At 48.9% G+C, this 288,358-nt stretch overlaps 2 protein-coding genes across 2 annotated transcripts; one reads left to right on the top strand and one right to left on the bottom strand.

Annotated features, from left to right (window-relative positions):
• Positions 1-78,335: 78,335 nt before the first annotated feature.
• PSD2 (pleckstrin and Sec7 domain containing 2) lies at positions 78,336-119,531 on the top strand (the record flags this gene model as incomplete). Its single annotated transcript, XM_082063670.1, has 14 exons — positions 78,336-78,853; positions 83,901-84,389; positions 85,842-86,036; positions 90,306-90,386; positions 90,947-91,059; positions 93,532-93,590; positions 100,544-100,633; positions 101,771-101,814; positions 105,246-105,436; positions 106,590-106,660; positions 114,870-115,027; positions 116,118-116,262; positions 117,316-117,459; positions 119,025-119,531. The coding sequence occupies 14 exons, from the start codon at positions 78,336-78,338 to the stop codon at positions 119,229-119,231; spliced, it is 2,505 nt and encodes an 834-aa protein (XP_081919796.1). The 3' UTR covers positions 119,232-119,531.
• A 6,163-nt stretch (positions 119,532-125,694) lies between these two features.
• NRG2 (neuregulin 2) lies at positions 125,695-288,078 on the bottom strand (the record flags this gene model as incomplete). Its single annotated transcript, XM_082063610.1, has 12 exons — positions 125,695-126,352; positions 127,627-127,851; positions 130,472-130,599; positions 132,667-132,790; positions 133,732-133,834; positions 138,085-138,108; positions 149,193-149,251; positions 159,028-159,148; positions 171,197-171,262; positions 175,227-175,345; positions 187,054-187,225; positions 287,649-288,078. 12 exons carry the CDS (start codon positions 288,076-288,078, stop codon positions 125,695-125,697), a joined length of 2,229 nt encoding a protein of 742 aa, XP_081919736.1.
• Positions 288,079-288,358: the final 280 nt, after the last annotated feature.

Here is a 288,358-nt window from a genome sequence, read left to right as displayed (position 1 = left end):
TGTGAGAGATTTATGCTCTCAGGCTGCCTGAAATAGGTCGTGGTCCCTCATGTGATCCAGTGGCCTGAGGGAGGTGAAGCTGAGCTCAGTTCTACAGGGAAATTTTGGTTCTTCGGGTTGCTCACTGCTGTTTGCCCTTAGCAAATGGATTTGGTCTGCTTGCTGCTAAACAGTTTTGCATGCTGTTAAATAGCTGCATCATTTGACCCCAGAACTGAACGCGTTTCAGCAGGAGACCAAGTTCCTCCCAGCACCAGCTGCAGCCCTCAGTCGGTGCACGCACCAGTCCCTGCCAGATTGCACCCAGAGTACAAAGGAGAAGGAAGAAACTGGCTCCTCGACTGGTATTTGTTTTGTTTACAAATCCTCTTTTGCAGAGTTTGGTATCCCGACTGGCCAGCGCTGCCAGACTGCCCCAGCGCTGCGCTGCTGCAGCGCCCAGGGGAGAGCTCAGCGAGAGGGAGGTTGAGCCAGGTGTCTCTGAGAAGAGACTGTCACTAAATGGGGACAGTGGCACTGCCCATGTCAAGGAGTTCCTGTGTTGGAAGCTCACTGGCTGGTCAGGGATGTGGCTTTGCTGGACCACGCTGGACATCTCTATGGGGGATTTGCCCTCTTCTGTAGCTGTTGTGGATGTAACAGCGAAGGGACGCTCCCCTTCAGGTCCTGCAGTGGGTCCCTGTGATCTGGAGCACAGATTGTAGCCCTGCACTCCACAGCACCCTCTGGCATGGCTGCAGCAACCGCTGCATACGCCAGCATGCCCAGAAGGTCCCTAGGGGAGAAATGCAGCTTGGTCATGGGAAGCGGCAGTCGCTGCTGTGCAGCACAAGCCTGCAGCTGGCACACACTTATGAGGCTCCCGATTCCTCAATTCTGTTTTTGGTCATTGGCTTAAGCAATGCAAAAGCTGGCTTCCCACTATATTTTGAGGGTGCTTTTATTGAATGGTATTTTGCTTTGGGCTTCTGCAGATCATGGCTCATCTTCTGCCTGGCCTTTGTCTCCGGGCAAGACTTGGAGCTCCCAGAGATGGGGACATCTCCAGTGAGGTGCAGTGCCTTTGCACAGCCCTTGTTCAGGGCAGTGTGCTCGTATAAACGATCAGCATCATGTAGATCCCAGTGGACCTTGAATTTTAACCTCGTTTGCTGTGGGGAGGGGCCTGCTGGACTTTGTAGCGTAACGATCTGCCTCTGATGGGCAAGCTGTCAGTCCCTAAGGGAAGAACAAAGGAAGATCTTTCTGATTTGAGGGGGAAAAGCCAGTGCTATTTATTTTACAGCTCTGAGGAAGTAAACAGGGAGGCAGAGCCCAGGACAATTAAAATATTGACTGAACATGGGTGACATCTCAGAGATAGGTCTTTTTTATTTTAAAACTTGCAGACAGGGAAATAAGTTGACATGAGATTTTAGAAATATAGCTGAGGAGAGGCATCCTGCATGGTGACTCCAGTACAACAAAAGAAAGAGCCATCCCGTCTGGTCTCATGTCCACCTAGGACTGCTGGTTGCTCTGCCAGGGGCTTGTGCTGTGCCCCCAGCAAGCTGCCCAAGTAGAAATACACAGTCTGTTTCCCTCTTCTGAAGCTGCCCCAATGCATAACGCAGGGTCTCTGTACCACCTCATCACTGGGTAACAAGGAAATACAAAAGGTCTGAGGTGGGAGGACTAACCAGCATGGAGAGCACACCAAATCCCAACCTCTCTCTCCCCTTGGGTTAAATACTGCTGCTGGTCTGCTCTGCAGTCCCTGAAAAATCAGGAGATGCACTGTGGGATTTAGCATAAAGCTGTATTCCTAGAGGGGGCTGCCACTGCTTATGAGGCAGGGCACATGGGGCTGGAGGTGTGGAGCAGTGAGGTGGGGGAAAGCATGAGCATTACCACAGGCTTTGGGGCTGCATCTCCCTCCTTCTGCTCAAGGCACACGGGGTACGGAGCCTGTCAGACCTCTGTCTGCAGGGACAGGAGGAGTAGGAGGGGGCATGGGGACAATGAGTCCTGCTGCTGGCAGTGCTCTTGGTCCCGGGAGAGATCCCGGTGCTGCAGCTCAGGAGCCCCATCTCGCAGCCCCTGCCCTGCGGGAGAGGCAGCGCTCGCCAGTTGTGTCCCGCTGCCCGGCAGGCAGTGCCCTCGGGGAGGGATGCTGCGGAGGGAGGAGAAGCTCCAGCACACGAGCTGACAGGGCGAAGCTGCTGGCAGGCGGCTGTCTAGAGGGTGGCTGCAGCACTGCAGCATCAATTAACCTTTGGGGAGCCTCTGCCAGTGCTGCTCAGGCGTAGCAGCAGCTCTGCTGTAGCTGAGCCATGGGACGCAAGCCTGCTGTGGCGCCGTGTGGAAGGCTGCAGCGAGACTACAAAAGCCCGACAAGGAGCCAGCCACCTGAACCGAAGTGCCTCTGCCTCGCTCACCAGCCTGCGCTAAGTGCTTTTATCTCCTCTCCTTATGTTTACGAGGGTGGCTTTCTCCTCCGCGCTGTGGCAGTGCCGCTGAATGCTAATGGAGAGCGAGTGGCGGCTGCCCTCCGCAGTCCTTGGCAGGCAATTTCCTCAGGGCCAGGCCCCCGACCTCCACCAGCTTTTGCTGGCTTTGCAAGGGCAAGCATGACCACAGTCCCGCAGCCCTGCCCGTAACCCCTACCAGCACCATTCCTGCCCCAGAATCCACCCAGCTCCATGGGGCAGAGACAAAACCACAATTTTGCCCCCGCCAGAGGAACTCTGGAAAGTCTGAGTCCTTGCTCATGCCCGTGACTGGGCAGTACATACCCTCTGCATTGCAGCCTTGCCAGAGCCAGCAAGGAGGTGATGCTGGTGGAGCTGGGGCTCTCAGAGAGGTGCGTTGGCTCACAAGCAATGGTGAGATCATGGTCCTTGCATCTCTCTCCTGTGGTCACAGTGCTTTGTGTGTACTTGAGGCACCTCTGGCCATCTGGGAACACCCCTCTGGTCCCAGAGGTTAGTGGGAAAAATGGTATGAGAGGAGAAGAGAGAGAAAATAAGCACAAGGTTTTCAAAAGAGCAGCAGCACCAGGGAGGTGTCCTATAGGGAGGAGTCTGGTCAGGCTTGTCCATAAATCACACGTTCTCCTGCACACGACCTCTCCTTGACCACTCAGCTCTGCTCTTCAGAGAGCAGGAGACCGTTTGGCTAAAGCCCTCTGAGGTGGTCAGGCATCTAACTCCCGGAAACGTGGGCTAAAAATGTGCCCTGCATCCTGGCAGGGTCCTTCATCCCAGTCTGATACCGTGATGCTGCTGTTGGTGCCCAGGGAGCAAGGGGACAGCTGGGGTTAGCCCAGGGACCTTTGGCACGTGCTGCTGTCAGCTCAGATGCTGCAGTAGGGATGTGCCATGCTCCCCACAGCCACCCCAACCAGGCAAGCAGCAGCAGGAACATCCCTCTTTCACCCTAAAAGAGAGCGAGTCCTTCAGGATCAGGGAGACCATAAGAAATTAAGGGGTTATGGTAGGGATAAGGGGTCCCCTGGATCCTATATCACCTTTCCCAAGGACAACCACCCTGTGAGTAATTGGTTCAGCTGTGGCAACATTGCCAGTGTTCTACCTTGGCTGCCCTCCAGCCCCTGCCTGCGCTGCCTGTTTCCTGCACGCAGATCTCCTGGGACAGCTTCCTGTACACACACCAAGGGACCCACCTTCATGGTGCAGGGAAGCTGCAGGCAATGGAGCCAAAATAGTGCAGCAGCGCCTGGCTTGCTGCAGGAGCCCAGCCTGGAGACGCCTTCACAGCTCTTGCCTGCACCCAAGTCCTGCCAGGCACTTGCCTGTGTATGTTCTTTCATGGAAAGGGCTATGCCAGCCATTTTTCCTATGATCTCACCCTGACCAGTGCTGTGAGTCATTGGAAACCTGGTCCCTCTGGGCATGAGCCAGAGCTGGCTGAACCAATGGAAAGACCACCAAGGTCTTTGGGACCAGCCTGAGCTCTGGTGTTGCAGGGGGAAGGATGCATCCCTTTCAGTGGAGGACAGCATGTTCCCCCAATGCCCCAGGAGGGCAGAAGCGGGGCTGGGATCAGCTCTGTGGGAACACCAGGGATGCTGCTGCAGCAGCTCTGCCTCTCCTGCATCCCTGAGCCACCAGCAGTGATGATGCTGCATCCTTGGTGAGGAGCCTGGATCCCGTGGCACTAAGGTGGAGATAAAGTCCAGGCCTCAACGTGTGGTGTCCTTGGCCTCCCCTCTCTTGCCAAATGGTGATTTATCAGCTTCTGGGGAGGGGAAGCTGAGGAGCAGCAGGTGATCTTGTGTGGCTCTGAGGAGCCATGAGACTGCCACAAGGTGGTTTCCAGTAAAGACAGCTCATTTCTTCCAGAGCATCTGAAAACATGAGCTGAAAATATCTCTGCCTGTCCTTTGTAACCAGAAGCCACAAGAAGGCTTCCCCAAGGTGGGGCTGGGCTTTTGCTATCATGTAATTACTCACACTATGCAGATGTTTTCTGTGTGTCTGGTAATAAGCAGCTGAAAAGACAGCTCATTTACTGGCTGTAACAAGGAAAAAGCAGAGTTATCCTTCTGTACAGTTCCACTTCTGGAGTGGATCTGGGACCTTTAGTGCTGAGGGCCTTACCTGAAAGATGGCAGATGGTAGGTGGCACATGGTCTTTGTCACCATGGTGGGACACAGATTCAGCACTGACGGCTTGCAAAGAGTATAAACTACTATGGGGTAAGACTGTGTTCTGAAAAGATCCTGCGTTACTGGTACCAGGATCTAAGGCAGAACTAAATTCCTTTCACAAAGCATTCCTAGCAGACTGATTTATTCTTCCTCTTAGCCCTCCCATGGAAGAATATACTCTGAAGTCTACAGAAGACATGTCACCCTTAGACAGAGTTTGTGTAGATGGCTGTGGTTCCACCAGAGAGGCTAACAGGTACCCCCCAGACCCAAACAGTCTTTTCCTACTGACTTTAAGGCCACGTACCAAATGGCATTGTGGTCTCATTCTCACCTTCCTCATCCATCACTTCCATTTCTACTTCTGCCCTAAGTAAGGCGATCAATTTTACACCCCTAAAAAAAATATAGTCTGAAGGGAGAGCCTTGAGCTCTGCACTCCAGAATTCATTTTGACCTTAACTATCACAGTCATACTATCTAGGGAACACCAACTGGCTTCCACCAGGTTTCAGGTCCAAATGAAGGCGAGAGGTAAAGGGCAAGAACAGGAAGAGGCAGAAATAACGAAGCCTCAATTACAAGAGAGCAGCTTGGTGTGTATTCTTCTGCTGTCTTCCTCTAAGACATCTGTGTTGGGCTGTACTTGGCCACATCAAGTGTTTGTCTCCTGGCTCCTGTTTTCATTAAAATGCCAAGCAGTGGGTTCACCAAAGCCTAGAACTAGTTATGTTTGTTCCTCCATATCTGTATTCTAATAAACAGATAAAGTTCCCGTGTCCATAACTAGTCTTAAGATCTATCCCATCACTGGTAGGAACTATATAACTTTTCTCCCATAGTGAAGAGTGCTGAAACACCCCAAAATCTCACTCTCCAACCCAGTGTTTCAGCCAGAGTGCTCTAACAACATTATGGGGATCCAGTTGCTGACAATATGGAGCCTGGCACAGCAATGGACCGAGCCATTTGTCGACTGATTTAAGTTCTTTTAAAATGATGTAGTATGACATCATTATTATATCATACTGCTGTTACATAGGTCAGTTTTGGTCTGAGCAGAAACTGAATTTTGAGACAGTAGTATATCTTTCAAAACTAGGCTTAGCTAAATGCTTCACATAATAAGTTTTTTAATGCTGAATATGAGCTTTAGCTTCTTATAGGCTTTGTAAAATTTTGTGTTTCTGTGGCTTCACCTATCAGCTCAGGCTGCTTTTTAATCTATAACCCACAACCACACAGCAGCTGGTCCTTCATTCACCTCTTAAGGTTAACTGCATATTTGCAGTATGTCCCAGAAATTCATGGTGTCACACATACAATAGCTTTGGAAGTTTGCAGATGGTTCTTATTCTGGACAGTATAGTTGTGTTTAGTGACATTTTGCCACAATGGACTAACAGTTGAAAAGTTGCCTTTTAAAACTGGAACCACTTCTTAAAGCTCTGGTAAGTGATGTTACAAGAACTTCCTCTTAGTCCACAGACTGTCACAGTTCTTCCATCTCTACTTATCCTCCCAGTTCCGGTTGTCTAATACTTGTATTTCAGAGATGTTTGCCAACAAATGGTGAGAGATAGGGCAGCTTGGTGAGCATACACTGTATTGCATGAGCAGGTGAATGTTCCTGTCCACAAGCAACAGAGCTAGTTCAGCCACAGTGGCCACTGTGGTGTTGCAGGAAAAATCCTAGAGGTGCATTTTCAGTCTTTGAAAGGTTTCCATTGATGGCTTCTTAGGTTTATTGAGGCAACCATGATGGTGTCAAGTACATTCTGCATGCCTACCCTGTTTTGCAAAGAACAAAACTATGTCACAACCAGTTCATGCATGGACCAGTGTTTTTTTCAGGACCAATGAACATCAGCGTGGCCTTTTCCATACCAAGTGCCATATAGGGCCCTAAGTTTTCTAGTTTGCAACTGCTGAAGTGTCAAGAAGTACCACACTGCTAGCCTGGGTCTGGATACTAACACAGCAGACATCCTGGGCCTGTAGTCATTTCTCTACTGAAGTGTCCTGCCATCTGGTTTGCCACCTTACAGGGCACAACCTTTGAGGTGTTGTGAAGTAGTGACAACAACGCATTTTGACCAGTTTTAGTTATGATTATATTTTGCTTGGCTCTTTAGAATTATCCCTTATAAAACTTGCCACATATGGAGAGAGCTCTTTTTACTCATTTCGACAGTAGATGCCATTTTGGGAGCAACACTATAAATATCGTTGAGTCCTTTCTGTGATCCCTGGTGTTAGTATTTTTGGTGATGCTTTCAAGAGTATCTGACTGATAAGCACTCTACACAATAGTAAGTCCTGACACATTCTTAAGTGTTTACAGATGTGGGAGATAACATTCTCTGGTCGTCTTTGAATGTCAGGTTGAGGGCCAGGCATAGTTTATTGATAATCACGACTCCAGCAAGGTCCACCATACCAGTGATTCACAACTAAGCCACATGTTCACTTCATTTCCAAGACACTTTAAAATATTATCTTCACAGCTTCATCTATTTATTTTTAGGAGGAGATGGAGGATAACACTACTTTTGGTTGGAAAAGACCCCTTATAAGTAACTTTCTAGATTCTGACAGATAATTAAAGAGAATAATGCCATTTGGTTTTATAGAAAAGGTTACTTGGGTCTTTTGCAAGTGATCTTTTGGGATATCAGATATGAAACTACTTCTTAGAACATTGTCCCAGTTGACAGTTTACCCCATTTCATAGGTCTTTTTGTCACAAAATCATGGCTATGTTTCTGGCTAACACTTCTAATTATCATTAGATTTCTGTCTGCTCTGGAAAGTGACCTGCAGATCCACTGATCTCTGTGTTCTTCAATAACATTCATGAAAAAATATTTCCAAGGAGTTTGCTATGTTTGCTCAAGTTTGCTATGAATGAGATGTCAAAAATACCTTTGAAACACAATTTTAAAAGCTGTGGTCAACAGTAGAGCCTATGCTCCAGAAAGACAGGCCAGAAAGTCAGTACAAAGACCCTATGGGAGGCCATCTGACCAAGTTTCCATCTCTGCTGCGAGCTCATTACCTTCCCGTCCCTCTACAGCCAATGGATGTAGATGTCTCCTGTAGTGAGAACTGAAAGTGAAGGAGTAAGGAGGCTTGAAGCATCCCTAACTATTAATCAGTCATTATGCTCTCCCTCACCTAAATGTCTCTTAGGCATGTCCTACAGATATGTAGACCCTTGTTTTTTGTCTTCCAACAGACAAGCAATGCCCCCAAGCCCACCTCCTGAATCGAAGCAGCAGCCATGAGCAGGAGAAGAGGTCAAAACATCATTTTCCTGCCCAGCTTGCGTGGCCCCAGCAGGATCTCCAGTCGACGTGCCCTGCATGCAATCTGGCTGCAGACACGGTGCTGGTCAGTGGCTCCCCCAGGCAGATGGAGGCTGTGTTGATGGATGAGGTGCTGGGACCACGTTCTGTGGGGACTGCAGGTATATTCCAGGTGGTGCAGGGACCTGGTTTTGGGGGCTTGATTCTGTGCCAGCTCATTTCTCCATTACCCCAGCTCTCTGATGCTGAGTTGCTGGATTTTCTCCTGATGATGACTGGCTTCAGATGGAGCAGAATCTGCCCTCAGTGTCTGTATTTGAAACCTGATCACAAGTGCTCAGTTACTAACAGTCCCCTCCCCATACTCTTCAGTGCACTCCAGAGCATTGTAATGGCTTAAGATGATGAATACTATGCAGACAATACGCCCAGCTGTCCAAGCAGACAGTCAGCGGAGAAAGGAAGGTATGCCTGCCTAAGTAAAAGTTTGATTAATTGCATTAATTAGGCCCTAAGGTATGGTTCATAAAATAAGAGTACAACTGGTGTATTGGATTGGGGAATTGACTATGTGACAGGGAACAAACAGTGGCGTGAACAGGAGCTCTTCTCTGTCTGCAATGGCATGATAAATTATCAATTAAATAATGGAGAGTGACAAAGTTGCAGTCTGTAATAGGCGACCTTGCAGCCACGGTTGTGGCCAGCCCGGGTGGGAGGCTCGGCAAGGTCTGGCGGTCTCTCCAGTGTGGCCATGCAGGTTTGTTTTCCTGTGGTCCTGCCAGCACAGCACTGCGCTCCTGATCCTGTCTGCACTGCACGGCATGGCACCCTCGTTGGGTGAGTGTGGACCACTGCAGGCCAGGGGCCACTGGGCTCCCATGGCGACCGTACTAGACACTGCACATTCACATGGCTGCTGCTCTCTTCCTGCCATGGCAGCAGGACCACCTTCCACTGGGCAAAGTGAAGAAGAGGTATTAATTGATCCTAAAGGCACTGGTTTTGCCTTTCTTGTGGACCACACTCTCTCTTCTCAGTGTGTCTACATCATTTGGTGCCACCACATTTACTCACCATGGTGCTGCCTTGGTGGGAGAGCCATGGGGTAGCTCAAGCACGAGGTCCAGAAGGATTTCCCCTCCCAGATCCTGGGACTTTGTGCCAGACTTTTGTGTGGTCATAGCTGTAGCTTCCTCACCCTCTCTCTTGCCTTTGCTGCTCTGAGTGATGGGCATCTCACTGTTCTTCCCTCTCATCTTGCTGCAGCTCCACGGGGACTTACCTGCTGCCCGGACAGGGGTTCGTCTTCACCATTATAGGTAGAGGTGAGTGGATGGTCTGTTTGTGGTGTGCTCCACAGCATCCACTTCGCATTTACCACCTGAGTGGTTAAAGAGTTGCTGATACTCCAGTCTGGACTTGCTCTCACCAATCTGTCAAACGCTGCGTTCTCTCCTGTCTCAGCAACTCCTGACGTGTGTGTGCCGCAGATGCAGCTGTGCAGGAGGAGGCTCTCCAGATTCCTCGTTACCAGTTGTTATTAATGATTGTACATTTCCATAAAGCCAATAGCTGACTGGGACAGATGCATCTCCTGTCCTGGAAAGCTTATGAGAGATACTGCCTCCCCAGTGGCACTGGTTCACAGTTTCTTCTAGAAGAAGGTTCCTTCAGGATAATTTCCACCAGCTCTCGCTTTCCACAGAATTTTCTCACATTCTGAATTATTTTCTGTTCCAAGATTTGTTCCATTATTATTTTTAGCATCACATAAAGGCCTTGGCCGAGATCTAGGCTGCACTCTGACAGTACAATACCCATACGTAATGAGAGAGCAGGCTTGTTGCCAGTGCAGTTGGCACATATGACAGGGGGAACCCCAGGGGAACTTCAGTGCTGACAGCAACGGTACAGGAGGTGGAGTGGGCTGAGAGGCTCAGCTCCCTTACCTTGGGGAATGGTCACTGTAAATGGAAGAGGGACTGAAGGCAAGGAAACCTAGCGGGTTTTCCACCCTGATGAATGGCTGAGTCAAGACGATGTGCCTGATCATGAGTTGTGTGGTCTTCATAGTGGGTGTCCAGATGATGTAAGATAATGTCTGAAGGCTTCTTTTGTGTCATCCCCTCAGCAGAGGGGGATGTTGAGAAAGTGACAGCTCACTGGTGCTTGGCGTCCTTTTCATTCTCAAACCATCATCAGAAACATCTCCTCTGACCTCCTATCAGACTTCTCAGTTATCCACTTTGAATGTTCAGAGAGGACCCATTCAGAAAGACCAAACCTGAGCCCAGTTGTCATCCAGAAACAAGGGTAGTCTAGAGCTTACTAAAATCAACAGTGTGTTTCTCCCTCTCTTCCCTCCCTCCCTGCTCCACAGTCTGCCTCATTGCCACTTTGCCTGAGCTCCTCTGCCTCACTGCTCTGGACACAGCACAAAGAGCAGCTTGGGACAGAGCAATCACATGCATTACTGTTCGCTTCGTGCATGTTTAAGAAGAAGAGATTCTTCCCAAAACTAAAGAAAGAAACAATTCCTGGCCTGGTAGTTCTTATGGTTGCCACGCTGTAATGAGTGAAGATAAGAAACAGGAGGAAAGCTAGAGAAAGAAGAACTGTAGCAGTGGGATCTCATTCACTTGGGATCAAGGCACATCTCCATGGCTGATGTAACCTCTATCAGCTAATGACTAAGCAGCACCAGGAACCTGATAGCATTTATGCTTCCCTTTTATTTGTTTAACACACTCTCCCTTTCCATATGATTTCTGGAATTACAAGTTGTAGACTATTCACCTCTTCAGGTTCCTCCAAGTTCTTCGTGTGCCATTCTCCCAAGACAAGCAGGGCTGTTATTTCTGGACAACTGACTCCTATCACTGCTGGTGACACCATCAGTGCCTTGTCTCTGCCTGTCTCTGATATGATTTCAGCAGGTTGCTCTTTGTTCCCTGACAGATCGGTTACTAGTGGGGATATTTTGCAGCGCTGTCCCTATCCTTTTCAATATCAGTCAGTTTCTGGCACGTGAACTTGAGGAAGTGTGGCTGCTCCATAAATTTCTCTCCTCATCAAGATAGTTTGGTTGTAATAGTTATAGCACGGGCTGAAGATGGGATACTGCTTTCACAATGTATGGATCCATTAGAAATTAGTACACTAGTAGATTATCTTTCCATTTTGCTTTGAAAAAAACCCTCACTCATTCTGCAATAGTAAAGCCATGGTTTCTGTTAGAGAGGCTATACACACTTCTGGGGAGATTGTTGTCCTTGTCTCATCAGACTTCTTGCATAACAGGGCAAAAAAATCTCACCCCAACTTTCTTAAGCGATGCTTAGTAAACTTGCAGTTGAGATAATGCATGGCTCTTAGAAAGATGCCCAGCCTAGAAGTTTTTGATGAGTCTATTTCCAACCACAGACAATCTGGTAGAGCATCCCTCTATTCAGCAAATAAACCAAGCTTTTAGCTTGCTCTGGGAAACATGGAAATCTACTGGCAACAGGCACGCTATAGCAAGCAAATCTATAGTTGATTCATCTGTCTCTCTGCTCTTGCTTTGGGTCCCCCTAGTGAGACAAACATCTGGAAATTTGATTGGTGTCATCACATAAAAAATGGTTGATGTTTAACAAAAAGCTGTGAGAGCCCAGCTGTGCTTGGCTGCAGCTAGTACACGTTGCCTTTCTGTGCTCCCCTAGACCAGCGGCTCCACTCTTCTCGGTGCCCTACAAGCAGGCCAGCCCATCTGTGCCTGTTCTCCAAGCATCCAATGCATTTGGATTTCCTACGGGGCACTGTGACACCTTCTGCTGGTATCACTGCAAGTGGTTGCCCTCCAGAAACTCATTGCCAGTTGCCCCTTTGGGGCAGTGTTCCTGATAGGCATGAGCCACCGCTTGCTGCTGCAGGACAACCAGCAGCCATCGACTGCAGTTCAAATATCCTGAAAACAGAGTAGGCATCCACAGGTCTGCACAGGCTTGTGAGAACACTGGAGTGACTTCAATGTACTGGGCAGTGTACTGGTTGTCCCGCACATCTTCTTCACAAGTCAAACCTTTCAGGCACAACTCGATAATAGCCAAGGAGCCTCCTTTACCCTCCTCAAACCTCACCTGGGGTGACTGCATAGTGTTGCCTCCTTAACTGAGCAATCACACACATCGACCCTTGCTCTGGGCTCCTGAAGGACCCCCCATGCCTCCACAGAGCTGGTGACAGGTGACAGGTGTGGGCTTTGGCGTCTGGCAGATGAGGCACATCTCCTAGCTTTATCAATCCCTCACTGCTGATATCAGCCCCAGAGGGAGTTCCTGTGCCAGGGCACTTTTTGGGTGGCAGACCAGATGAAAAGAACCATGATTAAACACAGCAATCCCCACTGCTCCCGCCTCATACATGGCAGCTGGTGGACTCGTAAAATGCCATTCGCTGTCCTGTTGATTCCAGATGAAAGGCTCCTGACCAGGCACTGTTTCCCCAGGCAGAACACTTCATTTGTATGAGTACTTCAGAAGCAGCACTGCAGCTAAACCCCGCTCTCTCACCACTGCTGAGGAGTCCAGCTAAAGCTGCTATAGCACCCCTGTTTTACCTTCCAGGAGAAAAAGAGATCCTTCCCATGGCAGGGAGACAGCTCTGCCAATGTTTCCTTCTCATACCTAGCACTGGCAGTAATTTCAGCTGTGGCAAGATTCAAAGTTAGTCATCTGACCCTCATCTACATGAGATAATTTTTCAGTGAGCAGAATTTGCCAGTAGCCTCAGCTGGCATCATGCAGACCAACATGAGCAAATCACATCCTGTTCCAGGTCTGGCTTTCCAAATCCCAAGCAGTGAAAGGGAGCAGCGGGCGTCAGATCCTGAGGAAGACCTAGATTCAATTCAGCGCTCGGTGTTCGGCCATACGGCTGCCTCAGGTAGCTCTTCAGCAAAAATCTGACAGTCCCCAAATCTTCACGAACACTTCTGGCCCCGAGCGGCTGGCGTCTTGCAAAACCTTCTGATCTGACAAGTTTGCCAACATCTTGAATGGTGAACATCTCATGGGGTAGGCGGTTCTTGGGAAGCTTCCATGCATCTTCTGTCGTCTCTGAAAACCTGTCTGAAAAAAATCAGTCTCCTTCTGGCTTTGCATTCAGCCCGGCACCAAACCTATGGAGGCAGGTTCATTTGGAAAGGTCCCATCTCTGCAGGGGTTTCGAGCCAACCTTCTGATTTGATGTGAACAGTATGTACGAATGCCACTGAATGACATGTTTCCATGATAAAGAGTGTGGTGATGAAATTCTTCTGCATGCCAAGAATGGAAACAAAAAAGTTGGTGGGCAGCTGCAACACATCACGAAAACTGGAAAACAAAACCTTTTCTGATTCCCAGAGGAGTTCTCCAGGTACTTGGAAACCTCAGATTCCTGCCCCCTGCAAGGGACCTGTGCTCCCCAGGTACACATAAAAGCAGACAGGCACTGTCACTGTATTAAAGCTAAACTCCACATAGAAGATGTTCATATAGGGAGATATTGTTTGAGTGACAAGGCTGATAAATCATTCTCCAGAGTTTTTCCTCTTTGCTTGACTTCTTCCCATTGATCGGTAGGGAATCGATGGGACTTTGTGCGTGAAAATCTATAACCCAAAAGTCCATGCATTGATGACTTCGAGCTAGTCATGTTCTTGGGTAACACACCATTTGCCTTTGTTTTCTGTTAGCATTATTCTTCTGTGGGGAGTAGGATAAAGAAGCCCAGGATGACTTTTGAAGTGGGGACAAGAGAGCTGATCTGTGTCTTCATGACAAAGCAGCTCTCAGGCCCCCTCTGCAGAAACGCTTACCACTCACATGTCACCTGTCCCTGATCCTACTGGGAGCTGCAATAGCTCAATAGCTCTTAGCTTGTAGGAACTGAGAGCAGTTGAACAGATGGTGTTGATGCCAATGATACCTTCATGGATAGCTGGAATGAGGTGTGTACTTGGGGGTTCAAGTGTCTAGCAGAGACTTGAGGAGCTCACTTTGTCTGCTCCACCTTTAATCATCACCCCATATTTCCTCATCTCTAAAAGAGGGATGACAGTGCTCACTGTGGTCTCAGAATGTAAGGAAGCTTTTTCATCCTGAAGGCCCACTGTGGTGGGTTCACCCCGGCCAGCAGTTAAGCACCCCAGAAAGCTGCTGAGTTGCTCCTACTCCTCAGCAGGATGGGAGGGAGAACAGGAAGAGCTAAAGTGAGAAAACTCATGGGTCGAGGGAAAGGCAGTTTAAGAAGTGAAACAAGACAGTGCACCAGTGAAGGGAAATAAGGAATTCATTCACTCCTTCCCATTGGCAGGCGGATGTCCAGCTGTTTCCTGGAGAGCAGGGCCCCGGAACGTGTGACAGTTACTTGGAGAGACAAACACCACAACCTGCTTAATTCTGCTTCCCCTGAGCTTTTATTGCTGATATCATATGGTATGGGGTATCCCTTTGGTCAGTTGGGATCAGCTGTCCTGGTTCTGTTGCCTTCCAACCTCTTTCCCACCCATCCCTGGGGCAGAACGGGAAACAGAGAAATCCCCAACACAATGCAAACACTGCTCAGAAACAGCCAGAACACCAGTGTGTTATCAGTGCTGGTTTAGTCACAAATCCAAAATGCAGAACAATATGGGTTGCTGTGAGGAAAATTAACTTCCTCCCAGCAAGACCCAGTACACCCACAGAGCTTTAGTTCACAAAGCAGCACTGTACCCGGGGCATCACTTTCTGTCTGCCATGGACAAAAGCTTTGCAGGGCTCTGAAGATGCTACATACAGAAATAGGTCCATCAAGACCACCTTCTGCTGCTAATCTTCTATTGATCCAAAGGGAGAGACAGCCTCAGGCTGGACATAATAGCTAGTGGCTAGAGTGCCCTGTCCTTCAGTTTAGGAGAACAGTAGACCTCCATTTCACTTTGGTGTCCTTAAGAATGGTTGAGTCATTTACCTTCCCTGTGCCCCATTTTCCCAGTGCCCAGAGCAGAATCTAGCAGTGCTTGTGTCCCAGGGGTTGGTGGTGATGCAGGGATGTCAGGGAGTGACATGGGCTATGTAAAAATCACTTGTTGCTGGCTCTGTTGCATAGATACTGTGTCATCTCTCATCTACCCTTGCTTATCTTTGAGCTGACTCTTCCAGAAGATGTAGTGTCCACCTGGATATGGACTGATTTGGTCTAAGACTCACAGAAGTTTCCCTGCAGATCTGTGCCACAAGATGTGATGTGAACCTGTACAACATATGGTTCAGATCTCCGTATTTCATACAAAATGGGACTTATCTCCATAATCCTGAACTAAACAGAAAGAGATACAAGCAGAGCCAGAAGGGAGCATCACTGCCACTCTCCTGCCAGTTTTCTGGGTCGGCGTTGGCTTACACACATCTCTGCAGAAGCATTCAGCAGTCTCACCCACCAAAATTCATTTCCAAGCATCCAGATGGGGACTGAGTCAGGTTTTTAACTGAGCCACTTCCAGGTGCTGTGCTGGGCAGGCCTTGGCAGACCTTGTCTTGTGCTACAGCTCCTGAGCTGGATTACACTGGCATGCAGGTCTGCATTACGCAGAGTCCCCAGCTTCAGGGTTCTGAAAGAGCTATGGAGTGAGCAACCAGCGGCACTATTGACCTTGTGTCAGCAGGGGTGGGCGACAAGTCCTCTCCCTGTGTCTGCCCAGCAGCCTAGAATACAGCTTTGGATCATGCACTCACCCATAAGAGCTTCTCAACGTGGGTAACGTGCATATGCCCAGGCTGTCCTGTACTCTCTGGCTAGCTGTAACTCATTCTGAGCCTCAACCTTTCTGAGTTTGACCCATGCTTTCCTTTTATCCATTACTCAGTTGTAGTTATTCAGCTTTTTTTTGTTGTTTGTTTCCTTCTTGAGTTTGAGATCAGTGAAGAGTTCGGGATTCAGCTGCTTTGGTTATTTGCCTTGTTTCCTTGCCTTATTTTGTACCTGTATTGTTAAGATCGCTTCTGTAAGGAACTGTCAGCAGCCCTCATCTCTGTTCCCCGTCACCCGCCGGCAGCTCACCTCCTGGCTCTCCGAGGCTGCAGGAGATGTCTCTCAAGCCCATTGTCTTTCTCTTGCCACTCTCCTGCCACTTCAGAGCTGTGAACTCTCACAGCTGCTCTCACCCAAGGTGCCTCCCACTTTCTGTTTGCAAGGATCCCACATTGAATGTATGCAGCCTAAAGCTAACAGATGTTTCTCCAGCCCATCAGCTCAGTAGGAAACTGAGATTCAGATTTTTTTCCATCACTTGTACCACCAGTACTAGAGGTTCTCTGGGATAAAACCTGGCTTCACTGAACACCTGCTCAGCCCTTTGCTCTATAGTCATGTAGTCATGTAGTCACGCAATTTTCCTGCAGGTGCAGTCTTAGGATGCAGAACTGAAAATAAGTATCCTCAGCAACCCTACATATCACATGTTTGTCTGATTATGGGACTCTTCAGTCTTTCTCCAGGTCTCTTGGTGGCATTTCCAACTGAAACTGAATGCTACCTGACCATGCTTCCCACAGTTTACTGAAGAGCTGGTGTTCCTCTTTATACTTTGGCTTAGATGGCTGGAAAGAACAGTCTCACTCATAAAGAACCATCATTATTTTACCAGAGGGGAGCTGTGGTGAGACCAATCCATGGTTATTATCTTTTACTGGCCATATAAGAAAATGTAAAGCATGGTGAAGAGTCTTTCCTAACTGCCCAGCTGTACAAGGAAAGGACCAGGCTTTGTGTGGTTCCAGGGCAGATAGACCTTCCTCATCCTCTACAACAGTGCCGGACCTGCTGTGGAGGAAATCTTGCCTTCATGACCTACATCCACCAGTTATCCGGCCAGGGCCAGTCCTTCCCAGAGCATCCCAGCCCACATCCTCACTGCCTCCCTTGCCGACCCTGCCAGTGCTCCGTTGTACCCAAGAGGGAAGCAAAAGAGAAAGGATGGATGTAAAAGGGAAAAGTGATGGCCACTTTTCTGTGCTTATAAGAGAGCATGGCTGCTCCATGGCCTTTACCAGGGTCTCCACGTGTGTTAAGGACAGATTGCTCTTTTTGATGATTCACCGTAAAATGCATCCTCTTAGCTCCCTTGCTGTAGCCAGCCCAGCTCTGTAGAGCTGTGAATCAAGCAAAGCAGCAAGATTTTATTCCTGTCACTACCACATCAGTTCAGATTCATGCACAAGGGACTTAGTGGGTTAAGTAAGAAGGGACCATTTTTATGCAGTTGCTTTCCAGGTAGGACTTTTGTTACAGTATTTTTTACAGCATCTCCACCAGTAAAACTCTGAGCACAGAGAGTCAGGACACGGTATGTATCAGTGAGGGAGATGTTCCCTAGAAATAAAACAGTCACTGTGTTATCTCATCTCCTGCTATCCCCTACAAAAACCTGGACCTCAACACTGACATGTCTTGCTGCAGAGGGCTCCAGAAAGACACACAAGTCAGCAGGGTGCAGGAGGATTCCTCAAACTGTCAGTAGAGGAGGTGGGATACCACAAGGGGACTGTTGGATGGAAGGTGAATTTGGAAAGCTGTGCACAGCCACTGGCCTTTGATAAGACACAACCAGAGTTCCCAGGGAAGCTGGGAGAAGTATCAACCATCTCCTCATCCAAATCTACCCATTCTCCAGCAGGCAACATCGCAGTCAAAGAAGGATCACATCTTGCTCTTTCCCAACAGCTGGGGAGTCTTTCTGTCCTTCCCTGAGCGTGTGGATCACTCCCCTGACTTTAGAAACCTAAAAGTTTCTTGGTTAAGGACTCATCTGATCTCCTTGACAAGGGAGACCCCTCACCTCAGAGACCAGAAGAAAACACTAGCAGCTGTTTCTCTGGCTGAGACAGGGAGCTGGACATCAGCTTGTGATTTAGGTAAGGAGCTATTGGGTGTGAGAAGTTAGCTGGGATATCTCATGGCTTTGTGGTCTGAGGGACAGACTGTGGAGGGGTTTTGATAGATAAAGATCTGTTGCTGAATTAGTCAGGCTCAAAGGAATCTCAAGGCCGCTTCGAGAAGCTGAGAACAGAATCTGCTGTGAGAAAGAGGGGCGTTCCTCAATCAGCGGGGTCCTGGCGTGGCATGAATCATCGGACGCATCATCAGTGAGACTCCAGCACATGGACAGCCCATGATACTCATTTAGCGAATCCATGCTTGGAGCGTGGACGCATGATTAGAATATGGTTGCATATATAAGGAGGCTTGTTTCTGTAATAAATGGCTTTAGCATGATTCACATTGAATCGAATTGTTTGCTGAGTCCTTTTTCGCTCCAACAACAGACTGCTGGCCGTTTGCCGCCATGAGCAGCCCCATGCTGTCTGTCCCTGTCCCTGACCTGGCTGGTTGGACACACTTCACTCAAGAGAGCAGGGGCAAAAAGTATCTGTTGAGCAAATCCAGTAGCTTAAGGCTTCTTGAAGTGTTTTTCCCATTGACATCAGAAACACTCCAATGCCCTGTCCAGTTCAGGCCTGGTCTGAGTGAGCCGTGAGCCAATTTTTTAGGCGCAGTGTTGAGACACACTTGCAAGCTGACTGAAGACATGCAAATCATGTAAATCAACAGTTTTCTAATTTGTGTATATAATTTCTACATTTTGTGTGTTTCACAAAGGAGGTTTCTACAAGAGCTGAAGTCCAAGATTGGACTAAGGCAAGCAAACAATAAAGGAACAGGATGCATCCAGCTTTGTTACTGAAAAGGGAAAACAATGGCTTCTCCATCCACGTCCATCACAGACATAAATAAATGTTGATGGGGAGGGACTTCAGAAGATTTCTGGTCCAATGTGCTATGGCTAACACTACACCAGGTCAGCTGTGGTTTGTTCTAACTGTTTCTTGAAAGCACTGCCTCTCTGGTGACCTGTCCTGGGAAAGAAACACCCATATGGAGAAGACATTTTCCAACCAGAATTTCTCAAGCACAATGTGTGGCCATTTTCCTTTGTTTTACTTGTCACTGATTGACTAGCTTCTCATTTCCACATGACTATACCATACAGGGATGGAAAGGAAGATGTTGGCAAAGGTGTCACTCTGGATGTGTTCTGGTCAGCGTGTGCACAGATGTTGATGGGGTCTTACTATGAGCACGGGGAAGCTATCAGAAAAAACCTGCACTGACAGCCTCACCATCCAGGCAGGACTCATGTGCTGACTGTAGAAATAAGATGTGCTCAAACATTGAACGGGAGAAGATCCAACAGGCAGTGTTAAGCAGATTGTTGCTGGCAGGACCTGATAGTATGGCGGGGCCCCTTGAGTCCTGTCCAGTTTGCCTGTATCTGGGAAGAGAATGTCAATACCAAGGGCAGCTGCTAAGCAAGATCTCCAAGTTCCCTGCATCTGGAAGAGTTTTGATGCTGCTGGGACCAAGGACAGGAGGCTCTGCAAATGACACTGCCTCAAACTTTTCAATAAATCCTTCATTCAGAACACAGAGAAGAGTGAGGTGCAAGAGAGAAACTTGCTCTCTGGGGCTGGGCAGACATGTACAGACAGAAGTGTCTCCAGACACGTCCCATTTGCTTGTAGCATCACACATCAGAATTCCCCCTCCCACTGGGCCTCCTTGCCCATGGCAAAAGCTGGCAAGAAGTTTCTTTATGCTGGCGGTCATTATCTGGAGCTGGAGAGACTGAGAAAATGCACTTGCTTTCTTACCTATTAGCGGGCACTAGATAGTCTCTGTCCAGAGGTGCCGGGTTGAACTGGGGGCTCTCAGTGATGTTCACAAGGAGTTCAGCAGTTTCTTCAAATCAACTTCCCTCAGTTGAAAAAATGTTTGAGTGGTTGCCCACAAAAATACTAAAGTTTCAAAAAAAGTTTGCAAAAGATGTGAATTTCATTTGCTAACACATTGTCTATTTTTACTGAAACTCTCTTCAAAACTGTTCAAAATTTGTCGTTGACCAAAAAGCATTGTGTTTAAACATGATTCTGAAAAAAGTGAACACTCATAATTCTGCAGAAAGTGGCAAATGTCAAGTTGAATTCATGCCAGCTTCCACTTATTTATTAAAAACTGTCAGTCTTTCCATTTCAATAAGTTCCTATCAAACAGTTTGATTAGCTCCCCTAACTGTGGCTTTGATTGTGATCTATTTATCCCACTAATGTCCATCAAATGAACAGAGGTGAGGACACAGAACAAACTGCTTGCAAATGAAATCAAGGACAGAGGAGGAATTCCCTATCCCCATAATAAAAACCCACCCACTGCTGTGGAAGGCCCACTGCTCAGCCTTTAAACACTATGGCTTCTGCTTAATTTGGATACCATGGTTCTACTGCCATGATGAAAAGGTGCCAGTCTTACTCCAGGCAAAGAAAATCCTGGGGCTTAGCGGAGCTGCCAGGCCCTGTCTTGCTACAAGGTCAATGCCATGGTCTAGAGCAGCCATGGTTGCAGCAGCGGAGATTGACCCAAGATGAGATCTCAGCCAGCTCAGATACATAACCCTGAGTTAGACACGGGTGGAAGGAGGCATTTCTTGACATGTTGGGGAGTCAGTCTAGATTTGTTTCACCTTAAGACGGGAAGCTATTTCCCTAGAGCACAGACCAGTGTGATTAAGCCACAAGGTCTCAATAGTGGTAGATAAGATAACAAGAGGCAAGGGCTGCAGGTTGAGTCTTCAGGTTTGGGCATCAGAAAAACATCCCTGGGTGATGGTGCAGCCCTGGGTCAGACCACAGAGATGTAGGATTTTCAAGATCTGGCCAAATAAAGCCACATCTGGCTGACAAGAGGCCTGTTCCAAGCAGAAGGCTGGACTAGAGTCCTCCCAAGAGCCCAGCTCTCTCCCAGGTTTTATTTGTGTCTCAGTCTGGCAAACTGTGCCATTATCTGTTTCACTGAGCTCAAGTGCAGCATCCTCTGCTAAAGGTTCCTGTGAGCAGGCAGATCTTGGAAGATCTTTTTTGGGAGAAGCTGAACACATACGGGTTAAATACTGGGAGCGTTTCTGTCCTCATAAAGCGTCAGAGAAATACCTGTCTTCCCAGGTCAGCTGAGGTTACCACAGCTGGATGGGCTGTCAGACAGCAGCCCAGATCCACCCAGGTTGATCAGCCTTCTTGATCTCAGGGCCAAGCAGTGGATCTGGACCCCGCTCAGACCTGAGCCCCTACCCAGGTTCCCATACCAGCTGGTTTTGTTGTGCTCTGCCCTCAAACAAGGACAAATGAGGTGGAATTCAGAGAAGAGCAACAGGAATGATTATGGGGGTGGAGGTAATGGCTGAGGAGGAAAGATTTTGAAGTTTAAAGATGGATAGCCAGGCTACAAGCCTACATATAGAGACATTACCATCAGTCATTAAACAACACAACGCTTCAGAGCCAGGGCACTTCATGATTCAAGACAGCCCGGTCTCCGAAGTGCTGTAGCCCGGAGGAGCAGCGCAAGGCCAGGGGAAAGGAGCCCATTCATGTGTGTGAACATGGACTTTCTTTCTTTTTTTTTTTCCCCTCAGTACAATCACTCTTATTAAAAAGGGAAATTCTGCTTGGCACCAGGCAATACCACAGGGACACCACTAAAAGGGAACCTCAGGCTCAGGGAGACTGTCTAGAATCTGGAATTGACTTGGCATGGAAACGATCAGCCAGAGAAAGAGTCAGAGCCCTGCTGCTGAGGACAGGGAAGGTAGACCAGACAAAGCCTCTGCCGGTAGACAGTGGTGAGTAATCCACCACCGACCCGCAGAAGGACAGAGTGATAGAGGTAGGCTCTCCCAGTGCAGATTTGCAAGAGAGGGGCCAGATTTGCCTCTGGTGTAATCCTCAGCTCCCCAGTTTCTCACCCAGAGAAGGGCTGGGCTTGGTTTGCAGTGTGTTCGCACAAAGTTTGCAAACCGCAAATGTCATGCAGTGAGATGGGGAGGGAGCAAGTAAGAGGAGAAAGGAGAGCAATTAATATGCAGCTGGTGCACAGGCTTGAGTGAAAGGAGCCGACGATGACCACCCGGAGCTGACGCTTAGAAACGTACAATAAAAGCTAAACGGATGGCTGAATGCAAGACCTAGCAAATCAAAACAGATGCAATAAACTGAGGCCAGTGGAACCAGAAGCCAACAATGACAGCAGAGCCCATGGGCTGGGGGGCACGTGGTTGGCACAGAGAAAGGAGGAGGCCAGAAAGAAGCGCAGATGAGCACTACCAAGGGAATCAAAAGCCTGCTGTTTCAAAAGCCAGAAAAAATGGCAAGTGTGGTCCTGCCACACATGGCATCGACAGCAGGAGCTGCGTGGTCCTCCACGTCCCTCCAGGAGCCACACGGAGGCAGGACGCTTCCAGGCCCAGCGCAGGATCCTCCATCTTCCTCCGGGGAGGGCTGCCCACAGCCACACACTGCCAGAGGGAGCTCAGGAGGCTGCTCTTGCAAAGGGATCCTGCCGTGTAAACTCCTCTGTCCCCCAGCATCTATCCCGTCATGAGACAGGGAGATCATCCACCCCTTGCCCAGCATGGTTGTGGATTTGGTCATCTGCGACAAGGGCTGCAGATGCAGAGCCCTATCTCAAGCACCAGCTTGAGGTTTCCAGAGTCTCTGTTGCATGGTGGGACTCACGTGAAGAGACTTAAGCAGGGAAGCGAAGGTCCCCACTGCTGAGGCTTCCTGCCTCTTAGTTTGTTGGGGCATCACACTGTGGATTAGCACAACAACTGGTGCCTTGAGCCAGGGGCAATGTGACAACACATCTGTCGAGTCAAGAGCTGATTTTGTAGCCAAGGATGCAGACACTCAGCCATGAAGCTCTTGCGTTGGTGACATCCATGAATCTGTGTAGGACATGCATGCACATTAGAAACAGATAGGAAGCCTTTGTGATTCATATCCAATATCTGGGGTAGCGGGTGTATGTATCTAGTGAGGAACGCCTGCGGTTTTAAAGAGCCGGAGCCAACCTGCAGGGGATGTCAACCAGCATGGGGCTTCTGCAGAACTGTGTTGCTCTGCAGAAGAGAGCATCTGGCCCCTAACTTCACATGCAGAGGTGCAAAGGTCCCAGATGATTGGCTTCCTTGCAGCATGTAAACGGCAGCAAGGGAAAGGTTGGGCATATCTGCACTTACACCATCTCCAGGAGCTGTAAACCTGCCTTGAACATCTCAGGCCATTTAAAGAAAGAAAAAGGAAACCACTTGAAAAGTCCCTTTTGACTCCTGGCATCTCACTCGTTTGTTTGTGGCCTCCCTTGTGAAAGACCATAACAGAAATTTTTGCAAAGGGTAGGGTGGTTTCTTGAGATACTTCTTGCTGCTCCCAATGCACAGCCCAATTTAGAGGAGTGTTGCTTCATCTCCCCAGCTCCTCACAGTTAACCTGTAGAGCAAGACAGACTCTGCAGTGCTGTAACAACCCAGTAGACAGCCAGTCAATCACATCAGTGATCACTATAATGGTACATACGCCAGCGGATGCTTCCCCACCAGAGCTGGGCACAGCAGTGGAACAGCAGGTCCCCCCAGCACCTACCAAGGCATCAAATGATATTAAAGGGGAAAAAATAAAATATTCAATCTGGTCTCTCCTCCAGCTGCCTCTTCTTCCTGCTGGTGGAGACTCAGTGTCTTGAGCATGCTGTGCCCATGGCAGAGAGTATCCCTTCCAGCTGGTGCTCAGCTCTCTGGGCAGTGACTCTCTAAAGCCTCAACTCTTGTCAGCTCACCAGTACCCTTCCCATACAACACCAAAATCATACTGCAGGATGTAATGACGGCAAGAGTCTCTGTCCCTGTCCCTGCCATGGGCTTTCTTAAGCCCCGTGATGACCAATGTTGTTGTGGAGATCACAGGGAGTCTGGCTGTATGGGACCCTTGCTTTGGTACAACACTGTCCTGCTTCTCTTTCCCCTTCCATTTTGTTGTGTCCTGTCCTTAGAGTGTGATGGATACAGGAAGTATCCTGTAACTCCAGAGTTACCTCTTGGTTCCAGAGAACATGCACTGTGTGTCGAATTCTTCAAAATGTAGATGTAGATAGTTTTAGAAAACCACATCAGGAGATGGTTTTGTTTCTTTTCCATCCTGAAGCCTTCTGAAGAGGTACTGCCCACAGGCTTAAGCTCTTCCCAGCAAGTCTCAAATGAAATTACAAATATATCAAAGCAAGATTCTCACATCCCCCCAAGCATCCCAAATGTCCAAAGCCTTGCACTGAAATCAGCCAAACCAGCAACCTCTTGAACCCTTGAAGAGAATGCTTTTCTGGAAGAGAAACCTTGGGCCTTTTCATGTTACTGGACATTATGCAGGGGCGACTGGATAAAAGCCTCTGAACTCTGTCACTCTAAATTATCTAACTGTTTCTTCTCACCTTAAAAATAATTTATCAAAAATATGCCAACTTTGGACTGTGCCAGCAAAGCCTCTATTATAGTTGTGGCAACAAGATGTCCAAATCTACAGTAACCATTGACACCACTGTGATGGATCTGCTGGAGAAAGCCTGTGTAAGGACGGGTACCTATATAACAAGGAATATGGTACATATATAAATATGTGCAGACTTCAGTAAGTGATAAATCAGTTGAGAACCCCTTAGTGTTTAGAGACAACCAATCTATGTTCTAGTCAATCAATCTGTTGCTGAAAATATTATTAATGCCTGGCGCATAGATTCATGATGAAGGCTAGATGGATGCAAAAGACACGTTTGTTAGTGGGAATTTTTGATAACTGTGCTGAAATACCATTCATTTTTGAAAAGAAAGCTAGATATAGTCATCATGGTTATTTATTAGGGAAAATTCTTCTTAATCTCTTTGTTGTCCACCATAACATGCAGAACACCTGGATTCTCCTGTATGCAGGGTAAAATGGGTAGCAGTATACCCAGCATTGTGGCATGTAATTCCCAACACAGAGACGTTGGGCCTTGGTCTGTGTTCAGAATCTACTGTCACAAAGTCACCATCATCACTTCAGTGAGATCATCTGCATGTCTCCATGCAGGGATGGACACGTGAGAAGAGAAGAGGAGGGGTCTCATTCTGTAGCCTCTTTTAGGCACAGTAGTTATGGAGCTCAAAATAAATATAATGGAGCATCGACAGGAGGTCAATATGAAGAGCAGCTTGTACCAGCATGAGCATTTCTGATGTTGCTCATAGGTTTGTAGACTGATGCTGTTACACTGTGCTCTCCACAGTGGTGCACATCCCATCCTCTCCTCACCCCAGCCCTGCTCCTCCCATTTCCTCTTTGCCACCACCAGCTGCCCCCTTGCCCGAGAAGATGCCTGAGTGGCAGTTAGACCCTGGTGTGCTTGGTCCTCAGCAGCCAACTGTGAGTTGTCCACAATGTGGAAGACTCAGGCCTTGAGGCTGAGGGATCTTTGCCAGAAATGCACAGAAGACTGTCAGATCCCCTGGGACACTGGCTCCGGCCTGCCCAGCACCCCCATGGACATTTCTAAACATCAGGCATGGAAGAAGAAAACCTAAGATGAGAAGCTGTCTCCAGAGCATGAGGAGCTCATGACAGTTGCAAAAGGAGGGCATCTAGGCCCTGCCTACACCGCACTGAGCAGACCAACTCTAGGACCACTGGTCCAGCATCAACCTCAAGCCGAGCTCTGCCCCTCCAGTCCCAGGCCCCACGTTGCCTGGGCCAGCTCTCTACCTGCTCAGCTTCCTCGCTTCCCTCTACCGCTGTTTTTGTTTTCTTTCCGCAGCTCATTTTCTCGGTCATCCATGTCTCTGTGCATCATATATCACGCCCATGTGTCCAGGGGAAAGAAAGATCCCCTCCAACCCAGCAGCCCTGTAACGGATGGACCTTCCCAATTCGCAGCTAGCTGACAGCTTGTGAGACAACAGCTTGAATTACTGAAAGAACTTTTCCCACTGAGTTAATCTGCAATGGATGTAGGTGACCTTCTAAAGGCATCTATTAATCAAAAAAACAGTGCCCATTCACTGTGCTAGGCTGAGCCCTTTGGGGGAGGGGGCTACTAATTTCCCTCTGAGATAAATCATAATTTGACAATAATCATCTGCCCTAATCACTCCAATTCTTCCCTTTAATTATTTGTACACAGAGCTCTTCCTTCCCAAGAAAAACAAAGGACAACATTAAACGTGGTGTTTGCACTGTCTTCGGGGAAATGCTGAAGGCTCCAGCCACAATCTTAAATCACTCCATGCAGAGCAGAGCACCTGAGGGACCAGAGGTGCCAGGACCCTCTGCCCAGGGTGCAGGGATCAGCCTTTCCTGGAGAGGAGCCACCGCTGCCAGCCATGGGGGGCACAGTGGTACCTGAGCCCAAGGAGCAGTCCTGGGACCAGAGCATCAAGGAGATGGACACAGGAGAGGACACAGCAGAGAGTGAAAGGGCTCCGAAGCTGTTCCAGCAGCTGTTCCGCAGTGTCTCCCCAATGCTGTCCACAGCTCTACCCACTGGAAGAGCCTGACCCCCACACAACACCCATCCCCTGAATTCTTCCCGCTTGGAGGGCTGTAATAACAGCGAGACTGCAGAGAGCACAGAGTTAATCTCACATCAGTGCCCCTTGGACACTGGGAGGAAGGGCTGCGAGCGGGAAGCCAGCAGACCGTGGGAGGGAGGAAGGAGGGAGGAAGAAAGGGAGGGAGGGGTGGTTTGGGTGGCCATGCGCCGTATTGACGCATTGCATTGGTCTGGGGCTGGTGAAGATCCCTGCCTGTGGTAAGGCCCCTCACTCAGTGTGACTGCGCTGTGAGGGGTGGGTTGGGCAGGCACCAGCAGCCCCTGCCCTGGGAAGCTCTTGGGTAGTGCTGGAGAGAGGAGGATGGCTGGCTGCACCCCAAGGACCCAGCATGGGCAAGGGCTTCTCCTTTCATGCTTGGCCATCAAGATGTGGGGGTGTGGAGTTGGGCCCTATTACTGCCTCCAGCAGCTGGTCCCTTTGCTCAGCCACCTTGGAGCCATGGTGATCCCCAAGGCATGTAGGCTTCTCTGATGCTCCAGAGGCAATGATGCTGTGCCCTTGGGCAATCATAAAACCTGAGAGGTTTTTGACAGGGGTCAGATGAGCTTTTTGTCAAAATCTGCATCAGAGGGGTAAGAGTATAAATGGCAGTAGTGTGAGAATTTGCCCATCACTGTGGCCAAAGTGAGGGCAGGTAGCTGGCTTTCCCCATGACAGCAAGGGTACAACAGTCCTCTGGGTGGGAGGAAGCTGAAAGCTGCTCAGCAAAACTCTTTTTCAGTAGGTTCGTGGGATGAGGTAAACATGCATGCAGTCCCTGGGAAAATGGGACTCCTCCTTTCTCTCCTTGGGAAGAAATCCTCTAAAACTGGAAACAGCCAGGAAATGCTACGCAGCACCTCATGGGAAGTGAGATTTCTCACTGCACCCGTCTCCTCTCCCACTGGTTGCGCCCACATCATTTCCTGCAGTTTGGGCGGCCAGGCACAGGCTGGGTGCACCAGCCCCTCACCACCAGTCCCCCATGGGAGATGCGGCCTGGAGATGCACATCCCAGTGTGGGCAGCCAGGACGGGCTCCCAAGCGCAGCAGCATTACTGCAGAGACGCACCAGCCACATTTCATCCCCGGCTTAATAGGGCTTGCGTGCAGGACTTCTTAAAATTCAAACATCTGTCCTCCCAGAAACCAAGCAAATTTGGAGACAGCCCCCACAGGCTTCTCCAGTGCTACTGGGATGACTTCTAGTCATTCCCATAGCCCAGGTCAGCACGATGTCTTGCAAGCTATACCATGGACCTACAGCACCATATGCTGGCCTAGTTTAGTATCTACACAGCAGCACAGCTTGCCTCTCTATGTCCCTGGTCCCTACAAAGCCATGCAGAGCAGAGCTGGCTGTCTGGTCTGGGCCTGGGGAAGCTCCAACAGTTGGTGATGCGCCCCACTCCCTGCAGTGGGACAGTTGGTGCCTTGAGGGGCCACCTCCGAGAAGAGAGCATGGCAGCACTGGACCAGCATCACTCATGTGAGCTGTCCCCAAGAGAGCATCTCCCTGGGATGCCCGTCCAGATGGTGTGAGCAAGGCGTCCGTCCGAGCAGAGGGAGGCTGGAGCTTAGCCTGCGCTGGGGATCGGGGCAGTCCTGTCCTCCCCGACCTGCTCCTGCCTCCTCCTCCCCAACCTGTGCTTTGTGCTGCACCAAAACCCAGCCTGTGGGAAAGCTCCTCTCCAGTTTCAGTGTCCCTGGGGGTAGTGGAACCCTCCCTTGGGACCCTGCAACCAGCGTTTGCCCCACTGGGAGTCCAGGTGAGGCCAGCTTTGGATCCTGCCCACCCGCAGTGTTCAGGCCTGCCAGACTCCACGCAGCTCAGCTCGTGATCCTCCTGCAGATGGGAGGGACGAAGTGACCCTGAGCAGCTCTGAAAGTAACCACATTAACATCGAGCTGGGGAGGAGCAGGCTGTTTCCTGAAAGTCTAATCCATGGACTCCCTGCCATGAGAGACTAGTAGTGCTGAGAGCCAAGGTTACAGAAAAGAGGACTTAATACAACTGACGAGAACTAACTGCATCGCCGAGAAAAACAGGCATAATGCTACTGTGTGCTTGGTACCTTTGTCTCCTGTTTCTCATCATTGTCTAGCATTGAGCAGGGAAATACCGCAAGCTCGATTGCAGTGCTTATCTCCAGGGAAGTGAGGCATCACTGAACACAGCCTTCTTGTAAGAGGTGCTTTGCACTGCCATGGTCTTTCCTGAGCCATAGGGGACAGCTCAAAGCTACGTGTTCCTCTGGAACAACTCTGGTAGCAGACCCCAAGTGTTTGGGATGCTATGTGTTACTCTTGGCCTGTTCATGAGTGAGTTCTGCAACGGGCACAAAGGACAGATGGTTTTTACTGTAAGGTCAGGCATCTCTAGGGTGCATGCCCCTGTACAGCAGCATGGCCCAAACAAGAAACTGCTGAGAGAAATCTGTCTTTGTGCTAAGCCGGACATCAGCTTAGGTCCATCCTGTCCCCAAAACCTGTAGGGGCAGAGCTGAAGGTAGCAATGACCCATCCAGACTTTGCATGTGTATCATCAGTTCACCACATGCTCCAACTGCCCTTGCTTTGCAAAGAAGCACATCCTCCTGTTCTGGATGAGCCTCTCCTCTGTGTGGGATGCGCTCATGAGCGAGAATGTATTTAATGCCCAGCAAGCAGAGAAATGACCTTGCAGTCTCACCATCCTGCTCTGTTCCTGTACCTTTAGATACAGCTGCCCACAAAGATGTGGGGCACCAGTGAAGTGCCTGGGGAGAAATTGAGAGACTATTTGCCCCCAAAGTCTAAGGATGGAAGAAACCAAACAAAGTGCAAGAGGTCAGCAAATGCAATGCAGCAATTAGTGCAGGCGGGTGGGAGGAGAGACCGAGACAATGCAATTTATGGAGTTCAGGAGAGGGAATTCTCTAGCGGCACTGATCACGCACTATAAATACCTTCAAGGTAATGACATAAATGAAGGGAGTAAATTATTCACCGTCTCTGATGATGGGAGGGCAGGAGGCAGTGACCTGGATCTGAGGAAGGGAAGTCTGGGTGGGAGGAAGCCCGGGTGGCAGGAACAGTCTGGCGTGGGATGCTTTCCCTGGGGCAGCCCTGCCTTCTGCGCAGAGTCTGTCTGTAATGCACCCTTGGCCAGGCCCACGTCAACACCCGTGGTGAGGCCAGCTTGTGGCCTGTGTGGGAGCTCCCAGTCCAGGTCCCTCCTGACATGGAGAGAGTACGTGAAGTTTCCTGCATGTGATGCCTGTTGTTCTCCCAGGGCTGCGGCTGAACAGGCAAACAACTCTGCTCCCTGCAAGAGCAAACCATGGCTGCCTGGCCCCACTCAACGTGGGAATGGATGGAGACCAGTTTGGCATTTGTGGCAGCCACCAAGCTGGGCAAGTCAGCAGGACGGAGCTGGAAGAAGCTATGGCTTTGACTTGGAAAGAAGAACCAGGGGTTGGAAATGCAGCCTCCATCAAGATCACAGCATCACAGACTGGTTGAGGCTGGCAGGGACGTCTGCAGCTCATCTGGTCCAGCCCTCCTGCTCATCCAGAGACATCTAGACCCGGTTGCTCAGGTCCGCATCCAGATGGCTTTTGAATATCTCCAAGTATGGTGACTCCACAGCTTCCCTGGGTAACCTGTGCCAGTGCTCTGTCACCCGCACGGTGACAAAGTGTTTCCTGATGTTCAGAGGGAACCTCCTGTGTTTCAGTTTGTGCCCATGGCCACTGGTCCTGTCACTGGGCGCTACTGAAAAGAGCCTGGCTCTGTCACCTCTGCCCCCTCCCTTCAGGTATTTAAATACATTTATAAGATCCCCCTTGAACCTAAAAGAATGAGGTTTCCTATGGACAAACAAGGAAATGCCTGCATGCTGCTGGGGTTATTTATCTGTCCGTAGACATGCATGTTTTTGCTAAAGAGTAATGACCACATTGAAATGATTCCTCTGCTGGTGCTCTTGGCCTGTGCTGGAGCTCAGTCCTACTCCTGCTCCCTGTTGCCTCCCAGCAATCACAGTGGGGAGCTGTGAGCAGATTTCCCAATGCCTGCTCTTTTTTTTCCTCTCTGCTACTGGATCACGGCCTCACGCCACAAGGAAAATGGAGGTGAAGTGGGAATAGTTCTGCTGTCCCCTTTTTCGTGGTGACCCATGGAGGCAGGGGTGCCTCCGGCACAGCCTGACAGCCTGGCTCCCCCTGCACCGTCCTGTGCCTCATCCATGGCTGCCAGGAGAGAAAGGCGGCAGAGAAACACTGTCCGCCCCACACAGACTCAACCTTCTGATTCTCCTCGCCTTGCAAGGGTCAAGCCTTCCTGTGTGCAGGCAAACACTTACACCATGGCTTGCACAGACTGAATTTATTCAGCCAGGGCAGACAAAAAGGAAATAAATGCCCCAGTGGCTTCTGGAAATCTGTCTAGATCAAGCTTTCCTGTCTGTGAGCAGCATCCAACCCCTAGGAACATGTGGGGAACTCAGACTTCTCTTCCTGGCTGGACATTAAACCACAGCATGCCCCTGATTAGAGAAGACATTGACCTGATGCCAAGTGGAAAGCAAAATGTTATAGCAGGCACCTCTGATCGAACAGGCCAGTTGGGGTGATCAGGTATGGAGGGGACCCATTGCATTTGCTAGGACATCCACTTTGATCTTTGGAGCCTTTTCTATCTCTCTGCGTCATTATCTGTATGTCATTATCTGTAACTCCCTTGTGGAGACTGTCCAAGTGTCTTATCACGGCCAGTAGGCCCAGAAGATAGCTAGGGGTGTCCAAGAACTGCATATGGGGTCAGGATGGTTCTTTTTCCTAGGTTTCCTATAGCTGAGACTCAGGCACGGATTCCAGAAATTCTTCTTAAATAAATAATTTACTCACACGGTACAGGATAGCACAGCTCGAGCTGTGAGAGACCTTCAGCAAAAAAAAACTTGGACAAATATAACCCCACAATAGGAAGGTGGTGGCATGGGCTGGAATGGCTTTTGGAGCTGAGAGTCTAGAGGAAGCTTACTGGCAAAGCAACCCCCAGAAGCAACAGGGTCTTCTGTTCCCTCTTTGCATGGACAGGTGGCCATGGGCAGGGTGGTCAGCCTGACTGTTGGGGGAGAATAAGGAAAGTGAAATCCTCATGGGAAAAGCATTACAACTTGGGCTGCCCAGATCCAGCTGCCTGGTCCATGTCTCCCACAGAGAAGGATTGTTAAATTCAGTTTCTGGACACTGCAGTGTCACAGAGCTGAATAACAACAGCAGGAAAACAATGATCCCTTAGACCCTGGTTGGTTCTGTCCTGCAATGGCAGAGATGCAGTACCTGTCCCAGGCACTGATGCTGTACACAGAAAACAAGGACATGGGTCTGGTCCAGCACGGGGAACGCAGCTTTACAAGCCAGAGTAAGAGGAAAGGCAAAGCAAACTGCCTCCTAAATGTGAATTAACTGGAGTCTGGCTCCAGATTCTCAAGACAAAGCTATAAATCTGCCTAGCCCTGCTGTGAAAGCATGAGACACCCTGGGACAGCCACACGGCGTCACAGTGTCCTTGATCTCTGTTTTCTCTTCCATCCCTTCCTTTCATCCCCGCCACCCCCGGAGGCACGTTCAGTCTCCTAGTGACTACGGCTTCTCAGCCGGCTCAAAGGCTGCTCTCTCCATCCTGCTGTGTTTTATAGCAGGCTGGGTCATGTTGCAGTTGCTAATAGCAGTGGCAAAGCTCTGAGCGCAGGGAGGGCAGTCCCAGCTGAAGGACAATTTTTCCAGCAGGACATGCTGCACCTCTTTTGGTGGTGTTGGCGTGCAGCCCCTGCTCTCGTCTGTGCTGTTTTGGGAGTCACCGGGAGGACGGACCTGTGCAGGGAATGCAAACTGGCGGGTGTTTTACCCCGGGACTCATGTTTGGTCATGCAGCTGACAGCGCTCTGGCACATCCCATCACATGGTGGGGAGCGGGTCTGAGGCCACGTGTGACCCACGGATGCAGTGGCCATGAAGCACTGCCCCCAGGCTGGCTGTGGGTCACAGGACCCATCACAACAGCTCCTGACCCTTCGATACTTGCTGGGCTTGAATTTTCCTGGTAAGCTGAGAAGAGGAATTTTCCAGCCGCCCTGGGAAGGGGGAGCCACGTCGACGCCTCTTCCTAACATAGGGCTGACACTGAGACATCCCCAGGGAGACACGACTTAGTCCAGCTCCCCAGCTGGTTTAAAAGTGATTCTGTTTTGAACCCACAGTCTGCCTCCCCTCCCACAACAGCAAGCAAGGAGACAGTCTCAAAGGCCACCCAAACCACATCCAGGCAAACCATTGCCTGCTTGTCCCCATTTGACCATGTCCTGGACATCGTCTGGAGAGAAGGAACAAAGCAGAGAGGGCAAAAAGCCATCGCCTTGCTCTCCCCTGATTCTGCTCCATGCAGGGTAGGCAGAATAAGCACGTAAGCCACAAAAAGTCTGTGCCACATTTGTCTCTTTTGTGTCTCTGGTCTTGCTGCACAAGGAGCAGAGAAAAGAGAAATGTGTTCAGGCTGTAACTAATGCCAGAGCCTAAGAAATGGATCAATTCACCCCCAAACAATTTGCAATGCAAAGGGAGAAGCTCTCCTCCTGGTTTACTCCTCCCCACGCACAGACATGCACAGTCCCTCTTTCCCACATCCCTGCCTTGGGAAAAAAGCAACCGCCCATGGCCTCAATGCAGGTAGAATGCTCCACGCCGCTGCCCCCACCTGCTCCTCGCAGCTGATCATCTCCTCACTGAATTAAATCCCTCACACGGTACCCGGGTGCCTGTGCACCCCTTGGCACCAGAGATTCACGAGTGGCGATGGCTGGACGCCGGCGGGGGGGTCACCCCAGCACGGTGGCAATACCGCCCGTACACAGCCCAGCTCTCCATGCCTCCAAAGATTTCCCTCCCAAGCGTGCTTGACTAATTAGTAAACGGAGCCTAAACCTTTTGGTCTACATCGATCTTATCTTTAAACCCTGCAGACAACAATTCCTCAATCGATACCTCATTTAATTGCTGCCACCAGGCTGACAGCTGGGGTTCTGGTTGTGCAAGCCTGGCTGTCACATGGCGGGCTGCCAGTGCCACCTTCTAATCCCAAACTGATTTATCCTCATGCAGCTCCTCTCTCCCCCTGACCCCAGCGTCGCCATCCCTATTCCTACCCCTCCCTCCCTGTGCAGGGGATAGAAAATGTCCTGGCTGCCTGCACAGCCCCGTGAACACATCACACCTTGTGCTCATCAGTCCCCGGAGCACAGCTGTGACCAAACTGCCGTGTAGATGAATGCCCAAGCATGAACGTGCAGCCCCCCTGCTGAGACCCAGCACAGCCCAGTCCCAGCACAACCAGCAGAACACAACAAAGAGGGGACGTCTGGGTGTCACCTGTGGTGTTTCCCAGCCAACCCGCGTTGGGGGACAGGCAGACAGGCAGCACTTGCCCTGCGCATCCCAGTACCAGAACTGACCTCCATGCATCCTTGTGGCACTGCCCTTCCAGCTGGGACCCAGCATAGGCTGGGCATGAGCCATTTGCTGGGCTGCTGCTCCTGGCGAGCCCCAGAAACTGGATTTTTAGGGATTCTCTTGGCCCTTTGATGAGCAGCAGACAGAGAGGCAAGCTGTGACTCCTGTTTTGGCACAAGCTGCCTTGTGCAATAGTGCATTGACTTCCCAGTTAAGCAATTTGCCTGGGGCTGGGGTAGGTATTTCAAGTTGATCAGGCTTTTGTGATGGGGTGCTAGCCATGATTGTTCTGTGTTTGCCATGACTCGGTTTTTACTCTTGTTTTAATCATATTTTTTACTGTAATTTAGTGATAATCTTAGGTGCAACATGCATTGCCTTCAGTGGTAGATATGTGAAATAATTGCTGTAACCCTGATCTTCGATCAGTTATGTGTTTGTCATCTGCAGTTCTCAATGGCGTCTCTTTGTGGTGATGCTGATTGCCTCTGTCCTTGTATCCTCAGGAAACATCAGTGTGTAATTTTGGAAAGAAATAGAGCTTGTGTGTGAACACATTACCAGCAATACCACCAGAATGAGACCCAGGCTCACCTCTAGATTGAGATTGTGCCCCACAATACCAACCATGATTCTGGTGTCTGATCAGCAAGGAGGTGGGTGACTTTGCTTTCAGTGGTGCCTGTGTGACCAGTGCATACGCAGCTCAGCCCAGCCACCGTGACCCAGAGCAGAGCTGGTCTTGGTTACACCAGCTTTCAAGCAGAAGTACCTCTGAAGGTCACTTGCTCTATCTCCAGCTCCATGTGGAGCAATCAACTTGTCCGAGCCCTGCTGAACACATCTCAGAAGACTTCTCAGCCCAGATGAGGTGGGACTGGTCTGCTGGAAGTGCTGCCTTCTGTGGCAACCAAGGGATCAGTGCCTGGAGCTGATCACTGACTTCCCTAAACTCCAGGACAGGAGAGGCTGCAACAGAACAAAGCTTACAGATTTGCCTTACAAAGCGTGACTTATCCACTAAGTACCACCAGTGACATTTTGAATACCACCTGTCCTTGCAGCTTTGAATTGCTCCACTCCATGGTGAATCAGAGTCAGCCTCCTCCAAGCCAGAGGAGGTTCAGAGATATAAAATAAATCACCAGCTTCGCTATTTGCCTTAGTTAGTATCCCTATTTTGTGCTAAGTTACAGGGACAAGCCCCTTGCTATGCGAGGTGCTGTACCAAGGATACGGGTCTGGGGGAACACACGTCTTCCAAGTGTCCAACAGGGATGTGGGTATTTTCTCAGAGGTGACCCTCTTGGTACCATTTAAAGTCTTCACAGATAGCACCAAGGAGCTAGTGCACTAGGGAAGGCAGAGGAATATGCTAACAGCTTATTAGGGATAAACTCAGCTATGGTGTAAATGGATGCACTGTCTTTGGCTGCACTGGGCTAACTCAGAAGACCCTTGGCTGCTGCAAGGGGCTGGTTTCTTCTCCACCGGTTGACCAGTGGGATGCATCACGTCCCACATATCTACTATTCCAGTTTGCTTTTCTCCTGTAACAGCTACACCAAGGCAGAATGTGACCCTGGACTAAAAGCTAGAATCTGCTCTTGGTGCAGACTACCGAGAAGTCAAGCTGAAGTTAAAGGTACCTAAATCCCAGCTCTCTGGGCCAGAAACCGTTTCCAGAGCCTTTGAGCCTGGACAGAATCTAGCCTGTATATCCAAGGTGTCTTACCCCTGAGCTCGAACAGCATCTGTGTGTAAGCAAGACTGTGCCCTGTCAGGAAGCACTATCTTAGGAGGAAGTTTGCCCTGTTCTCAGTCTCCCAGACCATGGTTCCGCAATGAGACAGGGTGGGCGGTGAGTGCTCAGTTGGTCCATGAATGGAGGCCGTGAAACCTTGCTATCATGTTAGTGGGAGTGGGGGGCTCATATGTTATCAGCAAACCACAAGTTGTTACCACTGGCCTCTGGTACTGTTCAATAGCCTGTTTTATTCAGGACCACTGACTGCTGCAGCTTGCTTGTGCCAGGTCCTCTGTGAGCCAGGCTGGAGCAAAGGGGATGCAGGTAGGCAGTGGGAGAGGTGACTCGTGGCAGAGGAGACCCCCATGGGCAGGATGGAGGTTGGATACCCACGCAGGCAGCAGCAGGGGGGTGCCAGCCCCACAGTTGTCCTTCACCTTGGTGCGAGAGGGTGCCTGACACATGCTACTGGGAGATCAGCAGTTGGCCCTGAGCATGCCCCAGATGGTTCGATGCCAGGGTGTTTGCACACAGCTCTGCCATTTAATGGGGAGAGAACGCATAGCTGATCCCAGCTGAAGCCATACACTAAAATGCTGACAGACTGTTTGTTGAGACACAAACATTGGCAAATGGCCCTGCTTGCCATATACTTAGAGTCAAGGCAGAGAGGGAGGGAACCCAAGAACAGGGCTGTCTCTGGCAGCAGCTGAGAGACCTCAAAGCGCAGTTCAGCGCATGTTTCTGGGAACAGGGAAGTCACTTTCTTGGGAGATTTGAAGCACCCTTTTCCAAATGGGTGGAACCAGGATGCCCAGCTTTTTAAAATGAGGTTGGGAGAGCTGCAGACTGCTGTGTGAGTTCCTCGTGCAGCACGGCTTGGAGGATGGAGCATCCCACCTTTCCAGACAGGACATTACCTCTTTGGTCCCTCAGGCTTGGCATGTTTAGTAGTACTTCTCCAGAGAAAGCCAGACCATCAGCATTTTGGATGTGCCAGAGCAGGCAGTGCAGCGTGCCGGGCTGCGGTGGTGCCAGCTGTGCTCAGCGCCTGGGGTCTCACACACCAGAAAGGAGGGGATGGGAGTTGTGGAGAACACCACATGGAAAGCACAACGGGGCAGGGAGCAGGGGACAGGTCTTGTGCACAGCGTGGGACAGGTCTGCTCACCTCAGGGTCAGGATGGGACCTTCCCACACTCGTGCCATGAATTTACAGCGGTGCTGGGAAGGGAAGAATTGCCTCCAAATGGCACCTTCTGGCCTCTAGCACATCCCCCGCATGCCTGGGTTTGCAGCCTGGGGAAGCCAGTTCACATCACCCGAGTGTTCAGCCCCGAACAGTTGGCTCCCAGGCGGTCTAGGTGGCAAGAGGTTGAAGGCACTGAGCTACGGAGCTGCCGAACTAGGCAAACCAAGCATTACTCCTGTGCCGATCTAGCAGCCTTCATTTTGCCATTTTGCTTTTTGTCTCTCACAAGGTCCCCCTAGTGGGAAGAAACTTTGGAACCTAATTGTTAACCTGACTGGGCCTCAGTTCAAGATGATTGGATTCTGCAAAAAAAAGGAGTCCTGTGGTTCCAGGAGATCTGCTCTGCAAAACACTGAATACTTCCCAGGGCAAGAGGGTGGGTGAGGGGGCACCCAGAGAAAGGAAAACATGGCCCATATGGGTGGGGGGCACAGAGGAAGAGGGGTAATGGGGAGTGGAAGGAGCTTTCACCTGGGAAGAATTAGAAGCAGAGTAAGGCCTTTTCATTTAACTGGATACCACTGTGGGGCAGTGTGATGTTAAGGTAGTTCATGGTTTTAAATTGCCACTAATGACCACGTCCTCCCTCTCCAGCCCCCATGAAAACACTAGAAACTTCTAGACCAATAGACCAGTATGGTCAAGCACACACCCCTTGGTTGACAGGCAGGGGACTTGGCCAATGAAACACCTTGGTTGAGAGAAGTTTCTGGATCACTATCATGAATGACCACAGTTCAGATTCAATCAGGGTATAAATGCAGCTGCTGGAGAATGCATTTTGAGTTGGTCTCTTTGGAGCAGTGGGTGTGCAGTTGAAGACTCTTCTCCTTAGACTGGCCATCTAAGGAACATTCCCTGGGGACTGAGATACCCCCTGCCTTACTGGCAAATGACCTTCTGGCTGCCCTTGAGAGTCCTCACTTATTATGAGTGGGAAGACACACGTTTTGAATCATCATTCTGGAGTTTTCGGATCTCTTGGGTTTGAATCGGCTGTGTAGCAACTGAACTCTTAACCAGTATGTGAATCTGTGGTTTATAATGTTGTCGGAGTGCTGCATAATTTTGGATAAACCTAATTTCTAGTTGGTTCTTTTTCTGCTAAACAGTTCTGGTTAGAATTAAGTCTGTTTGGAGCTTATTGCCTGCCTAAATTGATTTTTGGGGTGCCTGTGTGACATACCATATCAAAAATACCAACATTTGGGGTCAGGGTTCAATGAACTAGGGAAGGACTCTTGTGGTTTTATCCTCTGCTTTAAGGATCAACTGACGTGTACCTGCATTGGAGCGAGGGCAGTAAAGGTGCCGGGGGATGTCCCTTTCACCAAGCTTCGCAAAGTGGATGGGGTCCCTGCAGAGCATGGGGCTCAGCTCGGTGAGTTCCCACTGCTCCATGCCACATCACACAGTGACATGAGCAACAACCAAGCCAGGCTGTGGCACCCACAAACACCCAGCCTGCAGCGCCATCAAGGGCTCCCCAGGATACAAAGGGGCTACAAAGGCCTGGGAGAGCCCAATAACTGCATGCTCGGAGCAACCAACCCCTACGGTGCTCTGCCACTGCAGCCCAGGACTCTAACATCGGTGCCTGAGACAGCACATGGTGCTCAGTGAGGTGATGTCAAAGGATGCAGGGTAGGGCTGTCCATCTATCCTATTCTGTGCTTCTTTCTGTTCTCTCCTAGGGACTCCTTAGTGCTTCCAACTTCAAAAGATATGATCTTTTAAAAACCTTAAATCACATGATAGAAATGTTGGCCACCAGAAAAGCAAAGGAAGTTTTTATCTTGCGTGAGTTACTGTGGAAATTATGAGAAGGACTTGGACATAGGTAGAAAGATGACTATCATGGTACTGAGGGGTGGCTACTCGCCATGTGAGATGTCAGAGCATGTCAGGGATGCCCTGTTTCCCCAGTCCAGTCTCTGGGACAGTTGTTCAGCTAACTGCACCACCTTGGCTGCCTTTCTCGCTGTCCCCTGCACTGGGTTTCATACCCCCATGAATTCCTTGCCCACATCAAAGGAGGGAGAGACAAAAGTAGCCAAGTGACTATTTCTCAACGTGATACGAATGCCTCAGGCGGTGACCCAAGCAGCAGCTCGGCCACCACAGTGCCCAGCTCCCAGTGCACTCATCCTGTCCTCAGTGTCCCCCTGTGCTCCCGCCTGCCTGGTTGCCCACTCAGCCTTCACCCCGAGGGCTGCACACACCAGCTGCTCGCCCCCGACCAGACGTGGCCCCAGGAGGGGGAAGGGGCTGCCAGCGGAAACGTCTCGCTTCAATGTGATCTCCCTGACCTGGAACCCTCCGGAGACTTCTCTCCAAATTAACCTCATCCTGCTGATGACGAGCTTTCCTCCTGGTCTTGATGCCTTTCTCCCCACTCCAGAAGTTTCCCAGTGAGGTGTGTGTGTGGGGTGATGATCACGGGTGCCTTTCTGCAGCTTTTTGTGTGATCTCTGCCATCTGCCTTCCCTCATCCAGCGGTTCCCCGGCGGCTGCAACCCCTCCTGCCGATGTGCTGGGCTCAGGCGGCTGGCACCACAGCCTCCCAGGGGATCCCGTCTCTTAGCAACACTCCAGCCCAGAAGGTAGATGCTGAGCACACGTCTGGTTCATTCGTCCAGGGGGTTGCGTGCACAGGGCAGAGGGCAGCTGCTGCCTGGATGCGACGGGGCTGCAACCCCTGCAGAAACCACCTCCTCTCTCCCCTGTCCCTGGAAAGCGAGTGAGGGGCACAGGAGGCTGGCACCACAGTCGGGTACCCCGGCCCCACGCTCCTGCTGATTGCAGAGCCCTCAGGAGCCCCCGTCAGCACCAGGGACGTGAAAAATCTCCCCGCCCTTCCTGGTACCCCTCCTCCACCACTCCCACGGCCCTGAGAAGGTGCTCCGGCCGCCCCCGCCCCAGGAGAACCGCGGTGCGCATGAGCAGGGGTTCGGGCAGGCTGGGGGACCAGCGCTGCAGCTGTGCCCCGGGGTGGAGGCGGGACCCATTGGGCACGTCCCTAGCGTGGGACCCAGTGACGGGGCGGGCCTGGTGCTGCCAGTGGGGGGGGGGGTTGGGGAGGGGTGCGCTCCGCCCCCCCCCGCGCCAAATCTCCGCTTGCTCCTGCCCTCCGCCCGAGCCGTGTGCAGCGCGGGCTGTGACCGCCAGGGGGCAGCAGAGAGCGCGGCGCCGACGGGCGCCTCCGCGGCCTTTGGCGCCCCCTGGCGGCCGCAGTTCGCCCTCCTCCCGGGAGCGGGGCCGGTTCCGGTCCCGGGGTTCCCGGGGGATGCGCCGAGCGGAGCGGAGCGGCTGCCCCATGGCCGCACGCGTGTCCCGGGGGCCGGAGCCCGGGGCGGCGAGGACGCAGGAGCGGAGACTGGCAGGGCGCGGCGGTGCAGGTGAGTGTGCGCACCCCCTTACTGGGGGGAGCATCCCTGGGGGTGCCAGGGGGCAGGGCCCCCGGGGTGAGCGGGGCGCTCGGAGGGCAGGTTCGGACCGAGGGCTGGGTGTCCTGGGGGCTGTGTTGTTGCCCGTGGCGGAGGGGTGGGGCTGCTGCCCGTGCTGTGTTATCCCCAGTTCTGGAGGAGATGATCTTCTGAGGTCCCTTCCCATCCCTAACATTCTGTGTGTGTGTGAATGGGTGCCCCCGAAACTGCGGTGTCCTCCATGCCGGAGAGAAGGGGGTGCTCCTAGGTCTGTCTTGTCCCCTGTGCCACAGGGATGATGTTCCTCGGGGCTGTGCCATCCCCTGTATCAGCAGTAGGGTGCAGGATGGGCTTCTCAGGGCATTGCATGCACACCTCTCTGCAAACCGAGCAGCGCCCCAAGCTGGTGCGACCACCCGCAAGAACACCATCCTCTTACAAGTGATATTGTGTAAAGTAACACATCTTGAGTTAGAAGGAGGCTGTCCTTCCCTGAGAGCCTCTGGGAACGAGTACTGGGGGATTAAGCTTGTGCTCAAGTGGTGTCATGCTATTTCAAAGGGCTGCAGTGCTTCTCAGGCTGTTCAGGGAAGGACTTGGTGTACAGGTTTTAAAGGATTTGAAGCCTAGCAGAGGGTTTGCTGCAAGGATTTTTCTGCTCTTGGGTTCCTAGCCAGCTGCTTCCTTGTCCAGTGCCTCCCTGGCTTTCTTCTGTGTAAGGGAGCAGGCTCAGCTGGGTGGCAGAAACACCCTTTCAGCCACCATCCAGCGATATTTAAGATATGAGCCAGAGAAGCAGCGTCCCTGCTGGGCTCTAAGCAGTGCTCCTGTGCTCGGACATGGGCGAAAGGTACCGACCTTGCTGTGATTCCCCAACAGAGAAAGAAGGCTGAGAAGCAAGAATTAATAAGTTGTGACCCGGGCAACCTCATTGAAACTCACTTGCAGGTCGCCACGGTCTGATGGTCAGAAAATGTGCTGTGAAGGCTTCAGGCCTTTCTTGGTAGGCAAACCTACTGACTTCATGGCAAAGTTGCAGGCATGGGATGCTGTCTCTGTGGGATGGGAATCTCTTGCAATGAGGAGCAGTCTTCTAGTGTTATTACATGTCAAGTTCATTGTCAGTCCCTCTGGGTAGTGCTTGTAGGAGGAAATGAGACTGTTGATTAGAGTTGAATACATCTGCTTAAACTTCTTTGTTGGTATACTTTGGGGGAGATGGTGGGCTATTTCAAAATACCAGAACATTTGATAATTTACGTTGCTTTTCTGAAATACCTATTTAAAAAAAAATAAAATAAAGGAAAATATTTTTCACACTTTCAGAACTAAGTTCTTGTTTGTGAACTTCAGACAATTCTTTAGTTAGAAATGCCTTTGCATAGGATGAAAGGTGCTCTGTAATAAACAAAACTTTGTCCCCAATGCCTTGTCCTCTCTTGAAGACAAGTGTTAGCAAGTAACCCCTGTGTTAGTAGCAAGTAGCCCTAGAAAAGACTAGTGAAAACCTTCTCTGCCTCTTGGCTTCGTCCTGGACTGTTGTGCAAACTCCCCTGGGCCAAAAGCACGTGATTGAGCAGCTGAATTCAATGCAAGGCAGTTAAAAGGCAGTTGTGACTGATAGTCTTGAGGATAAAAGCAAGTTTATGTGGTGATACTTGAAAAATGGTCTTGATGGCTTTTCTCAGGGTGCGCTCAGCTCTCAAGTTAGACCAGAAACACTTAGTGTCTGCTGAGGGAGCCACTGTGGTTCACACCTGAGTTCATGGCTGCCACACAGGGCTTTTTGCAAGTCTGCATTTAAGAAAACAAACCACACTCTGCAGGGAGACCTTTCTCTGGAGGGGTTTAAAGCTTTCTGCAAAGAGACCTGGGACCTGGATAGTTTCCTACTGCCTCCTTTAAGAGTGGCAACAACAGGGAACAGGATTTTGAATGGTGTCCGGAGACCTGGTGCTCTGGGTTTCCGTTCCAGCACAAGGTTCTACGCCAAGAAAACTTCCTGTCCTGCCAAGATCGAGTAGGAAACAGCCATGGAGCAGCCAGTCAGCGGCGTGGCGTTAACTCCTTTCTGCAAGCAGCGTGGGACTCCTTTGATGAGCATGCTATCTGCAGCATTTGCATTCTTGTTTTGTTTTGAAAGACCCATCATTCCTGGCTAGCTGTGGCCTGCTGGCTGGCTGGTGGGCTGCAGATCTTCTGAAGATACTAATACAAGCTCGTTAATGACCCTTAATCACTTTATCATGTTGTCTCTGAACAGTGCTCTGCTAGTGGGCTGAAAACCTGGCTGGGGGAAATGCACTGCGGCACAAGGAGTCAAGTCAGGTAGGTGGACCTGAGCCAGCTGAGGTGATGGTCTCCGCAGCCTCAGAGTTGTTTACAAGCGTTAAACTTGTTCTGGCACTTCAGCAGTCAGGGACATTGGGAATCTACTTATGTTTTCTCTCTTGGTGATTGTTTTCATGCAAAACCCTGCATTTGGCTGATCAGGCAGAAGGGATCAGCAGTTAGGTTTTCAGGCACGCATATCCCACAGGTTCCCGGGGGCAGGATGTTACTTCTTGTAGGCAGCAACAAGTCTAGCAGTCATTTCAGAGAGATGGAGAGCTGCTCTGCTTCGACTGGGGAGTGCTCATCCCAGCCGCTTCCCTGAACGTGCTGCATGTCTGCTCTTTAGCTGTCTCCTGTCAGGTTAGACATGTGCATGGACAAGCTACCTCCTCTGTATTTGCTCCTCCTGCTGTGGTGACCAGATGTCCTACTCTTTAGTAGTATTGTCCTACTTTCAAGTAGGTTAATCTATTTTTGCCTGGCCCAGAGTATTGGGCTGTCCTTTGTTGTGACTTTGCCTTTCTGTGTGTCCTATGCCTGGCTTTCCCACGGAAGAGGCAGAAGATCTGGAGGTGGTGAAGCTCAGCAATACAAGTGGTTTTCCTTTGCTCTGTTTCCTGGGAGAAGCACTTGAGACCTCACATAGCAATCAGCCCTGCAGATGAGGTGTGTGCTCAGGGGCCAGGTGCAGGGTTTGGAATCTGCCTCCTTAAAGGTGATTAGATGCCAAAGGAGGGAAGGGCCAGGCTTCCAACTTGGTTTAAGGGTCTGGATGTCCTTGTGCTGACTGGCGGTCATGCAGATGTCGTTGTTCTTGTTTGTGTGTCTTCAAGCACCAGCGCTCCCAGGGTCTGGAAGAGATCTCTGAGCAGGGAAGGAAAGGACTTTTAGGGCCATGAATGAGCTGGGGACAGGACTGGAGCCTTGTCCTGTAGGTGAAAACAAAACAGAGGTTGAAGCCTAGGTACTGCAGGGAGCCAACTTTCAACTCTTAAGCCTTCCTCTGAAAATACCTTGTCTTTTTCTTGCCCGCCCTGCTAACACTGATCTCTCTGACACTGTCTGGCTCTTCCGAACCACTGGTTCATTCACCTTGTGACTTGAATTTGAAAACGATAGCTTCTTGTCCAAGCTAGCTGTGACACGCTGAGGTCTGCATGCCTGAAGGGTGCAGCTCTGAGGTGGACTCCAAGTGTCCTGGCATGGCTGCAAGGCTACGGCCATGGAAAAGGCAAGGGAGCTGGGCTCTCCAGCCAGGCGGGCTGTAGCATAGCAGGGCTGGGGGGCAGCACGCAGGCTGGAAGCTGAAGGCCGATGAGCTTTGGACCACTGCTGCAGTTTATTTATGGCCTGCTTAGAAATCTCAGGCAGGCAGCGTAGGTTAAGGCATCTCCTGTCCTGGATTGACAGTACAGATCCGATTAGTCATGAAAGCCTCTAATTATTTGTCCCGAATTGCTCTGGTGGTAACCAAGGCTCTGCTATCTCTTCCTTTTGTGTGCGTCCCAGCTGGAAATGCCCCAGTGTCCCTGCAACTAGAGCAGCAAGTGTGATGTGTGAGCAGAGGCGGCACAACCTAATCAAAAGAGACAGCCCCATGAGTTAATGAGGGGATGGACCCGCTTCGTTAACTTTGGGGAGTTCTCTAAGCCCCATCCTGAGAGACAAAGGACTGAGATTACTCGTGGCTAAGATAAGGCTCACGTGATGAATTACTGCAGTGGGACAGTTGGATGGAGGGGCTGCAGACCACGGGTGTGGGGGGGTGGTTGTCAGAAAGGATGTGAAAGCAGAAGGTCCCTCGTATCTGTGCAAGGCAGGCACATCGCTTGCTGAGTGCAATGTCTATGCCCAGACCAAGTTGCTCATTCTTGTGTTTCAGTCCTCCTTTTGAAGCTGTATCTGAGGGTCCTCAGGAGTCAGAGACAGCAAACACTTCAGTCGCTCTGCCTGTTCTTTGCCATCCGTGCTGCTGCCACCTCTCCAGAAGGACACCTCGTCTTTGTCAATGGTGGGTTCTCCTCTGGCCCCAGTGCTTCAGCATCCAGCCCTTCTTACTGCTTATCTTTGGCTGGTTTATTGATGGTCCAGTGCAGAGGGACCGGTTGGCTTTGCATCTGGCATACTGCAACGTATGAAACCAATGGAAGTGACCATCCCAGGGAAATGACTCTGACTCTCTGGGAGAGAATCTGGATCTCTACAGCTTGGCCAACCCAACAGAACTGTTGCGAGCTGGCAGCTGAGAGGGAAGTCACGGACATGAGGTGGCATTACACACGCAAAGCCTGAGGACTTCCTTTTTTCCAGGCATGCATGCTAAGTTATAGCTGTAGATTCACAACCACAAAACTATTTTAAGGTGAAAAAAGCTTTGCAGGGCACTTATCGCATCCTCCAGCTCAATCTGGGTGCTCTTTGTGCATAAAAGGAGTCTCAGCTCTCTGCGATAGAAAATGTGTCATTTATGTTCTTAGTAACCTTAACTCCGACCTAAAATGACAGCAGATAAGTTCTCAGATGAGACAGGCCATGCAGCCTTGTTTTAAGGCAAAATTTTACACAAGTATTTTTCAGCTCCTGTATTAGAGGCCAGCTGAGTGCTTCCACTGTTGTTTCCAGGTCACAAAGTCCCCCAAAAATGGAATTTGCATCGTTGTTTTGAGATGCTGCCCAAAAGCAAGCCAGGTTTTCTCTTTGTGTGTGTGTACAAGACCAGCCCTGCAGCAGACCCTGCTGGTGACACAGCTCTGCCCCTGAGCCCAAGAGGAAGGGACACGGGGAGAATGGGAAGGACCTTGGGGGAAGCTGTGAGCCATTCGCTGGCATCCCTGGTGGGACACAGGTTGCTGGAGAACTGAGTGCATCTCCCTGACCTCCAGCTGAGGGACATTCAAACAGGGCCCGTCTGCCAAGGCCAGTGCAAGTCTAGGAAGCAGCTGACACATCCTTCAAGCCTCTTGGTGTCCTTTCCCCGCAGGCCAGAGGCACATCTGAGAAGTTCAAACCAGAGAGCTTCCTCCATACAAATGAGGATGGGGGTAGGGCTGGGTTGTTAACGTACAAAAACTGTTTCTTTCCTGTCCACTTGGAAAGTGGAGCTATTGAATTTTAAGCAGCAAAGACAAAACTCTGTTGAAGAGACGTCTTCTGTGCTTGCTTGGTGAAATCACTGATCACAGTGGTTGGGGGGTCCAGGAAGATGCCAGGCTTGGCCTTATTAATGACTCTGTTGTTGTCTGCTCTAGTTTGCTGGTCTTTGCTCTGGGAGACGGTTTGCCAAAGCAGCAACTATTTTCCCCAGAGAAGCCTCCTTGCGAGCTGTCCCCGTGGTGGGGGCTGTTCCTCTGCGTGGCTGGGCTTTACGACGCCAGCTCTTGCACCAGCCTGTGGAGTGGTGCTGGCCTAACAGGCTGACCTGCAGAGCTCTGAGTACCTCCTTTATGGCCACAAAAGCCTGAACTTGCAGGCACAGGCAAGAGGAGACCAGGAGATTTGCCCCTCTGGCTTTTCAGGGTGCCCAGCCTTGCTGCTTGGTACCCCTGCAGAGGAGCTCCCATTTCTCCCACCAGGGTCTCCAGCAGCACCAGTTTGGCTGTGCTGGGGACACAGTAGCAGCCTGACCCATGTTTTTCATCCAGTACTTTGACCATCCAACAAAGCAGCCACACAGTTGCTCTGCTCACCTCCTGTTTCCCACCCCAAGCTCAGAGCATCGGACACTCTTGCCTGTGTTTTTCTCCTTGAACCACTTAGTTTTAAAATAGAGCAATTATCTTCCTTCAGAAAGGAGCTTATTCGCTCCAATCTAGGGCAGTTTGACAGTGCAGCAGCCTGCGCAGCTCTCTTTGGGAGCACGGTTGTGTTCCCTGTATGGGTGCCCAGCACGGCTGTGCTCAGCAGCAAGGGGGCTCACATTGGTGGCTTAGGATGATGGCTGAGTCAGTAGCTCAGGGTCTGAGAAACAGCATCACTAGGGCTGAGCAGTGCAAGTCCTTGGTCTCTGTCTCTTCTTCGCAACCACATACGTGTCAGAGAGGCACAGGCTTGGCTCCTTGGCAGTAAAGCCAAGACATGGGTGATCCCCAGGCTGTGTTCTGCCAGGGTTCATAGCCCTTCCTCCATGGCCAAGCCCTGAGGGATCCCCAGATGGGGAGGCTTACCTTATTTCTGGGTCTCTGTGATAAGAAAATACAGATATTCAGACTTTCACCTACATGAATATCAACAAATGATAGATCAATAGGACTGGAAGGAGCTTTGAGAGGTGTCAATGCTTGTGCCTAACGATTGGACAAGTTCTTACATAGGTCATTGCTGACAGAGGCTTCTCCCATCTGCTCCTAAAATCCCTGCCCATGACCTCCATCTCTTTTACAAGATGAGGAGTTAACTGTGATTTGGAGTACATAATTGCTTCCCAGATTAAATGCTCAAAATCTAAGAGGTCCTTTGCAGAAGGTTGTTGTAGTGGTGACTTCACTGATGGAGTGGATTCTGCCAGCATCAGCTGCCACATCGGCAGAGGTGTGAAGGGCTTACATCCCTGCATTACACAGATAGCCTAATCTCCCCTGCCTTGGGATCCTTCTGCTGTTTCACAAGTCTACACCCGCTGTTGTTTAATTAAAAAATAAGCAGATAGCAATTCACAAGGAAAATGAAGCTGATTTATTTTTTCTGTGTCCTTGATGCTCTCCTGACATCTTCTTTGGGGACAATAGCTCTAACCCTACATTTGAATTTTTGTCTTGCAAAGCCAGTCATCTTAATTGGGAACAAACCCATGGAATGGCTAATGTCCTATGCCAAGTAGACTGGACAAGGTGTTAGAGAGGAATGATGCCTTCTTTCCCTTTTGCACTGCCAGATAGCCTGTGAGGTTCAGGTGATGTGGCAGTAGTTCAGTTTCGTCTTTTGAGTGACTTCATATGGTTTTGAGTGACTTCATATGGTTTTGAGTATCCGGGCTAAACCAGTCTCGACACTAACCATAGCCCGTGTTGTGCTGTGAAATATGGTCTGGATAGTCAGGAGAACCAAAGAAAAATCTGTATAATGCATCCAAGGTCACATGGAAAGGCAACATTAGCTACTGAGGATTTCTAGTGTAAGGAGAGAAAAAAGCAAGCCAACTAGAAGCTGGAGGCTAGGAGTATAAGGCCTGCCTTTGTAACAGAGAGTATTTGACCACAGACATAAGACGAGACTACTCATCTCTCAGCTGAGCTTTGTGCCCTTTCAGTGAAGCTGGAGCTACAACTTGTGTCCTAGAAGCTGGGGACCTACAGAGGAATCCCAGGTGAGCTCTGAGGTGCTACTGAGCATGTCCATTTGGGCTCAAGAAACCTTGAGAAAGCATAGAAGGAGTCTACAGGGGTGTCCATGTTCCCTGAGCCAGCAGAGCTTGTCCACCCGGTGGCTTTGGATGAGGCATGGAAGAAAAAAATTAAAAGGCAAAATTTCAAAGGTTGGGGGAGTTGAATCTCCACCATTAAAGGATTGTAAAACACCTCAGTCATCAAGCCCACCCCAAGTGGCTATCTTAAGCAAAGCTTGGGAGCTCTTCTGGGTAGGGATCCAAGGCTACCTGATACACAAGGCCCAGGCTTCCATGGGCACCCTCCGGGTGGATCAGCTGGGGCAGGGTTTAAGGTGTGGCCTAGCTGAGGAAGAGTTTCCCTTGGGGAACAGACAAACCAGGGCAGTATTTGGTTGCTTTGTATTTCCTCCACAGGAGTGCCGAGCTCTCACCCCCAGACCACAGAGCCCTCAGAGGCTCCCTGGGTTCAACCCACCAGCTTTGCACACTGAATTACTCCATCGCTATGGAGCAAGAGCAGTGGTACAGATCCAGCCAGGGCTTTGCTGATACCTGGAGGCAGATTAGCCTCAGTCTTTTACTGAGCATCTGCAATCTATAGCATCTTTGATGAAGGCAGAGGAGTGTTCATTGATAAAGCTCCACTGCACTCTTTCTGCACTGCGTAAACTCATTGATACTGTGTGTTTTTCATACTGGAAACTGAGATTTGCAGAGGTGAAGCAAGTTAGTGAAGGAAGCAGAGCTGTGGGGAGGGAGAGTGGAAGCACCCAGGAAAGCTGTGAAGCTGCCAATTTAATTTGCTGTATTGTACCCTGAGAACATCATCATTGCTGGAGCTGCCACCCCAGCTACTCATCTGGTGGGAGCTGCTGGAGATTTGCAAGCAGAAGAGCTTTAAACAGACAGTGAGGATTGAACCTGACATCCCATCAGATTCTCCTTCTCTTGGTCCCTCATCTACCAATAGGCACATCTTCCATTTTGCATATAACATGACCTATTGTATAAATATTTAGTCACCCTGTTGGGAACATTAATTATAAATGGAGATGAAGCTTTTGAAAGCTACCTGTAGGTCTGGGCACCCAATTTCCATTAATTTTAATGAGAACCAGACATTCAAATCCCATTTGGTGGCTTTGAGCATCTCAGGCAGGAAGCTTCATCTGACACACCCCTCCTGCTCCCCATTCTGCCATTTAAGAGTGAGATTTGCAAATACCTTACAAATCCTGCAGATTCCTGAGTCGCCCTTGTGCCATGCCGTCATTCTCTGCCGAGGATGGCTAGCTGGTAGCTTCAGAAGTATTTATAATAAGTTCATGTAATCCATCCCGTTCTTTCTCCCTGCACCCCCTCCACTCCTCCCACCAGGACACTGAAGCAGCGATGCCTGAACGAACCCCCAGCCTGCGCGGTTTTTGACAGAGCAGCTTTGATGCTCGAAAATGACAGCTGCAGCGAGCAGGTCTGAAATGAATGATTGAATTATCTAACTGATTAAAAATGTGCTGTGGCTTGGAAGATCTGATGTCAAGTATTCACTTAGGCGACAGACAAGAAAGAGAGTGTGTAGGGTGTGTGTTTGTGTGTGTGCTGAAAAAAAAACAGCCGGTGAAATGTGACAAACACCCAGAGCTGCTTGGAGCGGCAGCTTCTTAAGCTCAGCATCCTTTCAAACCTTCAAATCTTCTGCATGATACTCAGCAAAAGCTAACACTCAGCATGGCTGTGGAGGTAATGATTATTTAGACAGACGTCAGCAGTGGGTTAGGAAATGGAAATTAATTTACAAGGTAGTGCGGGCTGGGGAACTACTTAACTGTGTCTCAGTCCCATACTGACCTGTGGCTGAGGAGTGATAAGCTCTACCATTGAAAACACGGTTCCCATCTGTATTACAGACACATGCTCGTGGTGTGGGGTGCCCCAGGGATGCCGCGTTCGTGGGAACGTGCCCTGTGATTGAGATTTTTGAAAAACCTGAGCCCTGGTGAGATTATCTATAAATGGCTGGAAGGATGGAGCCAAGTAGCTTGATTATGGCCGTGCCCTTGATGCTGTCAGTGATGGCAACAGCAGATGCATTAAGGCCTGAGGGACAGTAACTGACTTTCCAGACCTATCTCAGCTTCCTTCCCAATCCCATATAGTGAATTGTCCCTTCCCGATGCCTCACAGAAATTCAGCTCTGCTAGAACCTAAATGAAATATCTAGAAGTGAAATGAATTTAAAAAATAAAACTGAATAAGTGCTTCTTTGCAAATGAAATACACTTAACTGGTTCAGAGCTTGCAGTGGGAGTTTCACACAGGGAAAAAACCAAGTCATAAAGGTTACAGTTGTAGTTCTTCATTTTGAATGGTCTAGTTCTGATAGTTTACTGAAATAGATGTTTTTCCTAAATCGTTTAGCTCTTCTTCATCTCCCTACTTGCAGAAGATCATTATCTTCTGCTGATTCCTTGCTCAAAAGAGATAAAACATTGGGGTATAACTAATTGCTTTACCAGGAACACTTTTGGTTTAGTCTCTCAGTTCAGCCACTGAACAATTTCTTCTTTGCCCACATAGTTAATGGTAATTCATTGGCATCTATATAATCTCCCCACCGGCATCCCAAAGTGTCCCTCTTATTGAATCTACGTGAGCAATTCAGGAACATTCAGAGCGGAGATGACGCTGGGATCCCCTCTGCAGAGGTTCGTGTACCTGTGAGCCTTGTCCTTGCTTATTGTCCCACTGCAACCCAACACCTTCCCAGATGTGGGAGCCCCGTGTCCTCTGGGCTTCTGTTCCCCTTGTGTCCCAGACAGGCCCTAATTCTGGAGCTTAAAAGAAATCTTAGATCATTTAAACGTCACTTTCTACCACCCACAATTTTCTATTTATAGACAATATAATGCAAGTCAGGTTTATCATTGCAAAATTATTTTTTTAATCCCCCTTCCCCTACCCCAAGCCTCTGAAAATCAGAGAACCTACTGTGGCCCTTAGGTTGGATCCAGACTGACAATCTTGATGAGCCTCGAAGGTGGGGGTAGATGACTGGGCCAACATCTGTGGTCAGAGAGGTTCAAGTTGATCTGCCCCAGCACAGATGTGTCCCAGGTCGAACTGGAGGCTGGACAAATAGCTTCCCTGAACAGCTTCATAACAAAGTGAAAGGAAATCCATGTTCACAGAACAGCTTTCCAGCCTCAGGGATAGATGCTGGAGGACTCGTGCTGCTGCCAATAACACAGACCCAGAGTTTCCAAAAATGACGGGTGGTAATTTTCTGTTACTGAAAGTATTGCGGTGAATTTGGTGTCATTCTGTATCAGATCTCAGTCCAAGAGATAAAATTGATTACTGAGCTCAGAATTAATAGTTGCTTAAATGACCCAATTGCATTTGTTATGAGCAGAATGTAATCCTAAACTGGTAATACATATGCAAGTCACTTTAAAGTGGTCGATTTTCCTAAGTTGAGAACAATTGCAAGCAAGAAATTATTGGAGGAAAACCTGAGACAAAAAATAATGTATGTAATAAATGAGGGTTGTTTAAGAAAACTTTGATAGATGCTGTCTTCACAGCACGCACACAATTTGGAGTCATCAAAGATATTCTTAGCTAAGAATCTGTCATTGTTAAGGGAGAGAAAGGCAGAAATAATAATGGTAATAAAAAACCCAAATAGAAAAAGAAGGGATTCAGTAACAAAAGCTATGAATTAACGGTTATGTAATGCAGAGACCTGGAAGGCTAATTTGAAAGAGCAGTCAATGGAAATTATGTTTACTAGCATTACGGACTATAAAAGAGTGTGCATGGATGTGTATTTATATGCCTGTATGTCAGGAAGAGAAGAAATGCTGCGTGTTGTTTTTAGCTGAAGGTGATAAAAGAGCCTTCTCTGATGCTGCAGACAAAAGCAGTGTCCAGCCATGAAGATTCGTAGCTCTGAAGAAAAGCGGTCTGATGGGTTCATCTCTTACAGAGGCGACGGGAAACTTTCTTGCTCCAGTAGTAAACAGGCAGCATATGGTATGTCAACTGGTTAACTGACATTTTTGTACGTATCTAGGACTAGAACAACTACACTGAATAGTTTCATAAAACAGGGCTGAGAAATCCATTTAGGTTTTTAATACTTCATATATATATTAGTACCTGGGGTACTGGGGTGTATTTGCACATCAAGTTAGTCAGGCAGAATAGAATGACGTTTGTTTAGGTGAGATGATGAATGGCAGAGAGGGGAAGATTCATTGCACTGGAATATAATAAAACATGGAGGAGAAGTGGACCCCTTGTAGCCAGAAGAACAGCAGAGCCCCTGCTGGACCTCCCAGAGTTTGCTCAGGATACAGTTTTCATACTCTAGATGTTAGTGAAATTAGGACAGGTCAGATGCTGAGAATGATTGGGTCTGCTTGGGGAGCTGATTTCATGTCAATGATGGGCTTTCAGGAAGAAAAATGCAAATTCATACACCCAGGAACTCCCACAGGCAGAGGGACAATGGTGTTTTGGAGGACAGTGACTCCTCTGGAAGTTGACAAGCAGGAAGATAGACCACAAACAGAGTGATCAGCCAGCAGCATAAATCTTTCCTTCTGCCAAAATTTGGAATTCCAGGAACTATGTCTGCCATATTCCAGGCTGGGATTTCCCAGGCAGGGTATCAAAAAACTCCAGAGCACATCCAGATTTCTTTCACATATGTGAGAGAGGTGACAAATCCTCGCATGGGAGAGTCATACACAGTGTCAGCCTGGGCCTTCCAGAGGACTTCCACTTGGATGCAGATCCAGGAGGTTATAAGGGGAATTGGTCACTGCAGTGCTTGCAGTAGCCAGGCTTTGTCATCTAAAAAGAGCCAAGGGTTGCAGGGTGACACCAGACGCAGTGTTTAGATGCAAGTCTTGGTATTGGAGTAATTTCCCCCATGAGGTAATTAACCGCTGGACAGTTTGTCTCAGGGTGAAGTGCTTGATGTAGTTCAGTACTTGGCGATGTTCCTCTGTATGCCTGTAACTCAGACAACAGCCCACTTTGATGCAGAAATGCTGGGTGAGGACTTTCTGATCACATCACATCTCATCTTCAAGGACACTTTGTTCCCCTCCTCATCCTCTTTCAGAAACGGCTGCAAGTTTGGGCCATGGCCTCTGGATCTGGCAGTACCTGATGTAAACAGTATCACCTGTAGTCTGTGAAGCCTTCTCCTGGGGTGAAGGTGCTTTTTCCTGCACATAAGTAGCAGCTGCTTTATTGGAAGACATTTCTTTGGGGTTTTCCAAATCTCTCAGGCCAAAGAGTTTTCAGTTGGCTGTTAAAACAGGGGCTTTTGGCCATTCCCCCTTCATAACATCTCCCTCCCACCTTCTCCTGACCCATCACGGCACCGTGGTCCATCAGTGGCTCTTCGACCCCCCACCAAGTGTGAGCCACCCTGGACCAAGTCACGGTGGAGCAGGAACCAATGTAACCAGAGAAGAAGAGCCAGTTGTGGGTCTCATGTTCAGTCTCCAAGGCTTCAGCCTCAGTGCAGCAAAGCATTGTGCTCTGTGAGGTCTCTGCAGGTGTGTGCACCCACACGCACTGATGGATCTGCACACACACCCATGCAAAGGTGTACACTTTCTTTGGACTCTCTTCTGAGAGCCTCTCCTGTCTCCTCTTCCCTTTCCATTTTCCCAGACTTACAAACCCGTTTAGCAGCCATTCTGCCTCGGAGCTCTAAAGGAGCTCTTTGCATGAAGCCTATTTCTCATTATTCTTTTTAAAGCATCATTTCTGTCTGTCATCCATCCACCCAGGGTGAGACTAAAAATTCTCAGCTCTCCCAGTCCCCGGAATAGCCATGAGGAACTGCCTCCCCACCAGCTCTGCTGCCCCTGACGTGAAGCACCATTTCCACATCTCAGCAATCGGCTCAAACAGCTCCAGGGTAGACTTTTCAGGACAGTCATTATCCACAGCAAAGAGCTGATTTTAAGTGTCAAGAGAAATGCAGACAACGATGCCCAAAGATTGATCCTTCTTCTTCTTCAGAGCACTGTTATTCCCCTCCATATGCTCCTACCCGCAATGCCTCCAAAGAGCATGCAGCAAGGTGCTTGTAGAGCTTTCTCTGAGTTCTGGCTTCTATCAAAGTGAGTTCTACTGAAATTTAGTGAGTTCCTGCTGAGAAATCCAATTAATTTCCTGAAAAAACAAAAGTGGGAGGACATGGGAGAAAAAGCGTTCCTGGGCACATGCGAACAGTTGCGATGTTTTCATAGGGAAAAATAAGGAAAAGGCTGAGAAGCACTCAGAGTGTCCTTGTGTGCCACACTAAGTACCATGAGCAGCACGTTTGGAAAACTACTTGTAAGAAGGATGCAGCATTTCAAACTTTGGCATTATGTTGCAACTAAGATGCTTTTTCAATGGCCAGGTGAAATCAATAGACCCTGTTGGGTTGTTAGGTAAGTGGTCCTGGCTTCTCCACTCAGAGAGAAGGGGAGCCAGCCTTGGAGCAGCCTCGGGTTTATCGCTGGATTCTCTGGGCGTACATGACCATGAACAATCTAAGGAGCGAGTGGAGCATCTCCTGTGTGAGGAAAGGCTGAGGGAGCTGGGGCTCTTTAGCTTGGAGGAGACTGAGAGGTGACCTTATTAATGTTTATAGATATATAAAGGGGGAGTGTCAGGAGGATGGAGCCAGGCTCTTCTCGGTGACAACCAATGATAGGACAAGGGGTAATGGGTACAAACTGCAACACAAAAGGTTCCACTTAAATTTGAGAAGAAACTTGTTCCCGGTGAGGGTGGCAGAGCCTGGCCCAGGCTGCCCAGGGAGGTTGTGGAGTCTCCTTCTGTGCAGACATTCCAACCCGCCTGGACACCTTCCTGTGTAACCTCATCTGGGTGTTCCTGCTCCATGGGGGGATTGCGCTGGATGAGCTTTCCAGGGCCCTTCAACCCCTGACACTGTGATTCTGTGACCACAAGCTTCCATCTTTTTCCAGATGTCTGCCCATCCCGCTGGCCTAGCTGGAGTGTTTCCATGGTCTGAGGAGCATAGATGGTTAACTTCTGTGCCTGTGGTGTGGTCCACAGTGTTTAGTTCTGCTGCCTGCAGTTCCCTGCTGCCTGGAAGGTTCCTAGAGATGTGCTTTCATTTGTTTGGGGTTTGAGGGGTTGGTATTGGCATGGAAAGAAGGTGGCCTCTCCCTAGGTTGCTCCCTCTTCCCCAGGGAGCTCATATCACAGGTGGCAAATGGCATCTGCATGTTCACGTGCATCCAGGCAGTTAAACAGCATGTCCAAAAGTGATATAGTTTAGAAGTTTTCTTAATTCCCAAAAAATGTTATGACATACCTAAGGCATCCAACACAGATCTGCAGGCAATCCAAGAAAAAATATTAGTACTCTGTTGCTGTTAGGAGTGTCTCATAAGTGATAAGGACAAGCACACCACCCTGCTCAAGGGATGAGAGGAGGTTTCTCCCTGAAGCCAGCTGTTGATGCGCTCGTTCCCAGAAGCAGAATGATTGATAACCCAGTTATTTGGAGCCCTGCTAGTGGATGTATTCTTAGAAACTAGAACCTCATTTTCTCATGCTGCAAAATGTTACTTCCTAGGACTGGCTGCGCAGAAATTGGATTTTATTACTTGCCTTGAGACCTGAACAGTACAATAGAATGATGAATATTGATTGTGTGCCCTTTTTTTTTGGTTAAAGTACCCTAACCTGATAATTGGTTGATTATAAATATATTATCAGGGAGAGGAGCAAGACAGACTTTTGTGATGGCTTAAGGTGAATCGTGTCTCTTGGATGAAGGGGGGTTAGCAGTCCTACACCTGGGTTTGTCTGGCTGCTTACTGCCCTTGTTTGTGGCCACAAGATCATTTCTTTATGTCTCTCCAACACAGTAACCTTCATTCACACTTGCATTTGTTGGATAACTCCTGAGTATAGCTGCAGGGTGGCTCATTACATGGTTCATTACCAATACTATCCCTGGCAAATAACCCCGTGTGCTGTGCTGTGGGATATCCCTTCTGGAAGAATATACAGCTGTGTTCTGCTGAGCTGCTCCAGGACATTATTTCATCTAATGGCTGTGCTTCGGTGTTTGGATGTATTGCTATACATTGTAATGAGATTTCTAATTCAGAGTGCTGAGGATTTGTCCACTCGTTCAGCAGCGTGCATGGTCTGGAACAAGCTTTCCAACAGGCACAGAGGTCTAGGGAGAAGTTTTCTTCAAAGAATTAGGAAGCCATTGACTGTCTTGGAACAAGCCTCTGAGGCACACACCAAACCCTTCTCCCTGGCCAAAAGGTCCAGTCCAGGGCTGCTTTCTGCATGCAGATGTGGGAGCCCTCGGTCCCCTGCGAGCTGTTAGAAGGGAGGACAGTGCACACACATGGTGCTGTGAGCACCGTGAGCACAGGGCTGAGAGAGATGGGTGAGCATCCTGGGTCCCATGGGTCACCAAGATGTGAGCAATCCCACTGCAAACCTGTGTGCCAAGTGAAGGATCCCAGTCACTGGCCACTGCTCCAGCTGGCTTAGGCTGAGGGACGAAACACTTGTGTTCCAGCTGGGCAACTTGACCCAGAGAGCACTCACCACCCCTCACCTGCACACCCGTGGAAACCCCTGCTGCATTACAGCCACCAAATGTCCAAGAGGCAGAGTTTTCCCTGCAGCACTGGATCTGCAAGTAAAGTCAGGAGCCCCTAAAGCAGGAGAAGTGTGGGACACAACATGCCTCTCTACTCTATACTGCATCCTCAGCCATCTTGGTGAGCCAGATGCCTATGTTAGCTTGTAGACAAAACCATTGCCTTCACATGCAAGGGCTGTCAGGAGGGAAGGCATGAGTCTTGCCAAAGAAGCGATGTGATGGTGAGTGGGTGCATGGTCTGGCCTGCCATGCTGGGGATGGCTTTGGAGCAAACTTGTCATTGCTACTGAAGGCCAGCAGGGCTCTTCGGCCATGGGGTGGGATGGCATGGCATGGCATGCAATGGGATGGGATGGGATGGGATGGGATGGGATGGGATGGGATGGGATGGGATGGGATAGAGTGGGGTGGGATGGGATGGGATGTCATAGCATGCAATGGGATGGGATGTGACAGGATTCCATGGGATGGGATGGAGTGGGGTAGGATGGGATGGGATGTCATGGCATGCAATGGGATGGGATGTGAGAGGATTCCATGGGATGGGATTGGATGGGATGGAGTGGGGTGGGATGGGATGTCATGGCATGCAATGGCATGGGATGGGATGGGATGGGACAGGATGTCATGGGATGGGATTGGATGGGATGGAGTGGGGTGGGATTTCATGGCATGCGATGGGATGGGATGGGATGTGACAGGATTCCATGAGATGGGATTGGATGGGGTGGAGAGGGGCTGTGGCAGGTGGGAGTACCCAGAGGCACAGAGAAAGCCAATCTGCAGTGCTGGGGTCTGCATTGGGGTGGGTCGTTCAGGCATTTCCAATGCTGTTTATGGAAGTGCATCAGTTGTCACAGACAGTGTATTCAGCAGGATTTCAACCCAAAACTTCAAGCCAGTCTCAGCCTGAAGGGCAGCAATTTGCTGCCAGGAAGCAGACCTGCCCCCAGCGTTTTGCAGGTGTATGTGAGGGGACAAGCCCCGACACCCCTGGGGATATTGTTGGCAGGTCCTGTGCAGCCCGAGCGGCGAGCGGAGCCTCCCAGCCAAGCGTCAGGTCGGCTCGCAGGGGCTTTGCAGCCAGGGCTTTTCTTCCATCCTTTCTCCGGGTCCATTCAGCATCACTCCCTGCCTCCTCCCCTCTCCCCGTCCCCTCCCACCCTGGCTGCTGGATCCCCAGCAGTCTCTTGACACCTTGGGGGAAGGCTGGGAGGTGTAACCATCGCCAGCAAGAGAGGGAGAGCAGGAGGGAAGGGGGAAGGAAGCCAATAACAGGGAGACCTAGGAAGGTGGTGGAGGGGGAGGGACGGGGCCACTCCTCCAACGGTGGGACTGCAGATTATTTTGCATGGATTGTTGAAGAGAAAAGGGAGCTGCATTTGTGAAAGGACCAAAAAATAAACAGCTCGTTGCATGGGTAAGTGCAAATGTGAGCTCCCCTGCTCTCATTGTCTGACACGCGGTACATTGACCCCCCATCCTATTTTGCTTAGTTACATCGGGTTTGATTTTTATTAGGATTATTTGATGCATCAGCTGTATGCTTCAGTTGCTAGAGATTAGATCTCTCCGGTAGGTGTGTGTGTGTGTGTGTGTGTGCATGCGCGTGCATGTGGAATGATGCCCATTCTCTGAATACACATTGACACATTTTTACAGCTCTCAGTGTGGTGTCTCGTTTGAGATGTTATAGTACAGCATGCTGTACTCACACAGACACGCAAATGGTGTTTGCTGTTACCGATTTTAAAATCTGCTCATCCACGCAATTATTGAAATACAAGACTGTTTGGCAGCTGAAAATTAAAGGGGGGTTCTTAAATCACAGTCCTCATTGGTAGGGGGCTACTTTTCTTTACCCTGAGCCTGATATGTTCAGTATTATGTTTCATAACAAAGCTACATTTAAAGATCAATTCGGCAGTGGTTATTGCATCCAAATTACATGGTTGTCATGGAGATGGTACAGAGAAGCTGAAGTGATATGACTGCATCTGGACTGGAGTGGGGCTTCACTGCCGAGCGAGATCCTGCCTTGCCTCCTGTGTCTTTTTGTCTGCTCTAGGTTACAATTTCTTTTAATCTTGAACGAAGCAGTACCTTATTAGAGGATTTAGAGGTCCAGCTGCTGTGAAGAGTGTGCGTTGCCCCTGTTCAGCACTGTGCTATTATTATAATTATTATATTAGCATCTATATCTCCCTGAATTTCTTCTACAAGTCTGGGGAGGAGGAAGGCGTGAGAAGGACAGAGAGTTTTCAGAGCACAGCCGGGGCTGGGAGTACTTTCCAAAAACATACCTGCCATGCCCACACCTCCCTGCTGCCTCCCATATTTCAGGGGACAAAAGGGAAAGGATTCGCTGATTTTAGCCGTGTTTATCTTCCGTTTTCCTGCCTCAACTTTGAGCAGACAAGGAGCCAGTCACCTGCTCATCACTGTATCAGGGGAATGGCTTTTTTTGTTGTTGTTTTTATGTTTGTTTCCTTTGCAACTGGTAATGTGAATGTGTTGGCAGTTGGGAAAGAAAATCCATAATTTATGAGAATGAAATTTTCCTGCCTAAGGCTAGCTAGAATACAAAGAGTATATCTGTGGGAAGGGCATGTTATATGTTACAGATGTGTATTTCTCTAGTGGCTGGGAGTAAATCACACTATTGTGCTCATCTTCATTATTTTGGGTGTTAGGCTGGCTTTAGTCAATATTTAATCTGAGCTCATTGTGTGCTCACACAATAAATGCGCAATTTGGAGCCTAACTTTACATCTATAAAACGCTTTGGGAATGCATGTGGCATTGTCTCCATAAATGCAATTTCACCCTTTTCTGTAAGACCAAGCCTATTGTGGGGATGTAAATATAGTAAAAGGCACTGGTGGAAGCAAGCCCATCAGAATGGCAGTGTTTCTCTAATTGTATCACTAAACATAAGAGAGAATTAATTACTAGGATAAACAGAGCTTTTTAGCTGTTGGATCAGGGTAATATTTGCATGGAGTTCCAGGCCTGCATTACAGTAGCTAGTACTACAGCTTAAATTCCCCCCATGCCAGTAGATTATGTTTTTAGCCAGGACTGTAGCATATTATCATTATTTTTGTATTAAAAATATACCAAATCCCCATGTCCTTGTCAAATTGTCCATTGTAACCACTCCAAAGTGTGTGATTCAGCTAGGATTTTCTTTAACATGATTTCTCCTGTACAAGTCCAAGCAAACAATGCATAAAGTCTGAAAGTGGGCGGCTGAGCCCAGAGGGGAAGTCGGAGAGGTGGCTGTTTCACAAAATGGATGGTCCTCATTTTGTCTCTTCTTTCCCCCTAAAAGTTAGATACAAGTGGTGATAAAGTGGGTGGTTTTCCCTGGAGATCCCCTCGGATCCGTGAGGCTGGAAGTCAAGTATTATCCTCTGAATCAACACTGTGTTTCCTCCTATCTCAGCACATTATTGCGCTTCAGTCCACCCTAGGACATGCCGTATTATTCTCTGGGGAAACTGAGGCTTCACATGGTCAAGTGAGTTTGCCAAGGTGACAGCAGCAGCGCTGGGCAGGGGACACAGTAGCTCTTCCAGCAAACCTCTCTCTCTGACCACCAGGCCAGTTCCACATCCATATAGTGCAATCCCATAGTTCCACATCCCATATAGTGGGAAGGTGGTGGTGATCGGGAGCAGTGCTGGTTCATGGATGCTGGGTGGACGGAGTGCGGCTGCTCTTTGCTGAGGCCACTCATTGGAGGAAGTCAAGAAGTTTTACAACAGCTTCTGTGGTGTCCAAGATGAGGACACGCTTTTCTGACCCCACCAAGAGGGTAACTGAAATGAGGGTAACACCCCCTCTGGTGTCCTCCTGTGACCCATCACCTGGCTCTTCACATGAAGTTGAATGCTTAGCACTTGGCAGGAGGTATCTGCCTTATTTCTCTTTATGGTTGCATCCAGCTCTGAGTGTGAAGCCTTTACAGGTGTCTTGGCTTTCCAGTCTCCCCCTGGTGCTGCTCACAGCTCATCTCCCATGGTGTAATACCCTGTATTGCTCTTCTTGACTCCAACCTATGTCTCCATCCCTTCTCTTCCCTCCATCCCATCATCCAAAACCTTTTTGTCCCCTTCTATGTGTTTTCCCACTGATGAAGGTCCTCCCATGCAGTGTTGCACAAGCTTCAGCAAATGCCAGGATTTGCATGTGCTCTGCTTGTCACAAGGCACAGAGCACTGGGTATATCTATCTATCATGATAAAGGGACTGAAGTGAAACGTCTTTTTTGAAGTCTGGAGTGCCCTCTCCATCTGTGGAGTTGCCCCATGTGGTGTCAGTGGTTCTACCTGAAGCTGGTGCTGGTGCTTGTTGCCAGAAGGAAATGGAAAGGCCTGCTCAGCTCAGACATCTGCGTGCGGCCCTGCTGACTTGCACAGGGCGATGGCCTTGCCAGAAGGATGCTCTTGCTCTCTGGGCTGGGTGGGAGCTGTTGCTACTGCCACCAAAGTCCTGGCTGTGGACAGAGTGATTCCTGCTGAGGAAAAAGCCTGCTTGGAGGTTGCATGCCTGCAGTCACTGGAGTGAGTGATCCACTTCTGTAACGGCCACATCTCTCGAGGTTCCTGGCTGCTCTGCTGGTTGACAATGTCTCTGCTGTGGAAACATCTCCTTGCCAGAGTTGCTGAGGGTGACAACATCCTCCTCGCCGTTTCAGCAGGGAAATGCCTTTCCTAGGGATGTGCTGGGACTGGGTCCATGTGAGGCTCAGCTCACCCAGGCTCTCAATGGTTAGATGGGTCCAAAGGGGTAGTACCTTCCACATATGAGCCTCATGGTGCTTTTCCATGGTGGTTATGGTGCGGGAATTATGCGTGGGAGGGATGGGGCTGGTTCTGGCTCCCTCCCTCATTTCCTGGGGAGGTGGCTTGGCAGGCTGGGTTCACCAGTGGAGAGGCACTTGTGCAGCCTGGACAGTAACCACCTCACCCTTCATCCTCACTGCTGTCCCTTTGTCTTCCTGCAGGAGATCCAGGAGATAAACAGCTGAGATGATCAGGGAGGTCCTTCCCTGCAGTTCATAATCTGACTGTCTTGACCCTGAGCAACACCTAGTTCTGCGCAAGTTCCAAGTAGTGACACTAAGTGATTCCTTCTTTGGAGCAAACACTGCTCCTGTCACTGAAGCAGCCCCAGTGCTCCCTCACTTGCACCAGGCAGGGCAACAGATCATAAGGCAGCCTGGGCAGAGACAGTGCAGCTGAGCCTGAGTCCTTGTTCTCCCCATGCTTCTTCTGGGCTTTGGACTTCAGCCTGGTACTAGATGCACAGTTTGTCGCCTGCCTCTTCACTACCACTTCTTGTGTGTCCTCCACTCCTACATCTTCCTCCTTCTCATTGCACCACGTTCTTCCTTCATGGTTTTTCAGCTCTGTAGTATGTGAGCCTGTCTTGGGGGGCTGGCTGATGGCTGTGGAGGTGGCAGGATTGGCGGGTGGCTCAGGCTATCTGCTATAGGGTTGTTTGAAAGAACAGCCGACCCCCACATCCTGGGCAGGAGTTGGGTTCACACTGGGACCTGGAAAAGGAGACCACACCTGAAGGCTGCCTCCCAGTGCCACTCTGAGGGGTCCCATGCAAACTGGTAAGGGTGACACCTTTGTGGTACCACAAGCTCAGGAAAGCCTTACATCCTCTCCTCCTATGTCCTTGTCTTCTCTGTAGCATCCTGAATGGCTCCCAATAACGGTAGTGGTGGGATGCCCCGTCATTGCCAGCTGCTGTGGGACAGACACCTCCTCAGGGCTCAGGGAAGGGGCAAGGTTTCCTTTCTAGCAGGATGGGTATGGGATTCATCCCAACATTTTCTGCCTTCCTCTACAGCATATGGCATGGCTTGGTTCCTAGGATCATCTCCCAGGGTCCCTGCTATGGCAAAGCCCTAGTCCACTGGTTTTGTGACTCCTGCTCTGAGACACCTTAGCATTGTGAGGCTCCCAGTGTCTCCTGGAGCTTTAAGCATCCTGAGTATGGCAGGGAGCACGCTGGGGACAGGACCACCCTGTGATCTTCTGCATTGTTTTCTGAACTGAGGGGTTCACAGCTGGGTTTGGTGGCTTTTGCAGTCACTTCGCATCCTGTATCTCCCACACGATGCAACCGAGATCCTCATACCTCTGTGGCCTTTCTGTGATTCTGTGGTGGAGAACCAAACATCTCCCTCAAAGGACAAATCCTGCAGGTCTGCATTAGGAGACCTTTTGGGGGCTGGAGCATGTGCCTCTGAGCTTTCCTCATCAGCACCAAGCAGGAAAACTTAACATCATAGACACAGGTGACGGATACACTTATGGTTCACCAACTGTACTGAAAATCCTGGAGGGAATGATGTGAGCTCAGCCGCCTCTCTAGCTCCTCCTCCCCTGTGTGACAGTTACCTCTCTAGTATTGTCTTGATATGAAAATAAACAAATTTGACCCAAATATTTTTTTCTTTAAAATCCTTAAAAAATTTTAAGTTTGTAGAGAAATACTGTTATACCAAACTAAATCGAAGGGTTTCAATTTTTGTTTTCTGTATTTGCTTACACGCTCCAAAGTCAAAGCATGAAGCTCAGTTCTTGCAACTTTATTTTTACACTTTAGGGATTTTTGTTTAAATCCAGCTCTTTGGTGGTTTCAGCACAAATGCATCGCAAATCTAGGTAACACAGAGCTGACATGTCATTGCAATTTTTGGACAATGAACAATATTTCCAAAAAATTTCACATGGTTCTGGGAAAGAACATCACGCAGGTGGAGAGAGTTTGGCCACTTCCTAGGAACAAAAGCAACCAGGCTACAGATGCAGCCTGCCCACGCAGGACAGGCAGAGAGGGGACAGAGGTGGTCTCTGCTGAGAAGGGAACACACAACGCAGGGGGATTGTGCTAAATTAAAAATATATATTTGTCTTTGCTGGTACAACAGAAGCGAGGCAAGAGGAAAGTGAGAAAGCTTTATTTAATTAGATTATGAGGCCCCAAAGGTTTCAGACTCATAAAAAAAATTAAATTATTTTTGTAATTGAGGGTGGGGTTTCTGCCAAGTGCTGCTTTGATGGATATTTAGGTTTAATCTCATATAAGATGCCAAGCAAGGGCAGCTATTCACGTCACCCTTTGCCAGAGTCCTGATCTTGCTGAAACAGGAGCTGGTTGCCTGCAGCTGGGAGTGTTAACCTGCCTTTCGAAGAAAAGGCATCCTTTGTCCTCAAACCTTTTGATCCAGGTCTCTTGGTCTTCTCTCACTGTTAAAGCTCTCTCTCTTTCTTCCCTAGATCCCAAGAGGCAGCTTTCTCCCATGCGTAGGTGGGGAAACTGAGGCAGCAGATAATCATAGGGTTGTTTTTCCTCCCAGAAGTAGAGCAGGGAGCAGAAGCTGGGGAATGACAACCAATGACAGGACAAGGAGCAATGGGTTCAAACTGGAACACAGAAGATTCTACTTAAAGATGAGAAGAAACTTCTTCCTGGTGAGGGTGGCAGAGCCTGGCCCAGGCTGCCCAGGGAGGTTGTGGAGTCTCCTTCTCTGCAGACATTCCAACCCGCCTGGACACCTTCCTGTGTAACCTCATCTGGGTGTTCCTGCTCCATGGGGGGATTGCACTGGATGAGCTTTCCAGGGCCCTTCCAACCCCTCACATTCTGGGATTCTGTGAATATTTTGATGGGTACTTCCGAGGGGCCGATGGAATGGGTGTGTGTGGCACTGCTGGTCCATGGCCTTGTTATTGGCCTGGCTGTGGCCTTTGGTGGCCAGACACATGGAGAGACAGCCTGGGCTGGCTCTGTGTGCCCTGAGCCTGGCCCAGCTCTGCTGGCTGTCTTCACCCTGGGCAGCCACCACCTGGCAGCAAACTTGTCACAGACATGGCAGTAGAAACAGGGTGTCCCTGGCCCACATCTGGCCTGATGCCCTGAGTTGGATTGGGGTGTGAGGTCTACTGGAATCCTGAGCTGGGCTGGGGTATACTAAGCTGGGCTGGGCTGGGCTGCGCTGAGCCGAGCTGGGCTGGGCTGGGCTGGGCTGCACTAAGCTGAGCTGAGACGAGCTGGGCTGAGGTGGGGTGGGTTTAGGGTCCCAAGCCTGAAGGCTGGACCCCGTTGGTCTGCGATGTTCTTTGCCCTCCAGCCCCACCTGCTCAGTGCAGCCCTGAGCCCGGGCTGAGGTGTGTGCTGGTGGAGCGGGGGACAGTGGGGCTCATGTCGCTTGCAGAAGTGTTCCTATTGAGAGACTCTTTCCTCAGCCCGCTGTGTCACGGTGACCTGTCACTCTGCTCCTTCCTACCTGAGAAATGAAGCCTTCTCTGTCCCAGAACTGCTGCCTCTGATCATCTAATTAAACCTGCAGGCTTGTCACCTCCCAGCGCCCCACAGCTGAGGAGCCCAGCACAAGCTGGGCCACGGGGCTGCTCTCATCTGGGGCATCTCGACCCCAGCAGTGGAGGAGAGGAGAGCTCACAAATGTCTTTCAAAACAAACAAACATCCTGCCTGCCTGTCAGTCCAGGCCTGAGTTTTAGCCTCTATCTAATTAGAAATGAAATGGTTTGGAAAGGATTAATACAGGTAATAAGTGGTTTTAACACGCAGCTCATCCCATGTTACAGGCAGTATCTCTGATGTGTTCAGAAGCCCCTGTCTGCAAGGTGCTGAAAGACTCTGCTGATCATTTATTAACCCTTTATAAACTATTTACAAATGTGGTTTATAATAAAGCATGGCCTTTTGATTGGCACCTCTTCTCCCCTTCCTTGGCGTGGCCCTTTCTTTTGGCTGCTCCTCATTGGGCTGCCGCCTTTCACCACTTGGAGCTCTGGTATTCTCCAGCCTTCCTCTGCAGGTTTTTCACATTTGCATGCAAAAAGAGGGAGAATTGGGTGTTCAGATTTCCCATTTGTGCCCGATATGAGAACTGATAATTTCAAGGGGAGGCGACTCTGCATTGCCCGGTGGGGGTGTTGGACCAGAGCTCGCTGGGGACCTAGATGAAGTGCTGGAGACTTGGATGTGCAGCATCACAGCAAAATCACAGCACGACAGCAACACCTAAAATGCAGATGAGTTACTATTACTGCCATCAGTCCAAGAGAGAAGGAAAGTGGACACAAAATTATAGCAGCTCCTGGTAGATGCAGGGAATGATCCTGTAGCAGAAATCTGTGCTTTAATGACCTAGATGTTTCTTGTAAGCACAAGCAGAATGGTAGGGAATCCACTGGTCTCCAGATGACAGCAAACTGTAAGGAGTGCACCTTGGTGACACTGTCCATTTAGTTTTACACGCTATAAAAATCAGACGTTGCCTGACTCAGACATACAACGTGCAGCTTGCACAGTTGTCTCAGGCTGCATACTCCCATAGCAAGCCTAAGTGCCACTTTGCTCGTGCCACCGTGCCATGGGGTCATCTGGTGGATCAGGCTGAATGGCATTCATTGCCTGAACTTTTCTTTCATGTTTACAATACACTTATTTCTGGCAGGTCTCTCTGTGCATCAGTGAAGGCTCAGTCCTGGGTGTAATTCATCAGTTCCTCAAATCATTGTCTGATGCCTGAATGTAATGAGGTCTGAGGAGCAGGAGAAAAGCCCTGAGAACTCTGTGCTTTAAAGGAGGCCCTCTAAGAGGCAAAATGACTTACTGCAGTCTGGTATAGAAACTCTCCTGTAGCCTTGTCACGAGTTTTAGCACAGGGTGTCTTGCATGTTGGGAGATGAGGGGAGCCTCTGGATCCAAGAGCTGGGATTGTTAAAGCAGTGCACTGCCCTGACGCAATTATGTCAGCCTAATGGTGCTTTTTGCTCTTATAATTCCCTTGTGGAGAAGAAATGACCTTGTCTCTATAGAGCACCTTTACATTAATGTAGGAGCATGCCTGTTAGTGCTATAGTCCATCAGGAAAATCACATTCCTGTTGGCATGGCTATCCAGCACATCCATTAGGGGCAGATCAAACCTCTGCGCAGGAGTTATTTTCTGGGAAACACGCTCATTTTTCAAAGCAACTCAGCTTCAACACTTCATGCTACTCAAGGCATCCATACTTTGGGAAGCCAGTTTTAGAATTTTAGAATCCTTTAGGTTGGAAAAGACTTTTAACATCATGAAGTCTGACTGTTTCAGTCGTATCGGGCAGTGATGTTCCTGGGGGCTGTCGCTCACGTCAGCAGACTTTCCAAAATGGAGACACTCACTCAGAAAATCTTACCAATTCTTTCTGAAGCACCTGTTCTCTTTAAATGAAAGCACAGCAATGCAAACTGGATCTGCTTTGAGCTGGCTACGGGAAGGAAAAAGAAAGCTTGCAGGTTACAGGAAAGTTTGTTCCTGACTGATTATCTGTGCTGCAAGAGCAGAATCATGTCTGCAGAGAGATGTTTGGAGAAAAGGAGGGTTTTGCAGCCTAAATGTGGTCAGTGGTGCTGGGCAGGTGGCTTGCTTTCTAAAAGTAGGTGTCTGCAATACAAACATCTGCAGCTGGAATTGCTGTCCCAGGCTGTGGAGGGCTAGCCAGCGAACACCAGAGTGCAGTTTTCTCACTGAAACACAGACTTTAATACAGCTCAGATGGCGCCTTTGTGCTGGCTCTGGAGGGGCCTGGGGGCTGAGCTCAGCTGGAGATGTCTGCATTCGAGTGAGATGAATCCCACTCAAAGTGCTTTACCATGTGTCCAAGCAAGTTCTGGTACGGTCAAGTTCTGACTCGCATCTCCTCCTGCCATATTAAAGATAATAACAGCACGTCCTAACAGAATAATGAAATCCTGCAAGTATTTTGTTGGTTGGTTGGTTTTTGGGGTTGTTTTGGTTGGTTGGTTGGTTGGTTTGGGTTTTTTTGTTGTTTTGTTTTTGTGGGGGTTTTTTGTTTGTTTCTTTGAGGATTTTTGTTTGATTTGGTTGGTTGTTGTGGTTTTGTTGGTTTGGTTTGGTTCGTTGGGTTTTTTGTGTGTGTGATGGACCAACCCAAAATGTAGGTGGGCCCCAGATCTTTCTAGAGTGAAGGATCCTGGGAGAAAGGAGGGAGGGTGTTCATTCCACTTGCAGAACATACACCTTTGCCAGCTGACAGAATGAGCATGATTGCAACATGGAAGAATGATGTGTCAGTGCATCACACCTCCTTGGTGCTCTGCAACTAATGGACAGTTTTAAGAAGTTCAGTGATCATCTGTTTTACTTTGGAAAAGTATTTACTTAAACCACACTGCCTTCGTAAGAATGTTTCCTGCAGTTTTGAAAGGGAATTTTTGGTCTGAACTGAAAACAGCGGGCTGCATAACTAGTGAGCGTATCTGTAGAGTATTCACTAGGAAAAAGGCCGGTGTTCACTCCCGGTCTGAGATAAAATGATTTTCCTATAGCCTATAGAAGGTGTCCAGGCGGGTTGGAATGTCTGCAGAGAAGGAGACTCCACAACCTCCCTGGGCAGCCTGGGCCAGGCTCTGCCACCCTCACCGGGAACAAGTTTCTTCTCAAATTTAAGTGGAACCTTTTGTGTTCCAGTTTGAACCCATTGCCCCTTGTCCTATCACTGGTTGTCACCGAGAAGAGCCTGGCTCCATCCTCCTGGCACTCACCCTTTAGATATCTGTAAACATGAATTAGGTCACCCCTCAGTCTCCTCTTGTCCAGCTCCAGAGCCCCAGCTCCCTCAGCCTTTCCTCACACGGGAGATGCTCCACTCCCTTCAGCATCTTGGTGGCTGCGCTGGACTCTCTCCAGCAGTTCCCTGTCCTGCTGGAACTGAGGGGCCACAACTGGACACAATATTCCAGGTGCGGTCTCCCCAGGGCAGAGCAGAGGGGCAGGAGAACCTCTCTGACCTACTGACCACCCCCTTCTAACCCACCCCAGGTACCATTGGCTTCCTGGCCACAAGGGCCCAGTGCTGGCTCATGGTCATCCTGCTGTCCACCAGGACCCCCAGGTCCCTTTCCCCTATGCTGCTCTCTAATAGGTCATTCCCCAACTTATACTGGAACCTGGGGTATTTCCTACTCAGATACAAGACTCTACACTTTCCCTTGTTCTATTTCATTAAATTTTTCCCTGCCCAGCTCTCCAGCCTGTCCAGGTTTCTAGATGGCAGCACAGCTTCCAGTGTCACCACTCCTCCCAGCTTGGTGTCACCAGCAAACTTGCTGACAGTCACTCTATTCCCTCGTCCAAATCATTGCTGAATATATTGAATAATACCGGCCCCAGCACTGACCCCTGAGGCACTGCACTGGATACAGGCCTCAACTGGACTCTGCCCCATTGACCACAACCCTCTGGCTTCTTTCCTTCAGCCAGTTCACAGTCACCTCACTACCTGATCATCCAGACCATGTGTTCCTGGGGAACACATAAGCTCACTGTCTCTATGCTTTGGCCTAATTTTTTTGTGGAAGCTTAAGCAACTCCTACCACCTCACGAGGTGGTGACGGTGCAGTCCAGGCTTTCACCCCTACAAGCCTGAGACTGTGACTCTCCCTTGTGAAAAGAAGAGCCAGGTTTGCAAGTTGTCAGTACAAGGAAAGGAATAAAGGAAAAATACCAAGTATATTGTTTTATTTTCCCCCTTTGAGTAACTGCAAAAGAGTGCAAATAAAGCTGTTAAGGATTTTAAAACTGAGCTTTATTGTTTTCTATAAGTGAAAAACTGCCATTGATTCCCCAAGATGAAGTTTTGCAAGAGTCATTTGGTTCTGAATGTGTACTAATTGCTCTGGGGACTCTAATAAAAATTCAAAATAAGAAGCTGTACAATTTGGCTTTAGGAAAAAGTACATTACATGCACAGTGACTTCTGATTACCCAAAGGCTCTTTTTTTAGCATGTAGCTGGTTTATTTTAGTCTGTGGGATATATTTTATCCATGGCCTCTTTTCTACAAGTGAAGGATATAGGACCTGCAGTTTTAACTGTCAGTGATGGACAGAAACCACTGGGACAGTATATTGCCCATGAGCAATGTCCCCATCTCCAGGCAGTGACAGAGTAATAGAAGTAATAGAGAAAAATCCAGAGAAAGGTAGTCAAAATATTCAAGGGACTGGAGAAGCTGTCTTACAAGAACAGGCTAAGAAGGCAGGAACTACAATCTGGAGAGGAGAGGCTCTATGATTCAAACTCACATAAAAACAAGCCTCCGGCCCATAGGAGAAATAAATGAGGGTTTTCACAATGAGAATGATAAAAGGTCTTTATTTTCAGTGGTGTTGAAAGGGCAGAGGTCACAGCAGAGACATAAGAGGGAGGAGAAATACTTCAAATGAAGAGCCATGGCTATGATCTCTCCTTGTCTCCAAGGGTTTGCCTCCTCAAAGAAACCTTGCTGTGCCCATGCACGCACTCTCTGCCCAGGGTAATGTGTTGCACTTGCATTTTGTAAATTCATAGGTGAATTGGATCATGAAAGCTCATCTGTTCCCTTTCACCAGCCACATTATGGATGGGATCAACAAATATAAATCAAATCGCCATGCGGTGTATTCCACTGCTGCTCAATGGGGATGAGAACTCGGAGCACATGGTCTGTCACAGCAGAGGATGTTACTGTAGGTGCTTTAGCCCAAGGATCCCAAGGGCACTCTCCAGTAAGAGTGACCAAGGGAATTTTTGAGCTCTTATAAAACCCAAGCCAAATGCCCAGAAAACAGGTTGGCTTACTAGTGTTTTCCTCTCTAAGAAAAGCAGAAGGCAATTGTAGCAGGCTGGCTGTGAGGAAGATGAGGACGAGATCCAGCTGTAGCTGCGTATGTTGGTGATGGCACAGTTTGCAACAAGGAAAAGGGCCAAGCAGGAAACATCTGCCTGTCACATCTCTGAATTCTTCCCACCACAAAGGCTGCTGCCTAAAACTGCTTTTCACTCTCGCAAAAAGAGGATGGAAGGTGTTTTTCAAAAACCAACATCTTGAGAAAGTTGTGGCCACTTTGCAGTCATCTGAAATGGGGTCCTGGGGCACAGAGGGTGCTGCAGAGGTCTCGCAAACAAGCTGTGAGAGGGGTGTCTTCTGCCTCAAGGATGAAAATAACTTAGAAAGAGCAGGATTAAGGGTTCCTGACCTAGTTGTCTGAGTGTGTGGGACTAGGGATTGCTAAGAGGATGGAGATCCTGAGATGCTCCTGGTTGGGTATCTCTTAGGTTGTATTCATATTGTCCTGAGTGAACCCATCCTGTGGGGTTTTCTCAGGTTGGAGAAGCTGTCCCACAGCCTCTGCCTGCAGCACCACGAGGCAGAGCTGGGCCTGGGCTGGAATAACCCCAGGCAGTGGTATGGGCCAAGGGCTGACTGTGGTATGCGATGAAGGTCAAGTGCATATGGGTCAGCAATGTGCCCTTGTGGCCAAGAAGGCCAATGGCACCTGGAGTGCCTGAGGAAGTGTGTGAGCAGCAGGTTGAGGGAGGTTGTTCCTCCCCCTCTGCTCTGCCCTGGTGAGGCCACATCTGCAGTTCTGTGTCCAGTTTGGGGCTGCCGGTTTAAGGACAAGGAATTACTAGATGGAGTCCAGCAGCAGGCTATGAAAATGCTGAGGGATCTGGAGCATCTTTCTTACGTGGTGAGACTGGGAGAGCTGGGGCTGTTCAGCTGGAGAAGAGAAGCTGAGAGGGATCTTATCAATGCTGATAAATATCTCCAGGGTAGGTGTCAGAGGATGGACCAGACTCTGTTCCGTGGTGCCCAATGACAGGGCAAGGGGCAACGGGCACAGACTGAAACACGGGAGGTTCCATCTGAACGTGAGGAGAAACTTTTTTACTGTGAGGTGCCAGAGCCTGGCCCAGGCTGCCCAGAGCGGAGTGTGGAGTCTCCTTCTCTGAGACATTCAAACCCCCCGGATGTGACCCCGTGTGATCTGCTCTGGTGGCCCTGCATGAGCAGGTGGGTTGTGCTGCATGATCTCCAGAGGTCCCTGCCAAGCCCAACTGTTCTGTGTTTCTGTGATTCTGTGATACGGGGTTGTGTTAGCAAGGGTGCAGCCAGCAGCTTGCGGCAAGGAAGTCTTCCCCTCTGTCCAGGGCTTGTGAGACAACAGCTGGACACCATGTCTGGTGTTGGACCTCCAAGTACCAGAAAGAAATACATGAGTTGAAGCTGTTCATGGGCAAACATGTGCTTCCAGGTATCAGCGTGGCTTCACAAGGCCAAGGGGCTGGTGGCACTTGAGTGCCAACATGGACATCTTCTGTCTTTCCCTTCATGACAGCTGCCTCCCCTATGCACCAGGAGAAAATGTGGACCAAGCTGCTGCTGTGCCCTCCGCACCTGCTTTAAGCACAGTCGCAAGAACTGGCTCATCCGTGTTACCACCAGGACCTAGGCAAGGGCTACAACAACCCTTCTTGGCACTGCCACCACACTGGCAGAGCACAGTGATGTTCTGGGCAAGGTCACCTCTGTAATTTCACTGAAAGACCCAGAAGGATCAGATCTGCTCTGCCCTGCATTTTGCAAACTTACAGGCTGCACACAAGTGGGTGTGAGGCCCCAGCACCCTCCTTCTCCTGGGGTCTGCACCCCATCATATCACAGTGCAGGGCAGCTTGCCTTGCAACTCTTTCCCCTTCATGATGTCCCTCCCTTTCTTTCTAATCTTGACTCTGAGGTTGTCAGATGAGTGCAGGATCCGCTCACTTTCTCCTTCACCTCCAGCACTGCAGGAGCCACATCAGAGTGTGTCCTTCTCCTCCATGTCATCCCTGTGCCTCCTGCTCACCCCTGAACATCCTTGCAGTGCCCCAGACAGGGCTCTCATGAAGGAGCTGCTGCCCCATCTCCGTCAAACCCAAGGGGGTGGGATGCAGAGCAGTGAGGCAAAGCAGGGCTGCAGCACAAAGCAGCCCAGCTTGGCGTGAGCTTGAGGAAAAGCTCATGCTTGACGAAGCAGCAGGATTCTTCTGCAAGCCTTCCTGTGTCACAGCAGCCAAGTGGTTACACAAAACAGAAGTGGGAGCCTTTCCAGTTCCTAACTCAGGGAAGAAAATTAAAAATAAATAATTTCCCACCAGCCATTCAGCTTCAACAAAAGCTGGGAGACTTCCAGAGCCAGTCCCTGAAAGAGCTGCTGTGTGGTTTCCAACCCCTCGCACAATCAGGGCAAACTTTGCTGCATCTCTGCCCAGCCTCCTTGGGACGGGCACTTTCCTGCAGGAGGTGCCAGCTGGGCTTCACTGGCCCCACTGCAAAACCAGCCATCATGCCAAAGTAAATGACAGGGCATTTCTGCTCTCCTACCCCCCTAACCAGCCCTGACCCATCTTTTTGTGGTCCGTGGGCTGTGTAGGGGCAGAGTGGGGCTGGAGCAGGGAACTGGTGGCTGTCCTGCATTGCTGTCCTGTGGCACTGGGCACAGGGCAGTGGTCAGCTGGTGTTGTCAGGATTCTGATAAATGAAGCCAATGGCAGTTGGCTTGCTTGGGTCTGGTGTGCAGGAAAGGGCAGCATCAGAGGGCCACAGGGGATGGGATCTTCAGTCACTTCTCCCTCTCTCCCATCTTATGGGAGAGCAGCAGAACTGGAGAGGAGGTAGAAAGGCTATGGGTAGCACTGGATCAGGGATGCCTTTGCTTCCCTTAGCCTTTCCTACAGCAGTAATATCCTCCTTCCAGAGTGAATCCATGTCCTTCTGCCTATGTGGAAACTACACAGCTGGTCCAAATCATGGAACTGCAACTTAACAACTGTCTACATCTTAGCAGGGCCACAGTAGCCATCAGTGTGAACAGTCCTGTCTGGGACATATGCCAGGTCATTCCCTTTTCTTGCCAGACCCTTTTAATTTTTTTTCCTGTATACTAACCCATGTTGCATTTGCTGGAGGCTGGGAGCAGTGCATGTGGATGGGTCCCTACCCTACCCACAGGACCTGGGGAAGCAGCAGTCACTTGAGAGGATGCCTGAGCCTGCAGAAAGGACGGGACTTATGGCCATGTGAGAATCCACTGCTGAGAACCCAGATATCACCTTCCGGCACTCTACCTGTGCTGGAGAGCGCTTTGCAAAGCAGAAGGGAAAATAAACAAGCAGGGACATGGGGAATATTAGCCTGTGGTCCAACTCAGCCTCCTGTCTGCCAGGCTGTACTGCTTTGGGGAAACAGAAAGGAGCCCCAGAGGGGGACCTCTGAATACCATCCCCCCCGCCCCCTCCTCCTGATGCTGCAATGTGTTCTGTCCCAATGGCCTGGTTGAAGCTGTGGCTGCTTTTGGCCAGATGCTGAGCTGGACTTTGGTGCTTTCTCAGAGCTAACAGAAGGGCATTAAAAATCCATCAGTGGACTCAGTCCAGCATTGGCAACCTTCCAGCTATTTGCTGGAGGCAGATGTGGCAGTTGCAACCAGCTGCTCCACCCTCAGTTGTCTTCCTTTGAGTCCAAGTTGTGGCATCACAACCTGTGTCCTCTTCCCTTGCCCATGTACCGACCCCACACAGCTGGGGAAGGTAGGAGCTCACACATGAGCCCTACCACATACAGATGTCTCATGGGGTTGTAGAGTGGGAGACACCCTCTGCAGCTAACGTGGGACACACTGCCCAGGCTGCATGGTTGAGTGTGGCAGGAGTCAGCTGCACGACTTCAGTCCAAGGCATTATCATGGGCAGTTGAGAACAGAGCCATGGCTCATTATAACCCAACCTGCCTGTTCCTCTGGAGCTTCTGAGAAGCTTCAGCCACCCATAACCTGGGTGTGCTTCAAGTGACTGTCACCACAAGCATGAATCGGTGACTTGTTGGATAATTTATCATGGGCAATCAGCTTGCCTGCAGACTTTGGGTGCACGTGACAGCCTCTATACATGTGTGTCCAATGGATGATAGATCCACCCAGGAGACATACAAGTCTCAGAGGGGTTAAGAGGCTGTAAGAGGCCTGGATCTCTCCCCCTGGCTCTGCTCAGAGCGGTACACTGGAAGCTGGGAGCTGATGGTCTCACTGGCTCAGTGATTCATACTCCCAGGTTGTCCAGCTCCCAGTGCCTCTTCTCCATCGAGAACCCAGGCCAAGGAACAGCATGCCTAAAGATTTAACTGTTGACTTCTCAACCCTTCTTCCAGACCATGAATGTCCCAGTTAGACTTCACAGAGGGTAAAACAGAGTAGGCATAATGCAGTAGTTTATATGAAGCAAATGTTAATATTTTTTTATATTAATAATGTAAGTTGGTTTAAGTTAGGAGAGACGGATGGGACATCACACTTTCTAAGGTTTGCCAACATTTCTTATGTAGGCCTGTCTCCTAACTCCATTTAGCTTCCTGTTTTCTGATTGCATGTAGCTGTGTCAAGCTGTAGGTATTGGACTGGAATTTGGCTTGGGTCGTGTCTGGTTCCTACTTGAGTTTTTGTATGAATGACAGGGAGATGGGGAATTTCAGCCCAAATCCTTTGGCTGGTTTTAAAAAATGTGAACTCAAAAAAGCCACATTATTCATCTTATGTTAAGAAAAAGGCCAGCAAAGCTGTGCTGGAAAGGTTCCTCCAAAGAGTTGAGTATTGCCTCTGTGTTGCATATCTGTATTATGCCTTGACTATGGGAAAGTCAAAATTTCGCCCATGTTAGGATTTCAGCATTACTCAAGATTGCAGTATGGTCATGCCCAGAAGAATCTTGGTAGTTCTGCAGGTAAATTCCTTGAAGATGCTGCACTGGCTTGGTGCTGCTGCCAGTGCATGGGAAGACCAAGTGCCTGGGACTGATTTTCTGTCCTGGATTTGGTAGGACACAGATTTACAGGTCTTTCCTCTTCATTTGGGATGGGAGAAGAACAGGCAAGAGGAGACTTGGGCCACATGTGTGAACCTGAGGACTGTCCCTGGGGAGAGGGCTTAGGTCCTGTGGGTAGGATACTGATGTGCTGATGTCCCAGGAGTTCTGGCCTGGCCTTTCTCTTGTCAGGAAGGATGACGAAGGCCCTCAAGCCTAAGTCCAAGAGAAGTTGTAAGCAGATCTCTCCAAAGGGACTTGACACAGATATCTGCTGCCAAGCTCCTCCATGGGCTGTTTCTAGCCATTGGAAAGCAGGTGGCACATCTAGGGCCTGATCCATCCAGCCTGAGGTAGACCTCTAACGGTGCACAGGTGATTCTGCCTTGTCTGCCTGTCTCCATCAACTCTATAGCAAGCCTGGCCTCCTAGCTCAGGCAGTTGTCTGTAGATGACACACCATCTGTGATGACCAGACATATTTCTCCAGCCTGGGGTCACCTCATGGAGGGGCGTATATATCCCCTTGCCATTCTGCATTGTACAGTATGCTCTGCAAAGGAATTATCACTGCATCAATGATTTTGATAGTTCAGATTTGCTTACAGTTAGCTCAAAGACTTCTAACATGGCTCTTGCTTTGTTGATGGGACTGGGGAGGATCCATCAGTAACACAGATGTCTTCCTCTGTGGATCTGGCAGACAAAATTTGACATTCAGTGAGCTTATTTTCAAGTTTCTCCTGAATCCTGCAACCACGTAGACCCTTCGCTCTGCTTTAGTTGGTCAGGGGGCATTTCATAAAGACAAAATTCAGAAGCCCTTTCTAAGGATTACTCCTGCACTTGGCTGTTGCACTGCCATGGCTCAAAACCAGGGAGGACCATAGTCTGCAGAGGAAAGACCCCTTGCTGTGCTCTGCAAAGAACAGGCCATGGGGTGGGTTTGGGGAACAACCTGATATGGAGCAGCAGCAGGGTGGCAGGAGACCAGTGAGCTTCTCCTCTGCAGCCTGGGTCTCACGTTCTCTGGTCCCTTGTTACAGGCAGGGATCGTGCACGTGTCGGAAGTGCCTGACTGCGCCTAGTGCAATAGGTGCGGGGATGCTGCTCGCTCCGTGACAGCAGGGGATGCACACTGCACGTGGAAAAAGGTAAAACTGTCAGCGTTGCCTTGAGGAGGGACCTGCCTGATCTCACAACTGTGGCATGTGCAGCCTTTGAGGAGCACTTCTCCCCAAACCCATCCTGTGTGGGGCTGGGAACTCCCCAGTGCACTACATGTCCCAGCTGTGGGAAGCAGGACACAAAGAGTGGGCCAGATCCTGGGTCCAGGATTGTCTGGGATGTGGGACTGGAGCAAAGTCAGACGTGGATTTGGGTTCTCCTTGAGAACTGTCCTACTCAGCCAGCTCCTCAGTTTGTACCTGTGTAGGTCTGCCCAGACCCAGGCCATACCTGGGTGTTTGGTGTTGAATTCCAGCTCTCTCTTGCTCCTTGCCCAAATGCAGAGCGATCAGCAGCAGGGAAGAGGCCGCCAACATCTCCACAGGGCAAGGTGTTGTAAGAGCAGAGCCAGCTGCAACCCAGCACCTCTTGTTACCAAGAACCAGTAGAGCCCTGCACTGATCAAGCAATTAGTGATTTTACTACTAATGAGAGCTGCAGTTCAGCAAGTCAGAGCCCCCAGAGCCCATTGCTGACACTCATGGCTTCTCAGAGGTGATGTATAATCCCTGGATTATAAAGAGGGAAGCTGAGACAGGGAGTTTAAACAATCAGCTTGATATGTGAGTTAGGAACAGAATTAGGGGGAGAATGCATCTGCCTGCTGGAATGATTAACCATGCTTGCTGTACAGGTGAATATAGATGTTGTTTTAAAACAAAACCAGCTGTTATCATGGCTCAGCCTGAGCACTGTACAGAAACTCCTGCTTCCAGAAGACATAATTTCTGGTGGGACTTAATTGCAGCTGCAGAGATTACAATGGAGAAAAGCTTGCATGGTACTGTGGGGCTACAGCCCATGACTAAGGATGGTGCTTGTAAGACCTGTAAACTTTGCATCAATGGGCGTGTTCATCAGTAAGCTGCCTTTCTATCTAAAAACTGCTTCATATTTGGTGCAATATAGTGTCCTTCCCTTGCTACAGAGAGAGCATCACAGGATATATTCAATAAGGATGCTTTTGCCAGAGTCCTGGCTGGCAGCTTATGACACCCTTCAGCAGTACCTGTGTGTCAGGAAAAGAGAAGTGTTACCCTGGCAGGCAAGAAGCTCTGCAGAAATCCAGAGTCAGCAGGGAGAATCACACAGGTTGGAGCATCACAGCTACTCAGAAGTGTTAAAACAAAGAACAAAAAACCACACCTGTCTCCTATTTCTCATATTTCTAGCATGCAGGCAATACTTGGGAAAAGCACCCCAGTAGCCAGCCTGGGAAAGCGGCCATGCCATGTTCCCGTGCCCAGGCCTGGGCAGCTGCCTGGCACAGCTGGGGCACCAACAGCTGGTGCAGGGCTGTCTGAGGGTTCTGGGAGCCACAGGAGAAGGTGGGTGCCCAGAGTCTGGGTTGCTCAGGACCACAATGGCACATTTTCCTCTCTGGGTCTCACTGTGCTGGGTAAGGAGCACTAGTATTTGCAAAAGGAGCAATCCCCAGTATGGTCCTTCCTTGCTTTTATACTAAGGGGTTGAGAGCGGTGGGGGAAATTTTCCTGTACTCTGCTTCAAACTGCCGCCCTTCTGAGCTGCTATCAACAAGCCCCTGCCTTTATGACAGCCCTCGCAGGCGCTAGTGACGTGGTTTCTCTTCCGTTGTAGGTAGTGCCGAGCCTGAGCTGAGGGAGCCCGTAAGCGTTGGGAGAAGAAGCAGAATATGAGCGAGAACAGCCACTTTCCATGGTCTGCTGCAGATCGCTGTGAGCTGCATTCCTCGGGCTCGCAGCCGGCCATGCTGGCCTGCGGCGGCGGGGAAGAGCAGCTCAGCCTCCCACAGCCCGCCAGCGGGAGAGCCAGCCCCTGGGACGATGCTCAGCCCTCGCGAGGAGCCGAGGGGGAGCGCGGGGGCCAAGGGGACGAACATCTGGAAGCGTCGGCGGAGCTGGGCGAGGCGCAGGGCGCGCGGGGACTGGGGACGGACGCTGCCAGCGAGAGCGGCGCTGAGGACGGGCCGGCTCTGGCGAGCAGCGCGGACACGGAGCTGGCTGCGGGGCAGGAGCAGACGTCACCGCAGCAGCGGGACAGCAGCGTGCCCAGCCAAAGCTGTGTGGACACGGGGGAGAGGGGATCCCCACGCCAGGAGGTGCCCAGCGAGGCCCTCAGCAAGGAGCGGTGGCACAGCGTCCTGGGCTCCTCAGAAGCATTAAGTGCCGACGAACCAGAGGAACAGCTTGGGTGAGTGTGAAACCGTTATAACATCGGCTCAGTGCTGGTTTACCTGTGTTTTTTCTCAAGCCTCCTTGGTTGAAGTTACTCTGCTCTGTGTGTAACTCATCAGTTTAAAAAGCTGCAGCTGCCCTCATGGCTGACTGTGGCTTTTCGTGCTTTTTCTCTCTGGGCTTCTCACACTGATTTTCCATGTTACAAATGAAGAAAAGCTGTGACTAGAGCCAGTGCCTGCCCACAGAGGCACGAAAGCGAAGGAAAAGCTTCAGGGCTCTCAAGAGTGCTGTGCAGTGGTTGTGCTCACTTTGGGTGTGTCCCACTTGTAATTTGGAGATTCAGCTGCAGCACTTTCAGCAGAGTTACCTGAGATAACTTAGGACAAGCACAAAAGCCAGGGGATGATGAGGAGCGGGGTTTGTCCAGTAGCCTGGTGTGCTGTGGAAGTCCCTGGCCGCGTGGCTTACTCTGGCAGTCCCTGGGCTAGTGGGTTGCAGCTTTGCATCCAAAGGACCGTGCTCCATTAGTAAGGGAAGGCAAGGCACTGAGCTTTGCTCCCTGCTGCACTTGTGGCAGGTGTTACCAGCACCTGGGTGGCACAGCGAGAAACAAGAGACATGAGTGTCATCCTGTTTTCAAGTGCCTGAGACAAACCAGCATGTGTGCAATGCCGCCTCTGTACTGACAGCCTGTTTCCATGGGAGAACTTTCCAGGTGGGGGATGCTGACACCAGTGCAGTGTCCACAGCTGATTTTATGCCTCTGCAGATGCCTGGACTCCCTGGGGCTGTGCAGATTGGGGGCTGAACAGAAATGACTGGTCACTGGGATGAAGTGAGGTGCTTCCCGTGCCGTTCCTATGGGAGGAGTACAGATGCTTCACTTGGCCACCAGAAGTCATCTAGGGGTCTGTATTGTAGCCAGCTGGGGTTTATGGCCGCTGTCAATCTTATGGCCCTGCCTATGTACCTAGCCTGGCACAGGAGAGATGCTGAAAGCAGGAGGGGGCTGGAGACGAGCAGCAGGAGTTGATGCAGAGAACTATGGCCTTCTTAAGAAAAGGTGTGAAAGGGATGGAGTGGCCAAGAGGGGCCTGTGAATCACCTCCTAGTCTAGTGCAGGCTTCAGGCTGAGCCATTTGTTTGGAGCGCTGTCTGGAGCACAGGCAGGGGTGTCAGCAGATCTGGGAAGCCACACAGTGTGTGGGCTCACAACAGGCATCCCCAATTCTTTGTGTCTCTAGTGTTGAACATGCTCTCCTTTAAAAAGCTGGTGGTTTGACGTGCCCAAGGCCCCCAGCAAGAAGGAGCATCACTGTTTCACCAAGAACAATTGAAGGTGTTAAAGATCTGCTGATGTCTGCTGCTGTCCAGACAGCTGGAGGAGTCCACCCCCAGGCAGGTCCCACAGGCCCTCTAACAGTCAGGTCTTGGATGTCTGAAAGTCTCTCAGGTTGCAACAGAATTGTATTTGGTTGGTATGTGGCAGAGACTGAGTTCAAGATGAAGCTAAGGGTGGTCAGTGAATGCTGCTACAATCACTGGAAGTGCAGTTATTTTAAGATACTAGCGCGTGAACTGGGAGAAGCGGCAGGCTGAGGATTTGGCAATGATGCAACTTGACTGGGCTCTGTATGCACAGCCCATGATCTTACAATAGAAACATATTCACTTGGATAGCAAATAAATCTTTCGAGAAGCTGAATGCACCAGGGACAAGTCACACACTATATTAAAAGGCAGAAGGGCAGCTGGAAAACTTCAGGCACACAGCTGGAAGATGGGAAACACTTTTTACCTGCGGATCAGGTTAGCTCGCTGTGTTCGAGCTCCTTAGTACTTTGACCACCTGTATTTAGATTAAATGTGGCTGGGCCAAATACAGCATGGAGCTGGTCTTTCTTGGCCATAGATGACTGTCTGGCTGTCCTAGATCAATGTGGGTCAGGAGTAACAAAGCTGACAGATGGAGTGAGGCACTGGGAAGTCACTGTCATCCTGCATTGTCTCTGGGTTTCCCCAGGTCTTTTTTTACTCTCCTTCACTATGTCGCTGTTTCTGTTATGAGCCTGGAGTTTCTCTGTCTCTAGCCTAATGTTTTACTGATAAGCAGTCAACTATTAATTCCTGGGGAATAAATCACTCATCATCATCTGCTTGTCATCATCCACATGTTGGTGCTCATATGATGCATTTTGTCCTTGGATCTTGAAGTATTTTACAAGGCGGGGTTGAGTATTGCTCTTCCCACTGAACCAATGGAGAATTAAAGGAGAAAATGTCATCCAAGGTCATTGATTCCTTTGTGGATCTGGAGAAGGAAACCATGAGTGCCCTGCTGATGGGAGATTAGTGCACCTATGCAGGAAGTGGTTGTTAAAAGAAGTCAAGGAAATAGAGCCAGAACTTTAGTGCTTGTGCGGCAGTTTGCATTAACTGAATCCCTTTTACCCGCTTTCTGGTCTATCCCATGGCATCCATTGGCATTCCAATGTACCATTTGTCCAAGCCCCCTTTTCCTGTCGTTGTGGCTGTGTTGCCTGGAGGTCTTTCTTTCCCAGAAGTCCTCCACATTGGCCCTGCTGATCTCAGGAAGTTTGCAGCTCTGCAGTCAAACTGAGAGCTTCACCACTGAATGATTTTCTCTGTTTCCAGCCCTGTGAAATCATGCAAAAAGGTCAAACTTGTTAACAGAGGAATCCCCACCTTTCACTTGTAGATGTACTTAGTATCTCTAGGTTTGGAACAGCTGCCTTTGCCCACACCTTTCCTCCTATGGCAACATATAGCTGTTGAGCAATTCAACGAGATAAATTTCCAGAAAACCTTTGAAGAAAGCCTACAGTGCGCAGGCAAGAAAGTCTCAATTTCCATCCTGCCCTTCTCTGACAGGCCTCCCCATTCCACCAACACAACAAACTAGGTTTTATTTTATTACAACTAATTAACCAGTGAGAAGTGAAATGTAAACAACTCAGTGCATAAAAATCCAGTACGGTTCAGCTGCAATAATAACCAAGTGCATTGCTCCGCATGCCTTGCCGTAAGCAATAAAACAGCATTTCAGAGATGACTGGGGAAAGCAGCACAGGCAATTAGATGCAGTGTTGCTTCAATGGACTTACAAAACCTTGTGATTACAATGCAAATAAATATACGGCTCCTTATTTAAGTAAAGCAATTACCTTCCCTGCTGTGTAATATGTACGCAGCACTTCTCTTTGGAAAGGCTGTGTCAGGTTCATTCACATGAGCGAGATCTTTCACTATCTCCCACCTTAGCCTGGCTTTGCTTGAATTAAATGCAGGTGGTGCTTCTGGGCTGTTGTAAGCTATAGAAAGTCTCTTTGTCCTCCATCTTTTCTGGGGCCAGACAAGGAGAAATGTGATGTTCCTGATTTGTTGATGGCCACTGACCCATCCAGGACCATGGCTCCTGCCCTGGTCTCTGAGGTCTGTCCCACACAGCCTTTGCTGAAGCATTTGTAGGGACACAGCCTTTCTTCACTGCCTGCTGTACGAGGCTGGGCTCAAGTGATAAATAAAGGGCTGGAAAATACAAGCTCTGTGGTGTGAGCAGTTAATGGAAATGACTCTGTTTGGTGTGGTGAGAGTGGGGGACCTGTCTGGCTTGGAGCAGTGTGAGATCTGCTAAGTAATATCTAGGAGGTGCAGGGTTTGATGGCTCTTGATGGTCTTGATACCCAAAAGCAGCCAGGAGAATACCTACAGGCTCAGCTGCAGTGCACAACAGCCCTGGAAACACGTGCTGTGCACCAAACCTCATGGTGACGGGCCAGGGCATGCCCTCCTGCACAAAGACATGGTGGTGATGGGAGTGAAGTGATGCAGTGTGACGGTTCTCTTGGAGAACCTGGGGAAACCACAAAGGCCCTGGGTTTTTTCTTGGTCTGGGGAGGACACAGACCATCTGTAGGGAAGGTGACGTGGAAGTTTACTGGGGGTAGGAGCTGTTGCAAGAAGTTTGACAATGGAACAAGCTGCCAAGACAGGTCTCTAATTCCCCATTGCTGGGTGCAATTGAGGCTGTAAAGCCCTTCCTGTCACAAGTGGATGAAGTTTTTCAAATTCTTCCTGCATTGTGGAAGAGGGGAGTGTTTTCTGTACATGAAGTAATGGCCAGGCACTGCAGTTCACACTGTAGGGATGGATGGATTTACAAAGACAAGCATTCCTGAGGACGAGGGTCCTTTGGGCTGCAGCAGATAGTCTGAGGAGCTGCTTCTGTCTCTCTCATTTCTGCTTATGTCTGGTCTGCTGCATGGCCAGCTCTGATGAACTGGGTGAGAGTTTTCTTAAGCCCTGACCTCCTGGAGTCAAGGGATTATGTGGGTCTACAGATTTATGTAGCTGCAGATCTAGGTTTGAAAACATCTCCAATGGCTCAGACATCAGAGGAGACCTTTAAAGGGTGCAAAAACTAGTTGTCAGGGTCTGTCAGGTCTCATGAATGTAGCATAAGCCACACATGGTGTCTCCCTCCTCGCACAGCCCTTCAGGTGGGTTTGTCTTGCTTTCTGCTGTGCTGGTATCCTCTGTTCCTGCCACAGCTCACCAGCCCGCTGGCCTGGCATCCAGCATCATGAAGAAGGGAAGACAGCGTGGCATAGCTGCATCATGAGACCCTGACCTGCTTGGGTTCCTCAGACTCTTGGGACATATAGAAATTTGAAACCTGAGAGTACTGATTTGTCTTCTCTTCTTCAAGGGCTTTCACCCTGGCACGTTAGAAGCAGAAGAATCTACCTTTGTTCAAATCCTCCCCCAAATGCACTTTTCTTGCAGAAATGAGGGACTGGTAGCTGACTTGTGCCCACTCCTCACTGCCACAATGGGGCTATTGGCACCTCTGTCATTGCATCCTTCCCTTTCTGTTAGTTGTCCACTTTATCACCTCTCACGCTATGACTATCTTTGGTTGTTGTGGATTCATGGGGTGAGGAGATCACTGTTGGCAGCATCCATTTCTCCTAGTTCCAAGTGGAACACTGCAAGCAATGACCTTGACAATACTTTCTACATTTCCCCTTTTGGTCCAGGTTTGCTTCTGGGGATGTCAAGCTGAGCTCCAGTGAGGATGACAAGGAACATTTTCAATTCAAAGACATCAGGGACGGGTTCAGCTCAACCTTTGAGAAGATTGTTGAGTCTGACCTTATGAAAGGTACATACTACAGCAGCTTGGACTCTTTGGACGTCCTCTCTCTCACAGATGAGACAGACAGCTGCGTCAGTTTTGAGGCCCCACTCACCCCATTGATCCAACAAAGGGTCAAGGAAAGCTCAGAACTCTTGGAGCAAAAACTGGTAGCCCAGCAGAGAGAAGCCCTTGACCACATGGCTGCTGACAAGCAAGAGCAGGCAGCAGCAAAGCCAGCGGAGGGGGATTTTGGGAGCCCTCTCAGACACTCAATTACCAGCAGCAGGTCGGAGAATGTGCTGAGTCGGTTGTCCTTGAAGAGTATCCCAAATGGGTTCCACGTGGAAGGATCAGAGGAAGATACAACCAAGATCATCAACTCCATCAGGTAAGGCAGGCTGGGAATTCACCAGGCAAGGGCTCCTTCTCTTATGGGGTCCCAGTCCAGGGGCAAGGCTCAGAGGACATGACAGAGATGGAGCTGCTATTTTTTCCCCTTGGTGCATCCTCTCATGTGCTGTCATGGCAGAGAGGCCAAACACCAGCAGGAATATCTTTCCTATGCATAGGTTAGGAATGCAGTTGGGGACCAAGGTCTCATGGCATTAAACCAGCCAGTCCCTGCAGGCCTGTGGCTGAGCCCTCCCTGTTCTCAAACCCAGGACCACAAATCACTTCTCGGTCTTTTGGCTAAGATCAAGTGTAAATTCTGTGAGACTGCAGATGAGCTCCTATAGGAGCCCTGTGAACCCAAGAGAACCCCGGGCTCAGCACTTTGTGTTCACGTTTGCTTTGGAGGGCACCGCCATTCCTCTGGCTGCTCACAAATCCTGTTCATTCTTATAGCAGGCAAAGCTGGGTCTCCTCTGGGCAGACCATCACCTTGTCTGCCTGACATCTGCAAAATCCCTTGGCAGGTTAGAGACAGTCAGGCACACTCCCAAAAGCGCTCTGAAGTGCAGGGAAACCTCAAGGTTTTGCTTAGAAATGGAAACTCCTGTAGAGTCTCCCCTAAAGGTTCTTCTGCAGGCAGTAAGGAGGTCAGCAGAACTTCATCCTCTAGACCAACTTGGATCCAAATCATCATCCCTTGGAGGCAGCAGCTCATCTGCATGGCACTTCCTTGAATGAGGAAGCCAGGTGACGAGCAGCCAGGTCACAAGAGAGCTGGAGTGAGGTAGTTGTCCAGGTAGCTATCTGGCCTTCAGTGAGTCACACTGCCCAAAAATGTGTGAATAGGCACCATGATGCCATAACTGGCCTTGGGCAGGAAAATAAAGGGACACAGGCTCACCTACATGGTGCCAGTGGGGCTTCTCAGTGTGTTTTCTGCAGGAACAGCTGGCTATGACACCAGTCCACAGCTGGGAGAGGAGCAGCCCACCAGTGACAGCAGGTCTGGTGCCAGTCCCCTCTGCACAATTTGTGCAAATTCGGTTTCTCATCCTTGGCAAATAATCTGCACTGAAAAGCATACCCTCTATCCCCAAAATTTACTGAATGTCCACTGTTCTGAAAGATCTTAGTAACTCTTTCCATACCAGTGGAGAGAGAGGAAGCTTAAAAAGGTGTTGGAGCTGCTTGCTTAGAAAGGATATGTCCTAATTTCTTGCGGAAAAGTCACCTTCTCTTCAATATTTTTCTACAAATTTGAAATTAAACTGTACTATTTCATTTTACCTGAAATGAAAGAGGATTTGTCCCGTGTCCAGTTCACAACTGTCTTGTTGTTTTTTCATATTTTTTTGGTTAGGACAAGAAGAAATCAAAATGTGGTATTTTTTGTGGGTTTCATCAGGTCTCATTGCTGCTCCTTGAATTGTTTCTTGTTTCTGTGTAGCGATGCCAGCTTGAAAGACGCACTGTCAGACTCTGACTCTGACATGGGCAGCACGGAGCAGCTCGACCAGGGCAGTACAGACACCTTGGCCAACGGCTGCAGGGCGGATAGCGAGGCCGCCAAGAGACTGGCCAAGCGCCTCTACAACCTGGAAGGGTTCAAGCGCTGTGATGTGGCACGCCAGCTCGGGAAAAAGTAAGTAGGGCTTTGGGTTGCAGTCAGCCCTGCAAGGGGTTGACTGAGATGGCAGTGGTACTCGCGGCCAGCAGAAGCACAGCTGTGGTGGGGAGGGTCTGCGGGAGCACTGTTGGTGGTGCTGGGACGACAGGACAAAGGCAGGAAGGGACAAACCTGCTGTTACAAGGGCTTACTGAATGGATTCAGGACTGCTTGACATCCATCCAGTTGAAACTCGTCCAAGTCTGATGCCCTTGCCGTCTGAATCCTACAGGTTGCTTGCATGTATTGGGCATTAACTTCCACAAGCTGCTGCCTGCCAGAACCAAGGGCTTCCTGTGTTTGGTAAGGGCCCAGCAAGACCACCCCCCCAAAAAAGCACTCCACAGGCCAAAGAGTTTGGTATCCCAACCTGTATCTGCACTGGGCTCCCTGCCACTCCCCAGGTTTATTATGTTTGCACCCCAAAATCTTCTTGCTGCAGTGCCTGCACCATCCTCCTGACCCAGTAGGTACAGATGGCATGAAGGGTTTGGTGGAGAGCCGAGTAATACACACCAGAGGTCTAAGCACCTCAGTTGGCAGATTTTCCTAAGACAGAAGGGAAATAAATATTTATTCAAAAGTGGGAGAGTTACAGAGATTTCTAAGAGAGAGAGTAACAGTAACGAGTGTAGCAGGAACAGATTATTTTAGGATGCCAGTGGGTGTGAGGACACCAATCCCCATCATCCTCCTGGATCAGATATACCTATGTTGCTGGGAATTTTTTGTGTGTGTGTCCTTGAACCATCTCTCTCCTGTCCGCATCAGTGGGATAAACCAGTGCCTCAGTAATACAAAGCTTTCAGTACTAAGGATCATCTGTGACTCCCAGTTTAGTCCTGGGATAGAAGCCCATGAATGATCTTCTGGAGAGGCTCTTTGTATCACCTGGCAGCATCCCTGTTCTTCTCTTTCGATGTGGTTCTTGTAGCAGGTGCATTGTTGGTTGCTGCTGCCTCAGATCTAACTTCCTTCTCCTTTCTTGCAAATTTGCCACACAGGTTCACTGAGGGGGTTAAGTTTCAAGCAGTGGGTCTCTGGGGGTGCATCTGAGTGTGTCCCTTTGCTAGTTCCTGCAATCCTCACGCCTCGGGAAGCTGTTTGGGAATTGACACGCAGCCTTTGAAAGAAAACTTTTGTTTTGATCAGCTGGTTTTTGATGTCTGAATCATTTCCCAGCACAAGACCTGGATAGAGCTGCGGGCTCTTGGACCAAGCGGGTGGATTTGCAGAGCAGGACAGGAAGAAGGATGAGGATGGGTGTGTTTTAAGTTGGTCTTGCTCACTTAAGACAATGTAAGACCAGCCTACAGTGGTGAGAGCAGGGTAAGTTTAAGGTGGGTTGGCTAGAGGGTTGTTCAAAAAAGTGAAATCTCATTTAAAAGATTTTTAGCTCATTTTAACCTTTTTTTCCCTTTGTGCACATTAGCATTTTTCTCAAAAATATTAAGAAAAAAGCCAAAACCAAAACCAATTCACCGCTGTCAAACAAGTAGAAAAGGCTTCACGAGCAAGGAAATGGAGATTGGCTCTCTCCAAATAGTTTATTTCCAGGTGACACAATGCTGTGAAGTTAACCTCAAATCCAGAAATTACCTTCTCTCTGAAGAGCATGTGTTTTGGCAACTGAACTCTCCATGGAAGCTTCTTGTTCCTGGATTTGTCTGTGGCATTGTCTCAGCTCCGTCCCTACCCACAGTCACCCATCTCTTGCTGGACGGAGACTGAACTGTCTCGGCTCTCAGACCATGAAGAAGTTAGTGCCAGGAGCTCCCTCACAGGGTTTCCCAAGAGAGCACCGTGCTCACAAAACCGCACAGGCAGCAACAGAGCAGAGTTTCAGCATCTCAGTGTTTGTTACCCCTGGGGTGGCTTGCTGGACATGTCCCCATGGGAAGCACCTCACTGTTCTTGTGGGGATGTCTCTGTCATGTCTGAACTGCATGGTGGAAGTGTCACCCATTCCTGAAGGAGGGACTGGAAAATATAGAGAGAGAAAGCCAATGAAACCAGAAGCACTTAAACCCTCCTCAGTGTAGGCCGTGGTTTGACCTGGCCAGTGTTGGAGCTCTGTGTCCCAGGCATATCCAGAGCATGTTCACTGGCTCTGGAGCTCAGGAAGAAAGAATGTAATCAATGTCATGGAGCCCCTGGCTAGACACAGGGGTTTGTTGCTTCTTGGGGGTTGGCTGCCTTCAGGTGTCCTGTGACACCACCAGTTCCCTCGGCACGGCCGGCAGTCCCTGCCCGGAGCTCTCCCAAGCAGAGAGGGTCCAGGTGAGGCACATGGGCAGGTGTCATGGGCCCCCAGGCTGGGGACTGTTAGCACAGACCACTTGTCCTAGGGGTCACAAATCCCTTACGGACTCCTGGCCTTCAGCAAGACCCCGTGAGCTGGAGGACAGGCAGAAAGGCCTGCCTGGCTGCCCTGACAGGAGACTGAAGGGGAGCTCCCACCCACCTTCATCCTGCATTACTATAGATCTAGTTAGGAATGTAAATTAGGGTGTAGCTCCCACTGTAGTCCATGGAGACATCTCAAGAGCAATTTAGCTCACTCAACTCTGTGCTGGGCTATAGACATGCCAAGTCTTTTGGCTTTAGGGAACCTTGGGCAAGGCGGATCCTTGAAGCCCAGCTTGAGGTTAAGTGGGAGTCAGACACCGTTCTCCCCTGTTTCCTGACTGCTGCTGTACTGCGGTATGTGACATTCGTTGCTGTGTGCCCAGTGCCCAACACGCCCAGGAGACCTGGTAAATAGGTGCTCAAACAGCAAGAATCAGACCTTTTCTTCTGAGACACTACAACTGCGTGTGTGAGGTGGGACCTGACGTGTGGAACAGAGAATCCTGACTAGTTCCCAGCACTGGCACAGTCAGTGCATGAGGTCTCCTGCAGACATGGAGCCAAGAGGATCCCAGGGGAGGCCTGGGACTTCTTGGTTCTGCTTGTTCTTTGGCATAGAGGTGAAGATGTAGTGACATCTTTCACAAACATGTGCTCACCTTCTGCATCTCATATGATCTTGTCATGAAGCTCCAGGATAAGCAAGAAGTCTCCCTGGGAAGCTGGCAGGAACCTGCACACCAATTGTTGCTGCGTTGCTTCAGGCAGACTAACACAGGGAGTCATGGGCCCATGAGGACATGTTCTTTCCCAGAGATAACAATCCCAAGTGATGAGATTGCTTTATGAAAGTGAGGCCTTGTGGCTTCACACATCTTTGAAACAGTCTCCTGTGCAAACTCCAGCACCAATACTTAAGTCCTGCCTCTCAAAACTCAGCCTGAATATCTTCCCTTGGTGCTGTCATGCTGCTCTGCCTGATCTCATTCTGTGTCATGCTTCCGAACAGCATCCACGCCAAAGGCTTCACAGCATCCGCCTCACAGCAGAAGATGAAACAATGCTGTAGGAAAAGCAATGAGTTCTGCCTGTGATGTCCTGGGGTGAAACTGGATGTGCAATGCTTAGCAATATGCTTTGCATTTTGTGGGGAGGGGGAAAATGAATTGTATATGGCAAAGGCTGAGCATATTGACATCATCTCCCACTGCTTGCCAATGTTCATTGATTACTCTTGCACTTCTGCTACCTGAGTTGTGCAGACAGAGGAACTTAACAGCACCCATTCTGGCTCTAAAGGCAACACATCTGCAAGCACCCTTCAAAAATATGGCAGGTGAATGGTCTCCGGAGAAGCATTCAGGGGTGAGGAGGAACGGAAGCTTGGCTGAGCTCTCCAAATCCAGTTCCCAGAGGCATCCACCTGACATGCGAGCAAGTGGTGAGAGGGTGGGATGGGAGCCCACATGGAGTGGAGAGCAGCAATATTGCAGTAGGAGGAGGGGACCTGGCCAGCAATGGGAAAGGACTAGGCAAGAGAGAAGGTGCCTGATGAGCATAGGACATCCTTTTGGCCTCCTCCTCCTGGCTGGTTTGGGAGGACGAGGCTCTGCCTGGCCAGCAGCACCGCAGAGGGGTGCACTGCAGGCCCACGTCTCTCATCCTCAGGTGTCTAGGGCTGGCAGCTGCAGTGCTAGGCTGTGGGCACATTAGGGACCCTTGCAGGTCCTTCCAACAGCATTTCAAGCTAGGAGAAAGTCCCCCTGGGTCTGGGATGGTGTCTGCAGTGTCTTGCTGGGAGTTTGGGCTGGCCAGGAGGCAGCAGTCTGCTGTTGCTCTTGTAGACAGTGTCTTCTTGCCTGATGAAAGGGCTGACTACTCCCTCTTTAATTACAGTAACGAATTTAGCAAGTTGGTAGCAGAGGAGTATCTCAGCTTCTTTGACTTCACTGGCCTGACTCTTGACAAAGCACTCAGGTGAGCTGGTCTCCGGCACTCGCGTACGGCCTGGGCTGGACAGAGCGGAGCAGCGCGGTGGGTTTCTCCTCCGGGCTTCCCGGCGCCATGGAGGCTGTCCATGTGATAGGAGCAGGGACTGGGGGGAGCTCCAGGTTGTCATTTAATCTTTGCTTTGGTGTCACGTTTGGCACAAGGTACTGCCACCAAAAGTGGGCTTCGACAGGAGGGCCCACAACCTGCTTCCCCATGGTGGAGAGCAGCTTTCCCAGGAATCCCATCCTGTACAAAATCAGAGCAAGTAGGAGCAACTTCTTCCCTTGGGACGGACAACCCATCCTGGTGCCATCAAGCCAGAGGTGGGTCAGATCTCAGCTGACAGCATGTTTCCCTACACAGCTCAGAGCTGGCTCCATAGACACCCTTTGCATTGCACCTGCAGGGACCCAGGGGTGCGCAGGCTGGGGGGACAAAGGCCTTCCTAGCTGCTCTGAGGACCCCCTTTCCATCTCCCTCCTGAGCATGGATGCTGCCCACCAGATTGACCTGTGACATCTTTAAGTATCGCTTTCTCTTTGCAGGACGTTCTTGAAAGCGTTTCCACTGATGGGAGAGACGCAGGAGCGGGAGCGGGTGCTGATCCATTTCTCTCGGCGATACTGCCAGTGCAACCCAGAAGAGAGCACATCCGAAGGTATTGCTTTCTATCCCCGGCTGTAGTGTCTGTTGCACACTCACAGTGCATGAGTGTTGCAGAGCCTGAGTGTGAAACCAGCCAACCACAGCTGGGCCTGAATAGCACCCACTGAGCAGGCAAGGCTGCAGCTTCTCCTTTTCACTGGGATCCTGCCCTGCAGATTATCCCTGCCTGGGGAGGGACTGGGGACACAACGTGCTATAAAGTCTCCCCCAAGAGAGCCAGGCCGAGATCTGAGGGTCTGAGTTGGGCTCCCAGGGAGCCTTGTCCTCCCAAGTGCATATGAGTGGTGCTGGAGACAAGATCCTCAGCCATAACCTGGATCAGCGGCCATGCTGTGCCGAGCACCAGGGAGCTGGTGAGTGATTCTCAGGGGCTGCAAATTACCACAGTCATGGCTTGCGAAGTGGGCAGTGGGCAGGAGTGGCTGGTGCTAGCTCAGCCCAAGACCTTGTCCATTCAGTGGAAGAAGACATTTACATGGAGATTGAGGAATGCTGTTGGCTTGCCATGCACAGGAGTTGTGTTCCTTACATCGACAACTGCGGCAGGGAAAAGCACTGCTGGGTAAAATTCTGGGCTCGCTGGAGCTGCAGATTTTGTTAGCTACTTTTAGCCCCTCCTCATTACTTTTTTTTTTAAGCAGATATAGTTTCTCCTGCCTTTTTTAAATGGGAAAGGTCATTCCTGGTACACTTGTGCATATTCACACATCCAGACATGAGCATGTCCATGTTCTCACTTACAAGCTCAGCATTGCCAGGTGGGCAGGGAGGGGATTGTCCCGCTCTGCTCTGTGCTGGGGCGGCCTCACCTGGAGAATTCACTGTGTGCAGGTCTGGGGACACAGGAGAAAAGGAGATAAAGCTACTGGAGAGTGTCCAGAAGAGGACTGCAAAGTTGGTGAAGGGTTTGAAGGGGAAGCTGTATGAGGAGCGGCTCAAGTCACTTTGTTCAGCCTGGAGGAGACTGAGGGGACAGAGGCATTATAGAGTCAAGGCAGTTTTGTCTGGAGATGATCCAACAGCTGAAAAGCTTATACAGCCCTCTAAGACATTTCAGGGCATTGCTGCATGCTGATTCAATAACTCCTTCACTGATGGAGGTATGGCTGTTGCAACACTGAGAGCTGCTTCATTCAGCCTGTATGATGAGATACTGCAAAAGAGGGTGGCAGATCTGACTTGCTGACCACGGAGCGATGTGGCTGGTTTTTCTCCCCGATAGTAGTTTTGGGCACATCATAAGTGCTTTCCTGCACTGATGAAACCCAGGCATGGAAGAACTAAATGGTTGTATTGTAACACCATGTGAGCTGAGGAAAAAAACATATTATGACTGAGCCAAGAAATGGCAAGGTTTTGGGACACCGGCTCCACCTTGGGGCCATGTGGGACATGATTTACCTGACAAAAGTGATTCAGTAAAGCCAAGTGAAGATGTCAGCCCAGAACCTCTCACAGAGAGTCCAAAATGCACACTGGGGAGGGAGGTTGTTCTAAGCCCAGAGCTGCTTCTCATGAAAAAGAAGTTAAACATCTTTCTTAGCAAGCGATTCTCTCTTGAAGGGAGATGTCCATCACATCCTGGGCTTGTGTGTTTGGTTGCCTTTAGCAAATGGTGCCTTTGTTTGGTGGCTGAATGGGGTATGTCGCAGTTGGTTCTCCATGGCTGCCCGTCTACCTCCACAGAAGAGACCAGTGCCACTTCCCCAGCCAGGCCTGTGGTCAGTCACAGCCCGACCCTGTGGAACCAATTCACAGAGCAGCATGCACAAGGGAGATAAGCCAGGAACATCAAGTTGTGTCTGGCTTAGTCTGTGGAGCAGCCCATCTGTGTGAGGTCCTTGCAAGGACCAGTTCATGTGTCAGGATGCATTTGCAGCTCCCTGTTGTGAGGTGGTAGGTGGAGAATGGTCTCTTGACCTTGAACAGGCTACCTGGTACAGAAGAGGGGTGCTGGACTCTCTCAAATGGAAGGAAAACTTCGTGTGAGTCAGAGAGCGAAAAATGCTGCACTCATTTATGGTAATAATGTTTGTTGAACAACTCAAAAGCTTATAGGCTGCCCAGGAATGATGGCTAAAGACCTCAGGACAAATGCCTGAGGTGACTATGGTCAACTTGGGGGAAAGTAGCTCTGTTTGTCAGGGTGTCTGGCCCATTCTACAATGGCATTGGCATTAGCACAAAATGAATATGAAGGGAGACTCAGTGGAAAGTCTGGTCTTTAGAAAGGCATTTACAAAACTGCTTTAAAGCCTGTTCCCTGGCGATTGTTTCAAGAATAGGTAAAGCTTGAGGGAAAAGCGGGTATCTCTTTTTTCTAAACTGTCTTATGCAGTTGGAGTAAATAAGTCTCCAGCCATAGCAACTAGCCTTGGTTTTGCAATGGATGGGCTGCCAAGACAGCAAACACAGAAACTGCATGGGAAGAGGAGTAATCATGGCCATCTGTTGTGTGTTTCAGATGGGATTCATACGCTCACCTGTGCCCTGATGCTGCTAAACACAGACCTTCATGGCCATGTAAGTAGTGCTTGGAAATGCATCCTTTCTTTTCTCCTTCCCAGTATAGAGGGGAACACATCCTTATGCAGGATATGTTGCTGGAAAATTGGGATAGGTTGGCAGAAAAATACTCTGACCAGCTCCAAGGGGAATTGTGGGTGCCAGGCCCAGGCCTGGGGACAGTCCTCTTAGTGTCACTCCACACTCCAGCCAAAGGCTGACATCAGTTATCTATCGGTTATCTTATACAGGCAATGCAGCTTCCTTCCCAGGACCTGTTGCATGTGTCAGCTCTGTCCTAGGAGCTCTTGTGGATATGTCTTCACCCCCAGTCTCTGTGAGGCTGGCAAAGAGCAGCACCAATTGTGCTGCTGTTCCTTGCAGTGCAGACACCTGAGGCTTCTCTCATCCCAGAAACTGCTGCAAGGGAGTCAGTGGTTTCATACAGGTGTAGATTTTATCTCTCCTTCCCCAAACATGAAGGAAGTAGGTCCCTGCTGTTTCTTTTCCCCAAGACATAACAGACAGCCACTGGAGAGTTTCATATCAGAGAGACCTCTGGACAAAGAGCAGGGTGAGTAGAGCTCAATGCCCAAAGATGTGGTTGAAAACAGCAGAGACTGTAAAAACATCTCTCACCACCTTTTAGAGGTTCTTTCAGGTAGCATAGGCTGGATTTGTTCCTGAAAGGTCAACCATAGTGTTCTCAGTGCACAGAGAGGAGAACAGAGTGGGAGGAAAGATAACTGCAGAGGGGACATGGGACCAGACATAGGGGACAGCACTAGGACTTTGTGTGCCCTGGAGATCCCTGCCATAACATACAACTGGGAGCACATGTGGGCTCTGCACCCTTCTTAGTGCTGGGAAAGACCGTAGGTACTGCTGCCCCAGATCCCCTTCCCGCTCTCCAGCCTTATGGTGCAGCCACAGAGCATGGCTGTGAGCCTCATGGGGCTGTGCCAGCTTACCAGGGCTAGAGAAGCTCCTCAAGTCTCAGGGCACTGAAGTACTTTCTTTCATAGCCCCTCTGAGAGCTCAGACCTGGAGCCACAACCTCCTCAGAGCTTGTGTGAAGATAAAGAGGGCATGGGGGTGAAGAGAGCTTGTTATAACAGCCTGTGCATGTGAAACCTACACCAGTTTTAGCCACTTTTTCTGCCCCACAATCTCATGATTTTTAAGCTGTATTAACAGAGTCCTCTTCTGCCTCCAGCTGGTAGCAATTTGTTGCACATCTGCAGAGACTTGCCTTGATTTTCTCTTCGTTAGCCTGTTAATGAGGGAACAGTAGGCCATATTCTAGCTCTTTTTTTTTTTTTTCTTTCTTTCGCATACTGGTTTATAATCACCTTTGCAAGGAGTCTTTCTCTGTGAGGATGGGAAGAGGACGCTACATGAGTGCTCTTCACCTATAATGATAGAGATGCAAAGGCCACCAGCTTCACGGGTGCCATCCTGACAGTCCACCTGGGAGGTGGGAGTGGAGCATCTCCCGTGTGGGGAAAGACTGAGGGAGCTGGGGCTCTGGAGCTGGACAAGAGGAGACTGAGGGGGGACTCATTCATGGGGATCAATATGGAAAGGGGGAGTGTCAGGAGGATGGAGCCAGGCTCTTCTCGGTGACAACCAGTGACAGGACAAGGGGCAATGGGTACAAACTGGAACACAGGAGGTTCCACTTAAATTTGAGAAGAATCTTGTTCGCAGTGAGGGTGGCAGAGCCTGGCCCAGGCTGCCCAGGGGGTTGTGGAGTCTCCTTCTGTGCAGACATTCCAACCCGCCTGGACACCTTCCTGTGTAACCTCATCTGGGTGTTCCTGCTCCATGGGGGGATTGCACTGGATGAGCTTTCCAGGTCCCTTCCAACCCCCGACATTCTGTGATTCGGTGACCTTCCCCATCCTCACAGCACAGACACTGCCTTTATGACAGTGGCAAGGTTTGAACACACTGGTCAGTGAAGGGAACTGGTCTCTGCAGGAGCATCCTTTCCAGATGTGCTCTGCAGCTGCATCGAGCTGGTCTCACCCAGATTCATCCTTCAGCCAAAATGGTTGGAGCCAAGACAACACTTTCGTCAAAGCATTTCCTGCAACAGCACAAGCAACGTTGTGGCAGAAGGCAAAAAAATGCAGCTTCGCTCCAAAATAATCTTATTTTGTCTAGTTTTTTAAATTACAAACAAAATATGTCTCTGGGAAGATAAAACTTATTGAAAAGGAAAAAAAAACCCCTGAACCTCACCATTTTTATTTTTCATTGACAAGCTGGCTAAGAGGTCTGGTAAAAATAAATGGTCTCATGCTATCTAGACAAAGAAAAAGTCACTTTCTTTTGACCAGGTATAGAAATGCCTGATCTTTTCTTTGAAAAATCTCTACTTTATTTTTCCGCATGTATAACATTAATTTCTTCTTCTTCTCCTCCTTTTGTTTTCTTCCTTCTGCTCCTGGAACCTCTCTTTCTGCTCTTTAACCCTTTATCAGGTGGTAAGTGCAGTCATTCTAGTGTTTTGCTTTCAAGCACTGGCATTTAGCTTGTTTTTTCTGTGTAAAGAAAAAGATGTTTGTCTGAATTCCTAAGTGGTTGTGCAGTGTCCTTCACTACTTAGCAACCTATTCACAGCTGATATGCATCACATGAAATTCTCCTTGTGTAAAGAAACCTCCATAACTGCAGTGTACCTGGGATTGTGTGGCTTGATCGCTCACCCCTTTTTTGTTAAAATGCTGTCATGGTATTGCATATCCCTTTTTATTTTATTGCCTTTTTAAATATCATGTGTGTGTTTCAGTGTTTTACTGTGCGTTGCCATGGAGTAGGAAATTCCTTTGGTTAGGAGAGGATGTTTGAGGTGTCTGTGTAAAGGGGCAGTTCCCTGCAGCAATGTCTCTGTAATGAGCCAGTTCACCATTCCAGCAGCGACACTTACATACGCTGAGTTCAGGCTTGAAAGTAAAGAGCCTGGCTTTAAAATAAGAGATTTGCACCTGGCCACACTGGCTTTCTGCCTTAGTACTGTTGATTTCCTACCACAAGTGTACTCAGACCCTGCTTCCAGAAAACTTAATGTCTTCAAAATGAGACACTATGTTTTCATAGAATCACATGGAGCTGATGTTTGAAAGCCAGCAGTCACCAACAAACAATATGAGCCTTTTAATACCATCCAGGTTGTGGCAACTCTCTACCATGGTCTGCTGGTGCTGTTTGAGCTTCAAGAGATCTTATGGCAAAGTAAATACTCCTCTGTTCCATCTCTGTCCTTTGGAGACAAAGCTTTGAGATGTCTCCTTTTCAGTGGTCAATGTTATCCCTCCTGGTTCAGAACTGCTGGCCCTGGAAGGACAGTAACAAATCAGCATCTCTCTACTACCAGTTCTCATGTTTGCATTTTGGTACTTGAGCAAAACCCCACTTCTGGAGTCACATTGTAATGTGACAGGCTTTAGCTTTTCTTCAAAAAGAAGACCAGGAGCTTTCATGGCCACTGACCAAGCCTGAAAACGGGATCCCTGGAAGCTCCTGACTCCACTGTCCATCACTGTTAATCTTACAAACTCTGTGATAAAACTCTAAGCCAAGCTCATGGTTTGGTGTTAGCAGTGCTGCACTTGGAGAGCTGAAGAGCTCTGAGGTATGAGCAGTCACTGGCGGCACCTGCAGAGTGACTCTAGGCTACAGCCTGGAGTTTTCTGGAGGTGGGTAGGGCTACCCAGGACACTTCAGGACATGGTCTGCCATTGTCTTGAGTGAGTCAGCTCAGCAGCAGATGTCTGGGACCCAGAGGAGGCAAGAACCCAACTGTAAACAGGGGAGTTACTCTGGGCTGAATCAATGGGATGACAGGATCAGCCCTGTCTACCCACCATCAGATCAGTCTCATCATTCCTAATTTATTCTTATGCACTCTAACCACCGCTGTGCACCTTGTCTCTGCATCTCTTAATTCTCTTGTACTACCTGCACCCATACACTTCCGTCCACCCATTTCCATGCAGCCTCTACTATCCATCTAACTATCCATCCCTTCTCATCTATTTAATCCACTGTTCACTCACTGGTTCTCCATCCTAGCACACCATGGTGCTGGTTGATTGTCTCACAGTGATTTCTAATGCTTTGCTGCATGGCCTGGAGCAAGCAAAGATGGGATGAAGTTCTTGTCTGCCACAGGGACATATCAGGACTAGTAGCTACATGTGGCTGTGAAGCAGCCTTGCTGGCTTGTTCTGTTGCTGGTAAGTGACTGATGCACCACAAAAAAGCAGAATGGCCAGAAAAGAAGCTGCATCTCCCTACCCAGAGGTCCCAGTTCAGCAGGGGCCGTAGAACATCTGAACACTGAGCTTTGCAGTGTGCAGATACATTCTCCTGAATATTATGTCCACATGTGATGATCTTGCTGAATCAGCAAGAAGGCCCACTGCATAAAGCGGCACCCACTGAGCGCTCGTAGTTGTGCTTTCAAGAGTTGGTCCTGGGATTCCCCATACTTGCTGAATACTGTTCCAGTGTGGGAAAGCTCAGGTAGTCCCTGGTGCTGATGATTGATAATGAGGCACTTGTGATCACAGAACTGTTTCCTTGCAAGTGTTGATCTAGTGAAGCTGAATTCCATGTTTTGGAGTTTCTGCTTTTTGCTTTCTCTATTCAGCGGGTGTCGATTCGGAGGCAGTTGCAGTGCTTTGGAGTTGAGTGGCTGGCTCCAGCCCATGTCTCAAAGCAGGAAGCTGAAGTGTTAAGATATTGTTGCCTTGAGGATGTATTGCATCTGAGCCACCCCAGCATCCCGTGCTCAGTCCTGCTGACAGCCCGCCTGAATCCTGCCCCTGACTCTACAGCTTTGGCAACATGTCCAACAAGCTGATTCACAGTATTAGCATTCTTGCTGGAGCTTTCTCATCACCTCTTCTGGTTGTCAGAGAAAGGGTATGTTTCCATCCTTCTCAATTCCTCAGCAATTAGCTGCTTTCCACAGTGTGGCTGCGGGCTCAGTTTGGGCTCAAGAGAAAGAGACAGGTCACAGAATAAAAAAGAAGCCATCCCCTGCAATTAAAGTATGTCCTGGACACAATATGCAAGAAATCCAAAGCAGCACCTGTGAGGCCAGTAACATGTGCCACTTTATCTCACTGTATCCACCCACTTCCTAAAATGTATCGGTCTCTGCATTCATTGCTGGATCACAGCAACAAGATCTCTGCAGGCAGAGAGGCCTGTGCTGTGCACTCTGTTTTCCTGCAGGGGTAGAAGTGGTCACCTTTGGTGCCTCAAGGTCTCAGGCAATGTACCTCCCTCGCCTCCAAACTCCCTCCCTCATAGAGGCTCATCACTGTACTTTCTATGTGCTCTCCCACGCTTCTCCCGTTTTCCATCCACACACCATTGTGCTGCTGGATTTTTATTTTTTGCTGTAATCTCCCTTTGCTGAAAAAACTGGCATGTCTGCAGGTTACCCCATGGCTCTCCTGCAGCTCCTCACCCACTGAGCTCTAGCTGGCAGAGCCTCCAGCTATGGGCTCCAGTCGTGGGCAGCAGCCGTGGGGCTGCCCTGCAAGAAAACAAAGATGGCTGAGTCTTGTGTTGTGTCCCCAGGCACTGCACATTTGTAACAGTGCTTTATTCCTCTTTCCCCTGATCTCACAACAGTGCCAGCTCATCTGGAGCTGGCACCAACAGGAGGCATAATTCAGAGCATCAGACAAAGCGGCCCAAAGGCAGCGCTGGCTCCCTGTGTAGTCTGCACACACAGATGGCATCTGTCTTTCAAGAGGTTATTTTCTTGCATGGAGGATGTATCTCGCCCTGCACCTCCTACCTCACCTCTAGCAGCTTTATCCCCTCCCAGTGACCCAGTGAGGCCCTTCTTCTTCCTCAATGAATCTCTAAGCAGGGTCCTGGCTCTGCTGTTCTTGGCCATCTTCCCAGGTCCTCCTGGAAGGCCACCCTGTCAGTACACTGGTGCAAAGCCCATCCAGTGTCAGAATGCCATTGGGATCCTTAGGACCGCTGCTTTCTTCTCACTAATTCCATTGTCCACTCCATGTGATATCACCGTGGGGTCTGTGCTTTGGGGCTTCACTCCATGGTCTGAAGGCTGCAAAATGACATGGCGCTAGATATGCCTATCTTTCCTTCGTGATATCAGACTCCTTTTTCTGAACGCTACATTTCCTACTGACTCCTCCACACCTCTGCTCCTGTCCTTTGGAGAGGTAGAATTGCAGGGCGAGGCTTGGAGAAAAGCTGCCTGCCTCCAGCCCCTTGACTCTCGCAGGCTGAGAAAGTGACTCACCTGGTTGTGGTTGAGAGGGAAAGATTTTGGGAAGACAGATGCCAGAGATTGATATCAAGGATGCCAGATGGCCTGAAGTGTTATATCAGCACCAAATAGTCTTGACATTAGTTGGTGATGACTTGGTGAAGTTCTCTCAGTGTACGTGTATTGACTTCACAGGCCACAGCATCCAAGTTCACGCAGTACCAGTAGCCAGATCATCTCTCTTCGTAATGGCAACTAAAAATATTGGTTTCCATGAAGGACAAGTCATTGCTCAATGCTGGCTGTGTTCAGGTGCTGACATATCACGCTCATACAATTTTACATGGAACAAGCTTGGAGGTTCATCCATTTTTTTGCGCTTTTCTTGACTTTTGAAGCACAGACCCTGTACCAAGACCAACCTAGAGACCAGAGGAAAGTTTGGAGCAAGGGCTGGAGGGGTTATTTTCAGGTGGTTTATCTCCACCGTTAAAAAAGAGGTCATTTGAAATGTTTGGATACTGGCATGAGCAAATAAAGGAAAAAGCACAGTACAAAATCAGAGCACAAGACCTCCTTCCAGCTTTGAGCTCTTGGGGCAAACCCAGGGTTCACCACTACATATAAAATTGTTCTTTAAAAGACACTCTGATTCAAGTCAATACTCTCCACAAATGTAATGAGCTGCTTCTTTTCCTTACAGAATATTGGCAAAAAGATGTCGTGTCAACAGTTCATAGCAAACCTGGATGGGCTGAACGATGGGAAGGACTTTGCAAAGGATTTGCTGAAGGTAACGTGATATAAATAGACAGTGGGATGCCATAATCATTATTATAGTGCCACCTAGTCCTGCTGGGACACCCTGAGCCCTTGAATCAGCATTTTCCAGTGCACAGTTGTTTCAACAGGAGAATTGTAACCCACACGAATTGCTTCTGCTAACTTGCAGGGAGCCACCAGCAGTGGCTCTGTTCCCTGTTGGTGTTTTAACCAGATTTGTGTTGTATCTGCACTCAGAGCGCACCAGGGCTCCCTTTCTCTCAGGTAGCTCTGTGATACATCAGACAATGCACAAAGCAAGGTATCCCCCCCCAATATGACCACCTGGCACTGATACTGTTTTCTGCCTTCGCTTCCATGTAGCTAGATGTAATGCTCCAATACAGCTAGTTCATTACCATGGGAGATTGGTTAAACACCCCAAAGAGAGTATTTTCTCTTTCCATGCGGTTTAACACCATCACCACTGACTGCACCTGCAGCAGGTCCAGCAGCCTGATCTGGGTTTTGCTGTGTGGAAGGAGTGTCAGCACCACGTCAGGGGCATCACACTGAGCTTTAGACAACACCCCCCCTGCCTCCCAGCAGACCTCACTCTACCCTACTACTCTGTACACTCAGGGCCACCTCCACATTCTGCTTTCCTAGCCCATCCCTGCTTCTTTCCCAGCCCCCCAGGGAGGCCACTGGAATTTTGCACAGGAGGAACTGTAAAAGCTGATCCCTAAGGTCATTCATCCCGCCTCTGCTTATCAGGGCAGCACTCAAGCCTCCACTGTCCCTTTCCCCTGGTTGAGACATTGGAGGTGCCTTGGCATACCCCAGAGTCCTTTATCATCTTAGTGTAGGCCAGGATGACCCAGGACTAGATGCAGCACCCAGGATTAGTTAAAAGTTAAAAGTTAAAAGGCTGGCTGCCAGACCCGTCTACTGCTGACGTGTCCAGTCCAATACCTGGTATGGCACATAGACAGAAAAGGGTCTATCGGGACAGCAGTTGTCCTGCTCACTTGCGAATACTCCTCCAGGAGAGTTCAGCAGGGAAGGTATCTCTTCAAGAACACAGGAAGGGTGTGGAGGAGATTATCTCCACAAACTAGACATGTCTTCCACAAGAAATACATCTAATACCATGTTCTTGTTTCAGACACTATATAACTCCATCAAGAATGAGAAGCTGGAATGGGCCATGTAAGTATATGTTAAGCATTTGATAGATAGTGTGTCTTTGAAAGTAGCTGACAGGTCCCGAGTCATGTTTTTAGTCCCCCAGAAGTTCCCAGAACATTTCCTGCCAGGCTCTCAAGCACTGAAGTCCCTCCTGTAGGCAAGGTGGGTTTATTTATGGCTTAGACACAAAAGCACACAGGGAGGTTGGTGGCAGTCTGTGGACACAGGCTCCACAAGCATATTCTAATGGGAGTGCCCTCTTTTTTTGCTACTACACCTATAAAATACCGGTCCCTCTTCAGGTGCTTCAGAGGTCTTTGCAGAAGGAGCTCAAGATCTGGGGTTTTTTTAGTCACTGAGACTTTCCATCTCTTCCACATAGTTCCTCCTGGAAAAAGTATCAGAGAATTGCTCAAGCTGGGACAGATCTTGTGAGATCTCCGCTCCAGCTTCCTCCTCAAAGTATGGTCAACATTGAATTCAGACCAGGATGCTCAGGGCTTTGTTCAGTTTGATCTTGAAAACCTCCAAGGATAGAAAACCCACAGCCTTTCTGGATCCACGAACCAATGCTTAATTATTCTGAGAGTGACTTTTTTTTCTTATGCTCTGTTGGTCTGACTTACGCCCACTGCCTCTTGCTATGCACTGTAGTGAAGACCCTGGCTTTGTCTTCTGGATAACCTCCTCACACATGTTGGAAGGCTGCCATGAGGTCCCCAAAAGCCATTTCTTCTCTAGATTAGACAAGTCCAGTTCCCTTAGTCATTTCTTGTATTGCAAGTGCTCCAGCCCCCAGGCATCTTGGTGGGAACTCTCTCCACCTTGTTGATGCCCTTTCCTGTATTGGGGCCCAATACTGTTTCCTCTATTTAGATATGATATGCACAGCAGAGGAGGATGGTCACTTCTCTTGGCCTCCTCACTGTGCCACTGTTACACAGCCCAGAACAGTTTTAGCCTCTGTTTCTGCCAGGACACACTGGCTGGCTCCTGTTCAACCTACTGTTCACCAGGAGCCCCATGGCCTTTGCTGCAGAGCTGCTCCCCAGTCAGTCAGCCCCAGCCAACCCTTCTGCAGGCCCACTCCACACCACTGCAGTACTGGGGTGCTGCATTTAGTGAGGCTCCGGTCCCTCTGAGCGGTGGCTCAGTACCTCTTATTTTTTATGTCATCCACAAACTCCATGCGATGTACTCCATTTCCTCCTCCAGGTCATCATTTTTTATCTTGAAACAAGCTGGGAAGAACAGGCCTCCATGACAGGTTCATTCAATACCTTCGTCAGCCTTCTTCCCCTGCTCTGCTACCCACCCCCTGCCCACAGTACAGGCCAGGACTGTCATTGAGGGGTGCACTGTGCTCCCCAGCCCCAATATCTCCCCCCTGCTCACAGTGGATGTTTCCTTCCCTTCGCCTTCCCTTCCCCTTCCCCTTCCCTCCCCCTTTCCCTTCCCCTTCCGTTTTCCCTTCCCCTTCCCTTTCTCCAGAGGGTCATGGGACTTATCAGGACCTTCTGGGCCATTAGCTCCATCACCTGCTGTTCTCCTCATATTGTCCTGGATAGAAAAGTATCTGGAGATGGTTCAGTCCTCCCTCCCCAGTGCCAGCGGTGCCTTGAGAGCAGCAGTGTTTGCTGTGGGCCAGTGTCTCCTTCGGAAGGGACACAGCCAGCCAGTGACCCTGGAAGGGCGGTGGTTTCTTTGTAAGTCACGTAGCATAGATTTCACTTTTAAAATAATCTTGTGTGGCATCTGTGTGAGAGGAAAGCCGCAATACCAGCTCTGCAGCGGAGACCTAGTTGGTGGGTGGACATAGTCACAAGAGGGAGCTCTGTAGTTTATGTAAGAGGAGTTCAGCAGAAGTGCATCTGCTGCTGGATGCGGGCACTGGTTACACAACGCTGCCGGCACATGCTCCCCGGCTCGGACACATCTGAGGAGTGTTGGCCCCGGGGTCCCGCTGCAGCAGTGCAGTCCCAGTCAGCAGCATCCAGCCCCCCTCCTGCCCTCCTCCACCCACCCTGCTTGTCTTCTTGCAACCCCTCATTCACCCCGTGCTGGCCCAGGACCTGCCTTGCTGCAGGATGTCCTGTTTGGTTGCAGATGGCCAGGCTACAACACCAGAGACCTCTCAGCTCCTCTGCCATGGGACAGATGCTCCCTGACAAGGGGCACCTGGTTTTCTTTCAGACACATGGCACTGAGTTGTAAGCTTGCCAGGCAACACTCTCTTCTCCCTGCTCACCTCTGCCTCCTGTCCTTGTTCATCCCGAGGAGCGAAATGCCGTTGCTCACAAAGCCCAATAGGCCAGGCAGGTACATGGCCAGCATCCCAGCAGCAAGCAGGACCTCAGAGGGGTCCCTCTGGTGCAGCTCGGAGAAGTGAGCCCCGCAGACTCCCCACCCAGGTGCGGTGCCTGGGCCCCAGGACTCCTGTGGCTGCTGAGGGCTGAGCAATCATCCTTCTGTTCCAAGAGGTGTCTGATACTTTGGTCATCTACTGGCTGCAGGTGGGGAACTGTGGTATTTTACTGCCTGCATCCCAGCTAGTGGATTCAACCTTGGGTACCTTCTCAGCTGAGGTTTTGTCCCAATCTAATCTGCAACCTAAGGTGACCACTCACACCATTTAGACATTGGCATATATCATACAGGGCAGAAATTCCCTGTTTGCTCTCCCTCCTTATTGTCCCAGGAACATTGGGGAAACATCGGTTCTAGTTTCTATGGACCAGAGTAGGTTTTACTCCAAACAGAAAGAGCCAGGCTTGGTGAAGTTGGTGGACATTTCCCTAAGCTGCTCAGCCCTTGCTTTCCATAGTCCAGGACCAGGAGATCTGTGAGGAGAAGCAATTTTTTAAGGAAATGACAAACATTTCTTGCTCTCTGCTGGCCCACCCTGAGGACACAAATGGGGAGTTAACATATAACCTATTCCACGGTTTGTGTTTTTTTGATCAAGTGGCCGATTTCCCTAATGTCTATAGAGCTTTTGTTCCTCCGTGATGCAGAGGACATTCCTTCAGTATCTAGGAGGCCCCAGGGCCTCTCAGAGGTTGAGAAACTCTGGTGATACCTGGCAAAGTCTTCCTTAAGCTCTGATTTTAGAGCACAGAGTTGGAGACTGTTCCCATGAAATGCTCATAGTCCTCAGCAATGGTGTGTCTGCAGACTCCTGGGGTCCAGACAGGCACCCATTCTCTTACCTTCTTGAGTAAGCTCACAGTGGGACCACTGGGACAGTTACCTGCCACCCACCCTCCTCCCAGCTATGTCCAGATCACCACCATTGGCATACTCTGAGTATATAGTCCCAGTATCAGCCTAACTTTTCTTTCTATGGCTAGTCTTGTGATAAATAACCCCCTTTAAAACCAAAGCAGATAGAGCACACTGTAACCCAACCCACATGTCCTCCACTCAATCTCTTCTCTGACTTTGTTTCCAAGTGATGAGGACGAGTTGAGGAAATCCCTCTCGGAGCTGGTAGATGACAAATTCGGAGCCAGTGCGAAGAAAGTGACAAGGATTGTTGACAGCAGCAACCCCTTCTTGGACATCCCCCAAGCACTGAACGCGGTCACCTACAAGCACGGTGTCCTCACGCGCAAAACCCATGCAGACATGGATGGGAAGAGAAGTACGTGTTAATGGGACAGAAGGAGATGTGCCCCAGGGAGTACCAGAGCCTTACCCTACCCTTCTGGTTCTTCTGCTGAAGGCATTTCCTCACCACATCCTAGGGAACACAAGAGAGAGCCCCAGATCCATAAGTGCCAGGGCAGAGGGAAAGGAGGGTTTTTTGAGGCATTTGTAGACATGAATGTTTTCAGGAGGCCTCAGTCTTCCATTCTCACTGCTAAGGAACCTAACAGTGCATGTCCCACACAAACAGACCTGGCCTTCCATGCTGTTCATGACCATAACCACACTCTGAGCAATGATGTGAGGTTGGTTCTACAGCAGCTGTCCACCCCAGCCCTCACCTTGGGGACAGTCTGGTCTTCAAAGCTTTGTTCCTGTCCATATTCTGCCATGTGCTGAAAACAGCCACCATGTCCTGTCTGGGCAACAGGATGCCTTATAGCTCTGCTGTCAGCATTTGGGACTATAAGAAAGATAAAGGAAAATATATGTAGGAACTGTTGATAAACAGAGATTAATGTAATCTTGAATAACCCCATTTTGCTAATGGATATGATTGGCCCAGTCACTGCAGCTGATCAAAAGTCTTGCATAGAAATTACCATCAAAAGCCTTCCAGCATTTTCTTAATAGCCCATACCTGGAGGATCAGCTGTCTTGTGGTGCAGTAGATGGCTCCCCTCACCTCCAGCTTCCAGCAAGCTCTCTGTCCCCAGGTCCATCAAGACAGCTGGTGGTAATGCTCCTTATTCACTGGAACAGAAGCTGCCTTATCCACTGTATGTCTGCCTAACTCATCCGAAGCAGAGGAGCTCAGGCAATGTCTCTGCTCCTCAAGTATTTAGTCCAAAGAACATGAACCTGGGTTTGGAAGAGCAGAGACTTCCTGCACATGTCCATTGGTTCTCCTACACCAGCTCCTCTCTGGTTTTGACCTGCTTGTGTCCATGCTGGGAGGCTGCATCCCCCAGCCCATGTCTCTCAAATGAATGTCCCTGCAGACAAGCTACTGATAAGCAGTATGAGGTGTGGGCATCAGTGCATGCCTGTGATGGGTCAGGGCAGGGGTTGGTCTTGCAAGAAATGTGAAAGTCAAGCAGCACTGGCAGAAGCGGACATGTATAATTAAATGTTCTTCCTTTTTTTAGCTCCCAGAGGAAGAAGAGGTTGGAAGAAATTTTATGCTGTGCTTAAAGGGACCGTCCTTTATTTACAAAAGGTAACCATGATGGACTATCCCTTTCATACTGTCTCCAAAGCAGTCGTGCTGTCCTAAGCAGGAGACCCATAGATGCAAGTAGAGATGAATCCATGTCCTAATGCATGTATGGCCATCTCCAGAGCTCCTCCAGAGACCAGTATACAGAACTGGAGTATACCCTTGTCTTCAATGTTAAGGGCACTATTCACAGCCTCAAAAAAGGGTCATACAGGAAGAAACATGAAAGAGGGAACACTGAGGCAAGATTCCTGTAGAAGTGTCCCAGCAAGTAGGAGCTATTGGGGAGGATGAATGAACAGATGGTAATGAATAGGTGAAATAGGATGTTAGTGAAAAATGCATTAGAAAGTTGAAGGTGCAGAGCATCAGACAAGTCTTACCCTGTTTATTGTTTTATGTGCTGGCATAGATCTGATTATGAGCAGCAACTTCACTGAGTCTGTATGGACCATGCTTAAAGCATTTCATCTTCTTTAGGACCTTGCTGAGCTGGGTCCTTCCATGGGTTGCCAAGCAACATTTTCTGCCTCCCTTAATCTGTGTTCTGCAGAGTTTTCTCCAGCTCCCCAATTCTGTCAGTCTCTAGTCAACACAAGTATAAATCCCAAGTCCCCATGAGAGGGAAAGTCACCATGGAAGAGCTTCCCTGCATGCTGTAGCATTCAGCTCTCGGCCTTTCGAGACACTTGTATGCTGGGAGGATTTTCATGGGTAGTCTTTTCTGTGGGAAAAATCCAAGAAGCTTGGATAGGGCCTCGCTTGGATGTCAGTATGAGCCAGCCAGGGGTGCCAAATGTTCATCGATGCAGCAGCATAACCCACTGAACTAGGTCTGAACCAAACTTAGTAGCAGATGCCTGCAGTAACCCATTGAACTCACCTTGCTGGAACAGCACTCCCTGTGGGTAGATGTTCCTGTGTATTGCAGTATTATCTCCAAAGCAATGAAAGTAAACAAACATTGGATTATATAAGAAAGGCGGAAAGATCCTCAGGGCAGCACGGAATTATGACTCAGAGCTTGTAGCACACCCCAATGATTCTCATATTTTGCCAGATCCTATGGCACATGTCTCAAAGCCAATAGAAATCTGGCAGCAGCCAATGGTAATTCGCAGAATGGGTTGCCCTTGGCCAAGTGGTATTTTTACAGCCTTGCCACTGTGTCTTGCGGCTGAAGGAAGCTGCAGCACACAGGAGAGCCTAGATCATCTCCAGCCCTCTAGGTGTGCTGTTCTTCAAGTCAGTGGCACTTGGCTTACATCTCAGTCTCTTGTCTCATTACAAGTCTCCACATGGAGTCCACTGAAGAGGTCCTCAGGTTGACCATGAGTGACACATGAGGATTTAACTTGTACAGAGCTGCCATGGGCATTTAATTTTATGATAGTTTTTCTATGGAAAAAGAAAAAAAAAAAAAGAAGGCATTTTCATCAAAATCACAGGCACCATTTGGATCTAAATGAATTTTTCACCTAGGACTTCTAGAGTATGTCCCTTGGGATGAGTCTGATAAGGGGGTATATATTTGGAACGAAATACACTTTCAGAACAGAATTTTCTTCCCATGCTGGACTAAAATCCAGTTTACTGAAGATTTTCTTGGCTGCTTGGGCAGCACTAGGAGGAGTCATAAAGCTGACACTGAGCGACACCGCTGCTGATGGGACAGAGGGGCTGGGTTTTCTTTGTTGTACAAGGGCTGGCAGCAGTAACCATCCAGACTGTTGTGTTAACATACTTCATTATGTTAGTACTAGGTGATTATAAAGAGAGTGAGGATGTGATTGACATGGCAGTCAGAAGAACAATGTTCTTATCTAGATGACTTTCAGGAGCACATGGTTAAGAGACTGAGGGCATTCTTTACAGACAGAGACTGAAGAACAAAAACGCCTAAGTTTTGGGTAGCTTATGAAAGTGTCTGATAAACGACAGCTATGACTGATGTGTAATTAGCAGGGGGGACTGGAACTGTCAAGGGTGCCCCAAAGAAGCAACACTTGGAACAACAACAAAATGAACCTGAGGAAACATTTGTGCAAAGGATTTGAGCGAAGAGGAGTTTCTTAGTCATGAGCTGCTGCCAGACTGTGTAAGGTCCTCTTCAGAGGATTCCTTGGGCTGGGATTGGCTGTAGACAGTGTCTATCAGGCTTGCCAGAGACAGCACAGGAGGACGAGACCACAAAGTCCTTGCCCTACCACTTCTGAACTTTCCCAGCGCTGCAACAGTGTGGATAAACCTGTCCTGTTGATTTTTAGTGCAATTTATTGCCTATAGGGTGGCTTACAGAACAAGAGAATTGTACAATACAGGAAGGAAATGGTGTGCCAGCCTCCCAAGCTCTCAGCAGAAGATGCCTGCAGATAAACATAAGGTAGTACCTGGCTTGAGTACAAATCCCTGGGAGAAGATTTTCTGATGTGAAGATAGAGGATAAAGTACCTGCTTCCAGACCCACCTGACACCATGGAGCACAGGTTCAGCCTGTTCTGTTTTTTTTTCATAGACCAAAGGATCTAGGCTTTAATAGGAAATTTCCGTAAGTTTAATAGGAAACTCTGCTCAATTTGGTTTTGGGGAGCAAGCTGAGTAGAAATAGGAGTGAGAGAGAGAGGGAAGGGGACAGGGAAGGAGGGCCTGGGGAAACAGATGTATAGAAAGGAGGAATGGCCAGATACAGAGAGAGATGGATGTAAGATAAGCAGAGGAGTGGGTGGGTAGGTGAACAGGTGGAAGTCAGTCAGTTAGACACAATTCAGGCAGCAGCCGTAAACCTTCTGATGTAGAGATGTCACATGTCACTGAGGTGCCACTGTTAATGGCTGGATTAGTGTGTTTTAGCTTAGTCTGCTGAAGCATTTGCTTGATCCCCTAAAGGGATGCAGCACAGTCTTGAGGAAGAAATGCAGGCTTGGGAGCAGGGCACAGCTGTCCTGCACTCTAATCCAGACTGGGCACTGACTCACTCTATGACCTTTGCCAACTTACTTCACCTCTGTGAAATGGCGATAATAACCTTTAATCACCACACATAGAGGGGTGTTGAGAGGAGCGATGGAGAGCTATAAACCATGAGGTGCTTTTACATGGAAGTACTGGAAAGGGTGCAGGTCCTCCCGCAGTGTCTGTCCTCGCAGTCCCCAAACACGCCATGGATGCTGTCCTATGCAGGCCGGCCCTTGCTTGGAGGGCCAAGTTAATGACCACACTGAAAAGGGGGCAGTGGTTAGTTTTCCTCATTAAATGGTTTATTTAGGCTAGTGGATGTGAGCTGAAGAAAAGGAAAAAGAGGAAAACCCACTCACAAGTTGGAGAATTAGGAATCTCTGTAGCTCCATGTCCATATTTACATCACTGTTCAAGGCTGGTGCTGAGGGAGGAGGGCGGCAGGACCAATACGCTGGGCTCTCCCATGCCATTCAGGTGCCCTACAAAGGCAGGCATAAGAGGTGGATGCCTTTTCTTGACAAAACAAGTTCATATTAATTGTGGATCTCCCAGCATGCTTGCAGGGGTGGGAAATAGGGGAGCTGGGGCTCAGAAGAGTGAACAAAGACACCATGGAGCATTGCCATGGCAGATGCTAAGCCCAAGCAAGGGGGTGGTTGTGTATGTTTAAGCAGAGCCTTTGTGCAGACAGGAGGGGCACATGAACAGGGAATCTGTCTACACCATTAGCATTAAAAGCTGAAAGCAAATGAAATGAATTTAGAGGGATTCTGAAACAAAGCATCCACACCTGGGCTCAATTCCTGCAGAAAATGTCACCAAAGCAGACCCTGAAAATTGTGACTCCAACATCCCAGAGAAACAAGAGAATAATAAACATGTCACCATTCAAAGGCTGGGATCTAAGGTTAACTGAAATAGTGTGGCAGAGCACACTTTGCCCATTTCCCAGTGACAAGTACCTGTATGAACGGTGCAATACACATAAGATGAAAATTCAGCAGCTCTATGACACCAAATTAACCCTTCTGCCAGGAAATGTGTAGCAGGATAACACCATGGAAAGGGTGAGAGTAAGGTTAGCAGTACTGTAGCGTGGAGAAAACTTTACCCAGAGTTCCTCAAAATATGAAACAGTGACAGAAGATGAGGGAAAGGCTGACGTGTTAAATACCTTCTTCGCCTCAGTCTTTAATAGTAAGACCAGTTGTGCTTCAGGTACACACCCCGCTGAGCTGGAAGACGGGTACAGGGTGCAGAATGAAGCTCCAGTAATCCAAAGGGAAGTGGTTGGCAACCTGCTACATCACTTAAACACACACAGGTCTACGGGGTCAGATGGGATCCACCCAAGGGTGCTGAGGGAGCTGGCAGAGGTGATCACAAAGCCACTTTCAATTATTTATCAGCAATCCTGGCTCACCAGGGATGTCCCAGTTGACTGGAAGTTGGCAAATATGACGCCCATCTACAAGGGCCAGAAGGAGGATCCAGGGAATTCCAGGCCTGTCAGTTTGACCTCCGTGCCAGGGAAGGTCATGGAACAGATCATCATGAGTGCCATCACGTGGCATGTGCAAGACAAACAAGTGATCAGGCCCAGACAACATGGATTTATGAAAGGCAGGTCCTGCTTCACCAACCTGATCTCCTTCTACGACAAGGTAACCTGCTTAGTGGATGAGGGAAAGGCTGTGGATGTTGTGTTCTTAGACTTCAGTAAGGCCTTTGACACCATATCCCACAGCATCTCCTGGAGAAGCTGCAGCTCATGGCCTGGATGGCCGTACTCTTCACTGGGTAATGAACTGGCTGGAGGGCCAGGACCAAAGAGTTGTGGTGAATGGAGCCAAATCCAGTTGGTGGCCAGTCATGAGTGGTGGTCCCCAGGGCTCAGTACTGGGGCCAGTTCTGTTTAATCTCTTTATTGATGATCTGGACAAGGGGATTGAAGGCACCTTCAGTGAGTTTGCAGATGACATAAGTTAGGTGGGAGTGCTGATCTGCTGGAGGGTGGCAAGGTGCTACAGAGGGATCTGAACCCGCTTGATCAATGGGCTGAGGCCAATTGTCTGAGGTTCAACAAGGCCAAGCAGCAGGTTTTACAGTTGGGTCACAACAATGCCATGAACACCACAGGATCAAGGAAGAGAGGCTGGAAAAAGACCTGAGGGTGTTGATCAACAGTAGGTGAACATGAGCCAGTGTGTGCTCAAGTGGCCAAAAAGGCCAACAGCATCCTGGCGTGCATCAAGAATAGTGTGGCCAGCAGGACTAGAGAAGTGATCATTCCACTGTACTTGACACTGGTGAGGCCCCACCTTGAATATTGTGTTCAGTTCTGTGGCCCTCGCCACAGGAAAGCCCTTGAGGTGCTGGAGAGAGTTCAGAGGAAGGTGACAAGGCTGGTGAGGGGCTGGAGCACAAGTGTGATGGGAGCGGCTGAGGGACCTGGGGGGTTCAGCTGGAGAACAGGAGCTGAGGGGAGACCTTCTGAGCTCTGAACTGCCTGAAAGGAGCTTGGAGCATGGAGCGGGTTGGTCTCTTCTCTCAAGTAGCAAGTGATAGGATGAGAGGAAACGGCCTCAAGTTGTGCCGGAGAAGGTTCAGATTGGGTATTAGGAAGCATTTCTTCCCAGAAAGGATTGTCAGGCACTGGAACAGGCTGCCCAGGGCAGTGATGGAGTCACCGTCCCTGGAGGAGTTTATAGATGAGTTTCTTAGGGACACGGTTTAATGCTAGATTTAGGTTATGGTTGGACTTAAGGGTCTCTTCCAACCAAAACGATTCTGTGATTCTATGATTCTTCCTCAGCAACAGTTCAGGCAAACACTTAAAAATATATCTAAGCTCAGAAAGGGATTCAGGTAAAATGTAGAGAAGATACTGGAGGCTTTGGAGCAGAACTGACATGGTTTGCTGAAAGGCAATGAGATTATGCTACGCAGTGTAGCCTACACTGCGGTGTAAGCGCCGTGATGGCCCCAGCTCTGTGTGCAAGGCATCATACAGCCTTGGAGCTGTTTGAAGAGACCTCCCAGAGACCTCCCAGCATCAGCAGCTGTACATTTCATTGTGACTATCACAACACAAGCATTAAGATAAGCTTCCTGGCAAAGCTGGTCCATGCAGAATTGAGCCTCCACCACCTGCACTCCTGCAAACACAGCATGTTTGCACCAGCCAGGAGGCAGAAGGTAGAGAGAACCTGCTTGGTGCAATCTTACATTGATTTACTGGGTCCACTGTTAGAAGATTTAGCTTTTTCTTACATGTACATTGATGTCTGTGAGCCTGACATCACAGTGAGATTTATTCAAACCCAAAGAGCTTCAGCCTTGGAAAAATATCCAGAACTGAAAGTCTCTCTACAACAAATGAGGCCTGAGCAGCAATGTCTTCTTCAAACAACTATTACTCTCCAAGTGGGGTAACATATTAGGTCCTCATCAGGCAAAGTATTGTTTTTTCTTTGTTAAAAGACTAATAATCCATTCCACTGGCAGCTGAAATCACCACTGGAAAGGTCATCTATACTGCTGCACAGTGCAGCACATCTGAATGTCACCATGAAGGCAGGGTGCCTGCAGCATCCACCCCTTCCTCTGATGGAAAGCCAGGGCTTTTCTTTGGGGTTCACCCTTAAGAAGGCAGTTACATGAGACAGGACCCCATGCCAGACATTTCTGGACTGTTGACCCCATGGTATTTCTTTGCACAAGGCCAAGTATCACATAACTGGTGAACACAGTATTGCAACCACGCTCCCAGACAGGATGATTGCTCCAAAAAAGGAGGGAAGGAAAGGCCTCAGAAGCTTATTTCTCATCAGCATGGGGGTTTCTGGGTGATCCACATCCATGGTCTGCGAAGTGCTGGTCCCCGATGCTCTAAAGAGCAACAGGAGGGAGACCTTTCTGACCCTACACCAGCCTTACTGAGCAGGGTTAGCAACCAGGAGACTCTAGCATGGCTTTTCCCTGAATGGCTGCATTTGTACCACCAAGACACAGGAAAAAACACATCTTTTTGCAAATCTGCAGAACAGACCAAGCTCTAGCTTGAAACCTGAGAAAGGTCTGGGACACATAGACCTCCACCATCAGAGAGGGCTGCCCCTGTGTGCTGATAGCCAAGGACAGTCAAGGAAAGCCAAAACGTAAGAGCAAATTAGACCTGTAGGTTTGCACTGTAATCCACGGGGCAAGCCAGGCCCTTCCAGGGACCCCTTGTCCTGACATGGTCTCTAACACGTTCAGCAGTGGTAGGGTGGTTGTTTGTTCTAGCCAGGGCCAGGTTTTCTTACATCCACCTATCCATGCATGCATCCATCCATCCATTGGTCTGTTCTTCCATCGCATCAGCCGGCTGGACCAGCTGCTGAGCTGGCAAGGGTGCAGAGTGGGAGGGAGGGTATAACTTTTAAGTGGCTGGGAGCTCAGTCACTGGGAAAATAAAGAGTAAACACAGGGTTGATTGAAGTCCTTTTTTTCCTAAAACATGCTGTGCCAGATCATCCTTTTGGAATCCCATGTTCAGTATTTTCTATCTGTTTATAAAACATACATATATAGCTTCGCTACATTCCCTACTTATGTGAAATTGTCCTTCAGTGGAGAAAGTAAGACAGGAATACATGGAATGCTCCTGCGATTTGCAAGTGCCGGTGTAATGAATTACATGACAGAGCATGCCAAAGGGGCACACGAATTAAAGAGAGAGCGAGCATGGTTCATGGGGGCCATGCTCCGTCTGAAAACACCTGCACAGAGCTGCACTGGCTGCAGGAATGCTGCTGTCCCAGGGCTGCCCAAGTTGGTGCAAAAGCTGAGCCCAGATCCTCCAACACTCAGAGCTCCAATGCCAGGGCAGGTGCTCACTGATACTTGTCGGGCACCAGGAATTGCATCCAGGCTTGAGCTTCGCAATGTGGGTGAAGCTCTGTAGAAACCTGACCCTGTTTCGTGCCTTCCCCCAGAGCCTCAGGCATGTGCTGTGTCATAGTTAACTATTGATAATTATGTTTAAAACTTTCATCTCCTTCTTCACATCTTCCCAGTGAATTTAATGATGGAAGAAGTTGCCAGATGTTAATTATTGTCATTATCAGCTCCTAGCATTTACTGTACAAACCGGTGCTTTTCCTCGTCTCAGCACTCTGCGATTATAGCATAGAGAGAAAGGCAGGTTCATTAAAGTAGCCCGCAAATGTTAGTGTTGTCATTATCCAATTAACATTCCTCTTCACAGGATGAATATAAACCTGACAAAGACCTCTCTGAAGTGGATCTGAAAAATGCCATCCGTGTACACCACGCCTTAGCCACAAAAGCCTCCGACTACAGTAAGAAGTCCAATGTGCTCAAGCTGAAGACAGCTGACTGGAGAGTCTTCCTCTTCCAGGCCCCGTAAGTAGCAGCTTGTCCCACAGAGCCTGGACAGGCAGCCTGACCTCCAGCCACCAACAGACTCCCTCTGACCTGGCCAGACCAACATACGCATTTGGAGACAAACCCGGGGGGATGAAGGTGCTCAGCGGGAGGGCTCAGGTTGAGGTCTGTGGGGCTGTGCGAAGGACTTGGTCACAGTTTCTATAATACTTGTCACTCTTTGTAGCTGTGTATCAGTCCTGGAGATCCTTTCTCATCTGTCACCAAGATGGGCTGAGCAGGATGGGCTGGGATGTAAAGGGCTGAGTAAAGTCCTCTCCTTATTATATTTTGTTGTCAGTCTGTGGAAGGGAGAACATCTATGTGGTGCATTGAACTAATGAGCTGATGGTTCCATCATCAGCTTTTTATGGGGAAACTGTCTAAAGCTCATTAAAGAAGTCTCCCCATCTAGGACAAATGTTCTTTCTTCCTTAGCCTATTGCAGAGGAAAGCTGCTCTGCTAATAAGTGTCAAGTGTGATTGAGTCATCTTCAGTCTGATGTTTTTCTTGCCTCCTGCCCAGATAGGTGGCATTGTCAGCAAACTGGGCTGGGGTACTAATGTCAAGCTAAAGCCTGAACTCTGAATTTGTTCGGTGAACACCCACTTGAAGGCTAGGGGAGAACAGTGCCTGAACAGATCTGATCGGGACAGCATGAATGAGGGGTCCACCCGGCTCCATGGGACCTCTGTTGTGCGTCTCTCACTCTCCAAAGAGGAGGACATCCTTGGCCCTTTCCACAGTGCTACATCTCTCCAGCTTCAAGGAACGCAAACAGAGTTGACGAGGAAGGCAGGACTACCAGGGCTTCAAGAGGCAGACAACATCCCTGAAATCATTAGGGCACTGAAGCTAAAGAAAAGATAAATCATTAAGGCACTGTAGAGGAGCCAATTAACCAGTGTTTTCCTCTGTTCACACCCAGGGTGGCACAGAAATGGCTTCAAAGCAAGGCTACTGATGTCCCTCCTGAGAGCAGGTGGCTCTGGGGCTGTTCTTAGTTGGCTGGTCATGGGTCAGGAGCATTTAGAGATGTCCTCTCTCTTTTCCCCTTCTCCATAACAGAAGTAAGGAAGAAATGCTCTCCTGGATCCTGAGAATCAACCTTGTTGCTGCCATTTTCTCTGCCCCAGCCTTCCCAGCTGCAATCTGCTCCATGAAGAAGTTCTGCCGCCCGCTCCTGCCTTCATCCATGACCAAGCTGTGCCAGGTAACGTGTGAAAGAAGGAGCAATGAGGAGTGCCCAGCACTCAGCCAGCCCCTCAGCAGGCTGAGCCCATCTGTATCTCCCCCACCTCCTGCCTGACAGACACATTCGGGTGCTCAGGGCAGGAACAGGGGAGTGAAATGGGCAACTTGGACAGACCACGGCAAACCCTGGTGTCCGGCCACTGCTTCCTTTGCAATGGCTGTAAAGCAGCCCTATGCTCACACACCTGCCTGTATGTCTGTTGATTCTGGCTTGTTTATTGTTCCTTGCCCATCACATCCCACCACCTTTCTGTTGCCGGCGTTGAAATAGCTGGTGCTACTGAGCCCAACAGCTGGCAACAGCCCTAGTTTATTTTACAGCATGGCACCCAGAGGTGGCACTTTGTTGTTTCTCAGGCCAAAATGCCACAGACAAAGGGGGAGTCTGAGTCCCACTCGGTGGGAAAGGCTTTCTGGAAGTGAGGGGGCATGGTGCACCAGTCCATGGCTGCCTAACCAAGAACAACCCGCAGCTGCCATCCGAACAGCAGCTTTTGTTTGCACTGTCCAGGGAAAGCCCAACATGCCTTAGCACCTACAACAAGTAGGGACACGCTGCCACTGGCCCTCAGCAAAGGGGTCAACAACCGAGAATGTCAGGGGAGAGGTACAGCCCCTATCTGCTGAACCAGATGTAGCCAGATGTGGCCTTTTCTCAGAGCCCAGTACTTTTGTCTCAAAAAAGAGCAGGGTGAGCAGCTCTTGGAACGTTGCTGGTTCTGCCTGGCCATTAAAGGATGCAGAGCATTTTGTGTTTCTGATGCTGAAGATGCCCAGGTGGCAGAGAAATCCACTCCTGGCACTTGTGATATATCCGTTACTGATCTTACTCAAATACCTGTGTTTCAGATGCTCCTTATCAGATGAATCTGTGAATATGGTGCACACCGTTGGGTCCAGCACAGTAGCTAAGCTTATGTCCTTGCAGAGGCAGATCCCACATCAACAGGAAGGCAGTGCACTTGGGTGTTGTGCTCCTACATGTTAATACCTGACATGTTTCTCTCGGCAGGAGGAACAGCTGAGGTCTCATGAAAATAAAATGAAGCAGATTGCAGATGAATTAGCAGAGCATAAATTACATCCTGTAGAGAAGAGCCTCAAGTCAAAAGAGGCTGAGGAATACAGACTTAAAGAACATTACCTAATATTTGAGGTAAAGGAACTTTCATATTTTCTGTGATAAATGATACTTTGGCTGATTGAAGAGAACTAAGAACTCTGGAGTGGATGCTGTGAGCCTGGGAGAGCGTGAAAGGAGGGAGAAGGATGGGGGTTCACAAGCTGGATGAGTGTCTTGGGGCAGCAGCAAACCTCACTGGTTTGCACTGAAGCTGAAAAAAAAAGAGAAATCAGATATTTCCTTCAGATATTTCCTCTGCTCTGTGATTTCTATCCGGAGAAGGGGAAAACTGATGAGAGACATAAAATCCTCCTTCACTGTGCCAAAACTGAACATTTCCTCATGTCCCAAGTAAGACAGTGGTTCCATTCTCAATGCTCATCAGTCTTTTTCACCAACATTAATAAAAAACTAAGGGAATCGCTGGGAGAATTAATATTGTTTTGCTGCAACCATTTCTGTAAATAAAGCCCAAAACGGCATTACGGCTGATTAGAGACTTTTTGAAGATGCATGTAGATAAGTTTAAATTCTCTGCAAAATCTAAGAAGCATTTAATTGTGGCAGAAATGGGGTATTTTGTTCCACTGAGAGCTGGGCAGAAGGCATGATTTCTGCCACAGAGGTGTCAGTGGGAAGGGACTGCTGGAGGCCTCTGGTCCTCCTTCCAGGCGCTTGGATTATTACCAGTATTAGCCCAGGCTGAATGTGTCACTTTGTGGCCGAGTCTCAGAAATTCCCAAGGATGGAAATGTCCCACCTCCTGCATACCAGGGCTGCAGGACCCTTTTGTGTAACAACCAGACTGATTCTCCAAAGCCAGTTTCTGGCTGCTAGTTCCCTGTTTTTGTAGCTGAAATAGTTGCTTGCTGCTGCCTCATGTTTTCCAGACATCTTCTTTTGGTGCCTGCAGAGATGTCTCCATCTGAGCATTTTTCTCTAGGCTGCCTTTTCAGTCTGCAAAGAGATGTTGGCACTTTCAGAGCATAATTCATCTCATCTCTCTTATGAGATGTGCTCTAGAAATGCTTGTTTCTCTGTGCTGACAAAGAAGTGAATATAGGCTGCCTTTGAGATGTTAGGGGAAAGGACTAGGATATTACACAAGCCTGTAAAAAGAGGCTCCATGCAGCCTTGGAATAAAGGTGCCAGGCAGAAAGGAGATGCAGTGGGGTCATAACTTAGCAGTAACAATTGAATCACTGGATGGAAACAAGGGCAAGCAGAAGCATTTGAATTAATCAAGGGGAACTCCTAAATCAGTAAGGAGCAGATCGGTCGGTCTGGTTTTGTCTCCAATATCCACCTTATACAATCAGAGTGGCAGTCAAGACCAGTAAAAGCAACTGGAGCATCTTGCACAACCCTTGCCCTTCTCGCCAAGCCTTCCAACAATGGATTGATCAGTCTTTGCAGGCTTTGTGCAGACCGGGCATTGTGCTGTGGTTAAACAGCTCTTGTTGGGTGTGATTAGTGAGATCCTGATGATACAGGATGGGTTTTCCTGCAGTAGCAGATGACATTGCCTTTGCTTTCCATGCATGCCATGGCCTGTCCCTGTTCCAAGGCTCTCTGCTCCGTTCCCTCTTTCCCTGCAGAAAAGCCGCTACGAGACATACATCAGCCTGCTGTGCATGAAGATAAAAGTCGGGACAGATGACCTGGAGAGAATTGAAACCAGTTTCTTCAAGGTGGAAGCTGATGACATTACTTTGCGGAAGACACATTCGAGCCCTTCCTTGAGCCAAGGGCACATGTCTATCAGCTGTAAGACGGAAAAGGACATTTTAGAGCAGAACACTTAACAAGGAATATGCGCATAAGGGGATGAACTGTTGATGTTTTGCGCTCCTGGACTAGATCAATGAGCACAATTTTACCTAGGAAATTACATGAACAAAACCGTAGATGTGTATGACACGGTGACTGCTCTAGTGAAAGAAATCAAAGAAGCTTTAGTTGACACTCTCTGGAAATGCTCTGGCATTTCAGCATCATAGACACGCCATTTCTTCTTCATTCCCAACAACACCAGTGGCTTTTCTTTCCCTCCTACCGCAGCCTGCAAAATAAGGGAATGTGCTGGTTCTCCAGGTTGCTCTTTTCTCCACCAGCCCTTTGTCTCCTTCTTCTTCTCTCCCTGGAGTCCCCACCAGCTCACGTCCACAGTTCCCAGAAGTGCAGGAAGCTCAGCTGAGACAGCGATCTGTGGCAGCACCAGCACTCCCAGAGAAGGACACGGAGCTGCAGGGAGCACGTCCATCCCCCGAGAGGAGCACCAGTCAGCACGTCATGATAGGATGGGTGTCACGAGCTCGTCACCGACAAAATGAGAGGCGTCTTCAGCGCAGCATGTGGGAACATCATCTGCCCTTGGCAGAAAAGGCTTGAAGTGCCCTCTGTCACCTTATCCTTTTTATATATATATATATATATATACATATGAATATATATAAATAAATATATATATATATAAGGAAACTTAAACGTGGGTTTTTAACCTCAGTGCGCAAGTGAAGGCAAGCTGTCTGGGGAAGGCACTAGGGACTGTGGAGGGTCTGACCAGCACGTCAGGATGATTTATAAAACGCAGTAGCCTACGTTTCATTTTTTTGTTTTGCTTTGCTTTGTTTTTTTTCTCTCTCTCTCATTTTTTTTTACTCCAATGGAAATCCCACCAGGCTTTGCTGTGCAACATCTCTCTCCTGTTCCTGCTTGTTCAGACAAACTGGCCAAGTGGCTGCGTGTTTAGCATCCCTGGCATCCGCCACCCGGGGTTCAAGGCACAATTGGAGCTGTGCTTCAGATCCGGCTGAACCTTTGTGTGCAGGAGTGATTCTCCCTGCCCATCAATGTTGTACTTCATTTTGCGACGCATATGCTTTTAAGCGGGGAATTGTGTTTCTGTTCCTTTCTGCTGTCTGTGGTCCAATGATTTACTGTTGTGCTAGAAGTGATTCCTCTACATTTCAATGCCGCAACTGTCCTCCCACTCTTTATTTATTTATCTCACTGTTTGGTTTGGTTCTTTATCTCAGATTGTTTTTCTTTCCCCCAGGTGCATTCACAGTAATCAAGTTCCAGTTTTGAAGGATCTTGTAGCTGCTAATTACAGTCATTTGTGGTTTATATTTTGCAACATTTTTTAAAACAAACAAAATAAGATTTATTGGGACCTTCAAAGTTTGAGAGCTTATGGACTACTGTTTTCCATGATGGTTCATGATACTGAAAACCTCTGTCCAACTTTGTCACCTCTTCTTTTATCTCTGTTTCTTTGTACAGTTTGATAGTTTATTTGAAATGATGCACTAAGACTCATGTAGAAAAGAATAACAATAAAGCTGAATCTGTTGGTAAAGAGAATTGGTCTGAAATACAGTTCCACTGTGTGCTGGATTGGTCCCAGACTTCACAGCACTAGATGGCCAGGCCGACACGGATCTCCAGCAGCTCCTGCCGTGTGAAAACCAGGTTCTTATGGACAGACAGTCCCAGAAAATCGCAATGCCTTTCCACCAGTGGGGTAACAGCCTGCTCATCCTCCTAGGTGCGGAAAGCACTGGCCTGCCCAAGCTCTGGATGGATGGCCTGCCCATGGAGAACACATTCAGGTAACTCTTCCCTTCACCTGGTGCACCCCAGGTCTGTCTGTCCACTTGCAGCCTAGAGGTTTACGGGAGGAGAACGATCCAACGTATGCATTGGTGGTTGGAGATGTTCTGGGAACTGTTCACAGAGGAGCCCTTGGCTACACTGAGTGTCATGGCTGTTTCTCCAAGGCATCGTGTGCTTTGCTGTGTCAGCAACTGTACAGATATCCCTTGCACTGAAGACCTCCAAGATGCTACTACTGCCATGAAGTGTCTGGTGCCCAGACTCACACAGTGTGAGTCTGGAGGAAAGCCAGGCCTGACTCTTGCTCTCCAAAATCCCAAGTAATATCTTGTACCTCAGCCTGTCCTTTCTGACCATCCCTTCCAGAGGGCAGTGACATCTGCAGTGTGTTTGAGGAAGCCACCAAGAGCAGCTCAGGCCCCCATGCTGAAGGTGCCAGTCTGCCATCTTCTGTTGGGAGTAAGTTGTGGTGAAAAATAAGATCTCGCAAAGTCTCCTCTGGGCAGCAGCAAAGTGCAGCATGACTGCTCTGGGTCTCAGACAGCATCTCCTGGCGGTTCTGGCTCAGCCTGACCCTCCTGTCAGGCCCCTTCTCCTGCGTGCAGCCTGACACCAAAATCATTTTAGAGGGACATTTTGGGGGGAAGCTTTGCAATCCCAAAGGATCCAGTGCTCCTCTCCTGCTTGCATCACCCCATCTGTGTCAGCTGAGCAATTCACTCCCTTCTGGGAAGGGCGCCAAAGGCATTGTACATCCAGAACAGACCTGGCAGAAGACTGCCGTGGCTCCCCCACCAGTGAAAGCTGCTGTAAAATATTTACAGCCAAACCCTAGGAATACACATGGCTGCAAATGAAGGGTCTAAAAATAAACCAGCCAGGGAAAAAGGAGACAGATACAGGTTTCCTTCAGAGGCAGCTGGAGAGAAAATTGAAGTAGTGTAACTGCCTCCAAATATAGAATGCAATTATGCAAATCAAGGGGCACGGTGAACAAGAAATCACCACAAGGAAGCGTGAGGCTGCCATGGCTCAGAGCAAGCGGTGGCTCACAGACCCTGCAAACCGTGGAGCAGAAAGACATTCTCCTGTGCAGGCCAGTGATGGGCAAACCCGCAGGGCCTTTCCAAGGGACCTGGAGAGCAGACCACGATGGCGATGCTGGTGTGGATCAGCCACAGTGAGGTTCGGCCACACTGTAGCTCTTCAGCTCTGCAGGACACCCAGGAACTGCAGCCTTCTTGTAATGCAGATGCTGCTGTGTCAGTCCCTGGTGGACTTCTCCATAAACAGAGCTCACCAGCTCACAGACACTGAGGAGAGCTGGGCAGGGAGATGGAGGTGTGTTGGGAACCCAAAGTCACCCAAACCCTGGGTGAACTCCCACACGTGCCCCATGCAGGGGACCAGACGCTCTCTGTTCATTCCTGTCCATCTCACCACACTCTATAACCTGCTGCAGGAGGTAAGTTGGGGGACCAAAGGCAATGAGGAGTCACAGCCTGTCCCAAGAGCAAACAGGAGAGTGGAGAGTTACATGGTACTGCTCCTTTCACGCAGCAAGACGTGGGGCTGCGCAGAAGTGGGACATGATGTGTCCAAAGGTTACATGGCAAGTGTCATGCAAATCAGGACTTGGCCTTTATCCCCAGTCCTAGACATCTAAGACCTCCCTTGCACATTGCTGTTGATTCACATGGGCCTCATGGCAGAAGGGCAAGAACCCTCAGCCTTTAACTTTTTGGGAAATCAGTGTTGAGGTGCCTTTATTCAGGGTGAAGCGCTGAGCCCTGATGTCAGGGGTGGCCTGTGAACCAGACAGGTCAGCTCCAAGGCAATGGGCATCCTGGGGGTGTTGGAGCAGAAGCAGCCCCGGCTGTGGGTATGCAGCAGTTCAGCCTTTCAGCATGGGCATCACTGTGAGGACCTGGGGATTCTCTCATAGCTCTGTGCATTTCTGCAGGGTTGACTCACACAAGTCTTTACCTGCAGGGATGAGTCTGTAGGAGATCCCTCTCCTGCTGAGTTCAGCTGAGTTGGCACGTGTTCATCGTCTCACTGAGCAGGAACAAGGCTCTGAGCCGGACTGAACCACGAGTGCAACCTCAGGAACTGTGCTTCCTGTGAATACACCATATTCTCAGTGATTCTCCTACATGGGGACTAGCCGGAAACACAGAGGTTGCCATGGAAGAGCTGAAGTAGGGACCTGCTTTGTGGGTGGGCAGATGTTGCATGGAGGCACAGCACTTGCAGATTTGGACCCAACACATCTCCACTCTACTGCTAAAGTCACTGAAGTACCAGCATGTGCCATGCACCTTGGCCTTTCTTGGCACAACAGAAAGCTTCCGCAGGTGTTCTAGAGTGCAGGTGGAGAAGGAATGGCATTCCCCCAGGAGACATGGGTAGCACCCCCTCCTGAGCCCTGCAGTGAAGGCCAAATGTCCACGCCAGGTAGAAAAACACCCACCTCTGGGTCTCCGCGGACATAAAGATCTTTAAGGGACCAGAGCACTGTTCATATGAAGAGAGGCTGAGAGAGCTGGGACTGCCTGGAGAAGAGAAGGCTCAGGTGGACTTTATCCATGTATATAAATACTTGAAGGGAGGAAATGAATGGAACCACACTCTTCTCAGTAGTGTCCAGTGACAGGAGAAGAGGCAATGGGCACAAGTTAAAAAACAGGAAATTCAGTCTGAACACAAGAAGACACATTTTTGCTGTGAAAGTGACAATTTGCCCAAAGTGGTTGTGGCGTTATCATCCCTGGGTATATTAAAACCCTGACTACTCACAGTCCTGGGCGACTGGCTCTGGGTGGGCTCACTGAGCAGGTGGGTTGGACCAGATGACCTCCAGAAGTCTCGTCCAACCTCAACCAGTCTGTGATTCCGTGTATGGCAGCTGTCACAGCTCCCCCTTGCCCTCCAAACTGCCTGAGATTAATGCAGCCCACATATTGTTATTTCTTATTTTATTTATAATATAAAAAATGTTCAAGTGTTAAACAGTCGAGAGTTCTGACATTCAGACAATCCAGAGCAAACTTTCACAGTCATCTTATGACAAATTAGCAGAGTTTTCTATCTGACCCCATCACAGGTGAGGAATAGAGGGTTTTATTACTTTATTGCTAAAAGTTAAATGAAATACACTGTCAATTGTTGTATTATCTTCTCAGTCACAGCTTCACCATGCATCCAATCTACAGTATCTGAAATGCAAAGGACATGCAGAAGTAAAAATATAAAAAGAAAAAAGTCAGGCTACAATGTAAACAGGTTTGCTGCAGCAAACTGAGGAGAGAGGGGCACTTCCACGGGGGATGCTCTGCCGTCCGCACACGCAGGACTGTCTCTTTGAGCCACAGAGCTGATGGCCAGAGCTGCTCCAAGTTCGGACACACGACATCCGCCACCGACGGCACGATGCGACGGTAACAACGGTCTTTACAGTACCCATGGCGACGCAGAGGAATCCACTTGCTGGGCTGCCCCACGCAAGGCCCCTCCCAGCCAGCGCAGGGGCGACAAGCCCGAAAGTGCCAAACCCTGGGCTGGCACAAGCGGCATCGCCGCGGCCGTGGTGCCGCAGGGCTGCTGCACGGTGCAGCCAAGCACGGCGGGCAGGACGGCACCGTCCGCAGCCCTGCGGCACCACGGCCACGCCGTGCCACGGCCACACCGCGCAGTCCAGGGGACGGCACGGCCAGCGCGGCGCCGGTGCGGCGATGCGGCCACTGGGCACCGCGGCTGGATGGGGCCGCCCTGCCGGGACCACCACACGGAGCTGGTTCAGTGAACCGGACCCAACCGTACACGACACGGTGTCACTGCATTCAAGCCGTGTCTGACCACGAACCGTGCCGACCCAACTTCAGACCCACAGGTGAAATGGCCAAAGGTTGACAGCTATATTGTAAGGGCTGCTGCTGCTGCCTGGTTTCATTTTCTCTTCCTACCTGTGTGTCAAAAGAAACGTTATTTCTGTGTTTCAGTACAGTGCTGTTGCGTTTCTTCTTCTCCTGATTATAAGCGAAAATACAAGTATTTTACAGGGCAAGACAGACCCCTATTAGACATGATAATGGAAATGCTCCCACTCATGTCCTTGATGTGTGTATAAACGATACCTTAAAGAATAAGATCAGTAATAGCAGGGTACGGGGCAGAGTGGCGAGGCTGTTTTCTTCCGACGGAAGAGCGCCCTTGTGACAGGTTGTCGCCTAAACAAAAATCTATGATCTTAAAAATGCTACTGAAAGAAGAATCCTCAGCATGAATCCCAGCACTAGCATACAGCAAAAGGCACCACGATAGGTTTTTTTTTCTATTTTTAAGTAGTCAAAAATTGGCCCACTTTTTTTTAAACTTTATTGTTTGTTTTCTTTTTTTTTTTTTTTTTTTTACTTTTTTATTTTCTTGGAAGCTGTAAATCAAGACATTACATATAAATAGAGATTCCCTATAAAAAAGTCATTGCCGTTAGCTATTATAAGACAACTTCGCTAAAATGAAAATAAACCATTTTATTTGTTATATTTTTTTTCCCTCTTTTATATAAAATAAAAATATTTATTTTCGGGTTTTTTGTCTCCCTTTTTCCGCCGCCTCCACGTGGGTTCCGTCTGCGAGGCCGGGAGGCACCTAGAGAGGATCCGGGTCCGGTTTGGGCGTCGTGTGCGCGAGGCTGCTGCGCCCGCTCTCCCCGTGGGCGCTGTGTCTGCTGCAGGAATGGTGAGTCCGGCTGTCGCCCGGCCGGTGCAGCACGGGCGACTCTGTGTGCGCCGCCTCATTGTTCTGAGTGCTTAGGAAGGGGGTGCTCTCAGCCACCAGCTCCTCGTCAGACTCGCTGTAAGAGGCGCTGCTCAAGGAGAAGGAGTCCCGGACGGCTCTGGCTCTGTGAGGGACGTGCCCATTCAGTTTGGATTTTTTCCACCGCCTGTTGCTGCTGGATGTTTTCTTTGGCTGCTCTAGCGCTGTGACGTATTCCTGCGTCGTCTCGTACTCGTCATCCTCCGTGATGCGGAAGGGGCTGGAGGGCAGGCTCCCCATGCTGTCGTTTAGGTAGGTCTTCCTTTGGTAGTAGCTGTCGTACCTCTGCGTGTCCTGGAAGGGGAGCTGGTACCGCCGCAGGAGCGGCTGCTGCTCCTCCACGCGGAAGCTGATGGGGGCTGCGGGCGGCAGGGAGACGGCGTGCGCCGAGTTGGGGGATGTAATCTCGAAGGTGGGCACCTGCGCAGCCATCGAGTAGTGGAAGTCGACAGGCGACAGGCGTGCTGGTGTGGTCAGGGCTGACACGTACCTGAAAGAAGCAACACCACCATTTGGACACCGAACAACTCCCAAAACCTCCAGATGCCCCCATGTTCCGCCCAACACCTGGTGCAGGGACCCACGAGGCCTCCAGTGCGCCTGGTCCTGGAGCTCAGCACCTCCCGGGGAACCGGGCGGATGGACCTCGCACCACGCTGCTGAGGCAGGATGAGCCGCTGGCTCCAGCGGGCACCTGGGCACCATGTACCCCAGGACTGGCGCTCCTGAGAGACTTGGTGTGCAGCTCCCAACCTGCATCCTTGCAAACCTTGCAGCTTCTCCCAGCAGGCTGCGTCGGGACTTCCCCGCCTCTCACCTGCCCGTCAGCTGCTTTCTGTTCCCTCTGGATCAGCCAGGCTTGTCTCTGAGGAAGGTGCCCAAAATGCCCTCCCCTGCTCAGGCCACAGACAGGGAAAACCTGGGCATTGCTTCCTCTGACTCTGCAAAAGCCTCGATTCAGAAAGGCATCTACCTGCTTCCATCTACTCTAGCGACAATATCAGTGTGGCAACCCATGTCTGGTCTAGTCCCTTTCCAAACAGCCCCTCCTTTGGCATCACCTCTTTCTAAGCAGCAAATTTTATTTCCACTCGATAGTGCCAATTGGTATCTCGGCTCATTTCAGGCTGCCCAAGCTCCCTAGCTTCTCGGGTGCCTTTTTCCCCATGTGTCTTATGAAGTGTGAGACACCTGTATGAGCAGGGTCAGCCTGCCTGAACAGAGTGGGGACAGGAATGAGAGAGGAGATGCTGCCTTTCTCCTCTGCCCCAGGGACAAGTCCTAACGCCTTGAAGGGTAACTGCCACAAAGTGGCTAACTAGGGTTGCCCATGGCCACCCACAGAGAGTGGAGCAAGGGTGAAGATACGCTGCTGCACCATGAGGAACCAGACCCGGGAAGAGGACGACAGTTGCTGCTTCTCGCCACCTGATTGTGACGCTTGAGTTGCCACCCCACCAGGGTATACACACCATCCACTATCTCAGCCTTTTTTTTTTTCACCAGTTATTGAGAGCAGCCAAGTATTTTTCTGCTCCTCTCACCCCTGTGCTCCTAAACCACATCGCCAGCAGGTGAGCAGGGTGCAGTGCTTGCTGCTACCCCTACCAGCGTGGCCTCCTGGGGCAGTGGCCTCCTCTGGCAGGACCAGAGCTGAAGTTTCTCCAGTCTCACTACGGGAATACACAGACATTTTTGTCTCCAGCACAGAGGGCACAGCTTGCCTTTGCTGTGCCTGGGAAGCACCAAGGAGTGGGGTCTGACCTCTCGCTATGCGGTGAGTCCCGCAGAGAATCCACCGAGTCACGATACTGCGTCATGTGCCTCCGCGAGTCCTCGATGCAGAAGGCGGCCCCGCGGCGAGCCCGTGCCTCCATGCACGCAGGGCTGTTGCATTTACTGGTTCCCACTGAGGACAGCATTATCCCAGACTGGGAATCTGAAGTCAGGCTTTCCGTCCGCTCCAAGCTCCAGGTGTGGCTTTCATGTCTGTGGACCAAACCCCACATGGACAGTGAGCAAAGGAACCCCACCAAGGTCCTCTCCAAAAAGCCGCATGCAGGCGCAGCTCACACTTGGCTTTGCACTGGTGTCCCCTTTCTCCCTCTCACTAGGACACATCTGGGCAGGGATGTCCAGCTTCCCATTTGCCTTTGATTTGCCTTTCTTTGCTGCTTCTTGGAGGTATGATTAGAGGGTAAAGAAAAGCAAACCAGTGCACACCAGGTATTTAACACACCACCTCCTGATGGCCGGGGATAGGATGGGACAGCTTCTGGAGGGAGGCCAGGGCAACTCTACTTTGTTCTTGTGAAGCATTTTGGGTGTGGAGCAACACACTGGCCATGCCAAGACAAGACCACAAAGGATCTTCAAATGAGCCATCTGCATTGCTAAGTGACAGCCCCTTCAGAGATGCTACCAGAGAGGAGACGGAAAAAAACCACTCAAAATCACTTCATGATCAACAGAGAAAAGCATGCCAAAGGTAGATCTAGACGTCCAGTTTCCACTGGTTTACAAAATATTTTGGCAGCAAAATGTGTTCAAGGAGCTATGATATGTCAGCTGGACCTTGCTCAGCACTTGGAGCTCCTCCTGCCCAGGGTCTGGTGTGAAGAAGACATCCCGCAAGGACTGTCCGGGGATGCATGGGGCTGGACACACACTGGTGGCCCACCCGTGCCCTGGCCACTGGGCTGGCCCCTCTCCATAGCAGAAATATGTGATACATTAGAGCAACAGCCCCAAACTGAACTGCACCAGACAGGGCTGTGCAGGCCGAGGATTTTGGGTGGGTGTTTGCAGAAGAGAGCAGGCCTCATTAAGACTTCGCAAGAACTTGTTAATTATTGATGGCTCCAGGCACATGCTCGGCTGCAACCACCACACTCATTTATAACTTCAAACGGTGTCCTCATTAGAGGCACCGATCAAGTAAAATGGAGCCTGATTATGCCAGTAGTTTGCCTCTGGCATGACGTCAAGAAACACCTGCTTGCTGCACTTGACTAGGGAAGATTAGGTGGCAGGTAGCCAGGACCAGAGGCTATGCAAGGCAGGTTCCTCCCCACAGCTGTCATGTGCTAATGCTGCCCTCCAGACACACTTTTGCAACTTGAGGAGGTGCCCAGAGGTGGCCCTGGAGTCCCAGGACTTTGAAGTGAGCATGGAAGGCCAGCAAGGTGCACCTCTGCAGGCACAGGAGCCTCTGCGTGCCTGGGTCAAGCTTGCACACATTCAGCCAGGGTTGGGCTGCAAGCGCTCAAGTTCAAAAAGACCTGCAGAACACACTGTCTAGCTCACCAGGGGCAGGATTTCCCTGGACAAAAGCAGTCATTTCCAGCCCAGCAAGTCATTCTTGGCTCCTTCTCTACTTGTTGAAGGTCTAGACAGAGGAGTCCACTTGAAAACCTACATTCAATATGTGAAGTTGAGCTGATGCATTGTACACTGAGAGTACAGGCTCATCCCTGATGAATGTCTGATCCCTGAAGAAACCTTAAAGAGCCACCTTTAAGCTTTAGCTGAAAGGATTCATTGCTTCCTGAACAAATGGAGACACAGACATTGGGCTAATGAAGTAAATAAGCCAGGACATCTTTCGCTTCATAACATCCATGCAACGTGATCTATACATCATTGACAGGCTGTAGATACAGCCCCCCGTACACCTCTCAGTCAGTTTTCAAAGGCAAGTGCTTGCCTAGGGAAACACGGTCACTTACCAAAAGAAACATGAAAGCTATGTAAGAGGAAGAACCTGAACATCCAGACTGAAAACATCACAGGACTTTGTCTAGAGCATTTGAAGGCCTTCTCTGGCCATCATAAAAATAGGGAAACTCCATCTGCAATTAAGATGCTCTCAAAAACACTGGGAACTTCAGGTTCTGAGTCATGCTGCTCTTCCCACCTCGATGGTTATTTTGAAATGTAAAAAAAATCATGCCTCAAGCTGGGTATCAAGAATTATTGGTACTTTCTGGATAGCGCCAATTTTCCTGAGAGCTTCGGAAAGACTTCCAGTGAAAGCAGTGCCACTGCCTCGGAGGCTGATATTCCAAAGCAACTTTCTGTACTGTGATAAATTGCAGTTTTGTTTTCTCATGAAAAACTGTGACTCCCAAGTCAGACCCTGACTCTGAGAAACCGGCCAAAGCCATCTGTGATAATTTGTGTACTGTGCCGTCCACAAGGCAAATACGTTCTAAACATATCAAGCATAAAACAGATAACCCATGTGCACTTAATGAATTGTTGCAGTTGCCCAGTGTGCTTGCAAACACAACTTGCAAAAACCTTTCCTAGACGAATCCTCTTGTTCGTGTCTGTGCAAAGCTTGAAACCACAACTTAATTTCATCTGAGTTTACAGCTATGTCAGTGCTGCACATTCCTGCTGGCACCTCACTGCAAGTCAAGACATTCCCACACCTCTCCCTAACCTGCTGTGACCCGCAGTGTCCACATGGCCTGTATGCCAGTGTAGTGCCAAACATCAAGTGAAAACAGAAAGAGGTGAAAGGAAAACCTTTTACTGGCTTTGAATCTCACAGCATCCTAAGGCAAACAGCGGGAGAAAGTTTCGGGAAGACGGGATACATCACCTCTGGCTGGACGTTGGAGTGGCTGTGGAGCAGTGATGAGATGGGGAGCAGGAGTGACTTCCCGAAAAGGTTGTCTCTGTTTCCCTTCGGATCACATGTTCAGTGGCAGAAACATTCTTAGAAATATACTGTAAAACACAGAGAGTCACACAGGTCAGCCACCAGCTTGCCAACACTGCCGCAGCCAAATTCAGCCGGCTTGATTACTTCTGGTGAAGTCACGTAAGGACTGAGTGTACCAGGCAGCTCGACAGCCCATGGAAGGAGACAAGGAGGATGGAGGCTCTTCTCAGCCTCTGCACTTGGAACATTGGAAAAGGGCTATGGCATGGAGACTGCAGAAGGGTTGTGAAGAGCCAAGGGGTTCCCCAGAGGACAGTGGTACCATGTGTAGCTGCTGACTAGAAAAACATCTCTACTCACAGGGGTTTATACACCCAACAGAGTGCCAGCAAAAAGACAACCGCATGAGATCTGCTAGAGACACTGGCCCTATGGAAACACCAGATGTAATCCAAATATTTATGCCATCTAGTGAGAAGCCCTGCTTTTCACAGGGACACTAAACTCTCTGGGAGAGTCAGGACTTTGGGGCCAGAGGGCTGTCATTCTCAACAATTCACTTTCCCTCTTCCTTTGTGGCTGCGTTTCAACCTAGCTAAATTTTAACATCCAAAGGGTGACCCAGCAGAGCTTGTAACTGATTCATTGTACTCACTTCCATCAGTACTTCTTGTTTGAGTCTGTCTCCCCTCACCCTTCTTAGAATCATAGAATGGTTTGGGTTGGATGGGACCCTAAAGACCATCTAGTTCCGGCCCTTGTGCCATGGCCAGGGACACCTTCCACTAGACCAGGCTACTCAAAGCCCCATCCAGCCTGGCCTTGAACACCTCCAGGGATGGGGCATCCACAGCTTCTCTGGGCAGCCTGTTCCAGTGCCTCACCGGGAAGAATTTCTGCTTTATATCTTATCTAAATCTACCCTCTTTCAGTTTAAAGCCATTAACCCTTGTCCTATCACAACAGGCACTGCTAAAAGGTCTCTCTCTAGCTTTCTTGTAGGCCTCTTTTAGGTACTGGAAAGCTGCAATAAGTTATCCCCAGACCCTTCTCCAGGCTGAACCGCAACTCTCTCAGGCTCTCCTCATAGAAGAGGTGCTCCAGTCCTCTGACTGTTTTCGTGGCCTTCCTCGTGACTCACTCCAACGGGTTCATGTCCTTCTTATGTTAGAGGCCCCAGAGCTGGATGCAGTACTCCAGGTGGGGTCTCATGAGAGCAAAGCAGAGGGGGAGAATCCCCTTCCTCAACCTGCTGGTCACACTTCTTTTGACGCAGCTCAGGATACAGTTGGCTTTCTGGGCTGCAAGTGCACATTGCTGGGTCATGTTGAGCTTCTCATCAACCAACAGTTCCAAGTTCTCCTCCTAAGGACTGATCTCAATCCCTTTATTCGCCAGCCTGCATATGTGCTTGGGATTGCCCTGACCCATGTGCAGGGCCTTGCACTTGGCCTTGTTGAACTTCATGAGGCTCACATGGGCCCACTTCTCAAGCCTCTCATCCCTTTCAATGCCCCAGTCCAGCAAGGCACTTAAGCACATCGATGGTCCTACCGAGTTCACAGAGTTTGATGGGAATCTCATGTGACTGAAGTCACAGATCCACCCTTCTGGATCTGGTCCTACATTCTTAGATGGTTCTCACCTATGTGACAGTGACATCTCACCTTGCCCAGGATGCAACTCTTGGTACAGTCATGTGTGCTAACCCAGGGCTGACCAGATCACCATGACATGCTTCAGCATGACATGGTCACCATGGCAGATCTAGCCCCTGCCACACTGATCGCATTTGTCGTGCTGCAAAGTGGGGATTGATGGGAGAGATTAATAAACAGGAAACACCGGGAACACCTCTCTTAGAGGAAAACAGGATCACACTTGATTCATCAAAACAAGCCTGTCTCAAGTGCCCTAATCTCATCCTGTGCTTCCAAGTAAAATCACGTTTCCCTTCAGATGTCTGTTTTGGAAAGGTTTCTATGCATACTCTCATCTCTTTACTCGAGTTTGTTAGTGTTTTGCTTCTCTCAACATGCACACAGGTATGTATGCACACGCATCCATGTCAAACCCCTGGCGGAAAACAGGCACTCAGTAACGTGCAGGGAGATGGAGACAAAAGTTCTTACATCAGCCATTTGAATTTCCTCAGGATCCAAACGCGGATGGCTTGGCCCATTCGCAAGGCTCCTGTTCTGATGGGCAGGGCACATGTTCTGCCGTAGATGATTATGCATTTGTTTTCTCTGTTTCCTTTAAAAAAGAAAGGAAAAAAATTATTAGGAAGACTTATCTCATGGTGTTTTCTGCCCTCAGAGACACTTGGGAGAAGCAGATGAAGGAGAAGGCAAGTCTTGGACACACTTGGTGTTTCAATGGTGTTTGTGGAAAGCTGCAAAGAGGAAGAAACAAGACATTCTACATTTGTGACCTTCTGCTGCTTTTTGAAAAACAGGAGAATATTTCTCATTATGGGAAATTTGGAAAGCTGGGTCCAGGGTCCCCTTTTGCAAGACAAGGCCCAGCACAATGCAGTGGAGCAAGGGGCACCATGGGGCTGGGAGCAGAGGAGAAAAGCAGGGAGAACAGAAGGGGAAAGCAGGTCCTGGCTTGGCTTTGGTGGCAAGGCACTTGACCTATCCTGCATCGAGCACAAAGCAGCTAAGCCTACCTGTGCCCCTGGGAGGGCATCTCCTCCACAAGACCCCTCTTGTCCCAGGGCAGACTGACCTTAGGCAAGGTGCAGGCTAACTAGGGAAAAAGGTGCTGTCCAAGCAGGGAAGGATGGTCATAAAAGAGGTCCCCAAGCCTCTTGTTCCGTGAAGATTGCTTTGGAAATCCCTGAAATGTAAACAGCTGAGACCACAGCTCCTACACAACAGCCCAGTGTGCTTCTGCTGCCAGAAGATGAGCTACTGGCTTGGGGGTCAGCTCTTCCTGGTCACACAGCAACACCTGGCTGGGCAAAATGATGCTGGTTCGGGTGATAAGCAAACGGCCCCAGGAAAACATCCTGCTCAGGCACAGCCTAGTAGATGCCTCCACTGGCCTCCTTCATGAGACCTTCCTGGGAATATCGTATCACAGCATGTCCTTAAAATAGCATTTGGGTGAAGCGCATTAAAGTGTTAAGCATGAATGCTGCCACTCAGTAACCTCTGGCCAGTTATTGTCTGTTAGCCACCCATACTCACTTGGTTTTACAGTAAGCTACCACACAGACGATGCCCACCACAAGCAAGGCAACGCAGATTCCCGTGATGGTTAAAACTCTCTTCTGGTAGAGCTCCTCTGCTTCTGCAAATAGAGAGGAAGAAACCAGTTACAAACAGGGTCCAGCACCAGGGCTGTGTCTGGCTGCAGAGGAACCAGCACTACATGAGGGTAAGATGGACAACAGGGCTCAGTCAGACCTCCTGCCACCCCACTGCCCGCCTCTCCTAGCTGCCCCGAACCTCAGACCAGCCAGCCAACCTTACCACTCAAGAGACCTTCACTCCTTCTGTCCCTCTGCACCTTCACCCTCTCTCCCTCGGCAGCTCACCCCTTCCGCACTCAAACATGCTTCTTCCTTTCTCTTTCTCTGCAGTGGAACTTGGTGACTAAGCTCAAAAAAATCCCCACTCCTCTCCTCTCCCCACTTCTCAGTAACTTAGTAGCTTACCAGAGAAGTCCCCAAGCATCCCCCACTCACCACGTACACGCACGCCCTGTGATGCTCTGATCACAGGCTCTCTGCTCTGATGGACTCAGAATGCCTTTCCTTGCAGCGGCTGCATGCCCTGGAGCTCAGCGGAGTGCTAGAAACCACTGAGCAACAGGCCCCAAAGCATGTAGGTGCTGAAAGGGACATCCTAAAACAGTCGAAAAGCAGAATGAGGATGGAAAAGTGATAGTGTGTAAGACAAAGAGAAGGGAGCAGAGTAATTAAAATACAGTAACCAATTATAGGTATGGATTTTTAATGAAGCCCTAGGAAGCAATTAATTCAATTGCACCGGGTAACTCAGAAGTACACACCAAATTCAAGCAGCATGCTGCTGCTTCTCTCAAATGTCACCATTTGTCACGGCCCACCTTTCAAACCAGAAAAGTCAGTCACTTGCATCAAAACCCAGACCATGCTGGCAATGAGGTAATTCATCCAAATGAATCAAAGCTCCAAGGAAACGCTAGGATGCCACCTGCAGTGTAACTGAACTACGTGTAGGCAGCAACCGCACTGCAAGGACACCTCTTCCTCTGTGGCTACACCAGAGCAGATGCTCTTCTTGGTGATATCCAGCAATCTCAGAGCAGCAGAGACGATTTGCTTCTCCAGCTGAATGACTGAGAGGAGGATTCAGTGCGCAGCTGCCATGAGCGTTTTAGTTCGGCATCTATGAATGATGTCCTTGTGCCCCCATACTATGTGTTAATGTTAAAGTCACTGGGGTTTGTGCCACCTTTAATATTCATTGACTTATTTTTTTCATACATATTAGCCAATAAAACTCATGCCATGGTTGCTGTGCTCAGCATGGACCACCATGCCACACTAAATACCTTGGACTGGCTATATGATACTCCACGTGCTACCAAAAAAGTGAAATACAAAACCAGAAAGGAAACAGGTCTGGTCCCAAAAACCTCTGGTCCCAGAAAATTTAGCAAAAAAAACCCAACAAAACCCAAGGTGGAAGCATTTAAACATTCAATATTTAGACTGATTCCAGCTTGCCAGTTTAGGAAGGAAAAAAAGTGCTAGGAAAAATGTTTATCTCTTGCTAACTCTTAAAATGGGAACAAAGAAAGATTTACTAAAGCGGGGGCTGAGAATGACAGCCCAGACATGAAGATGCAAAAGCTGATCTGCAGGGCTTGCTTCACGCCCATGCTGCAAAGGTGCTCTTTAAAGAAATAAATTTCCATCTGTTTTGTTTGTGCACTGGCCTTTGGCTGGACAAGGCACTCGGGGTGCAACGTCCCACCGCTCCCCAGAGAGGCGGCAGCTCCGGCTCCCCCAGACTCCAGCTCCACAGTGCTGTGGGCCAGGAGATGCACGTCATGGGGCTCCTGGGGCTGAAAGTTACTGCAGCACCTGCTCAGAGCCATAATGTCCTGGGACCTACTCACAGAGTGGGGTTTGGGCGCTGGCTGACCTCATACTCCTTGTGCTTTACTATGAGGAACCATGTGGAGCTGGTATGGGGAAAGAACTCAACTCTGGGGTGAAATACCTCCTTCAACAATGCGTTTCCCTTGCACAGATGCCCTATTCCAGGCATCAGCAACCATGGCAGACAAGCTTTCTTGCTTTTTGTGCTTTTGCACACCTTTGGGACCTGGATTCCAGCTGTACAGGTCTTACTTTCAGACAGGACTTTCAGAGATTTTATCAGAACCAGGAAACCCAGCTAGGATCATGTCCTGGTTACAGATGGCACCAGGTGAGAATTTTGCTACTACCCAGCAAAAACTACTTTTATATTACAAAAAAATTTTAAAAAGCTGGGTATGAAGTCAGTTTTCACCATGGACCCATCCTCCATCAAGCCAATTTTTTCCAAGATTCTTCACCAACTATGTTTTTTGCTGCAAAGACTCTTTTTTTGCAAGCATAAATCATTCCCTTTGAATCATGGAGGAGGAGAAATAGCAAACTATGGCTTTTTTTTTCCTGTCACCTACATGGTGAAATTTTTCAGCCAAGGCTCGCACCACAGCCTCTGTTCTGGTGATTGTGTCAGTGTGGGACCCCAACTCTGGCACATCTGACTCCTGAACTTTCACCCGAATTGCATGGGGAATGTTTGAGTTCATGAGGAATGCAGATGTGTCCTCGCTGCCCTGAGCTGACAGCTCCGCTGCGTGAAGTGTGAGTCTGTGCGTCACCGCTGCGAAACTAAACATTAAATGACCTGCTGACAGTCATGTAGCCTGGCTCCTAACATCTCATTAAAGTTGATGCCCAATAACACAGTGTCTTCATGTTGCACAAAACCACCTCAACAGTGAGAGAAGGAAAATAGGAGAATGCACACTATAATTCTGGATGTGAGAAGGTAAGATCCTGGAGCAAGACTTGTCCATCTGTGCCTGTGTGCCCTACAAACACCACGTCTTCATCAGCAGCACTGTCACGCTACAGCAGCAAACACTACGAACAAACCGTGCGGTGCCACATAATGCCAACAGAATCACAGTCCAGCCATGGGTGTCACAGCAACGCGTGAAATGACAGAGAAGAGACGACTGCAGACCGGGAATGGGATGTGTGCGGTTCTGTGATGACGTTGACAATGGACGAGGAAAACGACAAAAGGTCAACAAAAAAGGGATGTCAAAAATCCTCAATTTTCAGGTTTATTTAAGTGTATTAGTATTAGCAGCACCACTTTCTCTGGAACACCTGACCACAAAACTCACACGTTTTCTGCAGCAGGGAAGAATCTCTGGGGGTTGCACACCAATCCCGGTGGGTCAGCACGCAAAAACTGGAGGAGACACGTTTCTCCAGCTTCATCTAGTGCATGTCCCTCCACCACAGGCAGCCGAGAAGACAATGTGGGATCCAGAAGTGAAAGTCTGGTGTCCCCATATCTCTAACAAATGGAACTGAAATATCTTCATGTGAAGAGCTGCTCTGGCTCATATTGCCGGGTCAATTTTTTTAGTGTTAAAGATAAATTTCTCTGCTCTCATCTGGCCAAGTCCTCCCTGTGCTTGGCCTGGACACTCAAGGGAAACCTAGCATCAAGGGTTTCTTTTCCCAGGTGCTTCCTCAAGAGATATTTGATATATTTCTAAAAACAGACTGAGAAGAAAAATAATATGACTATGAGCAATAGGGCCAGAACAGAAAATTGCCCAAAGTGGCTGTTTTTAGAGCATTTAAGACTCTGCAGTGTTTTTCCAAACTCCAACTTGCCACTGTGATGCTCAGCTTTGCCCCCTCCACTCTCACGGGAGACAACTGACTTCCCTGGGCTCACTTCTTTCTAGACTAACTCTAGAACAATTTCCTCCCAGTCAAGAACAGAAATAGGCAGTTAACCTTTGGGAGGATGGCAAAGCTCGTCCTGACCCTTCATAGGATCCGGTGCGGTTAGTGGGTCTATTAAGTGGTCTATGATGGCCCAATCTTCCTGAAACTTGCCTTCCCGCTCCTGGAATGCCTGCCCATTCCCAGCCTTTTGGATGGACACAAACTCCAGCTTTTCAGTTAAATACACAAAAGCATGTTGAATGAGGAGACACGGCAATTGTAACGTCCCAGTCACGCCACACACACCAGGCTGCTGCTTGGAACAAAGAAAAAAGTGCTGCTAAAAATACACATTATAGGTTTACATTTAGATTCAGCATTTTTTGTTGGTTGGTTTGGTTTTTTTTTAGGGTTTTTGTTTGGTTGTTTTGTTTTGGTTTTGTTTTTAATCCAAACATCTATCTTGGTGCCAGCGAAGAGAACAGAACAGCTGATTTTTTAATCATCCCATTAAAGCCATAAATATAATGTGGGCAGCTCTTAATGGCTTCTGATTAATAAATGAATGGTTGTTCCATACCCTTTAATTCAAATCCAAGATGCTCTGCCAATGCAGAAAGAAGGAAGAGAAAGAGAAAAAGAAAAACAGGTCTGTCAGAGATCTCTAATACACAAACACACACACTGTGCATTACAGCAGGTCAGCTTTTCTGTAGGCTCAGCAGCAGTTACACAGAACACAGTGTATGCTCCAGAGCATTCAAATTCCCAACAGAGGCTTTACCTTACGTAAAGAAAGACCCAAACAAATTGCAGTGGGAGTTAATTATGAATTCTTTTAGTTAATTATGAATTCTTTTGAGATGAGCCATGTTTGTTAGTACCTGATATGGAATTCACAGTTTAGGCAGTTAAAATTAAAAAAAAAAAAAAGAAAGAAAATAAAAAATAAAAATAAAAAGGTACTGTTCTGAAACAACTCCTGGCAGGTCAAAACACATAGTGACTATGTGAACTGGGTAAAGCCCTTCAATCACTTTCTACAGGCAAAATGTGCCCTGCCTGGTTCGCACGCACCTCTGCCTGGGGCCGAGCGCTGGGCGGACAGACGTGCGGACAGACGTGCGGACACGCGCGCGGGCCCTGGGGCCGCCAGCACGATTCTGCTGCCCGCAACCTCACGTCTGGTCCCGGATGCAAAACGTCCTGCAGCAGCATCGCCCGTAAGCCACCCGACGGGCGTCAGCCGTGCGAGCGCTGCCCTCGTGGTGCGGATCTGCGGCTGAGCCGGCGATGCTCCAGGGATTACTTGCCTGGGCAAGGCAATGAAGCCTTCACAGAGCTAAATGCGCAAATCGCACCGAAAGTTTCCCTCAAGTTTCTAATCTTCCAGATTTCACTTCTGCTGTGGTTCTGCATTGCTTTTAAAAACAGCAAGCATGCTGAACTGGAGCATCTGCTTTCAGATTCGTATTCATTACCAAGCTGGACTGCAGTTCATCTTGCAGAGATAGCGCTAAGTAAAGTAGAGTTTACCTAATGAATCAGTAACACAGTTATCCAAAACAGGCATCATTAATTTTAGTAATTTTCCTGGCACAGTCCTCACTTAGAGACAATTTTTCTTGCATAAACATTAAAGTTCTCCAAACTTATCACTGTACACAAATTGAGCTCTACTGTTCCCAGTCACCATACACACAAGTTCATTTGCAGCTTAGAGATCTATTTGCTCTGTTTTCAACAGGAATTGCATCTTGCTGTACAGAAATATTGCAACACTGCTAAAAATTTGGGCAGAGGGAAATTAGCACTAATCATTATGGAACACGTAAACACGTTTCAACTAAAGCAGGTTCTTCTCTTCAAAACAATGTTGATGTTTGGGTTTTGGGGTTTTTTTTTGTGGTTTATTTTGTTTGGGGGAGTGGGAATAGTTGTGTTGGGGTGGATTTTTTTGTTAATTTTGTATAACTTAAAGGCAAGGAAAACTGGCTGCTCTCTGCTTCACATCTCACATTTGTGCGAAAGGAATGGCAAACTCTACCATGCATTTCACAGTCATTTTGTACAAGTTACAGTGACAGGGACACAATGTGGTGGGCAGCAGAGAACTGGACAGAATACATTCATCCTAAACTTGACCTTTTCCTAACGCATGCTCTCATTACACAGGCTGCTTCACCTGACACTGTGACAAATGTCTGCAGAGATACATTAAATTTCACCCGTGTCTATGCTATTGATCCATCTGACAGCTGCATGCTGTCTGTACTGCCACATTTCCTCCCGTTTCTAGGGTTTGCTGTAACACCTACAGCTGCAAATGGATGCAATTTAGAACGTGTTTCTGTAAATTCAGAAATGCCTGTGCAAACGGACATGGTGGGCAAGACCTGAGGAGCTTCAGCCTTCCCCCTGTCCCCTTCACATCAGAACTGCTGTTTCTTTTGTGCCCCATCCCATGCTGGCTCACTGAATCTGAGCTACAAGTTCTATGAGCAGGAGAGAAACCACGTTTGAGGCACTTAGTGGGATTTGCAAGGCTGTTCTCTAAGATTTCCAGTGGAAAACTCCCCCAGATGACACGTCAACTTCCTTGAAAAAGCAAAGGAATTATTGGACCCATACTGGGAGCTACTGAAATTTCCATCATGCCATTTTTTGCTTCTCTGTTATCTCCACTGATGATAATAGCAAACCAGCTGTTTGATGGTATGCAGAGAAGCACTCCTAGCACACCAAGCCATTGAAAGCAAGGCGAGAAGTGTCAGCCAGTTGTAGCTACAGGCATTGCTGCCTCCCATAACCAAATACATCGAATATGGAGCCATTCTCCCCTTCCCCTGCTCAGGAGATCCTCCCAGCCTGGCAGGTATTGCCCTCTGAGCTGGGACAGTGGGAGAGGAGACACTTCAAGAGCAGGCAAGGATTTGGAGGGTTCACGTCTTCTCTAAAGAAGAGACTGCTCAAAATTGCGAAATATATTACAAACCAGAGGCTAATGAGATGACCCCAGCTCTGGGAAAAACATTGCTTCCAAATGTAATCATTCTGCATTCAGCAGAAGGGCGTCATCTTCACAAACATGGCTTACCACACAGTGCCTACCTATTTTATATCAACAATATACCGCTTGGTAACAAACATGTTTGAGAAACAAAATTTTTCCTAGAGACAGCAATCTGTTTTAGTCTGGAACAAAAGATATCTCTGCATACCATGCTCAAAAGAAGTCTCCTTTGCTTTTTTTAAGAGGCTGATCAGGAAGAGTAATACATCTTTAAAAGCTTCGGGAGGAGAAGATGCTCAGCATGATGTGTTGCACCCACACTGTGTCCTACAACCGTTCAGTCAACCTGCATTTTACTCACCTTCCCAGTTAGATTGGGGATGCCTGGAAACCTTTTGGCAACAGTCCCCTCTACGGCCATGAACCATATAGAGGGAAGCATGAGGTCCAGGTAAGTTCTCCAGCTCCTTCAGATGGTGATTCGCTCCACACTGACAGAGGTGGCTGCAATGGTGCATTGCGTCTCAGGCTTGTGGCGGGGGAGCCTTTGGGATAGTTAAAATTAAATGGATGAATCCCCTCTGTAGAGACAAACTGATACACTCCAGGAGTGCTGACAGAGTGCAGCAGTTCTCTCCAACTCCCACAGGACAAACTCTATTGGAAGCAATACATCCAGAGGACACCACGCAAATAAACTGCAGTGAGACAGCACTGAGTGGGCAGCTCTAGGCTGAGGAAATGGGCCTGTTATTTTTCTCACATCATCAGCCTTCTGCCTGAACTCCACACACGCTCCCTGGTCATGGCACTGAGCACCCCAAACTGCTGTGAGACTCCCCAGACCATTTGAAGAGGGGACATGTTTTTTGGAAAAAATCTCATTCCAAATGTGCCTGCAGAACCTTTCTGAAAATGTTGGACTTTTAAAAATAGAACGCATTCTTCTTAATGCAGCCATCAGTGTTAACGAAACAGTATCTACTGGTCTCTTGAATGTAGTATTTATGTGATTTCCTGTACCTAAAAGCTAAGCTAGGCTCTTCTGTGTTGATCCCAAAGGAGACCAGACCAGTAGTTTGGAAATGTTCAGGTACCTAACTACAGTATGTATGACAGAAGGCTGTCCAACAGAGAAAGGCAGCAAGAATGGGAGAACTGAGGAAGGGAAAAAGGGAAAAAAAAATGAAAGAAATGACAAAAATGTCTCATTTCCACACTCCTCATCTCAGCTGCACGTGACTCAGGTTTGATCCCATCATGCAGATTGGTACCTCTCCACTGTTCAAAGCTGGGCGTGCTGAGGAGTTAAGTGATGCACAGATCTTACACTCAAGTCCCCCAAAGGTTGACGTTCATCTGAAGTGGACTGAAAGAAAAAATCCAGTTTGATTTGGGTGCTACCAGTAGAGCGGGTATTCTGTGGACCCACTGTCACAAATTTTGCGGTGGATTCTTTTCTCATCATCACACAGAAGACAAACTCCTACACTTACTTGGTCCGCAGTGAGTCTGTGACTATGTTTTTCTCTATAATGTATTTTGCCTGCTTTAAAAGATGAACATACAAAAGCATTTAATCTAAAATATCCTTATAGGAGTAACACCTTAAGACAAGATGGCTCACGCTGAATTGTAGATTTATAGGATGATTAAGAAGGATAAAAGCAGTAGCAAACAGCTGTGAAAACTGGGCCTCTGCTCATGTGGATTTCAGGTTGCCTAAGGACCTCATTAAGATGTTTAGTTACCGCATGGTCTCCCAGAGGCTGAATCACAGAGCACACTCCAAGGCATGAATCAAAGTGGACACCTGAGGACCATCAAGACAGTCTATTGATAATAAACTGTACTAACAAGAGTGATACTTGCAGCACCCTGGTCCAGGCTTCCCCCAGGGTTACAAGGAGCAATGCAAGACAGTCCCATGATGCTGGGTACAAAGGACACTGGTTGTGTTAAGAGCTGGGCAATACATGGGATCTCCAAGCACAGAAAGTCTCTAAACTTTCCATAAACTGCACAGCCATTTAGCTTGTGCAGTACTGTATCAATACAAAAAAACTGGTGGGCCTAAAGGGTCCAGATATGTAACAACAGAGTATTAGCAAGCTACTGTGGATTAGCATGCAATTAACTTCAGGAGATTCCAAAGGGTAACCTGTACTGCAGTGAAGGGGAGAGGAATAGCCCTGTTATGATAAACCACAAATGCCCTGTAATTACCCAGCCACAACACAGTGCAGTCATCACCCTGTAATTAAGTGGCCAGCAGTTATCATGTTATTGGAAGGCAGCTGCAGAATGCTTGTGGAATCTAAAATGCTGCTAAATATTGCTTTAGGATTCAGATGGGTGAAGAGGTGGAGGATGAAACAGATAGGAAAAAAAAAGGAGCACTCTTCTAATTATCGTTTTCGTTTTGCAATCAAGAGGTAGAAAACTACTGAATAGACAAAATGAAGTTAACAGAGAAGCTGAAATTAAGATCTGGACCTTTCCAGTAGTGCTTGAAGTGATAGATTTGTCCATCTGCTCATAGGGACACTTCACTTCAGTGTGAGGAGCAGGCATCCAAACCCCACCTGCCAGAAGGGTCACTTTTACATGTCAGGGTGAGGACCAACAGTCCTCCAGCTGCAACCTGGTGACTACAGAGCAAATGGGACCATCCCTCAGGAAAACAAGAAGCCTCTGGCTTGATAAACCTGCACTGCTCTGCTTCCACACAAGGTCAGTGCTGGAGCCAGTTTATGTGCCACTGGGGGAACATATGATACTATTTCCAGCTCAGACAGCCTGACACAGGCACTGCAGGTAGAATCAGTTTCTGCTTTTCTGGCTGGAAGGGCCTTATGAAAGCAACTTCCTTGGAAAGAATGACTAATGGGAAGACTCGGACATCTGATCTACAGAAAATGTGATCTGATCTACAGAAAAGGATGATAGGGCAGGAATCTCTGCTGAGATCACTACACAGATCACACCCAGTGACGGTGCGACAGATGCTCAGGAACAGATGATGGGTCTCACCTCAGAAGTACCTGTTCTTGTTATCTGTTGTTGGAAGGAATCTATAATGCCTACATAAGGGAAATCAGCGAATCAGTCAAGAGGTAGACCCATCGCACTAAGCTTTTGATGGCTATGGTTAAAGAGCCCTGGGAGATACATCAAGGATATGTTTTCGTATCAGCACCCGCTGACAGCAGAATTGTCATCTGCAAAGCTCTGGTTTCCATGCACAAGCTCTTCTCTTCCAGGTTTCCAGATGGCTACACTGAGTACCATGCACCAAGAGTAGCTGTCTTTCTTCCCTTTGAAAAAGGGATTTGATGCCTGAATAACAGACTCCTAGGGGAGCCCAAAGTTGAAGAGAAAGTCTGCTCTCCCAGTGGACAGCAGAAAATGTTGCTCTGTGCTTCCGAAGCAGATTAGTACGAAGACTCCAACTATGAATTAATATGAGCTTTGTGAAGAAACCAAGAATGAGATATGGGATAAAAATGGAGAATGTGCTAGATTACATTATATATGAACGTCAGCTCTGTTCTAGTATGTTTACAGGCAGGGAGCAGACTCTAGGTCACCAAGTAGAAAATGAAAACGTTTCACTGACCAAGGTGATGAATGGTATGCCAGCTGTCCTCCAGATCAGCGACAAGTATTTTGAGAGATTAATAAATAGTGAAGTTAAGATGCAATTTCAGATTCCACATACAAGAGACGAGCACAAACATAAAACTTCATCCCAAATTTCTAAATTGTGGAAAGAATCCAACTGCACAGACTTAGGGAAGGTATAAATGTTCCTGCTTATGATGTTTCAGTTTCAGTATCTCGGCCCCATCAGGAGTGAAACAGCTGCCAACATGTTTTACAAAATCTTTACAACCATCCAGCCCAATGCTGGCAACTAATTAGTAAAATTCCAGCAGGCTTTTACAAGGACCTGAAAAGTTTCTTGTGGAAGAGAGAAGGTAGAGTTGGGTGTTGATCTGATGTAGTACAGGCAGCTGTAAGATTCAGGTGACAGCACAGTTTAAAAAATAATAATTAAAAAAACAGTTTTTAAAAAGGAAGGATGATTTTGGAGATGCTTTTGTCTTCTAGAAAGAGCTGCAGGACATAGTTGTACCTATGAAACTGGACCCAGGAGAGAGCTGTCAATTGGGTAAGTCTCCAGTACCTACTAGAAGCTCTCATATTGGAAAGACTCCCTCTTTTGGGATATTGCTGAACTTTTCACCCACATGTGTAAGCAGAGATGAAGATCTGTCTGCAAAGGCAAATCGGTCCCTGGGTACTAATGCTATGGACTCACTCAGGCTGTGACATTTGTTTGTGTTAAGCTTCTGTTCTCACTAGTGCGTGGACAGCCAGAGACACCTGTCATGTGTGACTCTGAAGGTACCTGTACCAGGGCTCTGGGAGACGTCTGACAGCTAGTCCTGTGACCCCCATCACCCTTGGCACCTCTGGAGGGTGACACGTCTCATCCTGATGGCAGTACTGGAGTTGGATGAGCCAAATGCTCAGGCTTGGGTGCCAAACCCTCTGCAGTCTGGGGTGTGAATTTGGACTCAAACATCTAACACAGATGTCTCAAAGCTCACTAGAAAAAGAATGATGATCTGGCTCCACTGTCTCTGCAAAGAGAGGGGCGGAGAGAACAGGGGTCAGAAGATGAGTTCATGATGTGGACTCAAGCTGCCAGGACCAACAGCTGGTTGGTCCTTGCCTGCACATGGCATTCCCAGCAGACAGGCCACGGAGGATTCCTGCTTCAGGTCACTGTTGGAATTAGGATCTCCCAGCCCTCTGCTTTCATTGGATTTACATCAAAACTGCAAGATCTAACTCCCCAAACTAGCAGATGATATGACTTTACCAGCATATATACAATGCAGTACATATATTAATTATATCTGCAAATATAATCGTATGGAGTTCTTGATGTGAAAAACATTTTGGTAAGATGATTTAATGACTCATCACTCATGGCAAACATTATCTGTATTCTCATCTACCAGGGCTTTCCTCTGTTTTTTACAGTAATTGTAAACAATCACTGTTCTTTCTGTTCACTACCATTAATTCTCATTCAGTATAAATTAAAACTGTTTTAAATGTTTCTTTAACGTCCCTCAGTTATATTGTACAGCCTTTATAAGACTTGCCTCTTAAAAGTTACATAAAGCCTAGACAACATGATCTTCTAACCTTGATCCAGTTCCATATGCATGGGTAGAGGACTGTGCACAGAGACCAACTGAGATCAGTGAACTTCATACCGGATCTAACCAGGCTTCAGTCAGCTTCAGGTCACCTTTTTCTTCTCAGAGATGTCCATCTGCTGACTGCTGGGTGCACACTGTCCGCACACACCTCACCACTGCTGCGCAAAATAAACACGCCGCCTTAGATCTCCTTACAGTATGAGTCTTGCTAGGAAACAGACCATCAGGGTGGCTTAGACTAAGGCAGGCTTAGCATAAAGGCTGGCTTAGAGCTGACACAGGTACCACAGCTCACAGCTCTAGCTTTCCAGGCTAGAGCAATAGTGTCTGCACGGTGCATCCATTTTCTCAGAGAAGTAGCTGTTTTGGCATGCTTTGCTTTTTTTCTCCAGTATCTCAATACATTTCCCATTCCATTTGTGTTCAATGCAAGCAAAACAAAATGTAAACTTCTTGTAAGCAGATAGGAATCAACTCCTGAGATACTTGCTTGACTTCCACTGCTGCAAATTCCTAGCAAAAGCAAATGCTATTCATCCAAATAAGGGCTGAGCCAGGACAGAGCAGGAGGTCTCCAAGCTTGCCCAATAATACAATTCCTAGTGAGTTCCTCTGTTAGGAAATAGCAACAGTGTGAGCATGACACAGAAAAAAACCCTTCATTTTTAACATTCCCTCTTTTTTTTCCAGCAGTAGGGCATATGTCTGACAGTAGGCACTTGGTCATATGGTTGTAACAGCAACATGAAGAAACATCATGTGCGAGAAAAACCTGCCTAAATACATCTTTGGCTACCTGCCAAGTAGACAAAGAGAGCCTGAACTCCTAGAAAAGATGAGTTTTACCTGAGAGAAACCTGACCAAGGGTTTAAACCGGTGAGATGGGAAGCTGCTCCCAGAAGGACGATGGGCAGCATCTGGCGTGATGCTCGGGTGCTGCACCATCTCTGGCCCAAATTGGATGAAGTATCTGCCACATCGTTTCAGAACAGCATCTTAAATTTAGCAAGAGAGAAATCAACCCTGGGATATACCTACTAACAGTCATCTTGTAATATTTAATAGTTATGTTATTTCTAGGCCTGAAAACCTAAAATACTCCAAATGCATTTAAACCAACACCAGTGTAGGTGTCATTATTTACTATTTAAGTAGCTGTCAAGTGCTAGCAATGTTCTCCAAACATGAATCAGGACAGAGCTATTTTATTTCCAGTGGAAATGCCAGAATCTCATTTAATCTGTTTCAGCTTTTGACCTGTCAGTACCCATATGGGATGAATCACTATGTGAATTATAGAGCAACAGCAACTTCTACTGTGCCCTAATTGTTGATTAAAGCAGAGAGTAAGCAGTCCGGACTCAAGTGAAATGCTTTTCCTATTCAGAAGAACAGCAAGCTCAGTGCATACCCCTCTGCAGTGTTGCTGCTACATGTATTACCCAACTGTGACCTGAAAGTGAAAACAGCTATAAACACACATGAATCATCTTCTTAGATGTTTTCTATCCAAGTACAGACAGGTAACCTGGATTGTTGAGCTGTTTTTACTTTACTATCCTGTGGTCAAAGCAGAACTGAGGTAAGGAAATGTACATGGGTTGGTTTGAAAGTTGGCGTCGTTCCTCTAACACACGAATAAAACTGAAACAAATCTCATTCCCATAAAAAGCTGGATTCTGCAGGCTAGGGAAAAATAAAACAACCAACCCACACGCTGTTTACTCTTGCCATTAATGTTCCGAAAAGGCATTTTCCTGACATAAAACTCATTTTCACCCTTGCTTTGGTTTTGCAGCACAGTAGCAATAATGTTCAAGCCTGTTGGACGTCACCTTATGAAACATGCTATGAATTGGCTTCGTTGGATGAGCATCCCACTGCTGCCTGCAGCAGGGGTCCCTCACATCACGGGCTTCAAAGCAGAAAGGAAACCTTTCTGCATCAGGTTAAAGATCTAAACAGAACATTTTCTTTTGTCATTTTAAAAAGAGCTTACTTGGATGTTTCAGTCTGTAAGAATAAATCAATTGAGGTTTCAAATTTGGAAGCCAATTTGGAACAAAAGGCAATGTAAAAACATCAAGCTGTCCCAAGGGCCTCACAAAGCCCATTTGCATCTTGTCTGTATACTCTGTAGAAGGGAGTCTAATGCAAGCACTGCCAGCTATTAGCATGAGCTAATGAGACTCCTGCTACTGCCAGTTCGGGATGAGGACTGCAGGATTTCTTATGGAGCGGTGGGAGAGGGGGCACTGGCAATCAAGGAAGCATCACTGAGAGGCATTTCTCCTTTAGTTCTCACTAACCGAAGCCTCTTTTGTGGCTCTTTTTAAAAAGCCTCTTTTTAAAACCACCATTTGTGGCGTCCGACCGTCCAGCGTGGAGCCGTGTTGGATCACACAAGCGTCACCATGGCTGATGACCTGCACCGTAACTGTGCCTCCTTTCAAGTCGGTCCTTACCCAGCCCAGGATCCCACTGATGCTGGGACACAGGCTGAATATGGACCTGGAAAAATTATCCGCCTTGAACAAAACGGGCTAATGATGTTTGTAAGCAAGGCATCTCTGCAGACCTAGAGCCCACAGGAACTGGGAAGTAGAAAGTGGCAGGTACTAAGTGGAGGGGCTCTGGGGTATTTACATCCAATGAATACGAGGTTAAAGGATTGGTCACTACAGTTAGATACAATCTCATATGCAAAGCTGTCTGACCCCCTAGGAGAGACAGCAACATCTCTGTGGCCAGGAGGGGTATAGCCTGATTTAGCCCATATCCTGCGTGGCAGTGAGGGCTGGGAAGCCCTGGGACAGTGACAGCCACCAGCGTGACCTCTAGGCCTCCAGGTATGCACATGTGCCCTGTCCCACCCTCTGTTCATGCTCCAGGATGTGACTCCGAGCCAGCCTCCAACCATCTCACCTGAGCAGCAACTGATGCTTGGTTTAGCTTCTGGAAACAGAAACACCACCTCACCTCAGGGGAAATTCCATTACAGCCTTCGCTGTGATTTCCTCAGTTGGTACAGAGAGATTCACACACCCCCTCACAAGAGTAATGTGAAAATGTACATATCTTGCACTGCACAACATAGTCCATCCTGAGACAGCAATGCTAGCAGATAGAGTTCATCACACAAACTGTTCTCACACAGCACACCACATAACCTTGTGCCTTATTTGCATTTTGCATGAGAAGAGCAAGCAACATTAAGTTCAATCAGAAATGAAAGCAGAACCCATTCTAACAAATGGGGAGATAACAAGAGCTGCAACTCTCCTCTTGGACACGGTCACAGCTCCTCTTATGGCCAAGGAGAGCTGGGAGCGCACAAGACAGAAGAGGGCTCTTGGAGAACAGAAGAACCTGCTTTAAGGACATGACACAGAGCTACAATAACCAGGGAGAGAGAGAAGTAGAAAGAGACATACTGGAGAAGCTGACCATTGCGAAATGCTGACACCGGTCTCCTGTGAATTCGATCGGACACCTACCGGAAGAAAGAAAACCAGAAGGAGAGAAACAAGATAGCAAAATGACACCCAAACAGACTGAATTGAGGCCCCTTCTGATCCCTTCCCTGGCTCCTATGCCTCTGCTTTCAGCCTGCACCCTTACCTGCGTCCCTAAGCCCTAGCCCAAAGCTGACACCAAAAGCCATCCCTGACTAGACCACTCTACATCCACCGCTGTGCCCGTGAGGTTTTAAGTAGTGTGGTGCATTTTTTGTCTTCAAACATACTTTGCTTAGGATCTGGCATGTACAATCGCAAAGGCAGTTTCTCCAAACATCTCTGTCCGAAGAATCCGTTTGGACATCTGGAGGGGAAAAGGGGAGAAATCACAGAACATGTCTGGCACCATTCTTGAGGCTAAGGTCAGAAATAAAAAGTGCATTGTGATGAATGGAAAAAATAAAGGCTTTACACGCGTATTTACTCTCCACTTTGCTTTAACCAGGCACCTGCAGCATTCCAGCTCTACTTTTGGCCTGGATCTTCAAGCAGCCAGCCAAACCCCTCCTTTCCTCCTCTGCCTGCCTCCTTCCTTCTCACCTGCTAGAAGCACCAGCTGGCAGGAAAATCGATATGGGCTGGCTGCTACTTCCAGAGACTCTTCTTGGAGCTGCTATCTAGACAAGACTGGCAGAAGGCACCACAGAGTGACGAGCAGCGGCTCAGGCGACAGTGCGTGTTGTGTACGGCAAGAGCTTTCCCATTTTTTCACCCCGGAAATACTCCCAGGATGTTCCAGGGAAAAGGGTTACATTGCATTTAGAGAGAAAGCATGCGCAGAGTCTCTGTGTGAACAGAGAGAAAGGGACAGAGAAGAAAGCTGAACCAAACAGGTCTTGCTGCCCAACTGTGAGGCTCTCTCAGGCTATCCTGACCAACATTATGTGACGGGCTGGGATGTGCCAGCTCATGGCACACCAGTTATACATCAGCGTGATGCTGCAGTGGCAAGGATGGTGCTCTGGGGATGAAGGCTCGAAAGCTCCCCAGAGCAGCTCTCAGTCTGATCCAGGCTTGGAGAGTGGGGGGACATGGGCAGGGGTGCAGCACGAGCTGCTGAACCACACACGGGTGCAGCAGGAGCCGCACACTCCGTGTTGTGAACAGCTGCGGGTGAACCTGGGAAGCGATGGGAGCTCAGCTGTGGGGGGGCAAACACTTTTCCCCCAAGCACTTATTTATCTCCTTCACTTCACATCTTTTCTTCTGACCTTCTTGGATAGTCCCTCAAAGTTATCCCTAGATTTCTTGAAGTCCCAGCTCCGTCTGTCCTAAAACACCCTCCCTACCCCTCAATCAACCTCTCCTGCCTCTGAGCTTAAGGGGTTTTTATCATTATAGCTAGCATCTTAACAGCTGTTTTCCATCTTCCTGGGGTAAGCAGGGCTGCAGGCTCTACACCTTGCACAAGACCGTACTGTCCCTCAGTGTTCAGCAGGTCCCAGCTGGTCAACAAGGAAGAGACTGAAAGATGCCCCAGCCAAAAGGACGTGGACCAGAGGCCTGAGCCTGAGGTCGATGGCTTAGTCCACTGCACAGGACAGCAAACAACCGGAGCAGTGCATTAGGTACATTAACACCTGCTCCCAGTCTGCAGACACAGTGAAGGGGATGAGGAAGGGATGGCTTTGATGTCTAATATGACCAAAGCTTTGTAGTTCCAAAGCTTGTTGGCAGACTATGTCTGTACTGTTGCTCAAGGGCTATGGCAACATTTGTTGTTATTGATAGATTTACATTTAGATGGCACGTTACAGATATGCAACTCCAGGGGCAATAAAAAAGTCAACAAGAGAAATGAATACTTGCTTCTGTCTACTTGCTTAAGGGAAGACAGGTTTTTTTCACCAAATATTTAGTTCCCTTGGGGGGAAGAGGTAGAAACTAGAGAAGTCTTCCCTATTCATTATGACCAGAAAACCTTGATTTTTAATAGTTCTTCCTGATCACAGACTGGTCTCGGCCAGCAGGTGAGCATCATGACGTGAGGAGGTGCTAGGGGCTCTCAGCAGCTGCAGCAGCTGTATGGAACAAGGTTACACCAGCCCATCTATCAGGCCTGCAAGGATACAGATTCTTCGAACTGGAGGGCTCCTCTCCAAACGGGAGAGGTGGGATTAAGAAGAGATGTGGGGAAGGACTTGAGGAGTCACCAGGCCATCCTTCTGTGAGACCAGACGTAGCCTGAGCCTCAATGCTAGATGCCTAGAGGGGACCTGCAGATACACCTCTGAATCCAGCACGATCCAAGGAGAAGATATAGCCAATAAAAGGCTGCGTGATCTCTCCATCCCATCTACTGTCCTTCTCCACCTCAACACCTCCACAGCTCCAAATCCGTCCATCTTTCCCCTAAAGAATTAAGTTCCCGTTCTCCAAGGCAGAGTACCCCGTGTCCAGGGGACATTTCACCTGCTGTCCCTCTCACAGAAGAAAGTTTCAGAAGGCCCTACATGGCTGATGTGGCTTTGGCACTTGATTTCTTGGCGTTCGCTACAGTTTGGTAGGTCCGCACTGAGCAAAAAAGCTGGTGCACCCTCACTGCCCATGACCAAACCCGTTTTCTGTGCTACACAGCACTTGATTTTCAGGACCTGTGCTAACACCTCCATGTGTGAGCGCACTGGGTTATTTGTGCCCCACAAACTGCTCAGGGACAACTTAAGGTCATGGCTTTGCATGAGGCTGCACTGAACAACCTAGTCATACACTTAGTTTTCTCAGTGTCCAAGTCACTTTTGAAACTGGAAAATTGTCTCCCTGGTCAGGCAAATATCTTTGAAAAATTCACCGTCTGTTCTCATTCATGGTTGCTCATCTTGGAGCACAGGAAAGAGAGTCATACCAGTAATGTCGTTTCAATAGAAGAGAGCCCAGACAGCTCGCAATGAAAGCCCAGCCCAAGGGGTCACCACCACACATGAGGCCTGTTGAATTTCCTTGTGATGAAGCAGAGGAAGGTGGTGCTAGGAAGTGGAGAAGACTTGCCCCGTTTAATTGCCCTGTTTAATTGCCCCGTTGGCAATTAAAGACCACAAGCCTGGGGCAGCTGGGTGAGGCAGACCCACAGCCCTGGGCAAGCGCGACTTTGGAGAAACCTTTAAGAGACTGAACTGGGGTTTAAGTAAAGCATCCAAATAGAAGGTGTCTTCCCAATCATTTCTGAAGTTTATTCATCACCACTGATAGAGTCAGGATTCACAGAATCTTCAAGGGTATCGAGTTTATGTTGCAACATGCTGCCCATTTGCCTGGGATCTGAAATTTCCTGTGTGTTGTAAACACAGCGAAGGGCCTCAGGGGTGCTGCTGAACAAAGCGAGTGTCCTACCCACCTCAAAAAGAGGCACTTTGTCTGAAATGAGCTAAAACTGTCTCAGGTGCACACCCGTGAGAGGTCAGTCAAGGCTGGAACTGAAGCGTGACTGAAGCTGCGTGCTCTTAAGGAAGGACTGAAAATCACGTGAAAATTGGCAGAAGGAAATAAAAACTCAGACAAAGAAGCTGGAAAGAAGTGAAAAAGCAAAACAGAAAAGTGTCGAAGAAGCTTTGATGCCATGACAGCTACCATATAGCCCATCTTGAGATCTCTGCAGTCAGCCTAGCGTGGGTGGGGAGAAGAGTTTTCTAGACAGAAGGCAGTAGATAACTGGTCTTCTATGTGTCTAGGACAGCTCGGGCTTTTCATCTTTAGTTACGAGTGAATCAGCACTGGGAAAAGTGACAGAAAAGAAGCCCTCATGAACATGAGCACCTTCTGTCGCCTCCCAAGCTAGCACAGAAGCTGCCAAGACACATGTGCCACTCTGGCATCCCTGGGTCCTGATTTCTCAGAAGCAACTGCTGGCAGCAACAGTGACCAGGAGACCTTTAAAGAATGCAGGGCTTATGGTTCCCTTTTTTAACTGTCTCATACCTCTAGGCTGGTGAAGATGATTTGTTATTTATTACTATGGTTCCAGGTGTGACTTCTAGGAAAGAAATTTCGAGCATGCATGGCACATGGGTCTCCCAGTCCAGACCCTTCTGTATGCAGAGTCTGCTGCCCGTGGTAAGGGTTTGTGGGCAGGTCCTCTTCAGTGGCCAAGCACACGGTCTGAGGGACATACCTGAGATTTAAGGCTCACTAAGAGCTAGAGCAGGGGTGTCAAACCCATTTTCACTGGGGTCCACATCAGCCTTGTGGCTGGATGTGATTTTAGGACGGTATAAATGCAACTGCTCCTCCTCCTCCTACTGCTCTAGAGCCATGAAATGATCTTTGATTGTGGCATCCTTTTTTTTGCACATTAGACCCTAGTCAAAGGGTTTTGGCTACCTATCCCAGCAATATGAAGTCCCTCTGCCTTTTGAAAGCTCTTGCAGGGACGACACAGAAGATGAACTATTGTGGCAAATATCTTTAGACTTGGTCATCCACTTACTGGCGTCATGGAGGCCCAGCATCTCTCCTCAGAGGCCAAGGGAAGCAGACAAGGCTGTATCCATAGGAATGGTCTTGGGGAAGTACAAGGCTACACCAACCTTTTGCAGGCAGCACCTTGTCCCCTCTCTGGCCTGTGTGGAGAACCCTCAAGACTGCACTTGTTGAACTCCATCCCTCTGTGCCTAACCAGGTGCATGAAAATTAAAGACAAAAAGAATCCACTTGCCACATCTAAAATGTTGCTACTTGTACCTGCCTTCGATAAAGCTGGCCAGGGAATTTTCTATACAGATCCCGTTGTTGCTGGAAAATGTCCAGTTAATTCAGTTTTGACCAATTCCTTGAGACTGTTTTTTAGCCCATTTCAAAAACACCCACAAAGTTTTGCTTTTGGGTTCAGGATGAATTGCAGCCAAATATTTACATGGTGAAAAAAAAAGAAATAAATAAGTAAGATGATCAGCCAAAGAAAGCATCTCAAAAAGTTTTCATTCACTATTTCTATGTTGTTTGCAGAGCACTTTTTAGGAAAATTGAGAATCTTTGACCTTTTACCCTGAACCAGGGCCAAGCAATAATTATTGTTAATTAACATTTGCTACTATTAATTAGTAGCATCATTATCATAATGTTCCTGCTGGAAGCACAACTTTTTCTGCCCGGTTGATCTAAATCTCGCAAGGGTTGGCACACTTCCTTTTCTCCCCCAGATCTTCATTAAAGATTTGGTAGCTCTCATCCATGTTATAAAGGAATGTGAATGAGCAGGTACTTCAAAATAATGGGGTAAGAAGAAGCTGTAGCAGGAGGACACAATGCACTGATAAAAGCAAATGGAGAAATGTTTCAAGCATGTTGCTTATTTATGCAAAGGCCTGAAAAAGAAGACAGTTCTGTCATTGTCCCCTGACCAGTCCCAGATGATCAGGCTCTTGGAGAGCTGCAAAAGGATGGACTCCACAAAACCACTGATGGGAAGAAACAAAAGCAACCAGAATAAATGCAGAGGCCTTATCCAGAGCAGCTAATCAAGGCATGTTTGCTGTAGAGTCCAAACCACAAGGACACCCACTTCTAGGCTCAGTGAAGACAACAGCACAGCCCCGATTGAGCTGTGGATGCTCAGCAGGAGCTGAGCTGTTGTGCCCTGTTGTCTTCTCCAAGCCCCACTGTTGCAGGATCAGCTTCCACACTCTGATGCTTCTCAAGGGTCCGCTATAGTTATACATGCATTAAAAAGGAAGCATTGCACGGGGCCACTTCAACCTAAAAAGGCACCTAATCTCATCACTCGAGCAGCATGCAAACCCCAACGAATGAGTCCTGGCTGGTTCAGGAGATTTGGAACAGGATGTGGGAATTTTCACCCCTAGCTCAACACTGTGCGGCCTTCATTTCCAGGGACATTTCAACACCTCCCCACAGAACTGCTCATATATCCATGGAAAAGCGGCACACTCGTGGTTGTGCAATGTGCACTTTGTGCTGAACAGGTCAGTAGTTTCACTTGAGGGGGATGGCACAGCTCCTGACACCACAGGGGAGCTGAGGAACCTGTGCTGCCAGGAGGATCAATGCTGTACGAGACCAGATTGATGTTCATCCCTTTGAATGGTGCTCTGGAAAAGCGCAGAGGAGCTGATAATGTGGCTAACCCTTCAGAATGATCTTTCCCTTTCCTTGGGGAAATCTGCAGGAAACAACACACATGGAGGAAGTAAGCAAATGAGTTTCTAGGAAGTGAATATATAATTTTGTAAATCAGTGATTTTCATGCATTGACTGGTTTAAAAATGAATTGATTTTTTCTTGTTTGCTCTTTTTTAAACTCTCCTTGACTTTCACTTTTTGTCTGAGGTCCTCCAGGCTTCTGACCTCACCCACTCACTCACGCAGTGCAATGCTGTCAGCCCAAACCCAGAGTCTGTCTATCTGTCAGCTTCTGTAAATCCTTCAGCCTGACTCTTGCAAGTACAAGCGGTCCAACACGATTGGGGTTGTTGCTCTGTAAAGCTCTTTAAGTCTTCCAATCCCATGCAATTTAGGAAGATCCTGGCCCAGGCTATCAGCAACTTCGATTACATCATCCACAAAAAAGTCACGAAGCACCTTTAAGTGGGCAGAGAAGGACTGTGCTGTGATGAGACTTGGCTCTCTTCCTTTGTTTGGCTGGGAACACCCCACCTGTAGATAACGTGCGTCAAGAAGTAACTGGGAAGAAGAGTAGTCTTGCTGTGACACACACACTAACACAACCCCGTGGGGCATGGCACACAGCAACAAAAGATTGGAGCAGCCTCAAACTGCTCTAAGTTGTGCCAAGAAACCAATGGGCCCCAGGACCGAGGCAGATGCAAGATCAGAGGCCGCTGTGCATCCCAAGTGCTACAATTATCTGGCACAACAAGCCGGTCACCGCTCTTCTGTGTCCCAGTCCAGCTCAAGACCTTGAGACTTTCCCGTGTGCATCCCTTCTGCAGGTACTGGAATTTGCTCTACTTAAACTCGCCACTTCCCTACTGTTATGGTGAGAAACCTGTCCCACTCGTAAGGCCTCTCTAAGCAAAACAGTCTGAAGAAGGATCAAGAAACTGTTCCTGTCAACAAGACCCTGGGGCTTTTCAGCTTACTAGGGCTGTTGAGTCAATCCTGCATGTGTGCGGCTCAGTCATTTCCTGGATTTATGCCGAAACTTTGCAGAATATCTGATGCAGATCACATTTCTCCCATCTAAACTCCAGGTGATCTGTTTGCAGTGTAAGGATAACAGCACAGATTGTATCATGTTCAGGTTTCCTTTGACACTGGCATGTGTAGAATTTACTTCAAATTAAGAAAAAAATTATACAAGCACACAATCCAAAAAAGACACGAGTTCTGGAACCGCTCCAAGTCCATTCTGGGATCTTCTCCAGTGAAGAAAACGCATTGTCTAAGGTCTGGCTGAAGTGTATTGAAAAAGAGATGGAGGAGGTGGGTATACAGGCAAACAGTTTGTTCCCCAGAACTCAAAAGACCAGGAGGAACACATTTCAGGGAAGCCCATTATGAAATAATACTAAAAGGCCAGCTGCCAATTTAAGTGATATCTTTAACAAATCAAGCATGAGCCACTTCAGAAGAATAAATCATTTGAGAACTCAGCTGTTCTTTTTGCTCTGGAATGTGAGGGGTAACATCTACAGGAAGGAAGGAAGGATCTCCTATGCTTGTGGATAGCTGAAGAACGAAATCCACTCCAGGAACCTAATTAGAGGATGGTGGCAGGTAGTGAACAGGAGCACTCTAAAATTCTGTTTTCTGGTATTGCTAAGGCTGGTAACATCACATGGGTGCCAGAAGATCTCCAAGGCCCTGATGATTCCCATCAGAACAGCAAAGTGGGAAGAGCACACAGACACACGTGTTGCTCCTGGCTCAAGATGCTCGCGCAGCTTTTGTTTGACCTCTGGCTCCAAGGCATTTGTGCGTAGAAGGACCTACTGATCTCCTCCATGTTCATGTCTCAGAGGGATGGTGTGATTGGCTCCCATGTTAGAGTTCAGAAACACAGGTCAAAGCCTGCACCTTTGCATCCTCTAGTTTCTCCTCCAAATCTGTATCGCTGTGTCTTACACAGAACACAGCATCAGATCTCCTACCTTGGCGCAACAAGGGACCTGTGAAACATTTCAGTATTTTGCTAGTTTGTAGTCAAGCAAATGTGAAGTCCATTTATCCATCATAAGCCTTCCTCAGGAATCATCCATGTTATTGGAAAGCCATTTTATGGGAAATAACATGTTCATATGTTCAGTTCGAATGCTTCTGCATCCCCAAATAACTAACTAATGCCTTCTGGAGTTCAGAAACTCTAAAATTACACCACTTGAAAAGCCAGGATTTCTAATCTTCAGTCTATGACTTAATGATAAAAACACCCAAGGAGAATGAACATCCAGACAGCTCCTAAAGCAGTAAGATCAGAAATGACTATACTGTTTGGAAGGCATTAGGGTCCCCTGAGTTCCTGTTAACGCAGAACTGTCTTTTCTGACACATGGACAGTGACAGTTCAGACCTTCAAAGCACCTCCTTTTGGTTAACACTTTACTGCTCTTCCACACACGTCCGTTCAGTTCCCATCTGGGTTTAGCAATTGGTATCTTGGGACTCATCAAAAAAGTATTGAGAGAAGACAGGAGTTGTGCTATGCATAATCCAGCTCACAACCCTTCCGGGAAGGGTGATGGTTCTGTCCAGATGCATCCTCCAAGGTCTGAGGAGCTGAGGTATCCAGTGAGCGTACCACCACACAGTGGCAGTGGGACGAGGCTGAGATCCACAGTTGTAAACACCTTTGGCTGTGTGTCTCCACGGATATGTCTCTGGGCCATGCAGTGAGCAAATGGTCAGCTCTGGGCTTCTCCAAGCCAGGCACAGGGATGCTTGGATCCCCAGGTGAGCTCTGAAGTTGACGGCACCTGCTCAGTGAATGCACACTCAGGGTAGCACCTCACGCTGACTCCATGGAGCCCCGGGGCAGGTACAGGTGTGCTTTGAGTACCTACATCTCCACCACCAGCAATCAGACCGCACTTGTTACTCACAGTCCCCGTTAGGCTTGGAGGGTGAGCTGTGAGATGCTATCGGGCTTATTAGCTGGGATAGATTTGAACCAGAGGTGAAAAGGTCTCACATCCCATTCCACATCCGTTACACTATGCAGCTCAACTTTAACCTCTCCAAGAAATTTCATTTTAAAGATAACTTAATATATCTCCCTGAGGGTTTTTTTTGCAGGTTTTAATATTTGAAGAGGAGCCATAAACAACCCACAGACTGCCACAAAGTGGCGCAGAGTGGTGAACAGCAGTGTGCTAAACTCGCTCCTGGGCTCACGAGGTGCAGACAAGAGAGGTAAGAGGCAAGGAGCCCTCTCCTGTCACGGAGCAAGGAGGTGGCTGTGCACTGGGGAAATCCCCCTGCTCGGAGAGCAGGATGTGTCAGTGGGCAATGTGGAGCTTTGACCGAGCTCAGGGAGAGGAAAAGGGAGCCAGCCTTCCCTGGAGCTGCAGAGGAGAAAAGGAGGAAAGGGAAAGAAACAGCCAGGACAAACACATTCTTAGAGGAAGAGGAAAAGTGACAGTGGCACTCACACAAAAAGGAAAATATGAACCCTCCTCCCCCACCCCTTCCTCTCTAGTCTCCCTTTCTGAACCTGCACAGCTCAAACTGCAATCGCCAGGAGAATTTGAGAGCTACCCCTCCTCCTACAGTTGCACAGAGGTCTTCTCTTCCCCAGCCAAGTAATTTCCATAATGACACAAGAACTACACTCACTTACTTGCAAGACAGCTGATTAATCCCCTCGATGTAGTAGCATACCCCACCATTGACGCAATAGGACTTGGCTGTTTCATTGCATTTTCTTGCATGCCCAGACCAGGAGGAGAGAGTTGTGGTTACTGCAGGGAAAAAACAAAACAAAACAAAACATATATATTGTTATATCCTTTGTTGGGGAATTCTCTTTTCTTAGATATTTTTCAACTAGTTTGTTTGCCAAAGTAAAAGCCCCAGCACTACAAACCTCAGCCTGTGCCTTTAGACACACCTTCACCTCTCCAGGTCATGGGGCTGTGACTTGACCTTTCCTTTCCCAGGAAAAGTGGCCAAATGAGTGAGGAGTTGAGGACACACCTTCCTCTAAGCAGGCAGCGTGTCAGGACAAGATAATCTTTTTGGCAAGCTGTAGGGAAAAGTGCCCCTTTCTTACCTCTCCTTGCCATCCCGTTACACAAGCATGCAACCCTGCAGCAGCGGGCAGGCAGGAGGGTCGGAAGAACACGTGCTGCGAGGCTCAGAGTCACGGTGGCATGCTGCTGAGGCCTGACTTGCATCGTGATACTGGACCAAGATCCAGAGATACTGCAGGGGACATTTCTTTGCTTCACATCCCTGGGAGTAAATGAGTTTTCGGAGGCAGAAGCAAGTGCCCTCCTTGCCCCCGGAACAGGTCCAGTGCAAGCAAGAACAGCTCCATCTCTCCCCCCACTACTGCTGAGCATTCCTCTGTCTGCCCCATTGGGGCTGCCTCAAGAGACCAAGCAGAAGTTCAGCAGTAGAAGTCAGAGAGCCCAGGTCTGCGCTAAGAGAGAGGCAGCCAGCATAACTCGTTTCCTGGGATACAGATGCTTTTCCAAAGTCTTTCTGGAGAAAAGCTTTCCTGCCATGCAAGGTACAAACAAAACTGACAGTATTCTGTAGAATTTCAGTGCAATTCCTGTCTCTGAATGACTCAGACAAACTTACAGCCCAAAACAGAGAGTCTCCGTAGGCAAAACAAAGGCTTCTAGGAAGGGAAAACCTTTTGTTAGAGCAACTGATACAGGTTACAAAAGCAGACCAGCTTTTGGGATTGCAGATTGATCTTTACATAGCCAACAGAAGAGCTGGGCACTCAAAAGCATCTGCTTTTTCCAACTGAATACTTAATCTCCTTAAAGATAGTCCGCCTTCCTGGACTGCCCACTTTGCTTAAACTCTAACACGGTTGCATCTCCAGCAGTGTGGCTGCTACCTGTTTTCCAGTGCTTTTTATGTTGTAGTCCAGGTTTCTGAGGAGATACCCTCATCCATTCTGTTTTCCAAAGCATGAACAAACCTCCCGGAGAGGCTAACGATCTCAGACCAGCTGCTGAAGACTGAGCACCTCGTTGACACAGGAGTCAAGGAAGAAGGCTGGAGCCAAAGCCCGAGGCAGGAGCTCGTCAGAGCCACGGAAGAGGCAGCGAGACAAGCCAGAGCCTGCCCTGGAGGGAGCTGGGGCTGCTCCCCACACCTCGGGCAGCCCCCGTGCCCGTCCCAGCTCCACAGCAGGCTCGGAGGCTGCTGTGGGTGCCTGTCCTGCTGCCTCCAGCTGCCAGAGACCAGGCCCCGTTCTCAAGCTCCAGCTCTGGTCCAGCACCCGCAGGGCACGTCCAGGCTGTCACAGGTAAAGGAGGGCTCCTGGTGTTCTGTGAAGCCTCTCACATTTGGGTGATCCTTGGCACATGAGCAAGTTTGTTCTGGATCTCTTGTGTTTAGAACTACCTCTAACTGCATGGGGTCCATACCTCCCTGGATGAGGAGTTTGCTCATCAGGCTGAGCACAGCAGGAGTAGCCCACCCTATTACCTGCACGCAGCTCAAGGCAGAGCCAAGATTATTGCTAATTTTGCTTGAACCAATGCATTGTCCAACCCCATTGTCTCCTGTTCCCATAGGGAAGTCAGCACCTTCCACTGTCTGACAGAGCTGGGGTTGTGCACCAAGCAGAGCTATTTCTATACTTTGCCTTGATTAACCATTGCCTCTGGGTTGTCTTTTCACAGATATCCAGGGCAGAGCAACTTGTCCCGAAGTGCTCTGCAAAACAGATATGGCAAATACTTCAGCAAAGACTGAAAATGCACATGGTCCTGGGACAGCAAATAGCTGCTCCCCTCCTAGGGCATGTAACGCCAGTCAGCTGGGAGCCAAATGTGCAGAGCGGTGTACACATACTGGAGTATATGCTGGGTTTAAAAGGAAATGATGACTTGACTGAGCCATCAAAGAAGTCTTTGCAAAAAGTCCTCAAATATGAAAACTCCCAAACTTCTGTAGGGAAATTCAGTGCTCCGTTCCAGTTAAGATTAATGTGAACTAGAAGCCAAAGCCATCGCAATGGCTTTGTAACAAGTCTGTATAATTTATACCTTTGTGAGAAAGTAGCATGTTTCTTCTAAGGTCAGCAGAGAGCTGCAGGTTCAAGACAGAGGAGCTCTAAAGATGTGTCATAGCACCTGGCCTGTCTTTGCAAGGCCTCTCCTTTAGCTATTGCTTGATCCAGCCACTTAAATCAAGCCTTAACACCAAATGCCATTTAAAAAATGAGCACGAAAATAAAGCCTAGACTGGCAGAATGTGGCTGTGTCCCAAAACGCAGTCAGAGCCAAGCTGTGCAGGGGCTGCGCTGTGCATTCCATGAGAGGCTGCAGGCTGCGCTGGTAGGAGCCGCCTGCTTTGCTCCGTAGCCCTCTTGGGGCATGCATGCCATCAGAGAGGGAACACTGAAACTTAACGAACCAAAGCACTGCTGCAAATTCAAAGGCATGTGGATGAAGAACAAGTACAGCCTGCAGGAGCCTGTCACCCCTGCAACCATCAAATGTATCAGTTGCTGGCAAGCAAAACAATCCATCTGGCAAAGCCTCACATCATAAATCCTACAGGAAAGGATTCTGGAGGGAGCCTTCCCTCAGTAGGAGAGGAGCAGAGAGGAACAGAGAGGGACAAATGAAAACAGCCCACAGCCAACACCTCAGATGAAAAGCACCCTTTCCACCAGAAAAGGTGGGTGGGAAGATGCAGTGCTGTGTGACATTCTGATACCAGAGCAAATCACAGTGCTGACCAGCGAGAGATTGCATGGGGTTGTGATCTCATATAGACAATTCCGTTCCTTTTAAACAAACGAAAAAGAGACTGACATGAATGAGTCTTGGGACACACATGTCCTGCCCTTCTAGAAAGAGAGCTGTTAACAGAGCTGTGCCTATCAGAAAAATATGTGGTTGACCAATTCTCCTAGAAGCATCTTATTAATGTCATTATCTTTTAATCTTGTTTTCTGCAAGTATCGCGCCTTTTCTCCCAAAGAAGCACAAACTGTTTTAAAACTGAATCACAGAATCATATCCCTATGGTCCGTTTGTTAGCAGCAGAGATGTACGAAATGCTACAAAAAGAGGCAGTCAGCCCAGTTCCCTGTTGAGAAGGGAGTGTCATGAAATACAGGCCATTATAAGAGTAAAAGCTGAGCAGTACTGGTCAAACCAAAGCCCTATCTTGTCTCTGACAGTGGGAAATAGGCAGTGCTTAAGGAAGAAGATCAGTATGAACATGCAATTATAATCTTCTTCCGGCTGCCTAGGATGAGAAGCTCAGAAACAAACCTAGAGCACCTTTCTTATGAGAAGACACTGAGAGAGCTGGGGCCGTTCAGTGGGAGAAGAGAAGCTGAGAGGCATCTGATCAGTGTTTATAAATATCTCCGGGGTGGGTGTCAGAGGATGGACCAGACTCTGTTCAGTCGTGTCCAACAACAGGGCGAGGGGCAATGGGCATAAATTGAAACACAGGAGGTTCCATCTGAATATGAGGAGAAACTTCTTTATTTCGAGATGCCAGAGCCTGGCCCAGGTTGCCCAGAGTGGGTGTGGAGTCTCCTTCTCTGGAGATATTCAAGACCCACCTGGACGCATTCCTGTGCAATCTAGATTGCTTTAGCAGGTGGGTTGGACTAGATGATCTCCAGAGGTCCCTTCCAAACCCAACCATTCTGTGATTCTGTAAAACTACAGCGTCTTTACATTTAATAGGTTTTAGTGGATTTCTCTTCTACAAATGTGTCTAGTTGCTCTTCGAACAAATCTAATCTTGTAGCATCCACAATATTTGTGACAAGACCTCTAGTGTTATGTACACAGTGAGCAAAGACCCATCTCCATTTACTTCCTTTAAGCCTGACCCTTCCTAACTCTTGTATTAGGAAAAATAGTGATCATCCCACTCATTTCCTCTGTGCCACCCGTAGCTTTACAGGCACAGTCACTATCTCCTTCCCTAGTTGGAAAGCAATGATCTCCTTTGTAGCTTCTTATACAGAAGTTGACCTGGCTGCAGTTCTTCTTTGTGCCATCTCTGTTTCTGTTTTTCCCTTTGGAGACCATCCTGTACACATTATTTATGTCACCCTGTTTTGTTCTCTATTCCATTCATAGCAATTCCCGATGTTCATTTTGAGTTTTGATGTACTGAATACTGACACTTATGTATTACAACCCTGAAATCTCACTCCTGAATGGTAACACTGCGTCCGGAGCCTCCCAAGGTGCCTGATTGCTCTGAGATGCTGCTGTAAATGGGAATTTGTGTTCACATGGGCAGTAGCTGCAACTAGTTTGGGAGCAAGGATAGAGAGACCAATTCAGACCAGTTCTGCCAATTCAGACAGAGGGAAGTGAAACGTCTCATTTAGAAAATGTTAATTGCGTCTATGTTGAAATGTGACCCCCTTCCACTCAGTTACTTCATGTGTAGCTGTATTCTCCCACCAGCCTGGGCCACTGGAAACACCATTACAAATATCTACCTGGTCCTAGGTCGTCTGCAGTTTGATGACAGATGTTGGTAAGTGAGCCTCCTGTACAGCTTATTTGCAGTCATGCACGTTCATTCACCTCCGCTCCAAATGACACTCAGGTGTGCGTGGTGATCCAGAAATGATTTCCAACAGCTAGATTACGCTAACTGCTGCATGGTACCAGGCAGATTTTGCTCCCTGTTGGCTGCTGTGGTAGCATAAGTCCTTCATTCAGCCTCCAACACAACTCTATCATCTATTCCAAATGGCTTGGAAAGTCGTAAAATTACTGAGATAAATAGATATCTGAATAAGTGAGGGAGCAGTGTTGAGAGCGAGCTGCAACCTGGGTGGAAAGGGACTTGTGTGAAGCCAGTGGGAGTTGATGAGGGGGTTTGTGCAGCAACATCAGTCATGTACCAACTGCCTCCCCAAGTATTTCAATGAATTAAGAGCAAGAAAGAGGGAGCATGCATGGGGCAAGATACAGAAAAGCAATGGTGAAATAAGACCAGTGGGAATAAGCCCCTAAGACAGGAGCCTCTGCAAACACAGAGGCAAGCAAGTCACAAAGCTCCTGCAAGGAGGCCTGGAGCAGCAAGATCTCCAGCTGGTCTCAGTCCCTGGGCAGAGAATAAAGCAGAAGGGAATAGAGAGGTGAGGACAGGGAAAACAGATGTGATTGCAGATGATCTGAAGCCACATTTTATTACTGCTGTCCCAGTCAGTGAGGACAGCGCAGCACAAACACATGAGAGATTCAGAGCACTGTAGTCATTCCGAGTGTGTGTTTTCCACCACACACCTAGGTTATTCGGGACTAACAACGTCAGGGCAACAGAGAGGAGAGGCACAGGCACTGGCACTGCCATATGGACTTTCACATAATCCATCTATGTAGAAAGGCCGTCAATGATTACGCAAGTTTTCTTACACATGCACATGATTTAACATTTGCAGACAGCTCACCAGCTTGTTCTCAGCAATCTGGTAAAATGCTCCCCCTGCAAAGAGTTAATTAATGCAGCTTGGACTATAAATTATAGTTAATTTTTCACAAACTACAGCTACTGTCGAGGAGAGCAGGGAGACAGCGATAGTTTTGCTGCCTTTATTTTGTAATATAAATAATGTTGCCTGGTGTGTTCATAGAGTACAGACACTTTACTCTCTCAATATTTAGACATTCAGTTAGACAGATGAACTCAGTTGGTTGGAGAGTGTATACAAATTGCCTGCTCTGTATATGCCTCGTGTACTTACTGATAAAACACAGAATTGCTGAGGTTCCTCTCAACCAACTTAATCCAACTGTTTGTCAGAAGAACATGAATGAGAAGGTGTCTGGCCAAGTTATTCCTTAGATGTAGCACCGTAATCCTGGCATGAGCCACACTAAATTTGTGATTTACACTGATTAATACACTGAGGGACTGTTGATCCTAACCATTCTCTCTGTGGCAGATTTCTGTACATCTGGAACGACACTCTCATCTCTTAATAAACCTGAACAGCGGCTGGATGCTCATGCCTCTATCTGCACATAAAATCAGAAGGGCCTGTGCGGACTGGGGCTCTCCTGGCAACAAACTGGGGCCTCTGGAGCTCATAAAAATTCTGCTCCTGTGTGTTTATTCATTTGGAAGCGAACCAATATTTACCTCTGCATTTTACTGAAATAGATCTTGCTGGAATTATGTTCCTAGCTCCTGAGGGGATCATAAGGATCAATAGCTGCAGACTAGAAGTTCATCCCAAAATGCAAATGCCAGACTGCAGGACACTCACCTCAGAGCAGCAGATATTGCTGATCAGAACAACACGGGCAGCACTCTCCACATCTCCTATCTGCACTGTTCAAGTGTTTCACTGAGGAGCAAGTTTAAAGGTCTCTGAGCGCCAAGGGGCTGCCTTTTCCCACAGGACAGGCAGCTATTGCAGGGGCAAAGTCCTGTGTTATTATAGAGCTGCTAGTTGCTCCTCCAGCCTGATCTCTCCAGCTTTATGAAGGAACCCTTCCTATGTTTTCTCTACCACAAGGGTCCCAGAGTGCCCATGATAGCACTGCAGCATTTTATTAATATTTTTCCAAGTTCCCATCAATCGTAATAGCAGCAACATGATACTTCAATGAGGGGATTTGTTCAACAACCTAAAAAGCCTTTTGCAGGGCCAGTGCCAGCATGAATGCTTTGCAGGAGGGACAGTTGAAGCCCAAGAAGCGAAGAAACATGCCAGGATAACATGACGAGTCAGACAGAGCAGATCTCTCTGCGCTTACGACCTCAGTTCTTCCAGGGGACATCAGCTTCCATCCTACGCTTTATTCCATACTGCCCATCTTTGCCTTTAGAGTCACAATGGCCTGTCTTTACCGTGCATCTAGAGCTTTAAATGTAATGGCTACTTAAAAAATACACAGTGTGTAAAATAAGCACCAACCAGGACCTCAGCTCTCTCTGCAGACTGTTGGCGAGATTGCCAACACGTACACCTCAAGGTACCGTGCCTGCATGCGTGCCGGCTCCTCTCAATTATCAACCACACCTCCAGCTGTGGGTTTTAAATTATCTGAGCAAAGGCCACGGCAGGACTTATTTTTAGTCTAATATTGAAAACTGGTCTGTCTGCATGGCCCATGGCTGACTGACTTCTCTGTTCTACCTGTGCTCTGGGCTGGCTGGACAACTTCAGCTCCAAACCAACAGCACCACACTCATGTTCGCTGCCTCCAGGAGAGCCCAGTGCCTTCGGACTGGAGTGACCAGAGACTGACCAGCCAATTAATGTGCAGGTCTGCCATAGTCATGCAGTAAAGGCCACGCCAGACTGCACTTGAGACAAGGTTTGGGGTGACTGGCTGAATGTTAACTATATGGCACGTCTTACTGTGGTATATATATGCTGAAGCTTTGATTCAACTAGATGTGACCAGATGTGACTTACAAACCACAACAGATCAGACTTCATTGAGCCATTGTAATTATGGCAGCCCACCAGGCCTGTCTCACCTGGGAGAGAGAAAGTATTCCCATCACCCATCCATGTTAATCATTGGGGAAGGTATTAAATGGGAGAGGGAGAGCCTGAATGAGTCCAAATCAATGAGTCTACAAACAGTTCAGTGATGTCACCAAGAAGACAGCTATGAAATCTGTGAACCCAGACTGGTGTGTGAGGAGTTAATTGAAGAAAGAAGAGCTGTTCTACCCTGCCCTCCCACAGGGACCTCTAAAGAGACTTCAAGAATGGCTGGTGATCCCCAGCAGTTGAAGGCCCCAAAAATCAGTCCAGGGAGCCCAGCTTTCATTCAGGTGCCTCACATTATCCCCGAGTCGTCACATTCCAAGCACAACTCAGCTCGGCCTCTTCTGCTCTTTCTCCCTTTTCCTTCTTCTCAATTGATCCCAAACCTCGATCTGCTGCATAGCACCTATAGGGTGAGGTTCAACAGCCCAGCCAGACTGAGGATATGACCAGAGTCCAGGCGAGCAGCTGCAATGATCCACATACTGGTTTGGAGAGCATCCTGCTGGCAGATCCTCTCATGACCTGATGGTATCCAAACCATGCTTCATCTGCCTAGCCTCTATTCTTTTTTTACCCTCAAGACTTCACCTGTCTGTTGAAGCCAAGGAAATGAACTAGAGGAGAACTCAACAGCAGAAAACAAGCAAATGGGATTACCTAACCTTTTCAAGGATTTCAAACATTCTCTTACCTTTTAAAGATCGTAATATCTTTGTCCTGCATAAACCTTCCACTCCAGGATGCCCTACAGATTGCACTGAACCTTCTTCCATTTTTGCCTCCGCTGAAACTTTCCTGAACTTTGAGACTGATTCCTATTCTGTTCATCAACCAGTTCTCTAGCCACAGAATCCCAAAGCTTGTTCAGCTGGTTTGAGCTGCACAGGATCACATTACCATTTTGAGTACTCTGAATGTTGTAATGAGCATAAAGGACCTTTTTCTCTGCATCAGGGAACATGATCAAGTTACCCATCCCTGCACGTTCCTGCCTGTGAGCTGAGCCACTGTGACCACTCAACTGGCCTGTGACAAACAGAAGATAACATGTCTTATTTAGCACTTTTTCACTATGGATGAGGATACTGCAACTATTTCATGCTTACTGGGTTAAGGAGGAAGATTCCTTGAAATGAGTAGTAGGCATGTCTTCTCTTCAGAGCCCCAGTGCTTTCTGAAGAAAGCATCTCTAGGGCTGCTCTAGTCTGACAATGCTCGAACGAAAACATATACTCAAAAGTGTAAGATGGTGGTACCATGTCAAAATACGCAGTGTCATGGAAAGACTTTCCCAGACACCAGATTTCCTTACTGAATCTGGTCCGTGGAGTCTAGCTTGACCATGTGGACCAAAACTGGTGTTAAGATTGACCCTACGTCCCTATGACCAGGCTAGCACTCATCACACTCCATAGTCCAGCTTGTTACATCTGCTAACTGGCTCTAGCTCATGTGAAGGTGTCCACACAACTGAATGAGGCTGAGTGCTACACCACGCCATGCACATACCAAGCAGTGGGGGCATCAGGAACCCCAGCTCTCTGTCTCCCAGATCCCAGTACTCACACCAAATATAGGGTCGCATCCACATGGGCTGGACAAGGATGAAAAGGCAGATTTCAATCCAGACAGGTCTCAAAATGCAGCACCATCAGATCCCAGACCTCCCGAGTGTGCTGTCTTTGGTCCCAGATCCGACTGGTATCAGGATTGTCTCTACACCAGAAACATGGTTTTCTCCATACTGTCATGAGATCTGTGAGGCCCATACCAAACAGTGCCCCTGTCAAAGGGAACCAGAGGACCTGCTCCAGCCAGCATGTAGGCAAAGGGCACAATAGCTGGGCAAGAGATCCCATGCACATAATTATAACAATGCAGGTGTTTACAAGAGCCTATGGTACCAAGCTGCCTCCTTGCACTCTGCAGCTTTGTGTCAGGTGCCAGCTAGGCATGGAGAGGTGCTGACATGGAAAGCAGTGGGACAAAAAAATATGCTTCTAGAGAAAAAAGTTACCCAAGAACAGAGCCAGAACACCTTGGAGACCTGGGCTGCATTCTGAGTGTTGAACGGTGTATAAACCTGCCCTGTGTCAAGGATGCAGCAGCGCCCAGCGGTCTGTGGCCACTGGAGAAGAGGAGAAAGAAGTCAGAGGTGACTCGGGATGTGGCAGAATTTGCCAGTAGCTACACTCAGAGGTGGTAAGAAAGACTCAAACAGTGCTCCAGGGGGGAAATATGTGATATTCCACTTATTTTCCCAAGGCAGGGATAGACCCCACCATCCAGGGAGGAATGGGGACCTTCAGGGAAAAACACTAGTTAAAAATGACTAAACCAGGAGCAACAAGCTCAGAGGTGCTGGAACTCATGGGGCTGCATGGAGTGATGGGGGTTTATCCCCTTGCCCATAGGAACTGTCTGGGCCATGGGGAGAACACAGTGGGTTCCTTGAGGTGTAAGGTCCAACACCATTGTCCAGCCTGCCCGTTAAGATGTGCACCTTGCACCATGGGCCAAACAGAGGTGACCAAGCACCGTGACCAAGCTGTGTGAAGCAGTCTCTCCTTTCCCAGGGAAGTCCAGGTACCACCAAGTTTGCATGGTGCATTCTCAACACGATGTTTAAAATCCAGTGAATCTTTTACAACCTTTCGGTGAAACAATGAGAGCTGGGACAAGCTACACGTGCCAGACAAGCTCTTGAATATAGATATGTGAAAGATATGCAAAAATTTTACAAGCATGAGATACATGTCAGCTTTCCAGATTAACACACCTCACATCATTTCTGTGACCTCCCCATAAGTTATACACATGTGCAATTCTATGATAGATCATCAGTAACCATAAAAATCAGGGGGACTATCTGTTATTTAGATAGCAATTAAGAGAGTTCATTAAAAAGGAATGTAAAGGAAAAGGTCAATGACAACTTTAACTCTGGAGGTTTTACCATCTCTTCACATCATTAAAAAAAACCCAGGCAGTCAGGGATCATGTTCCCACAGAAGACGTTTTGCAAAAAGAGAAACTTCTGTGCAAGCCACATGGCAATTTGCCAGTCTCCTTCCTATTGTTGAAATGTGGCTTTTAGTGAAAATAGCACACATCTAATGCAATGCAAATATGCAGCATGGATCTATGCTGGTGAACACAAAGGAAAGATCCTGGGGAAGAATGATATGGTCATTGTATTAATGCTGCTCCATCTCAGCATGATGTCCGCAGTGCAGTGGAAGGCTAAGCACAACACAAGAGCAAACTTTAAGTGCAGTTTTCTAATCAGAAAAGCTTTTAAAGGATACGTGGTGAGTCCCTGCTGTGGCTGCAGTCAGATTCCATTTAAAATCACCAGAAAAAGGAGGAAACATGCCCATAAAATCTGCAAAGTGGAATCGCCAATGGAGACGCGCAGACAGCTGTGCTGTCAATTCTGGGCATAAACAGCTGGAATGGAAATATAGCGCAGATCTCAAAATAGCCACCTGGTCCTTGGCTTTCCAGGCGCCTGCTCATTTGGATGATGTGCGGTGGCAGTGTCCCCGGGGAGAGGGGCTCCCCGACACAGAAGTAATGCCCCTCACCAGAAACACTTGAATCAGTGGCCGGGCACCTGGCTTCCACACCTGCACGCGTACACATGCTTAGGTTTTTATCTTTGCGTTCCCATTTTCCACTGCCTTTGTGCCAACTGAATAGGAAGGAGTGCTAAAAAGCACTTCCACCAAATTAAATCACATTAAATAGTTTGGGAAATCTGTTCTTGCTTTCTGGAGACTCAAGGAAAAACGTGACAGCAGGGCACAGATGTATTTTCTGCAATTTTCTTACAACTTATGCATGTATGTTTTCTTGTGTTTCCTATAGCCTCTTTTGGTTTTCTCACTCATCCTCAAAACCAAAGCAAAAACAAACAAACCAACCAACCACAACCAAAGCCAAACCACCACCACCACCACCACCACAACTAAATCAAAGGTCATTACAAGCATATTTTACACCTATCAATAAAACCATGTATTGGAAGAGCTGGGAATGCTTAAAATCCAGCTGCAATTGTAAGTAACATGTTCTTCAAGTTACCATTACAATAGTATCAACCTCTCCCTCTCTAAGACAGACACCAGCAATATGAGTCATATTTTTTGAAGTATCTAGGGAAAGATCAGTGGCTTTGGGAGAAATCAAAGAGAAGTTGCAATTAAAGAAGATTCCAGGAGGCAATAAAGCTTTTTATGCAAAATGTCTCATAAAAACAAAACAAATAAAGGGAAAGAAGCTATATGGGGGGAGCAGGGGGAGAGGTACTTACACTGTTCTTCCATAACAACTATTTTAGTTTCTGAGGCTGGTAAGACTTGTGGTGCTTTCGTTGTTCCTGGGGAAATTAAGGTAAGAAAGTAGTGAACACAATATCTATTTAGAGCAGAGAAGAATGGGCTTAGCGACTGCAGGGAGAACAGGAGCAGGTGCTGCTGGGTGGCGCAGGCTGGGGTGGCTATCAATGCGTTAGTACTGGTTAGAGTACGCTGGGACGGGTAATAGGGTAACAGAGGCAGACAAACCAGTGCCTCTGCAGGGGACGGCACGCTGGTCCCCTCGCCGGAAAGGGCATCGTGGCGCTAGGATCTCGGTCGTGGCAAAAAGGCAGAAACGGCTCAGGATTCAGCCGCAGGTGATGAGCGAAACTGCGGGAGGTTTGCTTAGCCCTGATGGCCACGAGAGGGCAAAGACGGGATCATAGACCAGTGTAGAAAAATGCAGAGTTTAAGAAAAGGTGAGATCCTCTGAAAAGATTACAACCCACAAGTATGTGCAGCTCTGCAGCACAAAGTAATGCTCGAACAAGAGATGGAGGAACAGGAAACAAAGGCCATGGCCCAGGGCAACATGGGGGCCAAGCACATGTAGCGATTTCCTCCTCATAAACCAAGATACTGGGAAAGTCCAGCGTCCACAGTCACTAGCTCTACTCAAGCCCACTGGGAGCAACAGCTCTTTCTGGATCAAAGCCCCTCACCACCCTCCAGATGCACCAAGGAGAAAGCACAGGAGCCTCCGCTCTGCGTGAAGTGAGAACACCGTGGAAACGGAAAAGCAGAAAGGAGTTTTTGTAAGATTTGGGGTCTTTTCTGCAGTGTTCAGCAAAGATGGGGGAGGGTGGTCAGTCAATGAGGCATTTAGAAACTTTCTGAGGAAAAAAAGAGCCTGAAACAATCACATCTCAGCTGTGTCCTCATGCCCATGTAATACCAGTATTAGACTACTCAACAAAGAGAACTGGGAAGTGCAGTATTTTTCTAAGAAAGCATCTAATTTACTTCAAAATAATAAAAATCTGCAAATAGCACCAAAGCACAATATGTTTTGGTTAAACCCAGAAGCATTTCCTCAGAAATTTACACCCTCCCACAACTTTTCAAGCGAAAGCATTTATTTCTGAGCTGCGTATTTTGTGGAAACACCAGAATTGCAGAGGAGAGATGAGGTGACGGGTTTGGCTGATGGGCATTTTCAAAGTGACATGGGGTCGCCGCACTGCAGCCACTGTCTTTCTAAAGAAAATATCTCCTCAGTGTGGTGTTTTCGGTGATTTGCAGCACATCCGCATGGTTGAAAAGGTGCTCTTTTGAAACTGGTCTGAACTAAAAAAGTAGTAGTGGAATAGAGCAAAAAGTACATTGCAATGGCAACACTGCCTCATCAGGCTGAGAATTTTTTACCAGCAGAGACACAATCTCAGACCTTCACATCCATGATGGTGCCATGCGTGAGGTTCTTCCTTGCCAAGCCAGGACTCAAGTTGGATCAGAAGCCTCTGCCTCTGGCCTCTGCACCCCTAGCTGGGAATGGCTTGTTGGGCTGAGGACATCTTGCTCCTCCACAATACTCATCTCAAGCCTCAACAGCTCAGGCCACCTCTTGCAATGCCACCTCTTTACAGGGGCACCCAGAGATGTCCCCAAACCTCGCGTCTCTGTGTCTCAAGAGGTAATGTTAGCTCATGACCTCTTCCCAGTCCTGGATTCGCCCGTCTGTATCACAGCAACACTACAGGACCATCAACAATATTGCTGAAGTGTCAGGTCAGAAAGTGTGCTTCCAGCAGACGGTCCCGGAGCATCGGTCCCAGCCAGCCTGCCCAGGACAGGCGGATGCACCAGGTGCCCAGGGACAGGGCAGCAGTAAAGACACAGAATATAAAGCAGCAGAACATAGCAATAGCTGGAGTGAGCTTCTGGGAAAGAGGGGGAAGGCTCCAAGGGGAGGCCAGCTCACATGTCTGCTCTGATGGTTACAGACTGCTAAACTTCACTGAGCACTGTGTTGAGACTTAGCCACAACAGGATTAATACTAAGGAGCCTGGAGAAGAATGCAAGCAGGGACAAAAGAAAGCACACATGTGGATTCAGAGACAAGCAGATGCATTGAGGAATATTCTGCTAAAAGATATCCCAGAAGAAGGGAGCTTGCAGAAGTAAGGAAAGCTGTGAAGATCACAAGAAGGCCCAGCAGTAAGGACAAGGAGACTCCAGGACAGCGAGTGCTTGGGCACAGAAGAAGGTTGTTCAGCTCTGGGTAGGTCCAGGGGGAAGTGGAAAAAGATTGCAAAGGGGTGACAGAGCTGCAAATGCCTACATCATCTTGTTTACCTTTGCAAGGGTCTGCAATTAGCATTCGACTGCTGTCCTGCCAGGTGACCTGCAAATAGCAGCAGCAAGATGTGCATGCAGCTGAGAGTGGCAAGGCAAAGGCAGATTTGCAAGGCAGCTTAGAAAATGGATTAATCAAGGCACTGCCACAGCAGGGCAGAGCAGGCAATCGAATGGATCTGCAGCACGTTGCAGCCTGCAGCTCCCACTAGCAAAAGGTACAGGCCAGATCTTTGGGTTTCTTTGATTGCTTTTCAGGTCTCAACACATTCCTGGGGCAACTGGAACAACTGGGACAACTCAGGTGTGTCCTCATACTCCCTGTGACCCGAGAGCAATCCCCTGTGCTTGCCGCACAGCATGCTCTCCTGCAGAGGAAGAGTTAAAGCCTGACAAACGCTGCCATTACCTGTGCATGCAGGAAGAGGCAGTTGGAAGGTGTAATGCATTTTCCTGGTGCCATAAGTGTCCAGGATCAGAGCCTTACAGCAGGCACTGTTCAATCACACCCTTCCTCTTGTGAAAGCGGATTGCTAGTGACTGGGAAGGGCAAGCGGAAGAGGCAGACAGGGCAGGTAAATGCTGCCCATGCATGTTGCACATGGGCAGGGGGGTTGCACATGCAGCTCCCGGCCAAAACAGGCAGGAACAATTTCAATTGTGATGGGACAACCATAGCACGAGTCAGAAAAAAAGGGAGCAGCACTGCCTCGGTTAGCTTACTGTGGACACCTTTCCTATCATGGTCAGAAATCAATAGGGTAGAGCAGTAGGGCTAACTCCATAGACGTGAAGCATGAAGGCATGGAGGGCTGAGCATGGGTGGCCTTTCTCCAGACTTTGCAAGCACAGGGTTTTTACAGGCAGAGTAACGGGGCGGGGGGTCGGTGTGCTATGTGATATTGCAGCTTCATAGATTAAAAGATTCAGGACTGCAAACACTGCTGCAGAGGTTAATAGAGAAAATAATACCAGAAAGCAGCAGGAGAAAGCTACCTTCCTTCATATTTGAGTAATACTAATAAGAGCACAACGACAGAGAAACTAGATCACACCAAAGGGTGGCAGAGCACAGAGCCCTGGCTCCCACAGTGGCCCGTTGTGAATGGCAGGAGGAAGAGCTTAGGAAACAGTCATCCCTCCCCTAATTGCACCCTCTCGGCTTCTGGCAACCACTGTAGGGACTTTCTGAGCTGGAGGGTGCATCCAAACCATCATGTTAAGCAACATAATTATTATGACCAAGATAATAATAAAACCGTCTAACCTCAGACTCCATCTGCTGAGCTCTAAGAGATGGAGCACACGTTCTAGGATGAAAACCAGAACCAACTTCACTCATCGCAAAGCTATGGTTTAATTACTTGTCTTCTGGTGAGTTTTGCTTCTCAGAAATTCTTTAAAAAAATAAAACATCAAACCCACCAGTTGCTTTCTTTCCTCCTTGCTTCTTTTAAAAAAATACATAGACTGTTAAGTTTATTTAAAATGTAAATTAACCACATTGCCAATGACAGATAACAAAGATAAACATTTATGCTAAGCTGCATTTTTCTTATCTCCCAGGATTGTTTTACTCTGTATCCTGAAAGCATGAAACAAAATGCAAGACAGATCATGTGCAGAACCTCCCGCTTTCTGCTTTGAGTGGCAGACAGCTCAAGACATTTGCTGGCTTCTTCACTTACCACTTTTCACATTCAGGCTGCCTTTTGCGGTGTCTTTCCCTAAAACGTTCTCCGCTTCACAGCTGTACTCCCCAGCATCTTCCAGCTTCACCTTGTTGAACTGCAGTCTGGAAATCTTTCTGTTGAAAAGTACAGCAGACATTTCTTATTTGATTGCTAACCACCCTCAGGAATTGATAACCAGTCCTGGCCCTAATATGCTGCCCAGTATGTCACCCCTTCTTGAGAAGATGGGCTGCCTGATCTCACAAGCTGAACAGGCACTCAAGCCTGGTCAGGATTCGGGTGAGACCGTTCCCAGGAATCACAACCACCATGATTTTCTAAATTAACATCTCTCTCTAAACCCGCTGCTCTTAGTGTGTCGCCATGGTTTGGTGTGACGCCTGCTCTCATTCACACAGAAAGTCTTGTGAGGGGTTGAGCAACCCAGCACAAAGACCTTCTATACTGGAGAGAAGTCACGTTACTGATGGACAGCGGGATCTGCCTGCTGTGGAGACAAGACGTGTTCTGCACCTTCCTCAGCAAGGAGGCCGAGCAGTCCAGGGCTTTACCAGCTGCATTCAGCAGTGCCACACACTCAAATGAAAACACCCACGGGGCCAGGGGGGATTCATCCCTTCATCCCTTTCCAGCCCGCAAACCAAACCCCTGTGGTTTGACCTAGACAGCTAGCTTGTACTTTTATCTGGGCCAACAAATAGGGCAAGCACTTTGTCTCCCTCAGGTACACACACTCCCATATACACTGATGATTGCCCGTGTCACCGAACAACCTGTGTTGCTTGTTCCATGGGAAAGGGAGCAGCTCTGGGGCAGAGCTCTGTGGTGCCACGAGGAAGACAAGCATCGCCTTTCTCACTGGGGGTGACTAACGACTCATTCTCTGGGATGTCTCTGAATAACAGGCAAAACCTCTTGTTGCCCAGTTTAACAGAGGTCGACAGGAGCCCTCAATACACTGAATACCACTCATGAGACCACAGTGGGACTCCCACGTTAGGCCCTCTGTTTTCCTACATTTCCCTCTGTTTTAGTCATCTTATCAAAAAACACCCTGTGTACTCTTCTCAAGATAATACCTCTCCGCTTTCTACCTCAAACTTTTATCTCAGGTCTGTGTTATGCAGTCTCTTTATTTAGACACCTGGAAACACTGCCAGCTTTAGAAAGAGGTCCCAGTGGCCTATGTCACTGAAGACAAATAAAATTCCTTTAAAGTGGAAAATAATCATTAGCTTTGGACATATTTGCAATGTTACATGAGTCATCTGTGAAGGACTTTTCTTTGGGCTGTGCAAATCATCATCCATAGGAAGTCCACAGAAGCACACTGGCATATTTTTAACACACTGACGTGTTGTTTCACTGGGAGCCACGGTGCAAGGACACAGTGTGAACATCTCACTAGTTACATTCGTAAATTAAAAGCACTTGGAGACAACTTGGTAGAGCTCCCATGATACAGGCGCTGCCCTGTTTTAAAGGATGCGGTCAAGTGTTCAATTGCATGATTTAGGCCCCATGTGGAGCAACTTTGAAATGAATGTTGACAGTACGCAAAGATCTTTTGAATGCCTCTAATCTTAGGCGTCCCCTAATCCACTGTGCAAAGCCAGTTATTTGGGCCAACATGTTCTTACATCTTACATTATTATAGCTCTCTCAACCCCCATAGACAGAATGCACCGTTTGTTTTATAAACCACCCCTATGCCTGGCTTGTAGCTCTTGCTGCAGAGCAAGGCGTGTGTTGAAAGCAGCTTGTAATAGCGAGGCTCTGAGTCAAAGTCCTGTAGGAACCACGACCCTTGCACAGCAGCATGCTGGGGCTGTCTGCATGCAGAGCTGGAAGCATCAACAAACACCCTGCCTTCAGCTGCTGGAGGACAGGCATTCTAATGATAATTGGCTGTATTGCAATCTCGTACACACAGCATGTTTCACTGTGTGTTGTAACCGGAAACATCCACTACAGCATTAGAATACCACCTGTGTATGTGATCTTTTACTGATAAAGGGTTTTAAGTCCAAAAGATACAAATTAGTAAGTTATTAGTGACACAGAAGGCTAATGAAGGGGGGCACACCTGACAGACTCATCTCCAAGAACAGGTTGAGAGACATTTGGTCTTTTACCTGGAACTGGAGAGGAATGTGAGCAGAATAAAAAGCAATGTTGTCATTTATAGCATATCAGCATCAAGGAGAAACCAAAGAGGATTGTTTTGTTTCAATGCACAAGACTGTTGTACTGTCAAAGTAACTTATTTTTATTTTCCATCACTGTTCGTTGAAATTCTCCTGGATTGCAAGATCCCACTGAAAAATCGAGAGCTTTTTCTTGCTTGTCATACCCGACAACAATGGTGTAGCTACTCTTGGTCTCCACACTGTGCTGTATAATGTCAGATAACAGACCTGGGGGAGAGGGACAAAAGGGACAGACGAGGATCAGTTTTTAGGTGGAACATAAGTCAGTAAAGAGTATTTCCCTATTCCAGGAAACACTGAAGGAAACAGAGAGATACCTTAGGGAGAGATACCATTAGTTATATGCCTTTTAAGTTGGGAGAAATGCCTGTGCATTAGAAGAACTGAACTTGAAGGATGTAAAAAGACTAGACCTTGCTTGGTCTCTGTGTGGCAAAGACGATCAGTCTCTCTGTTCCAATTTGCCATCTTCAAATGATACTGAAATATGTCAAAACTGCCTAGGAAATTGCTTTTTCAAGTTTGTATTCTTCCTCCTGCTGCCCCGGAGGGCAGGGACTTTGTTCACTTGAGGGCAGAAGCACGTTTTTACAAAAACACCGAGTAGTAGCAAATGAGGAACGAAGTTGTGCACGGGAGTTGTGCACCCAGTCCCCTGCTGCCCTGCTGGGGAGCGATTCTTGGGGACAGCAGCCCTGGGAAAGCCCAGCCATGTGCATTCACAAGGGTGCCTGGCTGCCAGACGATGCCATTCTTCTGGAGGAAGGCACTGCCCCGGGGCTGTTTGTTCAGTGAAAGGGCCAGGGTCACTGACAGATCCCGTCATTTCACTGCAGTGCAACTCTGTTGATATTTCTTTACTTCAGGGGAAAATCCGCCTCATTGTCTTTTCTGACCCTCAGCACATATGACTTAACCACGCACTAATTATCTCCTGTGGTGCCAGTGGAGGAAGAAGCCATGGGGAATATGTTGTCTGCAAGCTCTGGGGGATAGGATACACAAGGAGACCTTCAGCCTGGCCAGAAGATCATCCCCCAAAATACCTTTCTGGCTAAGAGAAAAGAGTCCCCCAGAGGGCAGTTTGGAGTGATGAGTAAATCACCCTCTGCGGTGCCAGCCTCCAGACTACAATGGGAAACGGGGAGATCAGCCCTTGGCCAGGACCTACACAAAGATCCTAGCAAATTCTGGCCTGGAAGGGTGACCTCATCTGCTCTAATTCAGACATCTCATCTAAATGTGAGCTTAGGCCCTGAGGCCTCCAGCGTAGTCAGAGGAAAAGAAACAGGCACTTCATCTCAGCCAAGGAGGAACTTTTCATGACAGGAGTCATGTTCCCATCAGCACTTCGGTCAAGCTTGAATCATTTTTCTCCTCTTCCCTACTGCCAAGTGGAAATAGGACTGTCTTCCCAGGTCATCTCCTCACAAAGCCGTTCACCTCAGAGCGTGTGTGCAGGAGAGCAGCGGCCATGAGCTGCCTCCAAGACACCTGAGTTTCATTGAGGACTTAGTGTTCCCTGTGAGAGTTCAGCCACTTCTGCATCGTTCAGGACAAAAATAGCTCTAGGATTACTACAGTTGTAGCATTTATTAGTCTTCTAAAAATAGGGTAGCTAACAGATCAGTAATAAAGAAGTCAAGGAATTAGCTGATCAAGAGAATCTGAAGACTACAACATATGCAGCTCCCAAATTGTCAATGAAGAACACTGCACATAGTAAACACACCTGACACCCTAGGAAAAGGAAATTCCCAAACGTGTCCCTTGCAAAGGACACACTGAATACACTGGTGTGGTTACCTATTAACTCCATTCCTCTCTGTTTGCACAGGGAGACGGTGGCAGGAACATTACCAATATTGTAGAGAGCAGAAAGGCCAGCAATTGCTGCACAGCGATGCATTTGCCCTAAGAGAGCAGCTAATGACTGTCAAGGAGGTTCAGAGCATCCATTTGTTCAGTTTACAGTCAAGAAGGTTGTCCAGAAGCCGTCAAACATTGGGCAGCCCCACTGGCTGGAGCAGTGGGTCTCAGTGCCCTGGCCTTGGGGAACACATTCATTTTCCCCAGCATACAGTGGGATATAGGCAGGTAGAAGAGATCACTGCAATGCAAAGCAGAGTGGGGATGGCCATGGCAAAGCCCTCTCTCTGGCAAGGCAGAAGGTGGCAGCCATAGAATCATAGAATGTCCTGAGCTGGAAGAGACACACAAGGATCCTCGAGTCCAACTCCTGTCCCTGCACAGGACACCCCACAGGTCACACCATGAGGACATTGTCCAGTCTCTTCTTGAACACTGTCAGGTTGGGGCCGTGACACCTCCCTGGGGAGCCTGTTCAGTGTCCAGCACCTCTGGGTGAAGAACCTTTTCCTCATGTCCAACTGACCCTCCCCTGGCACATCTTCTGCCATTCCCTGGGCTCTGTCACTGTCACAGAGAGAAGAGCTCAGCCCTGCCCCTCCTGCTCCTGCTGAGGAACCTGCAGCCCCATGAGCTCTGCCCTCAGTCTGCTCTGCTCCAGCTGAACAAACACAGGGACTTCAGCCGCTACTCATACGGCTTCCCCTCCAAACCTTCATCAACCTCATGGCCTCTTCTGGACACTCTCCAGTAGCTTTATATTCTTTTTCTCCTGTGAAACCCAAACAGGAGCATCCTCTCCCCTGCACAGCCAGATGGAAACCACCCTGATCTCTTCCCTGCCCTTCAGTTACAGAGCAGCACAACAGAGCTGGGAAAGCCACGGTGCCCTGCAGCGCTTGAAAAACACAAGTGGCCCTGTGCTACCTGCTATGTACTCTAGGGCATGAGCTGGCTAGCTCAGGGTTAGCTATAGAAACAGCAAATGGGAAAGGGGAAAAATACCCTCAAGCAAAGCAATCAAATAAGAGGAGCAAGGACAGGCAAGTTCAGACTTTTCAGCTCGGCCATCATCCCTCCTGCAGTGACGAAGTTCTCCTTCCTTCTCCCCTCACACGATCATCTCCCCACGCAGTGTTCGACCTGCTGGGGCTGTGGGAAAAGCAGGTGTCCTTGAGGGTGCTCAGGACAGGAGCGACCATCCCCTGACTCCCTCTGCCTGTTTCTCCTACCCCTCTCCCCAACATTAAAGTGCTGTTCTAACCTGAAAAGCAGATTTGCCCCTTCTCTGCTCAGCAGTGCTGTTGTCTCTCTTGGGACAGGCTGATTTTAAAAAGAAGACTCGACCAGTCCTCAGTCGGCAGAGCTGACATGGACACTGGTATGAGAGCGAGAGCTGGAGTGCCTTCTGGGTCACACAGTGTCAACAGAAGGGGAATAGATCGATAAGCACGCTTCAAAGAGCAGGGTCACTTGTGCAACCCCCCCTCCATCCTCAAATTCAGCCTGGGGCTGCATCGCTGAATTGCCACAGATGTCCCTGCAATGGGAAGAGGTGTAGTGCAACAGAGGCAGCGTCATGCAACCACACGCCAGTCCCCAGAGTGGACTTTGTGGCCACTCTGTTGAGAGGCAACTCCCCGTGTGCTGCTGCTCTTTGTGTCAGGGAAGTCTGCAGCAGCTGCCAGGGCGTGAAATCAATGAATACGTAAAAGCTGAGGTTTGGGTTAAAGCTGTTGCACAGACTCATTGCCAGTACAGGGTCCCTTGTATTACTTGTCCTGGAATTCGAGGCAACTGGTCCATCCCACAAATGTTTCTTCCAACTCCAATGGCCGGATTTTAATTTCTTTGAGAAAATGCAGATACTGGAGCAGTACTCTGAGGCTTGCTCAGAGCAGGTTCTTTCCCTCCTTACTGTGATATCTCACAGGAGAACTCTAGCAGCCTGCTAAGAGCCAGGAATCTCCCAGCACCAAATGTCCCAAAGAGCGTATGACCTCAATACAGAGATGAGACACCCCTGGTAGTTGTGCAGCCAGGACAGTGTGCAGAGGTCTCACTATTTCAGCAACCAAACTACAAGCTTGTCCTGTTGAGAGAAGGGGAAAAGAGGGTCAGTGCTGCTGAGGAGAAGGCACAGAGGTCCTGGTTTGGAAGTGTAGGCTGATATGCTGGGCAAATCACAAGCAGAAGCAAAACTTCATGGATTGCCAGAAGGCTTTAGAGGGTGTTTAAAGGAAAGCCAATTAATTTTAAAAATCAGGGGAGGAGGTGCATCTGGCTGGGAGGAAACCCTGTGCAGAGCACAGGAATGGAAATCAGCAGAGCCATGCTGCGAACACTCAGATCAGGAAAAGGTATTTGTGGGAACAGAGATGGTGGGAAAGGGATGGCACCTTCAGACTGACAGAGAACTACCCCTGAAAAACCTCTGCGAAACGTATCACCATGGTTACTGTTTGGGGGCTCCTTTCTGAGTCTGGAGCCTTTGGGATGCATGTCATTCTTTCCTTCCCAAGTCATTTTTCTGCAACTGGTATGTGTCACAGATCCTCAGTGCCTGTGAAGGGGACCTGGCAAATTCATGCCTGTAGGTATATAACGTGCTGTCCCAGATGAACAGCCCTCACCCTGGCTCTCCTTGCTCAAGGCTGAGCACTTTAACAACTGGATGAATGAAATTTCAGCTCATGTCTCAATGAGTGCTCCAGCTGAATCTCTAACATTTTGCAACTGTAGTGGGCTAAAGTCTGTAGGGAGAGATGTTGCTGGTGTGTTGTGGTGGTGTTGTTTGGTGCTGGGTTTTCTTGTTTGGTTGGTTTTTGGGGGTTGTTTGTTTCTTTGTTTGTTTTTTTAAGCAGCCACCATCACCGGAAAAAGAAAAAACAAACTAAATTTCAGGCACGTAAAGCTCCTTTCACCTCTAAGTTTGCACACATCATCAGTTGAAGCAGCCCGGCATCTGGCTGTAACTTGTTAGCCACTATAACTCAGTCAAGTTTGATTAATGCCCATTCCCTGAATCTCTTAGGAGCCCAAACTTGTAAAGTTTTTGGATTGTTCTAGCTCAAGACCCAACTGCTTCTTCTTTCAGTTCTCAAATTCCCTGGTTCAGTCCCAGGTGCATTGGCCAAGATGATGTCCATCATCTCCTTTAAAACAACAAGCAGACAAACAAAGGAGATGCTCTCCTTCACACCCCCCTCCAATAAAGTGCCTTCAGCAGCTAAAACCAAATCCCAAATATCAGAGACTTATAATAACATCGTGAGAGTTAGCAAGTCAGAAGCTCCCCTGGTGATTATAACACCACCGGTGCTTGAGAAGAGCCTTAGCTTCAAGGCATCTGGAATTGCTCTTGCAAGATCCATTGTCAAATGAGCCTTTTCCTTTGTTTAAAAATGTCAGCCTGAAGACCCCTGCCAGAGTGGTGGTATAGCCTGCTTGGGTTCACTCTGGCTCCCACAAGGCTTCAACAGTTCTCTTTGCCCCTCCTTGTCTCCAGGCTTAATTAGGAAATCATTTATCTTTATTGGCACTCTCTTTCCCCTGCTGCTTTGGCATTATTATTATTTTTTTGCCTTCATTCCAGGGCAGTGAGCTGTACAGGGAAGACCACAGCCCCATTCATTGTGGGTGGGGAATAATCTACAGCAGGGAGCTCTACAAGGAAGACCCCAGCAATGAATCTGCCCCAACCAGCATCGCCTGGGGGACTACTGTACAGAAACAGGAGAGGAGGGTATCCCTTGGCTCCACTTACAGGCTAACAATAGGGATTCCTGGTGATACTGAAAGTAGGACACTACTCCCAAGAGATGTCATATGGTTAGCCTGTCCCAAACTGAACTGCCAACCCTCTCTAATCTAATGATATGCCTACTTCATCACCCCAGCAATCTTCCTTGGTAAAAGAGCACACAAAGAGAAGAGGCTGTAAGGACAGCCACAGCTAGGAGACTACCAGGCTCCTGGACCCGCTCTGACTCCAGCTGAAGACCTACGTGTCTCCAAGCTGAGCCCTGAGCACAGCCTGGAGCTGGGTAGGTTCCCTGCACCTCCACAAACAGAAACTCCCTTGACTGTCTCCACAACTGGCATCTGACCATTTGCCAGGACAAAGAATCAAAACTCAACCTTAACTTCTTGGTAGCCAGTGGCCTCAACCAGATCTCAGGTGCACTTAGCAGGATATGCTATCGCTTTGGCAGATCAGACGCAGAGCTGCTCACTATGCTATTCTACCACTACTGCATGTAATTCTTGCTGGGTAATTTCTCTAGGTTCACCATCAACTGTGCTTTATTTAAATTGAGCAGGAGATGAAATTCCAGCCAATAATTTCTTCCACCTTAAAGAGAAGTTTCCTCTTCGTGCAAGCCAGGCTTGCCTCAGCCTGTTACTAATTACAGATGGAACATGCAGTTCAGAAAGGAGGAATCAGAATAGTTCCCCTCCCTCCAGCAAATACCCATTGAAGAAAACATGACTTCTTTGCCTGATGGCACCAGAAGTTTTGCCGGTAAGTTTAAAAAAGAAGAGGGAAGATGATTGATGGAAAGGCTGAATTGCTGACATGCAGTTAACTGCTCCTCTCCTCCTCACAACATATACTTGCCTTATTTTCAAGGAGATTCCTAACTCTAGTGAGGCCAGTGGGACCAGATGAAAACTTGATCACAAAAAAAAAGGACTTTGGTCACACTATCTAGCTAGAGATCTCAAGGCCTTTTAAACATACAGGGGGGAAAGTCAGGCACAGATCAGTAGAGGAATGAGTCACAGAGGGCAACCATGTTCTTCTTGTCTCTCATCCTAATCCTTTGCATGCTGTCTAAGGACCACAGAGCTGCAGAGTCCAACGCAGAGCTGAGCCCAGCTCTGCCCAGGACTCACAGGGCCAAGGGAAACACTATGGACAACACCTCCACATCCTGGCAGGGATCCTTTTGCCTGGCTCCAACAGGTCTATCAGGTCTTCGGATCAAACTTTTAAAGAAATGGTCCTATGCATGTGGCCAGTTGCTGCATAGTCCATGATAATTTTTACCTTCTCTATGAAAGTCCCTCCCCAGTGCTCTAATTCTAGCCCTCTGGAAACCCCATTATTCTTGAATTAATCATCAGAGGGTGAGCTTTACAGTATAGGATGCTTAATTCTTTCCTGAAGTCCCCTCCTAGCATGCTGGAAGTAATGATGTACAACCATATCCTATGTCCAGTTTTGGGTCCCTCTACTAAAACCAGCCCCACTAGCTACTTAATGGAGATATGCAAAGTCATGAGAGCTCCCTTGATCCTCAGCCTGCAGGCACAGAGACGTTTTTAACATTTATTGCATGCAACCAAGACCAGAAGGAGGCAGGTCCAACGCCATGAGCACTGTGTCCTCACGGTGTTTTCAAGCACTGAGACCTAGCAAACCCAGTGGAGAGGAGAGCCTGAAAGCTGAGGATGCCAGACCAGCTGTGCACAGATGCATCCAGATCTGCCTGGAGAAGTGTTCCTGCACTCGAGTGTTCCTGACTGCTCAACAAGGGGCAAACGGTCAACAAAAGCTTGTCTTCTCAGAGCTGTCCCAACTTGACAGCTGCTTGAGTCTAGTCTCCACAGCCAGACTCAGCCCCACACAGACAAGCTCTCCACTTAATGGCATGTTTTAATGGCAGCAGGGAGCAGAAGCAGGGATGGGAAGCGATTCTGGGGGCAGATCAGTGGGGGATGCTTTGGGCTTACACCTTTGCTGCTGAGGGAGCCTCGGACACTGGAGGAGGCAGGTGCCCAGCTTTCTTTAAACTGTTTATCCTTGGACTTATTTTGCCAGCAGGAAGCACTTCTAGCACGCACACGTCTTCAGCCTGTCACTGGCAGGCCGTGAGACAGCGCGTTGCCATGGAAACTGGTAAATGCAAAATTATGACTTGACAGCAGTGTCCTGAGGAAAGGGGATCAACCTTCTTCCATATGTTTCCGTTCTTGAGCCAGGGGGTGCGTGCCTGCCCTGCATCACTGTGGGTGGGATGCCGTCCTGTCACAGCTTTGTGCTGGACACAGGGTGCCAGGAGGCACTATGGTCTCTGGGACCACAGCAGGGAAATGCTGCAAGAGGCACTTCTCACCATCATCAGGATCCCTTTTGCTGGGTGTTTCGTCTGAGGCCGATTGCTCTCTAGCTCTGAGGAAATTAGTCCCTTAACATCCCTGTGAGACTCTGGTGCCAGCAAGCTCAGGGTCCCACAAGCTGCCTGCCCATAGGGATGCAGAGTCCACATGGGCTGGACCCGCAGGCTCCCACCCTGGCTGCAGTGGAGACCTTCCTTCAGGACATCCCAGCTCCAGTACCCATCGGCAAACAACTGGGGCCATGAGGCTGACAAGGGCCACACAAAGACTGAGGGTGACAGAGCAAAGAGGCAGGCACAGTTCTGCCCTGCCCCTGCTGCCTGCAAGCCCAGACAGCCCCTCCTGAGCAGTCCACATCCACTAGATACATCCAGTTCCCCTGGATCCGCTGGTGTTCCCATCCTAAGACTTCCACTGACCCCGCTCTGCCTCATCTCAAAACAGCCACGAATCCCACAGTTATTATGAAGGAGGCCAAGCATTTTGGGTGTGACTTTGAAATCAAAAGCAACAGGACTGAAATTAAATTAGAGCAATTAACAATAACCCATTCGAGCACTAACTGATTTTATAACTGATTTTTTTAATGGCTTCTGATTTTGAAAAATAATACTCTATCAAGCCCATAATGATAAGAAGTGAGCTATCTTTCACACACTCAGACATAACATATGTTAGCAAAGAATTAGTTTCAAGTTTTCCAAGGGGTTAGGCAGTTGTGAGCTGACTTTGTATTTAGCTAGGTCAGGTTATATGAATATAAGCATAGTCACAATTATGGAATAATTTTAAGATACATCGTATGTAAATATTTGGCTTTGAAAAATATCAACATGGATGCACTTGAATCGATTTCCAGTGAGATCCCCTTAGCTTAGTCGCTGGGGCCTGTTTGTCCTGGTGTTTTTGCATTGCCTGAACGAGGCGGTCCCTGGGATGACACTGGGAGCAGCTGTCCGAGAACTTTGCAGTGTGGGGGGAGTGGGGAGCCACGATGGCGCTTGCCCTGGGTGCAGCAACACAAGGTCTTGTGTGAGACAACAGCTTGCAGGGTGACTATGGGTCCTAATCACAGTATCATGGTGTGCACTTGCATCCTTGCAATTGCCTTAGATGCTTTCGAGCTCACCTAAATTCAGGGGAGAACAGAGCGATTCCTCCCACAGTTTTGCAGGTTCCCTGATGGCTGGTGGGGTGAACACTGAGTTTTAATAGCTTCTGCATTCAAACCCCTAATCACAAAGCAGGATCCACCCCAGGTAACCTGAGCTGCCTACAGCCAATCTACAGCGAGAAGGGAAAGTGTCACCTCCCTAGGTCACTAGACGCCTGTCGCAGATACCCAGTGGCAGAGCTACCCAAGGACAACCCTGTCTACAAACCTAGCAGCTATTCTGTGCATGCCATGCTCCTCTCTGCTTCTCTGGAGGAAACTGGGAATCTTGCTCAACTCTCCCCAGCATGGTAAATGGGCTGTGCGTGGTCCTGTGACTCCTAGGAGGCATCTCAGTGTTGCTCAGCAGTGACTCAGAGAGCACAGCACCACTCTAGCCAGTCCCCTGGACCCAGACACAGCATCACTGAGCAGAGGCAGAGCAGTCCCGTAACATACTTACTTCCCATTCCCATACTTGATCCGGATGTCTTTGCTCTTCTTCAGCTCTTTGCCGTCTTTAAACCATTTGTAGGATGGCTGAGGGTTGCCAGCAGTCGCTTCACATTTCAGTGAGATCTTTTCACCGACGTGAACGTTTGGGCTTTTCAGTTTCTTCAGTTTGGGAGGGACAGCTACAAAAAGAGAAACCAGATAATGTGAAACCTGTCTGTTTCAGAGACTGCGCACCAACGATGTGAGCCCACCGAGCCCCCTCCCCTGAGAAAAGCGCTTGCTGCCCCTGTGTGACAGCTGGAGAGGGGCTGCAGCCCAGCTTGGCGACCCAAGTTTTACCAGCACAAAGGCAGGGAAGGAGCACGGAGTCAGAAACATCCCCGTGGGGATCAGAGGGAGCCCCTGGCCCTGACTCATTCTTTTCTCTGCTCCATGTGGCCAAACCCAACTGCTCCATGGCTGCCCTTACTCATGCAGGCAGGACCCACGTGTCTCCTGCCAGGGCGGGCTTTGCTCTGCTCCCCAGGCATCCCACCAGGACAGAGTCAGGGATGCAGGAGCTCAGGTTCTTTGGAGACTATTTTTCTCCGCATCCTTCCATTGCTGCTGATGATTACCAACAACCCCACGACCTCTGCCACTGCTGATGGCCGTGCCACCAATCCCACAGCCCCTTCAACCACAGCTGGAGCATTTCACTGCAGAAGGAGCAGGGGCAGGTGGGAGGAGAGGTCCCGCGTCCCTCAGCAGCATGTGCCATGGATGCTGTTAAGATGGACAGTCATTTGGTGTGACAGTGTCAGCAGGAGAGCAACAGCTCCTGCAAGGGGCTGCAATGAAAACCCGCTCAAAAAAGGATGAGAATGGGAGAGACAGCTGTGCCTCAGGTTGTGGTTGGAAAAGTGAAAGAATAAAGCTATTTAAAATGGCCTTAGGACCTGCGATGTCAGGTTGGCCAGCAGCCTTTCCAGTTGGAAGCCTGGCTCTGCATGTGAGCTTTCCTGGGTGTTGGAGAAACATGATTTTACCATGCACCTGGAACACCAGCCAGAGACATTTCTTATCAATCTCTGCCATGCTTTATATGATACCTGACAAGAAAGGATTAGCGGGCTTGTAATTTTTCTTTCAACTGACAGCTCTGCACTCTTCCAGCTCCCTTTTTCTTTCCAGCATTAACCTTAAAAAAGAAAACAGCCAGTTGCTGGTTTTGCCTTAAGAATATTGGTAACAATGGTTTCCAGTTGTCTAAGACGTGTTACAGGTTTTCCTCTGTCTAATAAGCACAAGCCATGTTTTAATTGCCTAGCGCATTCTGATCTTGTGATATGGAAAAGTAATCAAGGAACGAGGAACAAGAGCCACCAAGATGCTGAAGGGAGTGGAGCATCTCCAGTGTGAGGAAAGGCTGAGGGAGCTGGGGCTCTGGAGCTGGAGAACAGGAGACTGAGGGGGGACTCATTCCCAGGGATCAATATGGAAAGAGTGTCAGAGGATGGAGCCAGGCTCTTCTCCGTGACAATCAGTGATAGGACAAGGGGCAATGGGTTCAAACTGGAACACAAGAGAACTCCACTTAAATATGAGAAGAAACTTCTTCCCGGTGAGGGTGGCAGAGCCTGGCCCAGGCTGCCCAGGGGGGTTGTGGAGTCTCCTTCTGTGCAGACATTCCAACCCGCCTGGACACCTTCCTGTGTAACCTCATCTGGGTGTTCCTGCTCCATGGGGGGATTGCACTGGATGAGCTTTCCAGGTCCCTTCCGATCCGTGACATTCTGGGATTCTGTGAACAGGATGCGTTTCATTAGAGTAATCATTATTTTATTTGTATATCTCCTCTCATTCTTCACTCTTCATGTCAAGCTAAGCTTCTGTAGGTTGGTTTTATTTAAAGACTGTTTTTGCTGGAAGTGATCTTATACAAAATAAAAAGCACAGCAATCGTCCGACATATGGTCCCATGGTAGGAAGCTCTGAGGACTCTCATATTCCTTTGTTCTATCTGCGACGGCATCAGAAGCTAGACTGCCCCTAATCTAAAAGATACAAAAATGGACAGAGATGGAAAAGTTCAGGGTAACACGAATGGACTGAAAGGCAAACCCAGCGATGTCTGTGGTGGTGAGAGGAGCGGTGCCTGGCAGTGCATGGGGGGTAACACAGCCGCTCTGCTCCCAAACACACTACAGCTGCACAGCTACACTAGAGCCAAGGCACAGAAGCAAACTTAATATCCAGGAGTGCAAAAGAAGCATGTTTAGCACACCAAGGAAAGAAAAATAATAAACCCCACAGAATATTCTTCCCAAACATAATTTCTGCACATCCAAGCCTGCTGCAGGCTCCCTAGAAACCTGTGCCACAGGCAACGGGATGGAGGGGTCTGCACGTGTGCTAATGGGGCAGGACAGCTGCCGGCAATCGCTTCAGGCTGCACACAGGCATCTTGCATTGCTTCCCCAGGTCATCATGCTTCGGCACAGACAGACTTCTGAAAAACAATAATCTCAATTTTCCCAAAATTTCAGGAGTTCTGTGAAAATTCAAGGTGTCCTTAGTTTTGTGAAGCCAATAGCCCTGATCCTTGCTTAGAAATGGGTCACTCAGAAGAGCAGGAAGGCAATGAATGGAGAAGAGAGCTTGTCTCTTCCCAGAACACTGTGCACAGAGAGCCAGGAAGGTAAACAGGACCTTGCTTTTATAGGGGTCATTTTGGGGAATAGAGAAATAGACTCTGACAAATATTTATTCTGTCTGAATGTGTGTGTCAGTTGGCTTTTATTGTACACTGAGGTCACCCTGTGCCATGCCAACAGTATATATATATATGCCTTAAATACTGGGAAGGTCCTGACCTTGGCATTGGTGCATTTGCTGCATATTATTTCCAGGCTTGTGGTCTGCAGAATTATGAAGTAGGCAGCATGTCCTCGGAGAAAGATGCGTCAAGCCTGCCCCCCTCCCCAGAAAATGCTGGCAAGAGCACAGCAAGCCCAGAAACCTGGAGACTGCTGAAGGAGAGGGCCAAGGACAAGGAAGGAAGCTTCCAAGATCTCTATTACCCAGTTCCTCTCCACTGACATGAACCAAATCTCACCCAGACTTACGCACCTCTTGCACGTTGTGCTCCTGGCCATCAGTGATAAACTACATGACAAGTCCATAGAGACATCTGCCAAGCGTGGCAGAGATGGAGCTGACACACAGGGCAGGGGCTCTGCCTGCATCGCACCCCCCAGCAGAGTCCTGCACAGAAATAGGTGAGAACAACATGTTTCCTCCCCACATTGCAGGTCTTCAGCTGTCTCACTGCAGGGGGGTAAAGGGACTGTGCATTCAGCTCACAGGCCACACTTCACGGGCTGTAATTCCCTGATTGAAGCAGACAGGCCAGTGAAAGGGGAACCTAATCCAGAAACATTTTGGACTGCGCTGAGCGCAAAGAAACAGAGCTGCGCTCCCTGGCGTCCCGCACATCTGTGCGCCTCGCTGCTGCACTACAGATGTGGCTTGTGCTCGGACAGCAGCACGGGAAGAGCTGGCAGAGCCTGGGCACGCAGCACCCAGGGCCATGCACAGGCTGCTCCGCTCACCGGGGATGCGCAGCCTCGCTCTGGGCTGGAAACGCTCTCTTCATAATTCCCGCACCTTCTAGAAAAACCCTCACTTAGAGCCATTAACTGCTGATGAGCCTGCTTAATGCCAGCCAAGGACCTTCCACTGGTTTTTATTTGTGTTGTTTAAACTGCAGCCCTTATTCCTAGCCTGAATTTCTCTGCCTTTGGCTTCCAGCCAACAGATCTCTGCTCTCCTCTGGTAAATTTGAATCCCATCTAGCAACCAGAAACCTCTTTCCTTTTTAGGTACTTGTAAACTATGAATGAATCACCTTTCAACCTTCTCCAGCAGTAAACTAAAGTAGCTTGAGAGACTAAAGCAGCAGACAGAGTGCTAATACTGGAGTATGTCAAAGACAATGTTTTACATTTTTGTTCATTTTCAGCTTTAACATCTACCCATTACCTATCTCTGCCCTGTTCAAATCACAGCAGCTCAGAAAGTCACAAGCATGGTTCAAACAGAGGTGAAGATTTTTAAAATGCCTCCTTTTTTTAGTGTTCTGAATGTTTTGGGTCATTTTGGTCTCCTCCATGTTTGGTACTCTAAACGCATTGGAAAAATCAAGTCACTAGCTTCATGCACATGAAGATAACATACTGTCCCTAGCAAACAGCCTCAGACACATACCAAGAGGGGTTCAGGTCCAATTTCCCCACTTTTCCACCAGCCCCCAGTTTCCCAGTCTCCTCTGCATGGGTTACTGCTGCTCAGATGTGGCCAGCACGGCTTTCGTCAGAGCCAAAACACCAAACCGGGGCCACCCAAATCCCCTCATTCAAGCCAAACTGCTGTTGGAGCTCCTCATTATCTGAATCTCACGGCTCCGGTCTGCCAGCTTGTGGTCCCCCCATCAGCTGGTTCAGCAACACACACCACGCGGCCACCCCGACACTGGGTTCAGGAGAACAGGGAGGAGGTTTTGGCTGTGCATGTCAGAATGAGGCAACCATTCAGGATCCATATCTCTGGTCACCTTGCAATCCTGTCAACCCCTCTTCCATCCGAATTCGAGTCTCGTCTCTGTGGGGGTGAAAACTTACCAGCCTCACAAAGCCTGAGTTGGACACAAGCTCCACCCCAGGCAATTTTTCTAACTGACAACCACATCAAGGGTATGGCTTGCTGCAGAAAGGAAGGTTTAATCCTGGTAGAGCTGAGACCAACAATAAATACAGATTTTCTACTGGTTTTTGCTCACTCCAAATCAGATGAAACCCAAGCAACCATTAGATCCCAGCCTACGCTAGCTGTGTAGGCCATAAGAATTAACCCTAAAAAGTGCCAGGGTCTGGATCAACACATGCATGCAATTCCCTAACGTGTTTTAAGAGTCATGTTTCTACTAAGAGGCTTTTGAAGGAGAGGTTTGCCCTCTGTTAGCATTCCTGGAGTCTACTGCCAAGTTACCACCTTCTCTTGGCAAGGAGAGGGTTACAAAAGTCTAAAAAATTGAGCTCTAAATTATGCCATGAGTTGCTTGAACATCCACCCTAAAAGGACTTACACTGCTTTAATTAATTCACTTCTGATTACATTTGATATTACATTGAACTACCTAGATGATAACAACACCTCTTTTACTTCTGGTACCTGGAGTATGCCTGAAAACATCTTAGAGCCTCAACTCAAAACATCATTAATCATAAATGGGCAGAGTGCCCAAACAGAGTCCAACAATGGAGCAGTAACAAAACCACATCCCACCCACAAAGCATCATACATAAACAACACCTTGGCAGCACACAGCAGAGCAAGTCATCCTGGGAAAGGTGCTCAGTAAACGCTTTAACACCAGCCACAACCACTATTTCAAGAGCTGTATCTTGCTCGCTGGGGGAGATCCTGTAGAGCGGACAATCTACAGACACATCTGTGATCTCCTGGAAATGGACATCGTGAGAAGACATGACCTGTGCTCCTGGTCTCCTCCAGCAGATGCAGTGCCAACCACTGGACAGTCCCCACACCGCCTGGCACACGACAGGTGGCAAAGTGTTTTGGTAGGTGGATCTGGAGAACCGGGAGGACAGGATCCTTCTGTGTCTCTCTGAGATGCTGAGGAGGAAGGCAACTTAGCTCTAATTCCCAAGGCTATGGAAAAGGGAAGCTAAAACATGCTTTCCCACAGGAATGGGGGGATATGCAAGGGGAGTTCTGACCTCCAAACTCACAGGTGATGCCTTGACATGCCTACATCAGAGCAATGGCTTTCAGCACACTCCTCCCACCCGACTGTAATCCTCTGGTCCAGGACACTCTTCCTCTCTTCCTCTTCCACTCTGAGGGAAGCTGCACAGGTGATCTGTCAGCAACGGGCCGTGTTTCTCAGACCACCCAAGCCACTGGCCCCAGGACAGCCCTTCCACACGTGGGCCAGGGCTTCCAGCCTCTGGGCTACTGTGCTGGGGTGGGGAAGCTGCAGGTCTGGCAGTGTCTCTAAGGGTCTGCAACCACAGGGAAACCTGAACACCCAAAGGATGCTACAAGCACAGTCCTTGATGCTTCCAGGTTCCTTGCCATTGATGTACAAGATCTGAAGCCATGACAGCCGCCTAAGCCACGTGTCAAAGCTTGCCATGCCCTAAGCTCCTCTGGAGCCACCCAACACTTTGCTGTTCAAAGTCGCACCCGTAGGAGTACAGACCTTCCCTTTTATGTAGGGAACCACAGATGTGAAAGTTTCACTGTTCTCCAAGACAGAAAATCCCAGAATTCATCTTTCTGTGGAAAATGCTTTGCAGCCTTGACTTGCTCCATATTCAAACATAAACTTCGGCAAAGATGGTGACTCCTTACCAAACAGAATTTTTCCCATTTCTGTCATCTCTACTACAAGGTGAGGACAGATGTTCCTGGCACAGGGCATCACCATGCGGGTCCAGAGACCAGATGTGTCTTTGGTGGGTCAGCGTGTTATGCACTGGGCTAATACATCTTAATTCTCAGCTAATGCAGACCTGCTGCTTCCAGTATGCTTGCTGCCTCTACTGTTTTTATCGGAGGTGATGCTCCTTTGGTCTCTGTTTGCTTTGACCTTTATTTGACAAGGAGACAAAACTGAATCTCAGCAGTAGCTCCTGCTCACTTTGACTCTTTGGCCATTTCAATACTGGCTGCAAATGCCAACTTGTCAAAGAGGGACCTGCTCTGAAGAAAGCTCCGTCCACCCAGAAGGAATGGAAGCATGGGGCCCTCTTGGATAAAACGTCTTGTTCAACACTTAACGTGCTCTGTTTGCCCTCCTTTTTTTCTGGGTTTTTTATAGAGAGGGTGAAAACGCAGTCACTGTTGTGTATCTAGGCAGTCTGTGGCATCTGCAGCTGGGACTCTAAATGGAGTTCAGCTCTTTGGTGGCAGGGTTGCAAGAACTTCTCTGGGCCTGTGACCCTCCAATGCCACTGAAGGTAAGAGGGCTGTATTTACATAAAGCTGTATCTGCAACAAGGGAGTGTGCAAAAGATCCTGCCTTTATTCAATGGATGGACACAATGTCCACAAACAGTCCAGAGCATGTAGGAGAGAACCTCGATATCAAACGGACATACCATCCTGTTCCAACCTCTACCACAACCCACCAGTGGGTAACTACGGGCTTCAAATTGAGAATATAAAATATAATGTAGCACCTGTAAAATATAATACAGTATCTGCAACATGCTTTATGCTTTAGGCAACTTACATTTCCAGTTTATGCAAAAAAGGATGATCAGACTTTCTCATAGCTGTTAATGTGACTCTTCGCACACTGCAGCAGTCCCTCGGATCTCTGCATCCTGCACAGGGGTATATGGCAGGTGAACTACAACGTCAAATCTGAATTTCCAAGGGACAGTATTCTGCTGTAGGCACTATTGGGCCTTTTAATTAACACATAACCACATTTCTGTTACTACATCTGTGATGGTGGGGACTCCATTGTGGGAGACAGCACTAGACAATGTGGCTCACTTTGGGTGTTTACACCTCACCTCCAGTATCTGTGGGTCTATCTGTGCAGTAAATGCAAAGATATAGGCTTCAGCAAGGGTTAGTAACCCAAACTCTCCAAGGACAGAGGAGATGTACTCTGTGCCTGGCATGTGCTATGTGTTATGGTATGGCAGCAGGAGTCTGTTCCTGGGATGAAGTCCCACTTTGACAGCTGGAGACACCAGGTATGACAACGCAGGAGACATTCCCTCAGGTCCTAGAAGTTCTGCTGAGAACATCCACCCCCCTGACTCATAGACTGTGATGCAGTGACGACACAAATGACCGGAAGCTTGAAGATGCTGGAAAGCCTGAGCTCAGTAGACCTGAGGTTGGAATCAAGCTTGTAAACCTTGCTGGAGCCAGAACAACTGCATTACTCCTCACTATGTGTCCCATAGCACTCCCACCACACAAGTTCTTTTCCCCTAACCAGGTCCCTGTGGACCTCTATCTCAGGGAAGAGAAATTACTACAGTGCACTACATTACTACAGCACTATATATATTTAAAACTGTGAGTTACAACAATCAGTATTCCCATGACCATTCCCACAGGCCAAAGAAAATTGACTGGACAGTCGCAGGCAGGTTTGCTGATTTAGGTTTGCTCTCTATAGTATCCCTCTGGCAGTCCAAACTACAGCAAAAGGTGCCACAAAGCCATCAAGTTCAGTTACAAATACTGGGTTCACTCTTATAAAAGAGTAACTGATAAATTCCTCTCCTCCTCTTTTCTCTTCCCCATACTCAATATTTAGTTGTTCTTTCAAGTGAAAGTTTTGAAATTGGTGTATGGTTTGGTCCAGAGCCCTCGGCTGAAATCTCAGCTCCATTGAAACCAATGAGCATTTGGCCACTGGGCAAGGGTGTCTTCCCAATACCCAGCCTTTTCACCCAAATTGTTAGGACAGCTACAGTATAATTTTATCACAGATTGGGTAGAAATGCTGGAGGTGCCCATGCACCTGGCCACTGAAATGCTTATCTGAATAGCACAACAGCTACAAGTAATTCACATAAAATTATCCAATATTAAAATCCAGGGCTGAAGTGCTTGGATTTGCCAAACCTAGTACTCTATGAACACTAGCTGGTTTGCAAACAATGTAATTGGAGTAGAATTGCTATTGTGTTTGTTTGTTTTGAATATTTTTGGCCAGGAAGTTGTCCTGGAGGTATAGTTGAGCATAAGTGGTCTGGTGGAAAAATGTCATTCATTCTGTTCCTATTAAAACCAAAAACAATAGCCACACAAAGACAGCAGTGACAATTTCTGCTCTTCATGCCTCTAACAATGTGTTTTCAACCCTAAAGGCAACATCTTGTTTGTACCCAATTGATTCGGGGATCATATTTTATATAATCAAATATATCTTTGAACAAAGATATATTTTATGAACTGCTCCATTTCAGATGACCTTGGAAACAGTAATTCATAAAATATAGCTTTATCTCGATCTTCACAATCAGCTACACAAATGGCCCACCCGTACTCTGTGGAGTGCCAGTCAGGACCCAACCAACAAACAGATTTCTTGCCCTAGTACCCTGATGAAGACCTGAGGGGGCATCCATCATCTTTCAGTCACCAAAGAAAAGTGTAACCCTCACCCCAGGAGACAAAACAATCTATCACAGCAAAAAAACTTGTTTCATTACATGTCTATTATTAAGTCTGTACATTAAACCATATATAGACCCCTTATGGTCATGGTAAATCTCAAGACTATGCTTCAGGTTACAGGGAAGGAGTTTTTGATGTAAAATGGCCATTTATGGAATATCATCGGTTCTAGAAAGGCATGAAAAAAAACAACTATTTGTTGTTTTACAGCTCTATGGACCACAGGAGCGTTTCATTAAAACATGGGGAAAAAAAGGCTCAGTTAAAAGTGACCTGAAATTCTTTTAACAGAGACTGCCTGCACTGCCTGGGCTCTGCAATGACACAAGGACAGAGGACACACCGCCATGAACTGGTGGGAGCATTGCAGGTAAACTTGCAAAAACAAGAGCTGCTGCAATGCCATGGGTACAGAACAACCCCAACCACCAGCCACCCAGTCCTGCAGATAAACCAGTCGCTACAAACAGATAAATGCAACCGATCCTCTGAGCGAGGTGCAGGGTTTATCAAGTAAACCTTTCTCTCTCTGCCAGCCCTGTGTCACGACCATCAAAGTTTGGTGTAAAACTGAAGGACCAGGGATGCAGTCTTAGCTTTAGAGAGCACAGCACTTCTGGACATCTCTTTCATAATATGAAAATATCTCTTAATATGTTGTCTTTAAATAGAATGAGGGTGTTAAATGACTGAGCTGTGCAGTCTGATGTCAGGAAGACCATAAACACGCAGCACCGTCTGCAGCATCTCCCTTCAAACCCAGCCCACACCAGCAAAATCCCAGCACAGAATCCCTATCCCAGCAGACCTACAGGTGAGAGCCACTTTTAACAGGTGTTTCTAAACAACGTTTAACAAGTAGGGGAAAATCAGGAAAACTCGGGAAGAGTTGCAAAGATGTTAATTCAGGTCAGGCGGAGGTCAAGTGAAGGTCAGATGCGGCAGTCAAGCTTGCAAGGTTTTGTTGGCTATTTGGACCTCCCGGAAGCCCTGGGCCAGAGGACGCTCCAGTGTTTCACACAGGACCAGGTGGAAACACTGAATGAGGCAAGCATTCCAAAAACAAAGCCTTAATGTCTGGAGAAACAAATTCAATTAGCAGTCTCTAACACTGAGGTGGGGGATTTTCAACTTTTAACCTATAAAATCATATTCACTAACATTCCATGACAAAAAACAACCACTTGCAGTCTTAATTACAATATTTTTTTCCATGTCTCTGCTTACTTTGAAAGTTCACCATTGTCTCTGGTAGGGTTTAGACAAATCCACCAGAGGGTATTTCCAAAACAGAAAGCTGTGTTTTTATCGGGATCTCCCCACAAGAGACCCTGGGGCTTGCATTAAAGACTTGTTTGTTCTCTGTAATGCTATATTAGAAAGATTAAAAGTTTTTTTGCTGTTAGTTCAAGAAACGCTTTAAAGCACTTGCACCAAAAGAACCTCAGACAGTGACCGCAGGTCTGTTTTTCATCCAAACACAGGAAAAGGAAAGAAAATAAAGATCATCCCTGAGACAGCTTTTTCAAAGCGGCCAGATAGACATGCCCAAACCCCAAGTGTGGACAGAATTACCACCCTATATTATCATATTCTCCCAAGACCCAGGACACCCTGGAGCAACAGCCGGTGTTGAGCCAAGTTCTGCTCTTCCCAAGCACTGACCCCAAATCCGAGGGACCCTCCGCACAAGAGAATGCGACCGGTGAAGAGGGGCCGGTGTGTCTTGTGCTGGACAAGCGGAGGGAGCGTCCGAGCCTGTGGAGAAGGGGCCACCCTCCTCCTCCTCCTCCTCCTCCTCCTCCTCCTCCTCCTCCGTGGGCTGCAGGGAAGCTGTAAATTCCATTTGGGACTCTGGGCACTGCCCAGTGGAGACACTAACACAGCGTGTCTCCTGCCTTGTCCAGAGTGCGGCTTCCCAGCATTGTTCTGAATAGCTCTGGACCCCCACCGAAGCACAGCGATGGGTGGCTGACACTGAAATGTCCCCCAACCAGGCTGATTTACGGCTGCCAGGAGTCTCAAGGATGTCAGCTCTTCCTGATTAATTTTTTTATCCTTATTTTCCCTCGTTTTTATATTTGAATATTGCTCATTGCGATATTCTTCAGAACTATTCACTGGAAAGCCATACCGGCTCATTTTTGGCTTGTAAATTGCTCTTGAGCAGTTTTTGGCTTGTGCTTAAAAAATATTTAAAAAAATCAAGCAACTCTGCCTCATTTTGGTTGGATAAAGAGATTTTGTGGCCTCCATCAATTCTAGTCCCTGACAGCAGTGACAGAGCTCTTATTATCACAAACATACAGCTGCAATTTTAAAATTTGCTTCCTGTGACTCTTTGTTAAAATTTAATCAACAGTTTCTGCTTCCACAAACATTTCCGGCAGAAAGTTCAATTTATAGATTATTCACGGCCAACAAGTAAGGAGGAATGTAAAGCAAATTCGAGGTTGTGATGTGAGCAAACCCTTGCTGGTTGTCCAAATGATTTAGGGAAGAGTAGCAAAGGAAGCTGTGACACGAGTCATTTTCTAGGAGACAAAGCAGAACGTAAGCGACCAAAAAAATGACCAATGATGCAGCACCAAAATGTGGGTGACGAAAAGACAATGGGCAACATATTGGTGGCCCAAGCAGAAAGACTATTTTGAGTTCAAAATGGATAGGGGTTTATTGGACCTGCTTTACATTTAGCTGCGGATCACGACTTGCCAACAGATCCTGCGCAACGCAAACAGCTGAAGGTGAAAACCAGAGTTCTGAACAAAAGATGGTTGTTGAGCAAAAGGCTATTAATAGTGCTGGGTTTTATCCCAGAAATGTTGCGTAAAGTGGGACAATTCACATCCCTTCTCTGTGCTTCCATTTCCTCTCAAAGATCCCACTTAATATATTTGGGGCAGGGACTGTCTCTTGTTATGACTCTGTGCTGTGAATAGCACAAGGGGAACAATGCTGCAGTTGGGACCTCTGGATGCCACCACAAACACCAATTTTAAGCAACAGTGACAACAAGCGGAAGGAGCTTGAGATCCAAGGAAGACCTGAAAAAGACAAGGCACAATGTGGGATTCATCTTGTATTATAAGCATGGACTGTTCTCATCTCCATACAAGAGTGACAAGGGAAAGCAAGGAAGCAGTTGAGCTAGACAAGAAAGAAGGCTGCTCTTTGCCCAGACACTCCAGCTTAAGCAAAATTCCTCCAGAGTTGCTCCTTCACCTCTGCACTCTCACTGCTCCTCCCCTCCATCATCTCCTCAAGCCATCCTTGAATAGCTCCATGCAGAGCTAGAAACCGAACAAAGGGATGTTCAGGGGTCTGAGACACAGTATGAAACACCTGATGGAAAGAGTGGGGTCGCTGCTGGGAAACATTTTCTGTAGGAAACAGTCTGTGCATGTGACTTTCTGATAAACATCTAGAAGGTGCTGAGAAGCTGCCCTGGAAAGGCTTGGATAGACCTTTACCATCTTCAGCATCTACAGAACCGACCTGGAAAGGTCCAAAGACAGGGTTTAGGAGGAAAACAAATCACAGGATTACAAGAATAAGCTTAGAAGAAGCCTTCAGAAGTTGAGCAGATCACATATCTGCCCTGAGGTTGTATCAGCCTAGCAACATCCATCCAACTCACTAGGACCCAAGCACACAAACAGCCTAGTACTACACATCTAGTCTGCATCCCACAGAGTGCCCCAGGACCTCACTGACTTTAAGGATATACCTGCTCCCAACCTTACAACTTCTCCAACAGGCAACATGAGATCCTACCTGGGAAAAGGCCCAGGGTCCCTGCAAGAAAGGCTGTCAGTACAAGGGCACCCTTGTTACCAGTTGATGGGGAACCCAGCCACCTTATCAACTATTGAAACCTGTGAAGCACTTTCGGTCCCCAGGTACAAAAGAGATATTCCATCTATTCCCATAAGAGATAGCCTGTCTCTCCCTTTGTCTTCCAGACCTTTACACTGCCCCTCCTTTCTGTTTTGTTCTCCTTGCCCATGCCAGTTGCCTCCAAACACAAGTAACCAAAAATCACACATCTTTGTCCTTCCTGTCTCAATTCACCTTGGCTGTCAGATGCCTTTTTTTTTTTTAACTTTCCTTTGCAAAATCAATTATCTTGAAAACCTTGAACATCACTCTTAAGCGCCACCCTCATCCTCCTTTCATTTCTGGAGATGCTGACTACCTCCAACATCTCACTGAAGAGCTCCAGGCAGCTCTGTCCTCATGAAATCAAGAGGGTCTGAATCATCCTCTTGGACAGGTACCTGAATATTGGTGCTGGTTTTCTGTCAGTTTGGGATGAGGCATCAGGGGCTCCACACACAGCTCAGAAACACTTCAGTGCTGCTTTGAGGCTGTGCCACACTCTGTTCACACTGGTTTCAGAGTGGAGAAGCTGAGCTTCCACTTGGACACACACTCCATGAGAGGTGACAGCTCTTCTTCTTATGCCCTGCCTGTCCCTGCAGTGGCAGCTCCTCTATGGAATGGTCAAGCCTGAAACACCAAGAGAAGAAAGCCTTCCTGCTCACCCAGGTGCTGCTGTTTGTAGTTACAGGACCCCCATATACGTACAGAGGATGGATCCACCCCAGATCCACTTTTATGGTGTTTTAATGGTGTTTCTGAGCAAGGACTCAGGCCAATAGTTACCTGGGTGTCACCCAAGGCCAGGGGATCATTAAGACCAAGCGTCACAGTCAAGCACAGCCTACTCTATTAAGCTTTTAATCCCATTTTTCAACTTGCACCCCTCCCTTTGTAATTTGGTGATAAATAAATGTCTGGTCAAAATATCAGATAATTAACTGGGAGTGTCTTTGTGAACAAAAGTTAAAGGGACACCTCAGACGGGATCATGCATCAGCCCTGCCATATGAAGGATATTCTGAAAAGCCTTCCCAGGTAACTGAAGATGAACAGATCTATCTTCCCAGGTGCTCCACAGACTCCCCTTCACTGCTATAGGAGCCCCACGGAGGTTAACTGTGTGTGGCTCGCCATGAAGGGCAGCAATCGGCAAGACTTGAGCTCCCAACACTGCGCTCTCCTTCACTCCCCTGACAATTTGGTACACTGCTGTTTATTCTAATCCATTGTTCATGGTCCTCCCCACCCAAGCTCTCAGCCCATGTGACACTCTCCTGTCCCTACCAACTGGAACTAATTTGGGGTGCTAGGGCTATATCAAGAGATTTTAATACTGTGTAAATGCTGGCAGAGTATTACCTGCCTCCATACAGATATTTTGGGCTTTTATCAGATACCCAGAGTAAATAAGCAAGCCATCACATTTTTGGGGGGCAGTTGGCTTGTAATTCCTGGCTCCCTCAGTGACAGTGATCCTTTGAATAACCAAGTAACTTCAAGAGACCCTGGTCAGTGAGGACTCTTCAACAACCTAAACCTCACTGTTCCAGAATTTCCCTCTACCTCTAACTTGTTATGTAAAGTTGATGCTGCTAAAACATTTAGCTGAACTTAGGTCAAGAGAAGATAGCTTTTGAGAGACTTCCAGTGGTTCATTTGCAATAAATGGCTGAGGAATAAATCATCTCAGCCCTGATGAGTCCTCAAGCAGCCAACTCTGTTAACGGGGCAACTCCAGCAGCGAAGAACAGGGGAAGGCTTTGGAGAGTCATGACAGGCACCGAAAGCTGCCAGAAGAGACCACCAAGCTGCAGAGGCTGCCATGTTGGGTTAGCCCATGCTCCTTGCTAGACAGGGACGTCCACTTCATGGCAGCGAGTATCACTTACTCCTTTTGAATAACTTCCTAGTAGGGAAGCCTTCTGCATTCTTTCAAGGACAGAGCTGTTTTTCTGCCCGGATGCCCAGAGGCTTATAACCCCCACATGCATTTTTACCCTAGTTAATCCAGCTGGCAGCATATCTGTGCTTCATATAAATGTCTCTCGCTTTTTGCCAGTCCTGCTATGCTCTTGCCCTCAGTCACTGCAGAGACAACAGCTTCCAGGGGATACTGATGTCCTAAGTGCAAACTGACCAGGAGGCGTTAGGGATGTCTGGGCTTCCATGTTTGGTCTCAAAACCAACATTAAAAAATAGTGCTTCCTTTATGGGACTTTCTGTACTGTCACAGTGCCCCTTCTCCTTTCGGAGACCTCAGGTTTCAATGCTGTGGGGTGCAAGAAGTTTCCAAGGCCACTTCCCCCACTCCCAAATGCAAAGATCCTTCCCTATTCACACACCATCCTTGCAAGAGCCACAGTAACGGTTCACATGGAAAGCACCAGCAGCCTTGCACCAGTGTGACTAGGGGCATGGGACCTCCACCCACCACCAGAAACCAGGCTGGGGACCACCACCACACCTCCCACCCCAACTGAGCAGACACAGGCCACCCATGGACTGCAGTCAGCTCCCCATAAGACCATTTCCCCAGCATCTCAGATCTGGTGTGGTGGGACCGAGACACTGCTGGAGAGGTGAATTTGAGGAGGAGGCTTCAGGAAGCTTCATGCTCAGGCACAGGAGGGCTGCAGATGACAGCTAGAGTGGCCAGTCCCATAGCTCTTAGCAAGGACCATATTTGCAGACTACAAACCAAAATGCCATACCTACAGGCAACTCCCGTAGCACACCGCCCCAGAAACCCAGCCAGCTCACGTGGACCACGAGCACAGCGTGGAAGGGCTGCTGACTCAGGCTAATTCATCAAGTTGAGTCCCAGGTTGCTCTGACAGGTTGGGACTCGAGTAGCTAATCCAAGCCCAAACCTGAGGAAGGGGGACTGTCAACTCAGGTTGTTATGCACAGCCTCTCTATCCAGGGTGGCTTTTGCAGAGGTTACCAAGAACCCCGAAGATGGGCTCTGCTCTGAAGTGGTCCCCCTTTTCTGGGTGCAGAGGGAGCCTGGTGGCACCAGCCTCCTCCCTGCCACCCCCTCACCTCCTCCATGGCGCTAACTGAAGAACCCAAGGCCAGCTCAGAACAGAGCTGCCACAGGAGCCTTAGGCTGCTCAGGTCAAGCGCAGTTCTTCAACCAAGTCCATCCAGCAGCATGGTAAAAATACCAGCCCTCTTTCTGCAGGATGAGGGCTTAAGGCAGAAATCTGGTGCAGAATAGTCCTTTCCCTTTAAATTCACACCCTAGGCCAAGCATGTTTTGCAAGAGCCTCCCTGTGCAGACAAGCCCTGAGGCTTGAATGAAAAAAAATAGCAATGCTCCTGCTGGGGAAGCACCCAAGACATTTTGAGGCTAGGGCACCCAGTATTACAGTGAGGTGGATGTGGCAGAAGAGATGGGGCAGGCTCAGGGATGTGTCATTCTCCATCAGGGTGAGAAGACAGAAAATCTGTACAAGAGACACTCGGTGTGTCTTCTGACCTGCAAAAAGGACCACAAAGAGAAGAAGGGGGAAGGAAGAGAGGACAGGCAGATGCCACACGCTCAACTCAGCTCAGGAATCATGAATTTGGCCTCTTCTCCTTCTTAAAAATGGTGATATTGGATTAAATATAATGAGCTATCCAATTAGAGATGTGTTTGAGGCTGTTCTTATCTTTGATATTGTGAATGTTTAGGCCCCAGAAAGGACACACTGTCTGGCTTTGCCCTGCGATTGCAAAGGATAAGAGAAATTGGAGATTGCCAGAAAATAAAGCAAGTCCAACACCTGCGGCTTTACGGGAAATACCAGATTATCACGGTCCTGGCAATAAAACCGAAACTCTTGGCAGTGTTTCAGATTACTACTGCTTCTTTTTTTCCTTTCTGGCCCCCCAAAATGAACAAGACACCTACCTAACCCCGTAAGAAAACCAGAGCTGTGACTCATGCCATCTCTCAAACACTGACTCAAAACATTACCAACGCAAAATGTTACAACACATGAAATGAGCAATGGCCCTGCTAACACGAGCCTTGTTCTTAAAATTGCATGGCCTGCCCACATTTTCTAAATATAGGACAGACAAGGCAACCTCTCCAGAAGCGGTAATAATTCAAACAATCAACCAAATACATGCTATGTGGACAGAGGTGGTTTTGAAAGCTGCTATCAACATATTTCCATCCTACAACTTTTCTTTGCCACTCCTGCTTCAGCAGCAGGTAGAACGGAGAAGCTCAACCACGGAAAGGAGCAATTCCCTGAAATGCAGCTTAGGAAAGTCCTAAGCAACAACAGCAGCATTGCGGCTGCTTATCTGCAGATTCGGGAGGGCAGTCGTACACCTGGAAGTTGGCCAGTAGAAGAGCCACAAGTATTAAATATATTAAAGCTTGGGAGGCCTGTGGAAGACCAGGTCATTTGCCCTGGGAAGGGTCTGTAGGACCTACACCATCATCAGCAGGACAGATCAGCATCCATGAGCCTGCCTTGACAAATTAGCTGAGAGAGATGAGCACTGAAGAGGCATAAGTGTGCGCTGTAACTAATATGTAAGGGCTAGGTACTAGGGCTACAGAACCCAAAATTGTGCCGTGTCTTTACTGATGTCTTTACCTATACTGGTGTCCAAGCAAGCGACAGAAAAGCTTGCTCAGAACATCTTCATGCAGCGATGTTCTTTCCTGACTGCAGCGCAGACATGACACTGGCTGGGCAAGGACTGTTTGCCCGCGGCAAACTTCTACTCTTGACAGATCTTTGGTTATCAATATCTTCATCCTCGTGCCTGGAAGTGCACACCTGTGAATCACGAAAGCTGATTCAGGTCCTCAGCCCTGTCATTAAGGAATGGGGTGCTGCACGGGTGCCTAAAGCCACTGCAGCAGCAGGGATGGGCACCATCCTCCACCACCTGCCTCCTGCAGGAAACCCAAGTGTTCATTCAACCACCATCCACAATCAGTCTTCCAGATTTCTTCTATTTCCCTCCCTCCAGCTACCAGCATTATTTGCCAAGATGTTCCTCCTTAAATCTACCTACTGACACTTTTTTAGACAAACCCCCCAAAACAAGATACCCAGGAGTTCACCAGGTCTCCCCCTTGATCTAAAAGTGTCTACGTCAGGTGGCAGAAAGGTTTCTTTATTCCTAAGTGGTCTCAGTAGCCCTGCTGCATGGAAAGTGTGCCCAGGGCTGATCAGGGTGGGCAGTGGGAAGGACACATAGAAATAGGTAATTTATGCTGCCTCCCATCTTCCTGAGATGACATTTTTAGGGGAAAAGGTTCCGATTCTGGACAAAGACTATTCATACCTGGAAGGATTGAGAGAGATAACCCAGGACTGAATGGGAAATGTTCTTTCTATTAGAGAAGAAGCATGGACATTATTATACACACAGTGCTTTTGGTACTGAGTCATCATTTCATGTAAGACCCAGGATAATTTCTGGTTTGGGTTGAATCTCTTTTTCTGGATCATATAAATGTCATCTCTGCAACGTTAGGACCTCTTCCACAATGCAAGTTTCAGCTGTGTTTGTTACCCAACAGCCAGCTGGAGAGTTTATTTTAGCATTCATTAATCGTGCCTCTCACGCAGACTCTCAGGACAAATACAGAAACCTAATCTCATTTATTGACAAATGTGAAGCAAAATACACTTCCATGCCAAAGAGAAGTTCATCACATTCCTTGTCCTTGCCCTTCAGGCAAAAGCCTGAATGAGCAGATGAAACACACAGGAACTCTGGAAGGGAAACAAACTGCTGCTTGGGCAGCAGCGATCAGGCAGACTCCTGGCCTTTGAAAGACAGTGAGCCCAGCTCCAGCACCTTCAGGACCTGTTAGCAACACTCTCTGGATCTGGATCACTTTAACACCTCAGTCATTTTCAGGCAACCAAGATTCACAGCACCAGATCTGCAATTTGCTCTACTCATGGCAGAAGCCACACAGCCCAGCAGTGGGGTATCGTGGGATGTAGAACCAATACTGACGCACACGCTGCTGCATCCATCAGCGATTGCATCACAGAGCCGCACAGCAACAGCACAGGCTGGCTGAGAAAGCCCTGCCTTGCACTGCCAGCTGTCTACCCAAAAGGGAGCAATACACCAGCACCAGCAGCCACTGGAGTGTCTCCTCTTCCCCCATCAGTATTCCTCTTGTTTGCAATGGAAGGCAGGCAGGTGATCTTTCTTTTCTCTGTTGTGCAGCTGAGGCTTCTCTCCTGCAGAGAGCTGCGAGTTGAGTTAGCTTGGGCACAGCTGAAGCTGGTGACCTTGCCATACAGAACAACGGTGCTGGCAGCTGGAAGATCCTCCCTCCCTCTACCTGCCTCAAGCTCAGCATTCCTCACCTTGCCCCACTCACCAGAGCTTGGGTGCAGGAGACGTGCACCTGAACACCATGCGGTGCAGGCAAGAGGGACACGGCCAAGTTCAAGGGAGCTGGAAGCACCTTTGCCTCAGCCCCCTGGCCAGTTTTCTCCCAAAAGCATCAATAGCCAGTTAGTTCCCTGTTGGGACCTGAGCTCATTTGCTGATTTGACTTCTCACATCACAAATGTGAGAGTACTATGAATAATCTGGCCAATACCAGGTGCTCCTAGTAGAGTCCACAAACCCACACCTGCGCATACACAACTCCTGGAGTAAGAAAGACCCGTTTGCCCCCAGAGCAAAGAGGCTTCTCTCCAGGAGCACTCAGGTCAAGCTGAGAGGTGGGAAACAGCTTGAACAAAAAGAGCTCTTTTGGTTGTGTTTTGATCCAGAGTCAGAGCTGCTGAGCATGGGAGTTCTGTCAATGGATTGACTGGGGGAAGAAATGTACAAGAGGCATATGAGGAGCAAGAGGATCGGTACAGGCTTTGTCAGAGTACTGTGTTGGCCAAAATTGCACACCCACACCCCAGAGGGCTGGAGTGCATCAGGAACCTGGGGACTCTCACAAAGTTCCATGGGCTTCGAGGTGCAATAAAGAAATTCATACGAGCACAAACATATGTACACATGCACACATAGCCAGCTTGAGAGTTCAAATAAAGTCCCAGCCTTCAAATCAAAAAGCTGTTGAAAGCAAGAGGGTCAGGTGCTCAGCTGGTACATATCACACACACCAACAAAGCCAGAGGAGATAGGTCAGAGAAACATCTGCTGAAAACTTGGCTGATGGATTTTAAACTGATTTTACCCTCAAATTAAGCAAATCTGGAAATTCTTACACCAAAAAGCGGTTTCTCTGACAGGCTTCCAAACATCAGTCAATGATATTGGAAATCTGCTTCAAATTTGTTTGTTTTTTAAGCAAAACGCTAAAGCACCTGACTTCAGGGTAGTTTTAAGGCAAATTAAAGTTTTGCTACTTCCTTAAAGAACACTATTTCTGTCCATCTCACACATTTGTAGCTGTGTTTCAGAGCTGCCAGCCACCGAGTCTCAGACTTGGAGAGCAAATGCAGTTCCCTCTCCATCCTCACCATGCATGAAAATTCAACAAGGAAAACTGGCCACTGACTTCCGAGTGTAGTCACTAACTTAAGTGGATAGTAAGGATGAGACAAGCTGTAGAAGAGCTCCAGGACCATCAGACTCCTCAGAAGTGTTGTCGTCACCACTGCTGCATGGATATGGCTTATCACTTGTCGCTCTTCTCCGCAAAGCAGCTCTCCCTCATATTGAGGAGCTCTTACCTTCCAGACATGCCTGAACTAAAATCCTTTATAAGGCCTGATGACTGAGTCTGCCAAGCCTTATTACCAGAGTTATTACCTAAATGTTTAAATTTTAGTATTATTACTTCTTGTTAAAATTTGGAACATTTCAAGAATGCAGCAACGTAACGCTGCCCCTGTTGGAGAAGAGACAGGTCACATCAGTTCAAACCTCAGCTTTCTGTCTGGAGGACAGACAGGAGCCAGGACCGTGTTCTGGCCAGAAGGCCACCCATGTCCTGGACTGCTCTGGGTGCTCTCATGGGATGCTGAGGGAACGTGCGGTTTTGCTCCGATCAGGCCCTTGCGAGCCCAGTGACAGCTTCATTTTCCTGCCTGGACAGCAGGTCCGTACAAGGGGTGATGCGTGTCCAAGCTCCACCCCGGTGGAGAGGCTTTCACCTTCCCAAACCACCTTTGCTGCCAGCACATCCCTCCACCCCACTGCTGCTGGCAGGTCAGGGGAGGTTGACCAGCGTCCAGGACAGCATGTGCTGACAGAAACCAAGGCAAGTAGCTTCACACAGCACCAGGCAAACTTTTGGGTGGACCAGGAGTGGTGTTCGGCTCCTACCCAGCTTTCCACTGCCCTCCATCCTCATCCTCAGTGACACAAGGTGCAGCTTTCCCAAAGGAAAGCTCCGTGTTACCTCACTGCCCTGGAAACGGGGCAGCCTTTGCTGGGACTTCGCAGTCCTGTGGCTTCTCAGCCACTCAGCCAAAGGAAATGGCTCAGATTTACAGTCCTAGTCATGAGCTGCAAGCTCAGCTGCTCTTGGACTTAGGGTCTTCAAGCTCTCTTCAAAAAACACTTCGTTTTTTATGGAGCTTTGCTCCCAGAAGAACACAAGCAAATCCAGGCAGGAGCCACGTGTGACCCGCAGCTCTGCTCATTGCTTACTGCAAGAACACAGCACTAAAACAAAGCTCCCAGCCACTTTAAAAGGCGCAGGGCCATGCCATCCCCATGCTGAAATCCCCTTGTGCACCTGAAAGTGTTCCTTAGAGTCCAAGGGAAAATGAGGAGGGGTCGGAGGAACAAAAGGCTCATTTCCCCTCCTCTCACTGCCTCTGGAGTTATGCAACAGAAGTGGGATGTGTGTCCACACACTCACCCTGCCCTACTCCCATCCCACCTTCTCGAGTCAGTTTTGAGTTCAAACACATGCTGCAGTCCCATCAGAGCTCAGTGGTGAGGCAAGACAGGAGATCAGGGTAGCACTCAGAGCAGGAGACTGGGGGTCCAGATGCAGGAAGAAGGATGACAGAGCCACGCTGTTCACAGCAACACAGCTTTCCTTTAGCAGCTCTGCAGCTGGAGCCTGTCACATTAACAAAGGCAGGAGAATGAGCCAAGGGCTTGACCTCAAAGGTCGGCAGCCAGGCTGCGCTCAGCCCCTCTCCAGATGTTCCTTCTCTCACCAGAGACTGTCTCTCCCAGGTTACTTAAATCCACCTCCAAAAAGGGATTGAAAATGGGATGCCCAGGGCTCTGACTCACCCGCTTTTGGATCCACAGTGGGATTACTTACTTAAGTACCATTCTGCTCCAGCCTGACCCTCTGCCAAGGGTTCCTAGCCCCCTAGTCTGCCTAAATGGAGAGATTCCTCAACCCTTCTGTTTGTATTAACACCTGAGACTATGAGGCAGGGGCAGCTCGGGAACGGAGCCACACGCTCATTTATCGGTCCCTTCTTCTGCAGAGCTAGTGAGCTCCAGCAAAAAGACCAGAAAGCAGCTGGGACATATAACCTCTTCGTTTACCCCAGTGTGAATCACTGGAGTTTGTGAGTCAGACCCCCTCCGTTCCCAAAGCCGAGCAAGTTACTGCACGTTGGCTGATGCGTGGTAACTGGCCGCATGCACACTCAGCCACACGGCAATGGCAACAGCCGTCCATTAGGTCAGCCGGTGGAAATCCTCTAGTGAAAACATGCATGTGGACAGATCCCGGAGCACAGCTGACAGCTGGTACCTTGTGTGTCTGGGTGTTTATAGAAAACAAAACTGCTACTGTAGGATATCCGCTGTGGGTTATCCTTCTTGTAAACAAACCTTTTGGCTAATGTTTCTACAAGCTCCTTAGAACTGAAGTCTTTCCTACAAACAGATGACTAAGAGCAAATCAAGCACAAATCAAGAGCATGTTCACCCTGCAGTGTGGACAGAGCTCACACAGAAGTATCTTCACCCGCAGTGAAGTAGTTGTTTCGGTTGTACCACTGTCGCGTATCTCTCATAGCATGAGCTTCCTCCACAAAGCCTGCATGTAGGACCTGCAAGGGACATTTGCATCCCTCACCAAACTCTGTTAATGTGGCAGAACGCTAAAGCCCCCTGGCTAACCTACACCTGCTTCTGCTGCGATCCCACCACTGGCTTACGCCAGAGGCACTCGACCTCCTTAAGGCTTATGGAGCTAAAATTGCAATACCCTTCTGTATGACATTTCTACCAAACCCTGACTCATTTGGGAACCAAGATCAAGCTGGTTCTACTGAAATGCGAGACACTCTCTGCAGAGATTTCTCACCTGCGCTTTGAGTAGCTTTCCAGCATTACCATTTGCCATGGACAGTGCAAGAGAGAGGCACAACTCCTGTGTTGCTTGCTTTATTAGCACTGACAAACAACAAAAGCCGTGAGCACGTGCAATGTTTTCCTCAGAGCCAAGTAAAAACAAGAGAGAATGACTGGAATTGCGGGAGAATTTAACTATGAAATGCTTTACATTTCTCTGGCCTTTTCTCCCCAAGCAATCTCACGAAAGTACAGATGAAACACAGACTGTTTCCAGGCTCGTAGCCCTTCCCTTTCCACTTTGCTCCTTGCCTGTGTCCCTGTCAGGGCTTCCTCCAGCCCTTTTGCTTCTCCTCCTGCCTGTCTTCCCATGAGGCTGGTGTACTGGTCTCCTAATCCATTGCCACAAATCCGCTGTTTGCTCCCCCTGTTCTGCTCTGAACTTTTACATCGGCACCAGTCAGTTTGTCTTTCCGAGCGTGAGAGGGCAGTTTCCTTTACAACACCCACAGCCCTGCCTCAGTGTCAAGTCTTTGATTGCCCCAAGCCATCCAGTCTCTGATTAAGTACCATCTTCTCTTTCAGTGAGTTTTTTTCCAGACCTGAACCTTGCCAGCACTGTGGGTCTGTTGCTACATTTTTCAGCTCACGTAGTCCCTTCTGGGTGTGCCTTCCATGTGTGTTGGGTGAAACACAGTCTGTCCATCTTTCAATGCACATTACAACCATCTAAAGAGGGATCCTGATGGTGCTTCGTCATAGGTGGACACCATCTCCCTCTGGAGGCCTTCACAGGCTGTTCCACTGGCTAGATCTGTAGCTGAGGCATTTGCTTTAGGACATCACTAAAGGCATAAAAATGTCAGTTTAGGTTAAATACAGCCCTTGTTCTCAGAACAAAGCTATGACTTCGCATGAGATCAGCAATCCTCTTTTACACATTCACAGAAGCCACAAAAATTGTGTTAAAAGCTGCAGTGGAAGAATCCTCTCCTCCCCTGAGTCTGAGCGGCCTCAGATGAAATTCAGCATCCCCCATGGCACATTGATGCTCTTCCCCGAAGCTACTGTTTCAGCTCTCTCTTTCTCTAAGAGGTTTCTCTGCTGCTGTGGTTCACTGGCAGTGAACAGCTCTACTACATGGGGCAATTCCCCCAAACCAGCTGGCAGGGCTGGAGAGAACTTCTCCACACCAGAGATGTCTGAGGGCTCTCTGCAGAGCACACCATGAAGGGGTGTCTACAGGCGATTTCTGATGCAGACACCTATGAGCACGAGGGTAGGTCAAGACTTTCAGCGTGCCACAGGTAACAAAGTTGGGCCCTCGGCAGGCAGAGACTTGCCAGTGTGAAGAAGGAAGGTTTACCACCATGTTATCATCCCCTGAGTCTCCCCTGCACTGGCCATCTAAAACAAAAGTCCCTGTCTGGATCTCCCGAGAGTGTTTAAGATTATTTTTTAGGGTCCTCTTCTGCCTCCTGGTTTCAGAGGGGTCAGCACACCTCATTTGCATGGAAATACTACAGCATGTGGAAAACCAGAGAACACAGATTGCCCTTGCAGTGCAATGCCAGTTGCCTGATTTGTGCCAGGGCTGGGTTTTTGCAACAGCTCGAGCACGCTGGAGAAGCAGCCGGGGGTCCAGCCACGAGCTGAAGAAATCGAGTGCACAGGATGCTCAGCTGCCTGGAGTGAGGGTCTATGTGCCAGGACTGGGACATCTGCTCAGAAGTGACTGAGGGAGAAACTCATATCTTCTAAAAGTCCTTTTGGGGAAGCATTGCTATGGTAAAGGTGACCCATGATGGGAAGAGGTGTTCACAGGTTCCACCGACCCAAACCAATCCAGTGTGGGATTTGGTTCAGAAACACCACAGACAAACAGGTATCTTCCTCTGATGGATCCATAGAGCAAATAATGGGAAACCTCTGCAGCAATATAAGGTAAAGGAGTGACATAGACCTAAGTAATCATGTTAGTAATTAATGCAATAAAAGGACTGTGCCCATTCTGCACAATTCAAACCCAGAATCTTTCTTTTCTTTCGTTGAAGTACAGACAGGATCAATGCAATCATCCTCAATTCTGCTCTGGATCCGGTAGTAGAGAGAAAGAGGTTCTGCACTCTGGCCAAAGTGTCCAGTTGTAGGATTCATATGAGCTAAAACACCCCCACAGTGTGTCTCAGCAGAGGACTAGTTTGTCAACATGAGTAAGTACAGGTAAAGGGTCTTCCCGTGCTCCCAACAGAGCAGCGAGCTACTGCAGGGCATTGATGCAGCACTAGAAAACAGTGTGGTCTGACCCTCAGCTCACGCGCTGTCCGTTCCTCCACACACGGCCCCACGGCCCCGTCATGGCCCGTGTGGCTCAAAGCAGGTGGCTGAGCAACTTGGGCAGCCCCAGCATCCTCCATTCCCCCGCTGTGCCCAAGCCAATGCCTCTCAGCTGCATCGACCCCTCCATCCCGCTCCCAGTAGAGAAGGTACCCACGATGTAGGCACTGCCCTATACTGGCTGTGCACTGAGGCATTGGGTCACCCTGCCGGTGGCTGTAAGGCAGCCCTCAGTGCCTGCACACTCCAGGGTCCCTTGGGCACATCTGGTCATCCACAAACAGCTGCTGCCTCTGCTTGGTCCTTTCAAGCTCCCTGTTCTGAAGCGATCCCAACAGTCTCCTCCCAGACCCCACAGCAAGAGCTGTGTTCTGCTGTCACAAGCAGGAGACCACGTGTGAGGTCAGCCTGCCACAGCATCAGCACCCGCTGCCACCTCAGCCGGCCTGGGGCAGAGCCAGTGGAGGAGTCCGTGCCCTGGGCACAGCGGGGGGGTGACTGAGCTGGGTCTCTGTGCTCACAATAAGGGATGAAAAAGGGTGGGGGCAAATCCTGCCACCGGTGATGCCAGCAGAAAGCCAAAACAAATCTGTTCAGGTCAAGCACACTCACTAGCATCACGGCAGCAGGACCAAGAGCAGCATTGCATCCAGGCAAGCGAAGACCTAAACTAACACACTCCTCCAGGACCCGGTCCAGCTCGTAGCCTCTTTTAACACTGATTAAACATGAAGTCTGACAGAGTTGCAGCTCTGTCCAAATACATTGCCAGATAAACCACAGATAAGGAACAGCCAGGGATAATCCCTCCCTGATACCATGACAGAGAAATAAATACCACTGTGCTACATTACCACCAAACCTTCTGTACCTCTCCAAGACAGTTCTCGCATTGCCCTGGTTCGTACTCCCCATTTACTTGGGAATCAAACTTTATCAATTAAAGGCAAACTAAACATTTTATCCTGCCAACATCTTAAGCATTGCCTTGCTCATTCAGCAAGGAACTGTCATATCTCTTCAATAACAGCCCGATCTTGTTAATAAGCATATCAGCAAAGAGCGAAGGTTTACAGTCCATGTGTCTTTAACTACAACTCAACGCAGTTGCCTCAAAAAGCGAGGCTATAACTTAAATCTGATCTCTGAGAGTTGGTCTGTCCCAAAGAACAGTCTCTGTGATCTTCCAAAAGAGTGGCTTTCAACATTTTCAATATTTACCTCAGGAAGAAGCAATAAAACAACGAACCAAACAGCAAAACTCAACACACCAGAAACCCCAGAGAATTAGCACAATTACCATATCACCGTGACAGGAACCGAGTGCTGCTGTTTTTTGAAAGAGTACGTTGCCCTAAATTCTTGGGTCCTTGGGTACCAAAACAAAAAAAGGAAAAAAAAAGATCAAGAAGCAAGCAAACCTATAATGGCATGGAATATAAATGCGATGCAGAGATTTGCACACTTGCCTGGCAAACAGTCCCTATCATTTGCACCTTCATGCAACCCGCAAGTGCTTTCCTGCTGGCTTTCTGGCTTCTCTCTTCTTCCTATAAGTAAAATTCGTTAAAAATGGGAAGTACCTTTTCCTGGGTCAGGTTCTCTTTCCCCTTTTTTCCCTTCTTTGTTCTTTTTGCTCTTTCCTTTCCCTTTTTTCTTGTTCTCGGACATTCTGCACAAGTGTTTACAGTCTCAGGAAAAGACAGTCCACACCAGATCTATATGCCCCACGACTGCTACTCCAAATGTTACTTGCCAGCTGCAACTTCCGACTGTTCTTATATTGTTTCTGACACAGACAACACCCACCACTGGGTGGAGAAGCAAAACTTTAACTGTTTGCTCACTGCTCCCAGTTGTCTGAAAAGATGCACTGGGTTACGGTGGGAGGGCAAGAGGAGCAGTGCTATGGGACGGGAGCAGCTCTCATGAGAGTGTCTTGGACATAGGAAGCCTAGAGGTGGTTTTCCGCTTGCTGCTTCTGTCTATGGCTGCAAATAAGTTCTGAAGAGCTTGTGGAGCATCACAGAAAAAAAAAGTGTTTGGGGAACTGCTGAGGTTCAGTGATATGTTAGAGGCAGTGGTGTCTAAAGAAATGGGTAGAGGTTCACGACCCATTCCTTTTCTGCCTCAACCCTGTGGAGGGATTAAGTTGGCCTTTCTCTTCCTATTGTTGTTCCCACCATAAATCAGAGTGACTTCACCTGACCTTTAACCCAGCTCTTTGCTTTCCCAGAAGGTCTTTCCAAGAGCTTGGAACAGCTGGATAGCCCTTACCTGCACTTCTCATATCTGTCCTCCACCACTGGGAGCTCTAGGTGATTAAGCCAATTTCTCATCTACTTAGGAGTTAACAGGTCCAACATGTGATGGGTGACTCAGCCCAATCCCCTTCTGTAGGGCTTGCCATGTTGACATCGCCTCAAAAGTCCATCACGATCCACAGCTGGAAAGCTCCAGGGTACTGCCAAATCATTCCCAGATGCAGCTCAGGGCTTCGAAAGCCCAAAGGGGCCATAAGCCTTAAGGCACTGGGTAGCACATTCAATTCAGTTGTCCATGAACCAAATCCAATTCCACAGCTGGGAGTGAAGCGTGTCCTCCAGAGAAGCACTCCTGCCTGGTGCATGGACATCAAGAAATGAACGAGCCCCCTTGGGGTCTTCTCCCCATGGTTAATCGCCCTCATTGTTAAAAATATCTGCCTGCTCTAAAGTGGAATATCTGGCTTCACTGTCCAGCCATTGTTTCGTACTCTTGTTTTCTCCTCTCAATTAAAAAGCCCTTTAGGAACTTGTATTTTCTCCCATGGAAGTGCTTAACACACTGTAATCAAGTTAGCCCTCAATCTTCTTTTTGATAAGCTAAACAGATGAGGCTTTTTTGCATTGCTTGTTGTATGGCATTTTCTCCAGCTCAGGGATCACATCTGAGGCTACCCCATTTTGCAACATCCTACTTAAGCTAAGAACACAAAAACCAGGCACTATTCCATTGTCTGTTGTGTACAGAGGCAAGCACAGAAGCAAAATCCCTACTGTCATCCCCTCCCAGCCACTTTAACCCCCAAGAGTCACATCTGGGCACTGGGCTTCACAAGGCAAATCTGTTCTGTTGTGTTTCTACTGCAGCTCCTACCAAGTCCCTGCTCTGCCAGACACACTCCCCTGCTCTCTAAGGGGAATTTCTTGCTCCTCCACAGCACCACTCTCTGTGGTGAAGCTTCATTTTGTTTTAAAAGAGCCAGTGTGCCAAGCCACACAGATTACCCTCTCTAGCTTCTTTCTTCCCTCTGATGCTTGAAACTTCATCAGTCTATGGGTCACCTTGCTAAGTTTATGAGTATGTTCGCCTCCAGGCTGCAGGTGACAACGATCCCATGGGCAACACTTCACGGAGCAGTGACTGCCTGCCAGCACAGAATCCCAGAGTGTCAGGGGTTGGAAGGGACCTGGAAAGCTCATCCAGTGCAATCCCCCCATGGAGCAGGAACACCCAGATGAGGTTACACAGGAAGGTGTCCAGGCGGGTTGGAATGTCTGCACAGAAGGAGACTCCACAACCTCCCTGGGCAGCCTGGGCCAGGCTCTGCCACCCTCACCATGAACAAGTTTCTTCTCAAATTTAAGTGGAACCTCCTGTGTTCCAGTTTGAACCCATTGCCCCTTGTCCTATCACTGGTTGTCACCGAGAAGAGCCTGGCTCCATCCTCCTGACACTCACCCTTTCCATATTGATCCCCATGAATGAGTCCCCCCTCAGTGTCCTCTTGTCCAGCTCCAGAGCCCCAGCTCCCTCAGCCTTTCCTCACACGGGAGATGCTCCACTCCCTTCAGCATCTTGGTGGCTGCGCTGGACTCTCTGCAGCAGTTCCCTGTCCTGCTGGAACTGAGGGGCCACAACTGGACACAATATTCCAGATGAGGTCTCAATGACATTTTGGTATGGATCACTTAATCACTTCTTCACCTGTACACAAGGTACACTAGAGAACGTCAAACACATTTTCCAGTCTGAGCAGAGGACATCACCACACTGACCACGCTGTGAACAGCTGAGAGGTATAAGCCAGAGAGCACCTAAGCAAACTTGTTTTGAACTGTTAGAAAAAGCCACCAAGTCTGATTTGGACTTCGAGCCTAATATACATTGTTTTAACATAATCTGTGGTTTCTTGGTCACAGGACAGTAGTAGCCCATCACATTGTTTCTTTTCCAAATGCAAGGTAGTAGTGCTTACTGACCACTTAGTGTCTTCTAAGTCATTACAAATGACCATTTCCATTTGGTTATTTCACTGTGTGGCTCATAACAATGTTCCTCTTTGCTAATATGTTTCTAGAGTCCCTTAATTCTGTAGCTATACTCATAGGCAATTTGCCTCCAGATGTCTTTTTCTTGTTGTCTACACACCACAGCTCCAGATGGACATGGACAGCTACCTATTTTTCTCCTTTCTAAATCTGTTAATCTTATTATTGCTTCTGGTTGTTGATTTCATTGCTACCGAGGTGAGGGTGGCTTTTAGCTAAACCTTCTCCTCTTTCACAACTGTGAAATCTTGACTTTCTTGGCCTCTGCTCATACGGGCTCCCAGTTTTCACTCACGTTTTCCTGTAAATGTTTTAACACCCAATCAACTTCACTCAGTTTTCCCCAGCCTTGGGAAATCTGTTCTTTTGAATTCTCAGGAGTGTCTTAGATATATTTATTATTAGGACTCTCATCTGCAAGCCTATAGGAATGAAAACCCACCACGGTCTCTGGCCCCATGTCAACCACCAGTGATTAATTCAGTCATCAAAATCGATAGTACAGCACTCACCAGGCATAATGAGGCCCAAACGGAGTTCCTTTGCTTTAGTGTGATAACTTAGTGTTAGATCTACTGAGTTTTGAGAGACTTTGATGTTTTACTGACAGCAATAGTTCCCCTCCCTTGGCAGCACGTGTCTCCCAAATGGATGTTTCTCATAAAAACCACATTTCCCTGCCTCCTTTCTTCTGCAAATTTATTTTCATCTTGAAATATCTCTTACCACAGGTTCCTTCACATGAAGGCTGAATTTATTTGCTCCCCACCGTCATTTCTGAGGATAAACTATAACTCTTTCTCCACTTGAGCAAATCAGTATTTTCATTCCTGTTAAAGACACCAAGTCTGTGTTTTCTTGGGATCGTCTCTCCAAAGCGCTTGTGTCTAGTAGAGGTTTGTTAAAGTTAATAAGTGCAGCTATGATGATGCCCTACCGTTTTTCCTTTCTTCAAATTAATGAATAATCAAAGATTCCCTACTGTTGAACAGCTCAGAGGGTGAAGCTGTGCACAACACCACACTGCTAAGCTTCAGCATCAGAAAATGGAAATTACTAAAGTCTAAGAAGCAAAAGTGGCAGTGTCTGGCTTGGCCCCACTGTCCTAAACAGCCTGGGACATGCGATGGGAAGAAACAGCACCCACAGCCCCCGATATGGGTATTTTTGTATCTTGGCAGCAACCACAGTCTCACCTGTGACAGGCGAGGAATATTATACGCAGATTAATTTTTGCCTCGCCAGGTGTACGTCTTGTTATCTTACCCAACTGGCTGGCCCCTGTCCCAGGGCAGGGATCTGCCCCTTTAGATCCAGCTTTAGGATCACAGATGTATGGAATACGCTGTCTCCTGAACAATCCCAATGCGCAAACACCGGAGCTAAATCCAGCAAGTGACATAGGTCCTCATGTGGCTACGCTGATATAATAAAACCCACCAATTGAAGGGTATTCCAGTTGGGTCTCACGGGTGCCTAATCTGGCAGTGGGCATGTATTTTAATTGCCGTGCTCTCACAAGTCACTTAACACTTCATTGTAAAATATAATTTAACGCTTATTGCTTTAAACAATGTCACGGAGAGTTATAACCTAAACCGCTGCCAACCTGTGTTTTTTGTAGTCTTTAAAATTCCTGTACAGGTTTAAGCTTAACAAACAGGTGGCATGTAATTATATAAAAGACTGAGCCATACCTTAAGCACAGCTAATTCTCACAGGGAATCCAGCACAGTGGTTTTACAACACACTGTGAGCAGCAGGGTGAGTTTATCAGGCAGAGCATCCTTACCCTCGCTAGAATTTGCCTATATGCCAACCCAACAAGACGGGCTCCTTAATAATCCCCAGGAGGTCAGAAGCGAGATGGGGTGAAAGAGAACCTCCCTACCTTTTCCCACACACAGTATCCATTGCAGGCAGCAGCTGTAAAATTACTTCTTTAAACAAAAATCCCAGATCGGCTCAGCGGAGGATGGAGTTCGCAGCTAAGAGTCACGCTGCTGCATTGCATTCTGGCTTCTTTGCTGGGAGGATATAAGGCACCACTCCCATGCAGAACAGCAGCGTGCTCTCCGGGGGAAAACAGCGGAGCTTGCAACAGCAAGGTCTGCATCTGGAAAAAAATGATTAATACAACACCCCCGGCCTGATGGAGATAAAAAAAAAAGCGCTGACCCATCAGCGCTACTTGATATTTGCTGAAACCCAGACGGCAAACCCACTCTGGCTCCTCCAGCCTCTAAATTTCAGAAGCAAAGGCAGGCGCATGCATTCCACAGACTTCTGAGGCTGTATTTATGGCAGCAATCTTGGGAGCACAATGACCCATTTTAAATCGTGGTGTTTTCAAAAGCTCTTGGTATTGGCTTAACTCTGCTCTCACTGGCATCACCAGGAGGTAGCCATCAGCTTCTGGAGAACCTCTGCCACATGACACGGTCTGTCCTAGAACTGCCAGCTCCTGTTCAACAGCGGAGTTGACCCCAAATTGGTAGCAGCCAGAATTACTTAAATATAATTTCCAGAGAAGCAGAATGAAAGAAGACACAGTAGGACTGTACCTGTCAGCATCCCTTTGGCTTATCAAGGCAATCCACTGGACACCATGTCTCCATGTCCCTGTTCCTACAAAACACCACGGGCTTGACAAAAAGACTACGGCACTGTGAACCCAGCAAAGCTCAGGCTCCTGATCACTTTGAGCCGGAGATCGGCAGAATCCTACCAGCAGGTTCTCTGAAGCAAAACTATTGAAAAGCAGCACAGCCTTCCTGTCACTGCTGTTCAGACAGCACCTCCAGGGCCAGCGTAAAAATCACAACCTGAGGATTATTGCCTCATGACAAGCATCTTGTGCCAGATGGAAAAGATGTTGGCATTTGCTGGATCGTCAACTCAATAAACGCTATGCTGTAGGTTTGTCTGCTGGAACCAACAACTGGAAAAGGTATTTTTAAACTGAAAATACCGTCCTTTTTGTACCTCTTGGTGCTACATTTTTTGTGGCCACACAGGAAAAAAAATAAAAACCATGCAACAAGTACAGCTATTTACTTGTCCAATAAGGGCCCAGGTAAGTTCCATCTGACGGTCACCTCATGTCCCTCTGTTCCACAAACGGCATTTTTCCATGGTCATGTTTCACATCTGCACACTCCCAAGTCCAGCCTAACCCCCCACTGCACTTTCAAACGCAGCTCCAAAACAGCACAGGTCTTGTGAATGATTGATAGAGACCTGACCCCGCCAGCCTGAGCGGGATATTTCACATCGCATCTTCTTTTCCTTTTCATCCTTAAGGAATGAAATCCTCGTCTTGACATGATTTATCATGTAGCGGTTATGTCTTATAACCACACACATTTTTGCTCACAGAAGTGAGCTTATGTTATCAACTCTTTGTGCAAGCCAGCTGAATTTGCTTCTGAAAGCAGGCAGAAGACAGGGAAGCCAGCCTTTCCCCATGGCTGAGACATTCAGCAAGCCCTTCTCTTGGATGCTGATGACAGGAGAGTCACTGCCAGCTTAGACAAATCCCAGCCCTTGTTTGCAACTGCTCCATGCGATTCTGAAGCAGGGCTAGACAATGCTCCAGTGCTGGAGAAGATGGATGCTATGGGGTGTCTCTGTGGGGTGCCTCGCACAGGTGCCCTTTGATGCTTGCTTGTCCTCACCCAGCAGCAGGTGGTCAGTCGCTGTGCTTTACCGTGTGTGCTCGTGACCGTGGGTATGCCTGGCCCACCACAACAATTAGTGCTGAGCTTGGACAGAGGCTTCATCCCCGATTTGGAAGTGGCAGCACCGAGGGCTTGTGTGTGACAAGGCCTCAGCTGACGGGTTTAAATGATGGGTTTTAAGTCGCAGACTCAACCTTTCCCTCATGCAAATTGAGGCTCCAAGGCTACTCAGAACAAGCCTGCTGTGAACTGGCACAAAATCCCTAACGGGCCTGGGACAGCTCCAATTAAGTTATTGCGTCTGTGCCCACGAGCCAGCCCTGACACCCCAGAAGCAGGAGTCAGCTCCTTGCTGAGCCAGCCACCCCAGCCCTCAGAGTCCCTGAAATCCTCCTGAACACTTTTCATCCCATCTGCCATTTCCTTCAAAGCTTCCTCTTTATTTCCATTTCCTCCTCCTGGCCCCGCCACCAACAGCAATTTTCACTGGAAACCAATGAACAGGGCATCCTTCATTCACACTTCAATCCTAAGCCTTTCAACTACATCTGACCAGAAAAAGCCAGGAAGTTTTGTGGAAAATTCCATGAATTCTTATGGTCTGTTTTTCTCTAGATGCAACTCTGCTGAAGTGCTGAAGGCCCCAGAAGGTTATAGCCTCCTACAAAGAAATCAGAAAGCTGGTTTTAGGAGTGTTTATATTGAATTGATAGCATGAAGTCTCTCCCCCTCAGCCCATCGCCTACTCGCAGGGTTAGTCTTGTGCTGGAGGAGTGGAAACGGAGGCAGAGCCCTGTGTATGTGTAGACCCTGCAATGAGAGGCATTCTAACACCTCAGTTGCTTATCTGAGTGGATCTAAGCACTGTGCCAGCCCCATGCATGACATAGAGAAGTCTACAGGAGGTATGGTTTACATGCAATCATTCTAACTTGCGCATGCCCTGATCCATCATTACCCCTCCTTGTCACAAACCCATATATCCATCAGTTCATCAGATCTACAGCCTAAAGGCTGCTGCCCAATGCATCCAAAGCCAGTCACAGGGCCAAGGATAGAAAAGGCACGTTTGATGTGTTAGCTCACCCATTCAAAAGAGAACTTGGACAGAAAAACGGTTGGACAGGAAGGACTGAGGCCACCTGAAGAAATAATAATCAGAAGCTGCTCTTGTAGTTTCTAGAGACCCGACCTTGGGCAAGAGGCTGCAGGTAGGACCTCTCAGATGTGTAAGAGCTCACAAGGCTCCATGAAGCAAGACGATTCCTAGGCTCATCACACCATGGGTCCAGCTTACCTCTAGTTCTGTGTGAGCACCAGAGAGTACAGGTGCAAGGTCCTACCAGTGACGTACCCGTCAGATCTCACCAGCTCTGGGAACAGCTCTGCAAGGACACTGATGGAAACACCTGAGCTTTGCTTTACAGAACTGTTTAAAAAAGCAATTATAGATTACATCTCTACCTAAATGAAAGGATTCTTCCCCAGAAACCTCTGCTGGAACCTTAAAAAGCTGACACAGCATCCCTGACCGCAATGCTGTAGGTGGAGAGCATGATCAGATGGACAAGTACATTAAGCAGTGCGGGTGCTGTTCTGTGTTGTATTTGCCTGGTTAAGACGTGCCTGGAGCAATAGAATAATTGGATATGCTCCATTTTATTCAATGGAGGCGATGCTGTGGGTTAACTCTGGTGGGCAGCTAAGCACTACAAAGCCACTCCCTCCCACTCCCAGTGGGATGGGGAAGAGGAAAGGAAGAATAAAAGCAAGAAATCTTGGAGGACAAGATAAAAATTTTTAAATAAGTGTTTCATAAGAGAAGGATAAATAGAAGATAGAAAAAAGCAAAAGGAAAAAGTGATGAAAAGGCAATCACTCACCACCTTCCATGGGTAGACCAATGCCCAGTCAGTTCCCAAGCAAAAGATGGCTAACCCCTTTATTGCAGAGCATGACATTATATTGTATGGATTACCTCTTTGTTCAGGTCATCTGCCCAGTTTTGTCCCCTCACAAGCTACTGCACACCCCCAATCTATTCAGTGCAAAGGCAGAGTGAGAAACAGGTGGCATTGACGTTGTGTAAACAATGTTTAGCAAAAGTTAGAAAATTAGTGTGTTACCAGTATTGTTTTGATCACAAAATCTAACACACAGCACCACAAGAGCTGCTATGAAGAAAATTAACTCTGTCCTGGGCAGGATCAGGACAGGAGAGCATCAAGAGTCCACTGAGGGAGGATGCTGAGGTTCATGTCATCTCCCCATGCCTGTGCTATGCTAGGGAATGCATTCCCCCTGGGCAGGGGCTGCTGGCACTGACACCTCAGCCATCTGTGCTCTTCTGTGTTTGGGTGGCCCGGGGACAGCAGGGTCACAGCTGCCAGCTCTGCTGCTCCTGCTCCAGGGACAGAGATGGGCGGTTGAAGCATCTGTGATTGTCTCTGCCCATGGGAGAAAAGAGAGGAGGAGCTCAGGCAGCCACAAGAATAGTTACGTACTCTCCCTGGACAGGAACCAGAGAAGACAGGTGATGCTCAGCAAGGAAAGCAGGCTGCAGAGGGGATTCCTCCAGGATATGTGGAGAAGCAGCAGGCAGGGGGGCCCATGGTAATTTCCAGAAATAACTCAGCATTAAAAGGCTGGACTTGACAGCACTGGCTACTCAGCCAGTTAAGATCAGCCTGCATGGTCTTTGGGTAGCCCTCTGTCCCACAGGGACAGCCTTGCTCTAGGATCAGGGCTATGCAGAGAGCATTTTCTTTGCATAACTTCTCTAATCCAGAGACAGAAGAGCCTGAGGGAATGACTTGTGACTTCACAGCAGGGAAGAAGCAGGAGCAATTCCACTTTATTGGTTTTGTGCTCCTCGGCAGGCTGCCTCTTGTGCAGGTGTGGGGGCACAAAGAACTAGAGGAGCTGTCTCCAGACTTTGATTCAATGCCTCTTCTCACAGCCACTCCATACATTTGGCTCCTCCAGACCAGAGGAAGGCCTCCTGCCCCTCACCAGCCAGCCCATGCTATTTCTGGGTCACCGCCAATTCTCCTCTGCCTTGTTCACAAAGGCACAGTCCAGGCCACAGCCAGCCCAAGGAGATACCAACCACTGCTGCCTCTCCCTGCAGACGCCTGCAAGCAGAGCGCACAGCACCCCTTGTATCACAGCCTGGTGTTGAGCTTGTTATCCGCTCACGCAGCCAGAGCTCTCTCAGAATTACTGCCTTCCAAACAGCTCCTTCTCATTACATAATTCTGCCTATAATTGTTCTTGCCCAAAGGTAATAGCTGTGTTTCTCGCAGATTATAACCAAGATTATCCTTTCCTGCTCACTGTCAGAACCCTATGTCTCGCCTTTTGTTCTCTGCACTCTGCTCTCATCTGCATTACGCCTTTTGAGAACCCAGTGTGGGGCTTTTCCACACTGTTCCCCCATCTTACCACCAGCATGTTTTGTAGTGAGGGAAGTGACTATTTGCCTGGGCAGCATCTCCCCTTTCGCCCTTGCCAGATGAGTGCTCGGCGAGACCGCTCCTCCCTCCATCAATCCTTTCCACATATTGCAAGCTATTCCAGCTAATTGGCGCTCCAGTCTCCAACAAGGTCTACGTCGCACCACAGCACACTGTGAAGGGTTATCCGCTGCCTTCCTCAGTCCACTAATTGTGTAATTATGCAGAAATGGCCTGTCTGGTACAATCTATTTCTCATACTCCCCTGTGGTGCTTGTTGCTTACAATGCTCATTATTTCTCTAAGTATTTGCAGACCTTCACCCTCCATCATATTTCCACAAATTGCAGTTCTATTAACAAGGGAACAATTCCTGAAGTCCTTGCAAACATTGTATTCATTTTCTCAACTGCTCCCTCCTTTCTGGTCAGGAGCAGATTGAGCGCTGTCTCCAGGCTGGCTCAGACTCTCCTGCTGCCTCGGTTCAGCAAAGGTGCCTTTGCTCTTGAGTCTCCCCCGTGCAACTTGTTCATCTGCCAGACCCAAGAGGCCAGGCTGTGCAGAACCACGGTGCATGGAGCAACGGGAGGTGTTTTGTCCCACACTGACTGCCTGCAGGGCCCATACACCTCACCCTCCACTACGGGTGCACACTGCTGGCTCTCAGGCACTCCATCCATCCATCCATCCATCCATCCATCCATCCATCCATCCCACAAGCAGGAGACAGGCAGGCTCTTTGCTTGATGCAGGATTTCTGCCTGGTGCCAGATTCATCTGTCTGTGCAATTAAACACCAACTAGGGCTTGTTCTTCAGACTCCCCTTCTTGCCACAAGGGCTTGGAGCACTCCCCCTCCAGAGACGAGCCTACACACATTAGGATGCAACCACTGCCCCCTGCTTTCATCTCACCCAATGTGGCTAGCAGTATGCCCGGACAAGGTCAGCAATGGACCTTCTGAGCCAGAGGAAGGATAACAGCTAGAAACCCAGCTTTTGGGGGACAGGGCATTGGAGGCAGGCTGAGTGAAGCTCTGGACCAAATGCCAGGTTCCCTGTGACTCCTCTAGGGTTATGCTGGAGATAGGGAGTGGCTATAGGGGGCCAGAACGGGCTGGTGTAGGTCAGCAACGGGGCTGGAAGAAGCTGTGCCACAAAGACTGGTCTATTGCCCAAGACCCAACATATCAGGAGACAGTATTTCAGGGAATTTCCCTCCTTGCAGACAAGAAGAAACAGAGGACACCGTGGCAGCCACCAGGTGACTTCTTAAAAATTAAGGGCCTTATGTGTCAGGACAATGGCAGGCAGGAGTTGGGGTGGGAACCCCAAACACAGCAGCTATTTTCTGGAAGAGAACTAGACACAGTACTGTTGAGCAGAGGTACTCTGTGTCAGCATATCCCTCACATCCCTTATCCCTTGAATGAAACCTCAAGTGAGGTCATGTGAGATCACCAGAAGCCCTGGAGTGATGGACAGTGGGAGACTATACTAACATAGCAGCACTTGGCATCCATCTGGGCAGGTACACCAACAGAAGTACCTTCCCAACTATGAATGTTGCCAGCAGGACCTACCTGCAAATCCTCAGGGTCAAATGGGAGTTGAGGGAATATTTAAGATGGCCAAGGAGATGCTTAGAGTCGGAGGTAATAGTTGGTTGAGTTGGTCTTTAGTTTTGGTCCATTTGTTCAGCTTCCCTTCCTGACCTACTCCTGCCCCTAGTTATGCTCTCTGCCCTTTCCCAGCATCAGATTCTCCATTTCTCTTCAGCTCGCTTCTGCTTCTCCCTCGTGTTTTCCTCCCCAGCTCCGAGCAGCCTGCTTGATCCTGTGGCAGCCGTGTCCTGAGTATGCCCCAAGGCTGAAGGCACAGAACAGCTCACACGACTGACTCGTCCATGCAGTTGGGAACTGATGCACCCTTTTGGAAGAGCTGGGCAAAGTAGGGCCAACACACGCCTGCCAGGAGCACCATCACACTGTATACCTTGTCTCCCAGGACTCATGATGCAGAAGTTGCTTCAGCAATGCCTAAGTTATCTTTAGGCACCTGATGTCCCACAATGGTTCCTTGGCAAGCCGCATCCAGAAGCGGCCCAATGGCACCCAGACTAATGGATGAAATCTGGCTTACATACAATGTGTGAACCTGCAGCATCAGCCCTGCAGCCGCTCTGCTCCCTCATTTCATGGCCCACACCCATCACACCCCAGCTGTCTCTCTGCCTTCTGCACCACACATAACCTCTCTTCCTTGGAGGACCCTGGGATCAGCCCTACGGGCAGAATTGTTGTACCTTGTGCATCACATCTCACAAACAGGTTAGCAGAACACAGCAAAACAGGAACGGTCACGCAACAAACAGGCTCTAGGTGGTCAGCTTTGATGCCTTCTCTCCGTCAGCCACAGTTCCTATGTAACCCGGACTTCTCATTCACCCCAGAGCTATGCGGAAGACCATGCAGGCAAGAGCTCATGGCAACAGTCCCAAGTTGATCATCTGCCCTTACCAGCAACAACACAGGGAAAGGGCTCAGAAGAGACCCAAGGGACCTTTCTACAAGAATAAATTCGAGTTTACTGCACAGTTGTCTGACTACAGTGATATTGAGAAGAAACTTATGTCAAACTTAATATACATTCTGAATTTTCAGTGCAGCTTTTTGCTTATTTGACTTGTGCCATAGCCACGGTGCAATAAGAAAAGAACTGGTACAACTGTTGATCCTGATAATAGACCAAGTGTGTTACTAAGCCTCACACAGGGTTCTGTCTGGCATAGAGTTCCACAAGAGAATCTATATGTCCCTATAAATTCTAACCATCTTTCTCCTAGATATTTCCAAAAAGGCGTCTCCCATGAGAGACCTGGTGCTCTCTGCTTTCATTAAGTCTGGATATTGCGTAAAGCAGTCTCTCCATTTACAGTTCTAGCTTCCTCATTGTAAGCCAAGAGTTGATAAGACTTCACAAAAGGAGAAGAGAAGAATACACCGAAAAAACACAATTTGACACCATTTGGTCAGCTCAGTTGTAGATCTCAGCAGAGAGTTAATGGAGCAGAATGAACATGCTGCTCAGTCAGACAGGACTTCTCCATCCTCCTTTAATGACAGACCAACTGTTTTTGTAACCACCCCCTGCAGATATTAAAGCTGAGAAAAATCCTTCTCCTAGCAAACCACAAAAAGAGTTTGGTTGGCTTTTTTTTCTGGAATGCTCTGTCAATTAACAAGATGAACTTCTTAGAACTAATCTGAAGGCTGACCTATCTTCGGCTTCTCAGTCTAGGAGACCATTCACAGATACACCTGGATTAATTATACATTGCAAATAAATTCACTGAAGAACTAGATATTCCTTCCTGTTTGTAAAATGTTTCTTAGCTGATCTTACCAACTGAAGATGACAAATACATTTATAAACATCTGCTGAATAGTTTACAGGAAGAAATGTCAGGCTCTGACGCAGGTCATGTGTTATGATCTGCATTATATCCACATGGCAATCAAAGATACAGTTGTTACAATCACGCACATAACCCTGTGGGCTTTTATCTGCCTAGCACAGGTAAGTGCATCAGTGAAGAGAGAGCTCAGGGTGAGCCAGAAGCCCAAACACACCACATTTATTTGGTTTTGCTCTCTCAACGCACACGGACTCCCCTCCAGCTATCATTTTTATATTTATAAACTTGCATTATATAACATAGCGCTTTGGCATCTGTCCTGCTCAGGATGCCCGTGTGCAAGGCAAAGCAAGGTCACAAGTCCCGGCAGCTCCTCTAACCACCAAGCGAAGGGCCATTAATTACGGCCTACAACCCTGACAAATGCAACACTCAAGAAATTGAAGGAGGCACCCAAGAGCCCGGCCTTTACCAACGAGATGCTCAGACCAAGCCTCTGATCTAGTAGCACTGCAGAAAAACAACCTGGTTGACAAATCTGCCTGATCTCCATTGGCTTCAATCAGCCCTAAGGGAAGTTTCATGACAAAGGCCCTTTGCAATATACACTCTTGAGCATGGCTGAAGTTGAATCAAGCAAGAGGGAACCTTAGGGAGAGGGCTAGAGTCTCAGCTGAAAGCCTACAATGCACCACAGCCATGATTCAAGTACTCAAGCAGTGGAGAAGTGCTGCAGAAGGACTAGTGAGGACCTTAGACTAGCACACTAGAGATTAAAAGGGAACAGGGCAGTGTTTGCACAGTTCCTTTCTATGGTGTTAAATGACCCCTATCCTGATGAAAGAGCCTTTACTCTGTCTCAGAGACTTCTGTTAAATCAGGTAAGTGTACACAGAAATCAGTATTTCCTCTACAAAGAACACAAGCAAAAACACGGCAGAATTTCTGTCCAAATAGCAGGTTTTGATCCCATACATTCCCCCCACTTGTGGGAAGAAAATTCTCTCCCTTTCCACCATTCCCAATCACAGTCTTTGCTTTAGGACTCTGCAGTTCTTTGGTCTAACATAATGAAGTGTTTTTTCTGTCTTCTGTGCCATAATGAAACGATAATGACCTTCTCTGGCAATCATTCGACCCTGAATAATTTGATCCATAAGCAATGGAAATGCTTGTCGCATCTGCCTCTGTTTAGAGCGTGGCCAAGATATTCTGCTGCTTTTCTCAGCTCAGGCATAAAACTTAGAGTGACCCCACCACTCAGACCTGTTGTTTGGGTTCACCAAAGGTAAGCTGATCATTTTAAAGGCAAATGCAGTGCAGATAACTTAAGTTAGTAATGCCCACAAATAACCCAAGGTCCCATCCTGCTCTGAGACATCACACATAGAAAGCAGCTGTATGTGTTCCCAAACCATGAGCGAGATTCCCACAGTTCAGAGGCATGGGGTGGCAGGGGACAGCTCAGTCTCTGTCCCCCTTGGCTTTCAGTCACATGAATCAGGGTAGAGAGATCGAGCCAGATGGACCCACCCCTGCTAAGAGCACTTTCTGCACCATATGCGAATTTGTCACCATTCACACTTACCAGCAGCTGCCTGACCCCTATCAGGGTCGTGGCAGAAGAAATATGGAGCCAAGTGTTTAAAGGAACAGAGAGGTTCTCGGCAGAGATGGGGAAAGAATGCAAGACTGGTAGCCTTCAGGCTAGAGAGCTGTGCACTACACCGAGGTCCCAGCTGTTGCTCCTTGGATCTTCCCAGAAGGACTAGAATATTCACGCCCTGGAGGAGCTCTGACAGAGATCACGGTCTAGCTCCACAAAGCTCACCGGTATGAGGTTACTCAGCTTTATCCAGTCAACCAGTACCATCAGGATGGACCCCAGCTGTGGTATCTGCTGATTGTAGCCTTGTTATGCCAGTTGGATATTCTCTGCTCAAGGATGTGTCCATGGAAAGCACAGACCCTTGACACTCCTAGCACTGGCTCTGCATGCAAAGCTACCAGCAGGCTCCCTAGGCATGTCTGTGTGCGTGTGTGTTCCTCCCTGGCCCAAGTGGTAAAGCATGAGAAGAAACCTTGGCATTGGCCCAGAGACATCTGAGCTTAGTAGCAGCATTTGACGACAGATGTGTGTCTTGCAACATCGCTACTGAAGTGTCTTTTCCCTTCAAAGTAGGAATCATTTTCCTTCACGTAATAGTCCAGGCAAATATAATCCTATTAACAGGCCTATTAAACTAAACAATACTTGGCACGCTGTGACCTAAAGAAACAATCCACCAACACCGGCAGCTTGTAAACAGCCCTGTCCCCAAGGCAATATGGGCATTTCCTATGTCCAAGTGCCCTCCTAGCCAGCACCCTCCCACCCCGCTGCTGTCTTCATAAAAACTGTCTTTCCTGAGACAAGTGGGCTCCTTTCCATCCCACTTCCCCATCCTCTAAATCAACTTTACTCAATTAGCTAACCCAATTAGCATTCACTCAAGTTTACACCAAGACAAGGCCTGGATCTTTGTTGGCAGCTTTGCAAGGTCTCTAATCTCTTGGGTTTATTGCTGTTACATATAACAGAATTCCCAATTCAGTCATGCCTAACTTGAAAGCCCAGGCCCACATCTCTTTTTGGTTGGGCTGCCGATAAAGGTTCCTCCTCCTGGTCTCTCTGCTGATGTAGTCCTAATTCTTGCTTCACTTCCCCAAGGATGCAGCTGGTCCTCCTCTGCCCTCATTTGCAGCTGTGACATGGAATGAGTTCTTGACAGCACTGCCTTGAGAGGCGAGGAATGCTAGGATGCTCAGGTACTCCACACGCAGCCTTGGCTTCATCTCTGTAAGCCTGAAAACAGCTATCATTTCCATGGAGCTGCAGCAAGGAGAAGAGTTTGGGACTGGGAGCCATTTGGAGCTGCAGATACTTTTAGCAGCATGAAATTATGCACTTGCCCAGAGATGTCACATCCATCCCATGGGGCACTAAACTATGATCAGCGAAGGAGGAATCCCCAGAGACTCAACAGCAGTGTTGGTGACTGAATACTGTCTTGTCATTGCTCCTCAGAGCTACCCACACAACAGACCCTCAACAGTTCTACGTGCTATGTCAACCACTTGGCTCTGGCCTTCCAGCACTGTTGTTCTCCCCAGGTTCTTCCAATGAGAACAGGCACACCTGCCTATCAAAGCACTATTGGTTTAACTCCCCTGCAGGGAACTCAAAACAAGACTGGAACAATCACAGTTCTCTGTCTCTGCAAACATGCCCAAAGTGCCACTGCACTGAGTGTAAGAAGGTGTCATCTCATCTGTCTTTTCCAGCACCAGTTCATCCTTCAACACCTTGCTAAGTAGCTGTTCTTTTCATGGGCCAAGATCAATTGCAGATGATTCGTTGGCAGAGACCATTTGCCAGATGAGTGAGGGATGTTTTATCATCATCCCAAGCACTTCTGCCAGTTCCAGGTAAAGAAGCAGAGGTGTTCATCCAAATTACATCCTTGGTTGCATTACGTGTTAGAGCTGGGGTTTCCAAAGAGATGCACCGTCCTACCACTCTGCTTTGGAAGGAGATCTGCACCAGCCCCACCAGCTTATGTAAATCAGATTCTCCTTGAAGCTGGGGAAAGACAACCCAAAAATCACTAGTCATTTTTCAGTTCCTTTGTTTCGTATATTACCTTTTTAAAAATAAGTACTGCAAACAAATCCAGATCAGCTCCCAATGAACTGCATGGATCTCCACAGAGTCCCAGACAGAAAATCTAGACTAGAGAAAATGACATATGGTTAAAATTGCTCATTGTCACTTGACTCTTGCACAGTCCAGCCACCTCATGTTTTCTCCCAGCCAAACTGGCTTTCCTTGTTGCTTTGCTTTATGGGGAAGGTTTTGATTATTTCAGCTTAATATCTCCCTCATCTGCTTTTATGGGGAAAATGTATCGAAAACTCCCCCTCACAGCAAACTCCCGCACAAAGTGAAGCAATGACAAACGGATATGAAAGGATTTCCTGATCAGCCGCTTTCTCAAGGGTCTCATCTGGGCAGGGTCTGAGATAACGCTAAGATGAGCAGTCCAGCACCAAAGTACCTAAAGGGATTCGAAAGGATGAAGATCTATAAATCTGCCCCTATCAGAAAGTACAATCAAATTACAGGAATTCACTAAGGTAAACAAACAATCCTAAAACGTGTCCAGATATGTGCAGGGTGATTCAGTCCAATGACAAATACACCAGACACAGCTCCAGCCTCTTAAACTGTCCACAGCACTTTTCATTTCCCCCCCGTTAAATTCCCGGAATAACTGACATTCTGCGTTGTTCAAACAAACAATATTTATTTTATTCTTACGTAAAATTGTACAAGTTCTGCAGATACAAGTAAACATTACCTCCTTTCCCAATGCTGTAACACACAGCGGTATCATAGGGACAAGAGGACCACGGTGCCTGCATCCACCTCAGTTCTGCCAAACCTTCCCAAACAACCTTGCAGCAATCAAGCATCTTGGGGTTTGGTCTTCATCACACCAAGCACTGGAAGCCAATTTCATTTTAACATATATCAACACAACCCAGTTTTCAGAGGTGTTGAACTGCAGTAGCTGTAACCAGCATTTTCAGCATTTGACAGCCAGGCCACTTCAACTTATGTGGTGAAATATTTGAAAATATTGACAACAATATTGTGTTTAGTCACCTAGAATGAGAACAAGATGGTTTTCCTCACTGAAAGGCTTGGTGACAGAAAGCAGAGGACAGAAAGAAGCACAGAGCATTACAAAATGAAGAGCAGCAAGTGCATATGCTGGATTCAGGAGGCTGATTTATTTCTCTTTTAGCAAAAGCCTTCAGAAACTTACATATTCATCTCTTCACAGATGGTGCTAAGCCAGATTGTCCTGTTGGAACAGTCATTGACAGCATCATTGAATCATCTCCATTAATTCCCATGAGGAGGCATGGGTATTTCTGCAAGGCTAGTGCACGGCAAACCACAGTGGGGCTCATTTAGTATTTTATAAACACTTTCGGAAAGCTGAGCTCCTGCTCCAAGCCTACAAAGCCAAAGAGCAGCTCTGTCTAAGGTTAAGAAAAAGCCCTACCTATGTTTCTGCCAGGAAATTTTATGCAGCTTGGCTTCACCTTTCAGCCAGCACTTTGGGAATTGCCAAGATTCACTGGGGATGAGAATCTACGATCTGTATTTGCACAAACTCATCAACCTAAAAAGCAGAAAACAAACAAACAAACATGAGAAAAAGCAATGCTTGCAAGTGACACCACAATTCTGCAACACCACTTGCAGGATGAAAAAAGAACAAGGCTGATGAACCATCATCCCAGGGAACATTATGAAATAAAGACCAATAAAGCACACATCTAATTGCTCCCCAGTGCAGACCAATCTTAAAAGACAGTGATCTCTTCCAAACCACAGTCTAGATATTGTGCACTTGTTCTCTGAGCATGAAGTTAGTTGGGCAAAGGCTGGGATCCATGAGAATAACTTGAATATATTAAGAAGTCCCTAATAAAAATGGTAGGTGTTTCTGCCACCCTCTCACCACACTGCATGAAACCAAGGGATGCAGAGCCCCTGGAACTTTCAGCTCTGGCAGACAAAGGGCAGAAGGAATGTTTGAATGAGTGATTTTTGACTGGCGCTGGGAATTTGCTGTGCTTCCTAAGGCTCTTCCTCAGTCTTGCAGGTCTCTGAAAGCACTGGGAATCAAGGACCCTATTATGCCTCATAAGTCCTAAGGATTTTGTCTCTTCTGAAGCACGTTGCTACCAAGGTAATTTCACTATCCAAAAATATGTGATTTTCCTATAAATTTCAGATGCAACAAGCCATTGCAAAGCTCCCCTTCATCAAACTCTGTGTTAGGACAATGGCTAAATGAATTGTCAGGGCTGAGTATGGAGCTGACTCCGGTGGTCTTGCAGGCTGATTTCTCTAGAGCCTGAAAAGACTTGGGTGCCTGTTTGAGACACTTATTCATGTAGTGAGTTGATGGTATGGCTGTCATGTACATTTGGGTGCTTCTCTGAACCTGTGTTGTTTGTGGCCTTAATTCCCCAGGCACACAGAGCAAGGAGTGGCTGGAGACATTTGGGTCATCAGACCTCTCTCAGAATCCTCACCTCAACCCTCTGCAGGTTCTGACCTCTCTGCTGTTCAAATGGCTGCGAGTAAAACCCCGGTCTGGTCAGCCAAAGCAGGCCACAGCTTTTCTGCGCAAGTGGCACTGGAATTACTGGATACCACAGCAAGAGGCCCAAGTGATTTGTATGAACAGCAGGGTGGGCTGGCTGGGTGGCCCAGGGAGATCCATGTGAACAGACTCTGAGGCCATACCCTTTTGCTAAATAAAAACATGAGGAACTTCCTTGTTCCAATGGGAACTTCTTGGAGCTAGTAAAGTCCTGCCCTCCCATCAGGTTTTGAAGCTCTGAGTCAGTTTAGCAGACAACCAGGAGAGCACCCCCTCTCCCATCGGCAGGGGATTACAACTTGGCTGTCCTCTCCTCATCTGGGTACTGCTTTGAGCTTAGGCCTGGGCTGCTCAACACTCCCGGTCATCCTGATATCTCCTCCAGCTAGATGAGATTCACCCTATGCAAAGGGCAATGACAGGCCCAAATTTACCTAGTTCCCCTTTCCACCATTTGCACGGCCAAGTCCTCTGAAAACCTAGGACTCTCAACTCATACTTCCCAGAGTCAAAGCTGAGCCATCCACAGCCCCTTTGTGCATCCTAACCCTCCAGGCTTGTTAGCAAACAGATTTCAGATCACATTGGAAAATATATAGTGTTCTTGTTTGGATTTCTACAAAACTTGTTCTGCACCAGGTGAGGTGAGAGAGGTGCAGGGCTCTGTCTTGGTATCAATAAGAAAAGCCCAAGAGCAAATCCCTTAATTAAACAGCTACTGTAATAAAATAGAATTAAAGAGAAATATTGACCGAGTAAATCTTATGTGCCTTCAGACGCTGGGAGCCCTGCAGTAGTGCTGCACTGGACAGACCCCAGATGAATTCCCTACAATGCTGCACCCATCCACTCCCCGGAGAAAATCTCCTTTTTGGTCACTTGAGCTATTATTTTCTTACAAGCAAACAATTCTGTTCACCATGGATACTGTCAAACAGAAAGGATGTTCACGTGGGAACTCGTTGCTGCACTGCCAGATAAAGTCGAGGCCATGCAGGTGGTGTAATCATAGCACGGAGTGGGAGCTGCCCGTGTTCTCCTCTGTTACCACGAGCTGGTTGAGCCTGTCCTGCAGCCACAGAATTTGTGCAGCACAGCCCAGCCTGAAGGCCACACTGGACATCCAGCACAGCACCAACCTGGGCATACACAGGGTCAACTGTGATGGGGATCACTGACTCCTCCATGCACAGTGGCTCCCAGTCAGGACCACCACATTCACCCCTTGATCCTGTGGAGTTTTACTTTCCAAAGGAATGATAAATTACAGATTATGTTAATAACATACAGGCTTCCCAAGGCCTAAGTATGAGGCGCAATAGAGCATACATGGCACATTCCATATCACTGACTCCTCCAAGACAATGTCTTCCACAAGGCTCCCAATACAAAGCCTTAACATAACCAGCCATACAACAGCAGGGTTTGGGGGCATTTCTGCCAAGTGCTACTAAGCTCATTTTATGAGGATTGTTCTGCGATATATACACTCTTGTGGAATTTTATTTGTCTCTGGTTGAACTTTCCATCTGCCTAAACGTGCCCAGCAGAGCTGACGATGCCCACACAATTCTTGTAACGTTACACCTGGGTGACAATACCCACAGCTCTGCCCAGCCACCTCCCATCCTGCTTCCGCTTGGCTGGCAGCAGTCGATAGGCCTCTGCACCCAGGTTTGTGTGGGCATGTGCACCCACTTTCCATGTTTGACGAGGACAGGCGGTTCTCGGCGCCCAGCCCTTCTCCCTTCCAGCGGGCATCGCTCCTCCAGCTCCCCCAGCACAGCCCTGCGCTGCAGAGCTCAACTGGTACCATCCGCATAGCTGCTAAACAAGGAGAGCTCTACCACCCAAAGCGGACACCCCTCCTAGGGCTTTATTCAACAGAGCTAAGTTCAGTGAGAAAAAAGGACATGTAGAATCATATACCCAGGTTTGGCCTCATTTGTCCAGGCCTCACAGCTACAGAAGCTTCAAGTACAAGTACAGACACCCAGCATTGCTTGCAGAGCAGCTCAGCAGCCTCTGTGTGCTGGGAGATGCCTGCCTCTCCAACCCAGGGACACAACGGTCCTGCCACTCCGGCTCAGAAGTTCTAACAAAGCCTTTTCTTCCTGGAGGAGGACAACATCAGTCTCAGAGCTTGCATTCGAGTACTAACAATCCTTGGGTCCTAAGAATATGTACACAGAGACTTTTCTAGTGAGAAGGACAAAAATATAGCATGAGTGCATGCTTGTAGAGCTCGCAAATGGGTGAGAACATTAAAGTCCTTCTACATTTTAGCATCAGTACTCAAAAAGGAAGAAAAAACAGTTTTTAACTGATCACTCATAACTGATCAAATATACCTGAGTCATCTTCTTTGCATAAAAATTGCTTCTAATCCTGACATCCTGGGCAGAGCTCTCTGATTAACACACATCCTCTTTGCAGTCACCAAAGCTCCGAGCACTGCGATTCCTTAGCTCCAGCCTTATTAAAGGAGCCAAGATACACTTTGTTCACATTTCACCTCCTCCTTCCTCTCCTTACAAGAATTTCCCCAGAAGGGATGCTGAGCTGCTGCGTACATGAGCAGGCAGAAACCACCTTGGGTAATCTGGGTTGGGATCAGCCGCCATGACACAGCTGCATTCAAATGACCACAGATCAAAGCACACAAGACAAACAGATTTCTCAGGGCAGCACCTAAGTCTCCAGCTGTGGAACATGAATGATGCTCAAAGTGTCAAACCCTTGATGCTCATCTCAGCTCCTGCTCCTCACCAATGGACTGAACCATGCACAGTGCAGACATGCACACCGGCAACTGGCTCTCAGATCAGCCTCTCTTGAATCCATGGGAATTTCCAGATAACATCTGCTTCCTACTAGAGCAGGTCCCTTTGCTTCCATTCACAGTAAGTTAACAGCCCTCTGGGCATGACTTCGATGGAAAATGTACCATTGGGGAAGGGCTGAGAATGTTCTGCTGCCTTTTCAGGCAACTAAGCAACTGGAGGCAATAGGAACTCAGCAGCAGTGAGCAGACAAGAATCTGAAAATCACCATTTTAACAAAATTCACAAGCAGATAGTAGGATGTTATTCCCCATGTTCCAGCCAAACAGAATCTAAATGTTTCTGAGTACAATGAATGCAAAAGCACGATGGGCCCAATATGCCATCACAGAGACCACAGGCTTGTAGCAAAATGTTAGAGGATGGGGATTGGCAGGCAGGCACATTGCAGTTATTTTGGAGCTGATGTGGTTGTTCTTGGTGCCACTACCAGAAAAAGCAGCATGCACGAGCTAGCTCAAAGCACTGTATCCATTGGAGGTTTGCAATGGAGGTAGCAGCTTGCTACAAAAATGCCCACCTCCCCCAAGCAGGGGTGCAAAGGAAACAGACCTTTCCCAGACCCAACACTGTCACACTTCACTGCCATAGCCCTGAGGTCTCTGTAGCAATGGCCTCCTGGCCAGAGAGCACCTCAACTCAAATCCTCTCCACTGCCCTGGATAGGTGCCCTTGTTGCACCCAGGGAGATGCCACACATACATGCTGCTGGAACCACTTCTGCCAGGAAATGGAAATCCTCCCATATGGCTGCTGAGCCCAGTACTGCAGCCATCACAGTCATTCTGAGAAACAACTACTGGTGTCAAATCGATCGCTGGGAGCCAGTTCAGCTATGCACAAGGCAAGGATCTGCTTACTGTGAGTCACAGTGGGGCAGAGAAATACCAGCTGACCTACAAGTAGCCCCACAAGTGGAACTGTTTACAAGGCTATGCTGAAGGCACTTTTTGATTTACAGTGACAGATATCTGCCGAAGTAAAGAATTAATGAGCCAGGTATAGGGGCCACACACCATCACAGCCCGTTTCTCCTCTTTTGTTACAACCATTCAAAATGGATATGCCTCCATGGAAATCAAGGGGTGATGCTGATGCCAGTTCAGCCAGGTGAGAGAAGCATCAGGGCTCTTTGTTTGCTGATACTCAGATATCGCACACGTGAAGTATTCACTGCGCACAGCCAGGGCACCACATGGATCTAGTGCAATTTAGTCTGCAGCTCAGAGACTTCCCAGAGGTACACAACGCCATGCAGAGCTGATGTGCTGCCGCAGTCCTGCCACGCAAAGCCCACCCTGTAAAGCAGCAGCCCCCGCTGCCAGCCGGGCCTTTCCCTGCGTCAGGCTGTCTCGCCCTGCGCAGCGAGCGCAGCTGTGCATGTTTACCCACAGTGGCACTGGGGGTGGAACAGTGACCTTTCTCATGAAACCATAGGGGAAACAAAATTCCCTCTTTCAAAACTTTGTCATGTCTCAACTAGCTGCTCTGCAAGTAATTTTTTACAAAAGAAGGAAGGAGCTGTCAGCTGAGACCTGTCAGTGACCGAGAGCACAAATCACCCTACCTCCCCAAGCCATGGAGACAAAAGCAAAGCACTTGGCAAGAGGACTGTTGGCCCCGCTGCCTTGGTGCCAAGATACCCAGGCTGTCTCCTCCAGTGCGCTCCTTGGAGCATCACAGATGGGAGGAGCTGGCAGTCATCGTGACAGCGGCAGGGGAGGGCTGGGAAATCAAAGAAGGGCCGTTTCCACACAGAGAAATATTCCCGTGCCTCGAAGCAAGCAGAAGCTTGTGCCTTGAAGCGCATGTCCCATCCAGCCTGCCTTGTTAACGTAGTGGGGCGCGTGTGCCTTGTTGCTGCCCATATATGCCAGCTTGGCAACATGAGCAGTGTCCATGCTGCTGGGTGAGCTGCAGCTCCCATCCTGGGAGTGAAGCCACCGAAAGTCTAAACCTGGGGGAGGTCTGGCTCTTTCTCTCGCTCCAGCCAATGCAACAAGGCTCTTTGTCTCCATTCACCAGGACACCAGTCATAGCATTTGTAACCTTGTAATAGCAAAGCTTAGGGCTTATAAATGCAAGCAGCACTGTTAGGAGACACTGAAGACAGAAAAAAAACCTTTGGCAGAGGAGATTTAAAAAATAAAGGAGATGGTTACCTGCATAGGAGAGGTCTGTCTGAGCAGGGGATTTCCCAAAGCCTCTGTTTCCAAAGCATGTGTTGAACAGGGTAAAAATATCCTTCTCTGCAGTCAGATAAATACATTCAGGGAAATATCACCACCTCCAGCTTCATCTGAGCTCCAGGCTGTTGCTCATGGCATGATGATGCTTTCATATCTTGGTGAAATCTGTCACTTCAAAGTCACACTGACATATGAGGAGTGAAAGGCAGAAGCAGCCCCATGTTTACATGCTGCAACTAAATAAAGCAAGTTGCCAAGACACATTTACTGCTCTTAAAGTATGTTGCTGAACATGATCCAGGTGTGCACAGACGCTATCCACAAACACTCAGCACTGTGATGCATTGGTTGTTCACATGTTGAGATCCCTCTTTTGCCAGGTTCTCTCTGGATTTTGTTCTGATACTTCTATCCCAGCTACTTGCATACAGGGTTCTGAAACAAGATCATTTCCTAGCCCTTAAAGGGCTTAGGACTGGATTTTCCCAATCACCCAATAAAAATACAGCCTTTTGCTCACTTGAGATAAATGCATTTGTGTGCAGAGGATGAGCAGCTTTACTTATCTATAAGACATTCTTGCAGAGGTTTGGGAATCTTGTACTAGCCTTTTAGAGTTGGATGACACAAAATTCTGCTATATCAAGGGGAGAACACACTCTTTAGCTTAGACCTGGCCTTTTTTATGACTCTTCTCATCAGCACTAATTACCTATTTGGAGCTTTTCCTTTTTTAAAATGGGCTTTTTTGGGGGAGAGGATTATGAACAAGATGAATTCCTAAGGAGTTAGAGACCCTCTTTAACAGGTACCTTGAAAAGCTTTGTCAGTTCTAACCGAGGGCAGATAGAGGTACCAGCAAAATACTTCCCTTCAGGTCAACAGCCGTACTGACAAGATCCTGCTCCTGAAGGGAAATGTTTGACTGATGATTACCACTGAAATTATTAGACCTGGCAGTAAAATCCAAATTGGTCTTATCAGAGAAGCACTAGCATTCTTCAGGTATGACCAGAGGTATTCCATGCAGCACCCGGGTCAGACTTCAGGTCACTAGGAACAGAGCGTGAAGTTGTTCTAGACTCTATTGGGAATCTCCAGGAAAAGATTTGGGAAGCGAAGTTTCATTATGATTATATAAAAGGAAGATTTGATTAAAGCAGCATGAGCATAGGTGCTTGCCAAAACTAAGGAAAGGGATCATCCAAGACCTGGATACTCAAAGATGGGCAAGTTTTTTCCCCTCCTCCTAAAAGGCTCTACCCTGAGGCCCTTCACTCAGGACTTTGCTTTCTCTTCATGTTGTGAAGTCAAGCTCTAAGCTTGCCCCCTTCAGTTCACTCCATTTACTGTGCAGAAACCACAGAACAGTGCAGCCACATCACTTTCTACACAGCATGAGATTCCCACCATCTAGTTCAGGTCTTCTTTTTCCCTGCAGGCCAGTTCACTTCAGAATCTCTTCTGGCATCTCCTGTATCTTTTTCCACTCATGCCTAAGGGCCCTCAGAGGGCACTCACAGTGGTCTCTAACAAGAAGTTCCACCAGACAAATTCAGAAATCACCGTGTGGTCCCACCGTCCACTGCAGCTCTTCCACATATTCTCCACATGTGCTGTGAGGTGAAGAATGAACTTGGCAGGTGAGCCAGAGCATCATTAGCCCACCTGGGCGAGGCCAACTTAAGTGGTTCCACCTGGACACTCAGGACACCTCATCCCAGAAAGCCAAGGGGGGTCCACAGGCTCACCTTTTGGGAGACAGTCAGCAACTTGGGCAAAAGCCTTCCTGCTATCTTTACCTTCTAAGCTAGTGTAGGAAGCCAAGGAGTGGCGTTTTCTTTTCTCTGTACCTCCTACAGGTGAGGACTCCTAAAGTGCATCAGATGCCCTTTGTGAGGAGGAAGCCATCACAGGAGAGCCAGCGGTGGACATATTCTTCCCATTTATAGACTTTGCATAGACTCATTATGTTAGATCATACCTTAAGGGGACTAAGAAAGAAAAAATCAGAAAGGTTTGCCAAAACATACAAGGACATGGTATTTATTGGATGGTCTGAAGGCAAAGACCGCGTTGTGCCAAACTGAGGGATTAACGGCACGAACTCTTAGTGCAAGTGAACCAAGAGACCCTTTATTTCCACAAGGTACTTACATTTATAGTTAGTAGCTGTTGTACATGTGTTTAACTTTCTGTTTTAATTGGGTTATGCTAGCTGTTCACACGCTTAAAGTTATCTTGCTATTGGTTTACTTAATCTTGCAAGCACTCTGGCAGTTTGGCTAACACATCGTAAATATCGTTTCTTGTACAAAAGCCTCCTGGTTTCTCATTCTATTTTGGTCAAGGTTGTTCTAATAACTCAAGATGACTGTCTGTAAGATATTCCACACCAAACCAGTATGGTCTGCTGTTATTTATGAGCTTCCCCTGGGGATGATGCACCTACCTCCATTCCCATCTCTAGGTTCCTGACCCCAAATTCAGCCAGCACCCTGCATCCAAACCACTACTGCAGAAGTATCTATAGAGATGATCCCTCATCTGCAGAACTCACAAGGCAAGATGTCCCATTTCACTGGAGAAATCCAAAGGGCCGAGATTCCCTACATACACACACGTACATGTACGTGTCCTCATGGCCTTCCACCAGGATCGCCTACCCCTTTGAAGATAACACAACACCTCCAAATTCCACCCAAGCCCGGTTCCTCTCAGCAGGTACAGCCTGGCCCCAGCCAGCCCACAGTTTCTTCTAGTCTTGCTGGTGTGCATTTCACTCCCCTGGTGAAATTTCTACCTGGGACAGCAGGACTTAGAGCTTGTTCAAATCCACTTGATCTCTTCTGCTAGGAAACTTCTGAAGCTAAAGTATTTTACTCTAATTGCATATGAGCCAGTTATAAAAAAATGCAAAAGGTCATACATGACACACTTTAGTGTCTTCTACTTTTATAATGTATTTCATGACACCCCCTGGGGAAAACGCTCCTGCATGAACAAGTAATGACACAAGAGGAAAGCATAAGTAGGGCAATCTGGGTATGGATGATAATTACCGACACATATCATGAGATAGGCTTAAATAACTTCACATGAGCTGGCATTTCTGGCTTAGCAATTCCTTTACCATGATATCATTTTTGTGCCCATAGGCCAAGGTATTTAAAAATCTCAGGACCAAATGGACCAAGGAGTCAACAGCAGTGAGTCTGTGTCCTTTCTCCTGTCACACTCTGACTGGCATTGAATTTGGCCCTAGAAAGCTAGTGCTGCTTTTCCCTGTGCTTCCTGGCAAACTGAGCCTCAGTTCATCCTGCTGTATCAGACTCCAAATCAACAGAGATTTCCTCTTCATAGCTGACCCACAACTTGCCTTGGAGAAAGAGACTGACCAAGGTCTTTGTATAGGAAGCCATACCTTCTTCTGGTCTGAGCAAAAGACTACCAAAGTGAGATAATGCATTGTAGAAATCATTTATCCGTCTCTCAGGAGTACAGATTCCCCTTACTGTAATGCCTTGGGAGTTTCTGGAACTAATTCTGCCCTTTGGGCTGGCCTGAAGGGGGAAAACCTGCACTATTGCTTATCACTGTCCGCCTTCAAACTGTGTACTCATGTGCTACTTGACAGGTGACAAGTCCCACTGAGCAGCAGTGTCTGAGACAGACAGACTCCCTGAGACATCTCCCAGCTCAGCAGAACAAGCACATGGTTTTCTTTCTATCTACATCTCTGCCAATGCACCGAGACTCATTCTCGGCACAGATCTCCTGCAGACTGCCTGGAAAGTCTGATTAAATGAGGCAACTTGAACACCATGGTCTGCCAGCACTGGCCATGGGAGATGCCACCACAAGCTCAGAAAGTCCCAGAGAGCAAACAAGGCTAAACAGGCAGTAGAAGATGATTGTGAGGTTGGGAGAGGTTCTCCTGCCCCTCTGCTCTGCCCTGGGGAGACCACACCTGGAATATTGTGTCCAGTTGTGGCCCCTCAGTTCCAGCAGGACAGGGAACTGCTGCAGAGAGTCCAGTGCAGCCACCAAGATGCTGAAGGGAGTGGAGCATCTCCCGTGTGAGGAAAGGCTGAGGGAGCTGGGGCTCTGGAGCTGGAGAACAGGAGACTGAGGGGGGACTCATTCATGTTTATAAATATCTAAAGGGGGAGTGTCAGGAGGATGGAGCCAGGCTCTTCTCGGTGACAACCAGTGACAGGACAAGGTGCAATGGGTGCAAACTGGAACACAGGAGGTTCCACTTAAAGATGAGAAGAAACTTCTTCCTGGTGAGGGTGGCAGAGCCTGGCCCAGGCTGCCCAGGGGGGTTGTGGAGTCTCCTTCTGTGCAGACATTCCAACCCGCCTGGACACCTTCCTGTGTAACCTCATCTGGGTGTTCCTGCTCCATGGGGGGATTGCACTGGATGAGCTTTGAGGTCCCTTCCAATCCCTGACATTCTGGGATTCTGTGATGATGGGGCATGTCGACATTGCAAGCAGAAGGCCTAGCAAGTAGGCAGGAACCCGAGCTCTCCTGGAGACAGCAGACCAAGCAAATAGATGTGTTCTCCTCCAAGCTACTGGATCCACACAGAAGCCAGAAACAAAAGACAAGTGTTGGTCCTGCCATTTTCCATTCAAGACAACCACATCCTTCTTTAGTCCACACAGTTAAGGTTCTTTCCCAGAGACAGTCACAGGACACAAAGCCCCTCCTCACATCCTCACACACACAGTGAAGATCCCACAATATGTTGTGGTGGAGAAGCTCACAGGAGGGGACCAAACCAAACGCTCAGAGCACAGTGACAACCAGCTTGCAGACACCTCACACTGATCTACCAGACTGGGAATGGATGTCTGACTAAACAACCAAGAAACAGTATCAGCAATGCTTCATACCACTCAAGTTTGCCTCCTGGAATAAGCAGCAAAGTTTATCAGTCTTGTGAGAAAAGAAAGAAGTCCCTACCCAGCTCTGAAATAACCCTTTGTTGGTTCAGAATAGTCTGGATCTCTGAGCAGTTCTGTCCAAATTTTCTGCTGCCCACAGCCAGTCTGAAATGTCTTTTCTGCCGGAGTCCCTATGACACTGTTATATTCCTTCCTTGCTTAACGTATATACAGTAGAAACAGAAGTGGCTTAATCTCTACTTTCCACTCCTGTTGTCCTCTAATGGCCTGCTGTAATCATCCAAACTGAACTCTTCTGGCAGAGCACAGCGTCATTTCTTATCTGGCTCTCAGTCTTTCCCCAGTGGGCTCCTGACCCTATCCGGAAGCATTTTCTCCTGGTGAATTGTCCTAGGAGCCAGTGATCTTCTCAACAGGACAAGCCCAGTGGCTCTGGGCTGAAATGGACACAACCACTATTGCATTAGCAGCAGAGGGAGAGCTCTCCCAAGCATTCCTAGAGCTTCACACCCTGAGATGGAGACAAAAATAACATCTTCCCTGACACAGGGAAGAAAGGAAAACAACTAAAACACTTTCCAGGTGCCTTACTACAGACAAGCACAAGAGCATTCAGATAGGAAGCTTCATTAGCAACCTGTTAGCTTTGGTGGGGTTCTGTGATTTCTTTTGGGTTTGTTTTTGGTTGGTTGGTTTGGTTTGGTTTCATAAGACACATTGCCTCTTTTCTAGACTGGCTTGTTTTGGCTTCCTGTGCCAGTAAGTCAGAGAAAAAACAAAACAACACCGAAATACTTTTTTCCCTTGCTTTCCTTTTTTAAAGCTGCTGAAATGAGGTGGACCAACAACAAATATCATCCTGTTCTTAATTCATGGTTTGGACACAGAAAGTGAAACAGCTCCCTGGGAGCACACAGGTAAGTGAACAATCTGAGCTGAGTGCACACTATCTTTTGAAAGCCAAGAGATCTCTTCTGTCCTGGCAAACTGCTGTCATTACCAACACACACATGGTGATTCAGGGACCAAGAGAGTCCATTTCAGAGAAGCTTGTTACCACAACTGCTCATTTAATTTCAGATTCCTCCAGCACCCATTACCCAGGAATTTCCAGTGATGGAGATGTCCAGCGTTCATGGTGACCCATCCGTAGGCTGCACCACTCTCCTAAGGAAGGAGCCATCAAAGGCACATGGAGCCTTCAGGCTGAACGGACACAGCAGTCTGGACAAAAATCCACCATGCTCACTTCTGGACTGCTGCTCACCATACAAGCACAGCCCGCCCTGCTCCCCAGAAAAGCAGCTGCTGTGTTTTCTGCTATGTGAGCCCACAGGCTCCAGCACCCTGCCAGACATTTGCAATGATGGGGGAAAAATAAGTACGCTGCAGTGTTTATAGTGATGGAGAGGGGATTAAAGCCATTTTTGAGCAGCTAGTAACCCAAACCAGAGGTGCAGGGCAGAGATTGTATGTCACGGCACCTAGAGTACAGAGTGGGATATTAAAGGCGGATTAGGATAATTTCACATGCCAGACACCAGGAGAGACCTTAGAGTCCAAACATGCTTGAACTTGCCGATAAACCTGTTGCCTTCAGTGGATAATCACCAAAGCCAGCTAAAAACCTGGGAACGCAAAGCAAATGCCAGGCCTGATAACAGGCATTTAATATTTATTAGTGCAGGGTTATGAGCCCCAAGCCCCTCTCTCTCTATACCGCTGCCTTCACTAACAGCATCAGCCCTTCTGCAATCACACCAGGAGAGAGGCCTTTCCCTGGTCAAATGGTTTGTGTCAGGCTGACACCAGACGCCTCTGTGTCTCACCGAAAGGAGCAGTTTTATGGCCAACTGCCAAAATTAGTTTATAACCTGTGACTGGTACCAGCAATCGCTATGTCTGGCTGAAGGAAAGGTGCCCTGATCTCAGGTCTATGATTATATATGTCAGGAGGAGAGCTAACTGTATTACCATGCATACTGCTTTAGGGTAGCTCACATTATCATATTAACCCCTCTAGCTCAAGACACACTGCAAAGACCATCTGCCCTGACATGCACAGCAAGGAGGCTGTGGATGCACTGGGAAGTGCCTGCTCTACTGCTATCCCAGCCTGGGCGTTACAGGTCTCTTTTCATCAGATACAACCTCCTCTTTAACTACATCCTCCTGTCTTCTATGGCTTGTGATAGAACAGAGCTTTACATCTCCTACCTAACACTCTTAAGAACCAAATAAATGTTCATTGCTTACACCAACACTGAAATACTAGCCCTGTTTTACATGTTGATTGTCATCAAATTATCTCATACCCAGGAACTTAGTGACTATATGCGAAGTGGCACTGAAAGTAACTGGATCCCTTAGTGCAGGGGTGTTGAACTCATTTTCACCAGGGGCCACATCAGCCTCGCGGTTGCTTTCAAAGGGCCGAATGTATAAATGTAGGAGTAGTTACATTTATACAGTCCTAAAATTACATTTGGCCCTTTGAAAGCAACCGCGAGGCTGACGTGGCCCCTGGTGAAAATGAGTTCAACACCCCTGCCTTAGAGGAAAAGCAAGTAATAAAATGGCAGAAATTCTCTTTATGCTAGAGTTAGATCAAGGTCAGATTCACCAGCCCGTGCTCTATGGATCTGGAGGACTGCATTTCCTAGCACTTAGCACCTTCACAGAGAACAGGATGCCACACAGAGATAAAACAAGTGAAGGACTGAAAACTACAAGAAGAGGTCAGATGGAAAAGGGAAAGGGCCAAGGGGAAAATGCTCTCATGGGATAAAAGAAAAATCTATTGGACTGAGTCATCTTAGCAAGTAAAATGGGCATACTTTAAAATTCTCTTGGTGTACTAGAAAGGAGAATGTTGTTGAGTGATAGTGAAATAAGATGAAACTCACAGCAAGCAGACAAGGTCTGCAAAAGAACTTCAAGGGAATGAAAGCTTTCTGGCAAGGGGAAGGTAGTAGCAGGAAGATGGACATCCTTGGAACAGTCATCTCCCACTCCTGTGTTTCTTTTGCTATGGTAATGGAGACTGGATTTTCAAAACAAGTTGCTGGCATGCAAGAACTGCACAGAGCAGCATCCTGTAGGGTCTCCACCACTGTTTCAGTCTCCGAGATGCAAATTACTAGATGCCCTATAATCACTACTGTGTCTAGGACACTCTCAGTGTATCCTCGCCTGGCCCAGCTGAGCATCAACAGGCTTTCAAAGAAAGCTACCCAGACAGGAAAAAAAGTAATTATTTCGTCCAGCCTTTCAATAGAAGTTTACCTCTACCATAAAGCAGCCGTTCTGATCCACTAACACCAGCAGAGTAGACAGTGTATTTGCTAATTCTACAGAGCTTTCTGCACAGCCCTCCCATGCCACCCAGAAGTAATAGTTATCTGTGCTACATGATCTAGACATCTCCATGTCAAGTGTCCTACAATCCCTTAGCTTGGTTAGAGGGAACCTGAGAAGCCTTCACTGCCACAAGCATCAACATCGTTTGGGGCAATAAGAAGATATATACAAAGAGCCCAAATACCCTGCAAGTCATCTGGTCAATACAGTGGAAGGACCACAGTTCAGTTGAGTTTGACCATGTCTCTAGAAGATGTAACAACACTACAACAATGAACACTTGCAAGGTCATCTTTGCTTTGTGATGTGTGTCAACTATATAGCTAGCTGCTACATACCACAGGGTGAACCAGGAAGGAGAAAACTTACATGCATTCTACTTCAAGTTATAATAAGAGACAAAAAAACAGCTGAAAACCCTTCTTTCTAAAAAACAGCCTGGTAACTTTGCAAGGGTGGCTATAGCAGAAGCACAAACAGTCCGGACAATGGTATGCAGGAACAGGCTAATAGAGGAGTCATAGTTGTCATAGGAAGAGCACAAGGAACATGGCACCAGTTTGCCAAATGCCCTGGAGATGCTAACTTAAAATAAACAGGAAGGTTTTATAACTAACCAGAATTATTATTTGTTACACTAGGTGCAGCCGCCAGTCAGGGAAAACTCAAATTGAACCTAGAAATTTATCACCCTCTTCTAGAAGGGTAAGTGACACTATTTGTGTGCTTCAAGGGCATAGGCACTGGCTGCAGGATCCAGGGAGAACGGAAGACTCAGACCTACAGAAAGTCCCAGCAGGCAGAGATGCAACATTGGGACACAAGCGCAAACTGGAACACACTGAGGACAATTTGCTGGGATAGGAACAGTGCAGGTGACTGAACGGCACACTGCCAGGAGTGACTCAGTGTGGAGGGCCGGGGAGAACACAAACATGGAAAGCAACGTGGTTGATGGTGATTCCCCTTCCAGTATAAGTTGGGGAATGACCTATTAGAGAGCAGCATAGGGGAAAGGGACCTGGTGGTCCTGGGGACAGCAGGGTGACCATGAGCCAGCACTGGGCCCTTGTGGCCAGGAAGCCAATGGTACCTGGGGTGGGTTAGAAGGGGTTGGTCAGTAGGTCAGAGAGGTTCTTCTGCCCCTCTGCTCTGCCCTGGGGAGACCACACCTGGAATATTGTGTCCAGTTGTGGCCCCTCAGTTCCAGCAGGACAGGGAACTGCTGGAGAGAGTCCAGCGCAGCCACCAAGATGCTGCAGGGAGTGGAGCATCTCCCGTGTGAGGAAAGGCTGAGGGAGCTGGGGCTCTGGAGCTGGACAAGAGGAGACTGAGGGGGGACTCATTCATGGGGATCAATATGGAAAGGGGGAGTGTCAGGAGGATGGAGCCAGGCTCTTCTCGGTGACAACCAGTGACAGGACAAGGGGCAATGGGTGCAAACTGGAACACAGGAGGTTCCACTTAAAGATGAGAAGAAACTTGTTCCCGGTGAGGGTGGCAGAGCCTGGCCCAGGCTGCCCAGGGAGGTTGTGGAGTCTCCTTCTGTGCAGACATTCCAACCCGCCTGGACACCTTCCTGTGTAACCTCATCTGGGTGTTCCTGCTCCATGGGGGGATTGCACTGGATGAGCTTTCCAGGGCCCTTCCAATCCCTGACATCCTGTGATTCCGTGACCCAAAGGGGCTGGGGACCCTCCTGAGGAAGGAGGTAGCAGGAAAGTTGAAATGTTGATTTCAGAAAAGCAAACCACCAGAAGCTCTGAGCTTTTGCGTGAGTATCTTGGAAGGCTGAGCCACAGAAATAAAAGTAGTGACATATCTGCTAGTTGTTGAAGGAGCAAGCCTTGAGCAAGCACTCTCACTGCTAGGGAAGAAGCAGGAAAAAAAAGGAATTCTTGTGAACCAGGAAGGACTGACACCAGGTTAGATTACAACAGGCAAGAGTTAAAAGCAATCTCACCAGTACAAAAGGACAAAGCTGAAAAACCAAGACACTTTTAGCTTTGGAGGAACAGTGGAGGCAAGAAGCTGTTCTAAACCCGTCGGTCATGAGAGGCAGACATGGAATGTCCACTGCTCAGAGCTGCAAAGCTATCAGCTGTCTTGGATACATGTTGAAGGTCACAAAGACCAGTGTGAGAAAAAAGCAGCAGCTGATGCAGCACAGCTATTGTCAGCTACAAGAGGACAAGATTCAACCCTCAGATAAGGCAAGAGGAGAGTAAGGAGTACTTTTCTATGTGAAGGGTTTCCAATGAGATGCGCCTGATAAGCCTTATCTCAATGCACTAATGCAAGTTGCTGGGTTTTGGGCTCCAGAAGCAACTAAGTAGTCTTAGAAGGCCACAGAGAGGATAAACCAAGTGGAACTTTACAAAACGCAAATCTGGGCAATTACAGACCCACTAGCTCAGTTTTCATTACCACAAGCATTAGAGGAAAGCAAGGAAGGGTACAGGAACTAACACAACCTCTTCAGACCAACCCAGCTTCTCTGGACAGCCAGGCAAAAGAACTTTGTAGATGAGGAAAAACAAGTTATCACTTCTTGATGTTATAAAGCCTTTTGATATTTGTTTGGTGAGAGTCTCCTAAGCAAATTAAGGGAGATTCAAATGGTAATATGATGGGAAAACATCTAGAAAAAATATCCAAAGAGTAGTCATAAATAGCTCATTGTCTGATGGAAGTTGCATCAAGTGAAGATTCACAGAGGAGGGGTTTGGGTCAATCCTAATTAGCCTTTCAGCTTACAGACAGATAACAGAAAAGGAAGCAAGTTTACTCATGATGCAGATGATGCCAGCACAGAAGAGGCTGCCAGTATATCACAGGACAGGCTTTGGATCCAAACCAATCTCAAGAACTTGGGAGATGCAGCCAGAAAAGAAATAACAACTGAGTCAGTGTGAATACGCCATGCCAGACCTCAGCAGGGCAGCCAGCCCCACAGGCACAGAAGGGGCAGAGAAGGATCTAGAAGGTATTGTGGGTCACAGCCCGCACGTGAGTCCATGTCCACTGATGCGCATGGGGAGGACAGGGCGTGAGTCCCATGGGTTTTTAATAACCTCACATATGGAGATTCCACTTCCTCTCTGGGCAACCTGTGCCACTATTTGATCACTCTCACAGTAGAAAAGCAGGGTTTTTTTCAGATGTAAACTTCTGTGTGCCCATCGCCCCTGGCCCTGTGACTGGACACTACTGAGAAGAATCCAGCTCCCTCCTCTTCTTTCCATCCCATTAGGTATTTATATACATGGATACGATCCCCTTGAGCCTTCTCTTCTTGAGGCTGAACAGTCCCAGCTTCTCAGCCTCTCCTCATACAAGAGATGCTCCAGTCTCTTAAGCACTCATGGGTCCGGTTTGCTTAAGTGCCCCCTAACTTTAGGTAGGTCTTCCTTGCTCCACACTGGTCTCACGAGTTTGGGATTGCTGACGGCTGGTCTTACCGGTAAAGACTAAAGCAAAGAAGGCATTGAGTACTTCAGCCTTTTCCATTTCTTTTGTTACCAGATCCCCGGCACCTGTCAGCAGCAGGTCCACATTTTCCCCTAGTCTTTCTTTTGCTCTTTACACACTTGCAGAGTAATTTCTTATCACCCTTCACACTCCTTACTAGATTCAACTCCAGGTCACCCTATCCCTGAAGGACCAGACAGCAACTCTACGCTCCTCCTAGGTCACCCGCCCCTGCTTCCACCTCTTGTATGCCTCCCTTATATGTCTGAGTTCAGTTATAAGCTCATTGCTCACCCACAAAGGCCTTTGCTGGATTGATCTCAGTTCTATGCCTTCAACTTTGGCTTATGTTACAAACATTTGCTTCTTCTTCAGGTCCTTGCCTAGGTCTCTTCATGGGGAATAGCTTCATTACTCCAAGCCATGTTGTCTAAAACCAACCACCAGCCCACCAGCTAGATTTTTCTAATGCCATATGGATATTCAGCTCCTCATCACAACAGGTCTTCTTATACAATCCAATTGTAGCATTTGCCTGTGTTTGCTCTGTTGGTGGAGCAGATGGAAAAACCACAAAGGAAGCAGCGGTAGCTGAGTCTTCCCTCTTACACTACTCACCCATTTAAAGTCTTGCTGCACGACATGATATGTTTCATCACCTGCAGTGATAAATAGTAGCACAAACCAGGAACAACCACTTGGTCATGTTTATCCTCAAGTGTTCCTTGGTTGCATTGCAACCCACAATAGCATTCGTTAACAAGTGTTAGAACATAGTTACAAATTGCAGCAAACACAAATGCTCTGTCAGTGTTATTGCAGACTTCATTACTGATGATCCTTCACATTTCAGCAACAGCCATTCAAGGATCTGAAAACATTTATATGCCTCTGTGAGCCAAGTGTCATGCTCCATGTGTGAGCCAGATGTTCACAACATCATTTTACAAACGAGGGAACCAAGTTCACAGGGCTGACTCCAGACCCCTTTCCTCCTACTGAGTAATCCACTGCCCACCAACTAGTCATAGGGGAATTATCCAATTCAAGGCAAGGCAGGATACCATTATGGTCTCTTTGTTTCCTTGCATTGTCTCTATTCCCTTGCTCATCATCTTGTATTTAGATTCTAGGCCTGGAGGGGTACCTCTGAATGTGTCCACTGCAGCGCAGCATGGCACAGAGACGCAACTTAGCACTACTCAGTACAGCAATGCAAGCAGCAATGGTACCAGAATCTGGGTAACAGAGAGCTCTTGAAGCACATCTCCAGCAGCTGCCTTTGTCAAACCAGGCCCCTTACAGACAGAGCAAGCCCAGTTTCTTCACAGTAGCAGTAAAGCCACGTAAATCCAACATCTCCCCCATTTCAGCCCCGCAGAGCACACAGTGCCTACACGTGGCAGGGCCCTGGCTGTCTTCAAAACTTTGCACTTCCAAGAGCCAAAAGGAGAGTCAAGAAAGTGATTCCCACTTAACAAACTGACCTTTTTAATGTGCTTAGCTGCTCCCTCTCCCTCAGATCTTGCTGGCTGAGTGGGACAAGAGATTCCCTTGCAGCTAGAGAAACACCTGTGTTTATGAAGCCAAAGAGACGGCAGCATCTCTCCTACATCCCCCCTGCCAAACCACTCCACCAGCTGGATCTCTACATCATGTCATTTTTTTCAAGTTTAAGGAAAAACCACATGCTGCTCCCTCTAGTGACAACCTGAGCACATTTAAGCAGTCTGGCCCTGACTCAGCACCCCTGCGATAGTTTTTAGGCATAAGAGACAACATTTTCACAGAGACCCACTCTCTGGCATCAAAAGTCTCTTTCACGCCTTTGGCGTATCCAGACCCACCTTAGTTGCGCTCTCTGAGACTGCTGCTCTGCAAGCACAAGTCTCACCAGGCTCAAGAGGCTGTGACCAGGATCTGCAGAGCTTCACCGGTCCTCAGTTAAAGTCTAGTTGGATCTGAGAGTGACCTGGAGGTAAATGCACTGGGCGGCCACAGTCACCTGAGCAGGGTCATCACGTGTGCACTCTGCAAACGGCACTCATCGATCAAATAAAAGCCAGTTCGGGAATTAAAAGCAGCAGTGCACCAAAGATCAGCCATAGTCCAAACAGGCATTCCAGGGACAGCAGAAAGTTTTTAAACCCAGGTCTAGTCACTCTAAGCTAGAAGCAAAAATGGATATTGCAGCTTCATGGATAAAAGCAAACTGCATTGGGCAAAGAAAATAAATGAAGGGAGGATGAAGTTAACATAATGATTGCCTTTCTACCAATTCTGGACCACCAGCTAGAACTAATGAAGATGCAGGGCTCCAGCTGGACAGAAGTAGCATGTACAGAGAGAAACTGTGAACATCTCACTTCAGCATGTCCTGATGCTGGCAGCATAACAGCTCTGCACAAGTCCCTCATATACAGATAGCTGAAGAGAAGGGGGGTCATTTATTTCTTAAAATTCCCCAGTGTACTAGTTTTGTCTGGGACAGAGTTAGTTTTCTTCATAGTAGCTTGTATAGTGCTGTGGTTTGGATATGAGATGAAAACAGCATTGATAACACAGGGATGTTTTAGTCATTGCTGAAGAGTACTTACACAGCGTCAAGGGCTTTGCTGTTTCTCACCCACCAGCGACAAGGCTGGGGGTGCACAAGGAGTTGTGAGGGGACATAGCTGACCCCAAATGACCACAGGGATATTCCATGCCATATAACATCAATGTCAACAATAAAAAGAACAGGGGAAAAAGGAGGAAGGGGTGATGTTGGCAGCTATGGTGTTTGTTTTCCCAAGTCACCATTATGCATGAATGGAGCTCTGCTCTCCTAGCAGTGGCTAAACACCTGCCTGCTGATGGGAAGGAGTAAACAAATACCTTACTTTGCTTGGCTTGCATGTGCAATTTTTGCTTAACCTATCATGGAATCACAGAATGTCCTGAGCTGGGAGGGACCCACAAGGATCATGGAGTCCAACTCCTGTCCCTGCACAGGACACCCCACAGGTCACACCATGAGGACATTGTCCAGTCTCTTCTTGAACACTGTCAGGTTGGGGCCGTGACACCTCCCTGGGGAGCCTGTTCAGTGTCCAGCACCTCTGGGTGAAGAACCTTTTCCTCATGTCCAACTGACCCTCCCCTGGCACATCTTCTGCCATTCCCTGGTTCTGTCACTGTCACAGAGAAGAGCTCAGCCCTGCCCCTCCTGCTCCGGCTGAGGAACCTGCAGCCCCACGAGCTCTGCCCTCAGTCTGCTCTGCTCCAGCTGAACAAACACAGGGACTTCAGCCGCTACTCATACAGCTTCACTCCAAACCTTCACCAACCTCATAGTCCTCTTCTGGACCCTCTCCAGTAGCTTTATCTCCTTTTCTCCTGTGTCCCCAGCCCTGCACACAGTGAATGCTCCAGGTGAGGCCGCCCCAGCGCAAAGCAGAGCGGGACAATCCCCTCCCTGCCCGGCTGGCCGTGCTGTGCTGGATGCACATGGGTCCCTCTTGGCTCATGTCCAACTTGCCATTGACCAGAACCCCCAGATCCCTCTCCACGGAGCTGCTATCCAGCATCTCATCCCCCACTCTGTCTGTACAGCCAGGGTGGCCGTCTCCCAGGTGCAAAATCCAGCACTTGCCCTTGTGAAACTTCATGCAGTTAGTGATTGCCCAGTTGTTCAGTTATTACACTGCCCTTATCTCAGCCCATGAGTTATTGCTCTTTTCTCCCCCATACCGCTGTGGGCGAGTGATCAAACAGCTGGTGGTGCTGAGCTGCCTACCAGGGTGAAACCACAACACCCAGTTACCTGGTTTACCTGTCTCTCCCATTGCAAGTAAATAACCTGCCGAGGTACCAAACTGCCCCAGCCCGGGCACATGGCCATGTGTGGAGAAGCAAAGTCTGGCAGCCCCTTCCAGGGGCTGTACCCAACAGCTGTACCCAACTGCCTGCACATCCTGCCAGTCCCTTTCACCATCTCTAGTCCTTGCAAACACCAACCCAAAGCACGTGGCTGACTTTTCCCTGCACAGAAAACAATAACATACTTGCCCTTCACTCCCACTCACACCAGAGCCTAAGCCAGCATCGAGAGGAACACACAGGCACTGGGATGATGGTCATGCAGCAACTTGCTGGCAAGGCAAGACACAGGCAGGGTGTCAGTATTGCCAGCCCATGATCAGCCACATGCAAGGGCCTGACCCTGCTCCACTGTGCACGCCGCCCCTGAAGTGACGGATAACCACAGTACCATGGCATCCCTGTGTCCACTGCAGACAGCAAGTCTTCAGCAGAGCAAGCTATGGTCAGGTGTCTCTGATCCTTGTCATTGGAGCAGGAGATCACATCTGCTGCACTGGGTGAGAGGAGACCAACCTGGGCGACTGCGCTGCTGTATGCTGCGCAACAGACTGGCACAGAGAGGAGGGGACACCGTGTGCAACGTGCTGGCTGCTATAGTGACAGGGCCAGCATGGGACATGCTCACTCCTATCGAGGTAGAGCAGGAGAGCAAGAAACAGAGTCCTAGCACACCTGCGATACACCAGCTCACAGTAGGACGCGTGAGACTCACCAACTTTTCATGAGGAACAGTCAGCATATACTGCACTGGGTCTGAGCAGGGCAGGTCTAGAGGGCAGTGCACACACTTCTAGAGGGACATATGTGACCCATTAGCTCCCAGCAGGACACACGTGACACACTGACTCCCAGCCAGCCAGGGCTAAGGTGCGATGCAGCAGCTCCCAGCTGATGCCCTGACTGCCAGCAGGATGCCTGCAACCAGCTGACCCCCAGCAGGACACTTGTGATGCACTGGCTGACAGTGGGGATGAGGCCTATAAGATGGTCTAGCTCCCATTTGGACACAAGGGACTGACCGATTCCCAGCAGGATACGTGCAGTGCCAAGACTCTCCATGGGACACACCTGATGCACCAACTCCCAGCAGAACACAAGCAACACAACTACTCCTAGTAGGGCAGAGCCAGTGTGCAAGGTACCAGCCACCAGCAGAATACATGCAAAACACAGTAAATGCCATAAAGGCAGAGAAAAATGTGAGACATGGAGTCTCACCAGAGCGTGGGTGCTGTGCTGACTTGCATCAGAACACACATAACGCACTGTCTCCCAGCAGGACACTTCTGATGCACCAGCTCCCAGCAGGAGAGGTGCGGTGCAGTGACTCCCAGCGTGGCACACAGGATGGAGCAGCTCCCAGTGAGATGTGCACTGCGCTGACTCTCAGCAGGACACAAGAGCAAGCACGCGATGACTCCCACCAGGACACTCACAGCACACCAGTTCCCAGTGAGACACATGCAATGCAATGACTTCTAATACGGCAGGTCAGCACATGAGGCACAGGCTCCCACACAGCATACACATAAAGCACCAGTTCCTAGCACAACAGGTGCTGCGCGTGAGATGCTAGTTCCCAAGCAACACACCAGCTCACAGTAGAAAAGGGCTGGTGTGCAATGCACAGGCCCCTGCGTGCCCTGTTCCATGTCCAGGAGAGCTATGGGTCCTGTCCTGACAGAGGGGGTGCCGCGCTGTGTGTCTGGAGGGACAGGGAGGACATAGCAGGGCTCCCAGTGCCACCTAGCGGGAGAAAGGGAAGGCTCCAGGGCCACCCATCCCTGGGTGCTGGGAGGCGCAGCAGACATTCCCCAGCCCCACCAGCCCCACCTGCCTCCAGCAGCCACCCCAGTCACACACACCACAGGCCAGGCATCCAGCTAGCTCTCTTCCCCATGCTCACACATCCCGGGCCCTGCAGATTGTATAAGGCACCGCCAAGGAGGCACAGACCAATTTACTCCAGGTGCAGCTTGTTAATCACATCAAGCACAGTCCTGTCAAATTACTGGGTTTCCATCCCACAGGTAGAAACCTCCTCAGAGATCCACAGCTGCATATGAGCTGCAGTGTCCAGAAAGAATTAGAGCCACTCTCATAAGAGGACATTTCAAGAAAACCCCCAAAAAAGGCCCACACATCTTCTGAGGCACACACTGGTGCTCATTGTATTTTTTATCTACAAAGCTACCTGTGAATTATCCTCCATCTGTGTGCATTAACTCTGGCACACACAGTCACACATATACAAGAATGCACTGCAGGCACATCAGCCAAAGAAAATACTGGCACTGCAAACAGCTTGTGTGACTGCATAAGTTTTATTTTATAGGCTTTCTCCCTCAAAAACAGACTAGAGGTTCTGGGAGATGGAAACAGCAGATGGGGCCATAAAGGCATTAGTACAGAGCTGTATGAAAGTTTACACACGGGAAGGCTAAAAACCGAGTAACAAATGCAATTTAACGTGAGAGGTGGGGATGGTGGATTTGCAATCCTGCTGCACGTGAATGCAATCTTTCCTTCCATCTCTCCACCCAGCAGGCGACTGACAATCTCTTAAGCTGTATCTCCACTCATCTACAGCCGCTTAATCACTTGGCATATTTTTTCATTCCATCTGCATCCTCAGTCTCTTTCTTCCTCACATGTCCTCAGCCTGAAAACAATCCCTAGGATATTAAAGAGAAAACCATGACACCTTGTGGAACAGATGGATCCTTCTCCAGATAAAGGCACCCTCATGAATACTGGTGTGTCACCCAGTAGGTCTGCCCAGGGTAGTACAGCCCAGGCAGTGAAAACAGGCCTGAAAAACTAGAAGTTCCCAGTAGATGCCCCAGGTTCACCTACTGATCAAAAACAGCCCTTCTTTGCTCAGAGGATCAGCTACCAGATTTTTTTTGGCCTTAATCATGATTAAGCTGAGCATCTCTTCAGGGAGTTTTTCCAGGGAACTCAAATCCCTGCAAAAATTAAATCAGCTGCAAGATGCTCTGTTATCCTCATGATCCACCCTGAGATCAAGGCAACGGCTGAGGCTAGAAAATCAGGCCCGGCATGGTGACAATCTCAGCTAGATCCCAAACAGACCTGCAGTAATATATGAGACAAGAATAAAAATGACGAGAGAGGAAATAGTTTTGAAAAGAGGTAGCCAGAGTTCTAGGCACAGGAGGCAAGGAGCTAACAAAAAGTCCTGTAATTAAGAAGACTATCGGTACAATCGAGGACCTAGGCAAACTAATGTGTTGGGCACATCTCTAAAAATATGAACCCAGTACAAAGCCAAGACACCAGATGAGCAGCTCAGGTATGTCCAGAAAGGCAAATGACATTCCCATAGGGTCCCACACTCCTGAGCCCCTATTCCCTTCTCACCTACAGCACCAACCCTGCAGGATCCCAATGAAACACAGGCTGGTCCCCAAGCACCTAAACTGAAGGCTGTCCTCTTCCCATGATCTCACCACCTCTGCTCTAACACATCCCAGCTCCCAGCCTTCTGCCTGTTTTAAAAACTGCACAACTTGGGATCAGAGTAGTCAAGTGAGCTGTGGTGGTCCAACACGAATCACAACTACTGTCCTCCAAGAGCTGCCCTTGCCTCCCAGAGCAGCACAGTCTGAAAGAAAGGAAAAAGATGGGGGTAAAACATCAATCTGAAAGCTTAAGTTCTCCAGCTGCTCAGGATCAGACCATTATTTTAAGAGCATTTACATGAGAGAAAGAATAGCTTGGGAACTGGTGGGTAGAGACTTGGCTAGGCTCTCCATGTTACCGAGTACATGCAGGGCAGCAGAAGCAGCTTCGGGCTCTTGGCTCTGTCAAATTTTGGTGGCAAAACTGAAAAATGTGGTAGAAGGCATTTTGATTTTGCAAATTTTGCCAGCCTGTCAGGACACACTGCTGGTGACAAGCTGCAGAGAGATTTGGGCAGGCAGTGAGGGGAGCTGGGCTTGGTGCAGGTGACGGTCAGTATGTTATGGGCAATGAAGAAGGAGGGTATATGAACACAGCAGGGCTATCACTGCTGCTAGGAGAGGGGAGAAGACTGGAGAAAGGTGGAATTGGGGGTGGGATTAACAGATCCTAGAAAACCCCAGGGATAGTCAGACCCATCAGATTCTGAACAGCCCAGATGTTCACGGCAGTCAAGCCCCTTCTGGTGCATAGCGTGTCCCCAAGGCAGAGAGAACAATGTGAAATACATGAAGCCAGTGGCTTTACACTACCTGCAGGCCAGGTAGACCAGCTGGCCTTTGGTGCTGCACACGCAGGCAAGTCCTGCTTCCCTGAGCAAAAAACTGAGGACTGGCCCCACCACACTTGAATGTGACAGCTGACATCTGCATTGGGAAGGGTCCCTCAGCATAGAATCAGAGAATCATTTTGGTTGGAATAGACCCTCAGAATCATCAAATGCAATGATAACCTAACTCTAGCACTAAACCATGTCCCTAAGAACCTCGTCTAAATGCCTTTTAAACACCTCCAGGGAAGGTGACTCCACCACTTCCCTGGGCAGCCTGTGTCCAAGATGGGTCACTAACCATTTTCCCTTGCATTATTGGGGCTTCATTCTGCACCCCATCCCTGTCTTCCGGCTCAGGGGGCTGGGAACCTGGAGCACAACTGTTCTGACTATTAAAGACTGAGTCAAAGAAGGCATTTACTATTTCAGCCTTTCCCTCATCTTCTGTCACTATGTTTCTCCCCGCATCCCTCAGCATGACACATCCTCAATGTGTTAATACCTAAGAAAGGTATTAACATCTGGCATCTGGTTCTAGAGAGGTTTTAAGGGTCTTGGGGAATGAAATAGGTAACCACTACATGACTCCAGAGGAGAAGGAGCTTCCCTCCTGCCAGACAGTGGCTCTAGGTCCTAGACCCACACTGCAGGTACAGCTTTTTGCACATGGGCTCTAGTTTGGAGGAGATCAGTTTGGCCTCTCCTAGGTGATGGACCACTGCACATGATGGATCATGCTTGGGCTTCCATACCTCTTTGAGATCACAGGAACCTGGGACCGCTGAAACCCCAGCAATTACTAATGGTTTCTCAGAGCCAGTGAACAGTACAAGGAGCCCAGAAGAGATCTGGGCCAAAGATTATACAGTGTGGAAGTGGTCATCCCCAAGCACTATGGACTTAAGACACTCTTCATCATGTGGCATGTGAGTCAGGGACTGCTCACAGAACAAACTCCATTGGTGGTAGATGCTGAAGCTCTAATCGCACCACTGGAGGAAGCTCAGGCATCCGTTCTTGGCCCACGGTTCAAGTTGTACTGGGTCAGAGCAACAGTCTGACAAGACCAGTGCTCTTCTCCAGCAGTGGCAGGAAACTTGGTAAAGGCCACATGAAACAAGGTGAGAACAGAGCGATCGCAACCCTGACAGTGCAAACTGCTCCTCCGCCCACCTCTCGAGCTGGAGATCATTGTTGCCCTGCGATGTCTAACACCACTGCTCAAGAAGCCACCACACATTCTGACTCCTGCCTTTCAGCAGTGAACGGGCAATCCCTACATATCTAATCTGTAAAGGATCGCAAGGCCTTCTTGAAAGCTTTTCGAAGAGAAGTTACATGTAAATAGCCCCAAGTTTAACATTACTTCTAACAGGCACGCTGAAACAAGCAGTGTGACAGGAAAACCTGAGGCTGATGGCCTCCAAGCCAACATGCTGCAAACCTGTCACAAATCCAGCAGACATCTCAGTAGACAACTCTTAATGTATATCTTCTGCATCGGGACCACCAGCCAAAAAGGATAAAAGCTGACCTTTACCTCTGCTGCACGAAGCAGAGAAGCACCAACATTTGCACAAACACACCACCTCTGACAACCTGCAGTTGACAATATTTCATTCTTGCCTACAGAACACTGAGGACCTGCCACCAGTGTCAGCCCCAGCTCACTGCTTTCTGGGTATGACGGCGAAGAAACATGAAGAAAACTGTCGCACAGCTTGAACTGTATTTTTTTCTGAGTGTCAGTCACTCCCTATAATTAATTAGATCCCGAAAATACACAAGAAACTAAGAAAAACAACAGCCAAAAGCTAAGATGACTGCACTCTATCAAAAAAGCTTTTATCTCTATGCAATGAATAAACAACTCTGACGTAACTACATACAGCAATTCTTCATCAAATGTCTGAGCACCACACTCCCTTTCTAGACCTACTCTGATACAGCTCTCGGCAAAAGTGCTGATGAAATATCAGTGGCCACATTCACAAATATGTCTAAAGCCTAGCACATAAATGCAGGAGAAACTGCTCCTAGGATGTACCACACCATCTCCTCTTTCTATAGCAATGCCAGCTTGCAAGCCTCAGCATCTCTCTGTGCACTCCGTGAGTATTTTAGCCCATCACCTCAACACGGAAAGCAAAAATGTTGTTTTTTCAAGGACAGACAAGAGAGCAAAAGCCGAGTGGATATTCCCAAAACCCCTCAGGTATATTGAGGTTGGGGGAAAGAAAAACAAAAAACAAAACCCAACCAAACAAAACCAACCACAAAGCATTCAAATGCAGCTTTCCCAGGCGTACGGCCAACAGATTCAGTCTGTACCTACACCAGTGCCCGTAGCTGATGGACACTATTCATTTCCAGGTTCCTACTCAACTGGAGTCAGTGATTTTGCGTGCTACCGGCCTCTGACTGTGGGGCAACGCAAACAATTAAACAGGCTATTTCTGCACTAACAACTGTCCCTTTTCGGGGAAGGCTCTTTCATATCGGGCAGCCCATATTGCCTCCACTTAATCAGGCCAAGATTTAAGGAAGCCCGCTGTGAGATGACACAGATTGCTTCCTCCCTTGGGAGCTGGTGAACACCACGGTCAGTGTGTAACTGGCAAACCCTGCAAAAAGAGTCCCCATTATACACAGCAGTTGAATCCTCTTCTTCCTCTGCTGGCGCTTGGCCTCCACAGACGTGGACTAAGTCAAGGGGCTCCATGTACTTAGTCATCCTACATGCTGACCCCTCTCTTTACTCCTCACAAGTCTTAACTGGCCGCAGCACAGCAGTGGGAAAGCAGGCAATGACAGAGGGAATGCGTAGCTGTTCTCTGCTCCCATGTCAGCCCCGTAGACAGAGCCTTGTCTGGGCGTAGATGAAACCATCTGCTCAGTGTCTGGCAGCTCCAGGCAGGCGAAGGGCAGGGAAGGCTGCCGTGCCCAGCCGCCTGCCACCCCGGCAATTCCCGACCGTGCTGAGCACCCAGAGCAGGGAGCTCAGGCTGAGAGTGACTCCCAGCATGGGGGGGAAATGAGTATGGAGCCCATTCCCTGGGATGGGTCTGGAACAGGGCACCAGGATCAGACCAAACAGTTCCAGGTAGATTAGACCTTTTAAACCCACTCCTTCAAGGCCTTTGTGAAAGAACCAGCAGATGCCATTCAAGAGGCACCGGTGAGGGCTTGTGCCTCCCAGGTGTGCAAGTCTGCTAGAGCCCTGGATTTACCCTGTGCCAGGGTGCTAAAACTACGCAGTATGTCTTCTGATGTGGATCTAGCAGTTCAGCAGCCTTATTCTAGCTTAGGTGTTAAAGCTGCTGTTAAGATGCAGAAATTCCGCACACAGGACCCCCAGACACTTGTATCTCCAAACCCTCTTCCATCCCAGAGGGGGAGGTAGGATGACCCAGGCAACAGCTTCATTAGCACTGTCACCACCCCACACCTCAAGACACTTCCAGACCTGGCATCTTCTGCCTTTGGATCCCTCTGCCAAAGGTCACCCTTGTGTCTGGGAAATGCTTTGACCAGAAGAGAACTCGCCAATTACTCCATGCCCAAAGTCTCCCCTGATTTAATAGACCACACGCTCAGGTTGTACAAAGGACTTTGCACAAACACTACAACTATAGCTACCAGTGTGTATGTCCTCATTGACCTCCCTAGCCCAGGATCTGCTCCAGCATGTCCTGAGTTACATCTGATGCTGCACCTTGTGCCAGGTAACTATGAGTGGGAAGTTGAACTGGAGCCCTCCAGATCCCTTTCCACACTTATCCTGCAGATTATTCACCACCTGAACATAAGTTTAGGGAGCAATATCTCACCCGTGGGGAGATCTTGAATGCCATCCAACATCTCCTTGCTTCTCTGTGCTTCCAGGGAGGTATGGAGAAGTCCCTTGTAAGATGTGCTACTTTTTCAGGACACCCAGCCCTTTCACCCTGCATGTCCCCATCCCAGGGCACAGCTCATCACTCTTCTCAGCTGGTCACTCTGAATCCTCCATGATCTCATGAAATTCCCAGCATTGGTGTTCATGTAAGAGGATACAGATAGCTTTTAACAAGTTTCCTCATCTCGTAGCAGCTTAAAGCATAAGGAGCCTCCATGCATCTGTGTGAAAGTGGGGATCAGGAGGGCTACAGAACTGGTCTGCGAAATGGAAAGTGCTTGTTCTATTGTAGAGCCTTTAGAAGCCTCCAGGCCTGCGTACTGACCCACTGCTGTTACAACTTGCTCAAGTCCCGTCTTTTATGGAGCCACTCGTTAGCATCCCTGCACAGGATATCTCTGCACCCTGGAGATCAAGACCAGTTTACATGGCAGGTGCACAAAAAATTGACTGGAACTTGCACCAAGCTCTTGACAACACTGCACGGTGATGGCTGGCTTCATTGGCTTCCCTGCTTCTGGAAAACAATACCATGGAAAATTCTTTGAAACCATGTAAGGACCAGAAAACATAGTTTTAGAAGGGAAAGTGTCAGCAGCTTTCTCTGAAGACAATGTTTATGATTATTAGCATATATGTATTTATGGCGTCTGCACATGAGTGTCTACACGGGCATGACCACAAGGCAGAACTGAAATGTATCCTGGTTGTTTCAGCTTGCTGAATAAGAACAGGACAAGTAGGAGACCCCAGACTCATTCCCAGGTTGTTCCTGCATCCCAGACCAGATTTCCAGATGTAGCTGGGGCCTCAGGAGATCCCACATCAGCATCCCCAGCCAGGCTCTGCAGAAGCAAGACGGCTCCGATTGGGAGAGCTGGCTACACAGGAGCCGGGATCCAGCAGGAAACCAACAGGGCAACACCAGAACTAACTGCTGCTCTCCCCTCCCCCGAACTGGGGAGATGGAGTAATAAAAACAAGGACAAGTGCACTTGATTTCTAAATGTCCCCTGACTTCAACTCATGAGCTGTCCTATTAGAAACAGATGCAAGAGAACACACTATTGTTTCCAGGTATGATTTTAATCATAGAGTCTCTTTCAACACAAAGAGTCATGTTGTAGCTGAATATCTCGGGCAGATTTCTCCACAACACAGGCTAGAGCTGACATGGACCATTTCAGAAGACCACCATGGCCCATTATTAGTAACAGGTGCTGCCTATTAACCTTAATTAAGACACAGGTGATGCTAAACACTTAATCGGTCCTTAATTAAGATCTCAAACATTTTTAAGCATAGAAAAAACAGCCATTTGGCCCAGCTTGAGATACCAGCCTTCATTCTTGGTTTACTCTCCACGTATTTCCAAGCCCATGGGGAAAAGCCATACCAGGCTCAGAACAGCAACTGTACGGGAGTTGGCAGGCCTCGTCATTTCCTCCCCAGCTGAGCTGGCACCACATCAGAGCTGCCACCAGGTCTCTTCTGTCCCACTTTCCTGCAACTGGATATCGCTACACGGAAGCAAGGGCCCTGGAGACTCTGGGACTAACACATGCAGTTTTCTAGGACAGCATGTTCCAGTTGTGAGCTCCAAAGAGCACGTTGAATGCAATGAAGAGCCAGCTCCTGCCTGGGGCAGTTCGTCGCACCACCAAAGTCAGCTTTAGGCCCCTGCTCTGTCTTGGCCACAGCAAATCAGAGTTTAGTGCCTTCCAGGGATGCTGCCCCTCCTCCAGACTCTCTGTAAGGGAAGGACTCTGAGGGCCCTCACCATGGAGAAGCCACCTCATGAAAACCCTTCCACGTACCTTGACCAGCTTCCTGACCTCCTGCAGAGCAGAACTAGTCTGAACAGCCTTCCCACACCTCTCCCAGGAAGCCAAGGAGACTTGTGCTGAGAGGGGCTGTTGCTCCCTCCCAGCACCCATCATCTCCTATGATGGAATTAGAAGGGTACAGTTTGATAAACAGTCCTTCTGAAACAACCATCCCACTATGGGCTGCCCCTGCCTTCCCAAAACAACACCTTTGGGGTTTAGGGTTTTTTTCTGTGTTATAAGCACCACAGGACAGCAAAGGGTGACTACTGAAGAAATGTTCGCCCAAGTCCTAAGGCTCTGAGCATCGCATGAGTCTTGCTGTTGCTATTAGCTGCGATCTCTTGAAAACCAGACACTAAGGTATAGCAATACCAGTTTACTGAACTGTGTGAGGATAATGGGAGCATCTGCACTCTCATGCTGTTGCAGATTCCTCGGCAACTGTTTTGCCTGGGACGAAACAACTGCTGGTCACAGTTCAAGAGCTGGCATGGCTAAGAACCCTTCTCTATAGGTAAACCTTTCTTCAGTGGTTGTGTGCAACAGCATGGACACAGGCTGCATGTCAGTATCTGTGCCACAGGACAAGCTCACAGCAATGCAGCCAAGGGATTTTGAGATGAGCCATGGCAAGAGTTGTCTAGAACCTGGTGGGACAGGAGAGCCAAGTTTTCCCCATCATCCTGCAGTACTGTGAACCACATGTGCTACAGACACATAACAGTGTGCAAGAGAAACAAGAACTGCCTATGTGAGCGGACCGATTCCTGCCTCAGTTTGTTTTGTCTCTAGCAAATAAAGCATTAAAAAATTAAGCAGGTCCAATAAAATGCAGGTCAGTCCATCCCTCACCCTATCCTCCAACAGCAGGAAAACAGCAGCCAGCTGGAGCTGGCAGTTAAATGGGTATCTGAATGCACGTCGCAGCCTAAAATCCTTACTCAGTGGAATGAAGCCTCAGCAGCTGACAAGGCCACTGACAAATTGCTCTGTCACCTTGGAGCTGTGTCAGAGGCTATCTGTGCTGGACACAAGCTTCAGTGGAGTCTGCCTGGGGAAGCAAAGGCTCCTTTGCGCTGGGCTTGGTCAAATATTCCCAGAAGTACATTAGGACTGTACTGGTTTCAGCCCTTCCTTCACGGGAGCCTCTGCTTCATGACCTTGGGGTGAGCCACTCCAAGACTCAGACTGCCTGGCTGACCCTGCTGTGGAATCAGGGAAAATCATCATCAGAAATTACATAATCAGAGGGTTCACATGTCTTGCCCCCACCACATCTCTGCCAGCTCTCCTACACCCCTCTCCCTGCTGCTTCCTCACATACCGCTCTCCTCATCCCTCCTGTCTCGTGATCTCCTTCCAAAGATGCTGTCTGAAAAGCAGCAGGGAGCAGAGGCATTCCCATCACTAAGAGCAGAGCACAGGACCATCTCTGGGTAGAGCTCTGGCCAGCACCTTACCAGAGCTTGCACTGCAGACCCCCCTGCGGACAGCAGCAGTGAGAGGTTTTCCACCTGGCAGCAGGTTTCCAGCCTTACCCGCTCTATCCCTTATTGTGCATGAGGGAAGCTATGCCAGCGCATCACTGCTCAGAAGCTGGGACATGGGACACCCACCCCACGGCTTCTGCCCCTGCGTTACACAACTGGGGTGCAAGCCACGTGGCACGGCCCAGCTGCAATCCTTGCCTGTCAAGACCAACAAGCCCTGTGATTTCTGAGTGGGCGAGTCCTGCCAGACAGCACGGAGAGCTCAGAAACATCTCACTGACAGGCTGGGAGTTCGTTACCCTGGAAGGTGAAAGCGGCCTCTTTGCAACAGGCTGAGGGCAGCTGGAGAAGCTGTCAGCCTCCCGCCCACCCGCCAGGTCCTTGGCTCCTCCGGTGAAGCCTGCCGGTGTTTTGCCAGACACTGCCGCGTCCTGGCATCCTCAGAGCTGCGAAGCAAAACTGCTCCAACAACCCGCCCCAGCTGCTGGTGCAGCAACACGGCTCGTGATGACAGCCAAGGACCTGCCCGGGCCAGTGGGATGTTTTCCATCACCATTAGCAACCAGAGCGGTCAGGATCAGGACCATCTCTGCCCACCAACCTCTGCCTCCAGGCAAGTCAGGAGGAACAGATGATGTCTGTGAGACCCTAGACATTCCCAGCATGGTGGATTGCAGCCCATCCACCTTGTGTGCTGCCTCATCACACTCAGCCAGCCCTGAGGAGCCAGCCAGGAGGGGTGATGCTGCACAATGAAGCCTTGGGACAACAGACTCTCAGCTACCAATGGTGGATGCTGGTACCCAAAGCAGCCATACCACAGTCTAACAACTTGAAGCAAGGTTTAACTGGGAGAAACCTTGAGTGAGACCTGAAAACAGGGAAATTTTTGGGGTTCTCCTTGTTGCTAACCCAAAATAGTGCAGAACTGAGAGCTGGGAGTGGATTTCAAGCACACAGGAAAGATACTAAATAAATGCTAGGACATTTTCACTCACCTCCTGGTGGGGTAAGCTTTGCTCATTCATATTCTCAGGCTTGTCTCAGACACCATAAAACTTCTACAAGGAAATGAAGATTTGCAAGCAGTCCCACAGCTCCGGGAACCGGGGCTTTAAAAGAAACCCTTGTGAGCAGCCCCATCACCAGCGTAGCAACTCCTCAGGTGCCTGCCTGGGTGTGAGCCCCTCTGCATAGCCCGGTGCCCCTGACCCAGGCCAGGCTAGCCATGCTCTCTGTGATTTCCTCCACCATCATAAATCCCTTCTAATTCCCTCTAAACCATTCCTTGTCTCCATCGAAGCTCAGCTCCCTCCATGCTTTGCCCAGCAGGGATTAGTGCAGCCTCATGGAGCAGGGACCACAGGCAGAGCGAAGGCAGAGCAGGTCTGGCCCTGTCTGTGGACAGGCCTCTCCCTGCATCCCTGCACCCCTGATCTGATTTCATGGCTAATCTGAACTTGTCACAAGCTGGGAGTGAGGCCATCGAGGAGGCTGCAATGGTATCAGCCTCCTCTGCTCTCTCCCAACCATATCAGCTCTTTTCCAATCGCCCTTCCTCATCTCCCGCCGCATCCCAGCCATCATGCTCCCCTGGTTTGGGAGCCAAAATTACTTCTCTTGACATCTGCCAGACCCACACACCAGCACTCGGCTGCTCCCAGTCCGCCGCTGCATCTCACCCAAGAGGCTGAAAGCAACCCAGCAGTCTTGGGGTTTCACATGCTGGTTCCAGCCTGCAATGCAGCATCTGCACACAGATGTGGGGGCTCATCCCTTCCACCGGGAGAAAGGAGCAAGCAGCAGGAGAGGCTGCTCCACCAAGGAGACCTGATATTGTTTATATGGGAGCCAATAAGAGATGGCTCCAGCCCCCTATGCTCTAACCATTCAGAAGTAAAAATTTCCATACAGAATAAAACCCAAACCTTCCATCCATCTCCAATGGCTCCCTCCTCCAGACGGTTGCTGTAGCCCCCCCATCACTATCTCTGGCAGGACCATGGGAGCACACCTCTCCACTGACAGGTGATCAGCACCAAAGAACAGCCTTAAATGCATGGTGGTATGTGCAGTCATCCCTTGTTAGAGATTCACATACACAGCCCAAATTTTGGTGACAGCACAATCAGTTTGATGAGAATAAATAAGATGCCAGACTAGCTCCCTTTCTCACTCACTAGCGCAGGAAGGTTTGGGACCTCAGCGGCTCTGCTGGAAGCAGAGCACATGCTGAGGCTGAGGCCAGGGTGAGCCCAAGCTACACAGGGTGCCTCAGATTTGGCTATGGGCAAGCACAGCATCACACTGGGCTGGAGCCTGCTGCACCCAGCTGCACCAATTTGGAGGAAGGCTATCCACACTTCATGAGTGTTTCAGCAGTAGGATTGTATTGATCCTGACCAGGAGACCACTGTGCATTGAGGAGTTAGTGATGCATCTATAACCTGAGTGCACCCATGTCTGGGCTGTGCTGGATGTCCAGTGTGGCCTTCAGGCTGGGCTGTGCTGCACAAATTCTGTGGCTGCAGGACAGGCTCAGCCAGCTCGTGGTAACAGAGGAGAACACGGGCAGCTCCCACTCCGTGCTATGATTACACCACCTGCATGGCCTCGACTTTATCTGGCAGTGCAGCAACGAGTTCCCACGTGAACAACGCTTAGGAATAAAGTTGTTTTCTTGTGAGAAAATTATATAATGGCTCAAAGGACCAAAAGAGAGAGCTTTTCTGCATGGACGGGTTCTGCTCTGCACCATAGGAGAAATCTATCCAGGGTTTGCTGCACAAACACGAGATGCCCAGCATTTGAAGGGACATTAGATTTACTCACTATATACATTCCTTATTCTGCATGATTAAAACTATTGTACTGAGACAGTTGTTGTTGGGCTTTTCTCATTGAGAACTGACATGATCTCACCTCACCCTCGCCCAGTGCAGAACAAAGAGGTAGGGAGGACACACAGCTTCCCTGGTGAGCACAGGCAGCATGCAAAACAAGGGCTCAGGGTACATGGGGCTAGTGGCTGGAGGCACTTGAAGTACAAAGGTGCAGAGGAATGAGTGGCTGGGGGAACAAGAAGCTAAAGGATTCAGTCCCTGGCGGGGCTGAGCCAAATCTATGCAGCTCTGCCTCAAGATGGGACTCACCACTGCATGCAAAATGCTCATTCCTGTGTATTGCTCTCCCTTGCCACAGTGTGTCCACTTCGGACACAGGCACAAACCCCACTGCCAGTCCAGCCAGGATGTCCTGGCCCATGCCTGGACCACTCTTTGCTCATTGGCCAGCCCTGTGCTTAGCAACAACCAATCCCAAGAGGTTATTTGCTGGCTACTGGGTAGGAAGATGCTGGGATTTCTTTCTTCCCCCCGGTCTCCAGCACTGATCATTTCTGTCTCCGAAGGAACACTCTGGCACAAACACAGGGACAGACACACACTTACTTCTCCAAGGCTCCAAGAGAAACCTCCCAGGGCTGCCACTGCATCATCTTACACTGCAGCTTCCACTGCAGTGTGATATGTCCCCAAGGCAGGTCCCAGCTGAGAACACAGATGGGGGGATCAGGAAGCAGAGGAACAGCTGCATCCTCCTACAGCTCCCCCACTAACCCCAAGGTTGTTACATCTTGAACATAGACTGTTGCTGGAACTTAACCACCTCACACCATGAATCAGAGATACTCACTGATAACACTATCCAGGGCTTTCCCTGCTGCAACAAATATAGCCCCAATGAGCTCCAGAATGAGCCCCCCTCCCCCAAACCAAGAATATGGGAATACAATGTGACTGCAAACAGTTGCCTGCAAAACCAACACAACTAGGCCTTCCCTGTCACTCTGCCAGGTGGAAACTCCAGAGCAAAGCAGCAGGGTCTGGTGGAAATCCACAGCAAGGAAGAAATGACCTCAGACTCTCCCCACCTCCTGAGGCTAGTGCTGTACCATCGGTCCTGGCTGTGACTGGGAGACCTGAACCTCCCCACAGACACTGATCTGAGGCCTAAATAACTTCAAAATTCTGCCTGCTACCTGACACAGGGTAAATATGTTGAGAGCACAGGGGCTGACCTTGTGCACAGGCCAGCAGGAGAGGCAGGGACAAACTGGTGTTTTTCTAAACCCAGACAGATAATCTCCAATCCATTTTCAACTCTGCAAAGAGTTCAAATTCATGAAAACCCAATGTCAGGAGATGGCAAGCAGGGCCTGATCTGTCCCTTAGCCATGGGGTTTGTAGCCCAGTCACCAGGACACCTTCCCTTTTTGGTGGCATGCACCCTGCACCCCGAGCTCTGAGGGAAGGGACGTGGAAGGGCAGGGGTGGGACATGCTGGCAGACTACCAGTGGCTTTCATCATCAGTGCAGTGTCCCCCTGAAAAAGACCCTAGAAAGCTGCTTCTTCACAAGTACAGGGCATTTCTCAAAAAGCATCAAATGTATTTTGGATTTAGTCTCACAGCAGCCGGATAAAAGTGGAGAGGAGCTCAGAAAGCAGTTGGACATGGGAGTAAGTACATCCCTCTTGGCCTTTCAGTCTGGCACATAAGCATAAAGGGGTTCCAGCATGGTCAAGCAAAGGACATGGGTTGGGGTTTGTCCCACTGCTGAGCTCCAGAGCCAGAGCCATAGGCAAACCCCTGTGCCCGTGTGTTGGGCATCACTGCAAAGCACTAGGGTGAGCGAGACACCAGGTAACAGTGCTGCTGCTGAGCAGCCTGTGTGCTGGGGCACGGAAATGAGTCAGCTCCAGCCTTGACCCTCAAAACCACTGCATGCGTGGTGAATGCAGGCTTAGGGACCTTCCATCCTGCTAAACTCACAGAGCCCCAGAACACAGCACTGGGGAGCACGCTGCCACAACACCCTCCAATGGGCTGCTGGGATCTGCTCTCCCAGCCTGACCCTCCTTCAGGTGACAGCACCAACCCGTGGAGAAAAGCCTAAGGTCAGAGCTCCAGTGTCTCACGCTCTCCATGGCTTGGCCACCATGGCTGAATTGCCCCAGCCAGGCTCTTACAGGCACATATGCTGCTGGAAGGACATAGCTACTTGGATGCAGTTCTCTACACACGAAAATTGGGGATGAAGGTTCCCTGGGATGAACCAGGATGTGGGGAAACATCATGGGGCAACTGGCAGTGGGTCAGCAAGAAAGAAGCAGAACAGAGGACCTCGAACCAGCCCTGCCTTTCAGAAGACAGTCAGAGAGGAGGGTGTTCTGCAGTGGTCAGATCTAAACTGATGCTTCGACTCCCTTCTTTTCTCACCGTGGCAGGATGGGAATGGGGATCTCACTGGAACATTTGCTGTAATGAGTTCAGCTCCAGCAGTTAAAGTTAGAGCTCACCTCGGCCATGGGTGTAATGCTTTTGTAATTTAGTCCAAAAACTCGTGGTAACTTTTAAGGACCTTGTGCCCGTGCATGTGGCTGATCTCAGATCTCAGCAGCCACAACTGCTCCACTAACGTCCCAGGCTCCCCGAAGTGTCTATCGTCTTATTAGCAGAGCCTCCACTTGGGATTTATTTTCCATCCAGAATTTAAGCTGAATTTATGTATTAACTAAAGACTATTAGTGCCAAAAATAAGTGGAATGCCACTTGCTCAGCAACACAAGCCTTACGAGAGACCACGTGGCACAGCCAGCCCACCCAATCGCAACCCCAGAGAGGCTTTTTATAGACACCCACGTCTGATGGAGTGCAAGTGATGCTTGGCTTGCCGCAAGCCTTGCTCTGCAAGCATCTGATTGCAGGGGGAGGAGGGAAATATCCCTGCATCCACGGGCAGGAAGGCACAGTTCTCTCCTCTCTGCTGACTGGTTAAGCAGCCATGTGGAACTGGAACTGGTTTAGGAACAGGTAGTGGCAGAGCTGCCTCATTTCCCCGCCATAAACATCCACACATGCAGCATTCAGCTTCTGACACACAGCACGCGTGCTGCTGAGTGTCTCAGTGCAGGATCTCAACACCAAGGGTCCTCTGCTTCCCTCTGAGCAACACTGCTGCAGAGAGGAAAAAGGTCACTCAGCATCGCACAGCTCTAGCTGATGGTGACTCCTCTGTTTCCCAGGTTGTCACCAGGGTATTTTTCCTCTGAGTACATCCACTCCCCCACACCAAGCTGTCTCAGCTACCGGGAGAGTGTCACTGATGTGACTGTGAAGGCTTCTCCAAGGACTCTGACCAGTCTCCACTGTGAGGGATGTGAAGCCACGGCCGCAGCTGCAGCGCCGCTGCTGCCAGCAGCCCCAGGGATCCCGTGCTGCACAAGTCGAGGCACAGAAGGGTCACTAGCAGGTGGAGGGCAACCCTCATGTACTGCAGCTACCTGTTTGGCATGGCCTCTTCTCTTCCACTGCTCCCTGTCCTACTTCCCTCCAAACCAGCCATCTTGCACCCTTTGCAAAGCCAGACTCAGCTGCTGAGCGGGCAGCGTGGGTTTGCTGGTCTAGTAGCTCTCTGCAGCACACCCAGTATGCAGGGTTAGAAAGGGGCTGCTTTGGCCACGACACAGAGTGGGGCAGCACACAGAGAACCCATGGCCCATGGTTCGGGCCAAAGGAGCATCTAGGAACACAGGTTACAGGCTTGCAGCAGAGGTCAGCAGGGCCACGCACAACTGATCTACACAAACCTCTCTGGTCCAACAGCTGCTTGCAGAGGTGTGAATGGCAGCTTCAGGCCATCAGCTGGACCAGAAGCCTCAGGCAGGCTGCTGGACCCCACTCGCCTGTTTGCCCCAAGACGTGTTAGGCTGGCAGAAGCATCACGGTGCTCACAGTCCCACCACAAGTAGGATGTTTGCTCCCCAAGCTGTAAGGCAGAAAGGCAAAAAGTCCACTCAGAAGCCTTCCCAACAGCCATTCTATGCTGCCTTAGTCCTGTCATTTCTGCGTCACCGATCTGCACAGGAAGTCAGAGAAAGAGCAGACGATGGCATCTGAGAAGCAGGGAACGGGCAGGTCTGCAAACAAGACCAGCACCAGGCCTCGATTTGCAAAGTTTGTGTGATACGATCCAGCCTGTGCTTTCTTTCGTGCCCATGGCCTCTGGTCCTGTCACTGAGCACCACTGAAAAGAGCCTGGCTCTGTCATCTCTGCCCTCTCCCTTCAGGTATTTAAATACATTTATAAGGTCCCCCTGAGCCTTCTTTTGTCCAGGCTGAATGGTCCCAGCTCTGTCAGCCTGTCCTCACAAGAGATGCTCCAGTCCCTTCATCTTGGTGGCCCTTTGTTGGACTCTCTCCAGTATGTCCATGTCTCTTGTACTGGGAAGTCCAGCACTGGACACAGTCCTCCAGATGTGGCCTCACCAGTGTTGAGCAGATGGTTAGGATCATATCTGTTGACCTGCTGGCAATACTTTATCTAATGCAGACCAGGACACCATCAGCCTTCTCTGCCCCAGGGGCACATTGCTGGCTCATGGTGAACTTCGTGTCCATGAGGACCCCCAGTGCCTTTTCCGCCAAACTGCTTTGAGCTGGGTGGTCCCAGCATACACTGGTGTCTGGGGTTGTTCCTTCCCAGCTGGAGGACTTTGCACTTCTGTTGAACTTCAGGAGGTTCCTGTTGGCTCATTTCTTCAGCCTCAGATGGTCTCTCTGGATGGCAACATGACCCCCTGGCATATCAGACACTCCTCCCAGTTTACTACCCGCTGCAAATTCTCTGAGGGTACACTGCTCCATCATCCAGATCATTAATGAAGGTGTTAAATGGGACCGGACCCAGTATTGACCCCTGGGATACGCCGCTAGTTACTGCCCTCCAACTAGATGGTGTGCTACTGTTCTTCACCCTCTGGACCCAGCCATTCAGCCAGTTTTCAATCCACTACCCTATCTGCTCATCCAGCCCATATATCAACAGCTTGTATATGAGTATCTTGTGAGATACCATGTCAAACTGAAGCCCAGGTAGCCAATGTCCACTGTTCTCCCCTCATCTCCAAAGTCATTGCATTGAAGGTGACAAGATTGGACACAACAGTCTTCCTGTAGGCAGTCTCAGACTTTTGTGACTTTTCACCTAAAAAAACACCCAACTTCCTACAAAATGCCTGTGTCTCACCAGCAAACTCCTGCAAGAGGGACACCTAGAAGGGATGCTGAGAGTCTTTTCCAGCAGGCAGGTCCAACCTGCATGTCCTGCATCTTTAGTGGCGCCAGAGAAATTCATATTCCCACTTCTCATCCAAATACTTATTTTCCAGGAAATTTCCTCCAAAAATAGGTCTAAATGCAAAAAAAAATGCAAAAACACCTTCAAGTTTTCAAAGAGAGTGCAGCCCCAGAGAACACTGCAGAAAAAGGAACCAAAGCCATAATTAAAAACATGTTAGGGTTTTCTTAGCTCCACTGCAATTATCAGTCTGAAAGCTGAGGATGTACAATACAGTGTGGGGAGGAGGAAAGAGGAGAGAGAGGAAAGAGAGGAGAGAGGAGAGAGGAGAGGGGAGAGGGGAGAGGAGAGAGGAGAGAGGAGAGAGGAGAGAGGAGAGAGGAGAGAGGAGAGGAGAGAGGAGAGAGGAGAGAGGAGAGAGGAGAGAGGAGAGAGGAGAGAGGAGAGAGGAGAGAGGAGAGAGGAGAGAGGAGAGAGGAGAGAGGAGAGAGGAGAGAGGAGAGGAGAGGAGAGGAGAGGAGAGGAGAGGAGAGGAGAGGAGAGGAGAGGAGAGGAGAGGAGAGGAGAGGAGAGGAGAGGAGAGGAGAGGAGAGGAGAGGAGAGGAGAGGAGAGGAGAAGGGGGAAACGAGAAAGACAACAGCAGCGTGGAAGGAAATTGAACACTGCCAAGTCAAAGGCACTGTTGCAGGCAGAATTTATTTCCTTGCAGCAGGGTTTCCCATGTCCTCCCTTACACAGAGAAGGAGAAAAAAACATTATTTTGAAGAACATCAGCCATGAAAGTAAGACTTCAAGGAGTAGGGTTTCCCTCAGATGCTGCAGCCACCAGATTAGCCCCATGTATGCCATTCCCCCATCCTCCAACAAAAGATGAGTATAGCCCAGCATAAAACTGCTCCATATAAAATCCTGTTATTAGCTTCACTTGCTGGAAGGTGTGTGCCTGTTACAGCAAAGATCCCCAAACCTCCAAGCCCCTCTGCTGGGCAGGTTTCTGCCCCAGGGGCATGGATGTGTTTTCCACAAGCTTCATGCTCACTCCCTTCCCACCGATCTGATAACTCTCCTGGGAACACCATTTGCCTGGATAGTTGCTGACCTTAGTTTTTAATAAGAGAAGCCCACTGCATGGTCCTCCCATGCAGGCACTGCCCATCACCATGACCACTCTTTCCCCCTCAAATCTGGCTGTTGGTGTGTGGCATCGGAACCTGTGCATGAAGTTTTGCCCCTGTCACAGCAAACAGCAGAGCTGGCAAGAGATGCTGCCTGATGGGACATCACCGCCCTGCTCCTCCCAGAGGAGACAGAGGCAGCAGCTCCGCTACTGCACTGCTGGGATCTCTGGAAAGACCCCAGGACCAACTTGCTTAATAAATACCCAAGTGAGACAACTTGGACTCTGCAGCCTTTTGGGGCCAGAATCAGAGGTTTGGCAGAGCTCATCTGTGCTGTGCTTAAGGTCACATTTAATTCGGCACCCCACAGGCCCACGGGATGAAGCACCAAGGACTTTAAAAGGGCTGGTGCTGCTCTCCTGGCTCTGGGACACAGCCTGACCACCAGGCAAGTACAAGGGGTGGGAAATTCCCTGAAGGCAGAAAGGTGGGAAAGGGCAGTAAATTACGAAAGAGATGATTGGAAAGGAAATTCTGTGCCATGTCCCTTGCAGCAGGTTCACAAGAGGCTTTCAGTAAATCTTGTGCAACACAAGCAAACATCCCAGATGAGGATCAGCCCTGCCCACAAACCCTCAGCATCCCTCATGCCAGATATGAGCGCTGCAGGGATCTGTGCATGGACAGGGACTAAGTGACCTCTCCCAGAACCTGACCCGCACCACAGCACGCACAGCCACATGTATCCCCGTGCACCAAGAGCAAAGGACAGAATGAGACCTCTCTCTCCAGCTGCAGAGCTGCCCAGCACCGTGACTTGAGGAGCCCAGCAGCAGCTGCTGCAGGAAAACCACAGCCACTCCCCCAGCAGGAAGGTTTTGAAAGGTCACCATTTCCTAATGGCACCTTCCAATGTGCCTATCTGCCCTTCTGAAGCCAGAACACACTTCATGTATTTATGATTTGGGAGTTACCAACTCCTCTCCTGGATACTTTAACATCCAAACATGAGGTTTGCTGGTCTCATCAGCCAGTTTCAAAGTTCACCACAGAAAGGTATTTTTCTCTCCTTGCTCAAAGCACTACCCAGAGCCTCCTTCCTGCAATGGCCGTAGTTTTATTCACTGTTACCAGTCTGCCTACAGTGATGGCAGGTGCTTTCTTGGCAAATTCAGCTGTTGTTCCATAGGTATATCAACACCACGGGTGGGATTTCCTGGTGTGACAGCTCTGGTCTCCGTGCTTTTCCTCTGATGACACGGAGCAGAAGGCGATTCAGCTCACAGCGCTTTGGGAGGGAAGGAGAGGCCTGAAGCCGTCTGTGACCCGAGGCAGGAGGGCTCCCGGATTAGCTGTATTAGCACAGGTGGAGAGTGCAGTTGTCTCTCCTCTCACCGGGAAGAGCCCACAGAAGTAAACATGCTCACAAAACCCTCCCTGTCTGGGTTTGGATCATGTCCCAAGTAACATTCACTGACACATAGCACCCCAGAGGGCTGGGGAATGGGCCCTGATGGCAATTCTCAGGGTCAGTTCAAGCCACAAAACACAGCCCTAATCTCTCAGCCCCATGCAGCAGCTACAGATTTGCAGAAGTTTGCAAGCATCAGCAGAGCAGCCACTCAGCCTGCCTCACTCGAGCATCCTTCCATCACAGCATGCACCACAGAGCTGCTCAGCCCTCTAACAGCTTGGAAAATCCTCTCTCCACACCATCATGCAACATCAAGTGCCCTCGGGGATCCATGCTCGCTGCCAGCACTCCCAGCTAGTTCTGAGCATCAGAAAAACAGCCTGGATGCCAGAAGCCTGCATCTCACCACACGATGGACTGACAGAAATCATCTCTTCAGACGTCACAGCTCCCCCACACAGATGGAGTGTGCTGCTGCAGATCAGAGGCAGGTTTGGGGACGGCAAGTTTCTGTCTTTGTGGATCTGACAGATTTGCTGTGAGCTGAGCTTGCCTGGGAAATGTTTGGGGCTAGATGGCCACCCAAGGAGAGTCAACATGCTGTTTATCAGGCAGGTCTCTTGCAGAGCTGTTCCAGGAGCAAGCCAGGGCTCCTCCACCTCCAAACACCCACTTAGACCCTCCCAGCTGCAATGGGCACCACTGCAGGGTCTGCCTCCTTTTCTGCAGGGTCTGCCACCTCCAGGGAGGGCCATTTGGCAGCACAGACAGCCCTGCACCCAGGGCGATGGACCACAGACTGCTCTGAGGTCCACCAGGGAAAGAGGGAAGGGTTTCATTACCAGTTCTGCTGATTACCCACACAGAAACGCTCATATGAACCCAACACACTACCAGTTTCTGCCTAGTCCCTAGCAGAGCATGCAAAGAAGCATCCTCCCTGCTTGCCAGGCAGGGAATCACGGTGTGGGGATGTTAAGCAGATTTCCCTGCGATCAGTGGCACAGATGGGAACTGAACCAAATCTCCAAGCACAGCCCCCTTGCCTGCATCAGTTCCCTCTAGAGCACAAAGCCACACAAGCGCACCTCTCTGCAGTGCGTGCACCCAGCACAGCTTCACAGACACACGGCTGAGACCAACTGGTACGACGGCAGCTGGTTTTCTGTGCTGCACCCCCCACAAAGAGTGTCCATGTGCTAGAAATGGGCTAGATACTCCACAAAGGTCCTTCTCTGGTCCAGGCAATGGAGATCAGGCTCCACAGAGGCATTACTGAACAAGACATGCAGAAACATATCACTACCTGCCTGCAGAGCACACCCCTCCTGGGGCTACAACCATCTATCGGCCCCATATGGTGCCCCGCTGTAGCCCAACCATTCTGGCAATAATGCATTTGGGGAAATGCAGAAGCAGCAGCTGCACCCCAACCATGCTGTACCTACCCAATGTCCTACCCAAAGCCCAAAAAAACCACAGGGCCCTTCCCAGCATCTAACTTGCATCTGATCCTCCCAGACTCACCAGAACACCTTGCTCCCTCTATATTTTCCCCTCCTTGCCTGTGAGCCCATTTGGGTTCTAGGGCATGGTCAGGTCTGGAGCTCCTGCAGCATTTGCCATGTCCTGCAGTTGCTGTTGTGCCTAAACACCTAAGAAACAAAAACAGTCATCCCACAGACCCAGCCTCTTGTGTCCCCCCTGCCAGGAAGACCAGCTTAAAACACCACCCTATGAAGAAAGTGTGCCAGACAAAAGCAATCCCTCTGTACCACAGACCTTTACCCCAGCTCCATCTCCATTTCCTGACATCAAGGCGTCTTTCTTGGGGACATGGCTGTGTGACTCAGGCTCTCCAGTGCTATAAGAAAGGGTCTCCAGGTTTCCTCAAAGCCAGCCAGTAGCACCCTGCTATGTCAGGTCCCCCCAGGACAGGAATCTCCACTTAATTCCAGCACAGGACATAACTGTGCAGCTGCCTGGGCAGGCAGAGCGTGTCCCAGGGCCCCACAAGAAGACCTGACTAGGTCACACCAGCCTCACCAGGCAGTTCCCCACGGAGCGCAAGAGACAACCTGGCAGCCGGGATGGGAAGACAGCTCCTTCTCCCTGCAGGGACATGGGAGCTGAGACCCCACACGACAGGGGATCATCCCAGGGATGCTGATGACTTCAGCTGGACTCCCAGCAGCAACTGCCAGCCTGCCTCAAGGCTGAAAGCAGCCCAGGAGAGACTCAAGTCCCCACTCTGCCTCTCCACACCAAGCCATGCAGAAAGGCAGCCAAGGACAACCTGAGTGGAGGAGGCAGGAATCAATCACAGAGTCACAGAATGTCAGGGGTTGGAAGGGACCTGGAAAGCTCATCCAGTGCAATCCCCCCATGGAGCAGGAACACCCAGATGAGGTTACACAGGAAGGTGTCCAGGCGGGTTGCAATGTCTGCACAGAAGGAGACTCCACAACCCCCTGGGCAGCCTGGGCCAGGCTCTGCCACCCTCACCAGGAAGAAGGTTCTTCTCAAATTTAAGTGGAACCTCCTGTGTTCCAGTTTGCACCCATTGCCCCTTGTCCTATCATTGGTTGTCACCAGAAGAGCCTGGCTCCATCCTCCTGACACTCCCCCTTTCCATATTGATCCCCAGGAATGAGTCACCCCTCAGTGTCCTCTTCTCCAGCTCCAGAGCCCCAGCTCCCTCAGCCTTTCCTCACACGGGAGATGCTCCACTCCCTTCAGCATCTTGGTGGCTGCACTGGACTCTCTCCAGCAGTTCCCTGTCCTGCTGGAACTGAGGGGCCACAACTGGACGCAATATTCCAGATGTTGTCTCAAAGGGTGGAACAGTCCAGACGAGGCCAGAGGCACCTGTCCCCATCACTGCTGTTACTACTGCCCCAGAGACCCATGGGGAAGATCCAACCCCCAAGCAAGGTATCCTGGCAGCCCACTGATTCTCCCTGTCATACACACAAGGCTAATGAACATGCTGCTAATTGTCCTACTCCAGACACCCCCGCATGCTTGGAAAAGGCCACATTACATTGGTAGAGGGCGACAGTAGAGGCCGTGCCTGATCCTGGCCTCACCTTGGCTTGGCCCACCTTGAAGAACTAAAGTGGACAGTGCAGAAGCAGGGAGTCAGGGTCCAACAGGGTTGGCATTGCTGCCAACTTTGAGACAGCCCAGAAAGCAGAGCTAATTCCAGTCCCCACGCCCCTGCCAAGCCATCTGCATGCCCCGAGACCACCACAAGGGTCCTGAACAGCATTTTATCATTACTGAGCCATTACAAAAAGTGGATAAGCAGTGATTGATTATACCTGCCTTCTGACCCCATATTGGCAGAAGGGTCCTCCTCCCACTAAGTAGGGCAGCATGTCCTTCCATAGGCTCTGCAAAGCCTTCCCATCCTTCTCAGCATTTCCACAAGCTATAAGACAATACTGCCCATACAGAGCTGCCCTAGAAAACCATCACATCCAAGATCTGCTCTCCACCAGCTCTAGGGCAGTGCTCCCACCCACAGCTCCCACAGGCTCATTTCCTGTACCTGACCCCCTCGGGAAGGCTTTCCCGGAGTCCTCACCTTCATCAAGAGGACAAAGGACAGTCCCCTCACAGCAGGACAGGGTAAGCGTGGGGGTCAGCAGGGTGTGAGCAGGGTGTTCTGTCGTGAGCATGATACATTCCCACTCACTGAGCACGTGTGTCCCATCGTAGAGAGCTGCTGTGCCCAGAAACAACAGCAGCCACCAACTACAAGGCATTCCAGCAAAACCAGGACATGCAACCCAACCTGCAAGGGTGAACTCAGCTGCCCTCCATGGGCCTGCAAAGAAGAAGCAATGGTAATACAGGAAAAGCTGGTTCTGTTCTGCTGCAGACAACAGGGCATGGGGCAGGCGGGGGCACCAGTGAGAACCACTGCAGCCACGAACCCCAGCCAAGAGACCTTAAAGGAATCCCCTGGCCAGCAAGAGATGCTGTGAGCAGAAGCACCTTGTCCCTGGGTTACAACACCAGACAGCAGAGTGGGAACAGAATTGAGCACCTCTCTAGTCCCTAGTCTCAGATCCCCCCAACAGGCTATCTTGCCTGCCTACAAGAAGGTCACACATACCAGGGTCATTCCTGATAGGTGTCCGCCCAACCTGCTGTCAAAGCGCCCTGCTGATAGTTCTCACGCAGCTCCAGACCAGGCTACCATTCACAAGGGGATAACTCTTTGCAGAGGAGCAGATACCTCTGGTTTGTAGTTCCCACAGCCTTATCAGGACTGTTGCCATCTTCTGGCCTTTTTCTGCACACAACCTCTTCTCACCAACCCATCCAGCTCCATCCTCAAGGTGCCATAGAAGCTGGGGCCATGCTCAGCCCAAGCCACCACCATGAGCCTCAGCCCAGTTCCAGCCTTTGATTCATCCTGGGGAGCACTTCTAGGAGGTCACCCTTTGGTCAGGGTTTGGACTGCAGGGATACCTTAAGGGAGACAGGAAAGACAAGAAAAGCAGAGAGGATTCCCTGACGCAGCTAGCAGGGCCAAGACATGGCTACAACTCAGTAAGAGCTGGCTGATCCTACCTGCAAAGAGTCAAGAAATCTCCGCTCAGTTGAATACCAGTGCCCTGGGTCTCCAAGGCAGCATCTCCTCTCCCGCTCTGACCCACTGAACCTCTTATTTTCTCATTTCCTTTTTCTTTCCTAATATAAACACTCTTCCTCCCCTGAACAGCTTTAGTGCTGTCTCCTGCGTCTGTCATACCAAACTTCTCTCTAAATCCTCTAAGCACAAAGGTGATCCTCCCCTACCTGACCACATCCCACATTCCCAGGCCTGGAGTTAGACATTATTTTCATTCAAGCTGCAAATCATCTGCTCCCCTCTGGTACCCTATGTTCTGGGGAACCTCATATTTTCCTCCTCCAGACTGGCCACCCTATTATCCAGGACAGAGCTGGACTTTGGGGATTAAATGAGAGCAGTTTTCACTGACCCTTCTGGCCAAGCTTTGCAGCACACAGCCCAGCATCAAGCTGCAGCAGCCAACACTGGGAGCACAGTCATTCAGCAGTGAAAGAGCAGCACAGTGATTCATCTTCCTTTTGATCTTTTAGCCTACCCTTGCAGACTCCATACTTTGTCCCCAAAATTTCTGGCAGTTGACAGACCTTTCCACCTGCCCCCAAACCTGAGGAGGCCGGAGCTGAGAGGTGCTGGCGCTCTTTAGGGATTCGAGCGCTGCACACCCGATTCGGTAGGCAAGCAGATGCCTGGCTGCCAAAGTTGCCAGGGAGATGAGCTTCCTCCAGAGTCTCCCCTCAGCACACACCTCCACCCGAGCTCCCGCTGGAGGACAGGCGTCCTCTGCCATCTGCACCGGACAGAGCACGGCACAGCACAAAGAACACGTCCCCGGGGAGCGGGGCAGAGCCTTCTCATTCAAACAGCACCATTTGGAGATGAAAGTCTGGTCCAGAAGTTTGGGAGGGTGCGTGTTGTCATCCTGGCAGCCCCCTCTGATCAGCAGGGAGAGCAGAGAGAGAGGCAGGATTTACTGACATCTTTGCTACACCCAGCCCAGCTCCCACCAGTGTGACCAGCGCTGACTGTGCTGCCACCCCCAGCATTAAGTGGGCACAGGAGTACTGACAGAAGCTGCCAGACAGTCCCAGCACCTCCTGGCTCAGTGGAGCCACTTTATCATAGTGGAGCCCAGCACCGTACCACTCAGGCTCCTCTGCAGCGAGAATTCCTCCGACGACCAGCATCACCCACGGGCTCGGAGCCACGCAAACCTGCTGCCCACCAAGGATCAATGTCCTGCAGCTCCTCCTGGCCGGGCACACCACTCACCCTGCCTTCCGAAGGCCGGCACAGGTCTCTGGGGGAAGCCCACTCTCTGTTCCAGGGCAGCACGGCTCTGCTCTGCACTCAGTGGTGTCATGCAATGACTCAGGAGGGGAAATGGAGATAAGGTGCACTTCGGCACCAGCATCCAACGCCCCAAACCTAGCAAAGCAGCAGCTGTTCCTTGCAGGAGCCATGTCACGCTGCTCATGGGAACAGCAACTCCATCCAATCCTGCTGGGAGAAGCACCCTCACCTCAGCAGTACAGTACCAAAACCGATCCCTTGTGGGACTTTACAGTAGATTTTGGGGTGTGCCAAATTCTTAAAGGCCTAAGGCCCTGGTGACCATGTCGCATTTTGCTTTACACAGCACAAATCAAGTGGGGAGCTCAGCTATGGCAGAACATGGCTCCCTTTTTGCCTGATGATGGAGTTTATTGTCCCTGTGCTCCCAAGCATGCACCAGTTTCTTATCCAGATCCAAACCCAAGTCAAGGTGTTGGCCGTGATTTAGTAAGGGCGTTACGCTTCAGGGCCCATATCTAAGGGTTATTAGCTATCAGAACACAAAGACAGCCACTGAGAAGCAGCTGGTGTCCAGGGGCTGTGCATGGAGAGCCTGTAGATATAGAAACCAGCACTGCTGGAATCATGCAGGAGCCTTTTTAGTCTCCTGTTACCCAAAGAGATCCTTGAGGAGATGCTTTATTTCCTGAAAGGGGAACTGAGTAATTAGCCAGGCTTTGCTCCATACAGGGCACATCATGCCTGGGAGTGGACAGTCTCTGTTGTTTTGGGTATAGCTGAAGTCACTTGGACCTACAGCAGTGGCTGAGCAAAGTTTCAGTTGCCAGCTCCCCGTCACAGCTGGGAGATGAGGGGCTGAACTGGCCACAGGGACCAGGGACCCCGGGTCCACTCCCAGGCCAAATCTGTGTGCCAGCTAGCCAGGAGCAGAAAGCACCCAGAAACCTGTCATTCTTGCGAGGAGTAGAAGCTTTCTGCAGCAAAGTGACCGTTCCCCATCTGCAGAAACTCTAGGCAAGAAGGAAGCAAGTTTTCAGTCTTTTCCAAACCTAAGGAAGTGTGATTTTCTGGAGGTGGTGAGAAATAGTTCAGACAGCTCTAATTAGCAGAGTGGCGCATGAGAAAATCCAGCTTTGCTGCTGCCTGCTTCACAGCTGTCCTGGGATAAAGGGGAGCACCAGCATCGGTGCCTGGAGCCCACCTGCACTTTCCCCTATGCTTCCCTGGCTTGGAGCAAGCCCAGTGATTTGCAGGGTAGCGGAGATGGATATTTTTGCATGAGCTGCTGGTCCAAAGTTGCCAGCGCTATTTCAGGCAGCAACACCTACACTGTAATCCAGGGGGCTGTATTTTCCAGCAGGCACTTCAAAACCAGGCTTCCCTCCTCTCCTCGCAGGCCAGCTGTAACCAACCTGGCTCTCCGAATCAACAGATAAACAGCTCGCAGCCTTGTGTGGCCACCGCGTCCAACGCCACAGCCCCAGCAGGTTCCTGATTCCCACCGAGAATAAGGCACCTTCCAACTGGAAAATAAGACCTCGTCTCACAAGAAGTACCTGCTGCAACAACAGGTCCTCTGCCTGCAAATCCTCCCAGGGATCTGCCACCACCAGATTACTCACTCAGACTAAGCTAGTTAATCCTACAGGCAAGTCGTGTACTTCATTCTGGAACTCTGCTGCATTTTTGGTGAGTTGCTCCAGGAGATGCACAGGCTCTAATTAAAGCTACTTTGCAACTTCCCGCATATGGAGGCAGGAAGACATTTGTTCCTCTGTGAAAGCAGAAATCAGAGCTCAGACAGGTTAAATCCCCACCAGCAAAAGCGCCTTCTGGGTACAAAATACCTGCAAATATATCTTTCACGCAGGAAGCATGGGCTCATATAAAGTGAAAAGCAGCCCCTTGAGGATGAGGAGGGTCAGGACCACAACCCTCTCCTGGATTCAGCTCGGGAGCGGTGCCAGCAGGGCCAGCACACCACACAGCCATCCCACTAATGAGAGCCAGCACCGTGTCTTGCACCTGTTTCTTCCTCCTTCATCTGTGCATGTAGGCACAAAGGAGATAAGAGACCATCCAGAATTAAGTAGCTGAAAGATGTAAAGAAAAGAGACAGGAGGAGAAGCAATAACAAGAATCATTATATAACAGTATGAAAAAAACAATACTACTGCCAGTGCAGAGAGGTTTAAAGATAGGCAAGCGGGTGGCGAGACCCACAGGATCCTGGGCCCAGGGACCAGCTGCTCCCATTGTGCCACAGGGGTGTAAACCAGCTGGACAGAGATGCCGAGGCTACAAACCTCTGGGTTTGCAGGGAGGGAAGCTTCAGCCTCCAGACCCTGCCCAGCAGTGGGATGGCCAAAGGGAGAATCCCCCTAAGATCTCAGCACGGCAGGAGGGGAGACATAAAACAGTCCAGCCAAGACCCCGCACATGCCAGAGGCACAAAGCAGTTTTCCCATTCTGCCTCCTGCACCCCATGTCATCCTTCCTTTTCCTTCAGCTCCCCCGGCTCTGCCCGGTGAAGGTCTGGGTCCCATGCGCATCCTCGCCACACACTTCCTCTCCTCCGAGCGAGCTGTGCAGACAGCAGACTGTTCCTTGGAGAGAGAGAGATGCTCCAGCCACAGGCCTAATCCTGCAATGCATCCTGGACCTCAGCAAGCAGCAAAGAGAACACACAGCATCTCAGGCTGTGAGAAGGGGATGGATCACTAGAAAACATACCCAGGCACGGAGCCAGAGCAGGGAGAAAGTGGTCTTGTGAGGTCTCCATCTTCAGGAGTGGGGGGATTGGAGTGGTCAGAGCCATGAAATCCCACCCCACCCACTCAGAAGTGGCCCCAGCATCTGTCCCCCAGCTCTGCATGTCCCGTACCAGATTGTCCCTCAGACCACACATTGTCCCTGGACACTTCACCCCGTGCCAGCTCTGGAGTTGTCCACAACCCCCATCTGCAACAAGCACGGAAAATAGCCCCGCACCCCTCCTGATCTTCTCTCCCAGCAGAAACCAAGAAGCAAGAAGGCAGACGATGGCCTGGTTTCCCAGTCCATGCACCTTTCCAGCAGCTTGGGTGCTACAAATCAGAAGATCCTGCCAGGAATGTCACCTTCAGAAGTAACCTCCTAGCCAAATCGAGAGCATGAAGTGCTTGGGGAACCACAAGTTCAGCAAGCAGAGGCTCCCGTTTAATCTTCATCACCGAACCAAACCACAGTTATGACAGTTCACAACCACCAGCTTTTATTTTGATTTTGCAGTCCGCTGTAGAGCTCTGCTGAGACAACGCTCCTGGCAACCTGCAGAGTCCCTTAGCCAGGGAGCCTATTCAGACCATCAAAAACACAGAAACAAAAGCATCAGCTCCAAGAAGGTGTCACAGGCAGAATGACATCCCTTAACTTGTTGTTACATCAGCCTACATGTTAGCCCTTTGGGTCTGATCCAGGAAGCAATGGAGCAGCCTCCTTTCCTCTTAAAGTCATACCCTGCTGCTCAAAGATGCTCAAGTTTGGGCTCCTTTCTTTAAACAAAAAAATATATAAAAGCCACATACCTTTTGCAGTGCTTTGACCCGATGGTGAGACCACAGTCCTGAGAAATCCCCCCATTTACCTTCCTTTTACTCCACGACAGCTATTTCACAAAATCCTCTATGTCCATGACGGCCCACATGCATGACAGATGCACATGAAATTAGTGTCTCCCAGATTAGTTTTCTCGTATGCAGTCCTAGCCTTTTTTCCTCAACAACATATTATGATATGCAGGGTTCTTCTACCTTTCTGCCAGGAGATGCAATCTTCTAAATTTATCTTGTGGTTAACTAAAAAAGGAAACAGTTGTGGCTTTCAAAATCTGGGGTCAGCAGTCCCAAATGGCAAAGTATTTCCCTCAGAAACATCTAGTTAGCAACACAACAACAACAACAAAGCACACATATGTTCATTACAGAGCTAAGTATAACTGACGAGGCACCTTGCCTTTAATGAGGCGAAAGGCCAATTAACGTGATGAGCAAGTACAGCGTGCTGTCATTGAGTGGGGAGCCTGGATTCCCTGGAGATATGGCCTGTATATCCTCGTAACCGACCGAACACAAATCCATTTCTGATGGCATGTTGCGACGCTCGGAGCTCTCCAGGTTACCACCGGCCTTCTCCGGATTTTGTGACACAGTATCTGAGCCTTCGAGCTGGACAAAGGGCCAGCCTTGCATTTTTGTAGGCTCAGATCCTAACCCTGGGAAAATGCAGTCATTGTCTTTGTCTGGTCCCCCACCGCCCAGCCCATCACAGGTATTTACCCTGCCGGAGGACGGCAAGGAAAATCAAAAGGGGTAATGCTCCGGCAGGCGCTTCCCTGTTGAAGTCATTTCATAACCGCGTTTACAAATGTGGATCAGCACACAGTACGCACAGAGAACAGCACGAGTGCATTGACAGGAGACATCTCAATGCACTCAATGAACAAAAGAAAACCAACTTCACACGATGAGGCCGTTATTTTGAAGGAGGCAAAACTTGCTGGCAGTAAGGGCACACCTGGAGAGCCAGCATCTGCCCCAGGCCCCGCAGCCCCCCGCGAAGAGCCTCTGTCCGCATCGGTAAACATGCCCGGGGAGAAACACGCATCAGGCAGCACCAGTGTGCAGAGAGTTAACGGGGCCACCACCGCATGCCGGTGGCGGCTCTCCCGGCCGGGGGCTGCTTGCCATCACCGGGGCGAACCGAGGGAAGCGGGACCCGGGCGGGGGGCACTGGCAAGCGCCGAGACCGACGCGCTGCCGCCGCGAAGTCGCCAGTCCCGGGTGCAGCGGCAGCCGGGCTGCGGGCCCTTCCCCGCCCGGCCCGCAGCGGGACTCGGGGCTGGGCTGCTGGCACGGCGCCGGGGAGCCGGGCAGGCCGGGACCTTGAGCCGGGCGAACGCGGACCCCGGGGCCGGGAGCGCGGCTGCTGCGGCCGGGCCCAGCGGAGCGCATCGCCCCCGCTGCCAGGAGCGGCTCCCGGCGCCGGTGGGCCAGCGATTTGAGGGGCGATCGCCGGGCACCCCGGGGAAATGGGCCTCTCGTCCCCGCTAGCGCTCCCCGCCGCCGCTCCATCATCGCCCCCCGCCGCAGGTGCCGGCGCCCCCCCGACCGCCGCCCCCCGCCTCCGCGACGCGGCCCATACCGCAATCGGCGCAAAGGATCCGCGCCACGTCCCGCTTGAGGTTCTTGCCGCTGGTATCGAGCGGGGCGAAGGCGGTGCGGAAGACGAGCGGCTCCTCGGTGGGCTCCAGAAAGAAGATGTAGCGGTGGTTGCGCTTCACTTTAAAGCAGGGCGCCTTGGAGCCCACGCTGATGAGCTGCTCCCGCTGCAAACCGCCGCTGTTGAGGGGCCACAGGTCGAGCACCTTGACCAAGACCCCCCCGGCGGGACCGGCGGCTCCTCGGCTGTCATTGCCGCCGCCGGCGGGGGGGCCCACGGACTGCACCTTGCCCTCCAGCACCACCGCCGCCGTGTACGCCTGGTCCTGCACCGACTTAAGGCTGGGCGAGTAGCAGGCGAGGGAAACGCCGAAGAGCAGCATGGAGAAGCCGGGCGCCGGGTCGCGCCTCATGCCGCCGGCTGCCGCTCGCTCCCCGCCGGCCCTGCGGCGGCCGGGCTGCGGGGCTGCGGCGCGGCGGGCGCGGCGGGGCGGAGCGGAGCGGCGCGGCGCGGCGTGGCGCGGAGCCGCGCGGATCCTCCTCCGAGCGGATCCTCCTCCGAGCGAGGGAAGTGGGATGCTGACCCCCACGCCCCCCCGCTTCCCTCCAGAAAAGGTGATTCCCTGCCTGGGGACTCCCCCCCGGGGATGCCCGCTGCAGCAGAGGGGATCCCTGCGCCCGCCTTTCCAGCTC

The sequence above is a fragment of the Streptopelia decaocto genome, assembly GCF_964273445.1.
Source record: "Streptopelia decaocto genome assembly, chromosome: 12".
Classification (NCBI taxonomy): domain Eukaryota; kingdom Metazoa; phylum Chordata; class Aves; order Columbiformes; family Columbidae; genus Streptopelia; species Streptopelia decaocto.
The sequence above is the reverse complement of the archived record's forward strand: the minus strand, read 5'-3'. Positions and strand labels throughout refer to the sequence as shown.